Source organism: Myotis myotis, unplaced genomic scaffold, assembly GCF_014108235.1.
Source record: "Myotis myotis isolate mMyoMyo1 unplaced genomic scaffold, mMyoMyo1.p scaffold_m19_p_3, whole genome shotgun sequence".
Lineage (NCBI taxonomy): Eukaryota > Metazoa > Chordata > Mammalia > Chiroptera > Vespertilionidae > Myotis > Myotis myotis.
This window is the reverse complement of record NW_023416335.1, coordinates 27,058,708-27,269,602: the sequence shown is the minus strand read 5'-3', so window position 1 is coordinate 27,269,602 and position 210,895 is coordinate 27,058,708. Positions and strand designations below refer to the sequence as shown.

The 210,895-nt window shown below is 44.2% G+C and overlaps 3 protein-coding genes across 13 annotated transcripts; 1 reads left to right on the top strand and 2 right to left on the bottom strand.

Moving 5' to 3' along the window:
• Window positions 1–16,453: 16,453 nt before the first annotated feature.
• Window positions 16,454–16,816, bottom strand: LOC118649844 (protein BEX4-like). The gene has a single exon (XM_036297291.1). The coding sequence runs from the start codon at window positions 16,814–16,816 to the stop codon at window positions 16,454–16,456; it is 363 nt and encodes a 120-aa protein (XP_036153184.1).
• Window positions 16,817–19,023: 2,207 nt separating this feature from the next.
• Window positions 19,024–21,480, bottom strand: LOC118651594 (zinc finger CCCH domain-containing protein 11A-like). Its single transcript, XM_036300898.1, has one exon. The coding sequence runs from the start codon at window positions 21,469–21,471 to the stop codon at window positions 19,024–19,026; it is 2,448 nt and encodes an 815-aa protein (XP_036156791.1). The 5' UTR covers window positions 21,472–21,480.
• Window positions 21,481–64,805: 43,325 nt separating this feature from the next.
• On the top strand, window positions 64,806–210,270 carry ATP11A (ATPase phospholipid transporting 11A). Of its 11 annotated transcripts, XR_004966396.1 has the most exons (31): window positions 64,806–65,245; window positions 132,973–133,095; window positions 141,612–141,701; window positions 142,602–142,682; window positions 145,235–145,342; window positions 152,351–152,479; window positions 155,131–155,234; window positions 155,762–155,812; window positions 161,443–161,507; window positions 162,165–162,246; window positions 163,501–163,651; window positions 166,286–166,483; window positions 168,064–168,237; window positions 169,475–169,638; window positions 171,632–171,703; window positions 173,060–173,133; window positions 177,480–177,583; window positions 180,180–180,361; window positions 182,858–183,109; window positions 185,103–185,277; window positions 187,323–187,425; window positions 187,681–187,826; window positions 188,595–188,654; window positions 189,444–189,571; window positions 190,421–190,556; window positions 196,740–196,805; window positions 197,884–197,987; window positions 200,197–200,362; window positions 201,734–201,793; window positions 202,050–202,136; window positions 205,964–206,001. XR_004966396.1 is itself a non-coding variant. In XM_036301760.1 (30 exons), the coding sequence occupies exons 1-29, from the start codon at window positions 65,207–65,209 to the stop codon at window positions 204,679–204,681; spliced, it is 3,420 nt and encodes a 1,139-aa protein (XP_036157653.1). In that variant the 5' UTR covers window positions 64,806–65,206; the 3' UTR covers window positions 204,682–204,692; window positions 205,964–206,101. The 11 variants fall into 11 exon arrangements, 9 of the variants coding, with proteins under 9 accessions (XP_036157653.1, XP_036157654.1, XP_036157657.1 ...); XR_004966395.1 differs by lacking the exons at window positions 201,734–201,793; window positions 202,050–202,136 and adding an exon at window positions 208,238–210,270 and having other exon boundaries at window positions 205,964–207,396; XM_036301760.1 differs by lacking the exons at window positions 201,734–201,793; window positions 202,050–202,136 and adding an exon at window positions 204,589–204,692 and having other exon boundaries at window positions 205,964–206,101.
• Window positions 210,271–210,895: the final 625 nt, after the last annotated feature.

Sequence of the window (210,895 nt, the reverse complement as noted above, 5' to 3'; positions counted from 1 at the left end):
ATATTGAGAATTATCTGAATGAGTATTGCCAGAGCCCTGCCCTATCTGTACTCTTGATTGTGCTTATGACCACTACTCTGCAGATAGCATCCTAGAGAGACAATGTTTTGATGATAATTATTAAATGACTAGAGGCCTGGTGCACGAATTCGTGCACCAGTTGGGTCCCTCAGGCTGGCCTGTGCCCTCTTGGAATCCAGGACCCTTAGGGGATGTAGTAGTGTGCAAAGTGGCAGGTGGCTGGGGAGGAGCCCGAGCCCGGGCCAGGCATCGCACTGCTGCACCTGCTGCCGCCGCCTGGTAGCACTGCCATGGAGGCTCCACTGCCCGGCTTCTGGCACCCATCAGTCAGCTGAGTGGCACTTCCGCTGTGGGAGCACACTGACCACCAGGAGGCAGCTCCTACGTTGAGCGTCTGCCCCCTGGTGGTCAGTGTGCATCATAGTGACTGGTCGACCAGTCGTTCAGGCTTTTAAATATATATAGATTGGCTCATCTAAATGAATCCTGGTGAAATGAATTTGGTGGGAAAAAGAAAATATAATCATGATGACTCAACTGATCATGTACTATGCTCACAATCAAAAGAATTAGTTGGGCTACTGAAGCACAAAATGGGCAAATTAATTGGTATTTTACATAAACCAAAACAACTCATCTATTATGAAAAAATGTTGTTAATTAGGATTTTATTGATTTGTCTTATTTTCTTTGCTATAAATATGAGTTCATACATGATTTCACACTTGTACATATTTAAGTGCTAGCATAATTTAAAAATACTTTGTTGAAACTGTGGAGCAACAGTATTTTCTTTTTCAAGTGAGATCCATATATTTCTCCAGCTTGAGAAACAGCAGCATAAAATAGGTAAGTTATAGTGTATTACATATAATGTGTTATATATGTGTTTGAAATGTTGGTTCTAATCTATCTCTTGGGGCTAACAAATTTCAATTTTTTATTGCTGAATGTATAAGTACTTATTTTGTTTTAAAAATTCTTCCTGCCACTAATTGGGTGACTAATGCAACTTAATTTCACTAGGATTCAGTCTACCCATGGGTAATACTAAAACAGTAATGCTGGTGCCATAAGGAGATTGTGAGTACTTAATTGTATGATGGATGTGAAGGTATTCCAAAGAGTCATGGCATAATGTGAGTTCTCTGTGAGGGTACATGTATGTATGTTTTTATTATATTGATTCATATTGAATTTAACTATTTACAGGCTGTATGCATGCTCTCTGCCCTTCCTATTTTGAAATCGGGTAATCAAAAACTTGCTTAACCTATTAATCATTACATTTTTATAAGATATATGTTTTCTTTTGCTTATTTTCAAACTGGAAAGTAAACCTATTTTCTCTGTATGTTTGAGAATATTAATAGCTTTCTTGCATTTTTTCCTAGCTTTATTATGTATTTCTCAATTTTACAACCAAAAAAATATATATAGATTTCCAGGTGCAGAAATTGGTAGTATATTTTCTGCTCTGTTCCTAACATCCTTCTTGATGATGCACAGCAATATTTTGTTGACATTTTTGTTGACCACAGCAGTGTATTGGGTTTCAATTTCATCTGTCTGGGCCAGAATACTTCACTTGGATGCTTCTCTTAACCTCAAACGCCACCTGTCTGCAAATGAGCCTCGTCATCTCTCCCACCTGCCTTCCTGCATTTGTACCTTTGTCCTTTTTATCACAACCTAAAATTCTTGGGTTTGACTCCTCCTTACCCTCTTCTTGTCACCAGATTCATCCATTCTTCCTTCTGCGTTCCTTCCAAACCCACCCTTTTCTTTCACTTCCATTGCTAGACCCCCAGTTCATCCATCCATTCATTCAAAAGGCTATTTAGTATCTACAATATGTCAGGCATTGTGCTGGTGCTAGGAATCAAAAGAGAAGTAAACTCCAGTGTCTGTCCTGAAGGTCATGAGTTAGGCAAGATGACACGCACTTACTGAATAACAGGATAACTGGTATAGCACGTGTGCATAGGGTTCCAGTAGCTCTGCTAAGAAGAAAGTATAACTAGTTTGGCTTGTTCAAAGAATACTTCCCAGAAAAGTTGATGCCTGAAGATATAATGACAAGTATGAGGAACCTTCAAGAGAAAACAGATAAGAAGGACAAACTATGCAGACAGAGGAATCTGCCCCCCCCTGCCCGCCCCCCCCCCCCCCCCACTTACCTAATCTTCAAAACTGGGATAATCATAGCTCTTACCCAATGCGGCTATTGTGAGACATAAGTCTAATGAAATAATGCATGTAAAGTGTTTAGTATCTACCACAGAGTAGGCCTGTTATTATTCTGTTATTATTCTTCAAAGAGTGTACAATCTTATTAGGACCATAAGACATAAAATTATGAAAAGCACCCTAGCTGATTTGGCTCAGTGGATAGAGCGTCGGCCTGTAGACCAAAGGGTCTTGGGGTCAATTCCAATCAAGGGTACTTTGCAGGCTCCTCCCCAGCCCAGCCCTTGGTTGGGGTGCGTGCAGGAGACAACCAATCAATGTGTTTTTCTCACATCTATGTTTCTCTCTGTCTTTCCCTCTCTCGTCCACTCTCTCTGAAAAATCAATGGAAAAATATCCTTGGGTGAGGATTAACCAAAAATAAAATAAAATTATGAAAAGCTTCACAGAGATACAAATATTTAAATAACATTCTACTGGCAAAAGGGCTAAAGTGAACATTACCTGTTATTTATCTCTACATTGTTTATTTATTTTCAACAATACGCAGCTCAACACCTCTATCATTTACTCTCACATTCTATCACTCCTATTATATTCATCATATGAGAACATATGCCTGCTGTGTTCTGCAGGCTTCGCTGGATGCTTAATGTATTATTTCTAATCCTCACATTATCTATGACATAGACATCTGATTTCCCACTTGTGCATGAAAAAATTAGACCTCGGCTTGTTAAGGGGCCTGCCCAGGTGGGTATATGTCATAAGTGGCTGGTTGGGGTTTGAACTCAGGCCTGTCTGCTGTAGGACACACTGGTTCACTCCATCAGCAAGGTGAACACAACTTAGAAAGTCATACCTCATCAACCTGCCTCCTCCTGGAATACCTGAGGTAGGTGTCACTGCATGGTCCTTCATCCAGACAATTTGTGAATCTGTTATGTGAAACCAGTGATGACAATGTCCTGGCATTGAGACCCTTGAGAATGATAGAACCATAAGTCGGAAATGAATCAGGCTATTCTGAGGACAGCCCAGAATTAGATTAACCTTCCCCAAAAGGTAGAAGGGGAACTGAGGAAGCATTTAGCAAGTAGGACAGGAGAAAGTTTGAATAGGCACGAGAGGAGGCAGGTGGCAGGAGAATGTCCTGGTGAGCAAGGCGAGCAGGACATCAGGGCCATCTGGACACAGCCAGGGAGGGGAATGCTGGTGGGCAGACAATTTCAGTCTGGTGGAGTTGGGGTAGTAACCATAGCTTTGCAAATAAAACCAACTTCATACATAAGGAAGGCACCTAAATGGGCAAGGTTTTGAGATCACTGGCATCACCCTTATCCTCTATTGCAGTGGTTCTCAACCTTCTGGCCCTTTAAATACAGTTCCTCATGTTGTGACCCAACCATAAAATTATTTTCGTTGCTACTTCATAACTGTTATGTTGCTACTGTTATGAATCCTAATGTAAATATCTGATATGCAAGATGGTCTTAGGCGACCCCTGTGAAAGGGTCGTTCGACCGCCAAACGGGTCGTGACCCACAGGTAGAGAACTGCTGCTCTATTGAGTGTCCTTGTTACTTCTCTGGCCCGGTTTATCCACTGGTCCCCGTTTTCCAGCCACATCCTCCACAGCCAATGTCCTCTCCTTTCTAAGGCTAGCTGCCCTTCCAGTTTCAGTGGCCAGGGGCTGGACAACTTTCCTGTCCTCTTGAATTTCCAGAGACACAGTTGGGATTTTGAGGTAAGCTTTTCCTAAGGAAACCTAGGAAATCCAAACACAACAGCAACAAAGGAAATAGAAAGGCATAGAAATGGCTGGACTTTGAGAATATACATTTCTTATACTCTGGCAGCTCAAGTCAAGCTCTGATTACAATGACAACAGCATATGCTGTTTCCTCCTCTCCGGGTGTACAAGCATACTCCATAAGCAGCTGTCTTTGTGGTTTTCAGCCAAGTAACCCACATCCTTCCCCAATATCACTGGGATAATAGCAGCAGAAGTCTCTATCTTGGATGGGATGAAGGACTAGACACAGGTTGTCAGTCTGAGATGAAGGGAGCCTTTGCATATTCTACCTCAGCCTTGCTTCCTGGTGAGGGATGTAGGGCACTTCTTTCAAGAGGGCAGGTAGCACCCATTCCTAATGTCAATGACGTATGGACAACGTGCAGAGAGCCAAGACAGGGGCCCAGTTACCAAAAGGGGCTTCAAAAGATGACTTGGACATAAGGAATAGGAACCTAGTTACAGATGCTGAAGTATGGGGCCAGAGCAGGGTGGCTGCCAGGCAGACATGGTGCCAAATTTGGGAAGAACCAGTGCATGACAGGATCTCTGTCAGGGCTATGGCTGCCAGTGAGGGCTCTGAGCTTGCTGTAAGGATGGGAGGAGGGAGAAGCAGGGAGTCTGGTGGGAAGCCCTTCAGTCTTACTCTTGGGCCCCTCGTCTTCCCTCAAGGATGCTTTCTTTCCAATATGCTCCTGGCCCCACAACTCCTGGGTCAGGTCTAGTTCACTTCCAACCTCAGCCCTAGTTCCTACAAATTCAGCCAGAGGTTGGAATTCACCTGGCCGTTAGGGCCAGACCTAAAACTAAAATGCTTTTTCCTAGTCCTTGTCTTTTTTTAAAAAATACATTTTTATTGACTTTAGAGAGAGAGGAAGGGAAAGGGATAGAGAGATAAAAACATCAATGAGAGAGAAACATCAATCGGCTACCTCCTGCATGCCTCCCACTAAGGATCGAACCCAACCTGGAATCAAACCAGTGACCTCTTGGTTCATGGGTAAATGCTAAACCACTGAGCAACAGCAGCTGGGCCCTAGCTCTTGTCTTGTTCTCTCTTTTCTCTTGGTCTTGATGTCTGAGGTCCAGTAAGACTACTCCTCGAGCCAGAACAAATCAGGACATCATGACTCTTCCCTGACATTCCCAGGAAGAGGTGTCTGGTTTTGAGTTTATATATCCTGCCCAATATTACATATTCTAGTAGCTTGGGAGGAAGGGAAGGGACAGCTTTGGGATTTTACCTGTAATACAAATGCTGGAATATTACCCAATGTATATTCAGCACTATCAAAGTAAGAGGCTGCCTTATTCTATGTGACAATCCTGGCTCTTTAGACCAATAAACAAACAAACAAACAAACAAACAAACAAATAAATAACACCTACGTAAGTAAAGGAAAATAAACTAGGCTAACCAGGACAACTTAGAAGCACCCAGGGAGAGCTTCCAGGCCCACCCACCCTCTGGGCTGGAGAGCTCCAAGCACATCCTGCTCTGGGTCCCAGGCATAGCTTCCCCTGAAATTAGCATATAGATTCTGGTCTACAAGTCTGCCCTAGCTCTGGGTTAGAGTGGTAGTTTATTAACTTAGCATAATCTCATAGTATTATATTTCCTGTACATGAAAAGTTGAGGACTTGTGAGGCCAACAGGAAAGAGCTGGCAGGCTAAAATATCCAACTATGCTGACGTGAGGCGCCAAGAACACTGAATGACTCCAGCAAAGGACTGCACTATTTATTACCCAAACGTGTTTTCCCCATGGTCTGTGTAAAATAATAGCTGCAAGTGCATGGACTCACAGGGAGATGGAGTGGAGGATGGAGAATTAAAGTAACTCAGGGCTTACATTGCATCTCTGCCCTCAACTCTGGGAAAATAGTTTCTTTGTCTCAGTTTCTCCAGTGCTTCAAAAGGATCATGGTGGCTTCCCGGCTTTTCTTGTGTGTGTTTTTTACATTATTGTTTATTGATTTCAGAGGGAGAGGGAGAGGGAGAGGGAGAGGGAGAGGGAGAGGGAGAGGGAGAGGGAGAGGGAGGTAGAAACATCAATGATGAGAAAGAATCATTGATCACTGCCTCCTGCACGCCTCCTACTGAGGGTCGAGTCCACAACCCTGGGCATGTGCCCTGACCTGGAATTGAACTGTGATTCATAAGTCGATGCTCAACCACTGAGCCACGCTGGCCTGGCTTCCTAGCTTTTTGAAACAGATGTTTTTGTGGTTCCCTACCCCTTCACACCTCGTACAAGAAAGGGCAGACCTGTACCTAGGACAGTGTCTGGGATGGGTTAGACAGTAATTATAGAATGAATAAGTGAATGCATAGAGGAGAAAATTCCTTTTATGAAGGGATAGAAGCTTTATGAGTTTCATGAAGAATTAAGATCTCTAGTGCTGTAAATAGAGAGGAGGATGGAGCGAACTTATTTCTAAAATAAGTTGTACAGATGATATATTATCAGAAGTTGCAATACAATAAGAATAGTAATTTCTTATTATTTGATGATTTAAGTGTGTCACCTACTTTATGGCAAACGGAGCTCTTCCAACAAACTAGAGAAGAGCAAAGACAATAAAAATACGAATGATACTCTTAATCTACTGTTTGCCCACATTTATTTGATAGATGGGTGTTCAGAAAAAAGAAACAAACCTATTTACAGCCAGAAAGAAAATGTTGTGCACCTAAGGCGCTGGCTGACACCACCAATTCATCTTGCCAAAGGTGTCTGGGCGGGAGAAGGTTCAGCAGCATGGTGCACCTGCTGCGTCCAGGGAATGTCTGAATTCTCACAGGTCTCACTGTGTCTCTTCTCTCATAAGCCTCCCTTTTTTCCTAAGCCAGGAGCATTTTGTTACCTGCACAAAGCCAGGTAACTCTCGCTTTAAAATCTCTTCCAGAAACAGGAGAACTTTATAATCAAGCTAGTGTTGTTGATTTATGTGATAGGGATAATTTCATGGGGGCGGCGGGGGTAGGGGGGTAAAAGGTTTTACAGTAAAACATCACTGTGTCTCTAGTAAAGATAAAAGGTTACATTAAATTATCCCTAGAATTAACTTTTGATAACCAACTTATTAATAAGAAAACTGCTTTAATATTATGAATTTCTGGGAATTAAAGTTCTTGGCAAAAATTCAAGATTAAAGGATTTTTACTATCAACCTGCATTTGAAGGCACGTTTCCAAATGTTTTATGGGAACCTTTATCATGAGGAAGTCAAATCAAGTTTTTTTCCCACTTCCTTGGAACTGTAAAGACAATATGTGGAGGTGTTGTTACCTAAAAGATTAGGCCATTGAGAGACAGGGCATGAAATTTTGGATGAAAATTTACAAAGCAATAACGTAAAAGTATACAACTAATACCATTTTTCTTGTATTGAGGTAGAGAAAGGTAATCGGAAACAGTAGAAGCTAGAAGGGAGGAAGCAGGAAATAATTGTACATGAAGTGCTGGGTTTCAGGAAACTTGCCTTTGGCATTAAGAAACAAGCAACTTAGACAATGCATAACTATTGTTTAGAAAATTATAGCCCAAGACCAAGCACAGAAAAACAATAGGTGGGAAATAAGATGCTTACCCACCTGCATTCCTGACTTCAGTTTATTAATTTCTTAATCCTCGCCCAAGGACATTTATTTATTTATTTATTTATTTATTTATTTATTCATTCATTCATTCATTTATTAGAGAGAGAGGAAGGTAGAGAGAGAGTGGGAATAAGGAGAGAGAGAAAGAAACATCAGTACGAGAAAGAAACAGTAATCAGTTGCCTCTTGTAGGTGCCCTGGACCCAGGATCAAACCTGCAACCTAGGTATGTGCCCTGACTAGGAACCGAACCTTTCTGTGTACGGGGTGACGCTTCAACCAACTGGGTCACACAAGTCAGAGCTTTGACTTCAGTTTATTAACCACACCTTTCTACCTTAGTTTATTACTGATTAATCAGAGACGCCTCATCTGGAACAATTGTATATGGAAGAACCATCTACATTTCATTCATTTGGAATGAGAATTGCTCTTAGAAAATGTGGACAATGCTCCAAAATACTTTTCAGGGCTTTGCAGCTAATGGAGAGATTTGTGCTGGAGGGTATCCATTTTGATCACGTCCCACCTCTGGTGTGAGAAAGCTGGCGAGCATCCTCCACTGGCTTTTGTTGGCGGAGGGTTAACAATATGTCAGTTGAGGGTGGGGTCTGTGGTGTGGGAGGACAAGCTTGATGTCTGCTGTGCGAATTGCTGCCGAGCTTTTCTTTTCCATGCGGAACGATGGCTGTGCCCTAGAGTTGAGATGAGGAAGATTCCTGACGTGGTGACGCAGCTTAATCATTCTAAAGGCCCTGGTGCCTGAGCGGCCACCACGTGCCTCCCCAGGACATTTTTCAAAGTGCATGATCAGCGTTCCTCAAAACTGCTGAGGTCATGGAAGACAGAGAAGACTAAGGAATCATTACAGACCAGAAAACAGGGAGGTTCCTTAAATTCAGCCCAGAGATCTTAAACTTTTTATTTGGAAAAGTTATAGAAGATTTACAAGAATAGTACAAAGGCCCTGACTGGTTTGGCTCAGCGGATAGAGCGTTGGCCTGTGGACTCAAGGGTCCCAGGTTCGGTTCCGGTCAAGGGCATGTACCTGGGTTGCGGGCACATCCCCAGTGGGGGGCGTGCAGGAGGCAGCTGATCGATGTTTCTCTCTCATCGATGTTTCTGACTCTCTATCCCTCTCCCCTACTCTCTGTAAGAAATCAATAAAATATGTTTAAAAAAAATTAAAAAAAAAAATAGTACAAAGAATATCCATACATTCTTTGCCCAGAGTTAGCTATTGTTAACAAATGCCCATTTGCTTCAGAGAGTGCTGGGGCCTGAGAGAGAGAGAGAGAGAGAGAGAGAGAGAGAGAGAGAGAGAGAGAGAGATCTTCCTGCTAAACTATTTGAGAGTAAGTTGCCTACATCAAGGATATTCTCTAACATAGCCAAGTGCAGCTATCAAGTTCAGTACATTTAACGTTGACACCATATTTTTATCTAATTTACTATCTGCATTCCAATTTTATCGCTGACCCAATAATGTCTTTCAGCCCAGTTTTTCTTCTGGCACAGGATCTATTTATTCTAGGGTCATATGTTGCTTTTGACTTTCTCATCTCCTAGTCTCCTTTACTCTGGAGCATTCCCCCAGCCTTTTGCTGCATTATTGTTTTAATGACAATAAAAGGCATCTATGGTGTTGGCCCTATTATCTAGCGGGGAGGGGAGAGCAGCATTCACAGAGTCACAGAGGTTTGGGGTGGGGTGCATGCAGGCTGAGGGGCTGGCCCACTCTCTCCAGCAAGGTCCAGGGGTATCAACAGCCCTCATCTGAGTCTCTCCTTTTGCTTGAATTCCTACAAATTCTTTCTGTTGCGTAAGCAGCTGGGCAAATGCCTGCAGGCAGAAGGGGTACATCTCACGCCCTGGACGGCCTCTGCATTGCCTTCCTTTTCTGCCCTGAAAGGTCAGATGGGCAGGAAGAGGGAAGGACGTCAGGGTCTCCCCAAACCCTACCCCACACCCAGAGAAGGCAGCACTGGACAATGTCCCAACAGCCAAGGGTCACAGAGAAAGAGGAGGGGCTGAACTGCTCCACACCACTGTCCTGTGTTCTCTGTGCCCTGCGGTCACTGACAAAGGTCAGCAGAATTCATACACCTGCCCCTGGGCTTATGGGAACAGGCCTGACAGAACCGAAGGGAATGTGCTTGATGAAAACATCCAACACCCGTTTTTAGGTGCTATTTCAGTTATTCGGGCTAGCTGAACTCTGGCTAACTCCAGTTATTTCAGAATTTGGGCATCTTCTAAGGAAAAGTGAAAAGCCCTGGAAGCACATTAATAGAACATGAGTGACTTTTTTTTTTTTAACTAAAAACTCGTTTAAGAAATCACATGTTTAAATCAGATTTGATTTAGCTGATACTGATTACTCATTTGTGATGAATCCCAAATTACACTCTGCCCTTACTTTTTTCTGATGGAAAAAAATCAACATCTCTTTCAAAGACAGGATCCTGTGTTTTCCTTCATTCGGCATTTAAATTGCCCGTCCTTTCAAACCGGTTCTTTTTCTGTCTCATTCACCAGCAGGCCTTGGTTTCTATTCTGCGGCACTCTGCTAGCTGTCTCTGTCAAGCCCGTGCTCAAAGCTTAGCAATTAGGGACACAAATTAACTAAGTTGCCAACCCAGAATTAGAAGAACTGGGTTTCCCTTTTTATTTTAAGAGTGTGATGGAATGCCAAGAAAAAGCTGCTGTGTCAGTCAGAATGCTTTCAGCAGCAATGAACAGAAAACCCAGCTAAAGTGAGGGAACGCGTCCCCTGACCGGCACTGTGTTCCTGTGATGATGCTGAGTCTGGCACTAAGCAAACAGCAAATGAGCGTCTTGTGCTAGGGGGAGGGACTGTGGCATGGAAAGGTGAGGGACTGCAGCATGGAAAAGGTGAGGGACTGCAGCATGGAAAGGTTACGGAATATGCTAGGGGGAGGGACTGAGGCATGGAAAGGTTACTGATTGTGTTAGGGTCAGGGACCATGGCAGAGAAAAATTGCTAGATTGTCTTAGAAAAACAATGTATTATGATTCAACCCAGCCAGGTGTGATCCTGTTTTCCTACTGAACTTTTAACCCTTCCAGTTAATGCTCACAAATAAAAAGCCTTGTGGGACCCTTAGTCTGCACTACAAGCTGCGAAGCTCCCAGACAGGGAGGGACGCGCTGTAGTCAGCTGGCCAGCTTAATAAAGGCTCCTAAATTTAAATTCTGAGTTGGTGGTCTATCTTGCTGATTGAACCCATAACAGTCTGAGTCTTCATTTCTTTTCTGGGGCTGTAGTTTCACCTGGGGAGTTTCCCAAACAAACCTGGCCACGACTCAACTGCCAGGTCTTCCTAGTCCATCGCTTGGGGTGTGGCCCTTGATTGATGTTTTCTCTAAGGTGCCAGATAACAATTCAGTTTGATAAGCACTCTTTTGGGTCTTTGTCCTGTGGTTTGGGGTAGAAGCATCTGTCCAATTTAATTAAGCACCAAGTCAAGGAGCCCCTATATTACACCCAGCCCTGAGTGAGGTCCTAGGGCAGTGGTTCTCCACTTGCAAGGACCAGCAGAAGGTGCTTGGCGACTTGTAAAGAATAATGATTCTTGGTCCCACTCCTGAGATTCTGCTGCATTTGGCCTGGCTGGACCCTGGCATGGGGATTTGTTAACACTACCCAGGTAATTCCAGGTGTAGACAAGGTTGAGAGTCACTGTGCCCAGGATATAAATTCAGGCTCTTCTTATGAGGTGTTACTGGTGCATCCACCCCTTTGGTCACCCCATATATGAAGTGCACTACTAAGGACAGGGAGAATCTTTAGAGGGAAAGGGACAGTCCTGAAGTGCAGAGTCTTCCCAGCTCAATGTCAGCACAGACCGTGCAGTGCGCCACTCTGGCGGTCCCCAGCACTCTCTTTCCTAGAGCTGTGTTCCCTTTTGTCTGTCCTTAACTTTGTTGCTGAATCAGCACAGCATGACAATGCCATCAGATCAATTGCTACTCAATGCTATGGCCATATAAGCGGATGGCACTCATCCCATCAGACACATGGCCATGGTCACTTCGGGATAGAATCACCCAATAGGCAAAAATTAAGTGCAGCTAAGCCAATCCCCCTTTCAGTAATTTCTACTCTTCATGTCCCGAAACTGTGGAACCCAAAGTTCTTCCCCTCCCTATTCCCTATGTTAAAGCTTAGCTTGTTTACTTCTCTAGGTGGTAAAAATCAAATAAATTAATTTTCTTTAAGATATAAATGGGTTAATAAGGCTTAGTATGTTTGCTCTCTTAGAGATGTAGCTATTCCATTAACGCCTATACCTTACCGTTTGGAAGCTTACATAATCTTTGCTGTATATTGGGAGACAATTCCTCACAGTTCTCTCACATTTCTGCATGTCCTGCAAGCAAGGTACTAACTGCCCTTTGTTTCTGATTATCTTTTCCGGAAAGTCTGTATAGTTAACACCCTTGAAAGGTAGAGATGCTGTTTGTCTCTGGAGCAGAGAGTAGGCATGCTTACTGCCTATTATAAAACATCCAGGGTCCCTAAGCTCAAAATCTTTGTGCAATGTAGGTCCCCCCGTAAGGCTTGAGGACAAGGGGAACCAACACAATTATGCTGATGCCCATGCTGCCTGCTGTGCCATGAGTACTAAAGTCCTTTGTCCCTGACCCAGAAGTCTCTTGGCTAACGTGGTAAGCTTGCAAGTAGAGTAACATCTCAATCACTTTATAGTTCTTGGCAATATATTCATACAATGGGCTATTATATAGCAGTCCAAATAAATGAACTATATAGCAAAACATAGCAATATGGTAAAATAGCTATTTAATAAGTGAAAAAGTAAGTCTAGAAATACTACAAAAAGTGCAATACCATTTTTATGAAGTTAAAAACAACTACACTCATACACAGACCTTTAAGAATACACATGGACACAAAACTGTATGAAAATGAAAGCAAGGGAATCAATGAAAGATTTAGGATGATGGTTACCTAGAATGAGAAAAGGATGGAGTTTGGCATCGGGGCATGGGATGAGGTGGAATTATATCATGAAAAGTAGGTTATTGTCAAAGTCCTAGCTTTCATTTGGGGTGGTGAGTTTATAGATGTTTATTACATTATCAAAAATAACTACTAATAACTCGCCTATCATCTATTGACCAGTGATGAAACTGTGCTATGATTATTGTCCACATTCCTGTGGAGTGTTCACTGAGCCTAGGGCATAGTACTATGGAGGATACATGTGCCCTGCTCACTGAAGCTTAGACTGAATTCTGAAGCCCCCAGGCGACAGTTCTGAGCCTGTACCAGACCTGCTCTGAGTTGTTGTCCCCTAACTAGCCAGTCACTTACTGCTGAATGAATGAAGTCCAAGGTCGAGTGGGCCCCTAATTGTACTATGCATGTGGATGCCATTCTCCAGATCTGATCATTCAGGCAGGACCCTACAGCACACCTCATTTCTTCTCCCAGAGTGTGTGCTGTCTGTGCTAACATACTAGGAAAATGGATTCAAATTTACAGACTTTTCTAGGTCTCTAGGCTTGCAGTAAATCTTCCAAGTTAATTTCCTGAAGGACATATTCGTAATTGCCTTGAGCTGAGAAGGGCTTGTGTGATCCTAGAGCAAGGAATTATGTGTGTGACTTAATACTACTTAAAAAGAAATAAAATATTAATCATTGAGAAGTGGAATTCCAAGAGCCCTGCAATGGAGGACCTTGCTGGAGGATTTGCCATGAATAAGCTTTGTGACCTTGGGCAAGCCCCCCAACTTTCCGAATCTTACCCATCAGTAAAATGAGGAAATTGCAGCAGCTGATCGCCATAGTCCCTTCTAGCACTGAGATACTATAATTCTATTCTTCAACATCACTCCCTTATACAAAATGCTGTTATCCATTTCCCAGGCCCCTAAAAGAGGACTCAAACAATAAAGATTCCATTTCATGTGTGATAACAAGCTGTCTCTCTTTTTTTTTTCATCTGCCCGGCAATCACATACAAATCATCTGAGTTCTTCAAGGCTGTTGTTTCTCGTCTGGTTCACAATGCTGGACACCCACCAGTCTGGGAAGATTCACTTGATCATGTCTGTGAAGTGCCTGACCTCATCAAAAGGAAGTGCTCTATGAATCCAAGGTGTTAAAAACAGGAGTGAAACCAGAAGAAGTTTAAACTCGGGGGTAGAAATGTCCTGTGCAGCTCAATAAACTGAGAACCTCAAGAGAGCCCATGGCACAACTGAAGGTGAAGGACAGCGTTCTGCTGTGGGAGCTGTGACAGTCTATGAGGCATCAAAAGGAGAGACAACACTGTAGCTAGTTGCCAACTATTGGTAAGAAGGCCTGTTTTGTGACCAAAACATGTAGATGATAAACAGGATCACACATCATGGTGCCTAGCTGCTCCGATGAGGAGACAGGGCAACTTGGAATAGGGGATGAGCAGTGGAAAGTCGGAGATAGTGTCCTAATCCTTCTCTAGACCTTGAGCAGATCATCCTCTCTTTGAGCCTCATCTATCAGGAAAGGGGTTGGCCAGATAACTTCTTCAGTATAAAGTCCTATCACATGTTTGCAACAAGACTTTGGTCAATTCCCTTAAGCGTCTGGAGTCTAATTCTTCCTGCTTGAGAGGCAGTGGCACGTGGTGGCCAAGAGCTCTGGAGAAAAGCTGTCTTGGTTTGAATCTCAGTTCTGCCACTTCTAAACATTTTCCCCCAACATTTTGTGATGACAAATTTTAAACACAGAAAAGCCAAATGGGTTGTTTAGTGAACACCTGTGTAGCCATCACCTAGATTCATTTTATCCACATCTGTTCATCTAGTCAGTTCTCTGTTCACCAATCCATCTTGTTATTTATGTATCTCAAAATGAATTGCAGTCGTTAACGCAGTTCCTCTTCAGCATAATTCTGCCACATTTTAGTTGGGTGATCTTGGGTGAGTCAATGTCTCTTTATGTATGTGGACCTACTGGTACACCTAATGTTGTTGTAAAGTTAATGTACATAAAGTACTTAGGGCCAAGCACCAAGTAATTGTTACCTATTGTTATCGGAAAATTGAGACACTGCAGGACTCACTGTTCCAAAGCAATGGTCTCCAAATCCACTTTTCCCCAGAAAGACCAATTGTCTGGATGCCGCTTCTTAAACAGGATGCAAGATTAAGGAGTCTAATTCTTCCTGCTTGAGAGGCAGTGGCACGTGGTGCAGCTCAATAAACTGAGAACCTCAAGAGAGCACATGGCACTTCTTACCAATAGTTGGCAACTAACTACAGTGTTGTCTCTCCTTTTGATGCCTCAGAGACTGACTGTCACAGTTTCCAGCTCCCACAGCAAAACGCTGTCCTTCACCTTCAGTTGTGCCATGTGCTCTCTTGAGGTTCTCAGTTTATTGCCGCTTCTTAAACAGGATGCAAGAAAACTTACACAAGAGATTGTTTCAATGTGCCCAAGTGCTGTTACTGAATGGTAGGAGCTTTGCTGTGTCACTGAATTGTAGTGAAAACATTCGGACCAAGAAAACAGAAGGCTTTGCCTCACGATCAAGTCATCTACATATATCGTTCTTTGTCACATTTTTCTTCACAAATAGTTCCAAACTTAGTGGAAGCATAAATAAAACACCTATTGCCTTGACTTAACTATTTGTATTATCCTTTTTTCTGATCCATTTCGTACAGATAGCATGGCAATTCATCCTAAACAATCTCAGCATGTGCCTCTGAAAAGTAAGGTTGTCCTCCAGCACACAATACTCTTGCCACAAACCTAATTCCTTAATATCATCTAATATAAAGTCCAATGCCTTTTATTAGAGAACCCAGTTAAGACTCGTGCATTATATTTTGTTTTTATGTCTCTTTTATCTCTTTCAATCTAGAACAGTCCCAAAACTTTCTCCCTTCATTATTTACCTAATATTGGCCTTTTGGAGAGACCAGGCCAGCTTTTGTGTAGAATACCCTATATTCTAGATTTGTCTGATTGTTCCCTCCTGTTATCCTTTGCTCCATATCGTGCATTTCCTGTAAACTAGGAATAATCTGTTCAATTTCATTTCCAGAGTTGGATATAAGGGCATATTTTATTTGTTAATATTTGAAGATTTTCCTCCTTTCTCTTCATGAGGAAATTTAAGTGGGATAAAAAATGGCAAATGGGCCCAGCCAGAGTGGCTCAGTTGGTTGAGCATCATCCTATGCACCTGAAGGTCTCAGGTTTGATTCCTGGTCATGGCCCCTGGGTTGTGGGTTTGACCCCCAGTTGGCATGTATGGAAGGCAACAGAATCGATGTTTTTCTCTCTCTCTCTCCAAATCAATCAATAAAAAATATTTTAAATGGTAAATGGTGGGTCAATAGAAACATGGTTTGTTAATGAGTTTACTTATTAATAAAAGTTAAACTCAAGTTATCCCTTCAGTATTTTTAGATATATTATTAAAAACAAGTGTAACCTCCATTATCCCACTAAAGGTTTATTTCACTGCAATTTAGAGGCATATTGACACTCTTCACCCTTCCATGCCATGTTTGTGAACCAGCTGCCAATTCAAAGGAATCACTATAATGTTAATAAACTCAATGCCAATTTTAATTTCTTTTTTAAGTTGCTCTATTAATTTTACATTATGAAAAGAATATTTTTTCCAGAAACTAAGTGAAATTGCCTTGCTGGACAGAGAGTTTTACACTGAGACAAAACATTATTCAATTAGAAACTAGTAAGAGGAAACAGCAAAAGGTTTACAGAAAAGTAAATCACAAAACTACTAGCTTTTGGAGCAGAGGCCGAATTATTAGCCTCAGTGAAAACCTTAGGATTCAAGATATAAAGCAAAAGTCATAATGATTATCAGGGTTAGGAGTTTGGAAGCATATAACACGCCTCATTTGCTGCTCCCTAGTCTTTCTCCTGATATCCATCTGCTGTTTTGTGATCTTTTCTACACTATCTCCCACTGCATTGTGATCAACACACTTGTTAGATATGGCCCCCTGAAAATTAGGGAGAAGTTGCTTAACCCGCCCCAGCCTGACATTTCTTCCAGGCTTCTGGGCTTTGCCTCCTCCCAAAGTGCGAGGTTCCTCCTCATTCTGCACAAGGACTTGGTCCCCTCCTTCGTTTTCATGTTGAGCATTTTCCATATTGAGATTTTTTACTGCTTGTTCCTCTTTGGACTCCATTGCTCCTGCTCACCTTTGCCTCTGGGGGCTTCCTGGATGGGCTGCGTGCCCTCAGGGCCACTGGGAGCTGCAACCAAGAAGGGTGCAAGCCTCCTCAGAGTATCGCCAATTTTACTTTCAAGTTGAAAAGAATCTATATATATTAAAGCCTAATATGCAAAGTGTCCCCTCAGGAGTTCGACCGACTGGAAGTTCGATTGCTCACTATGACATGTGCTGACCACCAGGGGGTGGCGGGAATGAAGGGAGGCCTTGGCCAGCAGCCAGCAGCTGCTAAGGAACCTACCTGTGCACAAATTTTGTGCACTGGGCCTCTAGTATTCCCATAACACTTCTACCTTTTAGAAGTGATATTTTTCTTTTGTTTATAGTTTATTTTAAATGATGATTCTGCTTTCTTGTTACTTTTTGACTCTGAAGGGGTTTAAAACTGGTCTCCCCAAGGTGTCCTCTCTGGCATGTGAATTATTTTTAGCTGAACGCATCAAAACCCTGCAGGTTCACAAGATACTTTTATCTCTCCTTCAAAGAATTTTAATTAGGGGCCATAAAAACAGTTATCACTAGAAATAACCTTTCAGTACTTATCTGTAGTGCAGGGCAACTTCTAATTACTGAACATCTGTTCTTCTCATCTCGTGACTAACCTTCCTCTCTTGTGAAGCCCTAAGGCAGTGATGGCAAACCTAAGACACTGGGAGCTGTGACACCCCTGACACACGAACTCATTTTTTGGTTGATTTTTCTTTGTTAAATGGCATTTATTTTTTTTATTTTTTTATTTTTTAAATATATTTTATTGATTTTTTACAGAGAGGAAGGGAGAGAGATAGAGAGTTAGAAACATCGATGAAAGAGAAACATCGATCAGCTGCCTCCAGCACATCTCCTACTGGGGATGTGCCCACAACCCAGGTACATGCCCTTGACCAGAATCGAACCTGGGACCTTTCAGTCCGCAGGCCGACGCTCTATCCACTGAGCCAAACCGGTTTTGGCGGCATTTAAATATATAAAATAAATATCAAAAATATAAGTCTTTGTTTTACTATGGTTGCAAATATAAAAAAATTTCTATATGTGACACGGCACCAGAGTTAAGTTAGGGTTTTTCAAATTGCTGACACGCCGAGCTCAAAAGGTTCGCCATCACTGCCCTAAGGTGATGCTTAGCTCGAAATGCCATTTATACATCATTTTAACTTTCTGTCTTTGAATCACTCATGTGTGTGGGGTATCTGACTCTCTCAGTATGTGGGATTCCCATACGTATTTATGTAATTAAATTTGGTCATTTTCTCTTGTTAGTCTGTCTCATGTCTATTTGAGTTATAGACCAGCTGAAAGAACATAGCAGGGTAGAAGAAGGTTTGTTTCTTCCATGCAACCTCTAAACCCTCAGAAGAACTAGAAAAGGAACAACAATTCACAAAAACTGAAATCATTAGACTCTAAATGACTGGTCAATCATTTGCTAAATCAGATTTTTTCCACATGGTCTCTCCATTACTGCTAAAAATAATTTACTCTTGAAATTAATTGGATTTTATAAAAAAGTACCTTAATGCCCCTGCCGGAAGCTGGTCCAACCTTGCTGCTTGACACAGTCGCTGCAGGGAAGAAACATCTGCACAGCTTATGTTTCAAGGGATCTGGCGTATATGGCGTATGTATGCTCCCCCTCTTAACGCTTCTGATCTGGGGCAAATTCTAGACTAAAGAAATGATCGTCTTGGGTGAATGTTACAATAGGTGAAACTAAGTACAGAGTCTGTTTCCTTATCTGTTAAATGGTGGGAAATTCTACTCATCGTGCAGAGTTATTGGGAAGATTAAGTGAGTTAATGAAAGTAAAGCGTTTTCAACACACACACACACACACACACACACACACCCCACCCACACACACAACTAAGTGCAGTTTTTTGGTGAGTTTTTTTTTATTAATATATTTTATTGATTTTTTTACAGAGAGGAAGGGAGAGAGATAGTGAGCTAGAAACATCGATGCGAGAGAAACATCAATCAGCCGCCCCCTGCACATCCCCCGCCGGGGATGTGTCCGCGACCCAGGCACATGCCCCTGACCGGAATCGAACCCGGGACCCCTCAGCCCACAGGCCGAAGCTCTATCCACCGAGCCAAACCGGCCTCGGCTTTCGTGAGTTTTTTGTTTGTTTGTTTTTTGAAATGTCCTACTATCACCTTCAGCTATCAATCATTTCTGATAGCTCAAGCAGAAGGTCATCTTCGTCTGTCCCAGGATCCAGGTGGATCTCGGCTTCCAATTTGCCTCCTGAAATCTCCCATACGAGTTTCTCAAAACCATCCTCCACAGAGAGGGGGGGCTCTCCTGTGGAAGCAGTGCTGGGTCGGCGAGTTTTCGCGGCCATTTGGGAGGAGGAAGGGCCGGATACTTCTGGCGGAGAGGGCTCTGACGAGGATTGGGCTGGAGGCAGCACAAGACTGTCTCTGGGTCCGCCTGTCTCAGGCCCAGTGACCGCTTTGTCCTCAGAGATGAGCGGGACCACAGCCATGGCTGCTTTTGGGGCCGGGCTTTCCTGCAGGACCCCGCTGGCCCGGAGCCGCTTCACCGCCGCCCTGACTGCAGGGTGGGTCTCCGCTGCCTTGCGCTTGGCGGCCAGTTTGGGGGAACAGACCACTTGAGCCACAAACGGCTTCACACTCGCTTTGGGTTTCGCTTTGACCCTTTCCTCCGAGGTCTGTGCCGCACACCTCACATCCAATGTCGAGTCGCCGGTGCCTGCGGTTTCCACCTCTGCCTTCTGGGGTGACTCGGTGGGAAGCCGCTTTGCCAGACTCCGTGTGATGCTCGGCGCAGTGGCCAGCACTGGCGGGCCTGCTGGCTGGGCATGACCCGCCTCTCCGTCTCCCCAGGGGGATGGCAGGACAGATTTTTCCTTCTGTGAGGTTCCCCTCCCTGGCTGTTTCTGGATGTGCTTTTCTCGCATCGTCTCACATTTCTTGACTGGAATTTTAATGCCCCCTCCTGTTGTCTCATTTGAAGCCTCTTTAGCCTCGATTCTAGCAACACTGCTCTGACACGCAACTTGACTTTCTTCTTGAGGTTTCTTCTCTTCTTTTATACCTGACTTTTCGGTGATTCGGAAAAGGCCCCTCGCCCCCGGGGTGGCCTCGGGCTGAGGCTGGGAGCTGGGGCTGCTCTTGGAGCTCTGCTGCACCCTCCGTGCCTTCTCCCGTTTAATTTCCTCCAGCGTCTTGACATGCACCTCCTGCATAGACTTTGTTCTCCCTGCAGGCTCCTCTGATTGTCCTTTGTTGGCCACCAGTGGTGGCAAAACCGATGATTTTTTAGTATCACTGTCCTTCTTTAACTTGCCACAGGTGACATTCCTTTTGCTTTTCTGTCTCTCCGCTTCCTGCTGCCGGTGTTTCTTTTCAGCCAGGACCTCAGAGGAGGTTTTGATTCGAATGGTGGAAGAGCTTCTTGCCCCTGAGGTAGGATCACCAGCTTTTGAAGGGCCTCCTGCCTTAAGTTTAGTTTGCAATTCTCCGCGTTTCTGACTGGCTCTTTCCAGAAGGATTTCTGCTAATGTCTTCACGTGGATCTCGCCAAGGTCAGTAACTCTCTCTGCTGCCTCCTCGTTGTTTTGACCAGCTGACACACCTAATCCTTCCTTTAGAGACTTGGAAACTTGAACTCTCTTTGGTGTTTTGTCAGTTTCTGAAGCATCCACTTTCTTCCCTAGCCTCCGTGCAAGGCTACGCTTAGGTGGAGGATCACTGTCACCACCTTCAGAAAATTTTCGTTTCCCCAGTCTCTCGGTGAGACTCAGTCTTATGAAGGGTTCTTCTCCTTGTTTGTTGGAGAGAGTTCCTGTCCTCACCGCAGTCCGGACATTCTCTTTTTCGGGACCTGAAAGGGGCTGAGGCTGGAGTAAAAGACTGGAAACTCCTGAAGAACCTTCACCTTGCATCTTGGACCTTTCCTGCATTTTCTTTGACTTAATTTCCTCAAGAGTTTTCATTCCAACATTCAAACTTTCACCTTGTTTTAAATTGACCCCGGGTTTCTGGGCAGAAGCCCCTCGTGATCCATTATGAACTTTGGGAGTTGGGTGCAGGGTTGGTGTTTTGGTTTCATCACCTTCCTCAGAAAACTGATCATCATCGTCTTCATCATCATCATCATCTGCAGCATTGATCACAACTGGCGGATGTGTGGGGGTAGGAAAATTTTCTGAACTTTCTACTTTCATCACACTTCGCAGTTGAGGGGAGGGATCAGACTGGACAGACAATTTGTGTTGTTGAGCTGTGAGCTGGGAAGCCTTCACTTCCCCCTCTGGTGACTCAGGCACAGTGGGCAACACAGTTTTGCTTGGAGGTAGAAAAAGGCCATCCACATAACGTCCTCTGTTGTGATGAAAAGCGCAGTTTAGCTTTCGGCATCCCCCTGGTTGATTTTCCCAATAACAAGGAATCTCACTCCGTTTTTTATCAATCTCCATGTGCCGAAACCTGCATACCCGTCGAAAACAGCGTCCTTCTTGCCATAATGTGCAAACAGTTTCGTTTCCTAGTGCAGCTGCACAGTGACGGAATGGACAGCTGTCACCTTTGGTACATGTAGAATAGAAAAAAAAATAGCAGTCTTCTCCTTGATGAGGCATGCTGGGTAGATCCTGAGATCAGGAATGGCTTCTTGAAAACAAGCCACTGTTTTCTCAAGGTGAGGACCAGCTTCGAGTCCTCTTGAAATGGACTTAGTCCTCCAAAAGACACCTCAATCACAGAAATCGCCTTTAAAATGTAATGATTAGCTGGTTGCCCTCAACAGGAACATCTGTGTCTTCACTGAGTTCCAATCTATCACACACTTAGTACTGGTCAATTTTTCAGGAAATTTCTGGGCAGGGAATATCCCCACATCGAACCGAGGACACTATCGCCGGCTCCCGCTTGCTGCCACGTCTTTCTTCTTTCTTGGCCGCTGCCCTCCGCCACTGCCGGGGTCCAGCCCCAGCAGGTCCAGGGGTTCCCAAAGGCGTGGACAGAGTCGGTGAAGAAGGAATGACACGGAGACAACAGCCTTCAGTTGATCAGCAGCCTAGCCAGGTTCTCTTTTGATTGTCCTGTTACATCTGTATTTATACCATTTGATTTTAATCCTATCCATTCTAAGCTACAAGGAAGTAACTGAAGGAGATTATCCTAAGTAAAGTTTATGTAGCTGAAGCATTATTGTTCGTAGTTAAAGTGATTAACTACCCGCCTGGCACTTAGTTAAGGGGTTTTACTGATGCCCTTCCTTTGTCCTGTTAATCCCTAACTGCAGGGGGAAAAAATCCTCACCTGGGGAAACAACCTTTCTCCCTTCTTTATTTTAGGTTAAGCCTTGGAAACTAACCTGTTGGCAAAGTCACAAACATGTCTTCTGAGTTTTAAACAACCCAATCTGAGAGGTGGCGGCTGATTTACAGGCGCTATCCTTTAAAAAATAAAAAAAAGGGGGGGGGGGAATTTGCCGGAAGCTGGTCCACCCTTGCTGCTTGACACAGTCGCTGCAGGGAAGAAACATCTGCACAGCTCATGTTTCAAGGGACCTGGTGTATATGGCATATGTTTGCTCCCCCTCTTATGTGTTTTAAACAGGACCACCTCCCGGAGAAAGGTTGTTTCCCCAGGTGAGGATTTTTTCCCTGCAGTTAGGGATTAACAGGACGAAGGAAGGGCATCAGTAAAACCCCTTAACTAAGTGCCAGGCGGGTAGTTAATCACTTTAACTACGAACAACCTTTGAATGGAGATAACAAATGCCCTAACCTTTGGAATAGAATGGATAGGATTAAAATCAACTCGTATAAATACAGATGTAACAGGACAAAAATAAAAAAAGAACCTCGCTATGATGATTAACTGAACGCTGCTGTCTCCATGTCCTTCCTTCTTCGCCAACTCCGTCCACGCCTTTGGGAACCCCTGGACCTGCTGGGGCTGGATCCTGCATGCCCCCTTAATGTATCCTGTTTCAGAACTAGAAACAGAAATTATAGCGTTCACAAGACAATTTAGTAAATGATATGAATGTTATTTACAGATATTTGGAATTTGCTTTTCATTAACACATTGAAGTTTTGCATAAAGCTAAAATGCAAACACATTCTTCATTTAAAAATAAGCAATCTTGCCAAAACTGGTTTGGCTCAGTGGATAGAGCTTCAGCCTGTGGGCTGAAAGGTCCCAGGTTTGATTCCGGTCAAGGGCATGTACCTTGGTTGCAGACACATCCCCAGTTGGAGATGTGCAGGAGGCAGCTGATCGATGTTTCTCTCTCATCGATGTTTCTAGCTCTCTATCCTTCTCCCTTCCTCTCTGTAAAAAATCAATAAAATATATATATTTTTTAAAAAGCAATCTTAGCCCTAACCAGTTTTGCTCAGTGGATAGAGCCTTGGCCTGCGGACTAATGGGTCCTGGGTTCAATTTCAGTTAAGGGCACTTGCCCAGGTTGCAGGCTCGATCCCCAATAGGGGGTGTGCAGGAGGCAGCCAATCAATGATTCTCATCATTGATGTTTCTCTCTCCCTCTCCCTTCCTCTCTGAAATCAATAAAAAAAATTTTTAAAACAGCAATCTTATTTAAAATTAGTAAAAAGTAATCCTATTTAGGCATAGCTATGAACATCAAGCACAAAGTCGAATACCAGTGTGGGGCTTGGAGAAGACACCCCGCAGTGGTTCCTGCCTACTCTGATTCGGGACAATGGCGACAGACCTCCCCCACCCTGACTCAGACAGGCACTTACTCACAGTCCTCCTCTGGTTCAGTCAGCGTAGTGGGCAGCATTGAGTTATGGGAAATTTGTGAGCTGGTTGGAATGCACGGTCCAAGGCAGAAGTAAATTGGATGATATTTCTTTTCTGAGCTCCTGCGCCTTTGTCATTGTCTCCCATACCATAGGCCCCAAAGCCACACCTCAGAGAACACTTCGGCAGTCCTGTTCCTCCCTAAGCAGTGTCTACAGCCTTGACCACATGTCCTGCCTCATGAATATCATCACTGCCCTCTGGCTGGCACACTGGAAGGACAGTGGTAGGTGCATTGGGTTGAATAGGTTCCCCCAAAGTCATGTCCAATCAGAACCTGTGAATGTGGTCTTTTTGGGATCTTTGCAGATGTAATCAAGTTAAGATGAGGTCACACCTAATACTGGTCACACCTAATCCAGTATTACAAATGTCCTCATAAGAGGGAAATTTGGATACATACATACACACACACACACACACACACACACACACACACACACACGGAGGGAAAGAGGCCATATGACAATGGAGGCAGAGATTGGAGTGATGTCTTTACAAAGATTGGTAGCAAACACCAGAAGCTGAAAGAGACCTGGAAAGATCCCCCCTAGAGCTGCTGGAGGGAGCAGGGCCCTGCTGACACCTGGATCTTAGACTTCTGGCCTCCAGACTGTGAAACAATAACTTTTTGTTGTTTAACTGCCCTGTTTGTGGTACGTTGTTCCAGCAGCCACAGGAAGCTAACACAGGAGGTGTTGATGACTAGTAAAGGCTGCCCTGTCTAAAAGCAGGATAATGACTCAGACCAGAAGGAACATGATCTCACTCATTTATGGATAATAAAGACCATTATAAACTGATGAATAAAAATAGATACAGAGGCAGAACAGCATCGAACAGACTGTCAAACTACAGCAGGAAGGCCCAAGAGGGTTGCGGGGGCGGGAAGGGGGGAGGGTAAGAGATCAACCGAAGAACTTGTATGCATGCATATAAGCATAACCAATGGACACAAGACACTGGGGGATAGGGGAGGCCAGGGGAAGGTCAAGGGGAGAAAAAGGGAGACATATGTACTACCCTTTGTAATATTTTAAACAATAAAACAAAATTAACAAATAAAATAAAATTCTCAAACGGTGAGAGTGACACAATAGGAAGAACATGTGTGGAAGGAGGGCCTTCCTGTCACACCTCAGAATGAAAAAGGAGCATTTGGGAAACTGCTTTGATATGCATGTTTTGAAGCAAACAAAGACATTTTGATATTGCTCTTCTGGGCAACTGTGTTAAACACACATACACACACACACACACACACACAACACCCTAGCTGGTTTGGCTCAGTGAATAGAGCGTCGACCTGGGGACTAAGAGGCCCCAGGTTCCATTCCAGTCAAGGGCAGGCTCCTTCCCCACCCGGGCCCTCCCTGGTCAGGGCTCATGAAGGAGGCAACCAATTATTGTGTTACTCTCACATCGATGCTTCTCTCTGTCTTTCCCTCTCTCTTTCCCTCTCCCTAAAAATCAATGGAAAAATATCCTCAAATGAGGATTAACAAAAAAACAAAAACCATGTCAATATGTGAAATTGTAACTTTATTTCCAAGGAGTGCTCACAACAGACGTCCTGATCACCTCACCCATCACTCCCCTCAGCCCTCCCTACTGGAGAGAGGCTTGGCCTGGGGAGGAGGCAAGTTCATTCAATCCTTCAATGAAATAATTCAACAAATTTCAAAAGGATGAAAGTTAAATGTGTCGGGGGTTCTGTTTGTTTTTTTGAGGCCAAGTAAAAAAGTCTTCACAAGAGCTCAGTGAGTTAGCGTGTCATCCCGTACACCAAGGTTATGGGTTCAATCCTGGTCAGAGCACATACAAGAATCAGCAAATGGTTGCATCAAATGAATCAACAAATAAGTGGAACAACAAATCGATCTCTCTTTCTCTCTCTCTCCCTCCTTCTTCTCTCTCTCTCAAATCAATTTTTAGAAAATTTTAATGTCCCCCTCCCCTGCCAAGAAAGCAACCCAGTCACATGCCCTGGAGCAGAATGCTACCTTTACATCATCAATTACACCAAAATCACAAACATTTTTTCTCCCCCTTTGGTCTCATTGTTTGCATACCAATAAGGAGAAACACATGGCACGGCACTTTGATGTTAATTACTCTATTTCTTACAATCTTTAACAAAGACCCTATCACACCAGATTCTTTGGCAATTCTTTAATTTAAGAAGAATTTACAAATGAAGTAAAAGCCAACTTGTGTATTTTTTTAAGGCAGAAATGAGAAAAGCATGTGAAAGTGTCTTTTAACCTTTCCTTGAAGGGGAAGTCTTTAAAATGATAGCTACCAGACCTAAAATCTGCATCCAGAATTTTAGTCCTTCTGTGGTGCAACCACATAATGCAAGCTGTGTCTTGTGGTAACCTGAAATACACATTTTCTAATGACCTACAGTTTGGGGTTAAATTAAATATTGAAGCAAACTCCAGAAATATCTACAAGGAAACACACCAGCAATATTGTATTGATTGTGCTAGGCTGTTTAATAATTAATTCACTCACCTCGGTTTTTGAATGTCCTTCTGTTTATCCCTCAGCACAACTAACAATTGAGAAAGGGGCTGCCTCTCACAAGTCCTCACCTGGCATTTCAAATTCTAAGCAGAGTGCTAGTGTGGGGAAAAACGAAGAGAACTGATCGCTTTGTCTCTATTTCATGCTAACCACCTGGAGCTCCTGCGCTCATCTCTTCTTAGGGCAAAAAAGGACCAAATTTGTTCTTCCCCTCAACAGGGTGAATGAATATCCCAGGATTATTCTAGAGATTGTGTAACACATAGTCTGTTCAAGCATCATAAGAAGCAAATGAATACCTAAATGGGTATTAGCGAATGTTTGGTTATGGTTGACTTTTGTGGCTTTGCTTCAACCTGGTTAGTCCTGGACATTGTCCCTTGGCATGAAGACCATTTCTGTCGGGTGCTGAGAAAAAGCTAGTTCAGTGGTCCCCACGAGGGCTAAAAATCAGAAACACTTGCTTCATTTCCATGTTTTCACTGCTTTGGAGATATTGATAACTGGAACAGTGAGCCCAGGGTTTTTCCCGATGTCAGGTCTCATGAAAATTGAGCTCTGCGGACCAGAAGATTGAAGCAAAACTGTGGGAAATTTATTACAGGCAGATTCAGACTCCCCTCACGGAGAGGGGGAGCCAATAATGGTCTGCTCCCCTTAAGCCTTGTAGTCCAGGGGTACATATTTGCTACAAGCCTGCTCTGTGTCGTCATCCGATTGCTTCCTTCATTGTTCTTGCCCAGCAACGGACCTGAACTTTCTCTGTTTCTACATGTAGGTACACCTTGTTGCTGCAGCCCTCCCTTGGTTTCCCATGCCTTCCGCTCTGTGTCCAAAAACATTTTATTATTTCTGCTGGTTTGGTTTCTGTAATTAAGCTTGCACAAACTGCTGTGTCTGCCCCTGCCTATGTCCCACCTTCCTTTGTTTTCCACTGGAACCCTGCCCTATCTGCCTGCATTTCAAGTTAACCCTCTCAATATGACCTGTGTCACACCTCCAACCCAAACATCACACTGAGATTTTGTACTCAAACCCAAGGAAAAAATAAAACTGCACATTCCTGTTTGGCCATCAGTGCTGAGCTTCAGAATGTGGCCGAGGTAGGCTCTGTTTCGGGGTCTTACCTAATTCTTCACAGGCCTGATCGAGTTACAGATTTCACAGCTAAATCGGTGAAAATGATCTTGTAAAAAGGATTTACCAACAGGAAGAGTTTGGGATAATTCTTTCGGTGTTTGTGTGTGTTTTGTTCTGTTTCCTCGACACTGACAAAGCGATGGTGAACTTCTTCATTCCATCACATGGGCAGGAGAAGAATTAGTCTCCTTTCCCTGCGTCAGTTGTCATGTCTCACAGCAGGCCTTGTGGCCAGCTCCCGCTTAAAAGGGAAAAGGAGCAGGCACCCAGCTGTGGAGCTCACAGGGATTTGGCACTTTCATAAAGGTGCTGGGGCCTGGGTGGAGCTGACAATACTGACCTCCAAGCTTATTTCAGATGACTTGGGACTTAATCCACTGGCATGGGAAAGGGTAACAGGGATACAGGCTTATAGGCTGAGGGGCGATGGTGAGTGGAGATGACCATTAGGACCTTCAAGGAACAAAGGGGTCAGGCAAGGAAAAAGGCTACCAGGCACTCTGCTTGCTGGTCTTGATCTGATTCTCTAAATTTGTGAGTTTCAGGATTTAAGTAGCATATTTATTCAAATTTGGCTTCCCTGCATTACCTGGGACTGTAGAGTTTATGCAAGTAAAATATCAAATATAGTATTCATTAAGCCAGGACACCAAGAAAATCAACATTTCATATTTTCATTCTTCCATAAATATTTCTCTAGCACCACTCGACAGGCCAGCACTTCTCAAGCACTGGGGGCCCAGGGACACACAACCCAGACACACAAAGCACCTGGAGGTGCCCCTCACCACTGTGCCTTCATGAGGAGTTAGTGCCACCCTGTATTTTGTGCTGTGTCAGTTGAGGTTTCTCTGGGACGTACCAGATGCTCAGCTTCGTAGTGGGAGTTCCATCATCTCTAACTGAAGGATAACACAAGGTGTAGGTACACTGGACTGTACTTCCTTGTCTGGGCATTGCCTGGTCTAAAATTGGAGAAGCACTCATTTGACCACAAAACTTTGAATTCTGTCGACATAAGAAACATCCAAGCCTATAGAGAAATGTTTTTGTTATTATTTTCAAACAGTTTTATTGAGGTATAACTGATATACCATAAAATTCACCTCTTCTAAGCATATGATTCAATCAGTTTTGCCAAATTTACAGAGTTGTACTGGTACAAGCATAACCCCCATCCAATTTTAGACCATTTCTAACACCCCCAGTGCCCGTGTGTAGTTACCGCCCCTTCCTATTCACAGCCCAGGCAACCAGTAAGGAAAGATGTTTATCCTCCTCTACTCCTGGGAAGTTTGTAGGGACGTTTTATGAGTTAATTTGAGCCAAATTGACAACATATGCCGGAAAGCAAGAGCTCAAATACTCCGGAAGAGAACACTTTTGCAGCTTCTTTTGTTACATTACTTCTAGAGGTCCCTATGGTGACCTCTGAGTAGCCAGCCTCCACTAGTGGTCTGGAAACGCTTATTCCCCTCTGGAAGGTGGTAGGTTGGGTCTTCACCTCCATGGACCCTTTCAACTCTATTGAAAAACTCCTGGCCATTTTTTCTCTTCTGGGTCCCTCAGGAGCCTCACCAGTAAAACCAGAAATGCTGGTGGGGCTGCATTCTCCCTGCAGCCCAGGCAGTTGAACAAAGCTTATCCTGTTTTCATCCTGTCCCCACCTTGAGGCCATCCATACCCAGCCCTTTGCACTGCCCCTCCCCTATAAACAGACTCAACATCATACTCATGTAAGAGAAACATTTTTACAGACGCTTTAATGGGGAAGGAATTTATATTTCCCATCATGCAGCAGAAATTTAACATAATTACTTTGAGGCAATTGTGTTCTCTTCCTAAGTTCCTCCTTTCTTTTGCTCATCCCAACCAAGTCTGTCTGAAGCTCCTACTTCTCTCTCCGTGATTGTGAATAATCTACCTCTGTGCTCATTTTCTATGCCCCATTCAGGCAAAACAAAGTCCCACTGACACCTGGTGACCATCTGTTGTGCTTCAGGACTGTCCTTCAGTGGTCTCGGCCCCCAAAATCTGTTGCAGGGCAAGGATCACAGAAATATTTTAACTGACAGACAACAAGCAAGCAAGCAAAATTGTCTGAGGTTGAATTCTATTGCCAAGAGAGGGTTTTCTCCATGATATCATTAGGTCAAACTTTCTGGACTGCCAAGGATCTTCCCATGATCTTGCCTCATGCCCTTATATGAGCCATGCACCCTTCCTGGGCCTCAGTTTCCTCATCTACAAGAAGAAGAGTTGTGTTGCCAGAAGAAATAGGACTTTTCTATGGTTTCACAGAAAATGTGTTTCAGGGATGCATAATGCATTTTCAGGGATGCATAGGAGGATGTGAGGTACAGTGGCAAGATTTATTGAAGCGAAAACAAAGGAAGGGCTCAGGTGATGTCTCATTCACAACCAGGTGGCTCAGCTCAGAAGTCCAGCCTCTGGGGCCGCAGGCCTGCACTTGTCCTCTCCAAGCCCAGGAGGAGGGCCAGGACCCAGAGCTGCTGTGCCATGAGCCCAGCATCTGAGGCTCCAGTAGCATAGCTTAATCTGTTCCCTTCCGGCCTGCAATAGGTGCTGCCTGCACTTCAGCCCATGTGGCTGCTGAAGGGAGAGAGGGAGCACGCAAGACCTGGTCTTTGTTAAGCTTTAATTATATTTCCTTGGGCTTGGGGAAGAGCAGGCTTTTTTCCAAACTATCCAATCCCTTTCCTGGATCTTTGGAGTTTCATGCCCTTATCCTATCTGATCTTTTCCCCAGGTTTTTTCCTCTCTTTTATGGTGCCATTTTTGCTCCTACTGTGCATGCCTCATAGTAAAAGGACCACCCCCCTGCACCATCTTGGCTTCTACTGAGCATGTCTCAGCAGAGGAATTTCCTCCTCACTGTTTATCTGTCCCCTTTCCCTGTTAGTCTACGGGAACAGGACAGTTGTTCCCTGGGGAGATTGGAAAGCCATCTTTCCTGCCTACTTGGGGATTAGCATCCATTTGAGGGAGGGTGTGGCTGTCCCCTGGAGGTCTGTGAAGCTGCCCTTCCTAGTTAATCCAGCTTAAATTAGATGTCTGTCTCCCTTCTCTTTCATTAATATCTACCTGTGTACTGTAACAATTGGTAACTTTTAGTTCTAACTAGATCTGGAGCAGTCAGGATCTGACATGGGGGAAACACTATTTATACTGAGAGACACGCAAAGGCCATGTTTTCCCCAACAGTGCCGTGGAACCAACTGAGGATTCACACTAGCATAATCCCTCATGCTGTATGTCATCTGGTTGAAGATATTTGGAAAAAGATGGAATTCCTATGGTGTGCCAGGTCCAGTATAGAGACAGCTGAACAGGTGGTGGAGCGTTGCCTCGTTCAATTTCCATGCAGAGCCTTGATTTTCAAACTAAGGATTCTAACACTTTGCTCCGAAAGTTCATGGCCAGCTGTCTGTTCTCTACGTGGAGTCGGTCTTTTTCCCTTTTCCTGACTCTGCTATTATTTCTCCTATCTCAGTCACATGTTGGACAGTGGATTTCCTACATTTTTGCAGTCGTTTTCTTGTTTGTTTGGGGATGGAGGTTGCAAGAGATGGCTGGTTTAGAGCTCAGTAGTGGAGAAGACCAAGCAGGAGAATGCTGTTCTGTTTTGCTAACACTGGTAGTCTCTGGGGGAAAGCAAATAAATTAGAAGGTGTCTCTTCAAAAGCTTTAAAATTCAAAGAACAATTCAAGGTAGAACTCAAAGACAATTATAACAAATAACTTCCCAAAGTACTTTTGGCAAGCGTGTGAAGCACCTCCGAGTGACCACACAGACCTTACGAGCATTAGAAGGAATATGATCCCCTTGAAGGAAGCAAGAAAAGTAGAAATCCAGCAAGACAGAGTGATAGAGCACCCTTCAAATCTGGGAGGTGGCAGATTGGATTGCAAGCCGAGTTTTATTAAACACTTAGAGGCCAGGTTCACAAATTCGTACATGGGTGGGGTCCCTCAGCCTGGCTGGCAATCAGAGCCAATGGGGGCTGGCCTGCCGGGGAGGGACCACGGGAGGGCTCCAGGGCATGTCTGGCTCTCTCGCCCAGTCCTGATTTGCCGGTACCCAGCAGCAAGCTAACCTACCAGTCGGAGCATCTGCCCCCTGGTGGTCAGTGCACGTCATAATGACTGGTCGAGGTCGACCAATCGGTCTGACACTTAGCATATTACACTTTTATTATATAGGATGTGCTTCACCCACTGTGAGGCCCTGAGACTTAAAAGTCATGAAGTGCTTATGAACTTTCCAGGACTCAGTGTAACCCACCATACAGCACTCTTGTGAATCCCAATGTTAACACTTGTCAAGCCGATAAGACCTTGAAAGCATTTAGAAGAACAATCAGAATTTTGCCATTCAAAACTTTAAATGACCTCCAATTTTTATGAATCAGCCTTTGAAGTTGATTATAATGCAGCCTCTTCAATTGTAAAACTTTACTGTCCTACTGAAATCTTGGACCTTATATGGTACACAAGAAAAGCACAGCAATTATGAAAGGAGAGTCTGAAGCGCAAAAATGAATATGAAACTGCTGCAGAACACCTTCCTGATAGGCATGTCTTATTCATGAGCAGAGATCATCAACACTTAAACCACACAGTTTGTTATACCAGTAGAATTGCTAAAGAAAATGGCTAACTTAAATTTTCTCACTTCAACCAGCTCTTTCTGAATAATGTATTGTACTATCCGAGATGCTTATCAAGTTTCACTTAGAAAATGAAAAAGTGAATTTAGTGACATAAAAAGAAAAGGAAAAACTCCAAATCATTCAAGTACTTGAGATCTACAGTGACAACAAACTATTACAAGCACTTAAATAAAAGCTGACCAAGAGAAATTCCTCTTGGTGTATCCAGAAAAAAAAAAATCATCATTTATGAAGACCTTCACTTAATGTCATTGGTTTGCTGTGTACAAAATGTCCCCTGTCCTTGATCCCTGCCTAGTATCAGGGGCTCAGTGTTCCCCACAGGCTCTGTTCCAACTATTTGAAAGAAATATTCAGGGAACTTTTAAGAATCTGTCAGACTAAAGAAGTTCTCCTCAGAAATTAAAGGTCTATCATTCCCTTAGGACAAAAGAGCATTTGGAAGCAAGGAATTTCAGCAAGACTTTATCTCTTGGAAGCAAGGAATTTGAGCAAAGCTCTATCTCCAGCTTGCAAAGCATCAGGCCTTAAACATGAAACATGAACCTAAAACAAACATGGACAGAGGGCACTGCTACAGCAGCTGTCATGACCACTGGCAGGTCTCAGCTACTCTAATAGGAATCTTAGTCCTTGGTCACCTGGGAAGGAGAGAACGAAGGGAATTGGAAGTGGAGGTGACGATGAACAACAGAAAGAGAAAAAGGAGGTGACAGGCAGTGCCAGTGTGTCATATGCTCATTAATGGCATCTTGCTCTATCTGGGGAGAAAGGGGTGCTGTACCTAGACCTAATAATAGGCTCTCAAAAAAAATATTTGTTGAGAATAAATTTTAACTAAATTTATTTTAATGTTCTTAGGTTAAATCTAATTCAAAAAAAATTTTTGTGCTGAACCATGCTCAACTGCCATTTTTTTAGGCGAAATAGGTTAAATAGAGGCAATTTCACATAGTTCAACCCAGCCTGTTGTTCATTAGGCTCAGCTATGGCTCAGGCCCACATGTGCTACGCCCTCTGGGTCAGGGGCCCACAGCCTTTAATGTCTTAACTTACTGCTTGCTTTGGGGAAGGAAGGTGGTTGCTACCAAAATGTCATCTTTGCAAGAAACTCAATGGCATAGATATTAGGAAAGGCATCCAGGAAGAGAGCCACTCAAACCTCAGACACAGAGCAATGAGTGAGAGGTTGTCAGGGTGAGATTCTACATCTGGAAACAAGCCCTGGGGCGCATGGATCCTGCTATGCTGTGTCCACTCAACAAATATTTTTTGAGACCCTACTGTGTGCTAGGCATTGCTAAGTTTGGGAATAGTAAACAAGACAGACATAATCGTTGCTCTCTGACCTTTCATGACCCAAAATAAAAAATTTTATATGATTTCTCAGACATAACACCAAAAGCTTAAGCAACCAATAAAAGACAGATACATTGCCATCAAAATTAAAAACTTTGTATTGCAAATAATACTATTAAGAAAGCAGAAAGATAGCCCATAGAATGAAGAAAAGTATTTGAAAACTAGAGGCCTGGTGCACGAATTTGTGTACCTGTGGGGTCCCTCGGCCTTGCCTGCACCCTCCCGAAATCCAGGACCCCTTGGGGGATGTTGGAGAGCCGGTTTTGGCCCAATCCCTGCAGGCCAGGCCAGGGGACCCCACCGGTGCACAGCCTCTAGTATACATATAAGATCTTTGGTTAATCTCTTTCCATCTTTCCCCCTTCCTCCTTCCCTCTGAGATTCATCAGTCTGTTCCATGTTTCCATGCCTTGGTTTCTGCTGCTGCGTTGAGCATCTTCCTCCTGGTGGTCAGTGCACATCATAGCTACTGGATGGTCATTCAGTGGCTTAGGCTTATATACATATACTAGAGGTTTGATGCAAGAAATTCATGCAAGAAATTCATGCAAGAATAGGCCTTCCTTCCCCCAGCTGCTGGCATCAGCTTCCCTCCAGCACCTAGGACCCTGGCTTCCCTAGCACCCCTGACCGGCTTCGTCTGGAAGGTTGTCTGGAAAGACATCTGGAAGGACATCCAGTCAAATTAGCATACTATGCTTTTACCTTTGACTCCACCTTGCTTTATTAAACATTATTATAACAAAACATATTTTGAGGTTTGGAGTTAACATTATTTTTCAGTAGCACATATTAACTGTTAACCAAAAAAGGTGTTTTATGATTTTACAGAGCTGTTTGGACATGGCTGAAGTAAAAACGTCCCTTTTGGGTTCTCTTCTTGGAGGTACAGAGCGAGAACAATCTAGTTTGTGGGAAATATGATATACTTCAAGTCTCAGCCCTAGAATTCTTTGTTGAAGAGATTTGGGTCAAAGAAAACTGCAATTTGCTTTGCTTTTTGTTTTATACAGGCTACTTACAAGACACATTAAGCAAGTACTTCAGCAGTATTAACCTGGGAACGAAAGGGAAATTAACCTAGGAAATAAAAGGGGCCACACAGCCAATTAATGCGGTTTTAGTGGTGACCCTGTGGCCTGAGCCCTGAAGTCCAGATTCGCCTGACCCCCAGTAAGGCTGGCTGTGCAGGTGGACAGGCTGCAGGCTGTATGTGAGGAGAAGGCAGAGGAAGGGGCTGCTGGTCTACCGCCGTGGCTTGTTATCCCTCTGGCCATATACCCCTGAGGGGTGTCCTCTACAGCAAGCATGTCAAGCTCTCCGCCGGCGGGCCGCATGCCTCATTTATTTGGCCTGTGTTAGCCTTGGAGTTTGACAGGCTTGCTCTCAGGTTATTATGAACTGCATGCCTGGGGTTCGCAAAACCAACGGCCTAAGTGTGCTCATCTTACCATTCTGGACAGATTTTATATCCAGTCCCTTCTCTGACTTATCCCCTTAACATCCCAGACCACTGTACTACCAAGGCAACTATTCGTGCAATTCTGATAAAAATCTGCACAGAGACACAAACCACTTTATAACATGCAGGAGCCAGTGACAGTGACTCTACAGCAGTCTGTCAGAAGGAGAGCTCTGCAATCAAGCAGAGTTATCAAAACAAGAAGCAAGCCACAAGACTTAAAACGATCTGAAATTGGTATGGATGTAGGCAGACAGATCATTAGACAGAAAATAGAATCCAAAAATAAACCCAGGTGTATAGGTGTGTTTAGTATTTGAGAGAAGTACTATTTCAGATCAATGAGGAATGATTTGGGCTGTTCACTAAATAGTCCTGGGACATCACTGGTGGTGGTGAGGAAGGGGGCTCTGTCACCCTCCGTCATTCCATATAGCCACATGAGTACAAGGTGAAGAGAAATTTTTAAATAGGGCATTAGAAGAAAACAAAGGCACATCACTTTGAACTGGGGAAGGCATTTTCAAGGATGGCAGAAAACCCAAAAATCAAAAGGAAAAAAGACTGATAAATTTGACTACAGAAACTTAGCATTTTTAAGCAATAAAGAAAAAAAAAGAATGCATAAAGGAAAAAAAACAAGGGTCAAACTGTGAAAATATTTGCAACACATATGACAAAAGCCTAATTTTCTTAAGCAAGTAAGTTTTACAAAGAAAAAGCACAACAGCAAAACTCTCTGAATAAGCAGTTCAGAAAGAAGGAAATAAAACGGCCCAACTGACCAACTTCACAATGAATTAAGAGAAGAATCAACTAAAACAATGATTAAATAGTATTTCACACCTATTAATGAGCCCTCCAGCGTTTGAGAGGGTCTGATGAGAAACTAGGGTATTCTCACATGCTGCTAGTGAGAGTATAAAGTGGGACAATTTTGGGGGGAGAAATCTGACAATATGAATTCAATGTACAATACACAGTCTTAGAGATTCCACTTAAGGCTTCACCATCAGACAAATGGCCATACACATGAGCAAGGGTTCACTCTGGAATTTTTTGTAATAACAGAAAAGAATACAATATGAACATCTATCACTAGGAAATTGGAGAAATAAATACGGTGGGGCTAGAGAATAAAACTCAATATAGCTATTTAGAAAAGAATAATGTAGATCTAAACATGTTGACACAGAAAATTATCTAAGATGTTTTATTAAGTGAAAAGGCAAGTACTAGAATATAATATTATGGAGACGAAAGGAACACACACACACACACACACACACACACACACACATACACACACTTCTGGGGAGCAGAATTAGGGGTTTGGGAGAGGAAGGAGCTTTCAATTTTCACTTTATACATTTCTGTATTATTTTTAATTTTAAAAAACATGAATGTGTCTTATAATGAAAAAGTAGTTAATAAATATTTTTTAATATCTCTTCCATGAAAATAACCCCACCAAAGTTTACTGCTTTCCAGGCCCAGTTATCAAAATGAGGATGTGGAAAAAGAGCAAGTTGAGGGGGAGAGGGAGCTGAGTTTTCAGTGTTGCACTTGAGGCTGAGCTGTCAGAGCAGAGGCGTCCATAGGTATTTATGTTTATCCTGGCTTGGCCCGTACAAGGGAGGTCTGAACCAGTTGACTTGTGGGATTCACCCATAGGCTTTAGGTAATAAATGAAGCCAGAGAGTGAGCCAGTCTGCCCAGGGAGAACGTGAGGGGAGAGGAGAATAGGAGCCCCACAGATTCCTTCAAACATGAAAAGATTCCAAATCTATCCCAGTCTTTCAAAACAATCAGGGTCTCCTGTTTGGGGGAAAGAATCTCATACCTTCTGTACCCTTTATTACCTGAGATTGAGTTTCAGTACATGCAATTCCAAAAATACTATTCTCTGGGCTCCTCAAAATACATGACACACAGGCCCTCTCTCCTGCGTCTCTTGTGGAGGCAGAACTTGGCTGCAGAGGAAGGAGTGGGGCTCTGTGGGAAGAGCATCTCAACAGGAAGGGGAGGCCTGGATCCCTTCTTGTCTCTACCAATAACTGATCTGAGGGCCCTGGCTATCCAGTGTGAAATGGTCTTGTCACAACCCCTAATGCTCTCCCACCTCGGCAACGGAGAGGAACCTGACTACAAATACAGCGTTCTTCAGTTCAGGTAGGCTTTCTGGAAGAAGTTCCCATCAGCTTTCTTTCCCAGGAATCTGTCTTGGCCTTGGTCCAAAACAAGAGATGCTGAGCTTGAGTCCCATGAGGGTAGAATCTACCTTGTCCTCAGGAGGTTCCAAGAACAGTACTGGGCTCATGACAGACACTCAGAAGACGCATGTGGAGTAAGTCAGGGCAGCGCCTTCATGCTGTTTCTTGGGATCGCTGGCAAAGCGGGCACGGCCAGGGGATGACCTCGCGGATGCTGTGAGAGTGGATTTGAAGATCACTGTTGAGTGAGACTCCCTCCACGTTCTGTGTGGAGTAGGGTTCGGTATCTGAAAGAGGAGCTGCACAGCAAATGAGAGAAAAAGACACGAGATAATGTTGCAATATTGGGGGACCAGGCGGCAAGTCCCTAAGCACTTCCTCCGTGCTCAGGCCTCACCAAGCTTTTATTGATCTAGGATGCACCCATAGCATAGCCCTTAGACAGGTGACCCCCAGTAACAAGCAGACTAGCCCATCAGCAAGGATTTACATAATAATAAATGGGGGAGTTCTCTGTCTATGCTTATCAGATAGTGAAGGCAATAAACTGTTTCCCACAGATCACTCTGCAGGGAAGTCTCTCAGAGGAGCCAAGATCTCTCAGGATCCTGGGCCATGCCTCTGAACCTGCCAGGCCCTTTTGTATCTGAGTCTGCCCTCGGACCAGCAAGACAACAGTGGTGTATACAGATTAAGCGAACAGTTAGCTGGTGGTATTGTCAAACCTACAGTGACTACAACATATCACCCTTCACTCTGTTCTCCATCGCACTCCTGGGCCTTTAGGATAGGGAAGGCTCAGCTCAGGGCTCTATATATTCCCACATTTAAAATAGTAACAAATTCTTTTTTGATGTCAACTTTCCTTTTATATGACAGGATAAATTGTTTTTGTTGCTTCCTATCGCCTCACTCTCTAATGATTTTCTCAGTCTTGGTGAAATGTACACTATTTTTATAAGAGGAGGGGGGAAAAAAGAGCCAAAGGGTCTAAAAATAAACTGCCTCTGCTACGCTGGAAGGCTGGAACTGAGGCCCCTCCGGGACTCCAGCACATTGTTCCATCCACTGAGGAATGTGTCCAGGGTTGTGCATCCAACAAACCAGCTCAAGAATGCATGCTATGTGAGCCTTAATTTAAAGTTTTCCAAGATTTTTTTTAAAAAGCACTTTTTCATTAATATAAAGAAAATAGCCACACCGAATAAGATGTCTTACAGATAGAGACCAAATGGAACCAAATAGTTTTCCACTTGAATTTCGATAGGAAAAATGAAAAAACTCCATTTGTGAAAATAGAAGACTGCTAGTAGAATGGAAATGTCTGATTCCATATTTGCCCCCTTTTCATTTTCAAGGCAGCATTATCTGTGGACGCTAGTGACTGAAACTTGAGGTGATCTCAATATGCTCTTGACTAGAATAGTTTTCAGAGAGGTATTACCTGTCTCTGTGCATGAAACAAAATTCTATCCTCAGAGCCCACTAGTAAGCCCTTCATTCATGTCAGATAAATGTTTCTCTCTCTTTTTTTTTTCATATGGAGGCTACTTGATTTTCAGGCATGTAATCTTTTTTTTTTTTGGAAATTTATCTTTATTGTTGAAAGTATTACAGATGTTCCCTTTATTCACCCTATTTTTTTAAATATATTTTATTGATTTTTTACAGAGAGGAAGGGAGAGGGATAGAGAGTCAGAAACACCGATGAGAGAGAAACATCGATCAGCTGCCTCCTGCACACCCCCCACTGGGGATGTGCCTGCAACCAAGGTACATACGCTTGACCGGAATCGTACCTGGGACCTTTCAGTCCACAGGCTGATGCTCTATCCACTGAGCCAAACCGGTTACGGCTATTCCCCCTATTGCCCCTCCACCCTACTCTAGCCTCCTCCCCAGGCCTTCACTACATTATTGTCTGTGTCCATGGGTTTTGCATATATGCATATAAGGTCTTTGGTTAATCTCTTCCCACCCACCTCCCCTTCCCTGTGAGATTTGTCAGTCTGTTGCAAGCTTCCATGTCTCTGGATCTATTTTGTTCATCAGTTTAATTTGTTCATTAGATTTCACATATAAGTGAGATCATGTGACATTTGTCTTTCTCTGACTGGCTTGTTTCACTCAGAAAAATGTTTTCTTTTTTAAATCTTTATTGTTGAAAGTATTACGTACGTCTCTTTTTCCCCCCATTGACCTCTCCCAGCCCACCCCACAACGCAGCACAGGCCCTCACCCCCACATGGTCTGTGTCCATTGGTTATGCGTATATGCATGCATACAAGTCCTTTGGTTGATCTCTTACCCTGTCCCTCCCACCCTCCCCTGCCTTCTGAGTTTTCTAATCTATTGCCTTAGACATTCCTCACAATAATCCTATGAATTACATCAATATTCTTATGTTGACATGGCAAAACTCAAGATTCTAAGACTAGATTAGCCAAAGCACTTTGGCAATTTAGTAGAGGATGCAAAACTTTCAGAGCTCTCCCTTAAACAGCTGTTGCCTGACTGGCCTCTCCTTGGCCACAAGAAGGGCAGGTTTCTTCAGGTTTCTCCTCATGCTTCCGCCAGAAGCAACCCTCCATCATTGCATGATCAAATCGCAATGGGGCATAGGAAGGTCAGACTCTGCCAGGCTCCGGCACAGACTGTGTGGACCTCATTGTGTCATCTGAGCTCTCGGTGCCGCCCTTCTCCCCAATACGTAATATAGAGAGGCTATCAGCCCAGGCTTGCAGGGTTGTTTGAGTGTATTCATATGAAATAACTTAATAACAAAAAGTTAGCACAAAAGAATTAAGCATTGTGTCAACATAAGGCTTGGTATTACTCTTGAAAATATAGAGTAGTATCCTGGTATTGTTTCAACTCCAGGAAAAACATCAATGATTTATTTCAAACATTTTTTCCTGAAATCAAAGAGGTTTTCTACACTAGTTATAGTACAGTATTCTTAGAAAGACCCAAGACCCAATGTCTGGGGAAATACTTTCTGTGTTTTCCTATAAAGGGCAGCACTGTATTTGTGAATCACTGTATTGGTTGATTCCTTTGAGAAAAGTTGTACACTTTATTTTTGGAGTTGAATTTATAGAGACTTGCTACTCTTTGGTCTTGATCAATAAATATTGTAGTAAATACAGGAGCCACCGCAAGACCTGGAGAGGAGGCAGCTCTGTGCTTTCTTCTTCCCTGAATTTGTGGAATTCCTCCCAAGAGAAAATGTTCCCTAACAGAAGGTAGGGGGGTAAGAGATCAACCGAAGGACTTGTATGCATGCATATAAGCATAACCAATGGACGTAAGACACTGGGGGATAGGGGAGGCTAGGGGACTGTCTAGGGCGGGGGGGAAAAAATGGACACATATGTAATACCCTTTGTATTACTTTAAGCAATAAAAAAAATAAAAATTAAAAAAAAAAAAAGAAGTCCTGACCATATGTTTGCCATGGCCCCTCCCCCGCCCCTCACCTCCTGGCCAGTGTCAGGTAGGAGGGCTTTCTGATGCTGAAGACAAGACCTCCTGTGATTGAAAAAAGAAGAAGAAGAAGTGGGGCTTAATCACAAATCTGAAAAATGTTGGCCCTCACAGATAAGGGGCAGTTCGCTTTATTTTTTTTAAAATATATTTTATTGATTTTTTACAGAGAGGAAGGGAGAGGGATAGAGAATTAGAAACATCGATGAGAGAGGAACATCGATCAGCTGCCTCCTGCACACCCCTCACTGGGGATGTGCCCACAACCAAGGTACATGCCCTTGACTGGAATCGAACCTGGGACCCTTCAGTCCGCAGGCCGATGCTCTATCCACTGAGCCAAACCGGTCAGGACAGACAGTTCGCTTTAAATGCAAATGTTTTTGTCAAGGTCAGGAGTAGCAGATGCATTTCACTTGAGGCCAAACCTGACTGAGGTGGGAGCTTGGGTGTGCAGGCCGCTGAGGCCTTTTCTGGGCTCAGCTAAAAAAACAAACAAACAAAAACCTGTAATGTTTTTGGACAGCATTTATAATGTGCCCAGCATTATGATAAGTGCTTGCTATAATTATTTTATTTAACCATTGAAGAAACCCTCAGGGCCTTGCAGTATAGAGTGCTCTTAATTACAGAAGAGGAAATGTGACGGGTTCTGTGGACCGGGTACATTTTCATAGGGTCAGGAGTCTCCATGCCAACCCCACTCCTCCTACCTCACCAGTCCTTGTTCCCTCCACACCCCACAATCTTCACACCTCCAACAGCTTCCAAAATCCCGCTTCCAAAATCCCATCCTGGGACTGAGACTCCAAGTCCTCACTAGCACCCAACAAAAGACAAGACATGACCTTGATGGAATACTGCAGTAGGGTGAAGAAAAAGGGGCAGGGGACAGGTTTACATTTAAAAGGGGACTGCCTGCTAATGACTTAGAGGTACAGGGTGACCATTGTTGCCACTTATCAGAAACTGGGGGATTGCTCAGAGGATGACCTTGCCATGCTAAATCAGGCAAGTTCTGGGAAGCCAGCACAACTGGTCACCCAGGGTCCAGAATTCCAACCCCTGTGCTTCTCAAGTCACACCACAATGTGCTGGACTACCCCCACCCGACTTGAAGACAATGTTGCCAACTGCAGGTATCTCCCCCATGTGCCCTGTTGGACCACCCCTCTGACAGGGGTTTGGGGTAGGGGGTAGGGGGGCTGTTAACTTCCAGTCACCACCTGCCTGTCTGCCAAGATTCTTACCACTATGGGGGGCAGGGGGAATGGTATTTATAGAAGTAAGTGCTTCTTGGAATGTGCATTAGCCGGGCTCGAACACTGACAAAACTTCACTATTGACTTATCGGTGCCCACATGATCGGAGCTCCCCAGCTTCTGCGTGAGGTTTAATTCCACATGTTAAATAATTTACAGCACTGGCAAGCAACTTCAGAAGTTACATTTGCAAATGCCAGTGTGTTTAGTTCTTTAGTTTTGGGGTTTATTCTTGACTTTACTTTGAAAGTATAAAGTTAAAAGGGATAAGCTTTCAGGCTTTTTCTTCCCTCAATTAATGGTTTTTCTTCAGGAGCTTAATGGAAATTACTTGGAGTCGATTGCAGAAAATAAAGTGGAAATTTGCTACTTGCAGCCATATGGAGAAGAAAGGAAAAAAGGAAGGGAGGAAGGAAGGGAGGGAGGGAGGGATATATACATAGCTTTATATTATACTAGTGGCCCAGTGCACAGATTTGTGCACATTGAAAGGAAATAAATTAGAAGAAATATTTTAATATCGTGATTTGCCCTTTCTCTATAATAGAAGTGTCAGAGGTGAAAGAAAATTAGTAAAATGCATATGAAAATAATACATAAATTGATTAATAAATAAACAATAACAACATGATATAACAACAACAAAGGCATGATATAAAAACACCAAAAACATGATATAAAAGCATTGATAAAAACAATGACTGATAAATTGATTAAACTTATTCTAATATCTCCCTGTCTATCACAGTAAGAGTAAAAACATTTTCAGAGTGCTTGACTAATTCCCCTTGTGATGAAGTATTCACAACTTTAACTTTAACGTCACGTGCTCTTTGAGAGAAAGCAATATATAACTGACCATGTGTGAAAACGGGTTCAGGTAGGAATATTCCTAGTCTGTCTAGAGTTTGTCCTTGTGATTTATTAATAGTCATCGCAAATTCTGGCATCACAGGAAACTGTCTTCGAATTAATTTAAATGGGAAGCCAGTGTCAGATGGGGACAAATCAATTCTTGGAATCAGAACGACCTCTCCCTCTGCAGATCCTGTTAATACTTCAGCTTTGATTATGTTAGGTAGCAATCTTTTGATAATAAATCTAGTACCATTACAAAGACCCCATTTACTATTAAGATTTCTCAGTAGCATGATGATTGCACCTACTTTCAGTTTTAACTTATGACACGGCATTCCCGAAGGAGTAATACTATTAAGAAATTCGATGGGAAAAGTTTCCTTTTCGGCATCATTCATTAAATCGATGGAATCATCACTCAAATAGGTGTGCAGATTTCCATAGAATATATCCAAATTTTTTTCATTTAATTTATGAACGTGCTCATTTTTAGGACAAAGAATCACACGTTTAGATATATTTAATATTATATATATGTGTGTGTGTGTGCGTGTGTATTTCCAAAGGTAGCTTCAATAATAAATCTGTTACAAATCATTACACGGGGAATTTCAATAATATCCATTCCTAAATGAAAAATGCTATCAAGTTTGCCATCTTTAAATTTTACTAACCATTCGCTGTAAGCAGAATCCTCTGATCTCATATTTGTTTTAAGAGAGAACTGTCTGAAACATCCCCAAACACTATAGTACTTTAAACTCGTTTATACTATGGCCGATCACATAGCATGCAGCATAACACTGAAACATTGTCAAAAATCCCCTCCGAGAAGGAGAACTTTCCCACCATATGCAACAAAAACAACCAAATTCACGATCGACAATGACAGATCGAAACACACGCGTGAGATTGGCGCCAGCGAGAGCTTTACATGTATCACGTATGCCAAATAACATTTATTTTTAAATTACCAGTGCACGTCATATGTACCAGCAAGTTGGTCAGTCGAGGGTTGGACGGATGGACAGTTGGTCAGTTAGCCTTTTATATATATATATAGATATTATGTGTATATACATATATATCCCCTAGCACATAACATAAATATGAAGGTATTGGGACCACATTCACTAGTTTGAGGCAATACATTTTCTAGGGGGAAACAAATGAGAACATGATATGAGTTGTATTGATATTTTGTCCAAAAGTGACTACATACATGGGTGCCAAGGAGAAAGGGAAAAAATGTTGAGCTGTGCTTATAAAATCTCTCTCTCCCTTTTTAACCTCACCCTCTGGGACTCCCTGCCCCAGCCTGGACCTTCTCAGGCAGGCTGCATGGTCAGCAGAGGAACAGGACAAGGTAGGGATGCCCACGTGTCTCCAATGCCACCTTCGCTGCCCTGAAATGAAATTCACATATGATATGACCTACTCTCACACAATTTTTAATAAAGTCTATATAGTGCCCAAATCACTATTCAAAGAAATATAAAGGAAAAACCAAGAGTGATTTATACTAAAATACATACTTAAGTATGCAAATTCCTAATTATGACCATAGTAAAAAACATGCTAGTTACACACTTACTTTAATGCATTTGTCTTGATTGTTTAAAACATGTTTTTATTGATTTCAGAAAGAGGGAGAGAGAGGGAGAGATAGAAACATCAATGATGAGAGAGAAATGTCGATCAGCTGCCTCCTACACACCCCCTATTGGAGACTAAGCCCAAAACCTGGGCATGTGCCCTGACTGGGAATTGAACTGTGACCTCCTGGTTCATGGGGTGATGCCCAACCACTGAGCAACACCAGCTGGGCTTGATTTTTTTTTTTTTAACGGAGTTCGGAAGCAATACTGTGCAAGAAGTAGAGGAAAATGGCAAACCAGTGGTAGGTGTGGACACAAGAATTTTGAAAACAAGTATATAGTTTGTATGTTAAAACTATGTACCAATTGCTTATATGTAAATAAATTAAACTCTAGACTCAGATAAGAGGGAAGCTTTTCACCTGTGTGGCCATCAGGGTGACATTAAAGACACCTCAATGACATGCAGCACTGCTGGCCCATATCAAGTATTGTGACAACCAAAATGCCGCATATCTAGTTCTAAAACACAGCCTGGGAGGCACCACTGCACCTGTTGAGAAGATTTGCCTCTGAGGGTGAATGAAAAACCAGGTGGGACAAGGGCAGGGAAGTCTGTGTGTCTTTTCATGGGGAGTTTGGTGTCATCTGGAGAGAGCCCAATGGAGGCATAATTTGCGGTGAGACACAAAGGAAGGGAACTGTGAAAAGTGACAGATTATGAGATGGATCCCTTCTGACATTCCCCAGGAAGCACTAGTGAAGTCTGAAATTGTTGTTAATGACCTTTATCTGGTTGGCCATGTTTCTCTGAATGGACCCTACACAGCCTCAGATGACGGGGGGATCCCGTGTGATCACAGTCACCCACCAAAGGGAAAAATAAATGTATATTTGAGTTGATTTCTTCAATTTCACCATCTTTAAAAAATCATATCCAACAGAGCCACTTTCTCTACATCACTTTTTTCTCTTCAAGTAAAAAAAAAAAAAGATTGTAGGAAAAATCAGTGGGTAATAGTTACCAAAAAGTGCCATGAAAAGGAATCTGTCTACCTCCCCTCCCCCTAAGAAATAATTTGGGATTTGCTCTTCAAAGTGCCAGCAGCAGCAGCAACTGGGAACTTTTGAGAATTACAGATCTCACCCACATTCGAGGAATCCAAACCTCTTTTTCACAGGAGTCTAGGTGACTGTGTACGTTGAAGATTCAAGTGGCAACACTTGCTTTTCTCAAACTCAGTGAAAGTTCCTCTCCTCCCTGCTATTGATGGAAAATCATTGCTTAAAATGCTTCGTTGGATTAAAAAAAAAAAATAGGGCTCCCTGTCTTGTCCCATATTCTGTACTGCCCCCAAACTGTTCCTCAGAGCAGGGATGAATAATGTTCCATGCTGAGAGGAGTGGCCGGTGTGTCTCTTAGGAGCACATTTAGTCCTTTCTTTCTCATACAGAGGACCTTAACAGTCCTGCTTGGTTGCTTTGGCATCCTCCTTTTAGCAGCACAATAAAGTATTTCTTCTGAAAACATATTCTTCTAAAGAAGAATTTTAGTCAATAAAATTTCCTTTATCTTGTTATTTATTGCTCAGAATAGTAGGGCAATGAAGTTGTTATTACATACTTTGATCAGTTCATGTATGCCTCAATTTTTTAAAATGTATATTTCCAAATAAACAAGCTTGTAGGAAAGATAGAGGCTTACGCTGCAAGAATGGCGAACCATCAGCCTCTGCTCCTTTTTATACCTACCCTGCACGTATCTGCCATTACCTCATTGGCTTCTCATCCCCACCTCTGCTATTCATGGCTTTTGTCTTCTAAGCATCCTCGTCCACAGCTTCTATTTGCTAGGGATACAGCTGGAACATCAATAGCTTTAGTTTATCAAATGAAAATGAAGTCTGGGGTGGTGTTTGCAAAACTGGTGAAGACCCCCCACAAATGCTCATTGCTAGTTTCAGAGGCCTATAATGAAGTACATTTCCCTAAGCAGCCTTGATGGCCTTCCTAAGTCAACTTTAAAATCAAGACTATCAAAGTTGGAAGAAGCATAAAGATCCTATGATCAACTCTCCTTCTAAATCAGCATGCCTTCTGCACACACCTGCACAGTTGTCCAGCCTATACCTGAACGTTTCTGGTGGGAACACCTCAAGACCTGCCAAGCAGCCTATTCCATTGGCTCTGATTTGCCTGTTAGACAGTCCTTTTATATGAGTCCAAATGTGCTCCTATAGCATTTTTTAAAAATATTTTTAAAATTTATTTCAGAGAGGAAGGGAGAGGGAGAGAGATAGAAACATCAATGATGAGAGAGAATCGTTGATCAGCTGCCTCTTGCACACCCCCTACTGGGGATCTAGCCCACAACCCGGGCATGTGCCCTTGACCGGAATCAAACCCAGGACCCTTCAGTCTGCAGGCTGACTCTCTGTCCACTGAGCCAAACCAGGTGGGGCCTCCATATAGCATTTTGCCAAGGATTCTCAAGCAAAACTTAATTTCTTTCTTTCTTTCTTTCTTTCTTTCTTTCTTTCTTTTCTTCCTTCTTTCTTTCTTTCTTTCTTTCTTTCTTTCGTTCTTCCTTCCTTCCTTCCTTCCTTCCTTCCTTCCTTCCTTCCTTCCTTTCTTTCTTTCTTCTTTCTTCTTTCTTTCTCTCTTTCTCCCTTTCTTTTACTTTCTTTCTTTCTTTCTTTCTTTCTTTCTTTCTTTCTTTCTTTCTTTCTTTCTTTCTTTCTCCTTCCTTCCTTCCTTCTCCTTCCTTCCTTCCTTCCTTCCTTCCTTCCTTCCTTCTTCCTTCGTTCCTTCTTTCTTTCTTCCTTTCTTTCTTTCTTGCCAGTGGGATGGCAACAGTGAGACAAAATAAATTTTTTTAAAAAATTAACCCCTCTTGGTTTCCTTAAAATTGGTTCAACATAATTCTAGACTTAAACATGACAAAATCTCAGTGGTGGTGGTCATCCATGTCCATAAATCTTGGAGATGCTACACATGCTATCTTGACCATAATTTTTATTGAGGCTACTGTTTTACGTCTAAAATGGGCATACTACAGGAGAGGAAACCATTCTGACATCTGATTCAGGTCTATGAGTTCATTCACACCCAAGAGATGACTGTAAGACAAGATTTCTCAACCTCAATGCTATTGATATTTTGGAAAAAACAATTTTTTGTTGTGGGGTTATTATGTGCATTGTAAAATGTTTGGCAGGATTCCCTAGATGCTAACAATACCCCCTCCCCCAGTCATAAGAATAAAAAATGTCTCCAGGTATTGCCAAAGGTCCCCTGGGGGACAGAATCTGCCCCAGTTGGGAACCACTGGAATAAGCTATATAATGTTCTCATTTGGTTTCTGTTTAATGTATGGAGTGATTTTTTAGAAACAGAATATGCTATATAGGAGCTTAATTTACCTTCTTAGAACAAATCCAGATATTGTTATATTGAGACCATGAAAGTTTTCTCATTACTTCAAGAAAACTGACCAAGAAAAATTAGCATTTCTTTCTTTATTACAATTAAGAGTTCTCATTCCTTTGTGTATGAGTGTAGCTATTAGTGTACTGGTGTAGTTATTCATTATGATTTTCTCAACCAACCTTTGAAACAGTATTAACATCATATGTATGTTTTTTTGAAGACATTCAAAATCAGGTTTGATCAATACCATCATAATGAAGATTAAAATGTGATTGTGGGTTCCTCAAAAAACTACTGGAACAATTTATCACAGCCAGTCAGGTAGTCAATATAAACAAAACTTGCTGGAGAAAAACAATCACTAGCTTATGTAATACGAATTTAATCGATTTACTTTTATTATTAAAAAACTAATGGATAATTTATCAAAGTTAAATATTTATAGCACCATTTAAAAAAATTGATTTCTGCCCTGGCTGGTATGGATCAGTTGTTTGGAGCATTGTCCTGTGCATCAGAAGGTTGTAGGTTCATTTCAAGGTCAGGGTACATATCTGGGTTGCAGGTTCCATCTCTGGTTGGGCTGCTACTGGAGGCAACTGATCGATGTTTCTCTTTCACATCCATGTTTTTCTCTCTCTCTCTTCCCAGCCTCACTCCCCCTCTCCCTGCCTCTCTAAAGTCAATAAAAATAAATAAATAAAATAAAAATAACAATTTGATTACTACTTTTATTTACTCTAAAGCTAAGCAGATACTAGTAGATGTACTTAATATGGTCTCAGATTATACCAGAAAAACATCCATATGCTAGCTAGTAAAATTTGTAATCTTTAGTATTTTGCATTTTCCTAATTTTATTACTGTTTTTAAATTTTAAACTTAAATTGTATGTATACATCTTTTCAATTCATGCAAACATACTTACTATTACTTTAACTTGTAAATTGAGTAGAGAATTTAATTGTGCAATGTTAAAACTGTAGCATTTTAACATTAAACATTACTGTGAAATAATATTTTTGAAGTGTGTTCCACGTGCTAGGCATATCTTACGGCACCTTATTTTATGTTTGTAGGGCGCGGCTATAGGGTTAAGCCTCAGACTGACCTGTTAGCAAAGCCACAAACAAGTGCCAGCTTAGAGGGCACAGCCCTCTTAGCATAATTAGGTTTGACCTTATGATGCTCCCTAGATCTTATCTGGGTAGCTAATGGGCTGAGGGAAATGTAGCAAATACTGCCAAAACAAGTGAAACTCATAAGAACAGTGTAACTATGGTGACCACTACCTTGTTTACCTCTGGCTATAAAATAAAGGCTCAGCTTGCCCTCTGGATCTCTCTCTGTGGCCTCAGCCACGCACAGGAAGATCCACCTAGAAGACCCAGCTTATTCTCTTTATCTGTCTTTTCTTCATCATTCGCCCCCAACCCCAACCCCTCTAGGCTCACCGAACCATTGGCTGTGCTGGCTGGCCGCAATGTTTAGCCCATTTTACAGGAAGGAAGTGGAGACTCAAAGAAGTTAAGTAATTTGTCCCCAAACCCACAGACAACATCCACAACAAAACCAAATGGCAACGTCTTTCTACAGCCTGGAGATGTGAGCAGGTAAGAATAAATCACCAACTAGAAAACCAATGTGGTATCGTTGCCCGTGTTTAAAATCATAGCGGGAAGGCAGCGGGACACCTGATGGGACGCCTGAAGTGGCTGTGGGTCCTCATCCAAAGGCACAGCAAGACCAACACAACAGAAGCCCAAACTGGACAGGGGTCTGCAGATTCCAATTTTCAAGTGGCTGCAGTGCGACCACAGCAAAATCTGAAGGAGCAGGTCTGCACCCTGTGAACTGTGCAAAGTCCCTTTGCAGGGCCAAGCTCTGCTCTGGGGAAGGGGTGCTGAGAGTAGAATTCAAATTGCACAGAATAGAGACATGGAGACAAAGGAAAGAGAAGATCTTGATAAGAGAAAGGAAGAGGATTGCAGGGGGCCTGTCTCAGAAAATATGAAACCATCTTTCCTTTTTTTTCTCTTCACTTTCTGAAAGTGAATTAATGCTTTAGGAGCTTAGCTTAAATGTCACTCTCTTCAGGGACAGCTTCCTGGCCCCTTCCAGGCTGGGTTGACACATGGGAGACTGTGTCACCTTCCTTCAGAGCCTTTCACTGAGGTTTTGACTGTGTATTTGTTTTAAGGATGAGGTCATTGCTGTTATCTCCCCCAGTGGACTACAGACTTGATGAGCACAGGTCGGTATCTGTCTTTACCTGACGCCATCCTTCAAACGCTAGTTCAGTGACTGGCACACAAGTGCCACATAAGGCGTGGTTAGTGAGTAAATGTAAGAGTGGATAAACTGATAAACTCATTAATGTTGTTATTTATCAACTCCTGGTCAATCAGGTGTCTTAGACATTATAATATGAAAAATTGAAAGTTTACATTTTTCAAATGCTTCTCAGTGTCTTCATAAAGTACACATCATATGTAGACATTTAAATTTATTTCTATGGCTTATGATCGATCTGCTTATCATCTTTATTCACTATGCTTTATCACATTCATCTTTCTGGTCATTTCATGTCTTTATCAAAGTAGAATCCCATTGAACTACAACTACCAGTTCTTTTTTTATATCAGTTGTATTTATTTTTGTATGTATTTATTAAAGTTGGTCCTTACAAAAAGAAGCTTATTGAAACATTTAACAGAATCTTAACATTTATTTTTACTTGTTATATTTGTTTTATTAAACTTGTTTGAGTTTAAAAGTTCTGTCTCAGGAATCCTCACTGAAGTTTCACTTCATTTACAGTATATCAGTAGGTTTACTGGTAAAAGTAAACCACCCTTAGACTGTCATTATATGAGAAAGTACCAGAAGATAAAATTTACTTCATGATTAATGCAAGTAGTTCATACATATCTAGCCATCTGTGCTTTATGTGGCCTGCCAATGTGTTAATAATGCATTAGGATTTGTTTGTATCCCAAATAAGTCAGATGACAGGAAAAGACACTGGAATTATAACCCATTTCATGCAGTCTAAGTTGCATGTCAGGTGCGGATGACAATGAATGCATTGGCCAGCGTATTAAGAATAGGTTCAGGTGAGAATGCCACAAACTCAACTTATTAGCAGCCTCAGTAAGATAAGAATTTATCATTCTCTCTTATATAAACAGCGTCCAGAGGTAAGCAGCCCTCTGGAGGACTTAGGGTCCCAGATTCCTTAGGGTTACCCCTTTCCCATGTCCAGGTGCCTGCACCTCAGAATTCAGGCGACAGAATGAAGAAAGGGGAAGAGAAGGGGGCCATGGTCATTTTCCAGCTCCCTCTTAAGAAGGCTTCTGGAACCTGCCACACCATATCTAGCCATGCTCACAAAAACTGTGTCATGTCTACTGCCTTATGTAACTATCATGATGAATTTTTCTTAGGCTGATGGTTTTAATTAAGTCAATGTCAGTTTGTAAAACAGTGTCAAGTAATGACAGTTAACATTAAATCATTTAACAAATACTAGCAACCAGGTCCTGTTCTAAGCACTTTAATAATATAGGGTGATTAACTAATTTAACAATAATCATTTGAGAAGGGACTACCACTACTTCAGGGTCTACTAAGTAGAAGTGGTAGGACCTAGCCGGCTGGCCCCAAGCCCCTCCTCTCACTCCTGCCTCTGATGTACTTCCTAGTTAATCCATCTCTTCATTTAAACTACTTGCTATAGAGACCCTACTGTTGTCTTCACAGGGTTTACAACACTGTCTGTTCCACCCTCCACCCCTTTACGTTTAATTCTTTTCTTCTTCCTTCTCCAATACATCTTCTGCTCCCCATTCTTCGGATAATATAGAAAGTTTGATATGGGACCACATTTCCTCAAATCAGCAAAAGCTCTGATCCATAGCATGATTTGAATTTCTGGCTGGTCATAAAGGGTCCCAAATCACCAAAATGTACTATGATGCTTTCATAAAGCAACTTCTTCCAAACCCTCTCATAGAAAGACCTAGTCCAAGTTTACCATGGCTACAACATGTTCCCTATTTTGATTCATTTTGGTTTACCACCATGACCCTTCAATGTCACTTTCCTTTTCCATCAAGTTCCATTAGCCCCTTTCCTTCCCCTCCTCTTTCCCTCCCATCCCTTCCACTCCTTTCCTTCTCCTTCTCATCCATCCCATCCCATTCTTTGCTGAGAGAGAGAGAGAGAGAGAGAGAGAGAGAGAGAGAGAGAGATCAATTTATATTGTGCTTATTTATGCATTCATTGGTTGATTCTTATATGTGCCCTGACCAGGAATTGAACCCACAACCTTGGCATATTGGGAAGATGCTCTAACTAACTGATCTACAGAGCCAGGGCTCATCATTTTATTACCTTATTACATTAAAACCAAATTTGGTCATTTGCAATTAATTCATTTCTTTGTTCTGTTCTAGCTGCAAGTGCTGTATTCAGAGACAATACCGTCAGTACACCCTGGTCCATTTAACATGGTGATCACAGTTGATGTCTATGCTGTTGCCATTCTGGCTGTTAAATATTTTCAATCTCTTTCCAGCTATTTAGTTGGCAAACGTTGCCCCTAAATAGAGTCTGAATAGATTAACTATCCTACTTTTTCAAGGTCAAATAAGAAAGCTACAGGACTGGATCCAAGCCACCCTGTGTTGGGAGAAGTAGCAGAAACTATTTCTCTGAGGCTTTGAGAAATGACTTGAGGTGGAGAGGGTTAGGGGAGGTGGGAAAGGGCTGCTGAATCAGGCAGGAAGTGGGGTAGAGGTATCTGGGCTTTAATCAGTTCCCTGCAGGGATGCAATAAACACTCAGGTTAGAATCGTCAGCATCCAGAGCCTTCTTCGGAAGAAAGTACAGCGTACAGGGTAGAGCACATTCCCAGTATTGTCTAGAAACCACCCCGGGTAAGGCTTTTTTATCCAGGGGCAGGTGCAATCTTCCAGTTGGGGAAATACCTGTGGTCATGAGTCCCATGACATCATGCCATACCTGTACTCTGTCCATTCTTGGTGACTTGAAGGGAACAGAAATAAAGAATAGCCTCTTACCTGAGGGACCTTACAAGCTATGTTGGAAAATAGACTAATATATAAAATAATATTGTCCATAGTCCAACAGAATAGGATGAAACAATAGCAAAACACATAATGGCACAGTCTCAAGGGTTTTACATATGTTAATTCATGAGTCTGGAAATAACCAATGAAGTAGGGATTGTCCTTATTCCCCATTACACAGACAAGGCCCGGAGAGCATGTGCAGCCTTCCTAGGTCTGGAAGTTAGTTAAGTAGCAGACCCAGAATTTGAACCCAACAGTCTGGCTTCAGAGTTAGCGTTGATAGTATGACAGCTGTAGATGTTTTGTGGAGAAATGCTCAATGATAGCCGATAGAACTAGGAAGGTGACTCCAACAGGGCTGTTGGTAGGAATCACATGATCTTATAGGACAAGGGTAATTCACTGGAAGGATACAGGGCTCACAGAATTGGGGGAGCCCATGAAGTCAGGCTTAGAAACAAGCTCAGAAAATCACCATGCTGTCTGGGAACAGGGTAGTCACATCACCAGTTGGCCTAGGCGGGTGCTTCTGCTGTGAGGGATTCCATCTGCGAACACCTTCTTTGCCTTTGGGTTGTTTGTTCAAGGATAAAAGTCACAAGTGATGGTCAAACACTACCCTCTGGCCGTATCAGGGAGCGGAGTGGGAAAGTCCCTCTCACTGATCTCCTGCGGTCAGAGATCCCATATGCTCCATCCACTGTAAGTCACCCCCACCCACACCAGGTACTATAGAGGGACTGAAGTAGAGAATCATCTCCTACCCAAAGGATTGCTGGGGACTACCCTTTATCCAAGACCACACATGATGGGATGCCTCAAGAGGAGACTAGGGCCAGTAGGAAGCAGGTGAGCTGCTTATTGTAAATGCTGCATAGCCCCAAACTGGCCAACATGCCCTAGAGCAGGCTCACTAAGGAGGAGTCTGGGCTGGGTCTTGGCAGGCAGAAGGAAGGCACTACAGTCAGAATGAGCTAGGAGGGCGTGGAAGATATCAAAGATCTGTCCAAGCAGGTTCTTCTTTGTGCTTCAAATGAACTCTGATAATTATCATCCAAGTGCAAAAATGACTGTTATGGCCTTTACTGAAGAATTCACAAAACAGTATGAGGGAGAGGGACCTAATCAAATAATTATACGTTAGCAGGGAAAATGCTATGAGAAAAGGCCATACTGAGTTCCATGGGATACCTGTATTAATTTCCCTTTGCTGCCTAACATATTATCACAAACTTAGGTGCTAAAAATAACAAACTTACTATCTCACAGTTGCCATGGGACAGGAGACTGAGTATGGTTAGCAGAGTCCTCTGCTCAGTGTCTCATGAGGCTGAAATCAAGGTGCCAGTTGGGGCTTTGGTCTCTGAGGCTCAGAGCTGCCTTCCAAGCTCACTGGTTGTAGCCAGAATTCAGTCCTGTGGAGAGTGGCTACAGTGTTGGGACAGGTTCAAGCCTCGGACTAATGAGAGGGCACGGTCCTCTCGTGGCAAAGCCACGTGCAAGTCCTAGCTTGAAGGGCAAAGCCTTCACAGCACAATTATAGCCAAAGGCTATAGTTGTAAACTTGACCTTATGGTCCAAACCTGTGGTCCCACGTGGCTAAGTGATATATATATAGGCTGCAGGAGGTGCAGCAAGTAAACAAAGCTTGATCAGGTGCATGTAATTGAGTAGATTCAAAACCTGCAAGAACATTGGAAACATCTTGACCGCGCCCTTACTTTGTCTCATGGAATCTGGCTATAAAATAAAGACTCGGCGTGCAGGCTGTGGTGCTGTCTCTCCATCAGGGAAGCAGCGTCCCACCCAGCCCCAGCTTTCTTCTCTTGTCTGTCTTCTCCATCCTTCACTGCCCCCTCTCAGGTTCACCCATGGCAGCACACAGTCCCTTGCAGCAGAGAGACCAAGATTCCTGTTTTTTGTTGCCTGACAGCTGGAGACTGTTCTCAGTTGTTGGGGTCCGCCTGCCATTCCCTACCATGTGGTCCTCCTTTAAGGCTAACAAGAGTGCATTTCTGTTCAGTATGATGCGACCTAATCACAGGAGAGATGTCCCAACATAGTCAGGGGTTCATAGTCACAATTCAACTCCCACTAGAAGGGAAGGGATTATAGAGAGTGTACAGCAAGCATGTCAAACTCACGGCCCGCGGGCTGCATGTGGCCCACAACCAATATTTTTGCAGCCCAGCCAATATAACAGTATGTAAGAAACATTTTAATAAAAATTTTGTAACTTAATTTTTACAATAGCCTGTTATACATAATTATTAATAACGAACTACAATGTTCGCTAATGACTGATCACTATAATCGTTACATTCATTTCCCTTATGCGCCTTACACGCAGGTGCACCGTTTCTCTCCACTAATACTAGCAGCGAATATTTCAGCAGCCGATTGCCACGTCATTAGTCTTAACTAATATTTCGCTTTTGGAGAACAAGAAAAATAGGTTTATTTGCATTATGCTTATTAATTTGTGCAGTTATTCAGTGTCTGGTAAGTTAATGTTCAAGAAAAAATATTAATTTTTATTAAAATATTCCATTATTTTATGTTAATGATTACTCATTTATTTCAGCCCTTTGTATTCAGCATGTCTCTATCGAAATAAACCTACGTTTCTATGAAAATTGAAGCTTTTGTGTGTGTGTGGGGGGGGGGGGTTTGCAACCCACATAAACTTAAACCTTGTTTATTTGGCCCATGTTAGCCTTTGAGTTTGACATGCTTGGTGTACAGCATGGTGCGGGAGTCTTATAAAATTCTGCCTCCAGCAATACCGGAGAAAGAAGCAAATACCTAAAGAAGGGACGCATTCTTAAAGATCTAATGAGGTTTGCCCAGCATACAGAAAGATGAGGAATGTTCCAGAGGGATGAGCGAGCACTGCAAGTGAAAGGAAGAAAATCTAGCTAAATAGATAGGGATCAGCCAGATTATGAGACTCTGTGAAAACTGGATGGAGTTTAGGTTTCATCCATAAAAAACAATTAGATCTAATTAATATTTTATTGTTAATAGAGTGACCCTAAATTGGGTAATATCAAATTCTTTATAGTAAAATTTACAAAAGTAAAATTATTCCAAAATTGTATTGCAACAAGTAATAGGGTTTAAAAATAGGTCCTAAGCAGCCATTTAGTATTCAGTTAAACCAGAAAGTCACAGTGCTATCAGCATTTCCTTCATCTGTCATTAAGAAGTCTAGGTAGTGTTGATTCTTATACAGCAGCTACAAAGATGAACAAAGGGTATCTCATCTTCTCTACCTGTCCCCCACTTATCTGATGATATTATAATGAGGTCCATTTGCCTAGCCCTCCCCAGCTCACCAGTGTGCCTTGGGCATGGGCACTCAATAAGTGGATTCAGAGAGGGTGGAAGGAAATGAAGGGGATAAGTAAGGTAGAGAGAAATTACATGTAGGAGACAGGAACATCTGATCACCGTGGGTTGCAAGAAATGTCAAGAGATTTGGAGGTCCCTTCATTGCAGACCAATGGTTCCCATGGCTTCATCTGTCTCTTATCTGTCCTCACAAAGTTTCAAAATCTCAAGAATAAAAACAAGAAAAGTTAAGCTTTTTTTCCCCCCATTCTTCATTTACATGGAGTTCTAAACAATGTAAAATCAGAGCCCAAACAGGTGACAAAGAAGCTTGTTAGCACCCCTATAGACTTGAGAGCAGATCCCAAATCTCCTATTGCACTCAAAGTAGTAAAAGATATGATCTCTGGTCAAGTTCCTAAAGAGATGCATGCATTGCCTACTGGGTGATATAATATTTTTATCACAATCCTGGAACATCTACACGTTCATTTTCTGTGACTATCTTTGCCACTTGGTGGATGTCGCCTCCAAAATGTTAGAAAGAAATGGTGTTTATAAAGGGTTTCAAATATGGAAATTAGTGCACATGCTAAGTTATTGTTATTAACTAGAGGCCCAGTGCATGAAATCCGTGCGTGGGTAGGGTCCCTAGTGGCTGCCAGCTGCTGGCTGCTGACCAGGGCCTCCCTTCCCCTGGCAGCTGCTGCCGGCTGGGGCCTCCTTTCCCACTGTTGGCCAGCTGGCCCCACCTCCCTGGTCGAACTAATGGTTGAGGGGACAATTTGCATATTAGGCTTTTATTATATAGGATAACATTTCAAATTGGATACACAGAATTTATGGCTGCACTGAACGGCATTTTTAAAATATGTTTTTATTCATTTATTTATTTTTAGAGGGAGAGGAAGGAAGTGGGATAGAGAGAGAGAGACACATCAATGAGAGAGGAACATCATCTATTGGCAGCCTCCTGCACAGCCCCTACTGGCGATTGAGCCTGCAATTGAGGTATGTGCCCTTGGCCAGAACCAAACCCAGAGCCCTTCAGTCTGAAGGCTGATGCTCTATCCACTGAGCCAAATCAACTAGGGCAGTGGTCAGCAAACTGCGGCTCGCGAGACACATGCAGGATCCCTCTCACAATCCTGGATTGCTGGCTCCTAATTGCTCACCTGCCTGCCTGGTCGCCCATAACTGCTCCCCCCAGCCAACCTGATTGCTCCTCACTGCCTCTGAGTGCCTGTTCACCCCTAACTTCTCCCCCCTCCACTGGCCTGGTCGCCCCCCCTGCCAGCCTGGTTGCCCCCAATTGCCTCCCCCCCCCCCCCCCCCCACTGCCGGCCTGGTCACCCCATGCAGCCTGCTTGTTCAGCCGTTTGGTCGTTCTTCACTAACCCCCCTGCTGACCTGGTCGTAGGCAGCCATCTTGTAAGGGTGTGAGAGTTAATTTGCATATCACATCTTTATTATATAGAAAGCCAGCTAATTCTATTTTATTTTAAAGCTATGCAAATGCAAGTCTTTGCTTAAAGTTGAAATGCATTTTTATATAAACAAAGGTGTCATTGTAATTCAGAAAGTAAACTTTTGATACAGCTCTGCAGGATCTCACAGAAGAAACCAACCATTCCTTTGCCTTTCTTCTTCCATTTCCAACTGGAATGCTGCTTCAGATTGATCCACACATTCCCCTCACAGAAGACTCGACTCTACTGCAGCAGCCTCAGAAGATCTGTTTGGAAGCTGAACCAAGGTCTGAGGATGCTCTCCAGGTAGCCCTGAACAGCCTTGTTAGGATGTGTGGGCCACAGGCGCCCTGGTTTTGTTCTACTCTAGGCCCTTAACCAGGGTATCAGCCTTTCAAAGACACGCGTGCCAGGGCTTCTCCTATGCAGGTCCAAAGCAAAGTTCATTGTAGTGGTCACTGTAACGAGGTCACGCCTAGTTGGCCAGGTCAAGTGATGATGCAAAGGTACAGGAGGAGTGACCTACTGGGACAGTGGTGGTAAAAGGGCTATGAGGCAGGCCAGGCCTCTGAGTCAAATTACACAAAGATGACATTTAGCAATGCTCCCTCTGCTCTTCCATGCATCCTCCATGCTCACTGTGCACCCTTGATTGTCTCCCCTAAGCTGGGGGAACCAACCCTGGGTAATACTTCTGTGTCTTTTACCCTCCAAAGCACTGGCCCTGTTCCATCATTGCTATTTGATATGTGAGGAAGCTGGGCCTAAAGGGGTGGGGTACTGGGGTGAACCTCTCCCTCAGTGGGCCAGAACCCAAGCACCTTCATCCTAGGTGCTACTTAACCCCAACCGGGCCTCTCAGCACCTCCCACTGGATGTGGGGAGTTCTCCAGAACTCTTTTTATCTTCCCAAATGAAACTCTGCATCCACTAAACACTAAGTTCCCACCTCTACCCCCACCCCCAAGAAACAACTATTCTTCCTGCCTCTGCGAATGTGATTTTTGTAGGGACCTCATGTCAGTGGAATCACACAGCATTTGTCCTTTTCTGTCTAGCTTATTTCACTCAGCAGAACGTCTTCAAAACCATTAAACTTGTTAGTGTTCTTTTGCCTCTTTGATTAGAATATGTTCATTCCTAGTTAAAATTGATAAAATATTCTTAGAAATTATGATAAATGATATTTTAAGGGAAACCATTTTGTCTTTGTTTATAAAAACAAAGGGACAAGAGAAAGCATTTTCCTAGTTTTCTAAACAGAGTTTATGCTCGGAGGGTGTGGCTCAGTGGTTAAGCATCGACCTATGAGCCAGGAGGTTGCTGGTTCGATTTCTGGTCAGGGCACATACCTGGGTTGTGGGTTCGCTCCCCAGGGTGGGGCGAGCAGGAAGCATCTAATCAGTGATTCTCTCTCATCATTGATGTTTCTAGCTCTCTCCCTCTCCCTTCCTCTCTGAAATCAATAAAAATGTATTTTTTTAAAAAGAGTTCATAAATAGAATATGCAGTAAAGTGATGTTATGTAACATCAAAGTGACCTGTGAAAGCAAAGGTGCAAATTACCTGGAACAATGCTAAATTTCTAATTATTGTCTAACTCCTAATTCAGCTATCCTATGATTTTATTTACTTTGGAACAATATTTTAAAGTTTTTGTTGAAATAAATGAGAGCAGCAAATTGCGTTAGTGACTTTATTGGTAATTTTAAGCACTTCAGAACTCTGGTTTTTATTTTTATCCCTGAAAGAAAACTTGAATAAACATAATTGATCTTTTTAGAGAAAACAAAAAACAAAACAAAACAAAAAAACATAGGAAAGGGGGTGTAAAAAAATAAATAAGGAAAGAGAAACAAATTCTTAGCATATTTTCCTTTCATGTATTCTCACCGACAAAACTAAGAGAAAATAGGAAAATGAGAAGCAAAATTAATCCTAATTAGGTTCATTTTGGGAAAGCAATCCCTTTGCATGATTACCCATTGTGAGGTGTACAATGGGCCCCCTCTGTGCAATGAGCACCCCACTGTGGAGGGAAAGGGCCTGGAGACTGTGAAGATCCTGGACTCACTCCTGACCTATGTCTCAATACCTGAAGCGATAGAGGACTGACAGAGGAGAAAAACATCTCAAAGGCATACAATCAAAGAATGCATGGCCTCTCAGAATGGACGTTAAAGGGGCAAATATGAGATCCCCTTACAATCAAACCGATGGCTGACCTGGAATCACAGGATTTGGTGATGATTTTCATGGTAGAGATCATACTAACACTACCTGGAAGATGAAATCTTGCTAATTCTTTGTGACTGCCACTCGTGCTAGTCACATATTTTTGGATTAAGAATGATAATGAAATGTGAACATACCCAATTTTTCATACCTGTGTAATGACCAAGTTAATCTAAACTTTCAAGGGTAACTAACTCAGTGGCACTGCCCCACAAGCTCCTCCCAGGCGTGGGAGACAATGTTTCATCAACACATTCCACTGGTAGAGCGTGGTGGAGTAAGATGGCCTCAGTGACATTTCTTACCCAAGACCTCGCTCCCCACAGCATTCCTGCAGGGTTACAGGTATCCATTCCGGATAGACTTCCCTGTACACCTTTCCTCTGGCACATGCTAAAACTTGTGCCTTCCCTTTGTTCTACCACAATAAAGCTTAGTGGATGAAATAGTAGTTAAGGTACATTTAATCTTTTCACCATTTATTCAATACCTATTATGTTTGCAAGGAACTGTGCTATGCCTTGGGGGGTAAAAAGGAATCAAGAATCGAAGTCATCCTCAACAAGTTCACACTCAGGCAGGGAGACAGACATTTAGATTAGTGGGTCTCACAATTTGCACCTGGGAGTTTTGCAAAAAAAAGCTGATGCCTGGGACCACTCTCGAGCAATTAAATAAACAATGTCTAGGCTGGCAGGAGGGGTCCAGGGGGTAAATAACTGACACTAAGTGGTGTCATTAAGTGTGCTAAGGGAGGGAGTAACTAGTTGTAACTGAGAGGGAGCTGAGAAAGATGTATAGGAAAATGATATTCAAGTGTGACTACAAAGGATGAGTAGGACTTTGTGAGACAAACAAGGAGTGGGGTAGAAGATTCCAGTCAAAAGGGATAAAGGAGTTGAGAGGCTAGCCTGTGTGAGGTACAGAAAATAAGAGTTTCTGCCACTGAAGAACCAATCATGGGAAGATGGCACTGACATAATTCTGAACCTGTGGTAAGAGTGACCCACAAAAGATGTAGAATGCTCCACCAGCTTGGAAGAGCAAGGGTGCTCATCTGAAGAGGCCAAGCCCACTAGTGTATGGTACTTGCTCTTTCTCCTACCTGAAAATAAAACATGTCAATAACCCACACTTTCCTGTTGTATGTTTTCAATCAGCAGTTTTAGCTTCAGGTTTGTTATCTGAGGGCCCAGTAACAGTGATCCCCCCGCCCCATTACCATTTGATAATTGTTTTGCACTGCCCTTGCCATAAGACCTTACTTTTTTTTTTTTTTTTTTAATATATTTTATTGATTTTTTACAGAGAGGAAGGTAGAGAGATAGAGAGCCAGAAACATCGATGAGAGAGAAACATTGATCAGCTGCCTCCTGCACATCTCCTACTGGGGATATGCCCGCAACCCAGGTACATGCCCTTGACCGGAATCGAACCCGGGACCCCTCAGTCCGCAGGCCGACGCTCTATCCACTGAGCCAAACCAGTCTCGGCAAGACCTTACTTTTTGACCCTCCCTTATTTTCACTTAGAAGTCCATGAATCCAAGATTTCTGATTTCCATCCTAGTCCCCTCTGGGGTGCAGGGGAGGAGTGGCGAGCAGGTGTTTATGAGTCTGTGCACAGGTGTGGGTGTGGATGTAGCCTGAGCATCCAGCTGCAGACCCACAGTTTCATGTAAGTTTTGGGGTTTGCATCCTATCTATTGCCTCCTCCTCCTGATGTACCACATTAAACCACAAGGGTGAAGCATCCATACTGCTAGTGGGTCAGGGATAGGTGCCGAGAACCCAAAGCTGATTAAGATTATTCCATTCACTCAGCCCAGGCCCAAGGCAACCATCCGATGGCATTCCAACAGCCTAGTGACTGATTGGCCAGGAATGGGCACAGGACTTAGCTGTTCCAATTGGAGAGAAAATTCTCTTTCCCTTTGGATGTGAGTGAAGAAACGTGTAGACCCTGGAGTCTCTGGCAGCCATTGCACTTTGAACTTACTGTGATATTGCCAATATATTCCCACACTGCACCAACACATTCCATTATTGTATAAGTCTATCTATGGTAGATTATTTATAAAGGTGGCCACTGACAAATTCTTCATCCCTTTATGTATGAGGTCCTCTTCCCACCAAGAAGTGAAATCTATTCTGCCCCTCCCTTGAACCTGGGCTGTCATTGGAACTTACTTTCCCCAACAGAATGCGACAGAAGTGATATTCTGGGACTTCCCAGCTCAGGTTTTCAGCAGTGGTATCTCGTCTTCTTTGACCCTCTTGGGACCCAGCTGTCATGGAAAGCAGCTCAGGCTAGACCACTAAACAATGAGAAACCATGGGAAGAGAGAGAGGCCAACCTGCTCCCAGCTTCCCAGCCACCCAGCTCAAATGCTGACATATGACTGAAGCCATCTGAACCAACACCAGGTGGAGTAGAAGAACCATGTCACCAAACCACAGAGCCTTGAGAAATAATAACTCATGTTATTTAAGCTCCCCAGTGTGTGATGGCTTATTATACAGAAATAAATGATTCTCAGGGTGAGTTGGGTTTTCTGTTACTTAAATGGAGTCTTCACTGGTTTGTGTCCATAGGCTTAAAGTTAAGATGCTGTCAGCCACTAGTAACCAAAAAATCCAACTCAATAAGGATATTTCTTATCTTCATGATATGAAATCCCGTGTTAGGGCCACAGCAGGATTGGTTAATGGTTCAATGGTTTTATTAAGGACCCATGGTCTTCCCACTTTCCACGCTGTCATCCCCAGAGTTCCTCGGGTGACCTCCTGTCATGGATGTAAGAGGCTGCAAAAAGCCAGACATCACATCCAGACAGACAACATCCAGCAGGAATCCAGGAATATTTCTTCTTTATATGCCTTTTTAAGAGTGAGGAAACTTTCCCCAACATCAGGATTCATTAGCTTAAACTTGTTTTAAACTAATTACAGGAAAAGTGGAGTTACCAAGATTAGCTTACATGAACCAGTTTACCCTAGCCATGTAGGAAGTGGACACTTGGACCAAGGTGGGTTTCTGCCAGCAAGAAAAAAGGGCATGGTTGCTGCACTGGTAACCATGGTGTCTACTACAACATGAAATTAACATTTACCATGGAATGAAACAGACAGTCCTGAAAGACAGGCAGCCTTTACCCAGCAGCCTTAAGTGATCTCTGCTTCTGTTCTTCCACACATCTCCCCCATCCAAATGTCAGTTTGCAAGGTAGAAAGCTACTCAAAACCCCACTCTAGCGGTTAGGGTCCTGGCAGGAAGCAGAAGGCATTCTTGGGAGGAGATTTGGAAGAGAATGTGATGAAGGGGCCATTTGTTGCAGTGCAGTCATGGTTCAACAGCCCATCAAAGGATGCTGTTACCCAAGGACCAGCAACAATGGGAGGCAGACATCACTTCCCCAGGTGTAAGAGGCATGGGGCAGAGAACTGTAGCACCTGGAGCCTGACATGATGCAATGGAAAAGGTAGCCCAATAAGAACTGTCCTCACAGAGGCATACAGATCTGCCAGGCCCCCTGCGGTCAGGACAGAAATACCCTGGCCTCTCTCTGTGGGCTCCAGGCTGCAGCTGGCACCCCTTTTGGCGAAGAGCCATTAATAATGCCTATAGGCCTTTGGGGGCACAGAGCAAGGCAGAGAAGGCAGAGAATAGTTTTGGATAATGAGTGGAGAATCAATGAGTTAATGGACCAAAAACTGGAACATTGAATTGAAGTAAAGTAGTTCAGAATCCAGATAGTTTAGTCACTATCGCCATTCACTAATACTCGTTTCTAATCATCTGTGGCTAATTCAAAACGTGTCCAATACTGCTGCTCTGCCACAGCCAGTCAGGGGAACATTCACATTCAATTGCATTCCTGCCCTGGTCAGGAGCCCTGCTCCTTACAGGCTTGCCAAAGGTGTTGTTCATGCCTCTGTGATGATGACCTGTGAGCGGAGAAGGGAGGTTGTAAACAAAGTACATCAGTTAATTCAAGGCTGACTGTGTAGTTGAAGAGAGTTTGTTTCACTGTGGGGAAAACAGAGACGTTCCCTAGGACTGAAATCGCGGTGTCTGTGAGATGGAACAGTTCTCAGGTCTGGTTCAGAGCTGACAGCACCAAGTGTGTGCCCCGGGACGGGACGTGGAGGCAGTGCAAGCCTGGAGTTTTCACCCTGCTCCGGGCTGGGCCTCCTGGTGGCCTGCCCAAGCAGAGCCTGGGCAGATGCGGAAGCTGGACCGGCCCGACCGGCAGAGGGCGGCCCGCTGGGGCCGGCGGCTGGTGTAACAGGTTCTAAGGCTGACTCCAAACCCCCCACGCTGCCGGACTACCAGTGTCTGGAGACTGGGGGCGGGAGGCCAGGGCTAGGGATCCGGTCGTGGTTCCGGAAGGAACACGGATCCCAGGGGGGAGATCCTGTGCTTACCTTCGCTCAGCCGAGAAAAGCTGCACGACCCTGGGCAGACAGACCCCTGAGCCACACCTCCGCCCAGTCTCACCCGAAGAGCAGGAGGGGCCGCACGTGGGTGCTGGGCTCCCAAGGGAGCGCGACCCGGATCAACGAGACCCGAGTCCCCACCCATGTCCCCTCCCTCCGCGGGCACCCTCCGGGTACCTTCGCGATCTCTCTCCCACCCGCCGGGCCTTCAGTAGAAACATTAAAGTTTCGGGTCGGAACGCGGCAGGGGCCGGGTACGCCGGCCGAGGGGTCTCCCGCGGGGCACACAGTCCCCGCCGCCCGCCGCCCGCCCCGGGGCAGAGCTCACCGAATCCGCCCCGGAGGCGGAAGCAACAGGGAGTCGCCCCCACCTGTCGGCCTCCGCCCTCGGCCCCCGGCTCCTCTCCTCGCCCTCGCTCCGGGGGCAGGGAACCTGCCGAGGCGGGGCGGGCGGGCCCCTGCGCGCGTGCACACGCGTGAGGGCGAGGGTGCGGGCGGGGGCCGGGGCCGCGGGGCGCATGCTCACACGCGCCCGTGACGTGAGCGCCCGGACCGGCGGCCGGAGGCAGGGCTGAGCGGGGCGACGGGTGGAGGACCCGGGAGGGGAGTGGAAGAGCGCAGATCCCGGAGCAGAGCTGGGGAGCAGAACAGCAGCAGGACCCGCCCGGGTTTCCGCGCTCCCAGCCGGAGCCCCACCGCCCGCAGCAGCCCGGGCGCCCAGCCACGACCGCCAGCAGCCACCGCCGCGCCGGCCGCCGCGGGCCGGGCGGGGCATGAGCGCCGAGGGGCCGCGGCCGCCCCCCGCACCGCCCGGCGCGTCCAGGCTGTGACCGGGGCGGGGGCGCGCGGCCACACTCGGGCCGGGGCCCATGGGCGCGCTGAGCCGGGCGCCGGGGCGCTGAGCGCGGGCGGGCGGGCGCGGCCGGAGGAGCCATGGACTGCAGCCTCGTGCGGACTCTCGTGCAGAGATATGTGAGTGCTGCCCTCGGGAGGACCGGGAGCCGGGCGGGAACGGGACCCGGGGAACGGACCCCGCCGCCCCTCGCCCCCCGACCCCGCTGCGGCCGCCAGCCCGGGATCCCCGAGGGCTCGGGCGGCCTCCTGAAGCCGGCCGTCTCCCGGGGGACGAGCAGGACGCAGGGAGGACCTACGGAGTTTACACCCTCGGGCTTCCGACGGGGGCCAGCGCGCCCGCGCTCGGCCCCAGCCCCGGCCCCAGCCCCGGCCCCCACCTGCTCCCGGTGCACAGCCGCGTCCCTCCCGGGAGCCCGCGCTGGGATGGAGATCGGGGCCCAGGGCTGGAGCGATGTTCAGGCTCGGCCCCCGCCTGTCACTTGTCCAGGCGGATTAGGAGGTTGGGAGGGTTACACTTCTGCAGGGAAAGGCGGTGATTTTTGCTTGTGTGCCACACCACGGGGGATCCAGCAGTGAAGTTTGGAATCTTTTATTTTTCCTGAAAGTAACCAATCAGCTCAGAGACCCCGGGTGTTCCGAAGTCCCCCCGGAATCCACCTTCCGTGGTGACCGGGTGGTGAGGTCAGGGGGAAGGCCGGGAGGGGAAAAGTTAGTTTCTTTTGACATCACGCCGAGGGGAAAGCTGCCTGTGGCAGTGACCGCCGGCACTGGGTATCCAAAGGGGGTGTGTGTGCGCCGAGAGGACGAAAACTCTCCGGAGGGTGTTGTTTCCTGGCCACTGTCTTTCACAAAAGGCTCCTTGTTTCCCAGCGGCTGCCGGCCCCTGCCCCTGCCCGGGGTCAGTCGCAGGTTGGAGGAGTCTAGCGCATGGAGATTTGGGACCAGAAGAGGGTTTTATGATGGGAACTTCATTTTTCCCCCTGGTATAGGAATTACCTTAGGCAGTCTTTCATATTAGCTTTCTTTGAGAAGGAGATCTTGGCACAAGGTGAAAGTTTCTTTTCATCCAAGGGGAAGCCAAAGCAATGCTCTTCTCCCGAATCTAGTCACTATCTAGAAAACTCAAGTCTAGGGAGCTTGTGTGCACCTTTCTAGTTCTTCCCTTACGAAAGTCAGTTACCTTCAGTGGAGAGAACTTCTCTCTCTCTCTCTTTTTCTCTCTCCCTCTCTCTCTCTCTCTCTGATTCTAACTTAGCTGATGAAAGACTTAATGTTATTTCCCAAAGTCCACATTGTAATGAGTGGTAAACATCAGATGCCACCTTTGTTTGTTTGTTTTTTACAGTAATAAGTTTTAGAAAAACCAATAATAGCGACGATAGGTAACCGGACTTATAAGAGAAATGCTTTCTTGGCCAGGAACATGCTTTTCTCAGCTGTATCACCCCGGCAGTGTGGGTCTCTAGGCCAGTTATTGTCAAACTGCCTCGGTTTCCTCAAAGGGAAAATGCCCCCAAACTATTTTTTCGCATTAATTTTAACCCTCTGCCAACTCTGACATTTTGCAGTAAAAAGAAGGGTTGAGTCGTGAGAAGCAAAGCGCAGTTTTGGCCCCATGAGAGGCGAAGGGTGGATGGGACATCTATCCTCTTCCTCTGACCTGGCCCAGGTGCCCTGACTGGTGGGTCTGACCTCACCACGCGTTCCTGACTCCTTCATCCTGAGACTGGGCAGACGTGTCCAATCTTTGTGTATCTTTTACTCCCTGACTTCCTCCAGGCCTTCGGTTGCTTTTTGTGATATCAGCCTATAGAAATGTCAATGTAATTTGCATTTTAAAATTCCCTTTTGCTATGTTATTAGACTTAAGAAAAAAATTTTTCTCTCAAATCCAAGTGGTAAATATTTTTTAGTGGGCTTTCCCAGCATATACATTGTTGGTAATGTCCCTGGACTGCAAGTTACGGGATACTATTATTATGTCTACTTTTCTGCGCTTTTTTTTTTTCAGTCTGGTCATTTGGCTACTACACCATATTCACATACAAAGTCATTCATTTCTATGCTATTAAGCTCATGTCCATGCTATTAAACTAATTTGACCTTTCCCAGAAACAGTCATGATCTGTTTTCTTATAATTTGGTTATCTTTCCAAAGGTCCTTCAGTATAATGTAGGGCCACATTATATTTCCTTTTGCTAGAGGGGGGGAATGTCTGGGGTTGACCATTCATATTTCCTGCAGTTGTGGCTGAAATCCTCTTCTCTGGTAGTGATCGCATAGTCAGAATTTCTAGGAGAAAGAAAACTCAGCTGCTTCCGATGCATGAGGGTTGCCAAACGGTAAAGAAGTCCTTAGAAAACATTGCTGTAGGTATTTTATTCTGGGTTAATCCCAAAGAGATAGAATAGACAAATAAATGAGAGAATTCTGTTCCAGGATTGGCTGTATATACAGCCACAGGTTGCATAGCATATATTACTGGTTGTTTGAATGTCTGGCAGGATAGAATCGATTTAGAGATGTTTTGTATTTATAAATGGCACAGTGCTTATGTATCATGAAGTAGTTTGGTGTGTGCGTGTGTGTGTGTGTGTGTGTGTGTGTGTGTGTGTGTGTGTTAATCCTCACCCGAGGATATTTTTTCCATTGATTTTTTAGAGAGAGTGGAAGGGAGAGGGAGAGGGAGAAACATCCATGTGAGAGAGACACATCGATTGGTTGCCTCTCGAATGCGCCCTGAACAGGGCCGGGTATCGAGCCTGCAACCGAGGTATGTGCCCTTGACCGGAATCGAACCTGTGACCCTTCAGTCAGAGGGCTGACACTTTATCCACTGAGCCATCTGGCTAGGGCTGATCTGTTTGTTAAAGAAATTTTTAACCAAATGGATAAAAACCTAATGTTATCTCCTTTTTTGGAGATGTGAGGTAGAAAACAGATTCAGGTATGTAGTTAAAATTCTTAAAGAAACCAGTGTACCTTCTTGAGTTACCTATAGATTCTGTAGGCATAGTTACAATGTAATCTTGGGCAGGTTGCTTCTTTTTCTCTGCCTCAGTTTTCTTATCTGAGAATAATAGAAGTGCCCATTTTATAGGGTTATTTTGAGGACTAAAGTGAATTAATACAGGCCTGGAGCTAAGAATGGTGCCTGGCTCCGGGGACGTGCTCAGTGAATTTATCACTACTCGCTGTTAACATAATTTTGTTAATTATGCTGTTAACATAATTTTGGGAAGGTGGGCAAGGAGAGAGCAAGCATTTCTGTTGGTCAGTTAGCAGGGGCCTGGGATGCGGTGAAGAGGTAAACTGGGCACCCTGCTATTGAGCAGTGTGTAGGCCTCAGATAAGATCTGTCAAAGTTTAAAACGAGGTGTGCTAAAATACAACAGGGCAAACAAAAAGTCTACAGGCCACGTTTGGCCGTAAAATTTATTTCTGGGTGAGCATTCTAGGCCTGGACAACCTCACTGGCAGGACGCTTTTCCTCCCTCTCATCCACGCTCCACCTCCGTGATGGCGAACCTTTTGAGCTCGGCGTGTCAGCATTTTGAAAAACCCTAACTTAACTCTGGTGCCGTGTCACATATAGAAATTTTTTGATATTTGCAACCATAGTAAAACAAAGACTTATTTTTTTGATATTTATTTTATATACTTAAATGCCATTTAACAAAGAAAAATCAACCAAAAAAATGAGTTCGCTTGTCACCTCTGACACGCGTGTCATAGGTTCGCCATCACTGCTCCACCTTTAGGAGATTTGATGGAAGTTCTGTAGGTCAAGAGCTTACTTTAGTTGTGTCTCTGTCATTTGTTTTCAGTTCTTCAGCCTGGATATTGCTTACTGGTTTTGTTTTGCTGCTTGTCTCAGTTTGTACTTGTTTCCCTCTTATAATGTTTGCTTTCTGGGATACCTCCTACATTTTAAGATTTTAAGATAGCAAACTTAAGAAAAACCTGGTGGTTTTCCTTGCTGACAGTAGATATTTGGTTTTGAAGCAGTTTGTTACATTAGGATTTTCTTTAAAAGGGAAAAAATAAACATTATTAGTCCCTGGAGAAGCATGGCTATGTTAGAGTGCTTTAAACCTTCTAAAAAGTTCAGCCACTTTTATTTTATTTATTTATTTTATTACCTAAAGTTTTATATATGTCTCCTTTTTCCCCGTTTGACCCCTCCCCTCAAATTCCCACTCCCAGGGAAGCCCCCACCACTCCAGTGTCTGTGTCCATTGGTTATGCTAATATGCGTGTATACAAATCCTTTGGTTGATCTCTACCCCGCCTCCCATCTCCCCTGCCATTGGTCTCTGGATCTATTTTTGTTCCTCAGTTTATGTTGATCATTATATTCCACATATGAGTGAGATCATGTGATATTTATCTTTCTCCAACTGGCTTATTTCACTTAGCCTAATGCTCTCCAGTTCCATCCATGCTGTTGCAAATGGTAAGAGTTATTTCTTTTTTTATAGTGGCGTAGTATTCCATTGTGTAGATGTACCAGTGTTTTAATCCACTCATCTGCTGATGGGCACTTAGGTTGTTTCTAAATCTTAGCTATTATAAATTGTGCTGCTATGAAGTTCAACCACTTTATACATCACATGTGTCTATTTTTGTTTATTTATTTATTTATTTTGTCACCAAATGGTACCTGTGAGGTTTCTTGTTCTAAAAGGCAGACTTATTTGTTTGACTCAGTTATAACACTTTGTTTTAAAAACTTTAAAAGCTGCATACTTTTGGAGTTGTCTTTCCTAATTCAGCTTCACATGTTGAAACGGGGGCCTTCCTGTTGTTCAGCTCCTGGAGTCTACACCACCGGATCGCTGAGTTGAGCCACTTTCACCACCAAGGCTTCAGGTGTTTGAATTAGGTGACCCTTAGGCGTATTATCCATGACTAATGGTTGGTCTGGCTCTGGCAGTATAAAGCAAGGCTGTAGTACGGCCTTGTAAAGTGTTTACCCACGGGTTTACCAAGCCCAATACCTGTTTCCAGGACTCGTGTTTTAACTGGACGTTTTAAAGCATCTGCCTAGGTGTATAATTCAATCTTGACATTGCAGCTATTAAGTTAAATTGTTTCTATTGTTTTTTCAAAACTCTTTTAATGTCTGCTTATTAGGAACAAGGGATCTTGAGGTGCTTTTATTTCATGCCAGAGGGTAAATTTAATAACACAGGAGAAAAGGAATGTATATTACTGGGTTTTGCTATAGTCAGTTAAATTTCTGGGGATGAGAAAACTGCATTGAATCCACTGACGAACATACCTGTTTAATTATACAGGAAGTTCTCTGTTTGCAGGTGTGCTGGGACCATCTGTTCCAATGGGTTAATATGAGATGGTTAGATCCCCAAGTCCCAGACTTACAAATACTTTCTTAAAACCAAGTTAAATGTAGGCAAAAATGCTATTTATGTGCCATGAAAATCAATGAAAAGCAATTTTTACAGCACTAGAAATTCAACAGGATTGGATAGGGGATGTTTTTGCTTTCACTTGGATACTGGTATCTGAGGAAAACAAAATAGATTGTGGAGGTCAAAGTTCAGCATCAAAGCCTACCAAACTCCGGTTCAGACTCTGCCTTGGCCTTTGATTGTGAAACCAACATGGGCAGGCTGACTGATGTCTTCATGCTTGGTTTCATCTTGAAATGGAGGTGATTATTGGGCCTCCCTGAGGGGTAGCTTGGAGGGTTGAGCAGGGTGCAGTGTTTGCATAGGTAGGTGCTCAGGCAAGGGACATCTTGTTTGAAATGTGGGTTTAATGCTGCTCAACAACCCTGCAATTTGGTGTCCATAGGGACACCAAATCCTTGTCCCTATGGCACTTACCTTTGGATTGGGGCCTGCAATTCCCACCTGCTTTCTCAGACCTCTTATAGCCCTTCTTTTTCATGTGGAGAATGGGCGACCTTGCCTTGTATTTCATGGAGAGAACTGCAGTCATCAGATGAGGCTCCCTCTCCCACTCACCTGACCAGCTCTTTCCTTTTTAGCTCTTGCCTCCCTCCTGGTGTGGGGCAAGGACCTCGTTCTGATAAAGGCCTGTCCCGTAGTTGTGCTTTGGGCACCCCCACAGCCATTCCTGTAATACGTAATTATACCTACAACCTTCCTTTTTTTAAAAATAAACTTTCTTGACCCTCCTGATGTTGTTTCTTTCACATCTAAACTATTTTCTTGTTCTATTTATTTTTTAAATATATTTTTATTGATTTCAGAGAGGAAGGGAGAGGGAGAGAGAGTAGAAACATCAATGATGAGAGAGAAACATTGATCAGCTGCCTCCTACACACCCCACACTGGGGGTTGAGCCCGCAACCTGGGCATGTGCAATGACCAGGAATCGAACCGTGACCTCCTGGTTTATAGGTCGACACTCAACCACTGAGCCATGCTGGCTGGGCTAATTCCTGGTTTTAGATGGTTAAAATGTTTACTCCACTTATGTGCTTCTTTAAAACATTTTTTTAAAGTTAAATTTATTGGGGTGACAGTTAATAAAATTATGTAGGTTTCAAGTGTACAATTCTTCATAATAAGTCATCTGTATATTGCATTGTGTGTTTACCACCCAAAGTCAAATTTCCTCCTGCCACTATATATTTGACCTAGACAGCTAAAGGTGGGCACTCCCTTCACCATCTCCATCACCTCCCAGCTGGCTCCCTCCAGCGGTCACCTTTCTGCCCTCATGCTGGAGCCTCAGACACACTGAATGTGCTTATGTACTTGCAGCATACATTTAGTGAGTGCCCTTGGTAAATCTGTGAGCCAAACAGGAAGAAGACACCAAATCCTTGTCCCAGTGGCACTTACCTTTGGATTGGGGCCTGGCAGGCAGGAACCATCACATGAATAAATGTTGGGAGTGTGCTGGAAAGTGATAGGTGCTGGAAACGCTAGAGTGGAGTGGGGGCTGTAAGTCGGCATTTGCAGGCCTTCCTGAGGAGCAGCCTGAAGGGGTGAGTGACAGACCACGAGGTGTGCGTCCCAGGCAGAGAAAGGCCGGGAGTATAAAGTAGCATCAGCAGCCCCTCGGCCTCTCCTGACTGTAGACGGCCCTTGTCAGGTCACCCCTGCCCCTTTTCCATCAACACCTCTGCCTAGGAGGACACCCCAAATACCTTCTTTATGTTTGTGGGTCCCACATTGCTTTCTGAATCTCAGCTTCTCCCCACTAAGTCCGTCCGAACAGTCCTGGTGCAGGGCGTGATCGGCACTCTGCCAGCGTCTGCTGAAGGAGTGATTACCCTTCTTATCATTATTGTTAATAGGACGGGGAAGAAGTTGCCCTTGGGCGCTTCTGAAGGAAACTGTATGGTGCTTCCAAGGCCTGGAGTGACCACTGATGGTTTTTAAAATCATGTTTACTGTCACTTCAAACTTTTGGATTCCCTTTCCTTGGTATATTTCATAGTTATAAGCGTGTGGAAATGAGCTGGGAAGGCCTCTCACTTAGTGAACTGTAAATTGGAGGGAATGAAGTCCCCAAGGTCTCCCGCCGCGCATAGTCCCTGCACCTCCAATGGGCCACCCTGCCTTGGTTAGGTTCCGTGTGCAGTATGTCCCCGTGCCTGCCTCGGTGCTCTCTCGGTGGATTGTGGGCTGACCCTCTCACAATGGGGGACCCTAGGATTTGTTTCCTCTTCTCTTGCCCTCATTCCTTGGACCATGCGGCCTGGGAAGGAGAGACCAGCAGGAGTGCCCCTCTTCTGGAGTCCCATCAAGAACAAGTCCTCTGAATGGGTCCCTAATGGGACCCAAGCTCCCGTGAAACAGTGTGCAGAACCTTTGCATATATGCTTTTTGGTTTCTGGGCAGGGGTTTCCCAATTTCTGTTAGCTTCTCAGAGGAGTGTCTGCCCTCGTGAAAGCTAAGAACCCTTGTCGGAGAACACAGACAGGACACCGGCCCTTTGAATATGTTGCCGTCGGCCCATTCGGTGGCTTTAGAACTATTTGAAATTCTTGTCAACATTTCAATATGGATGCGTCTACATAAATTTCCCCACTTTCGGTACAATGTGGCAATGCCTCACTGTGGCTTCCCCACGACCACAGCTGCTGGAGCGAGCAGCCACTCCCAGAGTTCAGTGCTGTCCTGAACTCTGTGGCTTCCTGGTCCCTGCACCTGAGCTGCTTGTGACACGCCCTCACCCCCCAGGCAGCATTCTGGCTCTTCTGGTTTCGGTGGACACTTGGGGAGCTTAAACGCAAACTGTTCACGTTGTTTTGCAAGTTGCTTAATGTGCTTTACCTGCTTTTGTCCCCTGATGTGCTCTCTTTGTTTTAGAATGTACCTGACTATGGTCGCCAAGAGCCCAGGAGGTTTCTATTTCCTCTCGGGTATATCCTGGGAAGGAAGCCCTTTTAGCAGCATCTGCAGGAGGGTAGTTGGCTTACTCAGGCTGGCACGCCCGGATAGGAAAAAAAACCAAAACATTAGACAGAGAACCAAAAGAGAGGATTTTAGGTTTCCTCTATCAACTGTTACTTTTGTAACCTGGCCAGACCCAAACATGTGAGCACTGTGGGAAAGTTAATCATTAGTCGCCTCTCCAAACCAATCCTTTAAGTCGTTTTTCCACCTTTTTAAGTGGAGTGGGAAGAAACTCATTTTCTATGAGTAAAAATGATCTACTTCTTTCTTTATGTTCCCCAAAAGGAATTTGTTAGTAACATATTTATACTTATTTGCAATTGCCTTTTCTTTCAGTTTTTTTTTTTAAAATCATAGTTAATTTAATTGAGTTAGTCGTTCTCTAAGGATAAAGCTAATCTAGGTGGATATATTTTTAAATTCCTACTCTGAATGTATTTATGTGGACACTTCTGACCTCTCTCTGACCTCTCCTGATTTTCTGTCAGCAAAATGTTTCCCATTTTCCTGTGGTTTTAATTTTATTTTTTATGGGATTCAAAATCAGAGCAGTTCTTGGGAGGCACATTAAAAGGTTTACAATTGAGACAATAGAAGAAGTCACTTTTTCCTGGGAGACAGCAGTATGCCATGCATTATTTGGTATCAAAATTTCCATTCGCTAGCTGCACTCAGGGTTGGCGGTCCATTGAGAAATTTGCAATCTGTTTTTTTTGCATGTAAAAAAGAATTTAACAAAGATAGGCTGCCACTGGCAAGAAGTTCTTTTAACTTCCATTCATTTTACGTCTGCTCTGTTGCGGCAACACCTGTCTCATGGATTTATGTAATCGGTAGAGACCAAAGTTAACCAGAACCTCACTTGAGATTCATGCCAGCAATGATCTTCTAGATCGGGGTGCCAGCAACCTTTTGGATGGCAGCCCTGTCTCCAATCCTGCTCTGCGCCTGGCAATTCACTTAACCCCCAGAGGCAACTGTAAAATGACACTAATGGCATTTGTTGTCTCTGCTTCTCTGGGTCACAAGGACCAAATGAACTCATGGACGTGAAAATAATTTGTGCATCGTAAAGGGCTGTAAAAATAACTCAGGAAAGCACTGTCAGTTTCTTGTATATCTCATGTGGCAAAGGTAATTGTTTTTGGCTCAGAAAGGGAATGGAAATAAGATCATTTTTCCTGGTTTACAAGACAAGAGAATTTCAAGAGAAGATTTGTTCCTTGTGAAAAAGACTCTTTGGCCAAAGGCCAGTAAATTAAGAGCTCAACAGAGATGGGAGAATGGGAAGCCTGGGAAATACGGCATCTCCATCCTTATTCTACTTGTCCCCTCTCTTCATACCCCCCACAAGGGAGTAAAGCAGAGGACTGCTGTGAAAGAGACCCTGGTTACTGTACGTACAGGCACCTCCCTCAAGCAGCCTGGGACAGCTTGGTGCCCTTTCAGAGAGAGAAGGGAGCTGCCCTTCATTCATGTCTGCTGTGCTGGGTCCTCCCCAAGACTTTTAGCCAGAATCTCTCACTTTATCTTCACAGCAACCCTGAGAAAGAGTGCTGTGTCTATTCTGAACAAGAACACTGACCCCTGCGTCGCAGATACAGGTGGCCCTTTTGTCTGACTAACCGGTGCCCTGTACATTCGGGTGTGCGTGTAAAAGGTTTATCTGCGACTAAGGATGGTCAGGTGTGTAGTTTGCCTCGTTCAGCCCCAGTTTATGTTGTTGTCCTAGTATACTAATTAAGAGTGTCCTTTTTTCGCTCACAGTTCACTAGGGAGATCACTTCATTAAAATTTCTCTACCTCTTTTAGTTAGTTGCTGAATTTATCCCCAGGTGGACCTGCATGGACCTGCTTTTCCCTTTATGAGCTTAGATTTCAGTAAACTGCTGAGGGGGAGCAGTCTACCTGCGCGTTGCTGTAGCTTTTCAGGAGGATGTGGAGGCTAGTAGTAAACGAAAGAATAAAACTCCTCTTTGGAGTCTTCAGATGTGAAATCCAGAGAAATTAGGGTTCATTATCAACATCTGCTTCTAGGTACATGCATGCAGAGAAGGAAAGAGAGAGAGAAGGAGGGAGGGAGAGAGAGAGAGAAAAAGAGAGAGAGAGAGAAAGAGAGAGAGAGAGAGAGAAACTTTATTTAACCTTAATTACATCCTAAAATTCCTATCTCTAAATTCAGTTACATTGGAGATTAGGACTTCAATATAAGAATTTTGAGGGAACAAAAATTCAGTCCATAGCAGTATACTATTAAAAGTAGGCACTGATTAGATTGTAAATACTGAAATAGGTGGGGAATGTCAAAAAGGAAAGTTTGAAAAAGCACATTACTTGCTTACTGTTTTATCAAATAATACAGAAACAGATGTTCCACAAAATCTGGAAAAGTAAAACGAGATAAACATTTTGTGGGAATGGGTGGGTTTTGTTTTTTTTTAATTTAGGCGATTGGACCATTATTAAATATAATAGACCACAACTTCTAAGATTTGATCAGATCTACCTAAGGTTGTATGCATTTGTATATTTTCCTTTTCCTTTTGAGTCATCTTCCTCCCCACCCCGGCATGAGGTTGGTAGGAGAATGGTGGTTGGTATTTGAAAAGGCTATATGGCATATTGTTTGGCGTTTTGTATTACAATCCAAATCCACAGCGTCTGGCTGTTGACAGGACAGATGTCACGATATATGCCACATAACTGGATTGGACACATTTGCTTATTACGTGGAGGCTGCTGGGCAATGATCCAGTTCTTCTAGTAAATGGAATTGCATTTTAGGGACTTTCTGTTCTGTTGACCTGCCTCTGTACAGGATGACATTTTACCTTTGGCAGATTTGGAAAGTGATAATTGGAAGTTGAACTTGAAATGTTAGTTAAATAATAGGGACATATTATCAATCTCCGGAATTGTCTGTAGTAGTGGGACCAAAACATGCTGTTAGCACTCATGCTATGTTACCCAAACTTCTGTTAACTTCATGTGTTTTCATGGCAGTCTGTACGTTTTCAAATCAACTGTCTGTTTTTTTTGTTTGTTTTGTTTTTAAATCACAGCCTTATTGTCTTTCATGAAATATTTGCTTATGCTGTTATAAAGCATATATCAGAGATTATATAAAATTTTATGAAAGTACAGTGGGGCCTTGACTTACGACTGTCCCAACTAACGAGTTTTTTGAGATACAAGCTGTCTCTCTCCGCCGATTTTTTGCATTGAGTTGATAATTTGAGTTAACGAGCCCCTTAACGAGCTCGGGCTCGGAAGGAATCAAACTCCTAAGTCAAGGCCCCACTGTATTACCCACTTTTGGTCAGGAAGATGGCCTCTGATGATTGTTGGAAGAGTTCTAGATACTTTTCACTCATTTTGCCTACAAGTGCAAGGCTGAGTGGTTCCAGCCTTAAATAGAAACCACAAATAACCGTGACACTATTTAAAGCCACCGTGGAGCGCTTCCACCTCACAGCATGGTCCTCCCTGACTGTCTGTGCAAAACGAAGCCCTGAAGTGGAGGGATGCACTTACTGAATATCTCAAGTTCGTATTTTGGGAAATGTGAATCTGAGATTGGCGTGTTGGTGGCCCCCTCCCTCACACCGGCTCCACGCACAGGGGCAGCTGGCCTGCCTCTCCTTTCTCTCTGCACAGACCTCATGGCTGTCTGGAAAGGAGGCTGCCATTTCCTGGGCATTACATAATCTCCCTGCCTCTGAGAAAAGAGGATTTCCTCCAACCTATTTTCTGCAAAGGATTAGGGACAATGAAGTTTTGCCATTAGAATGTCATCTAGATTTTTGTGTAATTTTTTGAGGAGGTCTCAGCAGTTGCTCACTAAAACACAAGTATGGTGATAAAATCCAGGACTAATCGTTGGTGTGGCAGATAGGCCATTTTAGGGTAAACCAGACCTAGATTTATATGTCACTTAGATAAAATACCTGATAAAATATCTGAAAGTCACAGATAAAGGCTATGCATGTAGAATCATTTAAATTACCTTTTCTTTTTAGAAAGTGTTTGAAAGTAGTTGTTTTGATTCAGATATAGATAAACCATTAAAATGTTAGCTAACCATGAGGTACATAATGCATTTTTCCCTGTAATAATCAACTTTGATATAAATCTGAAAGCAACATGCTTACAAAGAAATGATTGTCATGATGGCGAGAGTCCTCATTTCTGATGTTCCTTAACTCATCTTACCATTTCTCTGATGAAAAATGAGACTAGAATAGGCAGCCTCATGGCATTGAAAAAATATGTGTAGGGGTAAACACGTCAAGATTCTTGTAAGGAAAAGTATTTGATGCACTTAGTACATACTAGGTGCTCAACATGTTCATCAAATACTTATTGAGCACCTGCTGTGTGCATTGGGGATGCACAAACACCCTGGATCTCCTGGAGACTGCGTTTTGGTGGTAGGAAATAAGCACATAGCATGTTGGGTATTAGAAGTGATGTGGACAAAAATGAGATGGAAAGAAGGATCAGGAGACATGTTGGGGTGGTAGAGAAGGTGAGGGCTGGCTTCCATGGGAATGTGACAGGAGCCAGGTCCCTAGGGGACCAGGGGCCAGGTGGTGGGTGGTTCCAGGCACAGGAAGCTTGAAGGCTGGACCCACTGAGCAGCCTGATGGAGGAGGATGCAGGGCCTGAGGGGAAGGGTCCATGGGAATGGGGGTCCAGGGGTGTGTGAACAGAGAGATGGCTGGTGAGTTATGTCTTATTTAATAGGAGCACCTGACCGCCCCTCAAGTTTCATCGCTTAAAATGTGGCATATGTTATATGTGTTGATTTTTTTTATAAAGTTTTAAATTTGTTTTAAAATTATATGGCCAAATGAAAATGTTACATAATAGATAAGTTAGGATGATTTATAACAGTATAAAGGTGTGTTGATTTATTGAATGACTATATAATAAGTTCGTTTATGGACAATTTTTTTTATTGCGGTAAAACATATTTAGCGAAATTTGCCATTTTAACCATTTTTAAGGTGGTGAACCATTCAGGTTTTAAGTACATTCATTTTGTTATGCAACTATCACCACTATTTATTTCCAGAACTTTTCCATTATCCCAAAACAGAAACTGATTTATGGGCAGTTTTAAGTAGCTTATTCCACATTTGATATTGTATATCTTGCTTTTTTGGAAACTTTTTTTTTTAAACCAACGAAAAAGATCATAATTGGGTTGTGAGAGACATATTGAAACCTAAGCACTAATTAACTTTTAATGGAAAATGTACCCAGGTAGGAGGGATTTTTTTTCTTTTACATAATTGGTGGTGGTAAGTTTTATTGTAAGTTAATATTTGAATTTGAGGATTCATTTGAACTTTGTTTTGTTTAATATGTGTTTATCGGAGAACAAATAAGAGCCATGATTATTGTTCCAGGGAAGAAAATCTGACATTTGCTTTAGAGTAATTAATTCTTTAATAAGAGACAGAATACCTTAAAAAGTATGTTTAGTTGGCAGTACATTCAGTATTACAGTCATCCTGATAAGTTTGTGTATGATGTTATAAAGTTGCATTGGCTTTTTCCTAAGTGCATTTATGAGGAATTAAAGCATTTTATGTGAAATTGCTTCCAGAAATTTCATTTTGCTGACTGGTTTGGTTTGAATAAGTTTTCCATTTTCAGTTAATTCCTTTACTACCTATAAAATTAATAGCAAATAGATTATTTAAAATTACATTGGAGAATGGTTTTCTGTAAAATTGTTGGTTTTATGAGAAGCAATTTTCTGTAATTTCTACTGTAAAAGGGATATGAGATTCTTTTTGTTCTTAAACTGAATTCTTTGATTTCAAAAACTGTGCCGTTGCTTTTTAGAGAACTGTCCCTTTTCCCTCCAGGTGCCTGAGCCCTGGTCCTGCCAGGCTGCAGGCCAGGCTGAGCACTGCCACAAGGCCCATAGCAGGTCGGAATTGGGGGCCAGGTTTATGTGACCCCCAGTCCTCGCTGGCCTGCAGCAGTTACCAGATCTCCTCCCATCTCCCCTCCAGGTGGCCCTGACACACCTGGTCCTCGCACCAGGGGGACATGTCTAAGGACGCCAGTGCCCAGAGTGGGGAGGGCAGGTTGACCGCAGGCGTTGGACCCGGGGCTCTTGACATTCTTTCTTAATCCAGAGCCACTTTCCTTTCTTATTCTGTTGTAATTTGGAATTTAGTAATCACGGTAACATTTTGTGGTTTTAAAAAAGTGACTTGAAGTAGTGAAGGGGAAATTGTCCTAAGTTAGTTACGGTTTAAACTAAAATCCCAGAGAGAAAGAAGCTAACTTATATCAAATTTCAACTCCGCCAACAACAACAACAAGAAGGAGGGGAAAAGGAGAACCCCCCCTAAACTTGCTCATAAATGACTTGTCAGAGGGACGAGTTTCAGGGGTTATAGGTTTCGCTTTCATTTTTGAAGCTGCTGGAAGTTGTAGCTTTTTGGAATTCCAGACTTGGATTTACTAGAGAGTGGAATCTCTAGGAACTGGGAGACTGCCCAACGTGTGAACCAGACTGAAAGGGAGGCTGCGTGTGTCCCCTCCAATCTTTTCTCTGCTTTCTAAATATAACCCGAAGGAGCCTCCCTGGCTGACTCAGTTCTGGAGCCTGCCGATGAGGAGAGGGTGGGAGGGAGAACCCTCATTAACTTTCTGAATATGAGGCTTCTCATTCCAACCATGTCTGGGGAACAGAGCAGGACAGAGCTTGGACATCTGACTCTGGTAATGATGGCCCAGTGCGGGAATTGCAAGACATTTTATGATCAGCTTAAAAACCAAAATAAGAGCTATCACAGGCGGCTTCTCCATGTTTGCTTCCAGATGCGTTCTCCATCCTTCTTTCCCATGCTGAGTGCTGCTTGATTCTCAAAAATCCCTGCAGTTGGTTTCTGCTTCCTGTCAATGTAAGAAATGTTCAACCTGTAGAGAATATATGTGAGTTTATTGGAGCCAATCTGATGACAGTTGCTGGGAAACAAAGTCTCAATGGATTGATAAAATGCTCTGGAGAATGACTGTTTTACAGCTTATTTTATACATTACGATCAAAGGAGGAGGTGTAAGGAGGTTACATGAAATCTATTGGCGGTAGATTAGGGAGGCAGGAGAAAGCAAAGTGGGGAAATCTCTGGGATTGGATACAGAGTAGAACAGAGAGACAAATGCTTCTTTTACATTGCTGGGGATAGGATAGTTAATTCACATTTACAGCACACACTAGTAGAGATGCTATTTGGGGGGAATAAGATAATAATGATGGGTTCTGAGGTAGATTTACCCTGAGGGGTCCAGAAAAAGGGGATTACTTAGACATTCCAAGGTTATATTATCTTAGATGCAAAAAGACAGTGGACAGGCTTAACTGAGGTAAGGTTGACTTTTGTCAAGGAAGCTACAGACCTAGGACATGACTACCCTTCATGACTCACTTTTAGGTCGGAGTTTTATGTTTAGACCATCCTATGTGGTTACTTTCGGTCTCTGAGTTTGTAAGGCCTCCCCTGAGCTTCTCAGGTTCAGAATGTGGCCCCTTTTTCATCCACATTCCCATAGAATTTGGTCAGTAGCTCCCCAACAGTTAACAGTGCAGTGTCCCCACAGGTAAATAGCAGCGTCATTAAGCCTATGCCCTCCAGCCTCCAGAAATGCATGGAATGCCGAAGTTTTTTAGCTTCCCAGGAGATCAGGGTGTGAAGGCTGGATTCCGGAAGTCCTCTTGTCTAGGTGGCATCATTTAGACCCCTAGCTTACAGATGGTAAGAGGGAGGCCCTGAATGTGCAGGCCACTAGTGCAAGGCCACACATAGGCTATAGGGAGGCAGAAGCTGGCCTGTCTCTCGGGCAGGTCCTTTTGCCTTCAGTGTGTCACTACTACACAAACCGTCCTTAGGAAGCTCATCTAGGTTCTGTGGTTTGGCCAGTAAAAGGTGGGTAGAAAGAGAGGAAAACCCACCGACAGTCCTGGAACAGAGGCCCTGTCTTTATCGCTGGAAATGCTGCTGTCCATTAACTGGTGGTCACAGGTCCCAACTTCTCTTTTCCTTGGACCCCCCTTTTCTGGACCAGCCTAGGGTACCAGCTGAGGCTAAAAACCTATTCCAACATGCAACTCAGTGGCTAGAGTGAAATCAGTCCAGCCGAGGACCAATTCTGACCAGATGGTGCCCACTTCTGCCTTTTCTTATGTCTGTTGGACAGAATAACAAAGAGCTGTTTCTTACCGAGTCTTGTCTGGGGCTTGGGGTTAAACACGCATCCCTGGGGGTTGTGCCTTTGCTGTTGTAACGCTGTCACAGTGGGTGGGTTTTCCAGTGGTGACCTTGGAACTCAGTGTTTGAATAGGCCCCCAGTTGGCATCTGGCTGATTTCATGAATGAAGCATATTTGGTTAATGTGAGCAGAGCCTCGAAAGTTCAAAACAAGTTCAGTGGAATTTCAGTGTACTTTTAATAGCAATAAATTCATGTTTTAATAGTCTGCATAGGACTATATAACACAGAGTTCACCAAGCTGTACAAATATTTGTGAAATGAAGTGATTTTTTAAAATTTCATAGTTCTTGTGGATGTAAGGATTCATAATATTTATTTGAGCATGTTCAAATAAAAAATTGTGCACCACATAAATGACAGTTTTGTAGTCTTCTTTAAGTGCCATTATGCCTGTGTTTTAGAAGAAGACCTCAGTGGGTTTTTAATTGTTGTTTAATGTTGTGCTTCTAAGGCTCCCATTGTTTCGGGCAGGGTGGAAATTTCATTCCCCGTTCAGCTGTGGGAAGATCACATTCTGGCCATTTGATCTTTTGCTGACAGGTAACTGTTGATAAGGATGAAATGAAACCGATATCAGTTTGGATATACTCAATTGAGGAAAAAGAAAGCCAGGAATGCTGATGAAGTGATAGCCAGGCTGGCTGGTGTAGGACAGAGGATGAGTACAATGAGATGTGGTTTTAATTACATCTCATTCTTCCAGCTGTGTTCTCTGGCTCTTCTCGGACTTCCTCTCCTCTTGGTGTCTCCTATTCCTCCATGATATGCCTGGTCTCCCCTGCCTTTTCCAGCCTTCATATCCCATTCATTGGGGAGAATCTTCTGGGTTTAGGGGTCCCTCATGAGTCACTGACACTTGACTAGGAACATTCTCATCTCATCCAGAGAAAAATGCTGTGGTGGCTTTTCTGTGTTGATGGATGTGGTTGAGACAGCCCCTTGGAGGAGCCCCAACCCTTCCCCCTCTCCCAGCTCTAAGGCATCAGGGCCAGGGTGTCAGGAAGGAAGGAGCAGTTGGGGGGGGGGGTGGTGCTTATTTGGGCAAGCTGCTTTTCTAGCCCCACATCCTATGCTTATGTTGCATGCTTCTATGACAGTGGTTCTCAACTTCCTAATGCCGTGACCCTTTAATACAGTTCCTCATGTTGTGGTGACCCCCGATTTCATTGTTACAAATTGAACACAAAGCATAGTGATTAATCACAAAAACAATACATAATTATATATGTGTTTTCCGATGGTCTTAGGCGACCCCTGTGAAAGGGTCATTCGACCCCAAAGGGGTCGCGACCCACAGGTTGAGAACCGCTGTTCTATGACATAACAAGTATTCTGTATAATAAAGCTTTGACGGAGACACAAAAGAACATGAAGGCGAAATAGCTCCTGACCACAGTGATGCGTGGGGTTCGGGGTGCAGTTTTTTTGTGGGTCCTTGTCCTACAAAATTGAAGAATAAATTTGTAGACTAAAAGGCTTCTTTAATAAAAACATGGAAGTTTATTGGAAGCATATACAAATTCTCGCTGGGGCAGGTTCCCCAAAGAGGAGCACCCTGGGGAGGGGTCCCCAAATAGGAAAAATCCTCTCTCTCTCTCTCTCTCTTTCTCTCTCTCATGGGAAAAAATGTAAAAATCTTAATTCTGCTGAGTCTTTGTCTCCAGGTTTACAAAGGCTGTAGTTCTTTGTCTCTTCATGACCCTTTCTAATTGGACCCTTCCTTAATTTAGGACCCCTGTGCTTTCCTCATTGGTCACGCTGCTGCATAGTATCAGTTTCAAAGGTCAAAGCTCACGTGGTGCTCCTCTCTTTCTCTTCCCCTTATCTTGCAACATTCCTCTATCCTCTGTGAAAGCATGTTTCTTTCCTCCTCATATCTTGTGACTTTTCTCCATTGTCTGTAAAAGTAAGATAAACATTTTAGTGGCTCAAGCCCTCATCTATGCATTCCTCTCCCATGGACCGCCCCCCCCCCCCCCCCCCCGTTCCCTATCCTATCTCTAAAATTCCTTTCAACAGGATGGATGCAAACACCCAAAGATGTTTATCCCATAGTTTCTAACCTATTATATGACATAATTGTGCAGCAGTATTTTTTATTGTGGTAAAATATACATACCATTAAGTTTATAATCTTAACCATTTTATGATCTAAAAATCAGTGGCATTAAATACATTTATATTATTGTCCAACCATCACTACCATCCATCACGAGATCTCTTCATCTTGCAAATCTGCAACTCTGTCCCCATTCAATACTAACTCCCCATTTCCCCTTCTGTGGCCCCTGGTAACTTCCATTCTGTTTTCTGTCTCCATGATTTTGACTAGTCTAAGTACCTCATATGAGTGGATTCATACAGTATTTGTCCTTTTTGTGACTGGCTTTTTACAGTTAGTATAATGTCCTCAGTGTCCATTCATATTACATCATGTGTTAGAATTTCCCTCCATTTTAAAGCTGAATAATTATATGTATGCCACATGTTTTGTTTATATATTCATCTGTCAGTGGACACATGGATTGTTTCCTGCAGCAATGTTTATGGACCCAAACCTCCCAAAAGGACCAGTGCCCTCAGGTTGCTCCAAACTGCCTAAGAAGAACGTGTTGGCACAACTCTAAGCGTGTGAAAGAGGCAGGATCCTCCTGGTGAACCCGGCCAGTGTGTTTTAGCTTTGTAAGGTGCTGGCTGTATTCCCTCCACACCGGGACTGCTTTTCTCCTCGCCACAGCACTGTCCCATCGGTTCTTTCCACACTTGATTGAAATCTCCCATTCTCTGGGAATTCTTTACAGATTAATCTTTCTTCAAGTGCAACTTTAATCTGTGCCCTTTCAGCACAAGTGTGGCTGTTTCGCATGTGTTAATCTGCACCCTGCCTGCTGCTTTGTGAATATTCCTGAGTGACTTGGGTTGGTCCCTAAGTTCCCCCTGTCTAGGTATTGCTCTGCTTGTGAGGGGTGGAAACAGGATGTGAAGCACCCCTTCCTTAGAAGTACTGCACATTTCGCTTTGTTCACACTGAAATCATCTCATGGAGGAAGAGGTGGATGTGTTGTAGTGTTTGGGTTTTTGCTCCCAGCAGCCTTGAGTTTTGGGGGTGGCCCATAGCTGTTCCTTTGGACTTTGAATACTGGGAAGACAGTGCAGAGACTGGGGACAAATTCCAGGCAGAATTCCCTGTGGCCTGTTTTCTGAGCCTGGTTCTCCAGCCTCTTGGAGATGCTGTGTGCTGTCTAATTTCCCTGCAATAAATTATTTGGTGGGGCTAACTATTCTCTGTGTCCACAGTCCTGCCTGAATCAGCACCCAGAAGTGCCCACAGGCCCCAGAGGTTCCAGATCTTACTGTCAGAGGGCTTAGGTGACCTCCGACCTGCTCTGGGAACTGAAGTGCGAACCCATAGAAGGTGTTCCTAGTGGCTGCTTGCAACTCTGGTAGTTACCTTGCTTTCACTCCACCACAGCTCAGGGACACTCAGGGGAAGCCACCTGGTGCTGCTGATCTATGGGGCTGACACCCCCTGCCATAGCTATTCTGCCTTCCCTCCTTCCCTGATCACCACACAGGCACCGGCTCTGCCTTCTGGTGGGCAGGTTGGGGGCCAGGACCAGGGCAAACTCCCTTGCTCACCCTCATCCAGACCAAAGCCTGACTCCTGCCTATTGGCTCTGATCCCTACACTGCACAGGTCACGTGATTAGAATGTGCATGGAGATGTGTGGTCAGCTGGGGACATCGAAAAGGAGGTGCAGGGGCTAGGAAGCCAGCACCGTTTCTGCTGGTAGGAATTCAGTGGAACTGAGCGTGGCCATCTTAGCGCGTCAGAGAGGCCTTTTGGTGGTATTGGTGGGATGCCATGGACGGTTGATGATTCTCCCTGCCCCACTTTCCAACTCTTTCTCTTTCTGCTTCTGACCAACCACAAGTATTAGAAAGGTAAAATCACAAAAGCGGTAGTTCAGAGATGGCTGGGAGTAGTGTCAGCCTGTACCCTCTTCTTTCTCGGCTCCTGGCGTCCACGAGCAGACCTGGTGGTGTTGGGCTTTGTGGAAAATGCAGGCATGTTCTGGGAACAAGAAATTCTGCTAGGAATTCTCTGTGAGTGAGAAATGAGAGCCATGAACAGAGATTCTTCTATTTGGGGAAGAAATTTTTTCAAGTATAAAAAACAATAATCAGGACAAAATGTAAAATGCAAACTATGGTTTCATTTATATGTAGTAAAAGGCTGGTGAAGAAGGTAACATGAATAGTTCAGAGCTAAAATAATTTTTTTTCCCCTCCCGAATCACATCTAACCCGTTTGGCTACTTTTATTTAAAAATGTACTTTTGAAACCAGAGGAGATACTGGCTTTCCTGTCCAGGAGGGACATGTCATTCTTTAGAAAACATAATTTAGAAAGCAGCATTTTAACCACCTGACCTAATGGTGTTGAAAGTAAATATCCTCACATACTCTTGTAAATATTTGTGATTTTAGTGCGTCTGGTTGTATAGCCTTTAGATTATTGTATATTAAAACATTTAAAAATATGTTTGTGTTAAAAATGGCTGCCATGCCCTAACCGGTTTGGCTCAGTGGATAGAGCATCGGCCTGCAGACTCAAGGGTCCCAGGTTCGATTCCGGTTAAGGGCATGTAAGTTGGCTGCGGGCACATCCCCAGTAGGAGATGTGCAGGAGGCAGCTGATCGATGTTTCTCGCTCATCGATATTCCTAACTCTCTATCCCTCTCCCTTCCTCTCTGTAAAAAATCAATAAAAGATATTTTAAAAAATAAAATAAAAATGGCTGCCATGACCTCCCTCAAGGTGTGAACCAGGTTATATTTCCCTGCCTGTTCACTACACGAGATTCTCTGTGCTTGTCTCTGTTTTTGCCTTTCTGTAAGAAGCACTCATTACCATTGGAAAAAGGCACAACAGCAATGTAAATAATAAAAGCATCTGGATTTTTTGAAGCTTTAACCATTTCAAATGCATTTTCGGCTAACAGTGTTCATTGTGCTTTCTGTTTGGGATCATAAAATTGTATTTGTTAGCCAGCCAAAAGTGAATGTTTCCAGTTAACAAGTTTATAATGTTCTGTATATAAAGTTATTTCTGGTGTTAACTCTTATTATGAGCAAGGCCCCTACTTACATTCTTTAAGAGAGAGGTAAAAGAGAGGGTCTCAGTTGTCTTCAGCTCAAAATAACCCACCTGCCAAAGCAGTATATTTTGAGGAGGCCTGTTCAGAACCCCTACACTGCCTTTAGCTGGGGGGCTTACCTCCAAGCTGTGTGTGGTGGGCTTTGGGGAGCGGGGAGATGTTGGGTCAGCACTTCTGGATTGTGGCCAGATGCCCCTCTGTTAAGGTTTTTAAGACTGTTCTCCGAGGAGGTGGAGTTAGCCCTCAGCGATCGGGAGTCGGGTAGATGAAAGGCTGGTCTGTTAGAATCATGTATGATGGGATGAAGGAGGCTTAAAACTTGGACATTGGTTTTAACATAAGAGAAGACATTGCGTCTACAGCCTGTGCCTGTTTGAACTGTATCTATGTGTATCTAGGTGCTATCTTGGCAATTGGTGGGAGGGGCCCGCAGTTGTGGGCCTCAGTCTCCTTTTGATGCACAGCTAGGTAATTTTATGATCATCTGCTTCAGGTGTATAAACTTTCAGAGAGGCAATAGAAATAAATAGACTACCTTTTATTGTTTCCTTATATAATTTTCCTGTTTATTACTTTGTTTTGAAACACTATTAAAATCTAAATTAACATGCCAGCTGTGGGAATAATCCCATTAATTTAATCAGACAAATGTATTCTTGATGCAAAGTATATATTTCCATTTCATTTTAAGGACTAAACCTAAAGAAATCACGGCCCAAATGCACAAAGATGATTATATTAAAACTAGAGGCCCGGTGCACAAAAATTTGTGCACTTGGAGGGAAGGGGTGTCCTTCGGCCCGGCCTGTGCCTTCTCGCAGTCTGGGACCCCTCGGGGGAAGTCCACCTGCTGGTGTAGGCCCGTTCCCCGGGGCATCAGGCCTAAGCTGGCAGTCAGACATCCCACTGGCAGCTCGGGAGCCCTCAGGGGATGTCCACTTGCCAGCGGGGAACAGACCCAAGCTGCAGTCGTACTTCCTTAGTGCTACTGAGCAGGTGGGAGAGGCTCCCGCCACCAGAACTGTCCTGGCAGCCATCAGCCTGGCTTGTGGCTGAGCAGAGCTCCCCCTGTGGGAGCACATTGACCACCAGGGGGCAGCTCCTGCATTGAGAGTCTGCCCCCTGGTGGTCAGTGTGTGTCATAGTGACCAGTCATTCCCAGTGGTTCTGCTATTAGGGTCAATTTGCATATTACCCTTTTATTATATAGGATGTTCTTTGCAGCACTGTTTACTGTAGCAAAGAAAGCAATTCAAATCTCTATCAATAGGAGATAAGTACATTACTAAAAATTCATAATCAATAAAGAGGTTCTCCCCAGAACAACTTAAAATACTTTTAAAATCACTGTGAGGGAAAACAAGCAGAAGGAGAGATTGGACAGAGACGGCCTTGTGGATTGAGGACAGAAGTCTTATCACATGTGTGTTTGGACACATTGGAGTGAGTGGGGAGTAGAGGATTTAAGTGGAGATCAAGGCTGGAAACCAGGCTGGCATCCCACTGTGACTGTCACTGTTTAAAAGTTTTCCATAATTTTGGACTTGAAGCCAAAGATGGTAGGTGTGACCTGAGAATGGGAGGTTAGGGGGTTGAGGGCGGGGACTAACAAGATGGCAGAGTGGGCTGGAGGGGCAGAGGTGAGTCCCATGGTCAGTTAGGGCTGAAGGACATCATAACATCGTAACACTCTCAGGTCCACCTTTGGCCTACCTCATCTCCAGATCCCCCCCCAAATTGTGTTGCCTTATGAGTGATGGTGAAAAAGCCATTTTCCAAATTTTGAGTAATGTGAGCAAAGGAAGGAGTTAACAGTTAGAGGCAAAGATTGAGGGTGATCCAGAATGTGGGGGCAGCTGGGAGAGATGCAATGCCTGTCCCTGCCTCAGACCCTGAGAGGTGATGAGGGGCCAGGCTGACATCCTGCCATATATAGGATCCTAGTTTGAGTCATTTTAATTCAAATGTCCTGGGACAGTTTCATCCGGAAGTCTAGGGTTGTGGAGAAGATTCATTTGGCTCACATCTGGGTTAACTTACACAGACATACACCTGTGTTTCCTCTCCCAGCCAGCCAGTGCCTTCCAGGGGTGTGGAGGGACCAGGTGTCTCTGGCAGCCCACCACTTGGAGGCTGCCCAGTAGCTTTGCCCTCTTAGCATTTTGTGGGGATGTATCATTTAATACCGTGAAAAGCCTCTCATATGGCCTACATGGTATGGTTGAAATTTTTAAATGAGGAAAGTGGGGCTAAGAGAATTGGCTGCACCCCCAGAGTCATGCCTCTGGTGTCATAGCTGGTGGAGCCTGTTCTGACACCAGCAGGTATCATGCAGTTCAACCCCGTGCTGACATGATACTGGAGTCGCGGCAGGCAGAGCCACCCACAGGTTAGGGCCCAGTCCCCACAAGACTGCCCCAGTGCAGACACCAGCCAAAGTCTCGGGTCCACCGGTACTTCCGACTGACCAGCTATGAATTCAGGGTTCTCAGCAACCCTTTCAGGTTTGATAGTTTACAAAAAAGGCTCCCAGAACTCATGGAAAGTGCATTCCTTACAATTACAGTTTTGTTTTATAAAGGACACAAGCCGCCACCAGCCAAATGGAAGCGATGCAATGGGGGGTCTGGGAGGAGTGCAGGATTACTGCCCTTTCCCTGAGGGTGGGTCAGGGCTGTCACCCTCCCAGCACTTGATGTGGCCACTCACCCATCCGCAAGCTCCCCACACTTCTCATGTGGGTCTCAGCATGCCATTGGCCATGTGGTTCAACTGTCTCCCCCTCTGCCCTCCTCAGAGGGGTGGGGAAGAATTCCAACATGTAATCAAGGTGTACTCAGCCCCTCCCTTGAAACTATCCAGGGACCTTCCTGAGTCACCTAAGGAGGGTGGTCCAAGGGGTTCATTATGAATGGCAAAGGACACTCCTGCCACACAGGAAATTCCAAAGGCTGTTTCCTTTATTTTTATTTTTAAAATATATTTTATTGTTTTTTTACAGAGAGGAAGGGAGAGGAATAGAGAGTTAGAAACATCGATGAGAGAGTCATCGATCAGCTGCCTCCTACACACCCCCTACTGGGGATGTGCCCGCAACCAAGGTACATGCCCTTGACCGGAATTGAACCTGGGACCCTTCAATCCGCAGGCTGACACTCTATCCTGAGCCAAACCGGTTAGGGCCGTTTCCTTTATTTTATGCCACCTTCTACAGCCACCGTGACCTCCTGTATTTCACACTGCCCATCTCAGGCCTGCACCTGCTGCTTCTGCCCTGGACTGTGGCATAGTCTTCGGCCCTTCCCCTTTCTACTGAGCAGTGGCTGTGCCATTCCTTGTAGATAATTTGAACCTCAACCCAGTGACTTTTACAGGAGTCTCGGAGGCCCACCCGTCCCAGGGAGCTGACCCGTTGGGGATGGCTGGGATGGCAGCCAGAAATCTGCAGGCCGGGGCAGACAGGTTCCTCCGTGATTCCAATACATGTGGCCTTTGGTGGTCAAGGCAAGTCCAGATGCTTTAGGAACACATGAGTGGGTGAGAGGAGGCTTCCAGGGGGAGGGGATGAGATCCATGTTGAAGGCTGTTTCTTATTTTTCTCCTTCCAGCCTCTCCTGGCATCCCCTGCCTGAGCAGACCAGCCTCCCAAGGCTGGTATTAAGCGTCAAGGCTCTCTATTTCACTGCAGTCTACCTTTCCATTTGTATTTCTTACTGCCCTTCACATCCTCTTCATGCAGCAGGCTGAGTGGACCATTTGCATCTACACTTGCCTCCGTTTACCTAGATACCTCATAGAATATAACAAGTGCTCAATTGGTTTAATAACTCTAAAGACCAAGTACAGGTTGTTTTTCCTCTCTGCATAAAATTAGAATGCATTGATGTCATAGCATAGACATAAGGTAAAGTAGGCTCTGGACCCAAATCCACTTGGGGTATGTGTGTGTGTGATTCAAGCTTCAGCGCCTGTCCCCTCACTGGAGGTCAGGAGGAGTGGGTCTCTAAGTTACCATTCTCTCATTATAACTTGGTCCCCCTTTGGATGTTGGCAGTCAGCCCACATCCAAAGGGTCTTTCCAAAAGTCATCTGCCTTTGTCCTAGACCAGTGGTCGGCAAACTCATTAGTCAACAGAGCCAAATATCAACAGTACAACGATTGAAATTTCTTTTGAGAGCCAAATTTTTTAAACTTAAACTATATAGGTAGGTACATTGTTATTAACTTAATTAGGGTACTCCTAAGGCTTAGGAAGAGCCACACTCAAGGGGCCAAAGAGCCGCAGTTTGCCGACCACGGTCCTAGACTGAAGGGGGTGGCTGCTGGCCTATGAACTTGGTGATTCCCCCCCCCCTTGCTTGACACCTGTGTCACAGCATCAGTATTGATGTAGCTTTAAAAATATTACTTATTCTTTACCCCTGGTGTTCATTTTCTCCGTCTTTACTGATTGGTTGGAATTATTGGATGGATAATACATACACATGGTTCCAAATTCAAATGTGAAAGAGCCATGCAGTGAAAGCCTCCCTCTTGCCTCTTTCTCCCAGCCACCCAGCCTCCCTCCCAGGAGGGCACCTGTGCACCAACCAGGTTCTGCTGAGCCTCCCCCAGATGTGGAGGGATGGGTGAGTGGGCGCACCTAGTTAGAGTGTTGGGGAGGTTTGGCTAAAGCAGGTGTTCACACTGGCAGCTTTTGGGGTGCTTTATTTAATGGATTTAAAGCAAGGAGTTTCTTCTCTCTTCAAGTCCAGGAGAGAATCCAGGCATCTAAAAACCCTGAGTGATTAAATCTTAAGATTGGAAGACTTCGTTGATAGGATAGCATTCAGGATGGTCCAGGATTTGAATAATCCTCCAGTCTGGGATTGAGCACGACTTTCTGTGGCATGCCACTTCATTATTGATCACTTACTACCTTTTATAACTCATAGTTACTGTTACGTTTTCCTCCCTGCAGCCTTCATGAGTTTACTGAAGTAGCACATGAGTCTGTTTGCCTCTGTGATGCCAGCCTTGGAGAGTCCAGTGTTTGCGCGTGAAAAACGTCAGAGGGACTGCCACAGCGCCCAGCTGTTCTTAGTTATCTGCTGTCTTTAGCTGACGTAGTCAGGCCACCATGGGGCCAGCAGGCTGCCCTCCTCACAGGAGGTTTAAGGAAATTGTGAGGCTGGCTCACCTCTTAAAAAGGTAGCAAAGAAAACCTGGGACGTGACTATTTTGGGAAGTCTTGGGAACTGCTATTTTAATCAGAAATGAACCCAAGTTGAAGCCTATTGGGGGGGAAATGATCACTCTTAAATGTCTCCTAAGTAGGATTTGGCAAATACTTTAGATATAACAGTCAACATGCTTCTCCATTGGCCAGTGATTATACTTAAGCAAGTTAAAGGGCTAATTCTTAGTTATAGATCTGGGGAGTGGGATACAGAGTCATCTCGTCTGTCATTTTCTGTGTCTGTGTTCAGTGGTGGTTCCTGATGACTGAGTGTTCCTTTGTGGGAAATAAGATAACCTGTGGGAAACCTCAGTGGCTGTGAACGTAGGCAGTGGAATGTGGGGACGTCCTTGGGCCAGCCACCCCGTGCTGGAGAGCTGGAAGGCATGCAGAGGGAAATGGCAGTGTCTCGGGGTCCAGTCTGCTGGATCTCTGCATTAGCAGCTCCTTGGGCACCTCCTTTCTGAGGTCTTGGAATTCCTTTACTGGATGATTTTGTCTGTATTTACAAAATAGATCTGGGATATCCTCCGAAGCCTGTGGGAAGAAGTGTGCTGATAAGGGAAAATGAGGATGGCAAATTTTTAAAATTTACATTTTATTTTAAAGTGGGTGAAAATAAAGAAAAAATTCAGTGTTATTAAGTATATTCACAGTGTTAGGCAACCATTACCACTAGTTCCAGAACATTTTCACCACCTCAACGCCAAAGAGGATGGCAGATTTCTGATACATCATAGTTCATTCTCACAGCAAGATCACACGGGGACACAAGGTGGTGTAATTTTGTTACTGGCCCAACAATTTAAGTGTGATGTCCATGATGTTCTCCTCAAGAGATGCACACATTCACTCTTCACGCATCACCTGTCTGTAGTAATAAATGAAGTAGCAGGGGTGGAGTGCATAATCGTTTCCCAGACAATTAGACACAGTGACGACGCTGGAGCCCCCATGCAGGTTTAGGGTGGATGGGATTGCAGAGGTAGGTTCCCACTGGGGGATTTATAGGCAGGGTTGTGGGTCAGATCATATATTTATGAGTAATTCTTTAAGAGGGAGGCTTGAACATATTTGGAGGGGAATTTCTGTAAAAATTTAAAAAGTAGAAGTTAATAAATATTTTTTGGTTTGTTTGCACAGATTTTCATTAGGGTAAGTAGCTACTCACAAACCACCCCTCACTTCAGGGTTTTATATGATACCAGAGACAATTGGGGTTTCATCTCATGACCCAAAGAGCAGAGTTCTTAGAAAAAAAAAAAAAATCTAATATGTCAAATGGAGAGGGATTAATAGGACCAAGAGCTCCTGAAGGGTCGGAACCAGAGCTGACTGAGTAGCACATGCTGACGTTACAGGGGACTTTTCTAAATTTGGTTGCTGTGGTGAGGGAAGTGGGTTTTTAACAGTACTTTCTCATGGGGGGATTGTTGTGTTCATTATGTGTTTTTCCTTAAATAAAACATAAAGTAGAAATGAAAGAGGAATGCAGTAAAACATAAAGTAGAAATGAAGGAGCAAAGATAGAAGCTAAATTTCAAACTCTTACCATGACAGTACAACACATTTGCTGAACACAGCGATCTGTTTCCCAGCTAGAATCGCATAGCCCACATCTCATCCAGCCTTCTGCGGTTTTCATAGTTCATAATCGATTGCCTACTTCAGAAAGCCTGAGATATATATTATACATATCCAGACTGGACTGAAATAGGTTTGCCTTCCAGGAATTTGTAGTAACCAGAAAGAAGTTTAAGATGAAAGTGAAAAGTCTTGTCTTGATTTCTAATCTGCAAACTAAAAACAGTGAGTCTGGGCAGAGGTGAGGTTTCAGCTGCCTATTCAGTAACCATCAAACAAGGGTCCAGCCAAACCTCATCTGTCTTGGATCAAAGTGAATTTACTAGAATGGTAAATATTAGTAACAAATGTGACCCAATACTTTAACACTTCTCCTCTGTGTAATTTCCTTTTTATAATTCTGTTATTTCCAAAGTGAATAACAATATGGATTTGTCTCTCTGTCCACGACACTTGGTTTTTCTTGACACAACAAGAACTCTCCTATATCCTGCGCTTGGTGCGCTTTGCCCCATGGCTGCATGTGGGGACGTCATCAGAGTGTTTTGGGGGTAGCATGGGCTTACTCCTGAGCTGGTAACCCAATTGTTGAGCATTATTTTAAATAGGCCTCAGTTTCTAGAATATAATATAGCAGAAGTGGTGTGAGCCACTGATGCTGCTTGGCTGGGAGGTCAGACTGAAGAAGAGAACTGCTCATGATATGGTCTACCTGCTTCCAGGAAAGAGTTGAAGTAGCTTATGTAGTGAAGTGCAGCATCAGGCAGGACATGAAAAGGAAATGTTAGCAGAACGTAGCTAACATCAGCTTTTTGTTTTCTGAAAGTTAAAGTAAAAAAGGAAACGTTCCTCTGGGTCTGATAAGACATTCAAACAGTGTACCCAAATCTTGGAAGAGTTGCTAAATTGGGTACAGTGCAGGTGAAGCATGACTTTTGCACACATGCATCCACTCACGTGTTGTATGTTTGCCCTTGTACTCTGATGTAAGCATAAGCAGAGCAGGTGCACCACACCTTGCATTGCAGAGTTGCTTACATGTGGACCATGGGTATGGCGCTGGTTATGAGAGCAGTGTGGATGGAGAGTGAGATTTGGAGCCCCATCCAGCTACCCTGGGTTTGAATTTGACTGTATCACTTAGCAAATGTTTGTTGATCTTTGGCAAGTTTATTTAGTTTTTCTTAGCCTCAGTTATCTTGTCTGTAAAGTGGGGGTTTTAATAATGCCTTCTTCATGGGAATCTTAAAATGATTAAATGAGAAAATATACGTAAAGTTGTTAAATAGTGTCTGACCTATAGTAAGAACATAAAAAGCAGTAGCTAATTTTATAGGAAAACACATTTTACAGGCTGGCCAGGCTTTCTCCTGAGATAGGAATTTCAACAGTTGAGTGTTATGTTAGCTTTGCTTCAATTTCTTGAAAATAGTGTAAGTAAATATAAGTCACCAATGCCACTCAGCTAGGAGGGTCAGGCTGATGAAGGAAAAAGAACTGCTAATTAGGAGTTCTAGTCTCCCATCTTTCAAGAAGGATTTGAAGTATAGTTTATTGGAATTAAAAAAAGAAAAAAATCAATGTGAAGCTACAAACAATAAAAAAAGTTCTATTCCGAGTTGCTAAAAAAAGTGTATTAACCTGGCAACACAAATTAAATTAAAATTGGAATAATTTCTAGCATGTTAAAATAATGTTTATAATACATTTCAGTGTGCAGGTTTCCTATCAGTATAGCTTGACAAATTTGTTTTGAAAATCTGTGCCCTAATGCTGTACACCTAATAGAGTGTGCATTCTAGAGGGAGAGACTGACAGTAAACAAATCAATTATTAAAATTACATAATAGGCAATACCAAGTATTGGCAAGGATGTGGAGCTGCCAGAACTCATATATATAATATATGTATATAGCTTGTGGGAGTATAAACTAAGAACCACTTCAGACAACTGTTTGGCAATATCCAGTCAAATTAAATACATGCAGCTGAAAACAACCCACACATTTGTCAACAGTAGAAGAAGAACCCACAACATAATTCATGATATGTTCATACAGTGGCATAGTATACATGAAAAGCATGAACAGCACACATGACTCATAGACTTCGGATTAAGCCAGAGAAGTAGGACAGAAAGAGTACATATTACCTAATTCTATTCATCTGAAGTTCAAACGAGGCACAGAGGTCCCCATGCCAATCCTTCTGGCGAGAGTGGCTGGGAATAGCAGGAGGGAATCGTTCTGTTTCTTGATCTGGGTCTGGGTACCCTGCTGAAGGCTGGGCTGCACATATGGGATGGGTGCTCTTTGTATGTAAGTGACTTTTCAATGAAATGTCCATTAAAATATAGAATAGGTCCAATGGTGATGAGTATTATGGAAAAACCTCCAATGGGGACTGGTGCTGGGGAATGGTAGGCTGGGTTGCAGTTTTGTTTTTTTTAAAATATTTTATTGATTTTTTACAGAGAGAACGGGAGAGGAATAGAGAGTTAGAAACATCGATGAGAGAGAAACACCGATCAGCTGCCTCCTGCACACTCCTCACTGGGGATGTACCCGCAACCCAGGTACATGCCCTTGACCAGAATTGAACCTGGGACCCTTCAGTCCACAGGCCGGCGCTCTATCCACGGAGCCAAACCGGTTAGGGCTGGGTTGCAGTTTTAAACAAAATGGGAGGGCTGGCCTCGATGAACTAATGTGGGATAAAGACCCGGGGAGGGGGGTGTCTGAGCCGAGGTGGTCCAGGTGAGGAATGGCACAGCAAAGGCCTTGAGGTGTGAGCAGTGAGGAGTGTGGAGTGGCTAGAGCAGTGGCTGACCGGCCTCAGCACATCTTTCACTCTTACTCTAAGTGGATGGGAAACCCTGGAGGATATGAGGAAAGGGGTGAAATGAGCCAGCCTGTAAAAGATCTAGTTCTAAAAGATCGCCGTGGTTGGTGTTGAGAGTTTCAGCAGGGTCAGCCTGCAGCAGTCCCTTGTTGTACTGGCTCTACAGTGATTGGCGGTCTTGAGTATGTTCCCCATAACCAGTTCACTGCAGTGCCAGGAAATGCTGCTTGTAGTACAGTCTTGCAGAACTTTCTAAGTGGCCTAAGATTGGCCATTTGAAGCTGTTGCGTGAACTTCAGAGGTACTCACAGTCGGCCGTTTCCACTTCCTGGAACCTCGCTGCTGTCCGAGCTCTCCAGAGCGCTCATGGCTTCCCAGGACGGGCTTTCCAAAGCGCCTGCCTTGGAGGCAATAGCTGCAATCACATCGTCAGTTTGTAACTGAAAGTATTAGCAACTCAGAAAGGTATTTAGTCCTGTGTTCACTGAATATTGAACAAACTTGTGGCATTTGCATTGTATATCCACGAAGGGGTGATTGAACATGAGGAGAACAGAGAAGGGAGGGAGAAGAGGTGGCCATCACCCATCTCCTACGATTGTTGGTAGGATGTCTTCATGGGTGATGGGGGAGGAGAAGGCTAGCTGAGCAGAAGGCCTGGTCTTGTCCTGCGGGGAGGTTTCATGTGAAGGAGGAGGGTATATGCCAGGAACACTGAGCACATCTGCTGGAGTGAGAAAGCCAGGAATTGCTTGGAAGCCAGCCCACCGGCGGGCAGGGTGCTGGTTTTGTCCTGGACCAGGCTGGGAACCCTGGCAGGCAGTGAATCTCCCCCCTCGAGGCTGGAGCTCTGCTTGGAAGGCCTTGGGAGGGGAAGGAAGCCCCGGTAAGCCATCTGGCATGCTGCCTACTCGGCTCCACCACGTTGAGGATTTGGCCAGCAGGTGGAAGGCCCTGGTGCCTGCCAAGGTTTTCAGGCCTGTTCCAGATGTGGAAAAGACGTCATCTCTTTAAGGCTAGTTTTTTCCATGACACGTCTCATAGGAAACACTGTAAGGTGTGCACTGCTTAAGTTTTTTTTAAAAAAGTGTCCTTCAGAAATTTCCTGTAAAGTGTGTGGTTTATATTTAACTTTATTTATACTGGACTTTATTTAACCTTTGACATTTTTGCTAGTGATCCTTCATTTTCTTGGAGAATCCAAAGGACAGGAGTTTTTGGAATTAAAGTAACATCCAGTAACATGCCACACTTGTGAAGTTCGCTGGACTGCAGTCACCTCTCATCTCCCTAGGCGAGGATAATTTGCTTTTGCCAGGATATACATTTCTCCACACTTTTTCACCTGGCCAACTTAGTCGATCACGTGAGTAAAGTGCAGCGTGGTATGTCCCCCATATACTCAGCTGTAGTTAGAAAACTGTTAAAGGAAGTGTCAGGAGCCATTTTACACTTAAATCCTGCAAGCGGTGATCACAGGTAACACAAAGGCCACGCTGTTTTGCAAACATGCGTAGAGCTTTAACCGCACCTTCTCAGGGACGTGTCCGGTTGCTGCTCAGTCCCTTTAAGATGAGTTTCAGCATGTAGAATCAGCTTTACCCTAAGCTGGAGTCTACATTGAAATTCTTTAAAATGAGTAAAATTATGTCTGGGAAAAGTCACCCTAAATGGCAGTGTTTCAAACCCAGTGAAATGAGCATGATTTAAAGCGGTAACTTTGGTAGCTTTATCAGGTAGTAAAGAGGCAGGTTTAACCCAGTAGGAAGATTGTGGTTAGACTGATGGAAGGACAACAGACATACTATTTCCCAAGTACTTTTCCTTGGTAACCACCCTCCCACCCCCACTTCTTCCTTGCATCCCTGTTCATCACTCAGTGGGCTAAGCATCTGAAAACGCTGTGATGTTGTAAATTCTCTTTGATTTTTACTTAGATATGAAGTTAACACTCTAACTCAGTTGGCGGTAGGGAGATAAGATTGTTGAATCAGAAGCTCAGAAGCCTACAGAGGGGCCTGTGTAGAGAATTAGCAGGTGGCTTCTATGTTTGACGTCCAGCATGCTGTTTATTAAGGGGAAGTTCCCCGGGCAATGTCACAGTGCATGGCTGTGAGACTACAGAATGACCAGTCTCCAGCCCTGGTGCTGCCCAGCTTCTGTGACACCTCGGCTGTCCATCAAGTGGCATCTTATTCTGTCTCCTCCCGAACCATGCACCCCACGGTTGTGGCAGTGTCAGCTCTGTCTCTGAGGAGTGTGACCTGTCTTGGTCTGGACACACAGGTTGTGATTACAGAGCACATTCATTGGTGCCTCTATAGGTTCATTTTTTTTTTTCTTTAACTAAAAAGGAAAGGGCATAAAACAAAAATGAACTTTCATATAACACTGCCTTTTGCTAACTTCTGTTCATTTTTACTGTTTCTTGAGACTTTGTTATGACCCCAAGTTAAAGCATGTAGTCACAAAACTCCAGTTCCTATCCCTGCCCCCAACTGATGAGTTTCTTAGGCTCCTTAGGCTTCTGTTTCCTCAGCTATGAAATGAAAAATAATAATACCTCTGGGAGTGCATAAATCCGTGCCCGGCACATAATAACTGATCGGCATTGTTATTTTACTAATAAGAAAACTAGGCCCTGAATAGCCAAGTAAAAAACTTACTAGTCTTGAGGTAAATTGGCAACAGAATTTAGCTTTTTATGATTTCAGTCCAGTGTTTTAAAAATAGTTAGAGTGTCATCACTTCCGAGACCATCATTCATTCTTTTATTCAGTTGGTAGTCATGTGAATGTTTAGTAAGTACTAAGTACTTACTGTGTACCCCAGTGGGCAAAGGATAAAAAAGAAATGCAATAAATTAATATTCCTAAAGAGAGTTTTATTTTTGTTCATAATTTATAGATTTTCTTATGCCTATCCTTTAGGATCATATGAGAAGCTTTAAAATAAAAAGATATCCAGGCTCTACCCCAGTTAAATTAGAGGCACATAGAGACCGGGTCCTAGCATTGTTTTTAATAATTTCTTAAGTTGTAATAAAAAACACATAGCATAAAATTGACTCTCAATTTTTTTTAAGTGTACAGTTCAGTAGTGTAACCGCAGCACATTGGTGACAGAACTTTTTCATTTTGCAAACCTGAAACTCTATACCTGTTAAACACTAACTCCCCAACTACTGGTAAATCTCCCATTCTCCCTCCCCTTGTTCCCTAGCACACACCTTTCTGCTTTCTGTCTCTATGAACCTGACTACTCTAGAGGCTTCGTTCGAGTGAAATCATATAGTATTTATCTTTTTGAGATTGTCCTGCTTCACTTAGTGTACACAGGTCCCATCCATGTTGCAGCATATGTCCGAATTTTCTTCCTTTAAGGTCAATGATAGCCCTTTGCATGTATATACCACATTTTGTTTACCCATTCATCTATTGATGGACGTTTGGGTTTTCAGATCTTGTCTACTGCTATGAACAATTCTTTTGGCTATATACCCAGAAGAGAAACTGCTGGATCATATGGTATTCTCTGCTGAATTGTTTGAGGAACCTCCATACTATTTTTCATGGTGGCTGCACATTTATATTCTCACCCATAGTGCACACTTTCTCTACATCCTGCTGACACTTGATATTTTCTGTTTTCTTTGTTGTTTGTTTTGTTTTTATAGCAGCCATCCTAATGGGTGTTAGGTGACATTCTCATTGCAGTTTTGATCTGAGTTTCTCTAATGATTAGCACTGTTGAGCATCTTTCCATATGCTTATTGACCATTTGTATATCTTTGTAGAAATACCTATTCAAGTCCTTTGCCCATTTTTTTATGGGGTAACTTATTTTTTGTTGTTGTTGAGTTATATTGGTATTGTTTTTTCAAAGCTTCCTAAGTGGTACTGATGTGCTGCTAGGGTTGAAAACCATTGATCTAGATGTAAAATAAGCACATAAGTAATAGATCTGATCTTAGGTTTTGGTTATGAGTCATAAGAAACACCGAAGTGTTTAGAAGGGTGGAGACGGGTGGGAGAATACCTCTGAATGGATTGACTACAGGCGGCAGGATCGCTGATGTGTGTGCTGAAAGTGAGATGTCTAGCAAACAAGTGCTCATCCGGGACATGTGCCCTGACCAGGAATCGAACCGTAACCTCCTGATTCATAGGTCAATGCTCAACCACTGAGCCCCGCCAGCCTGGCAAGGGAAGGGACTCTTGACCCCTAGTCCCCAATTAGGGGCCCACAGGAGAGTAGACACTAAACTAAGGGAGATGGTGGCAGAGAAGCCTTTGTCCAGTCTGTCCTCCCAGACTGGCAGTCTCTGATGCAGCCTCCTGGAACGGCCTGCCATTGATTGCCAAGGATTCGCTCCACTCAGAATGTGGGCCAATTATGCCAAGATATGGCAAAGGCAAAATAGTTTTCTTGGCTGTGTTTCAAAGAAACAATGCTTTTCTTAGAGAGTGCATGATGTGCACATTTCACAGCGCTGTTATAGCCTTTTGCAAATAAAAAAATTATGTAGGACTATGTGCAAAAAGAAAGGATAAGACAAAATCAAAAGGATGAGATGAATATATAAAACATTTATAGGCAGAGGCTAGAAGCTATTACAGGACTCGAAAACCAAGATGGGTCTTTATTACCTTTTAATTTTGATGAGCATGTAGTCAGCATATTTCTTCTGAGAAGTAATCATCAGTATGAGTATAATTTTAAAATTATGGGAATTTATGCTTATTTTTGTAATCTGAATAAGCAACTGTGTTGTTAGCCAGCCAGCCACAGAGATAATGTAAAAGATATTTTACAACCATTTTATCGGGCAGAAAATGCTGCTCATAGGTCATTATCTTCAGCATTTGTACCATAAAACTTTCAGTGTGTGGTCAGCTCTAATTGCTAGAAGAGCCTCAAAGTCATGCTGATGTCTTTTTAACATCTTCAATTTGTTAAGGACAGCCATTACTGTCCCCTGTTGCAGTGCTTTCCAACTTTTCCACAGCATAGAAAGCAGAGTGGTGTTATTTGTACAATGCCCTGGGTAAGTGGGTGAAAATGGGTAGGAGAATGCTGATGCTGCATGGCCCAGCCCCTGTGAATCCCATGGCGTGCCAGCAGTGTCCAAGTTAAGAGCAAGTTGGAATTTGTCACCCTCGCCCCAGGCTTCTATTTGCAATGCCACACTGTTCTGAAAAAAAGAGAGGAAGGAAGGAAGGAAGGACTTTCATTTCACCTTTTTAGCATTTTTGGAGGAAGAGATTATAAACATTATGAAATATATCATGCATACCAAAGAGTATATGCAATGTACATATGTTGTTTAAGGATAACACAAACGTCCAGCTTTATAAATAGATTGTCACTAATACTTTTCAGCTCCTTTGGGTCTTTTTTGATTATATAACACCCTCTCCTTCTGTAGCATTTTTAAAAATTATATTTCTATTGATTTCAGAGAGGAAAGGAGAGAAAGAAACAATGATGAGAGAGAATCATTGATCGGCTGCCTCTTGCACGCCTTACAGTGGGGATCGAGCCTGCAACCCGGGCGTGTGCCCCTACTGGGAATTGAACCACGATGCCCTGGTTCATAGGTCGATGCTCAACCCCTGAGCCATGCTGGCCAGGCTTTTGTAACATTTTTAATAACATTTATTTTAAAAGTCTTTCATCATTGAATAAGTATTTCTTGAATTAACAGTGTTCTCATAAAATATACCCAATGTTGCTCAAAGGCTTAATAAATTTTCCATGAAAAGTGTTCCAACTTCTTGAGAAAATATGATAAGCCCTATAGATAAAAGTGGGCAAAAAAGGTATATATAAGTTAAAAAGAAAAAGAAAAACATACATGCTTTGGGGAAAATACTGAAGCTCGATTTTAATCACTAAGGCTGTTGTGAATATCCTGTTAATATGCCTTACCACTTGTCTATTGGGCTGTTCATTTTTTTCTCTTGATTTATGAGAACTCCTTTTATATATATTGAAGAAATTATCCCTTTGACTAATAGGCATATTGCAAATATTGTCCCATTTTTTCATTTGTTTTGACATTAGGGTGTATATTGAAGTATGGTAGCAATCATCTCGGGTAGAAACTATAGTTTAACTTTAACCCTGCTGTTTGATTTCTGTACTTATTTGTTTGCTAAAATAATGGAAAAGTTATTTTGATTTTCTGAATTATATAAATCATCCCATTCGATTAAATACCTTATTGATTGTAATGTGAATATCCCGTTTGTAGTGGTCATACTGGTCTTAGAAAGCACATTTTCCTTTACCTGGGAAGGACAGCACAATTATCCCAAGGTCAGAGGGCTCCAGTTAACATGTCCCTGTTGACTCAGTGTTCCGGAGACCCAAAACTGTAAGTTAGATAACATGCTGCTTCTGCTTCTGTAAACTGCTTTTTTGCAAACCAGGTTCCTCATTCCAAACTTTGATGTAATCAATACCTTTGTGATCTTTGCCTATATAAGTCTGGTTTTGCCACCATCTTATCACTATGAGATTTGGGGAATGGCCCCTCATAGTCCCAGATTGCAATAAATGTGACTCTTTAATTTGACTTCTTGAGGCATCCTTCTGTGATTCGAGGGGTACATTACAACATTTGGAGGCTCCCCAGAGAGATGCAGACCCTTAGGGGTGCTGTTTCAGACACAAAGGGAGGCCGAACCTCCCCTGAGACGTTTGCCGAGCCTGAGGGGACTCTAAGGGGTGCCCACCCTGAGAAGTTCCAGGGCCCCGGAGAACTCCCCTTTGGGTCCAGCGAACGGGCAGGGGACCTTGGCCCGTCCCTAAAAAATTCATCGGAGTCACCTGAAAAACTTCTAGAGGTAAGTTCTGGGACCGGTCACTGGTAGTGGACTCAAAAGAGGGCTGGACGCAGCGGAACCTCAGAGTCCGACCGCCCAGACGCGACGGCTTCTGGGGGTCCTGGTCTGGGCAACCTTAGGTTGCATTTGTCTGGTTTGTTTTGTCTTTGTTCATTGTTCAAATGGGTCAGGGATTGTGTGAATGGATTTCTGATCTAGGAAACTGATTCGTTGGTATTTTGTGGTGTAAATGTGGCGCGTGCCGGTGTAAAAGTGTTTTTCTTTCTGTTTTGTTTTGTTTCCTTTGAAAAAACCTTCTGAACATCTCCTGAGTTTCCGTGGTGAATGGGGAATGTTATCTGTCTTTATTGTTTAAATATGTGTCTTTGTTGTTTAAAATTGTCTAGCTAGTGAAATTTTTGTTTGTGTCTCTTGAAAAATATGAATGTATTGCTAATCTGAGGAATGTTAATTACTTACATGTTACCTAAAAATTAAGGCTAAGAGTACTAACTAACTGGAAAGTATGGCTTTGGAGTGATGGAGGAAGGTAAAGAGAAATACTTAATGGAAGGTCTGAGGCATGGTTATGCATTTTTGAAGGACATAGAAAGAAGGTTTGAAGGCTAATTTGAAATACCACATGATCTCACTCATTCATGGATAATAGAGACCATTATAAACTTTTGAACAATAATAGATACAGAGGCAGAGCTGCCTCAAACAGATTGTCAAACTGCAGCAGGAAGGCCGGGGAGGGTTGCGGGGCAGGAGGTAGGGGGGTAAGAGATCAACTAAAGGACTTGTATGCATGCATATAAGCATAACCAGTGGACATAAGACATTGGGGGATAGGGGAGGCTAGGGGACTGTCTAGGGCGGGGGGATAAAATGGACACATATGTAATACCCTTTGTAATACTTTAAGCAATAAAAAAAAAAAAAAAAAAAAGAAAGTGTGAAATTTTGTGAAGGTTTTGTATGTGATGAGAAGGAAAAGAGAAATGTTGAAAGAATGTTGAATGCATGATAGGCCAGTATGCTGGGACAAGTAGAATAGGGAAACTGAGCAGAAACCCTATCTTCCCTAAACCAAGGACACTTGGGAGTACAGTGGGTTCCTTTCCCAAGGGCGCTTGCTCTTTGTCAGAGGTGGAATCGGCCCGCCTAACTAGTAAAAATTTCTATGTTTGTTTACTAGAGACTTTGATTTGCTCTGTGATTTTTCTGTGTTGGGTTGAAATTTTGGAATTCTGGTGTAGATTTAAAGATATTTGTGGCTTTTCTTGTTTGATTGGGACATTCAGGGGTGGGCTCACAGCTCCACAGGTCCGACTCCAGCCTCCGGGAGAGAGGGCTATTCCTCCCCTCTGTAGGAATTGTCTTCCTTTAACTCACAATAGGAAATAACACAGGCCAGTGTCATTTGGCTTGCTGGTTAAAGGAAGACAACAGACCCTGGAATCTGAAAAAATGGCTGAAGCTAGTCAAATGTACTGAAAGGGTTCGGTACCTGTTGCTGCTAGCAGAGGAGAGGCTGATATCCCCTTCCAGTGCACTCTCTTGGGAGAGGCCTGATTGCTGCTCTGTCACAGGGGACTGGTACAATAGCAGGGGCCCGGTACCCAACCCACTGCCACAGGAGCACTTTGTAACGAAAATGCCTTTCCCCCGTGACGGGAGCACTTCCACTGGTCACCTGGGGACCTGCGCCGAGCTTCCCACCTCAGCCTATCCGGCTCCCATCTCCCATGCCCTCTGCTCACCGGGGTTGTAATTGCCTCTCATCCCCCAAGGGGTTATTTTGAGTAGGTGGTGAGGAGGGAAATTTCCCTGTGCCTCCCTGCGCTCCAATCAGACCCAAGAACCCCCGGGGACAAGGCCTCCTTGGACACTTTTCACCGTGTTCTGTTGGGAGCTTGGAGGGGCTTAAAAAGGCAAGCAGTTAGAAAAAGAAACTCCAAAAATTAGAAGGATTTGAAGTGTATATTTAAACGTGTATATATATATATATATATATTAATATGTATGTATATGTGCTTATATATAAAATGGCAAGTATATGCCTATATATACAGTATCAAATACTACATGATATATGTTTATCATAACTAATATTATATATTATTATATATAAGTATTATTTTAAAAGTAATTATGTGGTCAAATGATAATCTTTATGACCTCTGTGGCATCACATGCTTTTATTGGACTATTTCTCTTTCCACAGTCATAAAATCATTTATACTAGTATACTAGGAAATTTGTGTTAGCTTTCCAAGGGCATTTCACTTTGAACCTTGTGTCTAATTATGTAGACGAGGTGTGGCTCCTTTCAAAGGAATGTTGCTTTTGCGGTATGGCTGACAGTAGTTAAGGCTCTTCCCTGCATCTCAGCAATGTAGCCTGTACGCACTCTGGCGGGTCACCTTTCTCTGCTAAGGGAGTCAGGGGTGGGCCTATGTAGTGAAGGGAGAATTTTTTGTTGGTTTTTACTATACACATCTCTCTCTACCAAACACAATGCCATAATATTGTTTAGTAGTCTGGAATAACAGTAGAATACCAACAATTTACTTTTCATCACAGATAACTGCAGTATGTTCTCTGTGTCCTAAAATTGCTAAAGAGAAATGTAGTCACCAGCGTAACATCAAGAATTTCCAGGAACGTCTGATGCCTCCTCCACTGGGAGGCTTCTTCCTGGTTTCTGGCAGCCGCCTGCCTAAGGGTTCCCTGGGGGCCGCTTCCACTGGACTTAGGAAGATTGAGAAACCCCATATTATTTACATGTGCTAGATGATCTAGAAGTCCTGCTCACAAGATAAGCTAAAAAGTAAGATGTTGTCTTTTCATTTTTCACCTTAAGTTTTATCACATGAGATAGAAGATAAGAACATCAGGTCTAGTGTAAATTCCTAGGGCAGTCATGATAGCCATGTGCCACTAAATAGTCTGGGGAATGGAGCTTGCAGTTTAACTCCATCAACATTTTATCTTCTTCAAAATGAACTCACTTTGTAGACTCTTGTTTGGAGAAAGGCTATGACTTTTGTGGTTGAGAATGAGCTGACCTAGAAGATAGTACTTAAAACATAACAGATTAGCCGAACTGGTTTGGCTCAGTGGATAGAGCGTTGGCCTGCGGACTGAAGGGTCCCAGGTTCAATTCCAGTCAAGGGCATGTACCTTGGTTGCGGGCACATCCCCAGTAGGGGGGTGTGCAGGAGGCAGCTGATCGGTGTTTCTCTCTCATCGATATTTCTAACTCTCTATCCCTCTCCCTTCTTCTCTATAAAAAATCAATAAAATATTAAAAAATATATATATATTTTTTAAAAAAACAAAACATAACAGATTGGTACAGTAGATAGTGTTGTAATGTACCCCGCGAATCACAGAAGGACGCATCAAGAAGTCGAATTAAAGAGTCACATTTACTGCAATCCGGGACTATGAGGGAGCATCTTGCTCTCCCAAATCTCATAGTGATAAGATGGCTGAAACACCAGACTTATATAGGCAAAGATCACAAAGGTATTGATTACATCCCAAGGTAAATTAAAATACATAAAATACATAAAACGAGGAACCTGATTTGCAAAAAAGCAGTTAACAGAAGCAAATCAGCATGTTATCTAAATCACAGTTTTGGGTCTCCAGAACACTGAGTCAACAGGGACACGTTAACGGGAGCCCTCTGACCTTGGGATAATTGTGCTGTCCTTCCCAGGTAAAGGAAAATGTGTGGAAAATGACCACAACCCATGGGATATTCACATTACAATCAATAGGGTATTGAATAGGATAATTTATATAATTCAGAAAATCAAAATAACTTTTCCATTATTTTAGCAAACAAATAAGTACAGAAACCAAACAGCAGGGTTAAAGTTAAACTATAGTTTCTACCCGAGATGATTGCTACCATACTTCAGTAGTTGTTGAGTAGTACTGAATATCAATTAGCAAATTCCTTATGTGTATAGCAATCAGGAAGCTGGATTATTAATATAGAAATAAAGAGAACTATAATCAGCAAATGGAACTTTCAGTAATCACATGTGGGTCTGGAGGTAGAAATACTTTATGAAGAAGGACTAATTTATTCATGTGGCTGAAAATTTTGAACCAAATTTTGAAAAATAAATGGAGTTGTAGGGGTGTATTACCATGTGAACATGTAGATTACATGGTCCATCATCTAAAAGTTTTATAATACTCATATATTTAACACAACAGTTCTCAGTGAGAGAAGATTTGCCACTGAACAGACATTTGGTGTTTTGGGTTGTCAGAGTTGGGGGATGGTCCTGGCATCTAGTGGGCAGAGGCCCGGACTACTAACATCCACAATGCACAGGGCAGACCCCCGACAGAGTTATCCTGGCCAAAATGTCTCTAGGGCTGAGGGTGAAAATGCCCGATTAAACATTATGCTTTTAGTAGAAAAATATCTTAGATTTTGAAGTCATTTTGATGTGTTTCTTCACTCTTTTTGAATTAAAATTGTGGTCCTTGCCAGTGTGGCTCAGTTGGTTGGGCATTGTTTTGCTGTGCACTGAAAGGTTGTTGGTTTGATCCCCTGTCAGGGCACATGCCCAGGTTTCGGGCTTGGTCCCTGGTGGGGGGTGTGCAGGAGACAGCCGATTGATGTTGTTCTTGCATTGATGTTTCTCTCTTTCCCTCTCCCTTCCTCTCTCTCTAAAAATCAATAAATTTTTTAAAAAAAATTCAGATTGTGAAATACAATAGAATATCATACAGCAATTAAAATACAGATAAAAATATTGATGTGAAAAAATCAAATCCTATATAATAAAGAGCTAATATGCTAATTAGATCAAACAGCAAAACGACCGTCTGGACGACCTTCTGGATGAAGCTGAAGCTGCGAGGGCCGGCCGGGGCTGGGAGGGCTGGCTGTGACTGAGGGGCTGAGAGGGGCTGCGAGAGCCGGCCAAGGCACTTGGGGCCGTGAAGGCCAGCCCCTTGGGACAAATTTTATGCATTGGGTCTCTAGTATAGAAATAATAGCATAATGAACCCAATCTAGTCCAGCTTTGACAACAGTTAATTTATGACCCATCTTTCATCTTTACCCTGCAAAAGTTTTTTGTATATGTTTGAAAATGTCTATACTAAAAAGTTAAAAAATATATAAAATGTAATCAACATATATGTTCCTACCGCCTAACTTAAGCAACTCCGAATGGCCTGTGTAATATTTGCATGTCCGCTCTGACTTTGGATTCTTGTTTGTAATAAGAACAAGAAGAACCCGCCCTTCCGGATTGTTGCAAAGGAATTTAAAGTTTCTGGCTGCCTGCTAGACATTAAAAATGGCAGCTGTTGATATTGTTTTAGATTTTGTTCTGAGTTTTAAAGCTGGACTAAAAATGGGTGTGTGGTCCACATATGTGGCTGCTATGGATTCTACAGCAGACACCCTGCTATTCTCAACATGTCTTGGTGGGTGACTGGAGCATTCCTTAGCTTGTAAGGTCACGGACCTTCATAGTTAGTTTATGGTAACAAAGGTTGTTGACTCATCTTCCCAGACTGTTTCGCAGTTTCCTTGTCAGCAAACAAGATAGTATCTTTCAGGGTTATCATAAGGTTCAGATGTGCATATGAATGAGCTGCAAACTGTAAAGCATTTTGCAAATGTCTGGTTAATTATTATTAACTAGAAGCCTAGTGCACAAAATACGTGCATGGATAAGGTCGCTAGTCCTGGCCGGTGATCAGGGCCAATTAGGTTCCCCGCCTCCCGGCATCCCTGCCTCCTCCTTCCCTCACTGCCCGCACACTGCCACTGTGTGGTTCCTGGCCTCCCCGCGGTTTCCGGCCTCCCCGCCTCCTCCTTCCCTTGCTCCCTCAGTGCCCCACCATCGCTGCTGATTGCCCACCATGTTCCGCACTGCCCCCTGGTGGTCAGCACACATCATAGCAAGCGATGGAACTCCCGAGGGGACAATTTGCATATTAGCTTTTTATTATATAGGATTATTTAGGATGTTAATGCTACTTGTGAATACACCTCATGTCAGCCTAGAGTGAATACCTACTGTTGAGACCCCCAAACTTTCTCAAATATTTTATTTCCACCATGGGGTGATTGTCCAGTCAAAGTTAAAGCATTAATTTGTCTGTGTTAAGGCAGCATGCATGTATTTATTCACTCAGAAAATAATTATGGGGCAATCACCATGTGTCAGACATCCTTGCTTATTCAACTCATCTATACTGTGGTGCTTCTCTCTCTCTCTCTCTCTCTCTCTCTCTCTCTCTCTCTCTCTCTCGGAAAAAAAAAAAAAAAAACAAGAATGTATTGACTGCAGCAAAAACGTACTTAGGTCAGTGAAACAAGGAAGGGCATAGAAGAAGCAACGGGAGAGCCTAGGTTGGGCTGCTTTGGCTCACTGGGAAGTCAGAGAAAGGGGGGGAAGGGACCTTAGAGATAGGTTCAGCAGGTTAGCTCAGGGATGAGCTGCTGCTGCCCATTGCTGCCCTGGTTGCAAGTCTCATGAGATCCCTTAGGGATTAGGGGATATGTGCCTGTGGCGGTAGGAGAGGGGCAAGGGAATGGCACCAGTGTGCTTCCTGGAGGGAGAGTGCCCTGTGGCTTTTTTTTTTTTTTTTAAGTGCAGGGATTAAAAATGTGCAAGCTGCATATTCTATCTTCCAGGGATCAAGCCTATGTATTGTCACATAAGTTGACAGTTGTCAATAACAATGTCCCAGGAATGATTTCCCCTCATGGAAACATTGTTCAGAGCAGCATAAACTTCTTAGAAACCCCCACACTGAAAGAGCCCACTGTGTGCTGGGGCTGGCCTGGGCTAATGTATGTGTTCAGGAGTCATTATTACAATAAATTATACAGACTTACATTTAAATAAGTTATATTAACAAGAGAAGTAGTAGTTGCCCTGGTTGGTGTTGCATCAGGCCATATACTAAAGGGTTGAGGGTTCGATTCCCGGTCAAGGGCAGGTACCTGGTTGCGGCTTGCTCCCCACCCCAGGTCAGGGTGCGAGTGGGAGGCAACGAGTCGATCTCCCTCTCTCCTATGCTCTCTCCCCCCCTTCTCCTCTCTCCCATTCTTCCACTCTGTCTGAAAAAACAATGGAAGAAATATCCACAGATGAATATTAACAAAAAGAGAGAGAGAGAGGTAATAAACACAACATACTATTTTCTAGTTGTTTTACTATGTTCTGTGCTCTAAGTGCCCTGGGGGTGTCTGTTGCATGTGTTCAGTAGAAATACGACATAATGTCGGGCTGCCGCACATCTCTCACAGCCCTGGTCAGGGTAGCTAGAAACCAGCTGGGCACTGGTGGTTTTCTTAAGAGAGCTGGCTGGTAAACCTCCTCAGCACAGCAGTGTTGCGAGTGTGTCTGGAGCCAGCTCCACGTTACTCATTAAAACTCTCATCAGAGCTGATCATACATGGACACATACTGCTAAGATTTCAGTTAAATTTTAGTCTTTGCTTCCTACAGGTATTTGACATAAAATGAATTGATCAATGCACGTTTTCAGATTTCTGAGATCTATTGTACTAGCTCCTCATATGTGAAATCAAGGAACCACTAATAACTATACTTGTAGAGCATCTTATGATTTTGACAAGTGCTTTCTTGAAACGGCTCATTATGTTAGCGCATGTTCTTCATCAAACTGACTCGGGTGCAGCAACTGGTGAAGAAATGGGCTTTAGAATGTTCCGTTTGGTAGTTGAAGCTGGAAGAAAATTTCAAGGAAGGCATTTCTTTCACTTATAACCAAGAAGTTCTCATGAAGTACTTCTCTTCTTTTTTCTTTCCTTTCCTTCTCTTCCTCCTTGCCCCTTTTTCCTTCACATTTTCAGTTGTGGTTAACCCCTTAGCTGGGGCATCAGAAGTTATCAGGTAAAGTGCAAAACAAAATCATCGAACAAATTCATTCACTCAGTACAAAACACTTAGTAATACTTGTGTTTTGTCACTTCCTTGAGTAAACACTGTAGGGGTTCAGAGCAAGTCACCCGATGATGTACCTCTGTGGTATGTAGGTTATTTTGAGCTAAAGGCAACTGAAACCTTGCAGGCTCAAGAGAAACATCTGTCTCTCCTTTATCACCTAGAAAAATTTATATTATTGGCTTTGCCCATAATAAAAAATTCACAAGAAATAACTTTAAAATATATATATCTTTATTGATTTCAGAGAGGAAGGGAGAGGGAGTGACAAAAAGAAACATCAGTAATGAAAGAGAACCATTGATCGGCTACCTCCTGCACACCCCCTACTGGGGGTCGAGCTTGCAACACAGGCATGAGCCCTGACCAGGAATCAAACCTTGGTTCATAGATCAATGCTCAACCATTGAGCCACACCAACTGGGCAAAAATAACTTCTGACCTATCTGTGTGGCCGGGCAAACTACTAATTACTGAGTATCTGCTCTTCTTATTATCCTGCAATGACTTTTGTCTTCTCTGAAGCCCTAAGATGATCTTTAGCTCAGAATTTCACATATACCTTATTTCCCCTTTCTCTTTCTGAACCTCTTGTACATGTGGTGTCTCTGACTCTCTCGTATATGTGGGGTTCCCATGTGTACGTATGTAATTAAATACGGTTATTTTCTCTTGTTAATCTGTCTCATGTTATTTTTTTTAAAAAAATGTATTTTATTGATTTTCTTACAGAGAGGAAGGGAGAAGGATAGAGAGTTAGAAACATAGATGAGAGAGAAACATCAATCAGCTGCCTCCTGCACACCCCCCTCTGGGGATGTGCCTGCAACCAAGGTACATGCCCTTGACCGGAATCGAACCCGGGACCCCTCAGTCCGCAGGCCGACGCTCTATCCACTGAGCCAAACCGGTCAGGGCTGTCTCATGTTATTTTTATTAGACCAGCCGAAAGAATCTTGAAGGGTAGAGGAAAATTTCTTCTTCCCCCACAACATAATACCAAATTATTCTCTTTCTTGTAAAAATGGCAACATGCCATTTATACTTTCATACCTTTTGTTTCCTTCTTATCCTGTTTACTAGTAAGGTTCTAAGATGGAGCTGAGGATTTGTTCCAGAAAGAATTAGACCCAGATCCTGCCTCAAAGAGTTAAAGTCTTGTAGGAAAGATGAGAGGGTTGTTAAGTAATGAGGGCAGAAGCAGATGATGGATGTTGTAATGAGAGATTCAATCCAGACGGAAAATAAAGATGAGGGTGGCTTTCAGAGCGGGTGTCCTGGGAGCTGGTGCTGGATCACTGTCTCAGGCACCAGATACATAGCTAAGAGTGCTATGTTAGCATCCTCCTTTGTGCCCAAATGCTCAGTAATTCTACCAAATCCAAAAGGATGTGGTGAGAAGTTTACACATATTTTAAATTTGGATAGACTGCAAAAAAACAAGAGTGGGTTTTCATTCCCATTCCAGAATTTATACTACACCTACTTATCTTTTTTCTTATGTATAAACAACAGCTTTATTGAGATAACAGCTCACTCTTTTAAGGTGTATAAGTCAATGTTTTTTAGGATATTCACAGACTTGTGCAAATGTCACTACTTTCTAATTTTAGAGCATTTTCATCTCCCCTGAAAGGAACTCTGCACCCATTAGCAACCACTCTTCATCCCCCTTTCCCTCAGCCCCTGGCAACTACTGATCTGCTGTCTCTTTAGAGTTGCCTATTATAGACATTTTATATAAACAGAATCATATATGGCCTTTTGTGTCTGGCTTCTTTCACTTAACGTATCTTCAAGGTTCATATGTCAATGCTTCATTCCTTTTTATGGCTGAATAACCCTCTATTGTGTGGATACACCACACCTGATCCATTCATTAGTGGATGGACACTTGGGAGACTTGCACTTTTTGACTAGTCTAAACAATGTGGCTATGAATATTTACGTACAGTTTTTGTGTTGACTTACGTTTCAGTTCTTCTGGGCATATACCTAGGAGTAGATTTGCTGGCTCATATGGTAATTTATGAGTTATGTTAGTAGTTATCTCATTGTAAGTATATTTACTTTTGGTGATGAACTCAAGAGACCTACAGTAAACTGATAGCAAAAATATATTCAAATGGTTGAAATTTGAATTTGAATGTAGCTACATTATACCTACTTTTATAAAATACTAGAGGCCTGATGCACGAAATTCATGCAAGAGTAGGCCTTCGCAGCCCTGGTTGCCTCAGCCCTTGCAGCCCCGGCTTCATCCAGAAGGTTGTCCAGAAGGTCGTTTGAACTGTCGTTCTGCTGTTCGGCCATTCGGTTGATTTGCATATTATGCTTTTATTATTATAGATTGATAGGTATAATTGTATGGAGGGCACAGAGTTTTATATAAGATATATGATTACATTTTGAACCTCTGGGACACGCCTCTAGGTAAATGTTGCTTCTTGAAATATGGGTAAAGAAGTTTCTACAGAATGAGCAAGGGCAAGTGAGAAGTGGCAACTTCATATAAAAAGGGCAAAGGTCTGTGCTCTGTCGGGACTTATGCCCACTCTCTACATGTATTTTTTTTCTTTTTTTTTTGAGTCAGCCACTTTCCAATAGTGTAACGTCTAGACCAGATTTACACTGTGACCTTTGTGCTCCTTCTGTGCAGATGTATGGACGCAGTTACCTGATTTGTGTAACACAGGGTTCGAGCCAGCCATGACTACAACCTCTCAGTTTATGTTAACAGTCTATTGAACTTGTACACAGATAAATCATCTCTGTCATCATGAATGGCTCAGCCAATTTATTTGCTTTATTGATGTAAAAGTCAGAGATGGGCATTTTTTTATCTTTTGTTTTCTGAGATCAAGATGCTTCCAAGATTAAAAGGAGTTTTGGATCCTTTTTTTTTTTTTGTAAGTATTTATTTATTTTATGGAGCAACTTCATTCTGTTCCTGTTTTGCCACGCAGACACAATGACGTCAGTTCTGAAATGGCAAATTCTTAATTAATGGTGTGTCATTTGAAAAAAATGAACCACCTTGTGTAAGTTATTCTCTTAGAGAACTATCGTAACCTACTTGGAACAAGTTATGCATTTTTTATGTGGGTTGCTTTTCATTTAAAACAAATGTGCACAACGAAAAACAAAACCTTGTTCAATCGATATGCAGTACTAATTCCTGTCATCGTCAGCTCGGTAAGAACTGCAGTAAGCTTTCTGTCAATATGCCTCAGTGGCAGCTGCAGCTCGGGGTTTTAAAGGAGGAGAAATAGAAGGCCTTCACTGTGTTGAAGAACAGATCATCCCCAGCCAGAATCCATTGGAGGTTCTGTGATCAGAGCACGAGCCTTTTCATCTCTCAGTCTCTTCCATGTGTGCAGTTCAGAAGGTGGGAACAAAGTGACTTATCTTTCTCAAGTGATCTAGAACTCATGAGAGTAATGTCAAAGAAGGTTGCTCAGTGGGAGATTCTGTGCTGCCATTCATCCCGCAAATGGGGATGGAGACCCACTGTGTGCTGAGCAGGAGCCTGTATTCCTGCATCTCCACAGCGGCCCCTGGAATGGCTGCTGGCCCTGGGACACACCCACCCACTTCCCTCACTTAGTACCCACCTTGTCCTGCAGGTGTTTGAATTTCTGACCCTGAGAGAAGTTGGAAACCAACATTAAATATAATCCCTGTTATCAAGAAGTTTTAATCTAATCAAGATCATGAAAACGAACACTTATGAAAGTTTTTTATTCTCCCCTAATCATTTATTTATTCACAGCTTGACTTCTTGGAATCTTATTTCAGTGCTCCAGGTCCTGACCACCGGGGAGAGCACGCCTGATCCTCTAGGTTAGAGGGACCGGACAGTGAATCAGACCCCTGGGGTTTGCTCTCCACATGCTGCTTTTGGCAAGTCACTTGTCTTATTGGGACTTTATTGTTCCTTCCCTCCTTCAGGGGTCTTCACCTCATTGGAACAATCAGCCATCAAATTTCTATCACCTAAGAGCTAAAGTCAGATAATACTTCCTTTAAAAATATCAAGATATAAGAAGTGTTTACAGAAAGATTGGTAAATTTGCATGACAGTGTAAAACTTCTATGTGATAAGACTCTGAAAATTAAAAAAGAGAAGTGCCTGACTGCGAGGAGGTATGTGCAATACTCGACTGAAATTATCAGTGCCCGTCACCTGTAGCAAACTTCTATGAATCTGTGGGGAAAAGAAAGCCCAACAGAGCAATTGGGTAAGTGACTGGAAGCTCATGGTTCATAGCTTAACAAAATTACATAGCCAATAAATGAAAGAGGGCTGAAGAGGGAAAATTAGGGACTTTATCTGTGATGTGTTAGTTCCAGGCATCATACAATGTTAACATCTGGCAATGTTGGATGGCAGGGACAGGAACGCTTATCACATGCTATCTTGGGTACTTTTCTTCATTAACAAAAAGTCTATTACCACAGAACCCTCAAACCTCTTCCTGTTATTGTCTACTTTGGCATTTATAAAATCCCGGCGGAAGTGGGAATTGCTGCACCCTTCACCTTGGAATTTTCCTCTTGCTGCTGCTAGAGCTGACCAGCCGATTCTGAGATTATGAGTTGTGATGTGAAAGGCCGTTATCAGTTAGTTAGACAGAATGCAGGAAACTGCCAGTTCTTCATCAGAGCAAACTACATGGTGGTTCATACAACTGCTCTGCACTGGGTTCAGGAAAATGGGTTGAGAGGCTGTTCTTCAGTCTCTAACCCAGTGGTTCTCAACCTTCCTAATGCCGCGACCCTTTAATACAGTTCCTCATGTTGTGGTGACCCCCAACCATAAAATTATTTTCGTTGCTACTTCATAACTGTAATTTTGCTACTGTTATGAATCGTAATGTAAATATCTGATATGCAGGATGTATTTTCATTGTTCGCGACCCACAGGTTGAGAACCGCTGCCCGTTCAAAGTGGATTGTGACCAAACTTTCCAGCATGTTGTTCAGTAATTTTGTTACCTGAAGATAAGAGAGAGCCACAGATGGTCTCTTTTGGGGTGTGTGACACAAGCAGAGTATCCAGAAATGGTTAGTGTGACGTCATTTCTGTGTCCTTGTCCAGAAGCTTTCATCACTGTAACTCAGTGACTTTCACACCCATTTATGCTCAAATGGCACATTCCATGGAACAATTTGATTCAGGGTCGCACAACTCAGAACATCAGAAGCAAAAAGTGTTTGCTGACAAATGCTCACAATATAATAGAATTTGCAAACTAAAAGGAAGCTGATCCGTGATTTAGTCCCGGACATAAGCATGCCTTACCCAGAGCTGCACACAGTTCCTACCTTTCACTTTGCTTAAAGCTTACTTTCCTTTCCTTTCTCCTCTCTTTCTGGGATCAGTAACATCCGCAAGGTCTTAAGGACCAGGAGATTTTCATGGTATGTTTGCCCACATCCTCACAACTCTTATCGTTTCCTGCCCTGGGTTTTTCCACTTGAGCATTGCATCCTGACTGCGCTCACATTCCAGCCATAGTCTCCCTGGGCACAAAGTAGGACAGATTCCTAACTGCAGTGTGACAGGTTGCACAGTCCCCATCTCCACCAGCAGGAGCTGCTTGCAAGCTGGGCGTTAGAAAGGAGGTGGCTGTCGCCCATCTCTGGGGAGTCCCCACTTTGCTTTCCTTCTTAATTCTTTGTCTGTTATTTGGGGAGGGAGAACATGGTGCCACCCGCCACTGTGGTTGTCCTCAATGGAGACAGGGCCGCCCTGCCTAGGGAGTTTGGGGGATTCGGGGGCATTTGGGTTGTGGCTGGTGGCCTGTCGACAGTGCAGAGGCAGGGCAGGGCAAGGGTGTTGGACATGCTGCAGTGTGTGGCTAGCTCAGCCGGTGAAAATCGGCCCACATCTGTACTTATCTGAACCCAGAACCTAGCTCCACCTCACGTGGAACCACAAAGTTTTATTCAGTGGCGGTTAGTGCATGGAGGGTCCTAGGAGCACAGCGCTCCTCACCATGCTTTTTCTTTTGTGTTTATATGCTTGGCTGACCCTGGAGGAGCAGCCCACCCAGGGCTGGGCAATTTTCTCTGAGGAATTCGGCGGGGGGTGCAGCCCCAGAGCTGCGGCTGCGGGTCAGAGTTGGCGTCAATCAGGAGAGAGGCGTTTCACTTCAACCTTCATGTCACTCAGCCCAGGGATGGAGAGGGCAGGAGAGGGCAGGCCCGGCTTATTCCCCTGACCTTGGGTAGGAGGCCTGCTCCGAAGTGCACAGCTTCTCTGCCTGCTCCGCGTAGGTCCATGCCCCTGCAGCCCCAGGGAATAGAGCCAGCGGTGTGGAGGGTTTCTGTGTGGCTGCCCCTTTCCCATGACTTTTACACATTTTTACATTCTCATCCTGTGGGCTGGAAGCCTGCCTGGGACCCATGGCTCCCGGGCCCACCGGTGGCCTCTTCCAGCAGAGAAGGCAGCCGACACTCATGCCCCCTGCATCCCAAGCCCACTTTTCCTAAGGACCAGAGTCTGGGAGTGGGGCCAGCCCCCCAGCAGTTGTCTGGGACCAGCAGCAGGGAGCTTGCCCATCGGGGCCTCCAGACTGTAGGCTGGGCCCCTCATCCTCATTCCCAGATGCTCACTGTGGGAGCCAAATGTGAGGATGCTGCTTCTCCATCTCCTGGACCCCTGGCTGCAATAACGGTTTTCCTGCTGCTGGTTTCCCTCAGCCTGCCAACCAGGAAGACAGTGCGGGCCCAGCCGCTACCTCCAAGACAGTCAGCATCACATCTTTGTCTCAGCTTGTGGGGTCTGTCTGACCTGAGACCCAGGAGCCATTGATTGTGCTTTGCCTGCTTTTCATCCTTTGCTGGTGGAAGGCTGGACAGCTGCCTCCCCAGAATCCTTGGAAAGATCAGCTCGCCCCTGAGTAACAATGTGCAGAATGAATTCCTCTTCATTTCTCTGTGCCGTGTCTGCTTTTGTTGTGATCACCTGCCACCTGTCTGTGAGGTGGTGTGCTAATTCTCACCTTCTGCAGAGGTGCGGTGGACAGTTGCTGACACTGACCCTGCCAGTCTCCCACTGCAGGAGCACTTACCTGGGGGGTGGAGGGCATGACCAGAGCGTGTGATTGAGGACAGTGCACTTGTACTTTGTTATGCCATCTGTTAGAAATCAATGGACTTTTCAGCCTGGAGATGTTTCACTGGCTGTTTTATTATGTTAACAAAAATGACAGGGAACCCAGCCCGAATTTCGCTGTAACTTTGCCCCGACCTTCTGCTCACTGGGCTCTGGGTGGCTTACGTGGTTTCCAGCGGCCCCCTCCGCTCACACCTGTGTTCTGAGTCTCAGTTTTCTTCTAAAGGGTTTCCAGGCCCAGGTCTGCTTTTTGGAACTCTCCCTCTCTGCCTTATCCTGCGCCTCATCCCTTGTCCTCCTCTTCACTCTGGCCCATGGTCCTGGATGGCCTGTAATGGGAGCCCCCTTCAGACAACAGAGGTGGCCAGGTGGCTCTCACCTCTAGTTTCTGCCACCCCAGCACAGCCTCAGGTCGAAGGACTTGCTGATGGTCTTTGACCGGTCACCTTCCTAGTCCCAAGGCACATCCATCCCTCTGTGGGGTTTGGTGACAAGGGGTTGACCTCAGCCTCAGGCTCCAGTGCAGTGACCTTCCCTAATAGAGGCGTTGCTTCTGTTTCTGAGATTGATGCCGATTTCGGGCAGCCTATTTCTAGACCGTAGCCAGCCAGCTGAACCACAATTGCTGAGGCTGCTCTGTGTACGTTGTTATCCAATTTGTCAGTATTTTCACTAAACAGTGTGCCGTAATTCCCGACTCAGTCCTGCAGTTGCCTTCATTAGATATATATTCAGTTTTAGAAAAGATGCCTACAAGGCAGTTGAAAGTTTATAATTTCCGCTGTTAAAAGCCTATATGTATAACAACATGTTCTTGTTTGTGAATTGGATATGTCGTTTGCTTAGTTTTCTGGTTAATTCATCTCTAGAAAAAGAGACTCAGTAGTGGGAAATAAATATAGAAATTACATGGCTTTCCTGCCGGCCTCCTGGGTGACAGTTTTTATAGGGAGTAGGATATTTGATTTTTTTGAGCATCTCTCCTGCTAATTGATTTTTTTAAAAAATTGATTTTACAGTGGGAGTAAGGGGGGGTGGGGGGGGGGGGAGAGAGAGAGAGAGAGGCAAGAAACGTTGGTGTGAGAGAGATACTAGTACATCGATCTGTTGCCTCACTTGTGCACCCCGACCAGGGATCAAAACTGCAGCCTAGGTATGTGCTCTGACCAGGAATTGAACCCGTGACCTTGTCATACATGGGACGACGCTCCAAGCAACTGAGCCACACCAGCCAGGGCTCTCCTGCTAATTGATTTTAATCCACCATCCTAAGTGCAGTATTTTTTGTTGACCCATGTGCTTTGGCTAATTTCTTTGGCTTGTTGGTGTTCTGGATCTTAACCCACATTTTACTACTGAGAACTACTGAATTTGCATTGCATAGCTGGGGACACACCATGATTTATTTCTGTCTTAATGAGAGCTGTAGGTGCAGGTTAGCCCGTTGGAAGCAGGTGTAGGAATTGGACAGAGCCCCAGTAGTCTGCCCACTTCTCTCCCCTGTCCTCCTCAGAACCTGGTCTCTGTCCCTGTGCCTCTGACACTAGCACGCTGCTGCTGACCCCAGCATGGGACTGCTGGGCCTCCCACCTCCATCTCCCCTTCTGAAGCTCTCAGAGACCGAGGGGAGGGGGGAGTGCTGTGCTGTGGGCCATGGGAGCCCTTGGCCTCTGGCTCACAGAAGGATAGTAATTCTTTCATCAGTGACTCATGATTCCCTGTCCTTTTCTCTTCGGGGCAAGAGCCAGCAGGGCTGGGCAACAGTGACCTTATCCTTCATGAAGGGCTGGAGTTGGGCACCGTGGCCTCCATGCAGGGCTTTCCTCTATGGCTAGGACCCAGCTGAACTCACTCTGACTTCTGGGGCAGGGGAGCTGGCCTCACATTCTAATACCTCAATGTTTGGTTCTTCCTGGAGGTTTCCCGACACTTGTAAGCCTCGTCTTCTCTCCTAGAATTCTCTTGTTTTACCACCGGGTCACTCACTTTAGTGTGTGTGTGTGTGTATGTGTATATACATATATATGTATATTTTAATTTCAGAGAGGAAGGGAGAGGGATAGAAACATCAGTGATGAGAGCGAATTATCGATTGGCTGCCTTTCACACTTGGGATTGTGCCCCGACCAAGAATTGAACTGTGACCTCCTGGTTCGGTCGACGCTCAACCACTGAGCCATATGCCCGAGGGCTAGCTCACTTGTTAATGTCAGCTTCCATCTCAGTTGTTGCCTGCTGTCAGGCCCTGGTTCCCTGAGTTCTGACTTGGGAACACGCCCCTGCACAAGTGCATCTGTCTCCTGAGCTAGACTTCGTGGGTCCTCCTCCTAGGCAGGGACATCTCCCTGCTCCTCTTCTCCCCACCTGGGCCCTGCCCAGACCCAGAGCCAGCACACAGTGAGCCCTAGCCTGTCCCGGTGTTCTAGGGGAGTGAGCCTCTGTGGTGTACACACGATAGGTGGTGGAAGGTGATTTACCGGCAGTTTATCAGGAAGCTGCCTTCCCTGTGGTGAGGCTTCTGAGCCTTCCGGGTAACCCGTGCAAAGGTGGCCATGTCACCATTGCTGGAAGTGCAGTGATGAAGAGCATAAGGAGGTCGCTCAGAGCCACAGTGGGAAGCTGGGATGGAAAACTCAGTCCATTTGGTCACTTTCCTGCCATTTTGGGTTTAAAGTTGCAGTAAAGATGGCAGCTCCTTCACATGCAGCCTCGTCGGGAAACGTATTCCTGTCAAAGACGTAGGGTGAGTTGGATGACATCGGTGTCTGTTTTGCTCCTATCGCATTTCACAAGGACTGGGGAGTCTGTTTTCGGTGCTTACTACCCATCCAAGCAGCTTCAGTCTCTAAGGTTTCTTGAGTTCAATTTATGTTTTTATTTCAGTTCTAGACGCAGTAAATTATAGCATAGGTCAGCTGACGTTTTCCAGATGGTCACTGTTTCCAAATGAAGTGGACCATCCCTTGTGCTTTTGTGATCCAAATGATACTGTGTTAAAAAAAAAAAATACGTTCGCGGCAGAAAAATGCCACTGAGAGCCTTGTAAATAGCCCAGATTTTCTGGAGGGAAAATCAGCTGTTACCATTGATTATGGTGAGAAAGGTGAAGGTGCAGCGAGGAGCCAGGGTCACAGGTGTAGTGTGGACAGAAGGAAGGGCCCAGCCGGGGTGTCTGCCTCACCAAAGGTGACCTCAAAGCCTTGAGGTCCAGACCCTGCTTCCCGGCCCTCAGAAAGGCTGGGGATCCCTGGCAGACAGCTTTGATCTCATCAATATGTAGGTTCCTCTTTGTAGTATCTTATTAGACGTGAGTGAGGCTCACGGCAGCAAGAGTGAAAAACTTTGCCCACACAGACATGTGTGGGATGTGGGCTGGAGGACAAAAGGAGCCAGTGTCACCATTGTCTTCATCACAAGAGCGCTGGCGCTGCCTGGGAAAAGGGAGCCGGAGAAATGCCTATTTTTAGAAATACCTGTATGGTCTGCTTACACCATCGAACAAGGAATGTTGCCCTTTAAAGCTATCAACAGATACCAGAATGAGGAATTGCTTTGTCATTGGATCTCTGTAAATTTGAAAATGGTTGTTGAGCAGAACCACCTCTATAAAAATTGATCTAGTAATTTGAGGCTAGATGACATGCTTGTGTTCCGCTCCTGGTCCCACAATGTAATTCGGCTAATAGGTTTTGTTTGTTTCAGCTGAAATTCAAACCTTCCATTAGGTGACTGACACTGGCTAAAATGGATTTGCAACATATTTTTAACAATCCCTTTTGTCCTTGTGAGCGTTCTAACTTCAATACTCAGGCAGCCATACCCCCGTGGCAAAATTGGTAAAGCCATGATCGCTGAAACTTGTTTCCCTTTGGTAATTCAGCCGTTTATCTGGTTGAATTCTAAATTCAGAGGAATCTTGTCCTTACTGGAGTGGTGGAGAGTGGGGGTGGGGGAGGGAGCGGGGAGGACGAGAATACATGAAATCCCTCTCTCTTCTCTTGACTGTTTGGCTTTGCTGTTCAGGGAGGAGCAGGGTATTGCATTTAAAATAATTGGTAGCCACCATGAGTCCTTAGGAATGAGTTATTTTCCTTGGTTTACATCCAGGGTGTGAGGATGTAATGCTTGCCCTCAGTCGCGTTTATCCCATTGAGCCCTGGGTGTAAAGTTTTCAAGTTTATCCCCTATTAGGCATACTCGTTTGGAAATGCTTTCCACTCATTTTTTATTCATCAGGAAATGCTCTGTATTAAAAACCAAACCTGAAAAATGTTCATTTTCCCTAAAATGGAGAGAATCCTGCATTCTGGTAAAGGCCATCCTTCGCTGCGGTGAGATACAGGAAGGTAGGAGCAGCTTCAGCGACGTCAGGCGAGGGCGGTACGGACTCAGAAACGTGAGGCGCAATGCTTGGAACCCCAGAATTTGCAGGGAAAGAGCCAACCAGCCACTTGAGTGAGAGGTACTTTATATATCATAAAATTCTCTTGTTTAAAGAGTACAATTCAATGGATTTTAGTACATTTACCAAGTTATAGGACCATCACCATAATTTAGTTATAAGACACTTGCATCACCCCCAGAAGAAACCCAGCACTCGCTAGCAGTCGCTCCCCTACCCAGCCCCTGGCAACTGCAGATCTACCGTCTCTATGTGTGGATTTGCCTTTTCTGGATGTTTCATGTCTTGAAGTCACACAGTACCTAGACCTTAGTGTCTGGCTTCTCTCCCGTGGCCAGGGTTTGACTTGCATTTATGTCCCTGATGACTGTTGATGTGGATTTTTGGAGAAATGTCTATTTAAATCTTCATTGTTGTCTTTTTTTTATTATTGAGCTGTGAGAGACTTTTCTGTATCCTAGGTACAAATCCCTTATTAGAAATATGATTTTCTAGTATTTTTGTAGGGGACTGACTCCACCATGGAACCACCTGTGTGGTCCCCGAGGATATGAGTCTTGACCCCTAGTTCTCCTGCATCTTGGCAGAATGTCTTGTGATTCCCCCAGGAAGTTAAAAAGGGCTCGCTTGAACACAAGCACTGTGATGACCACAGCACTCAGTCTGAGAGCGAGGCTGCTAAGAACTGAATACCGGGCAGGGAGCATATCCACCGTAGATACGCTGGACAAAGGGATGATTCATGTAAAAGCACAGAACAGAGTTTAGATCCTTCCTTTTATCCACCTGGATTAAGCATGTCATTACAGCCAAGTCCTTAGGGCCTCAGCTTTGCCTGTCCCTCAGAATTACTCTCTCCTCTCAGTACTTTATTATTAGTTGTGGGTAGGGTCACCTGGTGGCCTAGACTGGTATCACCACTCATTTTTTAAATAGATGACTGAGCCTGGTTTAAGTCATTTTGCTAGTTGACCGTGCCTGACATTTTCCTGTTAATGAACCAGTCCTCCTTGGTGGTGGGTGGTTCTTGGTTTAGTATTACTCTCTGTCAAGTGGGAGGTTATATTAAAGTCTATTTAAAGAGAGGAAATCAGTCAAGTGACTTGGAGGGCGAGCATTTCTGGCCCTGAACTCCGAGGTTCCGGGAGCAGGAATGAATATTTAACGGAACACTTGAGCACACACGGGAGCCTTGCGCCATACATCTTTCGAGACTAAGTGTCACTTGAGCAGAGAGGGGCACGGATGTTTTAGAGAACATTCCCCCACAGGTAACGCTTCCCTGGGGCTTAGAATGTTTCCTCAGCCGCCAACACACATACCCTACCTGTCAGAAAGACTGCTTTTCAGCAGCACTGGATCAACCCAATTGTCAAAAATATCTTCAGGAGAAAAGAGTTAAGGGAAGAAGCCGAGAAGGATATTCGAATAGCTATGTCAGCATGATTTATGGGGACATCTTCTCCATGCCCTGTCTTAGGGAATTGCAGCCATCTTCCCTGTTCTGGAACGTAGCTGCTGTGGTTGTCCTGTTTGGTGCCTGAGGGCACACTGGGTAGGAGAGGGGAGATGCCCGCTGTGAGGCATGAACCATGCTTTTCTTTTCTTCACGTGGCCTTCCAGCCACCTCGCCCTTGTGCATTACCTCAGCCAGCCTTTCTCCTCCAGCCCCAGATAAGTTCTTCCAGGAGGCTCTGTCCTGGCCCAGACCAAAGACAGGATGGCAGGATGCAGTCCATGTCACAGACCTTTTGTCTGTAAGGCTCACTGTAGTCCATTCGTCCGTCCTTTGTCACTCTGTCTTTTGTGTGTATCATAGAAATGAAACCGGTCAGCATTATTTAACATCCTGCGCCCCAAACACCTTTGGCAAAAGTGTACATTGCTAATGGACAGGTGAGCAGGTGGAACATGGATGGAGAGTTCACCCCAAAGCTCCTATCAGCCCAGTTGTGCCTCTGGTTAATGGGGCCAAAAGCTTTTGGCAAGACAAAGGGTCTATGAGCTCAGCCATTCTGCAAAGTGAGATGGTCCAGCTTCCAAAGTCCCTGTGAACTCTGTCCTTCCATCTAGTTAAACTGAGAAGTGTTAATAGGTCCCTATCACAGCCTCCTGTTTCCAGAGTTAGACAGAAGCCATGATTTAGCTTATAACAAGTCCTCCTCTTTTTCCTTGAGGTAGTTTGTCATTTGCTCATGGGTTAATAGATACGAAAAAGAACGAAAGCATAATGGTCAAGAGGTCTTTTGCATGAGATTCTATCTGATTCTGTCCCCTGGTAATTTTTTTACTTCCTGAAAGATTTTAGGAAGAGCTTTATGCCTAAGTTCCTAGAATTTAACAGACGACTGTAAAGGGGAAGCAGTTCAGACACTTCAGAACGCCTTCTCCCTCCAAGAAAGCACAGAGGAAAAGCTCTAGAACAGTGATGGCGAACCTCTGACACGCAAACTCATTTTTTTTGTTGATTTTTCTTTGTTAAATGGCATATAAAATAAATATAAAAAATATAAGTCTTTGTTTTACTATGGTTGCAAATATCAAAAAATTTCTATATGTGACATGGCACCAGAGTTAAGTTAGGGTTTTTCAAAATGCTGACACGCCGAGCTCAAAAGGTTCGCCATCACTGCTCTAGAATAACTGAATCAAAGGCCAGCTGATAATGACAGGAATTGCCTAATGATAGCTGTACAAGTGAGTTCTATGACGTTTGATGTAAACATTATCCCATTATGTCCCTAGCACAAAAAATAATTATCCCACATGCAGGCAAACTACATATGCCTTTCATTTAACAAAAATACTTACTCAATGGGGGGAAAGGAGGATATATGTAATACTTTCAACAACAAAGATTTCATTTAAAAAAAAAAAACTTGCTTAACTTTTTGAGAAACCGCCAAACTGTTTCCTAAAGTAGCTGCACCATTTTCTGTTCCCACCAGCAATATATGAGGGTTCCAGTTTATTCACATCTTCCCCAACTTGTGTTATAGCCCAACTCTCTTATTTTTTATTCTAGCCATCCTGGTGGGTAAGGAGTTGTGTCTCCTCGTGGTTTTGATGTGTATTTCTTAACCCACAAATGATGTTGACCATCTATGTTCTCTGTTAAATAACAGCTTATCCAATTTTCATTTTAGTGACCTGAACTCACTGGACATTAAATCCTTCAGTAATTTTAACCATTTCAGGATTGATCCCTTCATCAAGATCAGAAGCAGAAGAAGGAGGGTTTGTTGTGTTAACATAAGTTACTGACAGGTATCACATCTACATGTGTTCTGGATTTACTACAAGAATTCTATTGCACACTGAGTAGGATTTTAAGAAGTAATTAGTAACATGTAATTTGCCAAAATAAACTATACCATCTACCTACATACCTTAACAGATTGGTTTTAAGTATACCGTGGGTGTGAGCAAAATGTTCATATTTTTTTGCAGTGTTTTCCACACTATAGAACGGAAGTCGAAGTTTTCATTTCTAGCACATCAGGACAAAGCTACTGAGCCCTCTGTTGTGTGTGTACATATATTAATTGGCTCCATTCCTTTGTTAGCAATCCTCATTTATTCATTAGGGGTTATAAGAGCAGAGCCCCACAGCACACGTGTGGGGTCCACTTTCCACCCCTGGTCTCACTCGCTGCTGGAAGAGGCATCGTTATTTATGGTTCTTCTCTCAAATTCACATTCTTCCTGGAACTTATTTATGAAACAAGGTACCCACCTGGCCACCACTCTCTCTGCCAGTCTCTCTGATGGTACATTTTTTCCCAATAAGCCTTGTTGTTGATTTTGGGTTTGTTTGTGTGGGGTTTTTGTTTGTTTGTTTTTTGGTGCTTTCTCCCTTGTTTCTGTATGTGACAATTTAATTTTATAAAAATAATAAGAAAAAAAGACTCCTTGGATTCTTCTTGTCTTCCCTCCTCTGACTGTGTTCAGTCTGGTGGTTTGCAAACTCGCCAGGTAGCAGTGGCCTCTCAGCTGTTGGTTTGGTGATTCCCAAAATTCAGTGGGAACCCTCCACCACCACCCTCTGGGAACAGCGCAGGGTGTGTGGTGGGTAATTTTGCATCTTAGAAGCAACTGAGTGCTCAGCCTCATCCTCACAGTTTAGATTTATACGTGTGATCGGAACTTGAGGCCAGCCTTCCAGGGGGCATGCCAGGTGCCTTCTTGATGTGGTCAGGGCACCTTGTGGTAGTGAGTCATTAGGAAGCCTGCCAGCCAAGAAAGACCGCTTAGTGCTGTTTCCAGCCTTGCCTTGCTGACCAACGTCTCAGGGTTCTGAGGAGAGAAGTCACGTGGAGTTTGTTGGGCATTATCACACGGTCTATCTAAGATGAATACCTAGAAAGAGGCCAGTGTCTCCGTTTTGCTGCCCTTGGGAGAATTTATTATAACCTACATCTTCATTCTTAGAGCGCCATGTGGCGTAACTTTCTTTTTGTACCACAATTTAACAGTGAACAGTGTGACTGGTATTTGGTTCAACACTGGCTAAATTAAGAATTGCATCATAGGGACTAAGTGTGTTTTCACTGCCAAGCGTGCAGAGAACCAGAATCTCAGAACTTAGAGCTGGTCTAGTCTAATTCTTCAGTTACTGCTGAGTTAAGTTCAGCACAGAAATGTTGAGCCACGCCTCCATTGTCGCACAGCCCATCGGCAGCAGGACATGTGTGACCGGGAGGCGGTGATTGTAATGGTGATGAAACCAGCCGTTCTCCAGGAGTGCCCTCTTCGTTGTATTCTCTTCAGCTTTTGAACATTTAATTGTGGCCTTAGAATTGGACATTTGTGCAGAGAACAACATAACAGAGCTCACCAGGGTCTTAATCTGAACCCAGAAATGTCCCCTGCCTGTCAGTGCCCTGTGTAAGATCACCGGTCACTTCATGACTTCAGAGCATGTAGTTCCTCTGTGTCCCGCCTTGGGCTCTGCTGTGCTGACTGAGCAGTGAGCCACGTCAGGGGGAAGCGTAGCTTCACTGACCTTTCAGTCCATGAGTGTAAAACCTGTTCATAGAAGCAAGGAGCTTAAAGGAACTTCTGGGTTGTTCCATCCCCAGGGAACTGTATAAATGCAGTGTTGTTGTACAGGGTTTAGCTTTCATTTAGCTAGTGTGTGGTCCATTCCCAAATGACTTCTGTTGTGCAGATCTAGGCCAGTCCTCCTGCATGTGGTGTTCAGTTCATTTTCCCATCTCGTCCCACAGGCAGGGACGGTGTTCTGACCTGTATTTGTTGAAACGGCACTGCACTGTTGAATTATGTTTAAGGTGTTAAATAATTACATTAAAAACTAGACAGGGCTGAGAACATGCGTTAGCCTCAATAAAATACATTCTGACTTAGCCTCCCTGGAGACGGGGGCACTCTGTCCCCGGCCAATGCCGGGAAGCACCAGCTCCAGGCCAGGCACTGCGGCATGGCCCCTGGGAAGATTTGGGCTTCCAGAGTCAGTGCGAGGGCTGAAAGCCAACTGCTATCTTTGAAGTTTAGAAGAAAGGTTTTCTATTTTTGTATTAAAATTTATATTTGTATGCCTTTCCTTTTCTGGTTCATTTGTTATATATTCTTTGTCAGTGTCACTTCCTGAATCCACAGGAATGAAAAGCACGTCTTCGGCCAGGCTCTGAGAAAGAAAGGGAAGTCGGAGACTTTTTTATATTTTCTTAACTTTCCTAGCCAGAGATTTATTTATGAAGCTTTTAGGCAGGTTTTGTTTTTTGTTTTTTGTTTTAATTTTGTTTTATTGCTTAAAGTATTACAAAGAGTATTACATATGTCTCCTTTTTTTTTCTTTCCCCCTTGACATTCCCCTGGCCTCCCCTACCCCCCAGTGTTTTGTGTCCATTGGTTATTCTTATATGCATGCATACAAGTCCTTCAGTTGATCTCTTACCCACCCCCCACCCCCAACCCTCCCCGGCCTTCCCGCTGTAGTTTGACAGTCTGTTTGATGCTGCTCTGCCTCTGTATCTATTTTTGTTCATCTACACTAATAAAAGACAAACACGCAAATTGACCGTACCTTTGCTATGCCTTAAGCCACGCCCACCAGCCAATCAGAGTGACTATATGCAAATTAACCCAACCAAGATGGTGGCCAGCAGCCACGGAGCTGGAGCAAGCAGGAGGCGTGGTTGCCCCAATGACGGAGGAAGCCAAGCTTCCCGGCCAGCTCTGAGCTCCACTCAAAGCAACAAAGTTTCACTTATAGAAGGTAAATAAACCCCAGATACCTGCTTTCAGCTGGCTGTGGCCACACAGCTGGAGCAAACAGGAGGCTTCCCTCCTGCCTGCCCTGGCTGGCTCTGAGCTCCTCTCAAGGCTACAAAGTTTCAATTATAGAAGGTAAATAAATCCCAGAATAAAAAAAAAAAAGAAAAAAAAGGAGAGGCTGGGAGCTTCCGTCGCCAGGGGGCTTGGCCAGCCTGAAAACGGCCCTCATCTCCTCACCCAAACTGGCCAGGCACCCCAGTGGGGACACCCAACCCTAAAGGGAGTGTGGCCAGCCTGAAAACAGCCATCAGCCCCTCACCCAGGCTGGCCAGGCACCCCAGTGGGGACCCCCACCCTGAAGGGGGTGTGACCAGCTGCAAACAGCCATCAGCCCCTCACCCAGGCTGGCCAGGCACCCTAGTGGGGACCCCCACCCTGAAGGGGGTGTGACCAGCCTGCAAACACCCATCAGCCCCTCACCCAGGCTGGCCAGGCACCCCAGCGGGACCCCCACCCTGATCTGGGACACCCTTCAGGGCAAACCAGCCGGTCCCCACCCATGCACCAGGCCTCTATCCTATATAATAAAAGGGTAATATGCAAACTGACCCTAAGAGCAGAACAACTGGGAATGAATGGTCACTATGACACACACTGACCACCAGGGGGTCAATGCAGGAGCTGCCCCCTGGTGGTCAGTGCGCTCCCACAGAGGGAGCTCTGCTCAGCCACAAGCCAGGCTGATGGCTGCCAGTACAGCGGTGGTGGTGGGAGCCTCTCCCACCTCCTCAGCAGCGCTAAGGATGTCTGACTGCAGCTTAGGCCTGTTCCCCGCTGGCAAGTGGACATCCCCCGAGGGCTGCCAGAGGGATGTCTGACTGCCAGCTTGGGCCGATCCCCCAGGGAGCGGGCCTAAGCCAGCAGGTGGACATCCTCCGAGGGGTCTCAGACTGCAAGAGGGCATAGGCTGGGCTGAGGGACACCCCCCTTCCCCCCAGTGGACAAATTTTTGTGCACCGGGACTCTAGTCAGTTTATAATGGTCTTTATTATCCATAAATGAGTGATATCATGTGGTATTTTTCTTTCATTGACTGGCTTATTTCACTTAGCATAATGCTCTCCAGTTCCATCCATGCTGTTGCAAATGGTAAGAATTCCTTCTTTTTTATACCAGCATAATATTCCATTGTGTAGATGTACCACAGTTTTTAAATCCACTCATCTGCTGTTAGGCACTTAGGCTGTTTCCAGATCTTAGCTATGGTAAATTGTGCTGCTATGAACATAGGATGCATGTATCCTTTCTGATTGGTGTTTCTGGTTTCTTGGATATATTCCTAGAAGTGGGATCACTGGGTCAAATGGGAGTTCCATTTTTAACTTTTTGAAGAAACTCTGTACTGTCTTCCATAGTGGCTACACCAGTCTGCATTCCCACCAGCAGTGCACGAGTGTTCCCTTTTCTCCGCATCCTCTCCAGCACTTGTCGTTTGTTGATTTGTTGATGATAACCATTCTGACAGGTGTGAGATGGTACCTCGTTGTTGTTTTGATTTGCATTTCTCGGATGATTAGTGACTTTGAGCATGTATTCATATGTCTCTTGGCTTTCTGAATGTCCTCTTTTGAAAAGTGTCTATTTAGGTCCTTTGCTCATTTTTTGATTGGATTGTTTATCTTCCTTTTGTTAAGTTGTATGAGTTCCCTATAAATTTTGGAGATTAGGCCCTTATCAGATATGACATTGGCAAATATGTTTTCCCACACAGTGGGTTTTCTTGTTGTTTTGTTGATGGTTTCTTTTGCTGTGCAGAAGCTTTTTATTTTGATGTAGTCCCATTTGTTTATTTTCTCTTTAGTTCCCATTGTCCTAGGAGCTGTATCGGTAAAGAAATTCCTTCGGCATATGTCTGAGATTTTGTTGCCTTTGGATTCCTCTAGAATTTTTATGGTTTCCCGTCTTACATTTAAGTCCTTTATCCATTTTGAGTTTAAAGTAAACATCCCTCATGGATGGCCTCACCCAAAATAGGGAGGCTGCAGGGAAGGGCCTGGGGGCCAGGAGACGAGAGGGCCTGAGGAGGGAGGGCTCCTGCTCGCTGGGCCTTCAGTAGCCCCTCGATCCTACGGAGCAACAGGCTCCTTGGAGGGAGCCACATGCCAAGCTCGTGCCAAGGAAGAAACCCTGTGCTCATGCCGAGTGAGGCAGGTGGCTCCTGGGCCGGTTCTGTTCAGGGATCTTGTGCCGTTTCCTGCTGAGCCTCTCTGAAACACAGGTGGAGTCACAGAGGCGATTTCTCTTTATCCTTTAGTCATATGGACTGTCCCACAAAGCTGGGCCCTCATGAAAGGAAATGTGGGTGGAATTTGCTAAGAGAATGCGTAAGCGTGCTGTTCCTGCGGATGCTCTGCTCCACAGGTGGGCGGAGCAGTAGGGAGGGGAAACATGAAAAGTCTTATTCCCAAGAAGTTGATAGATGAGCAAAGGAGATGATAGTATAAGCAAAAAAAGGCAGGGGTGGGGGTAATGCAAGACTTATAATAACCTCAAACAATAGAAATCTGAGTTTCTTGTTACCCCTCTCTTTTTGGCTTTGGAAAGTGAGGGTCCCCTGAAGCCACAAAGGGTGGACCCAGAAATGGAGAGCAGCAGGAACCTGTGCCATGCTGGGAGCTTGGCCATGTGTTTTGTTGGCCCCGTTCATTCCCGACAATCTGAGGAAAGTGCTGTCAAGCCCTTATGGAGGAGGAAGTTCAAGCTCAGAAACTTGCCTGAGGCTCTTAGTGTCTCAGCAACAACTGAGCCAGGCCTTTGACTCCGATGCCCATCACACCGACATTCTCTGCAGTTAAAAGGTGTCCCTCTCCTTCCCAGCACTGTACATCATATCCCAGGGAGGCTGATCTCTTCGGAGTTCCTTTAGCGGAATTGGGATGTGACACCAGGACCCTGTGCTGGGGTGCTAATCTGAAGGAGGGCTGGGAGACACATGCTTTGGCTGCTAGTCTGAGGGGGAAGGGGCCTAGGACCGTGGTCTGGGGTGCTAGTCTGAGGGAGGGCCAGGACCCCATACCGGATGTCTAGAAGAGGCTGCATTTTAGCCTCGAATCCATCACTATAGTGTTGTTATTAGGCACTTAAGTGCTCATGATAGCTTACGGTCTAGTTGGGTGTTTTTAAAGGATCCTTCTATTCAGAAGATATTTACTTAATCCTCTTGCACACAGCACTCTGAGTAATACAAAGATGAGTCAGACCCCAGTCTTCTCTCTTTCCAGGAAAGCCTTATTGATAGAGACATCTGAAATGGTTGAATAATTCTTCTGTTCTGTCTTCAAGATTTTACTCTTCTCTTTCATTAAAGACCTTTCCCCAGATTTCTGTCCGTCATTGTCTTTTCTCTTTTGGAAGCCTTAAGATTTTGCTGTTGTGTTCTGTTTTTTACACAAACCCACCCCATGTCACTTCCACCGTAAATCAGCTTTTTTAAGGCTGCCCCTCAGCTCTCACCGGGAGTGCAGAGTGCCCACTCAGACCGTTTCCCTGAAGAATGGGGCAGGGATCGGATCGGAAGCACTTAGCCCATAAGCGTTGAGTAAGATCGAGGTGGGGGTGGCAATCTCTGGCAATGGCAGGTGGGGCTCAGCTCTTCCCCATGGCCCTGCAGGAGGCTGTAAGTTCATATGGACAAGTGCTAAAGCCAACACTCCAGGGAAGAACTTTCTCACCCACCGTCTGAGGCACTTGTGCTAACGCCACTCCGTTTTCCACAGTGTGCTGGAGAAGAGAATTGGGTGGACAATCGGACTGTTTACGTGGGACACAAGGAGCCCCCCCCAGGTGCTGAGGCCTACATTCCGCAGAGGTACCCAGATAACAGAATAGTCTCCGCCAAGGTAACCTCCTTGTCTTTGTGTTTATTAACTTCCTTTGGGGAGCATTGGGATTTTCTGACAGCAGTTAACCCTCCGAGAACTGCCGTTACAGCTGCTCTCCACTCCCGACTGAGGGCTGTGATTGCAGCTTACACGGGGCTTGTGAACTCGTTATCCCTCTGCTTGTCTCCAAAACACTGTTCAGACTTGCCAAGATGTAACAGCACATTTTCTCCGTTTCTCTTAATTATATCATGATATAGTATCACATTGGAAGTCTAGGACAGTCAGTTCCTGCTATTGCCACTTATTTATTTGCTGTCCGGCCATGTGCCCATCACGAACCACCCCAGGCTGGAGTTTCCTCATCTGTGAATAGAGACGACCAGACGATGTTAGATGTCTCCCGTGAAAGGGCGTGTGTGCGACCACCTTGTAAACAAAAATACCGAATCCATGTGGAGTCTGTCAACTAGATGCAATAAATACAAAGAAGAAGAAAAGTGATTAGAATGTCACCATTTGAACATAGTGCCCTGTTTTTGTTGACTGGGGTGGGACTGCAGAGGCGTATTTTACACATGGAGAGAGTAACCTGGTGAATGGGTCTTGAGAATAGGGTGGAAAATTTTGTAGTTGGCTTTTGACAAAAAGGTAAATGATGGCTTTCAGGATTATGGAGAGCTTTCCTTTTAGGTGCCTACACACACATGTCCATGAAGGTATATACACATTCCTGGGTGCCTACACACGTGTCCATGAAGGCATATACACATTCCTGGGCGCCTACACACGTGTCCATGAAGGCATATACACATTCCTGGGTGCCTACACACGTGTCCATGAAGGCATACACACATTCCTGGGTGCCTACACACGTGTCCATGAAGGCATACACACATTCCTGGGTGCCTACACACGTGTCCATGAAGGCATACACACATTCCTGGGTGCCTATACACACGTGTCCATGAAGGCATACACACATTCCTGGGTGCCTATACACACGTGTCCATGAAGGCATACACACATTCCTGGGTGCCTACACACGTGTCCATGAAGGCATACACACATTCCTGGGTGCCTACACACGTGTCCATGAAGGCATACACACATTCCTGGGTGCCTACACACGTGTCCATGAAGGCATATACACATTCCTGGGTGCCTATACACATGTGTCCATGAAGGCATACACACATTCCTGGGTGCCTATACACACGTGTCCATGAAGGCATACACACATTCCTGGGTGCCTACACACATGTCCATGAAGGCATGTATACATTCCTGGGTGCCTACACATGTGTCCATGAAGGCATATACACATTCCTGGGTGCCTACACACACGTGTCCATGAAGGCATACACACATTCCTGGGTGCCTACACACGTGTCCATGAAGGCATACACACATTCCTGGGTGCCTATACACATGTGTTCATGAAGGCATATACGTGTTCTGGGTTCACTAGCTGTATAGATCTGGGATAGACTGACTGGATTCACACTGAGTGGCCAGTTGTGTAGCTCTGTGTGGTCCACCTACTTCATTCTTCTATGAGCTATCAAAGAATGTTTGTTAAGAATACTTGCAAACAGAAAAACATTATTTTTCAAGGCAGTTTTTTAATGGAATTATTTTAAAATTGCAATGCATAATAATAATAATAGCAGCTTCAATCTCCAAAAACACAATGTGGATAATTGCTCATAAACAAAATCTCAACCAAATAAATGGAGTATGCAGTTACCCAGATATGATCTATGAGAGGAGAAACAAAATGAAGGGGAATTCCACATCCAAAAATGCATCTGTCCAGCAGTGACATTTATAAATTTAACGCAGTCTTAAGTAGAGATCACTAAAGATGACTTCTATGCACAGTATACCCTGTCAACCCACTAGTGTGGCTGAAAAAGAAAAAATCTCAAAAACATTTCTTTTTCAAAAAGGTTTTTAAATTTTTCCATTGCAATTGACATACAATAATATCTTAGTTTTAGTTGCACAACATAGTGATTAGACATTTACATAATTTAAGGGGTACCCCATCTGACACCATGCATAGTTATTACAATATTATTGACTATATTCCCTGTGCTGTACTTTACATCCTTGTGACTATTTTTTATTTATTTATTTAAAAAGTCTTTTTATTGACTTCAAAGAGGAAAGGAGAAGGAGAGAGAGAAAGATAGAACGTCACTGGTGAGAGAGAATCATTGATTGGCTGCCTCCTGCACGCCCCCTACCAGGGATGGAGCCCGCAACCTGGATATGTGCCCTTGACCGGAATCAAACCTGGGACGCTTCAGTCTGCAGGCCCATGCTCTACCCATTGAGCAAAACCAGCAAGGGCCCCTGTGACTATTTTTACAATTGGCAATTTGTACTTCTTAATCCCTTTATCTTAATCCCTTAAGCACCCCCCAACCCCCTCACATCTAGCAACCATCAATTTATTCTCATTTCTTCAAAATCTACTCCTTTGCAGCACAAATGCACCAGGAAACGGGGCAGTGCACTGAAAAATACTAAAATATTGTGCCATGGTGAACTTGTCAGGACTGGAGTTGGAGTACAGGTGATGGGGTGACCTGCCCATGCTGCGCAGTGTCTAGTATGGGTAGGGTGTTTGTCAAAGCACTTTATCCGCTGATAAAATCCCTGTGCAGCTGCCTTCTCCCTCCGGGACAAAGCTTGGCCTTAAACCTTTCAGCCCCAGGTCCTCCGGGAGACGTGGAAAGTTCTGTACAAGGCTTTGTGGAGGAACTTTCTGGAACACAAAGCACCTTGTTGACTGCAGGCATCAGAGAGTTGGGGGTTGAAAGCCCCCGTCAGTGTTTTGGGGAAGAAAACTGAAAGCAGTGATTTCTAAAGCCCATCCCCTTTGTTATCTGATTCAAGTTTCAGAACCAATTTATTATTTTCCTATTTTTCTTTCAAATATTCCCGCAGCCGATAGCCAACAATAATTTTGCGATGTCTTGTCTTACCTCCTCACTCTGCATGCAGCTCACCACCCTTTCCTTTGCTGACGTATCTTTTCTCTCCCTGCGTGGCACCTGCCTGGCCCCAGCTGCCCTACATGCACGGGAGCCCCCAAAGCCTCCTGGGTTGCTGACAAAGGAAACCCTGTGCTGGACATTGGGTTTGATAAGGGCTTGCAGGTTCCTGATGGCCTTTTTGAAACTGTTTTTGCTCAGGAAAACTTCATACCAGGAAACTCTGGAGTAGGAACTAATAGAATTAAGTCAACATCTCTTCAGGAGGTGGGTCAGGCTGAGTCCCCACAGAAGAGGGGTTGAGTGTTGGGTAAAGTACTCATCCACTTTCATCTCAGCTCAGAGTGGACGGGGGACTGTGCCTCTCCAGTTCATGTGTGTGCAGAGAATGATCTGCATTCCTCAAAAAGCAGGATTAATGCCTTTATATCAGTGGATGAAGGTGTATCAATTCAAGGGAAAGTTATGTGCAACATCACATGACCTTTATTGCTAATCAAATTCGGCGCGGAAGAGGACCTCAGAAAGACAAGGACTTAGACTCTAAGCTGGTAGCTGGGTGGACAGTGGCATTGATTTAGATCCACTGGTGTAGAAATCCAGAGCACGAGATTGTTTTCATTTAAAAACAGCATAGGATATATGAAAACTACATTTAATTTGCAAAATAAAGTTTACAAGCAGGTTTGGAAAATATGTTTGTGGTAATGTATGTTTTCTTGGGAAGAAAACTTTTATTGCTACCTAAAGGAAAAGACTGCTAGCTAAGACTTCTTCAGGACACAAAAGCGTGTGCTCAGGAAGTCTCATTTATCATGGGCATATTTATACTCGGGGATGAAAAGGCCAATCTAATTATGTTAAACTTCTGGCCTGTGGCATGGAAGCACGGTCATTGGTAATCAGTGATTGATTTGACTTCCATTTCCTTTTTGGGGGAGGCACACCAGCCAAGTGTCTGATAGAAGAAGGAAAACTAAGAAATTGCTCCTCAGCATGACCCCCTTCCTTCCTTTCTGACCACATGCAGAGCTCCCCGCCCAGGGCCTGCCTGAGCTCACCGGGCGGCTGGTCCTGGACTCGAGAGAACTGTGGAGCACTGCTTTATCAATTTCACAAAACTGTACTTTTGGGCACAAAATTCATGTGGTTTCCAGCTCTCCCCTAAGATGCTGCATAATTAAATAATAGGCTCAGGCTGTACTATCACTCCATACCTTCAACACAGCTAAATAACTCTTGATTATTGGCAAGGGAAAAGTACCTCTGCCAATTAGATATGGGCAGTGTTCTTAATGACTTCCAAGTTTATCATGTCATGTAAGATCTAAAACAACCCCGTGGGGCAACTCTTACTTATTTAATCTAGCCTATTCCTGAAGCACCAAGCCTCAGAACAAAGCAGATGAGCCAGTCCTTAAGCCACGCACCGGACCCTGAGCCCAGCATTCCCTCTGCAGGGCCAGCACTACCTCGCTTACCGGCCCATCATGATGCTCACTCATTTTCTAACTCAGTAATCCAGAATTGGGGCATAATTTTCTACATTCCCGTCTCCCAGTCATAAATGAAAGAGAAACTTTAAGTCCATGTGAGTTGTTTGCCTCCCATAGAAGACTAGTGACTGGCCTCCAGTGTGTTTTTAGAACGGTCCCTTGCACACCTGTGGTGCTGGATCCACTTTCAAGTACAGAGTAGCTGAGACTTAGGGGCGGTTTCCAGGTGCTCTCATTTTACTTTCTGGCAGCTGGCAAAGAAGAACAGCGCCCAGGGCTTTTTTCTTAAGAGTTTTTCTTTCACCACATGACTGTTCTCTTCTTTGTCATGAGCCATACTCTCAGTGAGCAAGCCAGAACCAGAGGTACTTATGCGTAGAGCAGAAGAGATTGGACAGTAAGAGATCAACCAAAGGACTTGTATGCAAGCATATAAGCATAACCAATGGACACAGACAGTAGGGAGGTGAGGGCATGTGCTGGGGGGTGGGAGCAGGTGGGGAGAGTCAATGGGGGGAAAAGGAGACACATGTAATACTTTCAACAACAAAGAATTAAAAAAGAGAGAGAATGGACAAAAACGAGCTCAGATGCTCGTGAGGCATTCTCATCTCCAGGCCAATGACACACAGAACAAATGCAAAGACTCTGCGAATGTAGTTTTTTGTGATGTGAAATAAATGCCAGGAGTAGTAATTGTCTCGTATAATTCAACATTTCCCAAAATACCTTATTAAAGTAAAGAGAGGATCTCTGGTAGACTCAGACTTCTCAGTTTTCTTATAGCAAGAAAAGGCCCATTTTTTTTCAATGCCTACGGCTCAATCTAGGGATTTCTGCTATTAAGTACTGTTGTACTGACTTACACATTAGGAGGGAGGACTTGCTGAATATAGGTCAGTGTTTTATTGTTCTTTGTAGTACACCAAGCATTACATTCTATTGTGGCCCATATGTCTAAGCAAATATTTAGATGATTACCATTTAACAAAGATGAAAATTGTATAGTTGGCCCACTAATATCACTTTTTCAGCTCTTATGTATGTAATTATATGCTCATTTTATTTTATTTTATCCATATGTTGCTGTTAGTGCAGTCATGAATGTTTAAATTATCTCAATTGTTTTTCAATTTTCTTATACATCATCAGAAAATAATCTTCTTTTGACCATATTAACATATAATCAAAGTAATAACTTATAGTAATTTATTCTATGAAATGCAGAAATTACAAAACCTAATATCAAAGCTATAGCATAGGCCTTCTATGCCTGATTAGAATAAAGAAACCATTTAACTGATTTTATGATTATTTTTTAAAATATATTTTTTTATTGATTTTAGAGAGGAATGGAGAGGGAGAGAGAGATAGAAACATCAATGATGAGAGAGAGAGTCATTGATTGGCTGCCTCCTGCACATCCTCCACTGGGGATGTGACCTGAAATCCAGGCATGTGCCCCAACCAGGTATCAAGCCAGGACCTCCTGGTTCATAGGTCAACACTCAACCACTGAGTCACGCCGGCTGGGCCTTGTAACTGATTTTAAATTCCAAATTTGTGCAGGTTACCTGGCAGACCAGAAGTTAAAATTAAAAATACAACATCATTTACATTAGCATCAAAAGGAAAAGTAATACATTCTTAAGTATAAATCCTACAAAATATGTACAAGATCTATATGAGGAAAACTATAAAACATCGATGAAAGAAATCAAAGAAGATTTAAATAAATGGAAAGATATATTCCATTTTCATGAATAGGAAGACTCAATGTTGTTAAGATAATGAGTTCTTCCCAACTTAATCTATAAGTTCAACACAATCCTTACCAAAATCCCATCAAGTTATTTTGTAAATAATAACAAATTGATTCTAAAGTTTATATATGAAAGACTGAAAATAGCCAACACAATATTGAAGGAGAAGAACATAGTTGGAAGACTGATAGTACCCAACTTCATACTTTCTATAAAGTTACAGTAATAAAGACAGTGTGGTATTGGTGAAAGAACAGACAAATAGGTAAGTGGAACAGAACAGAGAGCCCAGACATCGATCCACATAAATATAGTCAGCTGATTTTTGACAAAGGAGCAAGGCCAATTCAATGGAGAGAGAAAAGTCTTTTACACAAATGGTGCTGGAACAAATGGACTTCCACGTACAAAAAAAAGAAAGAAAAAAAATCTAGATACTGATCCTACATTTTCACAAAATTTACTCTAAATAGATTGACGATAGCCCTAAATCTTGAGACACATAACTACTGTATAAATGTCCTAACTGATAACATAGAAGAAAATCTAGATGACCTTGAGTTTGGCAATGAGTTTTTTGATACAACATCAATAACATTAAAAGGTAAAATTTTACCTTGAAAGGTAAAATTGATAAGATGGACTTAATTAAAATTAAGGTTTTCTTCTGTTAAGAGAATTAAAAGATAAGTCACTAAGAGAAGATATTTCCACTCATATCCCATAAAAGACCAGTATGAAATGATACATGAAAGATAAGGGAAGGGAGGGTGTGTTGGGTTTGGGACCTAGAAAATTAATTTCTTTTCTAAACCTCTAGAGGCCCTCTTGGAGTAATTTATTGGGGCCAATCTGAGAAGGGAACTGAAAATACGCCCGATGGGATGGGGGAACCACTCCTTTGTTTTCCCACTCATTAATGAACTTCATTATGAACTTGTGAATATAAATTAGAATAGAAAATGGAAATTCTTTGTATATTCTCTAAGCAGTCAGAAACTGAAGGCAAAGAAGCTTTTTCTTTAAACTGTAGATATAGAAATAGGTGAAATAGATGTAAAAACCAAATTCAGAATATGTTGGCTAGTTTAGGGCCATTCAGTTTTCAGGATCTTGTGTTTGAGATTTTGACACGAAAGAAGCTCTTGGTAGGAGGGCTTGGCCCCTGGTGTCTGAGTCTGCGATGCCACACACTGCCCAGCCAGAGCTGATGTAGGTTCTGTTCATTATACAGACAGAGGGCAAGGGTCACCGTGCAGATTGGGCAGAGCCCTTTCTCACTCGTTAGACTATCCTCATTAAAGGCAAAAACTTGACAAATGGAATTTTAAAAACCATTTCCATGTTCGATGTTACTGTAGATTAAGGACATCTGTGACATTGTTGTTTTCAGCACAAAAGTTAGGGAAACTCTCCTCCCAATGCAAAATTGCAAGGTTTGGAGAGGAAGTGGCACCCAGAACTTTCTCCCTGCCTGCTTCTCCCTTCCCCCTGAATCAAGAGGAAGGGCTGTCCTGTGTGGTGCTGACACAGACAACCCCCTGGGTAGGAACCGTCTCCAAACTGGGTCAGAACCACTTAATAAGGTTGGCTTCTTCTGTTTTAGCTTTCTGTTACCATCTAGTTACACTGCCACACACAGAAAAAGCTTATGAAGAAAATACCATCAAGGAAAAATGCTAAACATGTACATTTTGAGTTAACAATCATAGGTTTATATTTTACGGAAGGCATTTTAATAATAAAACTATTGTTTAAGGTACTTTGCATTACCTTGAATAATGTTAGAGGGAACTCATACATCCTGCCTTTGGAGACACATTCTGTGCCAGCAGTTTGTTTTTGTGGTCAGCAAAATTGAAAAAAAAATGTCTGCAAACACACTAAATTTTGAATTATGGGTTTTGTATCTAAAACTAACCATTTTGGCCTGGCTGGCATGGCTCAGTGGTTGAGCGTTGACCTATGAACCAGGAGGTCACAGTTCAGTTCCCAGTCCAAGGCACATGCCTGGGTTGTGGGCTTGATCCCCAGTTGGGGACGTGGAGGAGGCAGCTGATCAATGACTCTCTCTCATCATTGGTGTTTCTATCTCACTCTCTCCCTCTCCCTCCCTCTCTGAAATCAATAGAAAGATATTACAAAAGTAAAAAGGTAAACTAGCCATTTTGTACATTGAGATCCAGTGCTACTTATCATGTAGTAGAGTAAATAACACAAAAAAGTAAAAGGTGACCAAAATGACACCTTTTTGTTTTTCTTTTCTACAGTACACATTTTGGAACTTCATACCCAAGAACTTGTTTGAACAATTCAGAAGAATTGCCAACTTTTATTTTCTTATCATATTTCTGGTCCAGGTAAGGCCAGTGACCGTTTCTCTGTCTCCTCAAATCTAAATGAGCGATCTTTTATTCTCAGGTGATTAACTGTGGTTTGTTAATAAGAAGGAGCAAGAACTTGGTGCCACTTATCTACAGTTTTTCCTTTATTTTCTTCAGGGACAAGTGTATTGGTTCAGGGACCTAGGTGCTAAAACATACATGGGCATTCTGCATTTGAGTTGGTTCTGGCCACTGTCCAGCACTGGAGGGGAGATCAGGTGCTTCCTAATCTTTAGGAGAAATTCACCGCTCAGCTAAGCATTGTGACCTTACCCTCTTCTAAGTATACATAGATTCTCCAAAGAAAGCATTAAAGAGAGAGGTGGCTGGGGGGGGGGGGGGGCGCGGCTAGGGGGGGGCGGCTAGGGGGTGGCTGCGGGGCGGGGTGGAGCTGGGAGAAAGGAGTGTGAAAATCACAATGAGCTATGAATTAGGAAACGAATCCTCAGATGTGTTTTAAGAACAGCAATCCAGTTTTTCTCAATTACTAGTATGCAAAATACAATTGAAGGACTTTTAAAACTTCCCCCACATTAAGTTATCCATATAACATAATTAAAGTGTGGCGCCAGAAGTAGAGTAGTAAATTAACATAAAATGTACACTGGTATCAGACTGTGTCTTTGCCACCGCTAACATGGTTTTCTTAAGCATTTCCCTAGTTAAAAAGAATTGCCCTCAGTTTTATAGTAAAATAGGATGATTTGCTTCTTATCTAACTTAGCTCTAGTGGTGGGAGGAAGTCGGGTAACCGTAAAGCAATTTAAAATAAGTAAAAGCAAATGTTGAGTGGCCGTGTGAGAGAGCCAGCCAGTCTGTTTAAAGTCACCGATGCGTGTTTCTGACAAGGGCTGTACAATTCTCTTTTACTTGCAGTTGATTATTGATACACCCACAAGTCCAGTAACGAGTGGACTGCCACTGTTCTTTGTCATCACGGTCACAGCTATCAAACAGGTAAGACTTCACAGGCAGAGGGAGAAGATCTTTATCTTTGTTGTGTGCTGTCGCCTGTTATCCAAAGTAATACGGTTTAATTTAGCTAGTTCATAGAAAAGCTTAACTACGTTTTAAAAATGTGTTTTTATAACTGTTTCAGATGGATGCTTGTGTAGGAGAGAAATTCTATAACTTAATTGCTAATTTGGTGCCCTGTGAGTTTTAGGAAGAAACTATAGTTTCACACTGAATCAGCCAGGGATGGTGTCTGATTTTAGATGATTGCTTAACGTGGCTGTTTTCTTGATGGTCTTAACTGCAAACATCTGCTCCCTACAGAAAGTCGGGTGTGGCTTTATACTCGAGCATGCTAACTCCCGACTCACTCAGTGTGGATCCAGTTGTTCTTTCTGGTCCTGATGAATAAAGCCAGTGATTAACAGTAAAAAGAATGCATCTCAGTTATTTCCATTATCCATTTAGCCAGTGTGGCAACCATCACCACTATCTAGTTCCAGAGAATTTCCACCACATGACAGCTCATGGGTACAGATGTGTAGCCACATCTGGAGATGTAGACAGCTCTTTGGGTGCCTGGTTTCCCTTTCATGTGCTGGGAAATAGTACAGGGAAGAAGTAATTCATCATCCTTAAACGCACTTTCCACATTCAGTGAAACCCAACCCAGAACGCATGTTAATCCAGAAAACACCAAACTCTTGGTTGGAAAGTGTGTGTTTTCTTCTACTGGGGAAAGAATTTGAAATTGTGCCTATTTAAGAACAAAAGAATTTAGCAGAGTTGTTAGTTAGGAGAATTAGGTCAGGCTGCTTTGTCAATGCTTGATTTGGTGTCTGAGTTGACATAGGAATAGCTGGTATTAGTAGCTTCCAATGTTTGTTACAATCAATAAAATGCATATATGCGTGGGTATGCTGACATAGCCTCTTCAAGGTAGAATATTTAAGTTCAGGTGTTAGAAATATAATTGGTGCCAAGTTTCTTGAGGACTTTTGTTCAGTTCATATTAAAAGCCTAAAAGTCTTATTTGTCTTTTGACTCAGACATTTTCTTTTTAGGAATCTGTACTAAGAATATATAATGTAATGGATATGCACAAAAATACAATTGTAAAGATGTTTATCAGAATTATATGAATAACTATAATTCAGGTTGCCATGGGAAAATGCCCATGATATATCAAGGGTACAAAGTAGTATAGTAGGTGCAGTATGATTCTAATTTTAAAAAACTGTACCCCCTTAGGCTAGAATTATCTATAATAATAAAAGCATAATATGCTAATTAGACCGGACAGCTGGACAAAGGTGGGGCTGCGAGGGCCGAGCCTTTTGCATGAATTTCACGCATTGGGCCTCTAGTATTTATATATAATTATATTGATGTAGTAGTAATTTATGTATTAATAGTTTTTGTGGAGTGATAGGAATAGGACATTTTTAGTTTGTTTTTTTTTTGAGGAGTGATTTATGTACGTATTTCTTATTTTTGTCCTCAAACTGCATAATACTTTTGTAATATAAACGGTAAAAACTAATTTGGGGAAGTTATTTTTATTTTATTTATGTCTTGATTTCATTTAAAAAAATGCATTCTCCTGCCCTGAGTGGCAGAGTGGAGAGTAGCAAATCAGGCAGAAGACCCTGGGTGTAGCATGATCCAGGCATATGGTTAAAAATATTTTTTTTTCTAATTTTATGTATTATACATATTTATTTATTCTACAGATATTGATTGAGCTGCTTTCATGTAGTGAGTCTTTTTGTAGGCCCTAGAGCTGATATTGCTGAACAAAAGACATTCCAGTGAGGGAGACAGACACCAAGAAGCCATGTGTATGTGCCCCTGTGCACACACACATGCACATGCATGTATACAATAAGCCCACATGTGCACTCTAGGGCATCACAGTGTCAGTGGCGGGGGCTTCTCTGATACATACACTTGGACTAGGAACCAGGTGAGTGCAGTAGAAGGGGAACCAGAAGACTCTGCCCCAGACCTCAGGCCGTGAGAAGGCCCTGGCTTGTGTGTCACCACAGGGGACTCGAGAATGGCCATTCCACACATGTCTAGATGGGAGAAAGTTTGGGAAAGCCCCATTAGATGGTGTAGAGCTGGGGCTCCCAGCATTGACAGGGCCAGTCATGTCCATGTTCAGTTTGGGAGGGCCCTTCTTCTAGGGTCCAAGAAGGCTGGGACCTTGACCAGCACGATGGCCAGAGGACATGAAGAAGTGGAAGATTTAGGATCCATTTGAGGGAGAAATGCCAGGATTTGCCAATGGGTGTGTTGGATGTGAGGTCAAGGAAAATAAAAGATGATTTCTGGTGGTTCTGAGGCCACATTTGTCCTTCTCATGGACACAGCTGGGAGCTCGAGGGCCCCAGGGCTCCTGGCCACCTCACTTGTGCAATGGGCCAAGGCTGGCTGTACCGTACTCACTGTCATGGCCCATCGCAACGAAGTCCAAAAGGATTGGCCCAGATCTGAGAGATCCTCCATGTTTCTCTCACTTGTCACATGGAATTTTCTGTCTTTTTTTTCAGGGCTATGAAGACTGGCTTCGCCATAAAGCAGATAATGCCATGAACCAGTGCCCTGTTCATTTCATCCAGCATGGCAAGCTGGTTCGGAAGCAGAGCCGAAAGCTGAGAGTAAGTAATAAATGACACCCTTAACTGGAGTAAAGGCAGTAACAACTTAAAATAACAATAAAAGTGTAACAGGTGTTTTTATTAGGTACTAGAGGCCCAGTGCACAAATTTGTGCACCATTAGGGTCCCTCGGCCTGGCCTGTGGTATCAGGCTGAAACCGTCTCTCTGACATCCCCCAAGGGGGATTGCGAGAGGGTGCAGGCCAGGCCGAGGAACCCCACCGGTGCACGATCAGGGCCGGGGAGGGACACAGGAGGTTGGCCAGCCAGGGAGGGACCGCGGGAAGGCTCCAGGGCGTGTCCAGCCCGTCTTGCTCAGTCCCGATCGGCCAGACCCCAGCAGCAAGCTCACCTGCTGGTTGGAGCGTCTGCCCCCTGGTGGTCAGTGCATGTCATAGTGAGCAGTTGAACGGCCTTAGCATATTATCATTAGCATATTACGCTTTGATTGGTTGACTGGACGACCAGACACTTAGCATATTAGGTTTTTATTATATAGGATAGGCCCAACCTCTTCCCCTAATATTTCAAGCAAACTCCTAACACTACTTTTTTTTTTAACTAATTTATTTGTTTTTAAAGTTTTTTTTTTTAATATATATTTTACTGATTTTTTACAGAGAGGAAGGGAGAGGGATAGAGAGTTAGAAACATCGATGAGAGAGAAACATCAATCAGCTGCCTCCTGCACACTCCCTACTGGTTATGTGCCCGCAACCAAGGTATATGCCCTTGACCGGAATCAAACCTAGGACCCTTGAGTCCACAGGCCGACGCTCTATCCACTGAGCCAAACTGGTTAGGGCTGTTTTTAAAGTTTTAATAAACAACTTTTAGAGCAGGATCATACTCACTAACCAGTCAAGAAGATAAGGAAAGCTCTAAACACTCTTAGAAAACCTGTTTTAGAACAAGGCAAATTCTTATTAAGATGAACTTCACTAGGTTCACAGCAAAATTGAACAGAAGATACAGAAATTTCCAGTATACACCTTGTCCTCCATCCCCAACCCCTAACAACCTCTCCCACTGTCAGTAGCCCCAACAGGGTTATTTGAAGTTTATGAGATTACTAGAGGCCCAATAAGAGTAGGCCTTCCTTCCCCCGGCTGCTGGCACCGGCTTCCCTCCTCCGGCTACCGGCAGGCATCCAGGACCCAGGCTGTCTTCCCTTTGGCCCCAGCTTTGTCAGGAAGGACATTCGGAATGACGTCTAGAAGACGTCCAGTCTAATTAGCATATTACCCTTTTATTATTATAGATACCAGTGATTTTCAACCTTTTTCAATTTCTAAAATTCTATGGCACACCAAAAATATATTTTTTGCTAATCTGACAAAAAAATATAGGTATAATTTTGATTCATTCTCACCAGGTAGCTATTGTTGTGTTGGCTGTTGTCATTTTTTATTTGACAACCTGAGGGAAGAGAGGTCAGTGCCCCTGCCTAAATAAAACAGGTGTTGCATGTTTTCAAAATTCTTGCGGCTCACCAGTTGAAAATCACTGGATCATACTTACTAACCAGTTAAGACAAGCGTCGAAACCGGTTTGGCTCAGTGGATAGAGCGTTGGCCTGCAGACTGAAAGGTCCCAGGTTCGATTCCGGTCAAGGGCATGTACCTTGGTTGCGGGCATATCCCCAGTAGGAGATGTGCAGGAGGCAGCTGATCGATGTTTTTCTCTCATCGATGTTTCTGACTCTCTATCTCTCTCCCTTCCTCTCTGTAAAAAATCAATAAAATATATTAAAAAAAAAAAAAGACAAGGAAAGCTTTAAACACTTTTAGGAAATCTGATTTAGAACATCTCAAAGTTCATGTGACTATGATCTTCACTAGTTAGAAATCATAGAAATTGAGTCTGAAACCTCACTGAAAGTTTCATTTTAATATTTTCTCCAATGAATTGTTAATGTAACATGTAATTTTTTATCTTTAAATGTGTGTTTGAATGAAGTTTGGATTGCATTCAAACTTACATCTGTTTAGAGCACCTATATGTGTACAAACGGTAAGTACTAGTACAATTTTTACAGTTTGTCCTGGAGTCTTGTTTAGCTGTGAACCTGAGGGTGTAGCCCAGCCGTCCTCCTGTCACCTTCTCCTGTCCTTGTCGCCCCACCCAGGCCTCTCCTCCACCCTCCTTCCCTCCTTGCCTGACAGCTCCACTGGCTCTCTGGGTTGCTTTCCTGGCCAGAAGTCATGGTGGGGTTCTCAGGAAGTTGCAGAAAAGGATCGTTGTCAGCTTTCATGCAAAGTGACAGGAAAGTGGGCCTCTACTTACAGGCACAGCCCTGAAAAGGGATAGCCCAGTCAGCTTGGGGGTCGTGGTGTTTGGAAAAGGGCGAAGTCCAGGATACAAGAACACATCAGGAGGCCTGTTCACATGTCATTGGCATGGGGTCCACCTTTGTTATGTGTATTATACCCACTATTGTATGTATTTTTTAAAATATGTTTTTATGGATTTGAGAGAGAGAGAGAGAGGAAGGAAGAGGGAGAGAGAGAAAGAGAAACATTGATGTGAGAGAGAAACATCAATCAGCTTTCTTCTGTACATACCCTGACCAAGGTCAAACCCACAACCTGGGCATGTGCCCTGACGGGGAATGGCACTAGCAACCTTTTGGTACATGGGACAGCACTCAGCCGAGCCACACTGGCCAGGGCTGTATTTTCTTTGCCTTATAAATTTTACTGTCCATGTGTTTTAGTAATTCTGAATTCAGTTAGTCTCTACTGATGATGTTTTTCTAGTGGTCATGGGGTCAGAGAGGTCAGGGTGTGGGAGCAGGGCCTCACAGCCATGGGAACAGTGTTAACAGGTTCCTTTAGACCCCAAGCCCTAAATGCAATTTCCATGAACGACTCTATTTCCCTTGCAAAGTCTTCTGAACTTTTTTCTATTAAACTATTTTTCAATTACAATTAATATACAATATTAGTTTCAGGTGCATGACATTCATATAGCTTGCAGATTGATCACCCCAATAAGCCTATACAATATTATTGACTGACTACTAGAGGCCCGGTGCACGAAATTCGTGCATGGGTAGGGTCCCTGGGCCTGGCCAGCAACCAGGGCCAATTGGGGCCTCCCTTCCCTGCTACCAGCTGCCAGCCAGGGCCTTTCTTCTTTCTGCGCCACCCCCTGGTGGTCAGTGCACATCATAGTGAGCGATAGAACTCCCAGTCGAACTCCCTTGGGGACACTTTGCATATTAGGCATATATATATATATATATATATATATATATATATATGTATGTATTCCCTATGGTTTACTTTAGATCCCTGTGACGATTTTTATAACTGACAATTTGTTATAAACATCTCTTTAATAAACATCTCTTTCTTTAAAAACATACCTAAGCCGTGTCCACCAGCAGAAAATTGAATTTTTAGTGCCTTGATCTCCTGTGAGAAATGTCTGCTCTGTATCCAGCCTGTGCAAACCAGAGGATTCTCAATCGACTGTGAGACTAGGAAGAACAGTCAGGCATCCTTTGTGACTCTAGGCATCATCTTTCATTGGCCATAATGGCTCAGGCCCTCAGAGGCTGCAGAAAAGGAACCTTTAATTTGTCCATCTCTATAATTTCAAGAATGTCATTACATAAATGGAATCGCACAGTCAGAAACCTTTTGGGACTGGCTCTTTTCACTCAGCCTCTTTCCCTTGATTTCACCCTTGTTGTTTGTATCGGTAGCTCCTTCCTTTTATTGATGAGACCATGGTGTGGGTTAGACCAGAGTTTGCTTGCATTCAACAATTGAAGGACATTTACTAGTACATCTTTTCCAGTTTGGGGCTATTATGAATAAAGCTGCTATGAATACTTGTATGCAGGTTTTGGTATGAATAAAATTTCCATTTCTCTGGCATAACAGCTCAAGAGTTGAATTGTTGGGTCACAGAGCAAATCCATTTTTAGTTTTAAGAGGAATTGCCAAACAATTTCCCAGAGTGCTGGGCAATTTTCCATTCCTATTAGCAATGTGTGAGAGATCCAGTTTCTCCACATTGTCACCAGCATTTGGTGTTGGCACTATTTTTCAGTTTAGTCATTCTGATATCTCAGTGAGGTTTAAATTTGCATCTCCCTACTGGCTAACCATGTTAAATATCTTCCCATGTGCTTATTTGCCATCTGTGTATCCTCTTCTGTGGGAAAAAAGCAACAACAATTCTTTATGTCTTTTACTTATTTTCTAGTTTTTACTGATGAATTTTGAAACTTTATATATTCTAAATATTAGTCCTTTGTCAGAAATCCCTTAATGGGGCATTCACAAAGCAAAGTTTTAAAATTTTGATGAAGGCCCCAACTGGTTTGGCTCAGTGGATAGAGCGTCAGCCTGCGGACTGAAAGGTCCCAGGTTCGATTCCGGTCAAGGGCATGTACCTTGGTTGCGGGCACATCCTCAGTAGGGGGTGTGCAGGAGGCAGCTGATCGATGTTTCTAACTCTCTATCCCTCTCCCTTCCTCTCTGTAAAAAATCAATAAAATATATAAAAAAAATAAAAATAAAATTTTGATGAAGTCCAATTTATTGATTGTTTTTTTCCCCTTTTATGGATCATGCTTTTAGTGTCAAGATTAAGAGCTCTGGCCCGGTCGGTGTTGCTCAGCAGTTGAGTGTCAACCCAAGAACCAAGAGGTTGTTGGTTCAATTCCCAATCAGGGCACATGCCTGGGTTGCCTGCTCCATCCCTAGTGCAGGGCATGCAGGAGGCAACTGATAGATAATATTTCTCTCTCACGAATGTTTCTATCTCTCTATCCCTCTCCCTTCCTGTCTCTCTAGAAATCAATAAAAATATATTATTTAAAAACGATTAAGAGTTCTTTGCCTAACTTGGAGCCCACAGATGTTCTGCACTTTTTTTCTAACAGTTTTATGTTTTACATTTAAATTCATGCTCCATTTGGAAATAATTTTCACATAAAATGTGAGGTTAAGGGCAAAGTTTCCTTTTTTTTTTTTTTTTTGCCTATCATTGCCCAATTGTTCTACTGTCATTTGACGGAAAGGCTGTTCCTTCTCCATTGAATTGTTTTTGTACTTTTGTCGAAGTTAGTCGGAAGCTATTTGTGTGGCTCAGTCTCACTGTGCTCTGTTCTGTTTCATTGCTCTTTGTGCCAGTCCTCTGCCAGTACCGGCACATCCTGGCTACTACAGCTGCATAGAAAGCTTCACATCAGCAGAGTGACTCCCCCGCTTCTTTCCTCTTGATCAGGATTGTTGTAGCTATTCTAGGCCTACACCTTTCCACATAACTTTTAGCGTAAGCCCATCTGTGTCTACGAAAATCTTTCTGGATTTTCTATAGGGATTTCTGCCGGGGTCCAACCCCAGCAGGTCCAGGGGTCCCCAAAGGTGTGGACGGAGTCGGCGAAGAAGGAAGGACACGGAGACAGTGTTCAGTTGATCAGCCGCCTAGCCAGGATCTCCAGCCAAGTTCTGGTCTGGATCTCCAGCGAAGTTCTGCTTCGGATCTCCAGCCAGGTTCTGTGTCCATGTTCTCTTGCTAGGTTCTCCAGCCAGGTTCTGTAGCCATGTTCCCTTGCTAGATTCTCCAGCCAGGTTCTGTCCAGGTTCTCCAGCCAGGTTCAGTCACCAGGTTCTAGTCAGGTTCTCTTGCCAATTTCTGTAGTCAGGTTCAGTGCAGGATCTTTTGCCATGTTCTCTCCAGCAAAGTTCTTCTGTCTGTGTAGGTTCCTTCTTCTGAGTTCTGTCTTCTTCATTCTGTGTTCTGAGTTCTGGCTCTTGCTGTCTTGTTGCATCTGTATTTATACCAGTTGATTCAATCCTATCAATCTCTATTACAAAGGTTAGGGCGTTTCTTATCTTCATTCCAGGGAGTAAAGATTATGTAGCTTAAGCACGATTGTTCGTAGTTAAAGTGATTAATTACCCGCCTGGCACTTAGTTAAGAGGTTTTATTCCCTCCCTTAACTTCAGGGGAAAATCCCTACCTGGGGAAACAGCCTTTCTCAGAGAGGAGACCTTGGTTAAAACACATAGTGCCAAGAAGGTGAGCAAACATATTAAGAACAGTATGCCATATGTGCCAGGTCCCTTGAAACAGCAAGCATGGACCGGCTCCCGGCAGATTTCACTGAACACAAAGGTCTATTTGAGGAATAACCCTCCAATGTGAAGTTCTCAGACACTCAGTTGGGGCAGTAATGGAGTGTGACAGGGAACTGCACTTACAGTGCAGGCAGGAGCACGCTGATGTCCTGATTCTGGAAACACCTGCAGTGGCAGCAGGAACATCCAGGCGCTTGGAAGGATTTGAACCCTCTGGCTAGTCGCCCTGATTTTCATGGTCATTTGCCTTCCTGACACAAAGGCTGAAGTCACAATCAGAGAAAAGGGGCCTTTCTGGGAGGTCATTTAGATGTCTTGGTTGGTGATGACACAAAAAGTGGGAGTTTCATCTTATTTAAAAATCGGTATGACAGACGTCTGTGGCTCTTTTTTACTCTGTTTTTTTTAACTTGATTGCCACTTCTGCATTCTTCTTAGTCCCGCTTGAGTGATCTGGACAGTATCTTGGTTCTGTTGTTCAGCCAGCGTTTAGAGCTCTCCTACCTGGTTTATGGGACACGTGGTTTTAAGTCAGCGCCTTCCTCCAAGGATAATTCCCACTTGGACCCATTAATGAAACACTAGAACTCATCCTTTTGGGCTGAATCAAGGGTAATCCTGTTATGGATGTTTGTGTTTCCATTGCAAAATACTCAATCGTAATGCACTTTGATGCTTCTCAGATCTAAAATTGGTACATTGAAACCTCACCTGGTCTGTCCTCCGTTTGGGCAAAATGCCTGGGAAATGATCTTTCTCTAGAGTCACATTAGCATCCATATATCCTCCTGTAAACAAACACCATAATGGTATCTGTGAGTATCGACTGGTACATTAGGAAAAAGGAAATATTGCTGCACAGTGGCAGGGTTCATTTGATGGCACTGTCTGTCTGTCTGTCCTGCAGGTCGGGGACATCGTCATGGTCAAGGAGGATGAGTCCTTCCCCTGTGACTTGATCTTCCTCTCCAGCAGCCGGGGAGACGGGACCTGCCACGTGACAACCACCAGCTTAGATGGAGAGTCGAGTCACAAAGTAACGTGCCTTTTGTTGGAGATCCTGTGCAGCGCCTCCCCTTCCTTCCCCAGCTGTGCTTGTGGGGCTAGAAACTACATGTTTGGAAATCCAGCTTTCAGTGGAAACCCAGGGACTTGTGCTGGCCAGATTGTTTTTTGACTTTTGTTTCTTTCTGTTTTCTACTTTTTTCTTTCCACCCTCGGTATTCATAACATCCAACCATTGAGTTAACAGAAATAACTTCATGTTATTTATGTAGTTGTGTCCTTTAGCAGAGGCACCAAAGGATGTAATGAATTGATTGCTGAAATTTTGAAAGTTTTCATTTCACCAGTCAGAATTAGTGTCTTTACTACCCTGGAATTATGTGAAAAGTCCCACACGAGTCTAGATTCTTGCCGCACTCACGGTTACTCCAATGAGTGTCTTTTTGTTAAAATATTTTAATAAATATCTGAGGTTATAATTAATTTCTTACATTCAGTATGGAATTCTGTACTGGTAGCTGGTGCTACAAATTTTAATTACAATCACGAGAGAATAGAACATATCACTATTAATTTTAAGGTTTTCATTATTTAAAAAATCTGGAAGCTTCCAAGGAGTTTATAAGAGTGAGTATATCTCAACGGAATCAAGGCATTAGGTCACAAAATTGCAACTCTAACACGATACTTAAACAATACCTATGAATATAGGCAATTTCTAGGATGAGAAAGAGAATTTTTTTTTTTTTTTTTTTTGCAAAACCCTAAAGAATATGCTAATCTTTATCGTTGTACAAAGCCCCGTGGGGTTTCTCGGCATTTACTTTCACATTTTCTACGTAGCACATCCCAACGGAGTTGACATTCTGGCACAAGCCGTTGTGAGCAACAGTGATTCTGGGAATGGAAATCCCTGGGGTTGGGTTTCAGGTGTTTATTGTAACCTGCCACCGGTCTCTGGAGCGTGAGGAGTTTACGTACTGGTCCTTTCTGACAGGACACACCTCTAACTCTCCTCGTGTCTTCCTCTCTAATAACCAAGTGCTGGATGAACACACTGTAATAAATAAACAAAACAGGTGAGCCACCCACACCCTCACTGTGGGCAGTGGGCTGCCCGCTCCACCCCTCGCCCGGGAGGGATGTGGCTGCTCACAGAGGTCTCAGCATCGCCGTGAACAGATGCTGCAGGGCTCCAGGTGTATCACTCTTCTCAGGTAAAATTTCACAGCTGTCCGGAACTGCTGATATTCGAGTCCACATTTTACTTTGACCTTTGGCATGGTGTGCTCAGCATCTTGAATGCGTGCCCTCCGGCGTCATTTCTGTGCATTGGCTTTGGCTTGGGTGGCTGGCTAGATCTGAGCCCTTTGCTTAAGAGGAGATTGGGGAGTGGGACTCCTGCGCTGGTCACATTCATGACTCATGACCGTGGCAGACACCTGGCCTCTCTGGAGTTTCCACATCCATAAAGCAGGGACAAACCTGTCTTCTAGGGGCGCCTGTGAGACATAACTAGAAATTTTCCTGAAGTGTTTGATACACAGTAAATGCCCTGAAATGTTACAAATCCTGGTGCGGTTGCTGTGATCATATCTCCTGTTAGTTTTGACTTATTGAACATTTTATGTGTCTAACACTTGATCATTAGAGAGACAGATAAGAGGAGACGAAGCGGTGTGTTCTCCTTCTCCAGGCCCTCATGCACGAGTGTTTCTTTCCTCTCTCCTCCCAAGGCGGGCCCACCTGTCTGTCCCTGCTAACTAATACCATCTGGCCCCATGGTCTCCAAACGGGGACCCAGCCCAGCAGCTTAGGCATCATGTAGGATCATGTTAGAAATGCAGGCCTCGGGCCCCACTCCAGACCCTTGGCATCAGAAAGCTGGGATGGGGCCTGAGAATTGCATTTCTAACATGATCCCTGGTGGGGTCCAGGAGTCAGTGCCTTACAAGCCCTCTGTGGAGATTCTGATGAACATTCAGGTTCAAGAAGCCAAGTAAGTAGCTATGCAGAAAGCTTACATTCCCCCGTGTCAGGCGAGGGCAGTTCCTGATGCTGATGACAGTTCTCTGTAAACCAGGGGTGGGGAACGTCTCCCGCGGGCCACATGAGGCCCGTGAAATCATTTGGTCTGGCCCTGCCTAGGCAACCGCAGGCGGGGCTCGAAATGCAATAAATCTAGGAGCTTTTTTCATAGCAACATAAATTTATATTAAGTGAATGTTGTTATAAATATTCAAATGGCCCTTGGCAGAAAAGAGCTTCCCCACCCCTGCTATAATCAATAGGATGTTATATAAACAAAAAGGAATATTTTAGCTCTTAAATTTGTTTCCTAATTGATAGTCACCACCATGACAGATAAATCGAGGTGTCTAATTTTGAAGAAGAATTCCCAGCACTGCTATTAGTTTTAAGTTGAGGAAACTGGGTAAGAATGGAAGAACTTTCTAGCACCTAATAGATATAAGAAAAACAGCAGTAATCTATAAATCTATAACTTTTAATGTTTTCAAACTCTTTATTATACTTCTCTCATATGCTAGCCAGGCGTTGTCATCAGTCTTATTTATATGCACAAAAAATTGGTCATCAGTGCTGCCCTGGGATTGGAGGCATTGGCCGCCAGGTTTGTGTTGTTCATTTTGTTGTGAATTCACATTTCTTGTCAATCTGCAGACACATTATGCAGTTCAAGACACAAAGGGATTTCAAACAGAAGAAGAGATAGATGGCCTCCACGCTACCATTGAGTGCGAGCAGCCCCAGCCCGACCTCTACAAGTAAGATCTGTGCTCCCCACGAGTATCTCTTTATTGCCTAAATGCTGTTCTTGCTCTCCACCCCAAATAGTCTACTGGCCTGGGGGCTTGGAAAGAGAATGTCAATCACTGCTTTAAAGTTAAGATTGAGTTAAAAATAGATTACTTATATATTTTCAGAGTCCGACAACATTTAAATCTATAGCTACTTATGCAACAAACATTAGAAGTGGCTTAATGAAACTAAATTTGTTGCAGAAAAAATAATTTTTTTCTACTTTGAGGAAGTGATTTTAAGGAAAATCATTTAAGTCCTGGGTTAATAAGAACAGAAAGTAAACTAAGAAAGAGGGGGAAGGTAGAGTGGTTTAGCTACACACAGATGTGCTTTTGGGTAAAGAATCTCAGGTAGTGAGCGCACATCCCTCCTTTTGTAGAAACAGGAAGGCAGGTGTGTAAGCCAGGGCACTTCCAGTCTGCCTCTTCCCTGCAGGGTCCCCCACCCCCGTGTTGCTGCTGTGCCACTAACCTGACTTTTCTGTTGCCAGGTTTGTGGGCCGAATAAATGTTTACAATGATCAGAATGACCCCGTGGTGAGGTGAGGTGATGTGCTTCTCTTAAACAGATTTGGAGACTTTCTTCTCTTTACTTTTAAATTATAAGTGCATTTTTTAAATTTTTTTTTTTTTTACTGATAAGAGTTCTTTAGTGTTGTTGTTCTATTGGGTTTTGAAAGTAGAATTAGGCATTTCCAGAAGTCTAGGTTCTAGTGCAGGGGTGGGCAACCTTTCTGTGAGTGCGTGCCAAAACCAGCAAAATCTCTGACTCAGAATTCTTCTGTGGGCCAACCCTAATTTTTTGAGAACATGTTATGCCTACTTGAGATCTCTTAAGGTGTATGTATGTGAAGAACCTTGAAGAAATAATAAAATTCATTCGAGCAACAAAAACACAGTATATGATGATGAAAAATGCATTTATTTTTTAATGTATACATGTGCACTGATAGTCCGACAGAAAACTTAATGACTCCGTTTGATATTATCAGTGGGACTTTTGCTGCTGCATCACTGATGACAGAGATTTTACATCAGGTTTATATTTTGTGACCTTCAGAGATATGCATGAGCTACTACTTTCACCCGTCAGGCTACTCCTATTATGAGACTTAACAAAATTCATCACTGAGAACAAAGATGCACAAGCATATGTGGATGAAAACATGGAGAGTAACGCTGTTGCAAAGTTTTTTAAATAGAAAAAATTTTCTGGAATGGCATTCCAAGTCCTCAGTAGTTCATTTTCGACACTATTGAAATTGCTCTTCCCCTTTCATCAATCCATGTCTATGGTCTTTAAGATAACTTATTATGTAAAATTATTTATCTAAGATGCACCTAAACTGAATTTATGTGAAAAATAAGTCATATTAAGAAAAAAATTGTAAATGGAAGATTATAAGAGAGGGTTTCGTGTGCCAGCAAAAGTTACTGGCGTGCCATGTTTGGCATGCGTGCCAGGGGTTGCCCACCCCTGTTCTAGTGTTTTCAGATTTCTCTTGGGTATACAGCTATATGTGTGAACAAATGAACGACGCTCATGGGAAATGTTCTCTCACAAGACTCTGCTGAGGGTCTCACAGCCCGGAAGGGTCAGGAGCCCATCTAACAGTCCCCAGGCAGAGGAGAGAGTGCTGTTTCCTCCATTAGAAATTCCTTTTCAGCCCTAGCCAGTTTGGCTCAGAGCGTCCGCTGCAGACCAAGGGTGGCTGTTTGATTTGGTCAAGGGTATGTACTGCAGTTGCAAGCTCCTCCCCAGCCTGGGCGTTGGTCAGGGCTCCTGCTGGAGACAACCAGTCATTGTGTTTCCCTCACATCAATGTTTCTCTCTGTCTTTCCCTCTCTCTTCCACTCTCTCTAAAAATCAGTGGAAAAATATCCTCGGGTGAGGATTTAAGAAAATAATAAAAATTTAAAAAAAAAGAAATTCCTTTTCAGCCCAGCCAACATGGCTCAGTGGTTGACTGTCGACCTATGAACCAGGAGGTCACAGCTCGATCCCCAATGTGGAACATGCAGGGGGCAGCCAATCAATGATTCTCTCTCATCATTGATGTTTCTATCTCTCTTTCCCCCTCTCCTCTCTGAAATCAATTTTTAAAAAAAGAAATTACTTTTCAGAATTTATAGACAAGTATGTCGTCAATTGTGAAGTTGAAAGATTTCTGGCTTGGAAGCCCTTTTATTGGAATGTGTGAATCTACCCATAATCATTACTGGGGTATGGTTTTGGCTCTGGATTTCATCTAGACTTAAGGCAGTGGTTCTCAACCTTCCTAATGCCGCAACCCTTCAATACACTTCCTCATGTTGTGGTGACCCCCAACCATAAAATTATTTTCATTGCTACTTCATAACTGTAATTTTGCTACTGTTATGAATCGTAATTTAAATATCTGATATGCAGGATTTCATTGTTACAAATTGAACATAATTAAAGCATAGTGAGTAATCACAAAAACAATATGTAATTATATATGTGTTTTCCGATGGTCTTAGGCGACCCCTGTGAAAGGGTCGTTCAACCCCAAAGGGGTCGCAACCCACAGGTTGAGAACCGCTGACTTAAGGGGATGTGCCTCATAAGGGCCTGTCTCAGGCTCACATCCACCTGTTGGCCGGGCATTGCTGAGGCCAGTGTAGGTCATAGGTGGGTGTGCTCACCGCCTGTGGTCAGGACCAGTGTGATGTTAACATCCAGCCCACATCTCTCTGGGTCTGTATTGTGTCTGCTTCCTCAGGCCTGTGGATGTTTTATCTGGACATTGTTTCAGGATCCTGGCAGTTCATTGGTGCTAAGGTATTCGAGATCTACAGTTTAGGAAATTGACTTTAAGTGGGTTTAGGAGTTGACCTTTTTTATAAATCTCTCCTGTTAGAGAAATTATTCCCCCACCCCACCCCCGGATTTAAGCAGTCTCCAAGTTGCCAATATCCTGATAGTACTTTGTGTATTTTTTTTATTTTATTGATTTTTTTACAGAGAGGAAGGGAGAGGGATAGAGAGTTAGAAACATCCATGAGAGAGAAACATTGATCAGCTGCCTCCTGCACACTCCCCACTGGGGATGTGCCCGCAACCAAGGTACATGCCCTTGACCAGAATCGAACCTGGGACCCTTCAGTCCTTAGGCAGATGCTCTATCCGCTGAGCCAAACCGGTCAGGGCACTTTGTGTATTTTTTTTTAAAAAGTTGCTCATGAGTAGAAATAAACTCAGTGGGAAACTGCCACAAAATAATAAGTTACTGAAATATAATTCGTTGGTGCTTATCTCCTTATAAGCTCCTGAAACTATTTGTTTAAAGGAAACAATTTATGCACGTCTTAGCATGTTTTCACCATTATTTATCAGCTGGTTAGTTGGTAGCTTTCAGAATTTTTTTAAAAATATGTTTTTATTGACCTCAGAGAGGAATGGAGAAGGAGAGAGAGAGAGAGAGAAAAACATCGATGATGAGTGAGAATCATTGATTGGCTGCCTCCTGCAACTCCCACACTGGGGATTGAACCCGCAACCCAGGCATGTGCCCCTGACCGGAATCGAATCTGGGACCCCTCAGTCCACAGGCAGACGCTCTTCCCACTGAGCCAAACTGGCTAGGGCAGTTTTCAGAATTGATGGAGGCATTGCCACGGTCTTTCCTAAATAGATACTAGTGTACAGCTAATTCCTAGTTAGTTTGGAAAAATGACCTGTATTTCTGTGTCTTGTGAGAATTAGTGTTTGAACAAGTAATAGATTACTATTTATTCATATCGCTGATGTAATGAATCCAACAAAGTAAACACTGCAGGCTTTTCATGCTTTCTGTTAAGACGAAGTTTAATGCTGAGCATCTTGGGAAGATAACTACTAATCCATTTTGTATTTTGATAGCAATTCTAGTTTAGCTTTTTATGCATTATACTATTCAGCAGACTTTTAATATTTGGATACTTAAAGATGTTTATAAGTTTGTGGTGTGGACAGTTATGAATTATATATCTAAATTCTTAATCCACTCAGGGTAATATTTCTTCATCCTCCTGTCCAAACTGGAAGCAAAGTACTTTTTAAAGTAAATTATTTTTAGACTTCCCAGAGCCACTTTTTAAAGGGGCCATTTGTTTTCATGAGCACGCTCCACGTGAATTATTGTTAGTGTAGCTCACAGAGGTCGACAGTGCTTCTAACACAGCCAGACCGCAGCAAGTACATGGCCCTGGAGGCTCTCAAGGTGGCTGCCAGGCTGAGGGGCGAGTGTCTGAGACCCTTGGGCAGCCCTGGGCAGACACGTCAGGTCAAGTGTGTCCCAGCCAACTCTTCCCTCTCAGCAGCCCCCTCTTTCTCGTCTTCAGCTGGACACAGTCCTGAGCTGTATCAGCTAAATACACTGTACACATTTGAGGTGTATAGCATTCACTCGGTTCTCAACATTCCATGCTTAAAGGAAATTAAAGACACTGATGGAGTAAAAAGCAAACTTCAGCAAATGCTTTCAACTCTTTCCCTTCCAAGGAAAATGATGAGGCCGAAACCGGTTTGGCTCAGTGGATAGAGCGTCGGCCTGCAGACTGAAAGGTCCCAGGTTCAATTCCGGTCAAGGGCATGTACCTGGGTTGTGGGCATATCCCCAGTAGGAGATGTGCAGGAGGCAGCTGATCGATGTTTCTCTCTCATCGATGTTTCTAACTCTCTATCTCTCTCCCTTCCTCTCTGTAAAAAATCAATAAAATATATTAAAAAAAAAAGAAAATTATGAGAATGCTGACAATAGCAAACTGTGCAAAGTTGAATTCTGCTTCATGCTTCCCTTTTCCTCTTTGGAAATGAGAAGAAACGATTACTCCATCAACAAGGGGAGCTGCGCGAATGTGAACCCCCGGGAGGCAGAGATGCTGTCCGTCGCTCCCTGTTGAGTGTTGAGTGTAGGGCAGTGCTTGTTCTTAATGCGCGCTTTTTAAGTTCCTTGGTTGTTGCCCGTTTCTCCCCAAAGTAGCAAATGCATGGATTGTTCCAGATTTACAGCCGCCTGCATGTAGAGGGCTTTGTGGACTTGACAGCCAGTGTTTATAAAGGCATGCAGAGTATCCCAGCCTTCGCCTTTATTTATTTTTTTAATATATCTTTATTGTTGATAGTATTACAGATATATCCCATTCCCCCCCCCCTTTACCCCTCTCCTCCTAGTCCTTACCACCCCACCCCCCCCCAGGTCTTCACTACCCTATTGCTCATATCCATGGGCTATGCCTATAAATATATAAGTTCTTTGGTTTATCTCTTCTCGTCCCCCCAGCCCTACATTGAGGTATGTCAGTCTGTTCCATGCCTCCATGCTTCAGGTCTTACTTTGTCGGTCAATTCATTGTGTTCATTAGATTCCACAAATAAGTGAGATCATGTGATATTTATCTTTCTCAGATTGGCTTATTTACTTGGCATAATATTTTCCAGATCCATCCATGCTGTCCCAAAGGCTAAGAGATCCCTCTTTTTTACAGCTGCATAGTATTCCATAATGTAAATGTCCCACAGCTTTTTAACCTATTCATTTACTGATGGGCACCAGCCCTCACCTTTAAAGTGTGATTGTATTCCATGAGACACACTGAGTGATAGACACAGGACGTGATAGAAGTGGCTTGATGCCACATGACTCAGAGGCACCACCCTTTCACTTTTCCAGAACATTTGGGGGTCCTCCCGCCCAGGGGTCCTGAAACCTGATACTTGTTAGGAGCAGGTTTGATTCAGTCTGTCAAGATGACTCTTCAGGCAAGTTGTCCGGTGCTGCTGATGGCACTGATGCAGGGACCCCACTTGTCAGCCCACCACTCTCACAAGCGATCCCCAATAGAATGTTGTTAAAATGTTCAGACCTGGCTCGGTAGGTCTGGGAGCCTGCTGACATGTGCCGCACCAGGAGAGCAGGTGCCCGCGGAGCTAGAACTCTGTAAAATTCTTCCAGCAGAGCGGGTTCTTAACCTCCGGCAGGCAGGGGTCACACACACCGTTCCATGGACCCAGGCTGACTTTTCTCATCTGAATATAAGCAAATCTACATTTAAACGACTTCCTCTTACAATGAAGTCTGTTAGGCAAGTGAGTTGACTTTCACCTTGTAGCATGCCTCTCACCATGGTTTCTCCATTGCCCTGTTTCTGGTCATTCTTGTCTTTACAGGCCATTAGGATCGGAAAACGTGCTTCTTAGAGGAGCCACACTAAAGAACACTGAGAAAATCTTCGGTAAATATTTTAATTAGGGAATTATTAATCATAGCCTCTAAAATTAAGGGTATGTTAAGTAATTACAATGGTGGTACCATGAAAGCATCTTCTGTACTTTGAAGTACTTTAGACTTGATGACAGCAATAATTCTGCATCACTAAGAAAAGCAGTATTGATGTATAACTGCAATCCATAAAGCAGTGACATTGGAGGATATTGCTTATATATTAAGTGCCTACAGATTTTGACTCAGAAACAAAGTTAATCCATGAAAGAATCCACACAGTATATTTTGTAACTATTTTTTTAGTGACTTTATTTCTTTACTAGTATCTCCCATTTCTGTGTGGGTTATATTTTATGTTTTAATTAAAATAAATTTTTAATTAAAATTGCTGTACCCTTTTGTGGGAAAACCCAAATTATTAAAATCTGAGCTTTATAAAAAATACAGATTGTTCTCTGTTGCAGGAAATTTTCTTTAAAAAAGTACTTCTTCAGTCTAAAGAGCCCTATTGTGTGACTCTGTTTATGAACAGCTAGCTTGCCTAGTGAAATAAAAAATATAACTCCTTTTACCCCAAATTCCATTTTCACCATAGCTGTGTGTAACTTACTATGTAAAGGCAAATACAGTTGTGTTACTGTTCTGACATTTATTCTCTACTTTACAGGTGTTGCTATTTATACGGGCATGGAAACCAAGATGGCATTAAATTATCAATCAAAATCCCAGAAACGATCCGCTGTAGAAAAGTAAGGTTCAGTCCCCATTGTATGAAGTGGGTAAAAATCTGTGACTTAGGAGACCAAACCACAGTAGATATGAAAACACTTTTCTCTTGGCCTGATTAGCAATTCCTTCATGGTGTCTAGATGGACAGTGGAGCTGATTACTTAGATTGACTGTCTTATTTCGGGGGGGGGGGGGGGGGCGCGGGGGGTGTGAATGGCCACACATCTTCAGCCCATGTGGCTCCCTCATGTGGACACCCCGAACACCCCAAAGTCCCAGTTTGAAGTCATTTACAGTTTCCCAACAGTTCCTCCCATCATTTCCTGAAAAAGTCAAAGTTGGGTCATTTTTAATTTGGGGTATTGAAACCACATGTTTTTCTGAGCAAAGCATTAGCAGGGAGAACAGAGTCTTCTTTTTATTAAACCATAAAATCTTTGTAAAAATACGTCAAGGAGAGGGTTGAATTTGTAAGAAAATGTGGCCCAGATTTTTTCCATCTTTGCCTCTTGTTAAAGTGTTTCCGCAACTTGAAGTGGGCCACTGAGCGGTTGCAATTTTTTTAACAGAGAGATGTGTGCTGCTCTCAGGTTTGGGGGGAAGACTGTCAGGGTGCCTCCGGCCCCCTCTCGGAATGCCAGTCTTGAAATGTGATCCTGGCCTCATCAAATACCAAAATGCAGACTTGGCTCCTAAGCAAGAATGCTTTGTTTCCAGATGTCACATTGACAAATAGGTTTCAGAAATAGGTTTTGGAAAATCGCCCCTCCTTCGTGAGGTCTGCTAAGACCTTGGCTACAGATTGAACATTATTCTGACGCAGAGGGCATTTCTTTCTTTGTTGACTTCCCTCCTTCCCTCCTCCCTTCCTGGTGGTCCGCTCTATATCCAGAACTCATTGGTTGATGCTTAAAGGTAGAAGGAATTTATTTCTGGATGTTCTTTAAATGATAGAGTCCTAGAACATACAGAAACCTGTGTCAGCAACGCGGTTGTGTGGAGTCTCTCTCCTGTTTACAAAACTTGCCTTTACTGAGCTGTTTCCCTTGTGGTGTCTAGAATCACACGCCAGTGACCATGGAGGAGACTCAGAAATGAGCGTACGTTATTTTCACTGTCAGTGGATTGGGAGAGGGGTCTTCTAAGGGCACTCACTGCTGTGCCATTTATTCCTGATGTGCTTTGTCACAATGTGTTCACCTCGACACACAGGTGTGCAGCTCGCCATTCTTCAGGGAGCAATGACTAAGTAACCATCACCTCTTGTGTTTTAGATCAATGAATGTGTTCCTCATAGTGTACCTCTGCATTCTCATCAGCAAAGCGCTGATAAATACTGTCCTGAAGTACGTGTGGCAGAGTGAACCATCCCGAGATGAGCCGTGGTATAATCAGAAAACCGAAGCAGAAAGACAGAGGAACCTGGTATGGACACTGACTTCCTTTGCAGTGATCAACAATGCCCTGTGGGCTGCTGTTGTGAAAATATGTTAACATGATGAAGTTGCGGTTGACCCAATCTTTATAATAAGTACATGCACTGATATGGAAAGCATTGGTTGCCTCTCTAGCTGCAGATACTGGTTGCTTTTGCTTTCTTTGGATTTGAATATCCAAGTCTGGAAAGGTATTAGTTCCCATAGTACATTCATATGGATATGCCTTAAATGCTTTTGGTGTTTCCAGAACCCAGAGCAGTGTCTATACTTAGAGGACGCTCAGTGAATGCTCATTAATGATTGTGAGGTAAATGGTACTTACTTATGGTACGTCTGTGGACAAAAAAAAAGAGACAATTATATGGAAACTAGGGTAAGAATTACTTTCATTTTTCAAATGAGAAGTGTTTATCAAAAGGATTTTGCCCAAAACCAGTATATTAAAATAATTTGATCGAACCTCTTCTATTTAAAACAGTATAGTTTTCTGGTTGGGCCCAGTGAGTCCAGACCTGAGCCATGTGCAACTCTATACCAGTGTCCACTCAGTGTAGAGTGGAGTTGTGTGCAAATCCAGACCAGTATCTACTCAGTGCAGGCCAGAGCTGAGTGTAAACTACAACCAGGGCCCACTGCGTCCAGAGCAGGTCTAGAACAAATCCCAGACCAGGGCCCACTGCGTCCAGAGCAGGTGTGGAACCAATCCAGACCAGGGCCCACTGCGCCCAGAGCAGGTGTGGAACCAATCCAGACCAGGGCCCACTGAGTCCAGAGCAGGTGTGGAACCAATCCAGACCAGGGCCCACTGAGTCCAGAGCAGGTCTGGAACAAATCCCAAACCAGGGCCCACTGCGTCCAGAGCAGGTCTAGAACAAGTCCCAGACCAGGGCCCACTGCGTCCAGAGCAGGTCTAGAACAAATCCCAGACCAGGGCCCACTGCGTCCAGAGCAGGTGTGGAACCAATCCAGACCAGGGCCCACTGCGCCCAGAGCAGGTGTGGAACCAATCCAGACCAGGGCCCACTGCGTCCAGAGCAGGTGTGGAACCAATCCAGACCAGGGCCCACTGCGTCCAGAGCAGGTGTGGAACCAATCCAGACCAGGGCCCACTGCGTCCAGAGCAGGTGTGGAACCAATCCAGACCAGGGCCCACTGCGCCCAGAGCAGGTGTGGAACCAATCCAGACCAAGGCCCACTGCATCCAGAGCAGATGTGGAACCAATCCAGACCAGGGCCCACTGAGTCCAGAGCAGGTCTAGAACAAATCCCAGACCAGGGCCCACTGCGTCCAGAGCAGGTGTGGAACCAATCCAGACCAAGGCCCACTGCATCCAGAGCAGATGTGGAACCAATCCAGACCAGGGCCCACTGCGTCCAGAGCAGGTCTAGAACAAATCCCAGACCAGGGCCCACTGCGTCCAGAGCAGGTGTGGAACCAATCCAGACCAGGGCCCACTGCGCCCAGAGCAGGTGTGGAACCAATCCAGACCAGGGCCCACTGCGCCCAGAGCAGGTGTGGAACCAATCCAGACCAAGGCCCACTGCGTCCAGAGCAGGTCTAGAACAAATCCCAGACCAGGGCCCACTGCGCCCAGAGCAGGTGTGGAACCAATCCAGACCAGGGCCCACTGCGTCCAGAGCAGGTGTGGAACCAATCCAGACCAGGGCCCACTGCGCCCAGAGCAGGTGTGGAACCAATCCAGACCAAGGCCCACTGCGTACAGAGCAGGTCTAGAACAAATCCCAGACCAGGGCCCACTGCGCCCAGAGCAGGTGTGGAACCAATCCAGACCAGGGCCCACTGCGCCCAGAGCAGGTGTGGAACCAATCCAGACCAGGGCCCACTGCATCCAGAGCAGATGTGGAACCAATCCAGACCAGGGCCCACTGAGTCCAGAGCAGGTGTGGAACCAATCCAGACCAGGGCCCACTGAGTCCAGAGCAGGTCTGGAACAAATCCCAGACCTGGGCCCACTGAGTTCAGAGCAGGTCTAGAACAAATCCCAAACCAGGGCCCACTGCGTCCAGAGCAGGTCTAGAACAAGTCCCAGACCAGGGCCCACTGAGTTCAGAGCAGGTCTAGAACAAATCCCAGACCAGGGCCCACTGCGTCCAGACTAGGATTTATGCAAATCGAGACTAGGGTCCCTACTTCTTTCCTGTGTTTAATTGGGCCTCCCATAAAACTAAATGGCTTAGAGACAAGAACAGACTATATAGAAAAATCTTTGTATCAGACTGATGGTTTTGGCATCTGTGGGTTATTACAGAGTCAGTTGGTCATTTGTCAGAGTCTCAAAGGAAACTTGGGATACTCCCAATGTAAAGTTACCTACTGGCTCTCAGCGGGGAGGCCTCCTGTCTCCTGGCAGTGACTGTCTAACAGGTGACTTAATCCTTCCCCCTCCTCAGCCCAGAGGCCTGGCTGGCCTGAGGCCATTGCAGCACTAAAATTAAGTGACAGGTAAGTCATCCAATGGCCACTGCAGCCCTGAATGAGCCGTATCTTTGGATTTGAAATACTTGTATTTAAAATCTGCGCTTGGGTGGTTTGTGCCTAAGCTTTAAATAGTTGTGATGTTGGTGTGAGGATGTGGGAAATCACGCGATGTTCTCTCAGTTTCTCAGGGCATTCACGGACTTCCTGGCCTTCATGGTTCTGTTCAACTACATCATCCCCGTGTCCATGTACGTCACGGTGGAGATGCAGAAGTTCCTTGGCTCGTATTTCATCACCTGGGATGAAGAAATGTTTGACGAGGACATGGGCGAAGGGCCTCTGGTCAACACCTCGGATTTAAACGAAGAGTTAGGACAGGTCAGTGTCTTCTGAAGTGTCTCATAATCTTGTCAGGGCCGAGTCCCTCCATTTTATGTTCCCAGGTATCTAGATTCTAAATGATTCCTATCACGCAGGCAAATCATCCAGATGGCCAGATGACAACTTTTCCATTTTAATTAGTGCAGAGAGATAGAACCTGTAACTGGGGAAAGACAACAACAAAATTGTTAGTTTGTGTGTTTTTTTAACTTGTATGACAGTTGGTAGTGCTTTTATAGTTATAGTTATGCAAAATTAATTACATTAACTGGTTGAGACATGCTCATCCGTAGCCTAAATGGTGCTCATGCTGTGAACCAAGGTGTAGGGGTAAAGGTGAGGTAACGTGTATTGAGTACCTGCTGCATAGGCATTGCACTGGGCTCGCTTCCATGATTTCCTTCAGTTCTGACACTGAGCCTGTTGTCCTCATTTTAAAGACGAGCAAAGTGGGACCCTGGGGAGTTTCAGTAGCTGGATGTATTGCAGGGTTCAAAACCTCTGCATAGAAATCCTGCTCCACAGTACTGACTTCATGGCCTGGTGCAGGGGGCGTGAGCACTGTGCCACTGAGCGTCTCAATCTGTAAAATGGGCATAAGGAAGGCGCCTGCCTTGCCAGAGTGCAGTGGGGATTAAATGAGGTAACAGAGATGAGGCCCCCATCACAGTGTCTAATGGAACCGCCACGGGCAGGAGTCATTGTCACCCGGGATCGCCTGGATGGGGGGGCGGAGCCCATACTGGGGAGAGGCCTGTCCCCCTGACCTCGCCTTGGTCCTCTGGCCTTCAGTGGGAGCCTTCCTACTGCCCCAGTCTAACCTTTTTGTTGCATGAAAGAGCATTTGATAAACGCTACGTTATTTTTGTTACAGGAAGAAATTTTGAGTAGGTTTTTTTTTTATATAAACAGCTGTTTTCAACTAGTAGCTGAAATCCACTCCCTTGTGCCCCAAAACATTGGTCTGAAAATAGATGGTTAGATGCTAATAGCTGCCTACTGCTTCACCTCCTCAGGGCAAGGATACTTGTTACTAAGAGATGATATTTTGCTTGTTCATGAGTTTGACCTTCAAATCATTCCTCTGGGACACTCCACACCCCTCGTGGAGTACTGTCTCAGTCAGCAGTGTGCAAATTGTCAGTTGGTGGCTCAGTATTAGAATACCTTCGCCTCCCTGGGGTTCATCTCCTTTGCAACAGTAAGTGACGTGCTTTGTACATTCCGGAGAAATTCACGGAGGAAAAATATTTTTCTGTAACAAGATAAACAGAGAGCTGTGTTCAGCGCAAGTTACTCTGCCTCAGAGCAAGGCTGAGAACGACTTTATGACACAGGCGCTCCAGAGAGGGTGGAGAGGCTTGTTGTAGAGGAGGGAACATGGTGGAATACTCATTGTTAGTGTGGATCCTCACTTTGAAAAAAGTCAGGTACCTGGTGAAGGGGCAGGTTTGGGGTAAACCGCGATGTTAGGAATCACAGCTGCCTGGGGTCTGAGGCAGCCTGCCGCTCCTCCTCCCCTTGGAGAGGGGCAGGTGGGTCCTAGCCAGCACCCCAGCCACGCCTCGTGTCCGTAGGTGGAGTACATCTTCACAGACAAGACTGGGACTCTCACCGAGAACAACATGGAGTTCAAGGAGTGCTGCATTGAGGGCCACGTCTACGTGCCGCACGTCATCTGCAACGGGCAGGTTCTCCCCGGCGCCACCGGCATCGACATGATTGACTCCTCCCCGGGGGTCAGTGGGAGGGTAGGTGTTTGACCTTTTGGACCAACACGGTCGCATTGTCTCTGTTCACAAGGTAGCCTGGTATCCCCTCTGGTCTGGGATCCAGGAAGGACATCAATCTTCCAGTGACTTGAGTGAGAAGAATGGTAAGATGCCACCATTTCCCACCAGTTCATCTGGCCAGTCACATCATGTTAGGAACAGCTTTAAAAATGTGGATGAGCAGGAAAACGGTCAGCTGTGAGCAAAGTGACCTGCGTACCACATGTGCTTGTACTATACACATGCTCACACTCATACCCAAACCCACATGCACACACATGTGAGCTCACATGCACATATGTGCACATGGACATGCACACAGAGACCCATGCCCCATGCTCACACATGCATATATGATGTACTTACAGACTGTGCACATGTAGATATACCCCACACACATATCCTCATATGTGTGCACACAGGTAGAGACCACACATACAATGCACTCACACACACAGAGACATGCACTCACATACACCAAATGCGGTGGCTTCAGATCTCAGCATTTCTAGGAGGCAGCCGTGACCCTCAGCTGTGGTCAGCCAGGACACCATTCCAGAATGCTTGGTGACCGCAGAGTCCTGTGTGGTGTCCCCGAGGGCACCAAGGTGGGCTGGGCTGTGACTGCCTGTTGTGACCAAGTGAACCACCCACACACACACTCACATGCTTCAGGTGATTTTACCCAGTCTGAGGGGAGCGGACAGGTGGTCTATGGCCTTCATGAGGTGCTCCACAGGCATTGCACCCTCTGGCCATTTGCTGGACTCCCCTGCCTAGCACATGTGATGCAAGTCTAGCCCTCCTTGGCCCCCCTCAGCCACGGTGATATCCCAGAACCCCTGAGAAAGCTTCCTGGAGTCCCCAGGGAACCCAGGCTCCTGGAGGCCCTGCATGGCAGCCTCCGCTGGCCCAAGGCTCCGCCCAGCCGTGTTCTCCTCTTGTGACCTTGAACCAGTCACCTCCTCTCACTACATTCATTTCCTTTCCGTCTTCATAGCCCATTGGTCTTGATCGTAGCTACTGTGGAAGTGCTCAAGAATGAACAAAAGCCACAGTTATACTCTACCTTCTGACTACCGGAGGCCAAGCTATTACTCCCTAACACTTAAGAGTTGCATGTCCTGCTTTATTGTTTATTGTCTTCTGTTTGGTTTCCTCCTCCTTTAAGCCGATATGCCATAGATGTGTGCGTTTCTGTCCTGCATTTCTATAGGAGCGAGAAGAGCTGTTTTTCCGGGCCCTCTGCCTGTGCCACACCGTCCAGGTGAAGGACGACGATGATGTGGACGGGCCCAGGAAGTCACCAGACTCAGGGAAATCCTGTGTGTACATATCGTCCTCGCCCGACGAGGTGGCCTTAGTGGAGGGTGTCCAGAGGTACGTCTCTGGCTGCACGCGAGTCTGGTCTCAGCTGTGAGGGGTGGGCTGAGCTGGTCCTGGAGTTCTTTTCCACCCCAACAATGTACTCCTCCTGGACTCACACTGGGCCTGCCCTGAGTCAGGCCCCTGTGCCTGGGAGGCTTACTGAGGGGTGAGCTGAGCAGGTACTGCCTTTGTCACCTGCAACGGGCAGGTTCTCCCTGGCGTCTCAGTGTCCCCTTGACCTCCACAACCTCCGTCAGCGTGAGAAGCAGCTTGGTCCCTTCTGCCAGTGTTTGTCACTGTCTTACATGGGTAGTTTTTCCTCCTCACTTCTTCAGTAAGAAGGTTAGAGGCCTTTCCAAATAATCACAAGCTTGTAATGATGCAGAAACCTTAGACACCCTCATGAAAAGTCTTCCTCATCCATCCTAAAGAATTGATGTCAAGCAACTTTTTTCCAAAGTCACACAACATGAAGAGGGATTAAGCTGGGGTGCCGGGGTTTTCTTTACCGTTAGCTTCCCTATCTTTGTATCCTATCATATTAAGTCTGTGTGCTTCTTGCACCCTCCATCAGTATCTTTTTATTGGGAGTGTTTGCTGCCTCATGACATACAGCATTTAAGCAAACACTTGGAAAAGCACTTTAAATATTCCAGATATGTGGCATAATTTCAAGTCAAGGAAAATGTTCTTGTAATGATCACAGCTTACAATTCAAATTTAACACAAATGGTACTAATTTTCCCGCTTTGCTGCCATTGATAAGTGGGTGTTGAACACCTCTCCTCTAATTAGAAGAGTGTTTTTATGGTTGACTAAACTAATGTATGTTTCCCATGCAGTTTGAATAGTGACATAAGTATGTAAATCATGTCAGTTATTAAGTGCATAAATCCACACATACATATAGGAGACTTCTCAAAGCCAGATCTCTCTCTTCTTGGAAAATGTGTGTTCAGAAATTAAGCCACATTCAGTCATTGATATCAGAAGTGAGGACAGGCTGCTCCTGCCTGTCATTCTAGACCAGGGGTGGGCAAACTTTTTGACTCGAGGGCCACAATGGGTTCTTAAACTGGACCGGAGGGCCGGAACAAAAGCATGGATGGAGTGTTTGTGTGAACTAATATAAATTCAAAGTAAACATCATTACATAAAAGGGTACGGTCTTTTTTTTTTTTAGTTTTATTCATTTCAAACGGGCCGGATTCGGCCCGCAGGCTGTAGTTTGCCCACGGCTGTTCTAGACTCACCTTCAAAGAAGCCTTTCCTTCAGCTGCCCCCCAACCCCCCAGCTCCTGCCGGGATGGGGCACCGAGGTCCCATGGTGCCTTCCTACCATTATGGCGCCATGCTATGTCATTAGGTTGATACCTTTCACCTCCCACGCTGTCAGGTCCTGGAATCCAGAAGCCACGTCCTCTTTCTGCCCCCACTCCCGGCATGTGCCTAACAGCCCATGGCTCCACGTGTGTGTGGTGGAGGAGGAGGGTGTTAGAGTAAGGGCTCTGCAGACGTTGTTGCCTGGCAGCCTGCTCTAGAGCTAGTGTCCTCATCAGTGAAGTGAGAGCTGGTCTGGACAATGACAGTCTCTCAGGGTCCTTCTGATTCTGACATGTAACCTCTACAGAACAACCCCACTGATCAGTGAGTAAAACTGGGTCAGTATAGCCAGGGACTAGTCCACACCCCTGCTGTCTTTCTGAAACCTGTTAATACCTACCAGTAAGAATGGTAGGTTCTCCACCCCTGCCTTGGGGCCTCACCACTGCGGTGCTTAGGAGGGTAAGTCAGAAATTCATTTGGTCCTTGGAGAATTTTTGTGAGATGGTAAGTTCAGTATTATAATTTCCTAAGTTTATAATTCAGTTTACTTCCTCTGTTTTACCAGGAGTATTTCTTTTTCGAAAAGAAAGCTTTACCAGAATGTAAAACAGAAATATTTTATTGAAAGAGGAATATCAAAATTTCAAATTAACCACTGCGTTTGCCTTCTCCTCTACAGACTTGGTTTTACGTACCTACGGCTAAAGGATAACCACATGGAGATATTAAATAGGGATAATTACATTGAAAGGTAAGAATATTGTACATTATATTGTGATGTAATACAGAATTGTTTTACAGGGCACTAGGCGTGAGTAAATTAAATGTTTGACCAAATACAGCAGGCTAATTTTTAAGCTGATAATGTTGTATGGCTGGAGAATGAGGTTATGGATAACCTTGGCAGAAAAAAGGTTCCCCACCCCTGCCTTGGGGCTTCAGAGGGGAGCTCGTTCACAGGATGATAGGAAGAGCAGATATTCAGTAACTAGATGTTTACCTTGCCATAGAGATAGATAAAAAATGTTATTTCTGGTGATAGCTCTTAGTTTTTAAAATCCTTGTTTTGTTTTCATTGATTTAGAGGGGCGGGGGGATCAGTGTGTGAGAAAAACATCGATTGGTTGCCTCCTGTCTGCACCTGTATATGCCCTGACTCAAATTCAAACCCACAGCCTTTTGGTGTATGGTACAACACTCCAACCGACTGAGCCACCTGGTCAGGGATGGTGATCGTTCTTATTATGGGCAAGGCCCCTAATTTAAATTATTTAAGGGAGAGGTACAAGTTTCTCATGAGCCTGCAAGGTCTCGATTGTCTTCAGCTCAAAGTAATCCACCCACCTGCCAAAGTGGCACCTCTTGGGGAGGCCAGTTCTGAACCCCTTCTTTAGTTTGTGAGCGGGGATTGACATCACAGAAGTTTCACAGTCACTTCTGAGCCACTGGCTGGAGTCTCTCTAGACCCTAAGGAGTTTTCAGAGGTAATGTCAGCGGTGGCTCAGCTGTTTACAAAGTTTCAAACTCCAGACAGAAATCATGAGTCTTCTGATGACTTTTATGAATTTAAAGGACACTGGTTTATTTTCAGGGATCAAAAGCTCTAATACAACCTGTGGATCTGTGTGCAACAGAATTTAGGAAGGTGAATCAGCACATAAGATAGATCGTTTTTTTGATGCACAAACTCCATGAGCACTTGTAATGCAGGCTGGGGGTGGGAGGCGGATATCCAAGACCAGGATCCTAGTGGTGAGATGAGAGCCCGGCCTCAGCCGCCCTCTGTCCCCGATGAACACTGGTGGCAGCAGCGTGGAGCAGATCACCAGTCACATGAATCCAGACATTCCCCTGTGTCTGGAGGAAACTGCCCTACCTCCAGATTCTCCCTCCCCCCCTCCCCCCCAACCCCAGAGAGCTGCTATCAGCGGTGCCCTCCAGGCAGAGGTGGGGTGGGGCATGGATGGAGGTGACCTTTTCAAAGCCCTGGGCGTGGTGGGGAGGGACTGCTCCAGACATTCCTCTGTGGAAAGGCTGATAAATACCCAGATTTTATGACATACAGAGCCAGATGGGTACTAAAGACAAATTTTCATCTATTTTTCAGGTTTGAATTGCTGGAAATTTTGAGTTTTGACTCAGTAAGAAGGAGAATGAGTGTAATTGTAAAATCTGATACAGGTAGAAATTTATTTTTCTTTGTTGTCTTAAATTATACATTGTGCTTGTGTTTTATTCTGATGCTCACATTCTTCAGGAGCTTTAAAGATTTAACTGTTTTCTTTTTTAAAAAAACAGCACATAGATGAAACAACTATAGGTCACACAGCTCCACACACCCCCTGCAGGTCACACAACCCCTCACACCCACTGCAGGTGACATCACTCCTCAGCTCCTGGTGCTCCTGTTTCTCTCCCAGGCACCTTGGGCTGACGACAAGGCCTGCAGAGCCTATCTCCCCAGTGTCTCTTCCTCCCCCTTCCTTTCAGTCCTCTCACACAGCTCCTGCTTCCCAAGGTCTCCATCTGCAGTCTCTGCCTTTCTATCATCCTGCCACCATGTCGGTCTTAAGGCCCTCGAACGCTCGCTGTCCTGGCGGGGCCTGGTGGTTCCTGTTCGGTTTCAGGCCGCCACACCTTCCCAGGGTTTCTTCATGGGAGCCCTGAGCTGCCTTCCTAGCAACCTCAGAATGTGCGCAGCATGGACTGTTTCAGCGGGAGGCCCTCCACCTGGTGGGGAGTTTTCTACCTGAAGTTCTCTACCTGGCGGGGACTTTTACACTTAGAAGCCCTCTTGCTCGTTTGTACTGTTCCAAGGACAGCTCAACAGCCACCTGGTAGGAGCTGCTTGTCTTCTGACCTGGCTAGACTGCAAGCATCCTAAATGCAGAACCGATGCTTTTCTCAGCAGTATATCCACCACAGCACTACCAGTGACTGCTCAATACATACTAAGTTCAATTTACGAATGCACCTTCAAAATGCATTTTATCAAGAGATGTGGGATCTTGTTCTATTTGGTTTCTTAAAACTAGGTAATACCAGGCTATGTTTATCTCTTTGGAAAGTTGCCTGGTGAGCAACCAAATGCAGCCACTACCCTACAACTAAACAGACTCAGCCTAAAATAGTGACCTGAGGGCATGCTGGGGAATTTTATGTCAGTGCTTATCTAACACTCATGTGGAGAGAATTTAATTTCAATGGGGAGTAAATAAACAAAGTACCTTTCATTAAACAGAGCCATTCTGACTATCTTCTGATAGAACCAGCAATACCTTGTTTTCTCCTCTAAGAACATGGGGGTTGCCGAAGGCCTGTCTGCCCTGTGCGATATTTTTTACAGAGTGGAGCTCCATGTACTGGATGCTGAGCCTAGTGGCAGTGCCCCAGCTGTCCTGGGAGCTGGGCTGGCTGTCGTAGAGCTGGATCTCTCTCTCTTTTTTTAAAATATATTTTTATTGCTTTCAGAGAGGAAGAGGGAGAGAGAGAGAGAAACATCAATGATGAGAATCATTGACCAGATGCCTCCTGCACGCTTCCTGCTAGGAATCAAGCCTGCAACCCGGGCATGTGCAACTGGGAATCTAACCATGACCTCCTAGTTCATAGGTCGATGCTCAACCATGGAGCTGTGCCAGTCGGGCCAAAGCTCTTATCCACATGCTTCCCTCCCCTCTGAACCAGCTTATCCTACGTGGATAAGAGTGGGCTCTACCAGGGAGACTTGCCTTAAATATCATGGGACATAAAATAGTTTATAGTGTGAACACTGCCCATACACATGGAAACAGATTTTACCAGTGGGATCAGCAGGACATGGGAAGCGGACAGATCATGATGTTTGAAACAATTCAGGTCAATGTGCTAACGCTTGCCCAAGTGCACACGGTTATTTCACTGTGCACAAATGAAGGACTCTCCTGCGACTTGAAGCCATTCAGATTTTTCCAAAAGAAAGGCATTTCATTGTGGAAATCTTTGTCTTGATATTTTCCCCCTTACAAATGTGAAGTCTAGGAGCTGAATCATGCAGCAGCCCTGAGCCTGCAGTAATGATCACAGTTTCAGGAAGCAATGCATCCGTTACCCACAAACCGTCTCCTGCCCCACCTATGCATTCTCCCGAACTGCATGGTCACAGTGCTGGTACCCACGGGATGTACCGCGGAATCTTCCTTAACAACTTCCACTTACCATCAAAAAGGGCATCACGAGAGCTTGAAAGGGAGCGGGGTCACATTAAGAATTTATGCCAAGACATCCACGTCATTAGAATAGCTCTTCCACGGGATATCTACATATTTCCGAAGGCGTCTTTGAGGAACTGTGGGCTTAGAGGGGAGACGGTCATGCCATCTGACCTGGCCACTGCATCAATTCATTGTAAGAGAAGTTTGAATATTTAATTCAACAAGTTGTTCTCTAATTAGTAACACCTCCCCGGAGATGACACTGATTGCACTGGTTTTACAGCTTAATGGACCCTTGACTCCATTTGGGGAGACTGGAGACTATAGGCCATGACAGCCAGTTAACAACTTGAATTTCTTGCTGAGAGCTCTCCGCTGAGAAGTGTGCTACAGCCCTCAGAGCTGAGCTCGGTCCCACAGCGTGCTCTTCTGTCGCTTAGCATCAGGTCCCCTGTGGGCTGCTGCAGGTCAGGGTCACCTCACCTGTGTGCTGAAGAGCTTATTTATCGCCTGTGTGTGCGCCGCTCTGCATTAGTAGCTGCCTGCTTGCTTACAAACTTGGAAAAGAAGGTCTAAAGCTGGTGCCAAATAGGGTCTGCTCTTGTCGTTGAAGATTATATTGTGCTTTATATTGTGGGTATTTTTTAATCCGAGTCTCTCCTCACCCATATCTTAAGACTGAACTTGTTCCATGTCTCAAGTGGGCATTGAGGACTCAACAAGTTGAGACAGTAAAGAATTTAAGCCTTTTACAAGCCATTACTATGAATCACCATGGTTTTCCTAGAAAAAGAAATGTATTATTGTTTAAGGAGGTATCTTTATGTCATCTGGACTACAGTTCTTGCTCCAAGCTGTATCTGATGACATAGGAACACTGGCTAGAAATTGTCTGGCAGACGGGAATGAATTCTGGCATCAGGTGGTTGGTATGTGACTAAGAATCCCAGGTCACAGACCTGGGCAGTCGCATGGGCGTCTTCTAGGGATGGGACTTCCTGCTCTGGTGGATTCCTGCTCCGAGTGGCTGGCCATGCTCCCAGGTCTGTCCCAGCCTCTGCTCAGCCACAGCTCAGGTCATGTGCTGGCAACACAGACATCACCAGACACCATCCTTTCTGGCCAAAGGTTGACGTTACCCTTGGCTTAATTTCATGACTTGTGTGAGCATAAATTGTGCTGTATTTTTAATGTTTTCACTGTGTGTATCCCAGAAGTTAGTTCTTTCTGGGACCAAGGAAATAAGGCAAGGTGCACTAGGCACACTGTAGCTGAGTACATGAATGGGCCCGGCTGGGTTCCCCGTGTGCACCCGCTGGTATGGTCCCCCTAGCCCCTGCACACAGCCCCTCCCTGACCGCCCCACTTGGGGCATTGCTGTGGTGGGACCATTGCCGGCTTCTCCTGGCGCCTCTGGATTGGGTTTCCCAGATGTACTTCTGAGGGCCGTCGGCATCTAGGGTTCCTAGGGATCAACCCCGGGCCAGGGAGCTCAGCATTCGAACTTTCTGTCTGAAGAAAAATAAGAAGACAGCAGTTCTCAAGCCCTGCAGCCTGTGACGGGCCGCTCCAGCTTTTCCCTCCATGAGCTGAGTATCAGCAAAGCCCACCTGGCAAAGGGCCCCGTGGCTTTGCAGGCCAGGAGCCTCCACGTCCAAGGGGCCTGTCTTTCAGGGCTGGTGCCTCTGTCTCTGTTACCTCCTTTTGTCATAGGCTAGAGAGTCCCCCTACTTATCTGGAAGAGAAAATGGTTTTATCTTGAGGGATGAGGAGCGTGCATCTACAGGACAAATATGTGCATAGTAATTGGGACATTACTTGGAAGGTGGGGCCACAATGATAAAACAGACTGTCTTGTAACTCTGGTTGATGGTGACTCAGATGCTGTATTCTACGTCAGAGTGCGTTGCGTTCTACTGGGTTTTGACGTTTACCTCCTAGTATTTCACAGATTGTTATCCCCACTTCTGGGTCAGCCACACCCTTCGTTTCCTTACCCCCTCCTGGTCCCAGGGTCATTTCGTTGCTCGCTCACATCCTAACCCGAGAGAAGGCAGAGTGACAGGAGGCAGGGCACCCCGGAGCCACTTGTTTGTGGCTTTCCTAGGAGGTTTCTAGGGTCATAAGGATAAAATGAGGCTTTGGGGTGACCTGTAGATTTAATTTTTTCCTGACTTGACATGTTAGCTCATCTATTAAAATCTCCTTTACAGCAGTCTCAGCAGTGGTATCCCTGTTTTTGTTTCTTAGTAGCATAATATGAAAACTAATTTAGTCTTCCCCAAATTGTGATTAAATCAAACATCTTTTTTTTTTTTCCTTCTCATTTTCTAGGAGAAATTTTTCTCTTTTGCAAAGGAGCAGATTCTTCAATATTTCCCCGAGTAATAGAAGGCAAAGTGGACCAGATCCGAGCCCGAGTGGAGCGGAATGCTGTGGTGAGATGGAGGCTCCGGGGCACGGGTCCCATGGTTCTCCCGGGTCAGGAAGGAAAGACTCCCACTGAGGATGCCACCTGGCTTTAAGAGACACCTTAAAGTCCGAATGGACCACGTGTGCACAACCTGGAAAATCCCTGTTGATTTTCACATGAGTAGTGTTCCAACCTGGGTACCACCCCCAGCAGGTGGACTCAGGAGCCTGTTCATGTTTTGTTTCCTTTTATTTTGAGGTGGGGGCTGGATTAGTTGGTAGGTGATTGTGGGGTCCACATTATAAGCACATTTGTGGTGATTATATTGGAGAAAGATCTTTATGCTGAATTATTTCTAATGATTCCTTTTCAAAAATCAGTCGGCTCTTAGGCTTTCCGTGTGTCTTCACCTGTTTGGTCTTCTTCCCACCTCTCATTCTGAAGCATAGTCTGCCCTATAAATTCAATATTGTTCAGTTTGTCGGCAAATCTGAGGTTTCGAGCTCCCCCTAACCCTCCACCTCCTACCCCAGGCTCTAGTTCCCTCTCCAAGGTCTGCTGTGGGTGTGGGACAAGCTGTGCATCTCTGACACAGGGCCACCCTCCTCCCCTCCACATCAGACTGTCAGCCAGTGATGGGTGGCTCTTCATAGACACATTCCTCCTGCTTGACTCTAAATATTATGGCATTAGATGTGTATATTGTCCGAGAAGCATGCTTCTTCCGCTGAGACCACGCGTGCTGGCAGCAGCTGCTGCAGTGGTGAACTCTGTTCAGTGTGGCTGCCATGTGCAAACCCTTTGGCTTCCACTTCGTATTAAAGCGCCGAGTAACACCTACTGGTCCCACAAAGCAGCTGCCGCAGAACCAGCAGGAATCAGTGAATGAGCTGCAGGTTTAAGATTATAGAACCTTTTGTGTATGGGATCGTGAAAATGACAATGGCACAAATTTCTGCTGCCCACCGAGGTGAGGAGCCTCTTGGAATAGAAGATGAGGGACTTCTCTTAAGCACTTAAGTGTACACGTGCTGAATGTAGTCCACTTACAGACGACGAGTTTTAATACAGGGTGTGCAAGGTGACCCCTGAGGGGCAGCCCCATCTGCCAGTCCCTTCAAAACCATATCTGAAATGACAGCGAGGCCTTTTCCCACTGTGGCTGGATGGCTGTGTGACACCGGCCACACTGATAACCACACAAGTCAGTGGGATAGGCTCTGGACAGGGGATACTTGTTGCTGAACCCTGGGGTCTCTGCCCAGGACGGGGAGAGGGTGTTCTCTCCCCCCGGGTTCTCCCGTGCACCCCTCCCACTCCTTCAGACACACGTCATATCTGAATGAAAGGAAGTTCATGGAGCCAAAATGGAATTCCGTGTGTTCTATCCAAACAGCGCTGCCTGGGCATCAGGAAAACCCAGACTTTAAAACTCAGGGTTCTTGCCGAAACCGGTTTGGCTCAGTGGATGGAGTGTCGGCTTGCGGACTGAGAGGTCCCAGGTTCGATTCCGGTCAAGGGCATGTACCTGGGTTGCGGGCACATCCCCAGTGGGAGATGTGCAGGAGGCAGCTGATCGATGTTTCTCTCTCATCCATGTTTCTAACTCTCTATCTCTCTCCCTTCCTCTCTGTAAAAAATCAATAAAATATATTTAAAAAAAAAAAAACAAAACTCAGGGTTCCCACAGAGTACTATTATGGCATTATGTCTCCTGCTCTAGGGGCTCCTGCAGAAAAGGGTATAAGACTTCCCCCTCCCTGGCCCATTTCTTAACCAGGTGGTCCCTTTCTCTTATAACTGGTTTTAAACTTTTCTCTCTACTCTTTAACAACTTGGCTTTCTGACACTGTGTACCCACAGTGCATAGGGGAACATGCTCACTTCTTTCAGATTATGCCACGAGCCTTCTCTCAGCTCCTGGAAATCTGCTAATGTTCTCTCTGAGGGGCAGAAGACCATCTCCCTGTAGCCATCCTGCCGGGCAGAGAGGAAGGGACAGGCACATTCTTGCTGTGAAAGCCCCACGCTAACACATTGAAGGGATCCATTGTTCTGCATGTGCCTCGCTGGCTGGGGTGGTGCGTTCATTCTCTGTGTGTGATGACGTCCAGAATTATGATCACAGCAGAGAGTTTGTTATTCCTAGATTTTTATTTCACTCTCCTGTGGACCCCAGTGGGTTTGATACATAGCCTAGCCGCTTCCTTCAGCAAGTGCTGCATAAGATCAAATGGAATCACAAACTCCCGTGTAAAAAATGTTTACTTTAGAAATATTATTTGGTATTCACCATAGAATTGCAAATTACTACCCTAAAAAAAATTTAACTCTTCATTTTTCAAAATAAAAGAACGAAGTCTTATCTTTGGATGGCCCTGATTTTATTATTTATTCCCATGCTTACTAGTTTGACTTTTTTCTGTAATCTGTAATGATTATATTTGATGTAAACATGAATAATGCAGTTGTAAATGGTCAACCCATTTTAGGGTTGGTTGGCTTAGAATTCTTTGGTTAGTAATTTGAATTAGAGAAAGGAAACATCAAGAAAGCTATTTAAAAATGATATTTTGGCACAGTGACCCTGGAATTCACATGAAATGCATTGTCTCCCATAGGAGGGGCTCCGGACTTTGTGCATTGCCTACAAAAGGCTCAGCCCAGAAGAATATGAAGGCATTTATAAATTGTTACAGGCTTGCAAGATGGCCCTTCAAGATCGAGAAAAGAAATTAGCAGAAGTCTATGAGCAGATAGAGAAAGATCTTATTCTGCTTGGTGCTACCGCCGTTGAGGATCAGTAAGTAAACAGTATGCCTTGTCTCCAGAAATAAAGCTTGATGCCTCACGGGTGCTTCAGAGGAAAGTGTCAGCCACACGGAAGGCCCGTGTTCACAGGTCGGAAGAGACAGACTGTCTGACTGCATGCCGGGGCAGGGTGGGGGTCGGGGGGGGGGGGGCAGATGTAGGGCGACGCTATCACAGGAAACTCACGACTGGGTGATGTTTCACTTTCCAGGAATAAGATTCCTGAATTCACACTTTTGCAGAAGAAACCAGAATTAGTCAGCATTTTTGAATTATGTTATGTATAGTCAAGATACCTTACAGGGTTAATTTTTAAAATTATTCTTTAGAATGGAATCAATAACTAATATGTGTCTAAATTTGTTACTAGTTCTTTCTAAATGCAGGTGTAAAAATGTAGGTCTTAACATGCTCAATGTAATCAAGGGGAATATTGCAAATAATATAAGAAGAACTGGTAAAATTACTGACTACAGGTTTTCAAATGCTTCTAAAGAAAGAGCCTCCAATCTGTGACAAGTCTGAAACAAGAGCTTAAAGTTACTTAAGGCTTAATGCACTAAGAAATGGCCATGGGCCCGCCGAGAACAGAGTAAAGAAATGGAAAAGAAAAAATTATTTCCAATTTAAAAGAATAAAATAGAAGCTTCAATACATTTACTGAGATTTTATTTCCTATAAAGGTTGAAAGTCTTTAATATTTATATATTGGTCCAAAATTTAAATCCTTAACCCGAAACCTACAGTTTTTCCATGTTTTTAACAAGCATTTACTGCGATCTCAATCTCAATAGCATGAGGTTGGACAATACAGGAAGTTTTGAGTTTGTTTGGATTTGTTTTTTGTTTGTTAAATTAGTCTTTATTGTTGAAAGCAATACAGATGTACCCTTTTTCCTTCCATTGACCCCTCCCCTGCCGCCCCAACTCCAGGCCTTCACCACACTATTGTCCATGTCCATGGGTTATGCATCTATGCATAGTTCTTTGGTTAATCTCTTCCCACCCACCCACCCCCTACCTTCCCTCTGAGACTGATCTGTTTGTTCCATGTTTGCTTGGGTTTTTTTGTGTGTTTGTTTGTTTTTGTTTCTTTAGTCCCTTTCCTCATTCAGTCCAGAGTATAACAGGTATGGACACAAGTATAAACATGAGAAAGCATAACATGCACAGGACAGGTTTACAGCGTGGAACGGTAGTCATAGAACGGAGCTGTGCATCCGGCAGGAGAGAGAGACTCCGTAGGGTGGTTATGCCTGGCGGGGGTGGGCCTGGGCCTGGAAGGAAGTGGTGGGAAAGTGGAAGGCTCTTACGGATGGAGGAACCAAGCAAGCAGAGCCGATGTGCAGGGGCCCCTCAAGAAGGTTGTGGAGCAGACTGAGTCAGTGGGGAGTTGAGACATCAAAATATTGATAATAGATACTGGCGTGGGTGGGCACATATAGGGGCAGTGGCTTTGAAGTGATGATATTTGTGTACATCCTTAAAATCTCTGGCCAGCCTCTTTGCAGACCACCCTCAGCCTCAGTTTCCTTAAAAAAAAAAAAGGTGAAATTAGAGATTTTTTCTCTCTCTAAAATACTTATGATTATGTGGTCAACCTTAGAGGATGATTCCAACATCTAACCAAATCTTTCCAGTCAGAACCTGAATCCATTTCTTCTCTGCAGTGCGTGGCAGAGAGACACAACGTTACTCCACACGCCTATCAAAACCTAAGACCCTAAAACCGAGAAAAGTGCTAGGCCCCCCAAAGGAGGCAAGCATGGTTTTGATCTTCCATGGATAGCGAGACGGTCTGACCAATGTCAAGAGAGCCGTTCACCCTCAGACACGTTTTGTAACCTCTGCAAGCTTTGGGTCTTCCACGCGTAAAATGGGGTGGTGGTCAAGTCCTCAGCCCTTGCGTTGGTTATCAAAGTGAATGTCACACGAGAAGGGGAGCTTGCGATGCCTGCTAGCCGTAGAGTCTCTGCTGACGTTGTCAGTGTGTTACTGCTTTACAGCAACCCGGGCTCCAGTTTGGTCAGAGGCAAAATTTGAACAGTTTTTGCCAAAAGAAAAGGTAATGAATAGTACTGACCATCTCTTTTCCAGATCTCATTTTTCCCCGGGTTAGACTTTTTGTTGTTGATGGCTCTGTGATCTTTCTTACAGTTGCCTAAAGCCTCTCCGGGGAGTGAGTCCCAGCTAGACCGAAACTGTCATGCTGGTGTATGGCCGTGCAAGACAGCCCTTACTTCTAGATATTTTGCCTGTGTTATCTACTAGGTATTAGAACGTGTTTAGTTGGGGGGAGGGGTAAAAAATAAATCCACTTTAAAGACAGGTTCGGACACTTTACCGTAAGACATGAGTCAGCGCGATGGTGCGTTTTAATTCTGAAGGCCTATTAAAATATTTTAATAGGTCACAAGTTTCTGAAATGGTTTCTTTTGATTTGCCTTTGTCAGCCCTGGCGTTTGTTGTTTCGTTTTTGGGTTCTTAGGCTCCAGGAGAAAGCTGCCGACACCATAGAAGCTCTGCAGAAGGCCGGCATCAAAGTCTGGGTGCTCACCGGGGACAAGATGGAGACGGCGGCAGCCACCTGCTACGCCTGCAAACTTTTCAGGAGGAACACACAGCTGCTTGAGCTAACCACTAAGAAAATCGAGGAGCAGAGTTTACATGATGTCCTGTTTGAGCTGAGTAAAACTGTCCTGCGCTGCAACGGCAGCTTAACCAGGGACAACCTCTCAGGGTAGGTGACCTCCGTTTGCAAGGAGAGAGCCTCAACACCCTTGCTGGGAATGTGGTTCTGCCCTCCCGTCAGCAACAGCATCAGCGTGGTTAGAGGGACCACCTGAAACATGAGCAGAGCTATTTCTTTTTAGCAACTGTAACGTGTCTTTTTACATAGAGGGTGTGCATAAGAGAGGTATGTGTGTGTGTGTGTGTGTGTACTTTCACACTGCTGGTTAAAGGATACAAAATACTTGATTGATTGATTTATAAAATACCTTGAATGGGATCATTTTCATGTGTCTTTTTTTAAAAAAATATGTTTTTATTGATTTCAGAGAGAGGAAGGGAGAGGGAGAGAGCAAGAGAAACATCAATGGTGAGAGACAATCATTGATCGGCTGCCTCCTGCATGCCTCCTACTTGGGATGGAGCCTGAAACCCGGGCATGTGCCCTGACTGGGAATCTAACCATGACCTCCTAGTTCATGGGTTGACACTCAACGACTGAGCCACACTGGCCGCATTCTCGTCTGTTTCTAAAACACTTGGGGTGGCGGTGGGGCGGGGGGGGGCGGGGGGGACAGATGGTACTTTGGATTCCTCAGGGCATCTGCCAGACCAGGGAAAGAAATATTAATAATACATGATTGCTTGTCTGTTAAGACAAAACAATATATGCTCCAGAGTTGGGATTTTTCCAAGAATACTCAGAATTTATTCTGGTACATTTTATTAATGTTGTCCTTGTTGGTGTTACTTGCATGATCTAAGAACAGATTTTATTTGAATCATTTTAGGTTGTCATTAATGTAGGTAAAGCAAAAGCAGCTCTCTGATCATATGCAAATTTTAAAGTGTTCATAAGTGGTACAAAGCTATTTCCCTTCACCTAATCTGCAGAGTTCCTTTTGGGAATTGGAGATGTGCCTTATAATTTTGAAAACCAGCAAAGAGAAATATTATAACCATGTTCTTCCCAATGCAGTCATTTAGGCATAATACCAAGGAGATATTAGCTGTGAAGATAAAGACTGAGGGTGGCCAATGTGGCCGGGAAGTTTGGGAATAAGGACTGACCTCTTCAGACTGCAAGATAAATGCTTTCCTCCTATGGTTGGGCAGTACTGGGACACACACATGAATCCACAGTTAGAACTGTGTGTTTGCTTTGCCTATGTGAAATGTGAATGTTTAATTAAAACACAATTTTAAAATTTAGTCAAAGGCTTTACATTGAGTACTTTAAAGACCATATTGATAAAACAAGAAATACAATAGTCCCTCTCTAGCCACAGTTTCGCTTTCCCCAGTTTCAATTACCTGTGGTCATGGTCAGCAAGTATTAATGGAAAATACCAGAAATAATTCACAAGTTTTCACTGTGCACCGTTCTGAGTAGCATGGTGAAGTCTGAAGCCGTCCTCCATCCCACCTAGAATGTGAATCATCCCTTTGTCCAGTGTATCCACAAGAGAGACAAAGAGAGAGACCCTGTTCAGATAACTTTTATTACAGTATATTATTATAATTGTTCTATTTATTATTAATTATTGTTGTTGGTCTCTTACTGTGCCTAATTTATAAATTAAACTTCATCAGAAGTATGTATGTATAGGGAAAAACATAGTGTATATAGGTTGGTACTACCTGCCTTTTCAGGCAACCACTGGGGGCTCTTTGGAAAGTGTTCTCCAAGGATAAGGGAGGGATTACTGTAAAGCAGGTCCTTGAATAACATCATTTCATTCAGTGCTGTTTTGCTATAACGTTGATGAGACACCATGGGAATTTAACTCTTGTGTACATCAGCCTATGGTAAAATCGGTTTCCTTATATATCATTTGGCTTAAAGCCGCAGAACCTATTGACAACATCAGGTTACTGTACTAGTTTTGTAATCCCTTGATCATGGATTTGTAGCCTCTCTAGATATTCAAGAAAATTATGTGGTCTTCTAAAACCTATAAACTTAGTTATTGAGGAATCTCTCTGATTTGTGTCATTAACAGACTTTCAACAGATATGCAAGACTATGGTTTAATTATTGATGGAGCTGCGCTGTCTTTAATAATGAAACCCCGAGAAGATGGCAGCTGCAGCAACTACCGAGAACTGTTCCTGAATATCTGCCGGAACTGCAGCGCCGTGCTGTGCTGCCGCATGGCCCCCCTGCAGAAGGCCCAGGTCCGTGCTCCTGTCCCTCATAATTATCTAGTAACTAGAGTCCCGATGCATGAAATTTGTGCAGGAGTAGGCCTTCCTTCCCCTGGCTGCTGGCACCGGCCTCCCTCTGGCACCCGGGACCCGGGCTTCCCTCGCATCCCTGGCTTCGTCCGGGAGGTTGTCCAGTCTAATTAGCATATTACTTTTTTTTTTTATTATAGATTGATGGGTATTTAAATACTGAAAGCCATTCACTAGTTGTCATAACCACTGATTATTTCTTTTGAAATGTAGCAAAGTACCACCGTTTTTACATAGAAGCAAATGTGATAGAAATTTAAAACATGGATCTTGTTTTGCTTGTTGTGATTAGTACGAGTTCACTGAATCAAATGGATGACCCTTTCTAGGAGAGATGTCTCTGGCTGACTTGTAAAATAAAACCGCACACAAAGGTATAATCATTGATAGGAATACACATGGAAGGCAAACGTTGTGACCTCAGCGTTACTGAGCCAGTCACATGAACCCATTTCACCTTCAGCATCAGCCTGATGGATGGCTGATGTTAATCTACTTTTACAAATGAAGTACCTGAGGTGCAGAAAACCAGGGTAATGTTTCTAAAAGGAGGTGTTTGGAAAATTACAGCCAGAATCTGGTTTCCAGTTTGTCGGACTCCAAACTCATGTTCTACCCACTGCAACATATTCTTGTGGAAACACACACCTGATGGTTTTTTTAAAAAGACTCTTTAAAGCATTATGGCATACATATGTGAACATAGATCTCTTTCTGATATCAAACTACAACAGTTCCAATTTTGTTAAACCACATTTTAGATACACTAGACCAGTTTCTTGTGAATGACTCATGAAAGAAAACAGTAACAGCTCAGACTAACCCAGTGGGTTAAGGTGAAATACTGAAAATCACATGCAAAGAGGTCATGTTTAGCATCCTCGCACGTGAACTACACTTATCTGTTAAGTGGCGGTGTTACTAAGAATATAGGACTCGACCTCCCTGGGTAATTCTTTGTGAGGACAAGCTGAGACTCGAAAACTCATATACATTCTATCGAAGATAAAAAATGGTTTTATTCCCTACCGCCCTCTTATGTGTCTGATTCTATGTAAACCTTATATCCACTATATTTAAACACAGCTCTGAACCGAGTCTAACAAACTTTTATACAAATTAATTCTTGTTTCAGTCTCTCATCTTGAAACAAAGAAAGCAATCTACACATTTTTCCCCTCATCTTTTTACTTCTGTATCTCAAACCATCATTTAGACACATGAATGGAAAATAGTGAGTCCCAAGAAATTGGCTAAAACATTTGGAAATTATTCATTGCATTGGACTGTCAGATTTGTTTTTACACACATGACAAGTTTGAAAATTAAAATAGCATTAAGAATAGCTTATTTTAAAAAGTAGATGCTAGATAACAAATAGTTTGGAATAGTAATATTTTCTAATAGAATCCAATATTCAGATTTTTCTTTTTATATTTAAATATACTTTCCCTTCTGTTTAAATATGTAGTGTAGCTGTAACTGAAAACTACTTCATCTATTTTATGTCTGTCTTCAGGTTGCTAACCAGCCATTTCCTACTTATCTCACTGTAATCAAACCTTAGCTACTTTTGCTTTATTTTATTTTCCTTTCAATATGAAATATATCTTATATGGATAAAATAGATCGAATGTAGTACACTTACTTTAAGCCAGGGGTGGGGAACATCTAGCCCATGGGCTGTATAAGGCCCACAAAATCATTTGGTTTGGCCCTGCCAAGGCATTAGGGGTGAGTTAATTAAATGCTTGACCAAATATAGCAGTTTAATTTTTAAGTTGATAGTTTTGTATGATCCACAAATGATGTTATAAATAATATCCAAATGGCCCTTGGCAGAAAAAAGGTCCCCCACCCCTGCCTAAGTAAATAATTTTTTTCATTTTTATTACCTAACTTATATCTTCCTTATTTATACTTAGTTAATTATTAACCTTATCAAAAGTAAAACAGAGAAGATCAATTCTGTATTTCTTTTCCAGATTGTTAAATTAATCAAATTTTCAAAAGAGCACCCTATTACTTTAGCAATCGGTGATGGCGCAAATGATGTCAGCATGATCCTAGAGGCTCATGTGGGCATAGGTAAGCCTCTTCTTTTTTTTATTTCCTACGCATCTTGGTAACTGAGATTTATCACTTCAGCTAGACAAGAAGGGGATACAGCCAAAGGCAAGGTCATAGGCTTCAGATGACACAGGGCAGCATCTGGGACTTAGTACGTTCATGACTGAGAAATCTCACAGCCATGGTTGTATCTAACCTTATTTTCTTATTCCCATTTTCACTTGCATGTCGTTGAGAAAGCGTGTACTCAGCACATTTATTCTCTTCTTATAGGTGTCATTGGAAAGGAAGGTCGTCAGGCTGCAAGGAACAGTGACTATGCAATACCTAAATTTAAGCATTTAAAGAAGATGCTACTCGTTCATGGGCATTTTTATTACATTAGGATATCTGAGCTTGTGCAATACTTCTTTTATAAGGTAGGAAGTACTTCCTTGCTCCTGTCACTGTTTCGGTGAAATATACTACCCGCGATGGAATGACACATTTGACAGATGCCTTAAGGCAGCGGTTCTCAACCTGTGGGTCGCGACCCCTTTGGCAGTCGAACGACCCTTTCACAGGGGTCGCCTAAGACCATCCTGCATATCAGATATTTATATTACAGTTCATAACAGTAGCAACATTACAGTTATGAAATAGCAACGAAAATAATTTTATGGTTGGGTCACAACATGAGGAACTGTATTTAAAGGGCCAGAAGGTTGAGAACCACTGCCTTAAGGGTTGATTTATGTAAAAATAGAAGTAATTGTCAGCAAGGAAGGGGCTGATCCTAGCGCTTTTCTCCCATTCACACAATTTCATGTGGAATCAATAAGAAGATATCAGTTGTAAAATGAATGAGAAAGGAGCATTCTTTTATGATTCCTTGAACTAATTCCTTATTCATTATGCAATTTGATTCTTTCCTGTTTACTCTGACACCACTCCCTCCTATCTCTTCAACAAATTTGCTTTTACATTATCTGTTCTCAGAGTTACCAGAACATGGTCACATATGCACTGTAGGTGCTATTTAAAAAGAGGAAAAAAATGCAAAGCCCATTACCTGCTCCTATGAGAATGTAGGACACTTTTGGGTCACTTTCCCCGGATAAAGTGGTATCCCGTGGACAGCCTCGGAGGAGGTTAGATGCCTCTTCCAATGTGCCCTTGAACTAACAGGCATGTGACTTGTCTTTCAGAATGTCTGCTTCATTTTCCCTCAGTTTTTATACCAGTTCTTCTGTGGGTTTTCACAGCAGGTGAGTCCTAATGTCTTAAGTCAGACGCCCCCCTGAGCCTTCTCTCCCTCCCACATGGGGGTGGCTGCAGTGGGGGGAGAGTAGACAGCAGAGGCATCAGGCCAGGATGGGGAGGGAGGCCCAAGTGCCCGCAGCAGCCCATCAGTGGGTGGAGAGAAGGAGTGGCGTGGAGGGGCCCACGTCTGCTGACTGCATGCTCTCCCGTGGGGCCTAGCGAGTAACCTGCCTACCCCAAGCCTGGGAGAGCTGTGTTGGGCTTTCTGAACGGACTGAATCTAAATCTGAGATTCTGTCTTGGTATCTCACAATTCATTGGCTTCTGACACTTTCAGGTGCCGAGCAGAGGTATGCAGGCCATCTGACGGGAGAAGAGACTGTCAGGGCCCCTCCTTTCCCTCGCTCACTTCTTCTCCTGTCCTGCTCAGATGGGCTGTGGCCACCTGCTTTCATCTGCAGGGTCCGGCACTGGGGAAAATGGGAGCTTGAAGATGGCTATCAAAATTGCAAGCTTTTATGCAACTCTTTTTGTTGCAAGTTTGCAGTGGCCAAATGGGGTGGGTCACGGTCGGGCCTTCTCTCAGCCATGATTTTAATCTTGACTAGTTGACATCATGAAGCTTTGAAAATTGTCCTGGTCCTTCTAAATCTGTAGAAAGAGGCTCTGTCTGTGTTTCAGAATGCTCATGTTAAAAGTCTTTGCAAATTAAAACTGTATGTTTAACAAAACAATCAAAAAAGTTTAACGAGGTGCACGGGCGCTGTTTTCAGTGGATGTTCTCCTTCTTGCAGACGCTGTACGACACCGCCTACCTGACACTGTACAACATCAGTTTCACTTCCCTTCCGATTCTCTTGTACAGCCTGATGGAGCAGCACGTCAGCATGGACACACTCAAGAGGGACCCTTCCCTCTACAGGTACGAAGCCGCAGGCACACTTGCTTTAGAGCTTGGAGAATAATAACGAGGCAGCCAGAGAGCGGTGCCTCCAAATAAATGCCTGGTTGAATTACTTAAAAACCAGAAACATTCAGTGTCAGTTGATGCACTTGCTTTTACCGGAGTCCTTACACAAGAATCAATGTAATTTGACTGATTATACTTCAAATTTAGATAGAAGATTTATGTTGCATTTGAAATGTACATATTAAGCCAATTTGTATTTTGCCCTATTGTGTTTTCTTTACCATGCCTTTTTTTTATTTTATTTGTTTACCATGATTTTTGATAAATTACGAAAGGACTGGAGTAAGGATGTCTATCCCCTTATAACCCCAGTGCATCTATGACCTAAATTATTCTTAAAAAACCACATATGCTCTGCTTTATTCAGTGAAGTGGGTGGGGGGTGGAATTAACAGATCTGATTTTGGTGTGTTCTTTTCTGCTTTTTGAAAAGTATGTTTTAATAACAAGGAAATGATGTTTGTTATTTCAGAACTGCACTTCAGGATGTCTGGCATATGTCTGTGTTACTGCGGTTTTTTATGGCTTTTTAAATTAAGCTTACTGTATTTCAGAAAACTTTAGATTCACATGTGGTTGTAAGAAAGAATACAGAGAGATTCTGTAAAACTGGGACACCCACGTAGGATGGGCGGATGGTGCCCACGCCAGTGCCCTGGTTGTGAAATCGCTCCAGTGACTTAGAGGCCCCTAGTGGACACAGGTGCTCACTGCAGAGCACAGTGGAGACAGTGGGGTCCCTGGCCAAGGCCTATTTTAATGGAACGCAGCCACTATGTTGTCCCTGTTTTCCTTCCACAGAGATATCACCAAGAACGCTCTACTCCGCTGGCGAGTGTTCATTTACTGGACATTCTTAGGAGTATTTGACGCTCTGGTATTTTTCTTTGGTGCTTACTTCATGTTTGAAAATGCATCTGTGACCAGCAACGGACAGGTTAGTACTGAACGGGGTCTTGTTGACTTGGCTGCTTGGGAATAACCCTCGATTGGTGTTCGATCCGGGGTCAGTGCAGCCATTCAGCACAGCCTGTGGGGTCTCCTGATGTCTGGGTCTCTAGCTCCCAAATCACTTACAGGTCACAGTACGTCAGTAAATGCACTGCCCCGCATACTCGGCTTACTGTGGGAGATCCCCTCCTGAGGGCTTTCAGACTTTGTTTCTGTAACTTACATTTCTCCATTCATTATTTATCTGCGGTTCAGTTAGATCCGCCAAGCATGGCTGATTTAATATGGGAATTTCATATTTAACACATTTCCCCCTTTTTTTCACATGTCCTTAAGTGTCTGTTTCCTTTGCAATGAGTAGATTGATAGTTTCTAATAGACATCAGCTCTCTGGTTGTTGCATAATTTCTAGGGTTTGTTTTATTTGTATCTTGATTTTTTTCTTTTTGCGACTTGCTTTCCTTCCCACTCTCAGATAATGACTACCAACACACACATGGTAAGACAATTGTGGGTGTGTCCTCTATATGTTTTTGGAGTGCATTCTAGATAAAATATTTCTTGAAAATATTTTCAAATTGTGACTTCTTCTGTGTGCTTTGTCAGTAGAAACACTATTAGCTGCTGCTCCCCTCTCCTTCCTGTAGACGAAAGTTGTATTAGAGAAGTCTGTGTACATTTGATCATTTGTACTTGGTGTTTATCTCTGTATTTCTGTGTCAGGATTGCCACTGAGTCAGTGACGGTTTTCAGTTTGACTTGTTTGAGCTTCCCTTTACCTTAAATTAGAGGCAACGTATGCAGGCATGCGGGGCCTGTTGGGGACACTGCTTTGAATGTGGCAAACCCGTGCTACCTGGGACAATTGCAAAAGACATGGAGCACATGTCAGAATTGTGCCCTACCTAAATGTTACGTATTTACCTAGCCCTAAAAATAAACACTGTTGTTGATGTAAATAAGGGTGGCTTGTGAACAGAAATTTGCTTCATTTCCTGTTTGACACAGCACCTCTCCCTATGTTGTCCTCCTGTGTGGCTCATCTCCTAGAGCTGTTGGCTTGAAACCCAAAGGTCTTGCTACAGGTCCCATAGAATTTGTTTACCCATTTATTTGTTTCTCATTTCTTGTTACTAAAAGGTGCAGTTATCTTTCATTATAATGTAAATCAGTTTTTACTAAATTGATCTTGAGAATTTTTTAAAGTCTTCTTTCACTCTTCTACAAACTTTGCATTTTTCTGGAATTTGTTCTTTGTCTTAGTTTATTTTAATTGAGTAATTTCTGGATGGTAGCAGGCCATGAATGTCGTTAAACAGAGCTGTCTTATTGTTCTTTATGTTTCTTTTATAAGATTGTCCTTATGGGTTACGCTTTAAGTAAGCGTCTCGTATGTATCTTAAAAAGAACTAAGCTTCTGTGTCCTGAGGATGAAATTCCAGGACCGTGGTAGCCAGCCGATACGGAAGTAAGTGCCATTCATCAGGCACTTTATTTGCAGTTCATGTTCACAAATCTTATCCTCTCTCAACTGCCATCGCCCCTGGACATATTTGTAGTTGAAGAAACTTCACTTCAGACAGGTTAAAAAATTTGTACAAAGTCAGGTAATTAGAACTCAAACCCAGGATATTTGGTACAAAATTATAGTATTTGTTGTAGTCCATGCTGCTGCTTACCAGTAATTGTTTAATCTCAGTGTTACATTGTAAAATTATAGGTGCACCTGAAGAACCTATAGGGAGTGCTGGTTGACCAGTGTGATGGGGCTTTGAGGTACAGACCATAGAGAGGCCTTGCCAACGTGACGTCTGAACAGCATCTTCTCCTCCTGCCCCAATTCCAGTAGCCCTGGTGTGTCTCCAACCAAACTTCCACCAGCCACTCCTTATACCGCTGTGGCTCAGTGGATGCGGTGCTGTTTTGAAGCCTTGCATATTATCCAAGGATTTCTACCAATTCTTGACTTACATCCTATTTCCTGTTTCCTTAAGGATGCCCTCAGCCCCTACAGATCCTAAATACTAACGTCTCAACTTCTAAAATGATGCTTTTCTGCCACACTTTTATATCTCCCATAATTACCACTTGCATGCCTTTGTTCAGCCATTATTGGACAAAACTATTTATTAGAATTTGAAACAATGACAGAAAGAGAGACCAGGGTAAAGAAAATACAAGTTGACCTGTACCACTCCCACTAAGAAATAAATCCCTAGTGGGTGACTTGCCACTCACTAGCCAAGAGCTGTGAGAGTCCTCTGCTCACTGGCCTGTCATGACAAAGATTGAACACGCATAATGCACATCCTGTAATATGAAAAGCTTCTGAGACACATAGTGATATTAGGAAGCAGTACATGGGGCAGTTGGTGCCAAATAAGGTATTTAATGTGAGGTGTTTGTCTGTCTATAGGTATGCATTTTAGAGGCGAAATTTGCTCCAATTCGCTAGTGCTCTATAGAAGTTAAATAATCTAATCTAAGGACCTAGAGTTGTAACAGCAAGATGAATAATACTCATAGCATCCCTAATTATGAGTGATAAGGGTGTAAAGTACCTAGTGTGAACACTTACCTGTGTCACTAGGAAGACAGGAGCTCTAAGAGATTGGCATAGTCCAAGGCCACTCCAGGTCAAGTGCAAGGCCAAGGCTGCATGTCTGCTGTTGTAGCTCTACACACACACACACACACACACACACACACACACACACACACTGTGCCTGGGCATCTCCAGAGGGAGCCTTTCTCATTCTGCATTGTTGATGCTTAAATTTTTGTTTGTTTGGGGAAGAAGAGTGTTAGCTCACTTGCAGAACTAAAAGTAGTATCATGGGCTAGTTCTGTAGTAATTCAAGTAAACCTGCAAAATACCAGTAAATACGGGGAGTCTCAGGTGACTGATGGCGATGCCCTTGGTTCTAAGGTGGCAGGGCAGCGTGGAGGTGATAATGCTCATCACTGTTCTGATGGTGTGTCCTGACAAACAAGAATGCATCTTCTTGGTGGTATAATTAGATGCCCTGTTTTATTGATTGTCAGTAGGGGAGGACCACTTTTTTAAAGAACTGAATCATTTTATAGGAATGTTTATAAAACACATGTAGGTTTGAGAGAACACTAGAATCATGGATAACTTTTGAAAAAGGGAAATTCACTTAGGGGCATTTTCTGCACAGACGTCATGAGCCGTAATTACTTCTCAAATCAGAATGCTAAGGCAATGATTATTATTGTTGAACAGCAGGGTATTCCTAGGCGAACACTTGAAAGTTTAGAGCATGGTATAATATGAGTCAGTAAACATCCAGGTAGCTGCAATTTGAGCCATTGCCAGCCAGTGGAGCAAGGACAAGTTATGCCAGCAGACTTGGTAGCAATCCGGAATCTGTGCATGAAGGAAATGTAATAGGTGTTTCTTGTGGCTATGATCTTGAAAAAAATGCAAGTCAGGTTTGTTGTGGGATATTTGTACACATAAAAATTAAATTGGTCTGGATCTTAGAGCTTTAAAAAGCAGGAACATTTCCTGCAAAATACCCATCTTCGGAAGAGAGAGGACGAAGTGGGAGAAGGGATTAAATGTAGATCTGGTGGAGTGGCAGGCTCCAGAGACATTCTACGAAATTCTCATTATCATCTGAGTGAGGCTATGAAGTTAGTGACGTTCTCAATGGAGTTAGCAGTTAGGAAATCAGGCTCATGGGAGGCATGGGAACTAATGAAACTTGAAAAAAGATGGTCCCTCCAGACAGTTCTTTGAGAAAGAGGGTTGGTATCCCAGTGAACCATGCCACCTCCCACCACAAAATCCATAGAAATAATGGCAAACAATTTTAATAATACATTTTCTATTAGCAGTTAGCCTAAGGGCTTCCTTAAAACAAATAAGAAAATTCAGAGGAATTTATAGAGATGTTACCATGATTGTCTATCTCAAAGAGCCAGAAGTAGCGAGAGAGCATAGGTGAGGGTGGAGCAGATCCCAGCATTGCCCAGGGTTCCAGCCAAATTTTCAATTCTGGGTTCAAGGTAGTTGTGCTTTGTTGCTATTCATCTGTAAACATGACAGCGGAGGCCCATGTGTTTTACTGGACTAGGCATCGGGATGCCTAATTTGAGATCCCAGGTCCATCATAATCCACAAATACAAGAAAACCTGGCAGTGCCCTAGAGAAGTACCCCCTTACCCTCTAGAGAGAAAAATAAAGAAGTCACTTGAGTGGCTGAAAGCTTGTCCCTGATTTGTGATGCTGTTGGAGATATCCTATCACTCTTCTGTGCCGACTCCATTTCCACAATTTGCTATTATCGAACACTTTTTAAAGTGAGTCCCAGGCTTCCTGCCCAGCAGGGGTGGAAAACAAGCGGGCAGGGTGTGCCAGGTCCCACCCATGGTGCCCGTAGGGGATTCAAAGCCGCCCGTCGCCTTACAGCAGGGTCACCCCTCACTTTGGCCAACAGCATCGGCCTCCAGTGAAAACAGAGCGGAGCCACTTTCTCTCCAACACCCAGCTGGCCAAGCATTGTTGTAGTCCTCTGCCAGACTGCAGCCAGACTCAGTTATAAATGTCCCCGCCTCGGAAGTTAAGCATTGAAGGGAGAACACATTTTTGAGGATTTCCCAGCCTGACCATGAATTGCCACTTGGGGCCAGAGAGCTCTTGGCTGTGGGTTGCCCAGTGCAATTAGTAGGCCCCTGGCCTCTGCCTGCTAGATGCCTGTGGCACCGCTCCCCCCACTACCCCCCCCCCCCATGGTGACAGCCAAAAATGTCTCCAGGTACTGCAAGTGCCCCCGGAGACAGAATTCCCGCACCCCTCCCCACTGAGAGCCACTGGTGATTGTAGCTCCGAGTGACGGAAGCCCGGCTCCGCTCATGGTGCTGAAGTAAAGAATTAAGTGTAAAGAGACGCTCATTGGGGGCAGGATCCTTATGAAGCCTGTTTACAACGAAGTCCTAACACGTCACTTAGTTTTCCTTCTGGAATTCTACCAGTGTTCCTACCTCACTAGGTATATCACCAGATGGGTAGCCTACACATTCATCTCAATTGAGTCACATGTAGTTGAAAATTTGTATTGCAGTTTTTTAAATTCGTTGTGAAATAAAGCTTTATAATCTGTTAAAGAAGGACTGCAGCGTTTTCTCAGAGGCCTGGTTCGCAGTACCAGGCACAGCAGGTTTAGTGTGGAAACCGGGAAGAAACTTACTCTTAGAAAATTCTGCTCCCCCCCCCCCCCCCGAGGGAAAGAAGTCTCCTGCAGTAGGTGTTTTATTTTGCTTGTGTCTTTGTCTGTAGGTGGGAATGTGCTGTTTTCATGATGTGACCCGTGAGTGCTTCCATCCCACACCATCCCCGGCACCCTGCCCGGGGCCTTGGGTGCCGGGAGCCCTGCTCCCTGCTCTCGCCTCTCGGCAGTCTCTTCTGAGGGACTGTTGACATGTCTGTGGTTCTGGCCATCAGACTGGCTGCAGGGGGCCTTCACGCAGCTCTGTCTTGTCTGCCTCATTTCTCCCTTTCCTGCGATTTTCCCGAGGAAATCCTAACCATGTGTCGCACATACGTGACGTGGTTGTTTTCACTGGCTGCTCACTGGCAAAATGTTCCAGAGCTTGCTTTTCTTCCAAAGCAGGCAGGTGTTGGACTTGAGTCCGAAAGAGAATAGACAGAAACTCTACTGAGTTTATTCTTGAACGTGGAGAAGGCGTAGAACTGGGTAATCGGGTAAATGTCTCTTCGACATGAAACTCGAAACAGAAAAGCCAGAGTTAGCATCATGCATATGTAATACCTGCTCTTCAGTGTTTTTCTTGCTCCCAGTTTGTGACATTAGGACTGATGTGTGTTGACAGCACCGAGGGAGCCAGTTTCGGGGTGACAGGACTGTCAGTGTAGGAAGGGCTGTTTCCACCTCTCAGTCGCTGCCTGGCCCTGAGGGATGGCACTGGGGAGCCGGGGGTGGGGGCGGGGGGGTTGAATGCCCAGGGTGTTCACTGCCCTCTCCTTTCACTTTGTAGTAACAAGACCTAGTCCCTGTATCTTGGGGGTGTGAAGTGTTGGCGCAGGACAACAATGAGATGTATGCTCTAAACGCTCTCGTTTGAGTGGGAAAGGGGGGAAATGCGTATTAACAAAAGACTGCCTGGATTCTATCCCCACAGATATTCGGAAACTGGACCTTTGGGACGCTGGTGTTCACTGTGATGGTGTTTACCGTCACACTAAAGGTAAATTCTCCCGTGTCGGTGCTGCCTCTTCTGGCCACGGTTAACCCCGGCATCTGTAGGTCTCCCCGTCTTTGAACTACAAATCTGTTCCAAGTTACAATCCACACTAGCACACAGCCCAGATGGGCACCTGGGCCCAGTAAGGGGGCTTCTTACCACCATTCAAATGAGTGAGGCGTAGACTCAGCTCACCCCATGATCCAGTACACAGACCTCCAGAATTATACAAAAGGCAGATGCAGGAATGAGCCTTTTCTTTTTTTAATTTGCTTTTTATTAAATTATGTATTAGTTACAGTGGACATACAATATTATATTAGTTTCAGGAGTACAGCATAGTGATTAGACATTTATGTACCTTATGAAGTGATCACCTCCATAGGTCTAATACCCATCCCGTAACAAACAGTTATTACAGTATGATTGCCTATAGTCCCGATGCTGTCCTTTACAGCCAAGGCTACTTGTATAACGGGCAATTTGTACTTATCAATCCCTTTCACCTTTCCCACTCATCCCTCAATGAGCCTTTTCTTTGTAAAAGGGTTCGGATTCGAATTATTTTCATTGGCAAGCCCACCTGTCCCCCAGTATAATAGAAAATGCACTTGAACTGAAATCAATGCCTTATGGAAAATCCAGCTCTTTTAAAAGTCAAATTCTATATGGGACATTATTATGGAAGTCCCCACACCTATCAATCTGAGTTTTAAAAAGTGATACAAAGAAAATCCAAAAGTAATTTTCTTAGTAGTAACATAGCCAGTACCTTAAGCGATCGCCCCCGAGTCCCTGCTGTCGGAGAAACACTTCCCAGTGCGTTTCCCCCGGATCCGGGTAAGAGTTACTAGGAATGCTGTGATACAAAGACGTGACGTCACACATTCTGTATCTTCATTGCAAGAATAAGGGTTTGTTTTCCTTGAGCAGTTTCATGTGGACATTTTGGCTAAAATTAAGGTATATTAAGGTATTGGTTGGTTAGTTGGTTGGTTTCATTATTTTCTGGCTTTCTTTCCTCACCATGGCTCATGTGACATGTAGATAATCCCACTGTTAATCACCTTTTCTCTTTCAGCTGGCATTAGATACACACTACTGGACTTGGATAAACCACTTTGTCATCTGGGGGTCGCTGCTATTCTACGTTGTCTTTTCCCTCCTCTGGGGAGGAATCATCTGGTAAGAATTATAAGTAGCATATAATCATTATTACCTTTATACTAGTAGTCCTGCAGTATCTTTCATTGGGGTCTCAAAATACATTTTCCATTTAACCTCATTCCTGTGTGCAAGTATTTGTTGAATGCGTGCTGTGTGTAAGGCACTGTGCCATGGTGGGAATGAGGTAGGCATGGTACCTACCCCTTGAGCCCCACATTTTCAGTGGTGGCAACATGCTGGATAATAACTTACCGGGGTTTTGACAAGTGAGGAACAAACTGGATGCTGTAGCAAGGGGCCTATTTCACACTGAAGGTCAGAGAAGGTTTCTCAAAATAAAATTGTTATTTAAACTGGAACCTGGGAGAAAATCACCATCATCATAACAGGTCTCACTTATTAAATGCTTCCTAGAATGAGGCATGGGCTGAGTATTTGACAGCGCATGTCTCATTCCGTCTTCCTCCCAACCACATTCTCCGTACACTGCAAGTGATAAGATGGACAGAGAGAGCAGCGCCACTGGGCCGAGGCAGCCTGATGCCAGACAGAGCCCTAAGGAAGAGAGATGCATGTGCAAAAGCATTGTGGCAGGGCCATGGCAAGTCCACTGTGACTGGAGAGGAGCTTTGGTCCAGCTGGAAAAGTAAGTAGGAGCAGGCCGCACTGGGCCTGTAGGACAGGTAGGGCCATAGCCCCAATCTGACAACAGTGGAACAGCATCGAGGATTTTAAACAGAGGGAGTGGCAGAGTCTGGTTGCTGTTTTAGAAAGACCACCGTGTTGAAAATGAACATGAAGCAGACAGGACATGTGGTTTAGATATTATTGCAACAAGGCATTCAAGAAGCAATGTCGGTTTGGTCAATCCTGATGAGGCAAGAAGTGGCTGCATTTGACCTGTGTTCTGGTACTGTCACAAACACACCTTCGCCCATGCTCTTCCTACCACCAAAAATGCCCTTTCCAATTAGCCTTCCTCTTGAGCTCTTATTCATCCTTCAAAACCCTGTGGTTCATTGTCCTCTTCAATGCCTCCCTCGAATCACCTCACAGACGGTTCCGCCTCGTCCCCTAAGCATTTATTCATTCTCCTGTCATGAAGGTACCATATTGTTTTATAATTCTCCTGTGTACATTTCTACCTTCCCCGTAAAGCAGAGCATTTCCTGAGCAGGGCTGGGCCTAGGGGAAGGTAAGTGAGGAGGCCCCAGTGGCTATGACCTGGGAGGGAGTGCCTCTTTCGATTAGGCCTGGCTGGATGTGAGTCCAGAAGCAATATCCCCTCCACTTTGCAACTTCAATATTGAGCACAGGCCCTGAGAAACACGGGGCAGCCCCTGAGAGTAGAGAAGCCTCTGTGATCAACCTTGTCCCCATGTTGGCTGTTGCTGAACCTCTCATTATATTACTGCCCTCTCGTGACCAAAGCCATGCATTACATGTTCTTTGCGATCTGGAAATAGAGAAATCTTAGATCTAATTTTTGGGTGGGTTTCCAACAACCCTGTGCCAAGCTTTAAAAAATCCCTGAAGTACTAGCGAACTTTCCCAAGTTGTTAAAGCTGCAGCCATGGAAGAGGAAAATTCATCCCGAAAACTTCTCTGACTGGCTCCTGGGCCTTGGGGTTTAGGGATCATGAAACTGTAAATCAGGTTCAGCATTATGTCAATTGCTGCATCCTCTTCAACTTCTTTTATGGAGCCCAATATAGATATTTCCTTTGAGGTATAGATTTGCCTGACAGGAAAGCCATTTCATGCTCTGTATTTTTATAGACAATTTTAAAGAATTTTATGGCCTAAGCTTTAGGTAGTTAACTAGAGCTCTGATGAACAGGACCTTTGTAAATCTTCATGTTAATAGCCATTGTGATACCAAAAAAAATTACCCATTTTAATCTTTTTAAATCCTTTTTGTGATTCTGAAACTGAACTTCAGGGACTTCTTTTCCCTTTGGGATGACTTCATGCAATTCCCTCCTCTTTTCCCATTCAGAACACCCCAGCGTTAGAGGGGAAGTTCTCCACCCCAGGAGGTCTGTGATTAATTCGAAGCAGGCAGGTTCAGTGGCTTGCCCAATGGCCATCGGTGCCAGAAGTTAAAGCTGCCAGGACAAAGGGGCTCTTTGTGCCAGTGGGGGAAACAGAGCGGGATTTCAGCGTTTCTCCTGATGATTTCTGACCTGCCATCCTGTTGTTTTTCTTCTTTCCCCCAACGCTCCAGGCCATTCCTCAATTATCAAAGGATGTACTATGTGTTCATCCAGATGTTATCCAGTGGCCCTGCCTGGCTGGCCATCATCCTGCTCATCACGATCAGCCTCCTTCCCGACGTTCTCAAGAAAGTCTTGTGCAGGCAGCTGTGGCCCAGCGCCACAGAGAGAGTCCAGGTACCCAGCTGCTCCCGCAGGGGCATGGGCGCTGCAGTCCCCAGATTCAGAGCAGGACATGGTCATTACCAAGGGTAGCATGAAAGGTTTGGGTTGAAAGCGTCATCATTACAGGTATTATAATAAATTTCATGGTAGATGATTTTAAACATTAACTTAGGTAAAATTCAAAATGACCAATGGTTAGACCTAAGCAGCTAGTCAGCTGAAATAAGAAAAAGATTAAACCAATACAAAAGACCAATTATTTCATGTAAATCTAAAAAAGTTTTTTTTAAATCAATCATTATTTTAAAGATAAAATTGCATTATTTTTAGGGATGGTGAATTTGGCTTAAAACTTTAGCATTTACACTGGGAAATTCTGGTAGTTAGGCTACTTATTTTCCACATTCGCAAACTGAGGCAAATAAACTGAATTCTGGATTCAGGTAAGAAGTGAGATATGCAAAGTGACCAAACTGGCATAGGACACCAGAAGATGTCACTCAGAGCTTTCCAAAACCACACTGGCCCTTCCAAGAGCTCTCAGGGAGGGCACATCCCCCATCCTCTTACCCCTGAAATCTCAGGAAGGGCATGTCCCCCACCCCCTCACCCCTGCAATCTCAGGGAGGGCACGTTCCCCATCCCCTCACCCCTGTAATCTCAGGGAGGTCACATCCCCCCTCACCCCTGCAATCTCAGGGCGGTCACATCCCCCACCTCCTCACCCCTGCAATCTCAGGGAGGTCACATCCCCCACCCCCTCATCCCTGCAATTTCAGGGAGGGCATGTCCTCCATCTCCTCATCCCTGTGATTTGCCCATGGAGGTGCAGAGCCTCAGTAAGGAGAAGGAAGGGCCCTGGTGAGAGGGCGGAAGCCACAGCTGAGGCTGTTCCTGCAGGTTGCATGTCTTCCTCGTAGAGCACAGGTGGTTGTGCAGGTGAAGGAGAGAGGGCAGCTGTAAGGCAGAAGAGGACATGTCATAGGTTCTGGGAGCAGTGGTGAGGCACTCCGGAAAGCTTACACGGCCCCAGTGGTCTGGATCTCCAAGTGCTGTTGGCCCACATTTGGGATGGAAAACAGGTAGCCCCCACTGGGGTGCCGTGGACGTGGTCTGGCACTGCCTTTTTTCACCCCATTTGATCCCGGCAATGGAATGGGATCTGGGTTGGTGAGCTTTCCCAGAACTCTGGTGTTCATTTAAAATGTGGAAGCCAGCGGCACCAGTTCCTAGCGATTCCCTCCTGTATGTACCTGCCATGTTTGTAAAGCCGGCGCTAACACAAACTCAGGAAATCGGCGAGAGCGTGCACGTCTAACTGCCCTATGAATTGTTTCGAGTTTTCACCTTTAAACAAGTGATATAGGACAGGGATGTTTTTAGGGCTTTGCTGGCAAGGAGGAGAAATACAGCAGGAATGAGGTCCACACAGCCTTCTAGCAAGTGAGTGTCCCCGGACACGGGGAGGGGGGTGCAGGGGGGCCAGGACTGTTAGGAACGTGGCCCACGTTGTCCGGTCGCTTAGCACGCTGCACTGGTGTATGTGGGACATCGTTGGCATTTAATCAGACTCACCGTTGTTCTTGTTTCTCTCTTCCTTTCCTCACTCCCTTCCGTCTTCTGACCTCTGTGGCTAAATAACACTGCTACCTTATCTAATGATGTGCGTGGCCCCTCCTGAACCTCCTGGGACTGCCAGGCTAAGAACCAGTGCCTTTCTGTCGAGCAGTCCACCATCTTTATGCTTTCTCAGACTTCCAGCAGCCTGAGTTTCTGACGGAATAAGGTGATGCTTTCTGTCTTTTTGCATGTTTGAGTTTATAGTCACAGGACAACAGAGGGCTGACTTTTAATAGCAAGAGCTGTCGAACACACTGGTATTCACGGCTTCTATGTCTGTGATAACCACCACCACACCAGGACATACAGGGCTGACTCATACCTGGATGTGGGAAGGTCATGTGGACTGTGATTTCTGTCAATACCACTAACCAGTGTTTCTCTCTCAGCGTCCATTGGAAGTATTATCCCACCTGCAGGGGCGGCTGCGTCTTCACTCAGGCCCAGCTGAGCGCATCGGGCTGTGCTGCCTTAAATTCGTGCTTCCTACACATGCAGGTGTGGGTGTGGCAGTTTCTAAGTCACACAAGACCCGATGTGAGCAAAGTTTCCTCAGTGCCGTCCTTCTCTCCGCAGCCCAAAGAGGATGGGTAGCAAGACCTCCTCGCTCACATTCACCTCTTAAATCCATTCTGCAGACAGGGAAACTGAGGCCTCCCCAGGGCAGTGTGCTCGGGCCAGCCATCTGGGCTGTGGACAAAGCCAGGAGAAATGTGTTTTGAGTCAAAAGTTCTACCAAATTCATTTTTAAAAATTTTGTCTTAATCTGATTATTTCTAGAAAAAGCCTTCTGCTTTGCTTTCAATGGTTGTAGTAGCCTGTTTCTCAGCCATGGAGAGCCAACCACACAGCATTTCTCTGTGGCAGTCGCCTGGGATCAAAGCCTTTTATCAGAGCCAAGATTTGAGGGACAACGCATTAACTCATGTCTGTTTTCCAGCTGTATGCCCATGGACCCAAATACCACATTCATGTGTTCCCCCAAAGTAATGCTACTTTGAACACACATTTGGTATTTATGGTGTACTAATGCAGTTTAGGAAAATGTTTAAATAGGAAAATGCCTAAAGCAAGGGAAGGCTCTTTTTTTCTTTAAGTAACAGCTCCTCCTCTATACATTTTAAACACTATTTTTTAACTAAGAAGATGGCACTTTTTTTTTTTTTTTTTTTTTTTTAGTTCAAGTGGTTATTGGCAATCAAAGTTTCCTTATCTGGTGCCATCAGAATTAGAATTAATTACCTAGCCTCATGTCGCTGTCTACATATCTGAAAGGGCTCAGGATGGAATTATTGGGACACTTTAATCAGTCCCAGGGCCACTGATGAAATTGATCCAGTCATGCCAGCTCTGGGCTGAAAGTGAGCGCTCGAACTGCAGTTTAGTGAGAGCTGATTCGCTTCTGTACCTTTGCAGAAGCCAGGCTCTGGCTGCTTGGAGCAGGTTGTCACTGAGTGCTCTGTGGTGTCTAGCCACACGGGGTGTGACCACAGGTGTCCCCACACCCACACCTGCACACAGCATTCCTGCAGCCAGCGCGCTCCTGGCACGCACGAGGTGAGGCTGGTGTTGCTATAAAACCACCCAGATGGTTGCAAAACTTTGGAGGAATAAACATTTGGCTAGTTCTCATATGGAACATATAGTACTTCAAATGGATGGATTTGTTTTTCTTTTAACCTGTTCTATTAAAAAGTAAAACATTGCAGGCACCAGGTTTCATATATATATGTATGTCTATACATATATATATATTTATCTCTAGCTACCTATATTTTTTATATATAATTAAATTATATATAATTCAAAGGGCAACAACTCTACCTCCTGTTTAGCTCATTCTTCTTCCCAGAAGACATTCTGCAATTCAGACCTGTGGTTCTTCACTTTTTAAAATCTTCTTCCTATTACTGAGGAACTAATATGATCAGACTAGAAAATCTTAGTGTTCATATTCCCAGCCCCGCTGACCTGCAGCACTGAGCTTTCAGGATCCTAGCCGTGGGCAAGACTCTTCTGTTTGACTAGAGACAGGGCTGAGGATCAGAAGGAAAAGGAGAGATGGGAGGACAGAATGATGGGGCAGACAGGAAGACAGGCAGAAGGACAGGGATGATAGGCACACAGATCCTCCCCTCAGGGAACCTTGGTGCTTTTTTTGGGAGGAGGGCAGCTGTCTAGTAAATGGCACTTGAGAAGCCTTCAGCTGAGTGTGGCAGGATTTTTGGCTCTGGAAGCATTTCCTGTGCTCGCAACAGAGGCTGGCCTTTGCTGGGTTGGGAGCAGGCCCAGCAGGTGGCCCTTCAGCTGAGACCCTGCTGTCCCGCGTGGCCCATCCTCTCTGCATCCGCTCCCTCCTGTTAGGAAGACCACCTCTTTCCCCAGCAGAGCCCCTGGGAATGCCCACACTGACAGCCCCGTGCCCATCTGCCCCGGGTTTTGCACAGACTTCCAGATGAATCCAACATGCCCCATTCACGCAGAGGGGCCTAGTGAGCGGCCCTCGTGGGCACTGGCCTCCACCCCAGCTGCACGGCCGGATTCTGCCCTCAGCGGCCCAGAGAGCTCCCTTGGTTCCCCGTGTGGCAGCCATCTCAGTGTCTTTCCTCGCCTTGCAGAAGAGCTCGAAACCCAAAACAGCGGTCGATGCCGCGCTGAGCCCGGACAGGCCACTGCTGACGGACGTCTTGCCGGGGCCGAGGCGTGATTAGCCCATGGATAGGTAACGGCGTCCACCATGCTGCCTGGCAGGCCCCCTGGGTGTGCTGTGCTCTTTCAAACTGTCTGTTTTTCCTCCAAAGTTTTGCTGTGCTGTGCCGTTTTGATAACAAAGATTCATTTAAAACAAACAAAAAAACGGAAATCATTTTTACACACACACGTGTATTTCTGTCCCAGGTAAGTTACCTGCCTGAGAGTGGCTGGACTGCATATGGTTGAGTGTCGTGTACACACATGTGGATGTGCACACATCCCCAACGTGCACATCCACACGCCGTGGTGAACGTGGTTCCACGTGCAGTTGCGTGAGGTCCCCGCGTGGTGTGCTCGGTGCTCGGTGTGCCAGAACAATCTCATTCCTCGTCCCTGGTGGTGGAAACGGCTTCCCTTCACAGGTCAATCAGGAAAGGCCCTCTTTGGAAATAAAAAAGGAGTGCTGAACGTTAGCCCAGGCAGGTCTGGCACGGATGCACTGTTGCCTGTCAGCTGAAGCTGGTGTTGTGTCTGGGCCCAAAATACAAGGAGAGGAAACGCAGCCGTGTTCACACTGAGCTAGGTTCTTCAGATTTGTCAACCCCCTCCTCTACCCCAAAGCAGGCACACTGGGAATGCTCATTCCTTTAAAATAGATTTCTCCTCGCCCGGCGGGCACTCAGTGATTGAACATCGACCTGTGAACCAGGAGGTCAGAGGTCGATTCCATGTCAGGGCACATGCCTGGGTTGCGGGCTCAATCCCCAGTTGGGGGCATGCAGGAGGCAGCTGATCAATGATTCTCTCTCATCATTGATGTTTCTCTTTCTCCCTCCCCCTTCCTCTCTGAAATCAATAAAAATATATATTTTTTAAATAGATTTCTTCTTGCTGGCTGCCCCTCACTCCCTGCCTGCTCAATGTAAAGGTGTCTAGGACGAGTCGCAGGTCTCCCTGGGCTGTTAAGAAACAGCATGGCCCCATTTGTGTGACTAGAGATAAGCATAGGCGGGAGCCAGCGAGCCCCGTCTCTGAGGGGTGGCGTGGCACTCTGACACCAAAGGACTCAGACCTGGTCCCTGAGGCCTTTGTCAACATTGTCTTTACCCAACGATGGGACAGCAGGGGAGTTCGTAGCCAGACCGAGGGTCACCGCTGCCTCTGCCTCTGGATGGACGCCGGCTGACCGGTGTCCTGCAGTGGGAGCCCCCGACCAGGACGATGCAGTGACTGCATCGGATCATCGTGGGTGGGATTCTTACGGAGCGGCCTGACTCTGTCTTCTCTGTTTCCCAACAGGACATGCCCACCCAGAGTCGGGACCTCTTTGAAGTCAGCCGTTTCGTCTCTCTGCACAGCCCCCACACCTCGGCCATCTGCCCCACACAGGTGACGCTAACGTGCCCAGAGAGCAAGGAGTGCTCGGTCCTCCCTCCCAGGGTCTGTGTCTCAGACCCCTGTCACCATCCCAGCGGGAAACCCTGCTGCCATGCGCCCTGCAGGGAGGCAGATGGCGAACAGATCACCAGTTCAAGCCTTTAAGACCTGCACGCGGGTGTGCGCCGCGCACGCCGGTGCTTGTCCTCTGCCCCCAGAGGAGGAGGAAGGGGCACAGGACCCATCTGGAGTGCGGAGGCTGGCAGTCTGCGTTGTCATTTCCCACAGGCCTGGTGGCCTCGGGCATTTCGTTGGGCTGCTAAAAAGAAGGCGTGCACAGGGCCTGCTACGTCCGTCCCAGGTCAGGTCTCTGTCTGCGCCCTCCGTCATCTCTGCCACACGCATCGCCCGAGGAGGACGCCTGCTTGGAGATGGGCTCCAGCTCTGAGCGGGAGGCAGTCACCCCCACACCGTCCTGGAAGCACAGACGTGACTCTCCCTTGCGGACCCGATGATCTGGCAGCCGCTTCCTTCTCCAGAGCCCTCTGATACTCCGCTTGCCGCACAGACACCGGAGTAATCGTGCATCCATCCCCCATCGAGTCGCCTGCTGTGCTGTTGCTTTTGTTCAGAACCCTCCGCGTACTGAAGCTGATTCTTAGGGTTGCGTCTGATTCAAAGTTTGTTTCTCTGAGGGAGATGTGACCCCTGTGTTTTGGACTCTGTGTTTCCATGTCTCCCTTTCCTGTTCCCTGGGAGGGAAGAGTCCTCACGTAGGCGGAACGGCGGTACTGCCATTGAAGCTTTCCCGGTACCAGTTTTGAGAGATTTATCTTTGCCTCCCAGGGCGAGGCGTGTCAGTTTACTCTTTATTTTGTGGGGGCCAGGGGAAGGGTGGTGGTCTCTTTCAGCGCCCTCACGGAGAGGTGGCCTCCAGGGGCAGTGTTCATCTTCCAAAATCTACACAGGCCCGCGCGGGTCTGCCCCCAGATGGCCTGTGGGTTCTAAAAAGCAATACCGCCACTCTAGGCGGCCACCGCCCTGGTAGCTCTGACCAAAGCTCACGCTGAGCTTTCTGTCCGACCTCTGCCTTGTGCATGCTGTCCAGTGGGTAGACCATCAGGAGGCTGCTGAGTTCAAGTTCTGTCACTCTCCTGCACTGGCGTTTCTATTTCTAGGAATAACCTAGTTGGCATTATAGCCTTAATGGTCCATAAGGAAGACATTTCAGTGTGAGATTCAAACTTGAAACGTTAAAACTGATGCCTTTTTAGAAAAGTGTCACCCGGAAACTAACCTAAAAGCAGGGTCCTGGTCCGCTGGCCGATCTCACGCTGTGGAGTTGGGGGATGTTGGTAAGTGAACCCCAAGTCTGCTTCCGAGATGCTGGATGTTACATAGTTTTGGAAGTTCAAATTTCACAATTTGATCCGATAATGTTTCACCGAAAGTATTTATTTGATGTAGGGGATAAATTCACAGTAAGAACAGTGAACAGTGAACACAGAGTAGTTGGGATGAATTGAGGGGAAGTGTGAACACCATACCAAAGACTAGGTAACGAAAGTCTGGCGCCCTGTCCGTCCTGAGGGTCGTCCTCACCACACCCACCCATCCCATCCTGTCTTCCTGACACTCCCCATGTTCTGTGTGTGGTGGCAGCCCTTGGCCGTTCTGATCCACACTAGACCCTGCAAACAATGGTGTGCACATTTTTACAACCGTTTTTAAGAACCTAATATGGGTATAAATGTAATACCTGTAGGGGGGGACAGATTCTCTGTATGTTTAGTTAACAAATTCTTTGTAATGTATTTTTTTAGGAATCTTAAAATTGCCTTTGCACTGAAGTATTTTCATAGCTGTTTATATCTCTTATTCGTTTATTTGTCAACATACCATATCTAATTTTTAAAGTATGTTTTTAAAGCTTTTTATTTTTTAAGTTGATGAAATTTTGGCCACTTTAAATTCTGGTGAGAGTTTTGGCTGAATGTCTCGATATCTGATGAATGTGAATTTTCAGGTTTGATTTTATTCTCTACACCTGTTCGTTTTTGGTGTTTCTGGTGGCAGTGATTCGTTGGAAGGCATATTCAGAGTGTAATATTTTGCTATGCTTGTTCTTCACAGTTCATTGCAATTTCATCTGCTTTTTGTTTTGTTTTTAATTTCCATCTTTCCGCCTTAAAACAGAAGCTTCTTACTTGATGGTTCGGTATCTTCTTTCCACCTGTATTGAGACGGTTACCATTTACCTCGGATCATTGAAGTCGCATGTGAAAGTCACTGAGCCTGTACACGCTCCATAATGTTTCCTAAAAACGTGAGAGAGATGAAGGGACTCTGCCTGCGAGGGGCAGGAGACAGGAACAAAGGGAGGAAGAGAAGAGCCCCACTGAAATGACATTTCAGATACGTCTCTGATATTCAGATATTAATTAATGTTATTTCTTTTCACCTCATAGGAGTTAGCATTTACTTGCCTTTAACTTTAAAGCAAGTAACTTTAAGCATTTTCCTTAGTGTTGAAACTCTTATTCATGACTGCCTATGTTAGTAGATCATTAACTCATAATTTCCCATGTTGGTCAGAATTTCTGGTTCCTAACCCGCATTCCAGCCCAACAGCCAGTCATCTATAAGCACGAGTGGTCCCGACCATGTCACATTCTCTCACTCCCAGCGTCACATCCACTCACAGCCACACATGTGCACATGTGCCAGTTCTCATGCACACACACAACACACACACACACACACACACACACGTTCCCCAGGCCCCACGCATCCCTGCCTCCTTCCTAAGGGGATCACGTGAGGAGCCCCCAGAAGACAAGGCTTCTTGGGCCTCCATGCCGAGTGCCCACGGAGATACAGGGAGGGGGGAGGAGGGGAGAGACTTTGCAGGGCAGCCCCTGGGTTTGAGCGGAGCTGCTGGGTAGCCCAAGCTCCTCCTTTGCAGGAAGTCCAACCTCTCCCCTCCCAACTGACACCCTCCCTCCCCCAAAGCTTCGCCCTGAGGACAAGTGGCAGAAAGTGGCATCTGGACCCTCCCAGCTGCAGCGTCTTCACAGGAGTTCAGGATCGCGGGCTGGCCCTCTGCCACGGGGCAGCTAGGCAAAAAGCATCCTTCCCTTGGCATTCCTATTAGAACCCAAATCAACCCACTCCTGTGCATTTGACTCAATAGGGTGAACACAGACCAGGTGACACCTGGCGGTGGCCTCCTGGACTAGGGAAGGAGGCTGAAAGCAGCCTGCTTCTGCGATAACAGGTTTATAGAACTGCAGTTTGGCCTGGTGAGATCTTGCAACTTTAACTACAAAAATGTCTCACCCCTGCTGTGCTCACGATTCTTAAATTGCTGGGCATCACCAAATGTTCAGTGCAACCTACAGGGAGTTTTCTGGCCTTTTTCTTTAAACCACTAAGTTCACCTCTTTTGCACTGACTAGTAATAACCTAAAGCAACCACTTCTACTTTACCTTTAAATTAATATTATTTATTTGATAACTCAGTATAACACCGTGGTATGCAGTTTCTTGTGTTCTACGTTTCTTTTAGAAGTTTCCCATTTGTAACTTTAAAAACAGGAAAAATTTCTGTTGGTTAATTCATTTTTTTAAGTAGAGGGTAGGTAAATGAAAATGAGAATCATTCTGATATTGTCTATCAACAAAGTTTTAATGAAGACATGTTGGAAGTATTATAAAGTGTGATTCTACTTTTGCAGAAAAAATATATAAAGATCAGTTTATATAGCTTTATTTTTTACCTTATCAAAATACACAGAATTTTAATATGCATATATTGTCTGTGACTTAAAATTATAATGTGTGTCTGCATCGCCATTTAAAATGTCCATTGATTATGTAATGCAATAAAAGAGAATCTTCAAAAATGTATTTAGCAGGAATGGAATCTGTAGTTGTCATCATCATAAATACTGGAATTTATTTTTAAATTATTGACTATAGTAGGTGCGTTTAAGATAATGTCAGCCTCCAGACAGTCATGTTTAATTGATAGTAATTCATTAACCTGCTTTGAAACATTAAATTATAAATTAAACCAAATCTTACATTTCTGTACAGTTTATTTTGTATGCTGTTTTTAACTTTTATTTCTGTAGATAAAGTATGAGTTAGTATTAATTATATTGGAGTTTTCCGCAGATTATCTAAGCAGGAGACTTGAATCTGCTTGCAATAAAGAAGAAAAAATGTCTGGTTTAGTTTCTTTATAAATAAAAATCATCTGAGAAGTTGGATTTAAATGTCTGCAAACAGAAGCAACGGAGAAAAACACTCTCAAAGTGAGGGTTTATGTTGGTTGCCAGATAAAGTGGACAACAGACTGTGGAAACAGCTTTCCTGAAAAGGAGTGGAGTGGTTTCTGCCCCCCTTTTTGCCCCTGCTGGCCCAGGGTCCCCCTGCACTCACTGAGACCACAGTGCCCAGCTGTGGTTGTGGGGCCTCACAGAACAGGAAACACAGCATTGGGGTTTCTTAATGCTCTGCCCATCCCCAGGCCCCTTCCCTGATGGTCATACCCAAGATCCATGCCTTCAGCCACATTCCTGCAGTCGAAGCTTCCCCTTTCCATTAGATTCCTCTCCCTTTCCTCTTGGCCAAACTCCAGGCCCTCAGGCCTACATGGGTCTCCTGGGCTATGTTGTTCGCACCCAATTCTGTTATGATGGAGATCCAGTTAGTTCTGTGTGCCCACCACTGCCCACCAGTTAGGTCCTCAGCACTGCCTAAACACCCAGGAATGCCCCACCTGCCTCGGGGGGGTGGGGGGCGCTATGGTTTTGCCCCCACTCCTCATCTCCCCCAGCCCTGCACCTC

Bases quoted from the DNA above. Each gene is read 5' to 3' on its own strand.
- LOC118649844 (XM_036297291.1), bottom strand. From the start codon at position 16,816: ATGGAGTCCAAAGAGGAACAAGCAGTAAAAAATCTCAATATGGAAAAT.
- LOC118651594 (XM_036300898.1), bottom strand. From the start codon at position 21,471: ATGCCTCATCAAGGAGAAGACTGCTATTTTTTTTTCTATTCTACATGT.
- ATP11A (XM_036301756.1), top strand. From the start codon at position 65,207: ATGGACTGCAGCCTCGTGCGGACTCTCGTGCAGAGATAT. The intron at 141,702-142,601 runs GTAAGGCCAGTG...TTTTACTTGCAG, and splicing joins TTATCATATTTCTGGTCCAG to TTGATTATTGATACACCCAC. The intron at 166,484-168,063 runs GTCAGTGTCTTC...TCGTGTCCGTAG, and splicing joins TAAACGAAGAGTTAGGACAG to GTGGAGTACATCTTCACAGA.